The sequence below is a fragment of the Anthonomus grandis genome, chromosome 22, assembly GCF_022605725.1.
Source record: "Anthonomus grandis grandis chromosome 22, icAntGran1.3, whole genome shotgun sequence".
In the NCBI taxonomy this organism is placed as follows: Eukaryota; Metazoa; Arthropoda; class Insecta; order Coleoptera; family Curculionidae; genus Anthonomus; species Anthonomus grandis.
In genome coordinates this window covers 39466183-39714880 of record NC_065567.1, presented here as the reverse complement: position 1 = coordinate 39714880, position 248698 = coordinate 39466183, and the positions used below count along the sequence as shown (strand labels likewise).

Below are 248698 nucleotides of genomic sequence, written 5' to 3'. Positions count from 1 at the left end.
TTGCTTTCTACATGTCGAATTCTGTTTATGTTCTCTTTCCACATCAAAACGTAAGCAAAAAGCTATTTCATGCATACCTTGTTTCCGATTTGGGCAAAGAAAGTGTTTTACTAAAAATGTTTAGGAGACAGAAGGTTTAAGAAGAATTCTAGGAATTCTTGCATTATTCTCACATTTTTAAAGAGATTTTGTGGTTACCAATATAGGTTGATCTTTGATTGACTATGATTATTGTAATGGACATCATGGTAAAGTTTCTTCCCAACTAGCACACATATGTACCTGTAGTATAATATAATATGTTAATGTGAGAGTATTAAACGTCTTGCACGATGTACTTTTAATGTATCATAAACAGACCAGCCAGCGCTGATATGATATGCGCGCCAGCTATGATACTGTAATGTAATATTAGAGCAAAATGTTGAAGGTATATTGCAACCGTATGTTACGGACACGTGACAGGGTAACTGAATCTATAGACCATAGTCGTTTTAGAAGTAATCGTGTAAAAATCTTTATTTTAACTATTAGTAAATTAAAGAAAACAAAGTGAAATTCTTACTTGTTCAAAGAATATATCCTCAACACTTAAATACAAGTTAAAGATTTTACAAAAAAAAACCTTTTGTTATTGAGGAAGTTACATTATTTTTGGTGGTAGATGTTGTCCACTTGCATCGCCCGGTTCAATACCACCACATAGGACTTAGGCGGCGTGAAGTGGTTCCATGGAACTCACGTTTCGCCGCCATGTCGATGTGTCCGGTTTCCAAAGGGGAAATGGAAAATAAAAATAAATGCATGATGGCGCCCTCACGACCAAAACTTTCCGGAGGTAAACTCGCCTCCCATTCGGATCTCCGGGCGGAGGCTGATCGGGGGGGTCCATCAGGCGGATTTAAAATCCTAAAAATCAATTTCTGCAACATTAGAGGCCTAAACACCAATATTAATGCAGTACACCAACACCTGCAATCAAATAAGCCTCACATTCTAGCATTGGCAGAAACAAAGGTGAAACCTTCAACAACAAATGTTCACCTCATTTATCCTGGATACGATCTACACACCCGATTTCGACTAAACTTTGGATTGGCAGTATTTGTCAAGAGCGATTTGAGTTGCCAGCGGGAAGAAACGCTTGAACCTGCGGACTTCGACGTCATGTGGTTCAAAATAATAGCCAGTGGTTCCACGAAATCCTCCGATGCGGCGGAAGGTTATGGCACTATAAATCAGCAGAGTGGAACCATCTTCGGGAATTTTATCGCTCATACCCTTGGAAAGAAGTCTGCTTTAAAACCAATAACATCTCAGAATGTGCAAACCAAATTACAGAGACGATCTTGGCAGGAATGGAAGCTTATATCCCTTTTTCTACTAAATGCGGATCAAACAATAAGCAATGGTTCAACCTGAATTGCAAAAAGGCAGTAAACACTAAAAACGCAGCATATCGCAAATGGCGTCAACATCCTTCCACCTAAAATCGGAAGAACTTTTTAACTTCCAGAAATAGCTGCAAGCGAATTATTGATGAATGCAAAGAGAGTCACAACAACAGGATCAAAAACAAACTGCTAAACTGCCCAAATGGAACAAGATCTTTCTGGTCGGTATCGAAAGCCGTTAGTCAAGCATTTGCTAAGTCGGCCTTGCCACCCCTAACAGCAGATGATGGTTCTATCGCGGTAACAGCAAGGGAAAAAGCCAACTTACTGGATAAACTCTTCGCGTCCAATTCTACTCTGCACTCGCAAGGCAAAACACCGCCATATTTGCCAAGGGTGAATTCATCGATGGGAGAAATTTCGTTTCCTCAACGAATTATAAATAAAATTCTTAAAAGCGTAGACACCAACAAAGCTTCTGGACCCGATGGAATTTCAGCTCTAGTACTAAAACGTTGTGCAGACGAATTGACTCCTCCCTTATGTAGACTGTTCACGGCATCGTATAAGCAGGGCCAATTTCCAACAAGCTGGAAAACTGCTCGAGTGCAAGCTGTACCCAAAAAGGGTAAGAAGACGATGCCCTCCAATTACCGCCCGATTGCACTAGTTCCAGTAATATCGAAGATTATGGAGAAAGCAGTCAACCAACAACTGTTAAGATATCTGGAATCATCTGGACTAATCAGCGATCATCAATACGGCTTCCGAAAGCTTAGATCCACCGGCGATCTTCTGGCTTACGTCACACACTTGTGGACGGAGGCCATGGAGAAGCACGGCGAGTCCCGCTCAGTCGCTCTTGACATTTCCAAAGCATTTGACAGAGTGTGGCATGAGGGACCAAGCTCTAACCAACCAAGCTCTCCTCAATCGGCATAAAAACCTCATTATTGAATTGGATCAAAAGTTTTCTTGAACAACGAACAATCCAAGTAGCCGTCGATGGACACCTCTCCGACAAGTTTAACATTAACGCTGGAGTCCCTCAAGGATGCATTCTATCCCCCACCCTTTTCTTGATATATATTAACGATTTGCTAGGAACCACTGTCAATCCAATCTACAGCTTTGCGGACGATAGCACACTTATTTCCACATTTAAGTCCGCCAAACCAACGACAGACGCAAGTTCTCAGAATCTTAGGCAGCAACAAGTAACTTCAACCAACAACGATATTAGAGCAATCTTGGAGTGGGGCGGTAACAATCTGGTCAATTTTAATGCTAAAAAAACGCAAGCTGCAGTATTTACGATGAAGACTAACCTTGGTGGCCCGGAGCTGGTTATGGCAGGCAAAACGTTGCCAATGAAATCATCTTTACATCTTCTAGGAGTCGAAGTCACCAACAGTGTGTCCTGGCATGACCACGTTGCCGAGATCGCCAGGGCAGCTTCCAAAAAACTCGGAGTGCTTTTCAAAATGAAAAAAACTGTATACACCAGAACAGCTGCTGACTCTTTATAAGGCTCAAATATGCCCTTCCCTCGAGTATTGTTCGCATGTCTGGAGCTCTGCACCCAAGCATAGTTTAAAGCTGCTAGATTCTATACAGAAGAGAGCTATTCGTCTTATCGACAATCCAGAACTGACAAAGAGTCTGGATAGTCTGGAGCACAGGAGAAAGGTGGCTGATCTCTGTTTATTCTACCGTTATTATTACGATAAGTGCTCCTCTGAGCTGGCAGGCCTGATTCCACCCAGAACGGAACAGCCAAGAAGGACGCGTCTAGCAGTTGCGGCTCATCAACATCGAGTCCACCTGCCTACCCCAAGGACGTCGCTGTATCGGGACTCATTCATCTGGAGAACATCTTCTTTGTGGAACGGGCTTCCACCTCATATATTTCCCGACGCATACAACCTGCAGCGATTCAAGATAAATGCCCACAAATATCTTCGCGCAAGCACCACTCCAAGAGTGACATAGGACTTTCCTCTTGTGCTTGTGTATATCATAAAAAAAAAAAATAATTTCAAAGGTTGATATTATTTTAAAGGTTGATTATGTTTGGTACCTCCCTCAGGCGAGGTTGCGTGGCGTGTTTTAGCCACTGTGCCACTAATGTCTTAAAATCTTTAAGAGTACTTAGTTTTTTGATGCAATACAGCTAAAATAAATAAGTATCTTTTTGAAACTCGTTTAAGGCTTAAATTTAGAAGTCAAAGCTATATTAAAACAAAAGCTATTTGTTATGAAAAGATTCAATATCGTGCTTACCTGCCTTGTAATGCAAGGTAATTACAAGGCAGATGGCAAAATATTTGTTATGATATATTTAATTTCAATAAATAGTATTTTATAAATTTAAATAGGATTTTAGACTACGTATCTTTATACAGGGTGACAATTTAAAAACTTGAATAGTTATATATTAGGAACGAAAACTAAATAAAGAACTAATAAAACGCTGAAAACAGCTTGTATAAAACAAAGAGCGAATAAAACAAACATATTATCTCACCCTTATTTGCAACCCCTTGGACAGGGTGTGATACATCAGTCAAATCTTAAATACAAAGGGGAATCGAGTGATACATGATCCTAAAACTCCTGAAAAGTGCTTGCCAATGATACTATAGAGAGGTATATTTCGGTAAATTATTCTCTGCTTATCAAGAGAAACAATAATAAAATAGTATTTTTAAATTTTTATTATTATTTAATTAAATGTTGAAAATAATTTCCGTTATTTTGAAGGCAATAATAAAGCCTACTTTTAAGTTCTTCACGTACATATATTTACAATTTTGCTTATTAACATGCCCATTTAAATAAAAGGTACACTCATCACTAAAGCAAATATTTTTAACTAGTCGAGGTTCTGCCGTAAATCTATCTACCATTATTTTACAAAACTGGATTTCTGTCTTGGTCGTCGTCATCAAGTTCTTGCAGTATTTGCAGTTTATAGGAATCAAATTTATGAAATTTAGGTATGTTTCTTATGGATTCACAAGATAATCCAGTTGCTATAGCTGCTTGACAATTTGATAAAGTTGAATTCATTACAAACTGACCCAGAATTTCAATCTGCGCTGTTTTATCGATTAATCTCGGTTGATTTCTCTTGTTATTCGTGACAGAACCAGTTTCTTCAAATTTGTGTACTAGTTGGCAAACATATTCTGGTTTTACATTTTGACCTAGATGCCTTTAGTTAAAACGTTGAGCTATCCTTAAGAAACAGTTACCTTGTGTAAATGTTTCCTAAGGAAAAATAATAATCTAACTACACGTGCAGCTATGTGGCTACAAAATAATAAACATGGTATAATTAGCAAGCATTTCAAGATGATGTGTTACTTGACCCCTCTTTCTATTTAAAAATGTAGGGATGTATCTCACCCTATCCAAGAGGTTTCAGTTAAGGGTGAGATGATATGCTTGTTTTTGTTTCCCGTACGTTTTATAGAAACTGTTTTCAGCGTTTTATTTTTTATTCAGTTTGTCGTTCCTAATATATAGCCAATTCAATAAAGTATAAAACCTACCTTTCCAACCTAACATCATTTTTCATCAGCTATGTCAAACTGAGGTTGCAAGAGGGGAAGCAGTAATTTCCTTGTAATAAAAATCATTAATATCTGAGCAATAATTAAATTTTATATATTGTGACACATACAGAGTGTTTCATAATTGGTGAGACACTAAACCCCTATCCCAAAATGATTAGATTTTGACATACAGGGTCATACAATTTTAAGAAATAATCTTATTTTTAACATTAACAATAGCAAAAAGTTACTTTCTGATACTGAATTCTACAGTAAAAACAAGTTTTTTTTCCTTATAATAAATACCGTAAACATTATGAAACGGATCAAACTAAAAAATTAAATTTTAGCGAGAATTAAATTTCGAACAATGGACTTTATTATTTTATGCAAAAACGGTGCGTTGGAGAAAACAAAGCCAAGAGGAAAAACTTACTCTAAATTAAATGGGGATTTGAAAAATATTTTTTATTGGAAGAAAAAACTGTGGCGTAGGGGAAACTGGCCTAAAATGACATACTAGGATAAAATGGCATATCGGCCACTTCTCTAATTTGAGACGTGGCAACGCTGTCGTAAATGACAAAATGTAATTGGTTTGCAGCTGTGACCTCAGTCGAGTCTACTCTGCGGGGCAGAATACACGTGTTTTTAAGAAATACCGAAAAAAACTTTTTCCGAACCTGAAAACATTGTTCTGTGGTTTCCTAATTTCTCGATATCACTTAAAGAGGTACAATAAGCCTAAGTACGGTTAGTCCAGGTAAAAAAATAGACTTTTTTCTTTATTTTGATGTGATTTAAGCCCGTTTTTTTTTGTGTTTTTAATAAGTATTTGGGTCATTTCTAACACACTTATTCTTTGGGTAAACTGACATACACAGTGTTGGTGTAAAACGACATAGGCATTAGGCTGAAACCTATACCTATGTTTTTATGATTTCAGATAATATGGTTGGAAAGTATACGCGTAAATTGACGCTTCAAAATTGGGGTGAGGCAAGCATGAGCGAAGCTATTAAAGCAGTCCAAAACGGTGATCTGGGCTGGTTGGTGGCGCCTAAAAGATATGGTGTACCGCAAGCAACCCTTAGACGAAGGGCACAGGATAAAAATAAAAGAATAAAAAAAATAAATAAAATAAAAATTGAATAAAAATTGGCATTTGAATTAGCTGAATGGAAGAAGTTACCCCACAGATTTAACCGGATTAAGAAAAGGCTGGCTGGGATTGGCTTGTGGGCTTTAGGGGGCGCAATCCTAACATTTCACTCAGAACACCGGAAGCCACTTCAGCGGCTCGTGCGCAGGGTTTCAATAAGCCGCAAGTTGAAAAAATTTTCAATTTATTGGAACATACAGTAGAGGAACATAACATAACCTTTGACTGTATCTACAATGTTGACGAGTCTGCGCTTTCTACGGTTCAACGTCCGCAAAAAATTATGGCCACAAAGGGAAGAAAGCAGGTTGGTGCCGTTACAAGTGCAGAACGGGGGGCACACTTTTCTGTTGTTTGTGCTATGAATCCAATAGGTAATTTTGTGCCACCGGCTCTGATTTTTTCTCGGAAAAAATGGAAACCAGAGTTAATTGATGACGCACCAGCTGGGACATTGGGCTTGTGTCAAGAATCGGGCTGGATGACAGGTGACCTGTTTTGTAAGAAAAATGGCTGAAACATTTATTAAGCTTACACATTCATGTCAAAATAACAAAACCCTCTTACTGCTTGATGGTCACGTTAGCCACAAACAATTGGAAGTTATTACGTTGGCTAAAGAAAATGGTGTCCTAATGATTTGCTTTCCTCCGCACCGCACACACCGATTACAACCCCTGGATGTGTCATTTTTTGATCCCCTATCTGCCTATTATAATCAAGCGATTACAAAGTGGCTCAAGAATAATCCAGGTCGCACTGTATCTCCTTTTCAAGTAGGCCAGCTATTTTCTGAAGCCTATGAACGCAGTGCAACTATGGAAAATGTCGTTAATGGGTTCAAAAAAACAGGAATCTATCCGTTTAACGCCAATGTTTTTCCCGACTGGATGTTCGCTGCGTCATTAACAACCGCCATCCCTGAACAAAATGATCCCGAATTACAAACACGAGACCACCAAAGACCTGATCCAAACACATCCCCTCCACCATCACAAGCCGACAGGGGCAGACCTGGACCATCCCATATAACTCCAAATGAAGAAGAAGATAATATACTAGACAGTAGCCGGGTTTCCGTGGAAAGCATCATTCCAATACCCAAGGTATCAGCATCTTTTAAACGAACAAATCGGAAAAGACAGGGAACGGTTGTGCTAACATCTACACCTAACATGGAGGAACTCAAGGCGAAAGAAGAAGAGAAACGTTTAGTCTTGGAGCGACGTGCAAAACGTAACCAGGTTGAAGTCAAATTGTGTAAAAAGTGGAGTCACGCAGAATGCGCAGGGGTCTCCCGTCGCACTAAGTTTAGTACTTGCGAACTTTGTAACTGAATAGGCATTTGTTTTTTCGTGTGATTAAAGCATTATATTTTTGTATTTCATAATAAAGGTTTTTTCAATATTTCTACCTTTTTTATTTGCAACATTTTCTATAAAAAGGTGTATGCCATTTTGCCCAAGTATATGCCTAAAATGACATACTGCAATTTTTTTTTAAATTTGGCATCAATATTTTAAAGTGAAAAAAATTAAAGCTTTGTGCCTTCCATGGGAACTGGCATAAACTAACGAACTCACTGAACTTGAAATGAATGGTCATCAATAAATATTCCTAAGTTTTGTAGAAGCTTTTGTTTAGGGTATGTCATTTTAGGCCAGTTTCCCCTACTATTTTTTTTAAAGAGCTAGGTTCTAGTTCGCATGGATGCTACTAGTAAAATAAAAAAATTAAATTATGTGTTAACCAACCGTCCAAGATGCATAGAACCTATCTACTAATTTTCAAAATTAGATATATATTTATTGTGCAAACTTGCTTATTTTAAGGCTTTCTAGAACCCTTCCAAGTTTGTCCCACTATTTATAAAAAACCTGTTGTGTTTGTAAATAAGAGTTCCGTAAAAACGCGTATACATTGAAAGGCACGCGCACGCGACGATGCCAAATTTGTGTAATGAGTACCGGGCTTGAAAAGACGAGCGCGCGTCGCGCTGCTATCCATTTTCTGTCGGTTTTTGCGACAAGTACGGCCGTAGCCGATCGAGAGTTCTAGCCGTGACACTGGTTTCGTGGCGTCAAAATTGAAGCCGAGATTTGGTGGCGCACGCCGTACAGTGGAACGACTAAGTGGAGATACCGCGGGACCTAATATTTTACATTTTACAAGATAATATATTTTTTTATTATTACGTATTTTTAGGTATATGATAAATGTTTTAAATATTTTTTATTATTTATTTTATTGGAAAAATATACATAAACGGTGTTTCAAATTCGTCTACCCTCAAAATACGAAAATGGATAATTTACCCCGAAGTTGCACATTATTTACTTGTAAAAGAATATGCCATATAAAAAAATATATATATTATATTTTATGTGGTTTTGAAGATTATTGAAAAAAAACAAATTTTCAAAAACTTATTCTTGACACTTTTGTGGGTTATCTTGGTTGCTATGGGAAAGTTTTTGCATTTCTGTATTACTTTCTCGTAAAAATGTTAATGCCGAAAACAAAATTAGGTAGGTACCTACGCCAAATTTTTGTTGCTTATTTAAAAAATCGAAAATTTCAATGATTCGAAAGATAATCAAAAAAAACAAAGAAAAAAATGAAAAATCCATTTAAATTTTTTCTGAGCTTAAACAGTAGCACTTTATAATTGCTTTTGCACTCAGGAATGCAGCAAGAGGTAGGCATTATTCTAATTAAAATTAAGATTGTAAAATGTAAGTTAAAAATAAAATTGGTAATTTACCTACCTAATTTAAATACCGAATTTTTATTCTTTACAAAACTCAAAGCGAGTATCAAAATAGTTTGGTAGTTTAAAATTTTAAATGCCTAATCTTACTATAAACTACAATAATAACTGCAGTAAAATATTATTTCGAATCAACGCAAAATATGTGCCCCAGCGCGGAATTTTTGCCATCGCGATGCGGTCGTCGCCTCGCATGATTTCGGCTTCTGTTGTGAGGTATCGATGGAAGCGGGGATAAGTGTCCAGGCTAGAACTATCGATCGGCTATGGTACGGCCTATGGCAGGTTCGAGGGAGCAGGATTCAGAACGATATAAATAAACTTTTATTTATTGAATTATATAGGGGAAACCCAAATTTATGGGATCTTAAAAATAGGGATTTAGGATTAACGGATTCGAGCAGAACTAAGGGAATGAGAGCACTGAGAATTCGGAAAAAGTCATTTTTCGATATTGTTTTTGAGCCCAAAAATAGGCTCTACAAATGCGATATCTCGGCTAATATAGGAGCTACGATCTTGCCGATAGTCTTGGTGGATTCGGAAGGACGATTTTCTTTATTTTTACCGTTTCAAAACGGCGGCTTATTAAAAATGTAATACCTTATGCCGTTTTGAATCCCTCTCCCTCGAACCTGCCACCAGCCGTACTAATTGAAACCAGCGCAGCCCTTTGTGATCGTCGCAAAAACCGACAAAAAATGGATAGCAACGTGACGCGCGCGCGCCTCCTGAAGCTCGGTACTAATTGCGCAGGGCCTTGAAACTTTGGGCGATTTACGGAATACTAAAAAGCTTCTTCTTCACGAAATTTAAATGGCGCTATGAATGCAAAACTAATACCTAACTACCATTTTACCAAGGGTGCACTATCAAGCATCAAATTATGTCATTTAAAATGCGGCCATTTTTCATATCTTCAGCTTGCACATGCTTTCTTTTTACTTCTGCCGAAAAACTAACTTTCATTAACCAAATTTTGCGAAAAATCTTATCAAAATTGATCTGTTCACATATTTCGCACAATTTTTTTTCCAGTTGTTTAGTTCAGTGTATTGTTTCAGCTGTCATTAACTTGCATTTGGTTGTGCTAACACTTAGGATACAGGAAAATTTATAAAAAAGCAGTGAATTACATTGTAAAAAAAGTGACATAAAAACAGTAAAAACTTTGAATCAAATATAGACATTGGCGATATTGCATTTTCATAAAAAGTTATTGCAATAAACTTTTTTTGTGAAAATGACAAGTTCAAATGTAAACAACAAAAGTCAAAAATGGATTCTGAAGAAGCTGTTGTGTTAAATCTGTGGACAGCAAAAGGCACAGACTGCCTGGTTTTTTAACAGGCCCAATATGTTTAATGTTTGGGTTTAGCTTTTTAAGCCTTGAAACCATGAAAATCTCAGTAATAAACAATTCTATGCATGAGAAAATCATTTTACTGCACATCGGCTCAAGCCCAATACAAGGTAAGTTAGAATAGTCTTAATAAATTGCTTTGGTTAAACTAAGCTTTAACTTAAGCCATTTATCACCCCTTTATCTAAGCTAAATTATTAATAATTTATTAGTTATTTAACTATTAAATTAATTTCATATTTTTTTACTATGATAAATCATAGTAAAAAAATAATATTATTATGAAAATGTAAATACGTTAATTATTCTGCTAGTTTTTGTACAATTTTATTAGTATTGTGTAGTTAAAGTTGATTCGTAGGGTTTCTTTAGGGTTCTACTTACGTTTGGTTTATTATTTTCATCTATAGTGTTTAGTTTTTAGGTAGTTCATCTTGTTTGAGAGCCCCATTTTGGCCCCAATTTAGGTTATTTAGGTTATATTATTGTAAATCCCTGTAGTTCTAATTTTCTAGAATTTGTATACTTGCTTGCTTTGACTGTCAGTATTCTCCTAAAATTATTGGTCTCTTTGGGCAAAAACAATGAAGATAATTCTAAATATTTCGAAACTGTTCCATCGGGTTTTAAAAAGAACGCGCTTCGTGACAAATCATTCAGTTTTAATTGTTTAGTCAGTTTTTACCTTGGAAACAATTAAACGACAGTCAAAGCGAGTTAGGTTAGTGTTTTTGACGTTGACAATAAAAGTGTGTTCCCGAATTTCGTTACAATATACTTAACTTAGTAATGTGTCGCTTAGACTGATACCACTGTTGTTTGGCCTAATATTTGGTATGATATATTTGAAATCAATAAAATAATATCTTTTTATGTCTTTAAACCCAAGATGTATAAGACATTCCATTTAAAAATGTCTTTTTTCAGATCACAATTATAAAGAACTCACCACTTTTGATCACATAAAGCATCAGTTGACCACAGAATATGTATATTGACGGATTAAAAATGAAAAGCTGTCTTTTCGTAAAAAACGTCTTTAGTAATATCATAGGATCCTAGGCTGACAATATGGCAAAATGGAGTAAGATTTTATTTTTTTGAATGATTTTAAAAATTAATACTTTAAAATATAATTTCTACTTCTAGAGATTGGATTCCAGAATAAATAGCTCAGTGAGGCTCAATATGGAGCAGAATTCATCTTGTTTACTACTTACTTAAAATCTGATGCCAAACCTGAAAAAAAAGCAATTTTAGCAGTTTCAATGGATGAGTAATTTTGGATCATATGCAAATCTTGGAGTCTAACATTTTTAAAGCAAATAGAAAAATGGTAACTCCTGTAAATTTTACTTTTGCCATACCCTGTATGAACTCTATTTTGCAAACTTTGCTCTTCATACAATAAAGCTTCACATTAAACTAAGTTTATACATTATGGAATTTGGAAGAATTTTTATATTTCATTTAATATTTCAACAAGCATGTATAACTGTTAATTTTGATTGTATAAATTGTGAATTTCTTATCTTTTGTTTCTGCTGCTATAATGTTTACTTGTTCCTCTTTGCTTGCTAATTTGTTGGTAGTTATATAATTTATAATATTTACTAAGGAACATTACTAGTGAATTAAATATGCAGTATTTTTTTGGTGATTTAATTAAATTTTTATTGACCTTTATACATTTATATCTTCTGTAACACCCTAAATAAACCCTAATTCTCAAAGTTTTGTTCTTCATACAACAAAGTTCCTAATTAAAGTTATAAGTTTATATATTAAGAAATTTGGAAGAATTTTTATATTTTATTTAAAGTTTTAACAAGGGTGGACAACTGTTAATTTTTATTGTATAACTTGTGAATTTTTTGCTATAATCTCTTCTTATAATATAGTAATACATTTTGTAAATATTTCTTGTTTAATTTCTTAATATGGATCTAGTATGAAATGTAATGGTTTTTTCAGAAATTATAGTGCGCACACAGAAAAAGGAACAAATAGAGCGAAATTCACATTTGGTGCCATAATCAAATTTTAAATTACCCATTATTATGACGTCACAAACCCATTTCATTCAACGTTCAGTGTTCTATTGGCTCTTACGGGAGTTTCCTATCTAAGTACTATTATTCTATGCATGCATGTCCCGTTGAACAAGACGTGTATTACAAGACGCGTATTATACACGTCTTAATTAGTTTTAAGTCTTCATATTTACTTTGTACCTGTGTATTAAATTAGTTGACTATTTTTTTACATTAATTGTTTTAATTCACATCTAAACGAACAGTAAAAGATGCTACATTGGTGTGAATTGAACGTCAGTCAACTGGTGATTGGGATTGATTGTGAAAATGCAAAGCTGATCGACTTAAAAGCTACTGAGCGGAAAAGGAAGCTAGAAGAAAGGAACAGCGATATGACGGAAAAGAAAGCGGACTTGTAAGATCGGCTTAGTCAACCATTACCCGGAGACCTTTATTTTTGCTGATGCAAGCGATATCAGTCAAATGTTGCGAGGTTTTGAAGTAAAGGTGCAAGAAAAATCCGCCAACCTAGAAGCTAAACTGCTGGAAATTTCTGTAAAGATGGAAGAAACTGCTGCCAAACTGAAAGCGAAATTATTTGAAAATTATGCAAAGATAAAAAGATTTTGGAAAACAAGAAGGAATTAAAAAACGAATTTTTGGAAAAACCTACTTCACTGGAAAAGCGGATTCTTTCATTATTGAAGGATAGGATTCAGAAAGTTCAAAATAGAATCGCAACATTGGACGTCAAAACTTTTGATGAGCTGCTCTGTAGACCTGCCGCAGTTGTCAACAAGAACAAAGTTCAGCCGTATTGGCCTATACGGCTGATGCGCCTCAGTTTGATGCTACTACATCCTAGAATATTTATCAGCGTTAGTTTGAGGTGTCTCCAAAAGCAAGGGCTTGGTTACCCGAGTTTCTAAAAGATTTTGAAAAAAAAAGGTTTTACAAAATGAAATTAAGGAACAATCTTCTCTTCACTAGAAAAAAGATTCTTTCATTGACAGAGGACAGGATCTAGGAAGCTTAAAACAGAATCGCAATAATGGACGTGAATATTTTCGATGAGCTACGCTTCAGCAGTCAAAAGCAAGAACGAAATTTGTGCCTATACATAATATGTTGGGCTGATTCACCTAAAGCTTCCTTAATTTGATGGTACTAGATCATTAAATATCTATCAGCTGCGAACGTAGCAGCCAGGATGGGAAGTTGGAATGCTGCACATGTGGCAAAGGTCACATAGGAAGATTGAAGTTGATGCGCAGGGGCGATCGTTGACCTGTATTCAACAAGCCCCAGTAAATTCCGCGTAGGTCTCCTCGATCCAACATCACACCAACAGTATTTTCGTCGACGCTTATGTCGAATCCTTCGCACTGTGCTACTGGATACAGATGCGTCAAAAACAATCATAAGACCCGACATAGTAACATCTCCAGCTAAGAATCGGAAATCAAATGACAGGCAAAACATTAGTCCGAGGCATATCGAGATGTTTTTTTAATAAGACAAAAGGGAGGACCAACATAATCCAGTAGAAAATCAATACAAAAAATGCTTGGCCCATACGGCAGTCATCTAAAAGATCAGTGGTAGTGGCCAAGAGAGAGGAGGCTGATAATATTGTTAGTTAATATTGTAAGAGTATGGCCTAGAACAGCGTCATAGAATCATTTAGCTGCATGTCAAAACTGCTACGTCTTCAAAAAAAGCCTTCCGTAAACTCTCTTCTTTAAACACCCTGGCTGGATCGAATATCTTTTTCATGCTAGACCTGAAAAGTAGATATTGGCAAGTTGGGTCGGCTCCTGAATATCGAGAAAAGACGGCTTTCACGGCGGGTGCTGGATAATGGTATTTTAAGGTGAAGCATTTGAACTGTGCAATGCTCCTGCCACTTTTGAATGGATGATGAAAACGATGGACTGTCCTGCAAAGAACTCAGAGGTTAGGAGGTTGTGTTTGAATTGTTTTAGCCCTTTCCATGATACATAAGGCTGCAGCAAGGCTCGCTGTAGGTTTTGTGATTTAATGCACAACTCCTTGCTATGTCGAGATTCCAAGGATGTGTGGTGGTGACAAATAGAGACTCATATGTGGCTACATCAAAGTCTCTTCCCCGAAATGAAGCAGCTGAGACTGATTTAGCTAGTCTTGTTCAAAATGTGGATGTGCTGGATATGTTCAGATCACATACCAGACTATGGTTAGAATGCAATCTCACATTGGGCAGTATATTAGGGACTTAAAGTGTTTAGTCATTAAGCAAGTGACTCCTCCACTTCCTTTATTTTCCTTTAAGAGTAAACCTGTACAAAAACCTAAAAATATTAAATAGGCAGATCCATTACTTAATGTCTCACAAGATATTGAGATTTTATTGGGTGTGGATATTTTCTATGATATTTTAATTATGGAGCAGATAAAACTAGGTAAAGGGCAACCTGTGTTGCAACGGACAGAATTAGATTAGAGTTATAAATCCGTTTGTAATTTAGCTATTCATGATGCTCTCAATCGGACTCTTATAAAATTTTGGCAGCTTCAGGAACCTGTAGCTCCCGAGATTAAGGATGATTATTGTGAGAAATATTTTTTAGAAACTTTTCAGCGATATTCCTCGGGTAGATTTATTATTAAAATTCCATCCAAGGATAATTTGTCAGATTTAGGTAACTCTAAGATAGTGGCATTAGCAAGTCTAAAGTTTTAAGACAGAAAGTTTTTAAAAAATGTAGAGTTAAAGGAAGAATATTTTACGTTTATGGCAGAAGTTGAAAATCTTAGACACATGACCGAGGTAAATAGTGACTGGAGACAGAGTAAGGATAATGAGTGTTTTATTTTACCTGACCGCGCAGTAATCAAAAAGGACAGTTTGACTTGTAAACTGCGTGTTGTTTTCAATGCCTCTAGGTGACATCTAGCGGCTTAAGTTTAAATTGTGTTCAATATACGGGGTCTTCTATTGGTAGTGACTTAGTTTCGCTTTTGACTAGATTTCGCAAACATAAATATGTGTTAATTGCTGCCATTTCAAACATGTTTAGGCAGATTTTAATTAACCCAGAGCGTAGATCATATCAGCGTATACTATGGCGTAGGAATGATGGAAACATAGTGTGATATGTGTTAAACACAGTAGTATATGGTATGGCGAGTAGTCTATTTTTAGCCATACGTTGCCTTCATCAAGTAGCTAGTATCTATGAATCTGAGCTTCCAGTAGCAGCTGGTATAATTAAACAAGATGCTGGTATAATCAAACATGTTTATGGATGACGTATTGACAGGTACTGACAGCGAGAGTGAGTTGCTATCCTTGTAGAGAGAAATTTCTATGATTTTGGAGAGTGCAGGTTTTGAGTTGAGAACGTGGCTCAAATAAGAGAAATTTTTCGTAAAATTTTCCAAGTGAAGGACAGTTTAGAAGCTAGTATGCTAAAGCTGGGTGAAAATGAGCAGAACAATACGTTAGGCTTATATTGGAATGCATATACTGATAGTATTCAATATAAAATTAGCGATTTTTCAGGAAAAACAAATGTAAGATTAGTCAGATATCCAACCCATTGGGATTGGTTCAACCAGTTATTTTAGTGGCTAAGTTGATTGTTTAGAGTCGGTGGAAGAAGCATTCAGACTGGGATGCTGAAGTTTTAAGTACTTTGTTTGAAGTCTGGGATAACTTTTGCCAGGACTTGCAAAATTTACATCAGTTGAAGATCCCAACGTGCATGATTTCCAAAAACATGCTGTTTGTAGAGTTGCATACGTTTGCTGCATCAGAAAGGGCGTATGGTGTTGCAATATATGTTTGGTCGATTAATTTTGATGGTACTTATGCATCGTTTTTGTAATGCCCTAAGCAAAGGTTGCTCCAGTCAAGACCCCCAACTCTGCCTAGAATAGAGTCAGTGGCACTGATAGCTACTAGATTGACAAAGAAAATCGTTGACATGATTCAGATAGAGTTTGGTGAAGTAACTTATTATAGGAGTGATTTTACAATTACACTAGGATGGATTAATGGTAATTCGGACAGCATTCACACTTTTGTACGAAGAAGTTAGACTAATTAACATTTAGTCTCTCACAAATCCGGAAAACTGGCAGCATGTACGCTCAGAGGAAAATCCAACAGATCTAGTTTCTCGTAGGTGTACTGAACTCAATCTTATTGACAATAAATTTTGGTTTAATAGGCCTCATTGGTTGACGGAGGAGACTTTACCTTTAAATCGCGTGGAAAATATTCCAGATGAACATATACCTGAACAGAAGATTGTTGCTAATGTGGCAATATTTTTGAGCATGTGCTTGAGTTTGATTTGTTTAACAAGTTTTCTTCTCTTAAGAAGTGAACTCGCGTTTTAGGTTTTTGTTATAGACTTATTAACAATTGTAGAGCTAGAAAACTTGGCCATAATAGAATTTGAAAACCCGATTTGACAGCTAATGAGTGAAATTTAGCAAGGGAAAATTTAGATAGAGTTTCCCAAATTCAGTCATTTAAACAAGTTTATTACAACTTGTTAACTAATAAACCTATTTTAGAAAATAAGGAGAATCATATTTTACTTTTTTGTCTGTTTTTTGATAAGGCTGTTTATCTCGAACTGGTGACTGAGCTCACAAGTGCTACCTTTCTTGCTACTTTTAAGCGATTTATTGCAAGAAGGAGTAGGCCGATTGACTTTTACTGTGGGAATGATGACCGCCTTCGTGGAAGCTGACACTAAGCTGCGCAAGTTTTTACATTTTAGTGGTCGGAGATAAGTCGTCATATAACCGGCGAAGGAGTTAATTTTCATAATTTCATTTGAACGAAAATCTCATCTAACGATGACATTTTCTTCCCTGAGTCCTGGAAATTTCCAAACAGGCAGACCTATTCTATCCCTTCATGATTGACCGAAATACTAGAAAATCGACTCCGCCACTTTAAAAGGCTCCAGCAAATTTTACAGCACTTTTGGTCTAGATGAAGTAAGGAGTATATCTAAGAACTTCAATCCAGGCAGAAGTAGTTCCAGACTGGATCGAACAGCCTCTCCGCAGGTAACTTAGTTCTTGTCAAGGAGGACAACCTTTCTTCTCTTAAGTGCAGAACGTCTAGAGTGGTTGAGTGCGTTCCAGGAGTAGACGGAGTGATACATGTAGTGAATATAAGGTTCGTTTGGAAAATTTTTCGTGTTGAAATCTATCGTTTCATGGTGGCCGGTATGTACAGTTTCCCATTTATTTAAATTTTATAACTGTCGAGCGCCACTGACTTGTGACCGTGATACCAGCGTCCATGTGCGCGTTGAAAAAATAAATGTATCGGCAAGTCGCGCGAGGTAAAGGACGGAAGCTGCTTAGAAGCCGATAAAGACAGTTCTCGCGCCAATTTAATTTTTAAGTAATTTTTTCGGAATTTTGCGTTTACGTTTGAAAATAATTCAAATTTTGTAATTAAATGCAGCGTTTAATCTATAAAGTCCATTAGCCTAATCTTACTAAGCTGCATGAACCATTCACCGAAGAATTTACTCACCTCTTAATATTATGACCGACCAACATTGCTTTATTAAAGTTTTTCCACCACAACAAATTTACTTAAAATTACACAATATATTGCTGAAGTGACTTGAGATTTGCTTTAAGCTTGCAATTTGACACTTGATAAACTAGATCATAGATTAGCTTCAAAGTATTTTTGGGTTACTCCATATGTGAGAATAGTGCTAAAGAGGTGGACGAGCCTTGTAAAGCATTAAAAGTTATTGCGGTGAATGCAGTCTTTCATTTTAAAGTTAGCCCCCAGTTTTTGAAAAGCCGCTTTAGCTATTGCTGCTATATGGTCATTCCAAGACTTATCGCTGCCAATATTTTAACTTATTATTTCCAAAATTCCTAATATTTAAAGCCTAGTGTTTAGCAGTTTACCTTCCTTGAGGTCCTCATTAAAGTCTTCATTTAGATTATTTATGTAGGTATGTATTTTATATATTATTTAAGTTATTTTATTATAAATTCTGCTAGTTTACATTTTTTTAAACTTTCCCTAATAACACAGAAATATGCTAGGAATCTTAAACATTTGCTTGCGACAGTAGAAAAATGCTAGCAATGACCCTATTTCCCGACAGTATGTACCAGAAATGTTTCTGGCAGCAACCATGTCACTCTTTTTCAACGTCTGTATAACATGTTATGTGGGATGTTTTTGCAACATTTTAGAATATCGTATGCATGTCTTTTAGTACATGATATATTGCTTTGGAAAGTTACCACAAAGGTTTCATTTATAGCAATATTTGTGATTTCAATCTTATTAAAATAAAAATCAATATTTAGTTGATAGTATTAATAGTATTTTATACATAAATAGTAAATAACACGTAACAAATATTACACCTGTCTTACATAATATATTATATTTATTTTTTTTAATATTAGAACTAGGGGTATAAAAATGTGTTACCTACCTGCAGAAGCAATAGGTGAATTTTAAGCCCTTATAACTACTACAACTAATTTCATTCACAAAAGCTGAAATTAAACGACACTAAATTACACCAATGAAACCTAAAATATTTAACCTTAAGGTGCGTTCAGACCGGGCGTGCTGAACCGCGCAAAACGTTTTGCAACGTTGCGTTGCATTCAGTGCGCACAAACGCGCATCTTCTTTGCGCGTTTTCGTTGTTGTTCCGCCAGCCGGAGATCTTGGTAGCCATTCAACAGGATCCCGTCTTCTAATCCATTGGTTAGAATAATTATTTTCGATTATTATATATTTGAACGATCGCAATTCACTGTCTGTCATTCTACTTGCAGCAGTCGTACGAGACGGTCGTGTTTTCGTTCGTTGGCTCTGTTAGTATTGAATGTTTGTTTTGTTTTGATTTGACCGCGTGTTTTAAAAAACTTTTTTGTTTAAAAATTACAACGGCGTGTTTTCCGATATACATACGCTTCCTGATAAATTCTAGTTCCTATTCTACTGTTTACGTTCCGCTAGTATAAACTTTTCCGGTGTAACTTAACGTGACCTTGTATAGCTACCATTGACTTTTTCGATATTTATTGAACTTTTAATATTGAACATTAATTTCTGTGCGTGCTTTCTAGTTAAAAAACATTTCCCGCTAACTATTTAGTTCCTGTGTAACTCTGTCTGTTGAACTATTTTTGAGTTTTTCCTGTATAAACATCTACCGTCCACTTGAGAATTATGGCTGAATTCAAGTGCGATTCCTGCCAAAAAATCGTCTCGGATAAAGAGAAATACAAACTTCGTTGCAGTGGGGAATGCCGCCGTAATTTCTGTATGGGCTGCACAGGTCTGGACAAGGTAACTACAAAGGTCCTTCATCAGCAGAAATACAACAACATTAGATTTTTCTGCAGTGTTTGTGATTCACCAACATTAAAATATCTTCATGATAAAGTTTCGCAGCTGCAAAACTCTCAGATATCTCTAGAAAATGTCAATGCTCTGGGAACCTGTCTAAAGAAGAATAACGACCTTCTTCCAGTGTTTTCAGAGATGTACGAGATTTTAAGTTCTCACGACTCCAAATGGAAGAATCTCTATGACAAAATTGATGACATTCATCGCCTCCATACTGTCTCTGAAAATGGACAAGAATCTCTTTTCCATTCAATCAGAGATATGAAACAGGAAATTTTCAACCTGTCATCAATTCTTATGGACAACCATGGTGAGACGGTAAAGGTACAGGTCCATGATTCTTCCAATGAAGAGTTAAAAAGTGAAGTAGTGAATCTGAGGAAAGATGTTAAACAAATGGCTCGCACCATAGAACAATTAGCTAAAGAAAAATATAATGTTAAAAGTTACCAACCTGTAACTAAAAGGACGATAGCCTGCCAGACTGATCATACAGAAAAACCAGACCCGGAGGTTCCGACGTCACCGAAGGACAACACAATGAACAAAGATGAATGGCATTACGTGGTTGTATCAAATATCCCACTTCCGTATACCGGAAATCAGCTTGCACACTTTATCAAAGAAAAACTGGGAACGACGGACTTTATCCGATGTTTCCCAATGCTAAAAACCAAGGACACTGCACATTCCGACTTCAAAATTGGTGTGCAGAACTTAAATCAATTAAAGCGGCTGAAGGATATTAGTATGTGGCCACCGGGCACTCTCATAAATTCATGTTTGGAAACCTCTAAAGCGCCAGTCCAAATAAATAGTACCACCTCGCCCAAATCTAAGCCTTCCCAGTCTAAGTCTAAGCCTCACTCTCCAGACAGCCATAACCTGCCACATCGCTCAGTTCCATCAACATCTGCTACAATATCCAGAGAGATTCAATCTTTGAAAATTAGTTCTGATAGGGAGGCCATTGCTGCCTCTAAGTCCCTTGCAACAGAATTATTAGAGGTTGATTTTGTCATCGATAAAAATTCAGTGGCGAATAAAATAGCAAATAATTTGGACCCGTTGACTCCACCAATAGTGCGGTTATCAAGAGACTCAGATGCGACTGATGGTCGCTATTTATTGGCCAGACTGAGAGACCTTTCCATCTTAAAACCTCTTAGGATATTCCTTGCCTATCTGCATGATCAACCCTCCAGTGTGTGTTTTGAAGGACATACCAACACCAGCATCCGATTGGCACTTGCATCAGAGGGACTTCCTGGTGACGTGGACTCTTTGCGGAGGCTCTACTTTCGGTACCATGATGCCTATGGTATTGGTCCAACTGAAGTTGAAGCAGATCTGTCAGCCTTCAGGTCCTTCTTCTCATCAGAAAAGCTGCTACGCCTTAAAAAAATCAGAGAGAGTCATAGCAATTATTATTCTGGTGGATCTCCCGCCAGGAATAAAAATTTTTAAATGACTTGACGCGAACAGAGGATCAAGCACCCTCTAAAATACTGGACAATGGCAAGCTTAGTATTTTCTCTCTAAATATTCAGTCCTTAAGACATAAAACTAATGATTTATTTCTTTTACTGGAAGAGCTTCATTTTCCAGAAATCGTTGCCATAACTGAACATTGGTTGCATGTTGGTGAGCCTGTGGTGGTGGATAATTACACTACAGTTGCCAGATTTGATAGAACAAATCTAACTCATGGAGGTACTGTGATATTATCTACTAGCAACGACTTTTCAATGGTAACCGGGTTCGATAATTTAGTTTCCGAAAAAATATTTGAGTTTTCCATTGTCTACAATAATAATTTTGATCTTTACGTTGTTTGTATTTACAGAACACCTGATGCTGACGTAAATGTTTTTTTCCAAAAATTACTAAGCTTGCTTGAGTCTCTGCCATTAAAAAGCAAACTCATTTTATGTGGCGACCTAAACATTGATTTTTCCAGTGTGTGTGCTGCTCAAGAATCTCTCCAGTCCATTTTCGACTCTTTTGGCTTAATCATGCACATTAAATCACCTACCAGAATAACTAAAACCAGCTCTAGTACAATAGATTATGTCGTATCTTCCTTTGAGCCAGATTTCGTCGATTGTACTGTCTTAAGCCCAGGTTTCTCAGACCATGAAGCAATGTTAACAAAGTTTTCCATAACTAAATCTAAAAGTAAAAATGTTCCACGCAAATTAGGCCGTATTTTCTCGGATAAAATTTTTTTACATTTTAGGCACCTTTGTCAATCAACTGACTGGAATATTTTCTCTGACGACGTTGATTTAGAATTCTCTAGAGTTGTAAAAACGCTATCTAGTCTTTCTCACAAGTCCTTTCCTTTGAGACCTCTTAAAAAGAAGCAACATAACCCCTGGTCTACCCAAGGCTTGCGTACATCTGCTAAGAACATGCGCTTATTATCTCATCTTAAGAAATTTTCAGACAGCGCTTTTTTTCATGAGTACGTAAGACTTTACAAAAAGATTTATCAGAGAACTTTAAAAGCCGCGAAGGATATTTACTATAATAGGAGACTGGCTAAATCTAAAAATGTGGCTAAGGAAACATGGTCGATTGTTAATGCTTTGAGAAATAAGCCTTCTTTGTCGAATACTATCTCCACTTCATCTGAAAACCTTAATGATTATTTTGTAAATGTGGCAAATAATTTAATGAGTACCATAACTCCTTCCCATGATCCACTTTCATATCTTCCCATTGCAAATGAGAATTTCCACAGCTTCTTCTTTACGCCCGTAGTGTTACCAGAGCTTTGCAGTTCAATTAGGGAAATCAAAAACAAAGGCTCTTCTGGAATTGATGGAATTACTCTCAAAATGTTTTCAAATCTGCCCGAATGTACATTATGTCATCTTATTACTCTAATTAATCAGTCTTTTCAAAAAGGTGTTTTTCCTAACTGCCTTAAGTTGGCGATAATAATTCCACTACATAAAGGAGGAGACAAAGATCAGTCTTCCAACTATCGCCCTATTGCTCTTCTTCCCACACTTTCAAAAATTATTGAAAGATTGGTTAAAAAAAGACTTCAATCATTTTTGCTAAAATATAAAATACTTACTTCCCATCAATTTGGATTTTTAAATAACAAATGCACAAATGATGCTATGTTTTCTCTTTTTAATAATGTATACTCTAGCTTAAACAACCAACACCCTACAGCAACAATTTTCTGTGATTTTTCTAAAGCCTTTGATTGTGTTAATCATGACATCTTATTAAAAAAGTTGCAATATTACGGGTTCAGAGGAGCGCCTTTTGAATGGTTTAAGTCGTATCTCAGTAACAGAAATCAAGCTGTGAGAATTGATTCGACTATGTCTTCTTGCAAGCCAATACAAAGTGGAGTGCCTCAAAGTTCCGTACTTGGCCCTATTTTGTTTCTTATCTTCATCAATGACATTGCTAATCTAAATATTAACGGTAAAGTCTGTCTATTTGCTGATGATACTAGTTTTACCTGGAGTGATCCGGATATTTCTAAACTTCATAGAACCGTATCAAGTGACTTAACTACTATCAAATCATGGTGCGACTCTAATCTCCTTTGTCTCAACATTTCCAAAACTAAAATGTTGTCCTATAAAAATACCTTGCAATATTTTGTACTTGGTAATGCAACAATTGACGAAGTTGATTCTGTAAAGTTTTTAGGGCTAACTGTTGACAACTCGTTAAAATGGGACACACATATTGACTTTTTATCAAGAAAATTAGGTTCCGCTTGTTTTGCGTTAAGATCAATTTCTAAGGAGCTTAGCCTGTCTACTTCTAGAACAGTTTATTTTGCCCTTTTTGAATCGCACCTTCGATACGCCCTTCCATTCTGGGGTACATGTAGTGCAACTCAATTTGACCGTATTTTTAGACTACAAAAGAGAGCTTTACGTTATACACTGAGACTTAAATACAGAAGTCATTGCCAGCATTTCTTCAAAAAATTTCAAATATTAACTTTTCCATCTTTATTCATATTTGAGTCCCTTTGTCTAATACGCAAACACGGTTCAGCATCTGATAGGCCTTCCCATAGTTATCTACTTAGATACACGGAACATGATCTATACCTGCCTACCCCACATTCAGAGTTGGTCAAAAGTTCCATATTATATAATGCAAAAAAAATGCACAATCATCTGCCATTGGAAATTAAATCCATCACATCTTTTTTTGCTTTTCGTAAAGCATTAAAAGCATTCTTACTGGAGAGAGCTTTTTACACAGTTAACGATTTTTTTTTGTAATCATTGATTTGAAATTTCGCACTAGCAGATTATGTATTTTTACTATCTGTACATGTTTAGGTATACTGCTTTTTGTAGCTATTTTAGGATTTTTTATAATTTTTTACTTTTTTAAACATTTTTTACATTTTTTTTAACGTAGAGAGATTTTTTAATGATCTTTTTTTTTGACATTGTATACATTAAATTGTATATTTTATAATAATATTTTTGACTACTTACAATTTCTAAATTGTATTAATCTGTATATATTGTAGATAATCTATTCTATTTATTTATTTATATTTTTTTTTTAATTTTGTTTTGTTTTTCTTTTTTTTAATTGTGTTTTGTTTGCATTTTTGTGTCTTTTTTGTTTTACAGCTTTGTCTACAAATTGTAACAATTTCTTGACAATAAAGCATTGATTGAAAAAACCATTGTCTTACTAGAGCACATAATAATGAAGCCTCATTCTGATTAAAATGTAATAAATTTTCTTTTAAAGGTAAATTGTCATGTACGTCCGACTGATTCTGTAATTAATGAACGTAGTCAGAGGTTACATAGGTCTTTTTACCCTGTCAGTATACATTTTACCATTTGAATTTTCTTTTATAAATAATGGACCAATAATGGAAGTGTTGCATATGTCCTTCTTTATTTCTGGGTTTTCGTCATTCCAGATATGACAGTTTATTTATTGAAAAAGAAAATACATAGTAAAGCAAATATTTTTGATATTCCAAGGTTCCGCAGCAATTCTAGCTGTCGCAAGCTTACATCGTGATCAAGATATAATATATGTAATTAAAGTCCTTTCTTTATAAATTCGGGTAATCTGACTGCTGTATCTGCTGGCTAGTCGAGTAAAGTTGGATTTATTGCAAAGTGTCCAAGTACTTCAATTTGCGTTACTTCGTCCAGTAATTTCTAATTTTTACTTCTTGGTTCATCCTTTTTTTATTTTGATGACGTTTCTTAAAATGTTGCTGCTAATTGGTGAATGTATACGTGGTAAATATTTTTCTCCGGATGCTTTTGGTTAAATACTTAAGTTGTACATAACAAACACTGATCTCATGAATAAAACATAAATTTGGGTATCGTCAGCATAGAAGTGGTATTGGCAATGTTTTAGAGATTTAATCATATTAGAAGTTTATGAAACACTTATATATGTCGGCTATACGTATTTTTCTAAGAATATTAAGATAAGGATTTGTTTTGATTAGTAATAGGCTTAGTATTAAGTCACTGTCACCGATCGGCGGTACGGCCGTCCAATAATTATTTTTATGAGTCTGGGTTTATGTTGATTTTTAGTGAAGTTTCTTAGAAATAAAATAAAGGACATGACTCAATATCTTTTAAGAGATATCGAGAGAGTGGATCGAAGCCGGGAATGAATTCTTGGAGAAGCATAAAGAAAAAGAAACGGCAGTCTTTTGAGAGAACTGATGATAGATAGACCGGCTTCGGATCACTAGTTCTTTTATTTTATTCGCGACGTTTTACTTATAACGAACATGTCCGCCGAAAATAATAATACTCCGACATATAGTATATAAAAGTGGGCCAAATATACTATCTTGAGGAATTACTAATTTGATAATAAATATGTTTTTTATGCACACAGACCTCTCTGACAAAAATGAATAAATAAAATCGATATAATTAAAAAATAATGCTAAGATTGATCATGTCACATGCCTTGGTGTAATTAAAGCTCAGAAGTACCAAGAGAGATGCATTACCTAAATTCTAAAAAGTGATTATTCACTATGTTAGAGGGTACGGTTGAATAGCTATATCAAGCTCTAAAATTTTTGGGGTTAATAAGCCTGTGAACAAAATTTACTATTGCAAACTTTCTACTATTAGAAAACTTTCTCTAAGATTTTTGAGAAGGAAGAGAAAAATTATATAGATGTCAGTTGGCTGTACTCGGTAGAGTTATTAACATTAACTAACTTTTTCTATTAAAACATTTACAAGTTTCAATTTATATGAAGAGATTCTACAATACAATAATTAATTATGTAAGTTATAGTATGTACAAAAGGAAAGCAGAATGATATAAGAGTAATATTTAAGTAATAATTCTATAAATAACTTCTTTATTTATTTGAACATAATAAACTTCAAATTATGTAAATAGTTAGGTTAAAGTTAGGTTTGTTGTTGTTTCATAAAACTTAAGTGAGATTTAATGTATTGATAATAATATACGCTATTTAGTAGATATATGGATTGTTATTAGAATATTTTTTTATTTTATTCTTAAAAATTTTAATTTTTTTTTATTGTACCTATTTTCCTTTGGAGTACAATTTTGAAATTTCTGATTCAGATATGCTCTTTTTTCAGGCTTAGCGTTTCTTGTTTCTTGTACATTTTTTAAGGCTCCACGAAACTGCTACGGGGCAGCGGTGAGGGATAAGGAAGAAAGTATTTTCCTAATTTTCTACTGTAATCGGCATAGCACAGACAATCTAGAAACAGCAAATAATATATTCCAGGACTGGGCTTTAAATATATTTTTCGACGGCGGTAGTGACATGGGTAGTGATGCAAAAACGGATGTCAAAACCCATACGGGTAGATACTGTTCTTTAGTTGGTTTTGAGAGACGTTAAATATGGATGAATAGCATAAAAAAGGATTAAACACACGACTTGATTAGTTAAGCTTACTAGGGATTCTACTTACGTAACGTTTAATATTTTTGCCTACAGGATAAAGATATTAAATGTTAGGTAATTTTTAGTAGCCCAAGGAGTTTAAGGGTCCCATTTGTGCTCCAACTTAGGTCACTTTATTGTAAATCCTTGTAGTTTAATTTTTTTAGAATTTACGTACTTGCTTGCCTTGACTCAGTCACTGTTGTTGGAAAACGATTCTTCTCCAAAGGCAAAAACACTATAGAAACTTCTAAGTATTTCCAAAATATTTCATGGATCTTTAGAAGGGATCGTGTTTGATGAAATTTTATCAGTTTTGTTGTATATCTTGGCAACAATTAAACGTTAATGCGAGTAAGGTAAAACTACAAGTTTTACCTTAAAACTTGTATTTAAATCTGACGTTGTCAATATAAAAGAGTGTGTTCCTGGATAAAGTATTATATTCATAGTTCCTGCTGTTTTATGTGTTATTTTTACCCACAAAATCTCGTTAACATAATTATATTTTTCCAAAAAATTTGTTTTTTTTGGAAAAATATAGAGCATATATCGAGCTCTTTCTTACATCCCAAAGACGTCGAAATAAACAATACTAGGTAAATTGGTCTTTTAAAGTCATCCTCAAAACGTTATATACATCGACTTTATATAACGACTACCTGGCATTGTGCTTCTTTTTTGAATATTGTTATATCGATCAATGGATAACCGTGTATCGATCGATCGATTCTAATTATGTATTAATTTTTAAATAACTCACTAACACGAGCCTATATATAGGGTGATTGATGACCGATGTTGCGTTAGATGTAAATGGAAAACGCGTCATTGAATTTTTGTAAATTGGTTTTTATCCTGGACTAGACCTGGTGACAATTAAAAAAATTAAAATGGCCATACAGTAATAGCCAAAAACTGAATAAAAAAACTAGAAACAGTTTCTATTATACGAAGAGGAAACAAAACAAGCATTATATCTCACACACCCTTATCTGCAACTCCTTGGACAGGGTGAGATATACCCCTAAAATCTTAAATAGATCTTGCGTTTTAAGAGTAAATCTGTAAATCTAGGTGGCCATTAATAGGACCTTTTCTTCCAATCTACTGGTTAGGATAATAATCATCCAACCTTTGCCTAACGGGAACAACATAATAAGAAGGTGCTGCTTCTAAAGGTATATTTCCGTGTATCTTTAATTTTCCACTTCCCGCACTATTAGTGGTTTGATAGACTTCTGTAGCATTTCAGCTTACATATTGCAATTTAGGTATCCTAGTATAAATTGGGCCAATAATCCCAATATACATGTTCTCTAGATACGCATGGGTTTTCAATTTGTCATTCCAATAACGACAGTTTTGCTTATTAACATGCCCTATCAAATAAAAGGCAAATTCATTCCTGAAGCAAATATTTTTAACTAGTTGAGGTTCTGTCGTAATTTTATCTGTAATAATTTTATAAAACTGGAATCTTCCATCCGGTTCATCTTTACCTAGTTCTTGCAGTTAATAGGAATAAAACTTATAAAATTTAAGTACCTTTCGTCTTGATTCACGAGATCCAGTTGCTATCGCTATTTGACGACTTGATAAAGTTGAATTCGTTACTAACTGACACAGAATTTCAATTTGCGTCGACTAATCTCGGTTAATTTCCCTTTTTATTCATGACAGAACCCATTTATGGAAATTTGGATTAAACTTAATCGATAATCACCTGTTCTTTAAATAATAGTTATAGTTATAGTAAACTATGCTTTTTCTTCGGCAAAAAAACCATAGCAATAAGCCAATATAAAATACCTACGGCCTTCACGTATTTAGAATTCTTAATATATCAGTAGCCATTATTTTGAACATTCACATGGGGACAGACCCCAGGATTAAAACCGGTGAAATTAGCCTTTATGTGCTTCCTGTGCTTGTTCGTGGATCATTTGCAAACGCTTTTGCAGATGGACGACGTACTCTTCAAGGCCTCAGCACAGTAATAATGTTTAAAGGTAAACTTTAAAAGTTCATCATCGAAGACAACTTTTGCCGGCATTTTTTTAGTAGACTCGTAGATAGAAGAACGATATGCCAATAAAAATAGTTGTACACAGTTGGTTTGCGTTCAGGTTACTACAACTCTCAATTAGGTTTTAAATGTACGATAAAATCTTTCAATCATTCTATCAGACTGAGGGTATAGGAGATTTGGGTGGGTGTTATTGATTTCAAGCAATTGGCATATTTGTTGGAATATTCGTGACTCAAAGTTCCTTCATTGAATGTATCTCTCTGGGGACATCAAATCGGCATTTCCAGTTTTGGAATAGTACTTCAACTAATTAAAGATACAAAATTGCCTGCTCCTGTCTTTTGGTTTGAAATAGGATGAATCTCGGGCCACTTATTACTTCTATGGCAATTCGTTCAAAGGGTGCACCAACCAGATACTGCATCATTTTTCCTCTGATCCGGGTTCTTGAGCCCTTGCTTGACGAACATTGCTCACACTATCGGCACTAGCAGTTAACATCTCTATGACTGCTTAGCCAGTAAAATCGTGCTCTTACTTTTGCCAAGGTCTTACTAACTCAAAAATCCATATTGCATAATCAACGAATTTCCATTGAGACCAGTAAGCTTTTACTTCTGGAGGTTTGTCAGAAATATCTCCGGCTTTAAAATTGTTCAAAACGTCAGTTGATAAATAAGGACAAATACTGGATCATCCCACTGATCCTGGAATAAACTAGCTGCATCCCACTCCTTAGGATTGCTAAAGCCAATACGATGACAAGCAAGTATCTCTGGATGCTGTCTTAATTCCTTTTTAAGAAAAAGTTAACATGTTTCAATGCAAGGTCTTCTGAATAAAGGCGTTTTGGTGATATTCGCATTTACTATGGTCTATTGCAAAATGATACTCCTGTAGTCGTTGAAGCCACCTTGTTATTTGTGCTTCAGGGTTTTTGAATTGAAACAGCCACTTCAGAAAAGCATGGTCAGTCTTAAAGATTTTATGGAGATGTTCAATACCTTTTACTGCTGCCAATAGCTCTCGTCTGGTCACACAATAGTTTGTTTCTGACTTTGATAGCGTTTTACTGAAATAAGCTATTACTTACTTACGCTCTATTGCTTGCATTTGTATCCAAAATAAAAGTTTGTTCAGGAATAGAATTCGTTAAAATTGGAGATATACACAGTGCTCTTTTTAGCGCTTCTTCACAGTCTGCTGACCAACTAAATATCATTTTGTTCTCCGTAAGCTTATGTAGGGGTTTGCAAGGTTAGCGAAATTTTTTTCAAATCTTCTGTAATAGGTAGAAAGGCCCAGAAAATGTCTTAAGTGGTGTTTGTTTTTGGATCGCCGTCAATTTTTGATTGCTTCTACTTTAACTGGATCAGTCTTGATACCATTTTCTGATATTACATAATCAAGGTATCCAATTTTTTATTGAAACAAGCAACATTTCTTAGGACTTATGCCAACCTGACAAATACATCATGAAGTATCTTAACAAATACATCTTGAATATTCTTTAAATGATCTTCAAATGTTTTTCCCAGTATGATGATGTTATCCAGATAAACTAGGCATGATTCATAAATCATTCCACGTAACACAGTCACCATAAGCCTTTCAAAGATCACTGGAGAATTACAGAGTCCAAAGGGCATAACTGTAAACCGCTAAATTCCTGTTCCAATCCCAAACATGTCCTCAATTTTTGGGTGCATTTTTAACTGCTAGTATACACTCTTTAGATGGAGCGTTGAAAACCATTGTAAAGCTGATAGAAGCATGGAAGCGTGTTCAGGGTGTCGTTAATTTTTGGTAGAGGATAACTATCTTTCATGGCAATGTCATTCAGTCGATGATAATCTACATGAAATCTGGTAGACCTGTCCTTTTCCTGTACTAGTACAAACTACAACTGGAGATGTCCAAGAACTCTGGCATGGTTCTATCACTCCTTGTGTCTTCATTTTGTCAAGCATTGAGGAATTCTTCGACGAGCTTGCTTTATCGGAGCATTGTCTCCAGGGTTAATTCAGTGCTGTACCAAATCGGCACTTTCCAGGTCATTATCGTATAAAGAAAATACTTATGGCAGAAGATTCCTCAAAAAATTTTTGTAAATATTCAAATAACTGCTTGAATGAATTCCATCAGTATTTTTTCATGATATTTCAATGTTTTCTTTTTGTTTCAGATTTTGATCATGTCCTTTTAAGTTGACCATTCGGACCAAAATAGTAGATTTCTTCTGCGTAGATAATGTCTTTGCTGGAAAAATTCCTTGACTATATACTTTACAGCTTTCCATGGACTCAATCAAAACATTTTTTCCATTAACCACCACCTCTTAATTTTCTGGTATGATAATATCCTTAGATACCTTAACGCTTCTGGCTTTTCCTTCTTTTAAATGGTACATAAAAATCTCTTCAGTTGTCGTCGTCAATATCCGGTTATATTTATCATTTTAAACTTCTCAGCATTCATAACATCTAAGCCTATGAATATATCACATCATTTACAATTTCTGCTACTAGTACTGATCGTAAAATGTTGTTCAGCCAATGGTGATTATGTAGTACTTTATGTAGTCAAAGAATTGAGATCCTTTTTTATCCATTGACTCTAGGATTAAATTTGGTGATGGTGAAATTTTACAGTGAGCTACGATTTTCTGCGTTACGATGGTATATCTATGGTACTACCAAGTTCTCTTCAGGACATGGCAGCCGGTTTATTCTTATACGTGGGGCTTGGTAGTACCCAGCCAGCTTGCGCCCCTTAAAACGGACTAGTTGAAGTTTTCCTGGTTCCTTGGGTCTCTCAGAGGCTTAGGGCATTGATGTTTAAGGTGCCCCTCCTCATTACAATTCCAACAGCGGAATGGTTTCTTAAGTTTTCTAGCCTAAAATGCTTCTTCAGGCGGTCCTCGAGATCACTTTCCGAAGTTCTAATTAGTCTCATCCGTGTCTATCTTCTAGTTACTTGAAATGTTACTTCATGCTCCAGTGCATTCGCCAAATCTTCCGAAATACCTTTGAGGTGAGCCATCCTTAGAGCTTGATTAGTATCTGAACCTCGGATCCCGTCAATAAAAAAATTGATAGAAATTTGTGCCCGGAACTCTTTTAGGACTAAGGGGTAAGCCAGATATAATAATTAAACAACATCGGTCTTAAACTGTTGGAGACCTTTCTCGGATTGTTGTCTCCTAGATTTCAATTCGGCCTGGTACACTTGCTGTAAATGACGTGCACCGTATCTCATCTCTAAGGTATGCACCATTATGTTGAAGTTGAGCTGATCCTTAGATGGCACCATTCTTAGTATTTCTGTACCTTCTTTTTTATGGCATAGCTTAAGATTGATTGCCTGTTCTTCATTATCCCAGCAATTTCCTCTAGCAGCGACCTCGAACTGATTCAAGTAGGCTTCACTTTCAATATTATTTGCATTCCAGGATCGGGATAAAAAGGAGCACGCGAGGCAAACGAGGTTCTTCTGTTTGTGATTTCTTTCCTGTTTTATTCTACTTTCTGCTCGTTAAACTTTAATAGCAGCTCTATTAAATTCTCGGTCTACATCTTAGCTTAACGTCTTGTTAAAAGCATCCACTAAAATGGGCTTTCAAATATCTTTACTTCGGACATAAGGTAAAATAAGAGTATCTAACCACAAGTGGACAATCCTTGTATATAAAGAAATAGAACCCACTAGACAAAATATTCGACATAATAAAAAAATACTTTTGACTGTTTCCGATGTTATAATAGATCCTTCTTCCAGGACAACCGCTTTTAAAACTAGTCTAAAAACTCTTTAGTCTTCTTACAAAATTTGGTGAATCTGTTAGTCAAAAACTTTCTAAAATAATAACGGATACTGATGGACACATATCTATAGATATAGACACAGTTAAATAAATGGCATAGGTACTATATTTAAGTCAATAACCGGAAATCTTGCTTCATCAGATGGTGAATATTTTAGTGCAGCTAAAGATAAAATAACTCATGACAAACGAGAAATAGAAAACTTTTTAAAAAGTCAAATATCAGTAACTTCCTTAGTTGTAAGTTTTAATTCTACCCTTCAAAAGCTACGAATCTACATTTAACAAAAATATTGAAGATATAAAATACCCCTTGTTGATATTTCAACTACATTAGCTTTTTATGACAGTTAAGGTAATACTATAGACCTTTGCGAATTCTTGATAGGAAGCTAAGCGTATTTAGAAAATTATCTAAATGATCTTTTAACTGCCATAACGTTTGCACGCCTAAAAATTTTACACAGTTCTATTATTAAACTAAGTAGTTTAAGGCGTATTTGATAAACTCAAAAAGTTATTCAATATTTTTGCTGCCAATGTAGTGAGAATTTGTTTTAATTCTGCATGCAACATAATTAGTATGCACAGGCATTATCTTCATTGAGAAAAATAGTTACAAGCTGTTGATGTGATGCAGGGTGGTATGAACATCCGCGACATCCGCGACATCCGCAAAAGATGCAAATTGTACCAAAAACACTGTAAAAAGGTTGTGGCAGAAATTTGAAGAGAAATATATAGTGGTCCAGCAAAAGCAACAGAACCTATACATGATAGGTTCATTCGCCTTTAAGCATTACGAAACCCCAATATTACTGCCAACCAGATAAGAAGTGAGGTTTAAGATTTTCACGGCGCTAGTGTCACGACTCAAACATTAAAGAATAGGTTATGTGAAAACAGTTTTTATGCCATGAGCTATAGTGCTATCCCATTAAAATCGACACAACAACTACAACAACTTTATCGCTATAATGTCAAAGATCATTACAAAAATGTTAAAAAATTAATAAAAGTCTGTCGTAAAATCAAGATTATGTAACTTAACAATACCCTGAATTAACATTTTTTCTCAGGTTTATTCAGGATAAAATAAGCAATTATTACTTTAATCAATACTTTTCTAAGTAAATTGTTAACTTTTACAAGAAAATAAAATTGCAAATTGCTGCTAAATTTCTTAATGATACCTGTTGATGACATTTCATAGAAGACTCCATAATTTTAATAATTGTTAGTCAACTATCATAAAATCCTTTCAAACGTACAAATAGTTGGCATGTTTAATTGAATTTTTCTCCCAATTTTAACTTGTATTAATTACATTGCTAACATAACTCAGGGTGCAACCACCAAAATATTGCATTCTTTACTAACCACCAGAATCAGAATCTCCTCAATTAATAAATTTGCATACAAAATAACCTTCTGAACCCACCCATAAATCTGTCGATAATAAAGGTGAACAATGAAGCTACCTAAGAGTTTTCATGCTAACCATTGCCACCGAGTTATTACAGACTAAGTACCTAATTTATCATGTTTTTCATCAATTTAATGTTCAAAAGGACTCAATATTATTGTCGTTAAAAATTTTACTTTTGTTTTGATATTTACACTCTAGTTACGGTATAAAAGCATTTTCAAAATTGGATTAAAATTAAACTAATGCAATACGATCAAATGGCTGGTATCTCAAAAATTATTATGTTTAAATCATACCATAATTGCAATTTTTATATGATACTCATATTTATCAAAAAATTACTTTTGAACTTTTGCAATGTTAAAGAAATACCCTGTACATTAAAGTACTATATCCCTGTTACATATATTGAAGTAAATTTAATAAAAATAGTTATGCATGTTATAACAGTCATTCTTTTCGCTTTTGATCCAAATGAAAAACTAATCATTCTAATGACTATTTCATTTAAAATCTGATATATAAATTAACCTTTTTTATTTAAATATTAAATAATTTTTTGCTAAGAAAAGTTCTTTTGTCACTTGTCTGTTGAAAAAGCCCTAAGTATTTTGTCCGCAAAGTTTTAAACTTAACTAGAGGCATAGGTTTAAGTTGTTTTTTATAGTAGGGCCAGATAAAAGAAAATGCGATTTTGATGTCAACGATTTAGAGTGATACGAATTACTAATTCTGATTGGAGTAATACTTATCTAATAGAAAATAAAATTGTGGCTTTAAAAGGGTCATAAAATTTGTTAACATGCGGTTAAACTTATTTTTAAGGACTAAATTGTCTTAAATGATATACAGTACTAATAAAAATAAGCAATAAAAGACCTTAAGTAAGTAGAATCATCTGCAAGACATTAAAGCCCCGATTCTCCTTTTAAATGTTAAGCCTATGCGATAATATTTACAGCTATCTCTAGACTTTCTTTACTAGACACTTGATAAAGATACTTCTTTCTGATTCCTTTTATTTAATTAACTTGCATTTTCTAATTAAAGTATGTAAAAATAACTACAATGAACGTATGAAATTTAAAAAAATAAAGGTTAAATAAAAGACAGTTTTAATTACCTTCATCTACTCATAAAACCATAATTAATGCTGTATATTATTATTGTTGGCTGGCAAAAATCTTGTTTCAGTCTGCTAAGTTTTTTCCTTAAACTTGATATATAGAATGATACAGGTTAGGGAATTAAGATTTTGCATTATACTAAATAATAACCAATACCGCTTTCTCTCGTCGATGAGCGGACGCCGCTGCGCCGGTCGCCTGTTAGGTATTTCCTGCTTTTATTTTTTACAAAAACCTAATAATAATATCAGAATATCTTATTTTACTGTGTTACTCCATGCTGCATTGTTTAATTTTACAGCGCTCTTATTTTTTCTCAAATTTTTTATAGCTATTTTTAAACCTTTCGAAAGAGTTCAAATTATTGAATGTCTTCAATATTGTCGTAAATGCTACAGTAAAGTGCAAGAATCTTTCATTGAAACGATCCAGGAGGAAGAACGACTAAAACAAATGGATTGTAGTGCCTTAAAGCAAATTCAACATGATTAAGTATAAATGTTGGGGAGAAACTGGGGTTTTTAAAACAAAAACCAAAAACTGAAGTTTTATGGTCCATAGACCATAAAACTGTTACCAATATTTGGAAATAACATGAGTACAAATCTTTCAAGCTCAGGAGATATTTCCCGAAGACCAGTGGTGAAAATGGAATTTTGTGAAACCATGATGGAAAAAGCAAATGAATATTAAATTTTTTTACGAAATATTCTATTTTCAGATAAATCTTTTTTTCATTTCATGGGAAACACAATCTTTTTATTGTTCGATACTGGTCTCGAAAAGCAGTATACCTAGATATTTTCAATTTCATACTCAGTATCCTCAATACTCCGTTTGGACGAAAAAGTCATGTAAGTCCTCCCTGATTTAGACCTAGGATCTGTCTCTCTTCTACACGACGGATGTCCTGCTGATAATGCGGTTATGATTAATGAACTTCTCTATGCGTCATAATCAATTCCCCAACCTGTATATCAGTTCAGTGTTTAGCCTAAAGCTGTACGCAACCAATGACAATTTAAAAAGCGAACCAGAACTTTTTTTTATTACTAAGAATATTGTAGAAGTATTGTAAAAATTTTTATATTATACAAAGTAGAAAAAGTTTTGACATTAGCGTTCATAGAGATCATTTTAAAAATTTACCAGTAATTGACCACTCGATAAATTTAATATATCGAGTGGCTATCGGTCCCTTGGCTAGGTTGATAATCTATTGAAATTAATCAATTACTTGTTACTCTGCCTCCTGTCAGTTCTAAACATAATGGAATAATGAAACAGATCAAAAGTGATATTTAAGTTTCATATACAAATAATTGTACCAAATTACAATAATAATAACAATATACCGGCTGAATCTAGTACCTTTTGAAAACTAAAGCACGAAACGCAATAATAGTTTATAATAAAATATTACCGATACTAATGAAGTATTGTTGTCTAATCCCCAAAATATAGCTGATGCATTTTCGAAATTTTCTGAAAGTACATATACTGCCCTTATTATTTTATGCTCAAAACAATTAATCTCAATGTATTTACAGAATTTGAGGTGTCGCGTGCCCTCAAAATAATTAAGCCCAAGGACTTAGTAGGATCAAACAAAATTGCCACATTTTTAATACATGTTTACGGTATAACCTTTTCTCCTTAATTTATCTGTAAGAACACAGACGTTTCCAGATTTATGATCTAAAAATATTCCTGTGCACAATAAGGAGAATGTAAACCAAATTGTAAATTATCTACCTATAAACCATTGCAACTAGTTTTTCGAAATGTTATGAACTTACGCTTCACTCTATATTATATCCTTGCCTAGAAAATTCATCAACACGGATTTATGAAAGGAAGATCAATTATAAATATTAACTATCTATAAGTCCTTTAAAGTAAAAAATTATTGGGCTGACAATAAGAAAATGTAAAATGCAGGTAAGTGTAAGGTGATTTCATTTACTTTACAGAAAGATCCTTCAATCTTTAATTCTACAGTAAATTTTATAAATCTTTCTTGCAACTTCTGCAGCGCAGTGCGTGCAGATGTTATTAAATAAGAGATATGAAAGTTTATCTACCGTTGTGCACAATGATTTACTAAAAATTTTAAATTCTTGTATAGATAATAAGACCTGCCCTACAATTTAGAAAAAACCCTAATAAAACCTATTGCAAATAATATGAATCTCTAAGAATTAAAAAAGTAGCTATTCGCATTTTGCCTTGTTTACAAAATAAATACCTGTTTAAAAAATAATTAAAAAGCATAAATAGGGTGGCCCAGCGAAAGGGTCAAATGAAAAAAGCAGTTGTTTCCCAAAAAGTACAAATCAGTTAACAACATCAGTACTGGAGCATAATGGACTAAAGTTTCTGTGGTAAAAAAAAATTATGGTCTAAAAATTATTGCATTTACTTATATTTTTGGAGAATTTTAGTTTTAGTGACAAAATTTGCAAAGTTGCTACGCTACGTGAGCAATAATTGTACAATGATTAGTTAATAAATTTACGTTGATATACAATTAAAACATGTTATTTGATTGCAATTATATGCGAAATTATTAATTAACCAAAGATCTGTTTTATTTTTTATTTTGTGATAATTTTGCGTATTCCTATTTCATTTGGTAGTATCTTTACTATTTTAGATAGTATAAAAGAAATACGTCTTTGAGTAGATGCAAATAATACGGTCGGAATATTATACTTCGCATTTTTAAGCGCCCTTGTTCGGATAGTATTTTGATTTATAACTATAGCTACGTTTACAACGCGGGTACCAAATATTTAATACTTGGATCAAATGACTATTTTTTCGGTGTAAACGGCAGCGCACTTAAATTAAAATTGCATCAAATTTGCGAATTTGATGCTTTCCAAACAGGGTAGATTAAATTCAGTTTTTTTCGGTGTAAACACCTAGGACCTATTTTGAAGTACCAAAATGATAAGTTTGGCATTTTATTGGATGTTAGCTTACGAGGTTTTTATTTTCGTACACAAAAATTAAGAATAAAATGCAGAGGACATGCTTAAGCCTTGAAAAAGAAATTATTACTTTATTTTTATTATCTTTAAACAATAACACTTTTAAAGATTTAGAGGTATGTCCTAATTGTTCGTCTAAATTACTTTCATAATTTATTAATTATGACAACATCATGGTATCCTAGTTGTGGTAATACTAATTAGAGATTTTTAGGCGAGACACTAGATGGCGGTACGTAAGTTTAGGCTCGGTGCGTAAAAAACTTTAATTCGCTATAACTTTAAAACGAGCAAAGATATCATTGAGCGGTTTTCACAGTACTTTTGCAAATTTTATTTACTTTTTAAATAGGATGTCAAAAATATACCATTTAATTTAAATTTTTGGAGCCAAATGAAAAAAACTGGAATTATTACAAATTGCGCCCTCTGGCGGTTTTATTAGGAACTATAGGGTAGTGATGAGATCAGACTTTTAAAGCAGCTACATTTATCTTGCAAATAAATTTTGAATCGCTTAAATCGAATAAGTGGTTTAGAATTTACACCGATTTTAATGATTCCACTTTCAATAGCTTCCCCCACCCCTACTATCGTTCGTACGTCAATGATTCATAAAACTAAAATTATAGCAAATTATCTAGGCTTACTAAAAATAATATCAAAAGTATAAGTTAATACTTAAGTTTTCGGAGAAAAAGACGTTTCTTTTATTTAATTTTTAGTTGCGCCCTCTTGCGGTGAAATACGGAACTTAAAAATAATTTCCAGAATTTTCTCACAGCCACGTTTATAATAATAAAAAAAATTCCACTATTGCCAGATGTACAGGTCCTGAGATACAGCCGCTTACCTCGCTTATTTGGCCACCCTGTACAATTGTCTTATATTTAACAGGTTTGCCTCTCTAAATTTAAGATTAATTTTAAGAATATGTATTCGTGTTATAAATAAAGGTCCCAACATAACCTTGCATGAGACGGCCCAGGCTGTGATCCCATATGTCAAAAATGACTTAACCAGTAAAACATTTTCAGCAACGAATAGGAAACAACTTGTCTAAGCTCAAAAAAAAGTTTCCCTATTTATTATTTAAAGAGATTATATGGTTTTCACATGTCATGCTTTTATTTAATATTTGTTTCTCAAATGATTTACATGGTGCTCTATATAAATATCAATATTCGAGTGAATCGAATCTACATTTGTTCCAATAGGTATAAATAAATGTTTGGGTCGGAATTTTCGGAAATCATATTGATGTTCTTTATTCGCAGAAACTTGAGGGACCAGACGTACTTAGATATGTTAGAAAATATAGTAGAGCTATAAACTACAAAATTATTAATTTCCAACAAGATGATATACCACCGCACTATGTGGCTCCAGTACGAGAGTGTTTGGACACCGATTTCCCGAATCAGTGGATGTCGATTGAGTGGCTGCCGAAATCTCCGGACATCAGATTAATTTTTTTTTTGGGACATTTGTAAAGTAAATTTTTAAGTACGATATCAAATTTCATTCAAGGTCTCTTCGCGAGCAGATTATGGGTGAATAAGACAAATAACACAACTCAACTTAAAAATGTCAGGAGAAGTAAAGTCTTGCTAGTGTTGAAACTATATTGATTACTATTTTTATGATATAATTCCTTATTATTACATTTCTAGAATTTTATTAAAATCAAATCGCTCCACAATGATTGAAGATAGGTATAAACATTATTATACAAATGTTAATTATTACTAAAAACTTCATGGGGAATCTAAAAATTGAAAAAAAAATTGGATTTCTATTTAAAAATCTAAAGTGCAAAGCAATATCTCATTTTTGGATAATCTTTATTGTACTGTCCTAGATAAAAAGACGTCCACTCAATTTTTTATGGCTTTTCCACTTTCTTTTTTATGGTTCTTCTCGATTCCAGTAAAGCCTTTGAAACAGTCAATCATAGCATGTTACTAGTTTAATTAAAATATTTTGGTTTACCTAAAAAGCTATTCTTTTTTTAGACAAGAGTAATTATTAACAAAGACAATATCGAAGTTACCCAAGTAAATCTTATTTTCGATTAAAAAAAAATATTGAATTTTCTACAAATAATAATAACGTTTATTAATTTCCAATATAATTAACAATTCAATATTTACATTGGTGTAAAAGAAATAATAATAATAATATAATTAATATAATTGTGCGGGATTAAATGGCCTAATTTTCAGCATCCTAACAATTACGTTATACAATTACGAAGGCACGAAGTAAACTGTTTATTTATTTATTTGTTTTTATAATTATATATATAAGAATATATTTATAAAATAAAGAGGAAGTAAAAGATCGAAAGAAAAGAAGAAAAAAGAAGAGATGACACTATAAATGCAGCGTTACGTCACATATTGTATAATTAAATAGGTTACATATTAAACAAACATTTTTTTTCAAATTGAATTTCTAAATGAGCGGGCTGACAATGTTAAATCACTAACTTTATACTTATTTATCAGGCTGACAGAATTGTAGGAAAAGGATGATTTAAAAATTTCCTTATGATGTCTTGGAATGTCAACAAGATATCTTTGTCTTATGTTTACATGATGTGCTGAAGTTTTTAGTTTAATAGAGGTAGTGAGGAATGCGATTTTTTAAAATTTTATCATAAAAATGAACTGAATGTAGCTCTCTACGTGTTACCATATCTAATCATTTTCATGTTTAAGCTTACAAGTAATGCTGTTGCGTCTTCGTATACCAAAAATAAATCTTAGACAGGAGTTTTGAACAACTTGAATTCGACGTTTTGTTTCATTATCAAGGCATGGGCCATAAATTTAGATAGCACTAGTTTAAGAAAAAATATTGGTCGCAATTTAAAAATTGACATTTCTAATAACAAGGCAAAAACTTAAGCGTAAAAAATTGGCATTCTATGAAATAGTTCTCTTAATGTTGAAACATGGATCAAATTAAAACTAAAAGAAACTTCTAAGCAAAAGTATTTTTTTAATACTTTAATTATTTTGCTTTTTGATTAAAGCGACGTGGTATATAGGGCTTCAATACTATCGCGCATTCGAAAAATAATTTAAAAAATATAAAACAGCTGCATGCGGTTTTCATTTGATATACCTTGTAGAGACAATATTACGGCACATTGGAACAGAAGATATTTGAAACATGGAAAATTACCGTAAACATCATATATGTAGTAAAAAAAGCATGCTTATTTAAGAAACATTTTTGATAATGAAATAAATTTTTGAATCTCATAGATATTATACAAGAGACATAAATATTTTTTGATCAATATCCTAACCAGTGGATAAGAAGAAGAGGTCCTATTGATTGGGCACCTAGATCGCCGGAGCTAACACGTCTTGACTTCTTTTTGTACCTAAAATATGTGTTTTTTAAAACGCAACCTGAGTCACTAGAGGAACTCCGACACAGAATAGTTAATAAAAATTTTAAAATAGTGTCTATTGTTTTCCTTGATAAACTGCATATAATTTTCTGAAATATGTCTGCCTATATGTTTTTTTCTATTTTTAAATTTTAGGGGTGTCCAAGGAGTTGCAGATAAGTGCAAGATAATGAGCTTGTTTTTGTTTCTCATTTATTTTTATATAATCTATTCTCAGCGTTTTTTTATTTAGTTTGCTGTTCATAATATATATATATACCATTGCAAGTTTTTAAATTTTCACCCTGTATGTGGAACAAACACAATCTTAATATTTTGAAAAATTAATAAATGAAGAAAATAAACTAACGAACCTTTCTTCCCGAGCTTTCCCGCCAGCGTTTTTTATTCACTTGTTTCTCTTGCCTTTCAAATTCTAAGTGTTGTTCATATATTTTGTAATAGTTTTGTTTAATATTTATATTTTATAGGCAGTTATTTTAAAATAAGTATAGATTAAATATTTAGAAATGTCCACACTGGTTTTAAGTAGCCAGTGCAATTCGCTCTATAATCGCGGAATAATCCTTTATGCCATTATTAGAAAACATATTTTTAACAAAATATTCTTTAAGTTTAAGTAATAATTATATATCTGGGGGCAAATAAAGTTTATTTGAATTTGAGTATCCGCGAGAGACCAAGATATATTTTATTTATCAAGAGCTAAGACAAATAATTCTTTAAAAACAAAACAATGTTTTCTCCCTGCGCAGATCGTGTAATACGTACAACAGAATTCATAGTCTGTGCTTTATTTAGTAACTGTAATCTCGAATGTGATAAAAATGTACCCTTTGCCTAGACATATCTGATTTCTTTCCTATTGTTATTTAACTATTGTTAAATAACAATCGGAAAAGAAAAGATTAATCCATTTGGCTTAACAATGTATATTTAGTAAATGTATTTTTTTATCCCAATTGTTAATTAGATTTTATCTGCAAAATGGAGTATGTAAAATTAAATAAATAATAAACTGTTTATAATACATTTAAGATTGTGATAATATTTTTCCTTAAACAATAAAACTAGAACGATTTATTAGAGTAGTTTAGATAAAGATCAAATTATCAGAATCCAGTAGGTTTACCCTAAAATAGAATATGCCAAAGAATTGTAAAGCCATATTGTAATTGCTAAGGGCAATTTCTAATTTCTAACAAATGACACGACACTGAATAAAATTATTTTTAGTTCCTGAGCCGCGAAATTTACGACGGTGCCTGACATATGGGTCAACTATATGTGGTAACTATCTTACTGGATTTTACATTAAAAACTCTATTCTTTTAAATAATAGATATCTGCAAAGCATATGCAGAGTGGTTACCAAAAGGCATCACTGCCAGGGAATTTTTTTCAAAGATATCCAGAAACACGTTAAATTTGTTCGTTTGGAAATAACTTTTTAAATAGGCATACTATTATGAGGAACAGTCCTGCTACTTACAGGACTTACACATCAGCGATAATCTGGGGTGTCTACAATATATGGGATATGGAGATGACGTCCTAAGTGCCTATTAAGTTTAAAGATTGTTCAGTAGTATTTTTAGTATTTTTAATTTTTTTACATTGACAAAAAATACAAAAAATATAACTGTATTATTTCTAGTTTTTTTTAAATATTCTGTTAATTTCTATATTTTGACTTAAGCTTTTCGGCTAAACTAAAAGTTTAGTTTGAAATTAAAAAGTTTGATAAAATTTATTTAATTATATTTTAGGAACACATGTATATTGACAGTAATAAAAAGTGACCGCACAGAGTACTCAACACAATACTGAAGAAATTGTTACTTTATTTTTTTAATTTTTTAGTTTTTTAAAAGAGTGTATATAGAATCAAGCCCTGCACATATTTCAGATTTTATAAAATCGACTCAAATCAAGTCATTAATATTGTTAAAATTAAGGAATTTGACCTGCTCATTAAAAATAAATTAAAGTACTGCATTACTGCAAGTATTGCATTCAGGCCCTTTACAAACCTCTATGTTTTGTTTTGAATCTCTCTATATCAAATCTCTTATATTTATAGTGAAGAAATAGTCCATACTAGCAGTAGAGTCGTATATTAGGGTAAAATGAAAATCTTACAGTCTCCCAGTTCACTTATTTATTCATCAGTCTTTATAATTCTCTACATGTTTCGGATATAGCGGTTTCCATCATAAGGGGATACATTTAAAATTGCTATCAGTTATATTATGTTATGCATACCAAGTTTTAAGTCCATGTCAAAACACCCTTTATTTGTTATTATGATTTTTTTATTTTTAATTTATATTCTATTGTTGACAAAAATACGCCATCTTTATTCATCCTTGTCAACAATAGATTGTAAATAAAGAAAATTAAAAATAACAAAAAATAATAATAATAAATAAACGGTTTTGAATAATAACAAAAAAAAGTGTTCAGTTCTTTTAGCCTGTTAATATCTCGGTTAGAATTTTTTTTAGGTTTCTTTTTGAATAGTTGTCTTCAACTATTTGGCTAGCGTATTTGGAGTTGAATTTTTTTGTGAATTTTTGCATTTTCTTTAAAGCTATCTACCTTTATTTTCTATTTGTTAAGTGCATCCTTACTAAGTTGTTTCCTACAGCGCGTAACACCAATGAGTCATGAGGAGCATTGGTTCTAAATGATAAGAGTGCGACTAGACGCCCTCTTGGTTATTGTATCTGCGATTTTGTTTTCTGAATTCTCACTTTACCATTTTGTTGATTTGATTATCATTTTAATGTCCTAGAAAATCATGTTCAGCACCGTTTAACAGAGCACTTCTTGTTTTTACTTTGCTTAGTGCTTTCAGTATTGTTTTGGTATCTGTCATTTGGGTTGCCCTTAAAGATATAATTTAAATAATTTAGGTAGTGAGTAATTGTCATATATGTACCTATTTTTAGGTAAGTTTGGGTTCCATAGGCCTGGTGCATGTCTTAGTTCTAAACTATTACCAAAACAAAGGTAAAAACACAAAGTCACGGTCTCATCAAATCCATATAATTTTTTAAAGCTACACGTTTTTCGCTCCTATCGGAGCATCATCAGGCCTAAAAAATACATTAAGATATTTTTCACAAAACAAAAAGAACGCTTATAAAACTCATTACCTAGACCTACATAGATCACATTACAACTAACAACAAAAGAAAAGCTAGGTTAAGTTAACAATTCCCACCATAGATAAAAATATATGCTTAAAAAAAAAAATAAAATTAAAAATGTAAAATGTCACCAGTGGGGAACGATCCAGCAACCTTTAGATTCACAGGCGCGCGTCTAACCCATAGGCCACCAAGCAACATGATCAAAAATGGAAAACAATCCGAACTATACTAATAAGTGTGAATATAAGTAAACAATCTTCACAATAAAAATTAAAAATATCTAAAATTGAAAAAGAAGAAAAGACCTTTTAAGAGAGGTTGTTATAAATGAGGTGAGGTTCAAACGTGGAAATATCGTTCACACACAAAAGGACAGGGCTCTTCTTAGCTTTAGTTATTTCCATTTTTTCTAACAAGTCCAGTTTTTTGCCTTTTGAGCACTCATGCAAAATATCCGCTCCCTGAGTTAAAGAAAAACCATGTGAGGAGGCCAATAAATGATTTGCAAATGCCGATTTAGTTTCAGTCATGTCAATATCCCTATACCTGTCCACCAAACTTGTATGTTCCTTTATTCTGGTGGAAATTTTTCTCCCCGATTGCCCTATGTAAATGGCATTACAGTCATTACATCTTAATGAATATACTCCTGATTTTGAAAAGAAATCTGCCTTATTTATTGTACTAACTAGCTAACTTTTTAAACTGTTTGTAGTTTTAAAAGCAATTGTAAGATTTGTAGACTTGAAAAACTTTGCAAGCTGAAAAGAAATATTACCAAAAAATGACATTGATCTAAAAAGATTACTATTTTCATTATTAAGATGGATTAAATTGTAAGTAAGTTTGTATTTATTATAGAATTTAGAATAAAGGCGATTAATTATATCAAGTAGAAAACCATTATTAAAAGCAACATGTTTAATTATATTTAGTTTATCAAGGAAAGCTTTTCTAGAAAGGGAGATGTTGAAAAGGCGATAGAAAAGGGAATTAAAAGAGGCAAATTTGTAGGAATAAGAGGAGTATTGGATGACATTGTCCGTAGTGGTGGGTTTGCGGTAGATCTCAAATTCAAGTTTGTTGGTATTTTTTGAAATAAGAACATCAAGAAAAGGTAACTTTCCGTCTCTTTCTTCTTCAATGGTAAACGAGATATTTGCGTGAAGAGAGTTTATAGAAATGAGGAAATCCGCCAATTCCAGATCATTTCCATTCCATACCACAAAAATATCATCCACGTATCTCCTATATACAGTGAGAAAAGCACCAAACTTCCCATTGACAATCCTTTTCTCCAAATGGTGCATAAAAATCTCACTGAGAAGAGGAGAGAGGCAAGACCCCATTGCTAGTCCAGTCACTTGTCTAAAAAACCTGTTGTTGAAAACGAAAAAATTCTGATCAAGTACTAGCTTGAGGAGTGTTAAAAGATCATCGCCAATAAATCTGTCAAGCGGTGACTTAAGCAAAAGGGACCTGACTAGATCAAGGCAATCACCAGGTGGAATGCTTGGAAATAAGTTCTTAACGTCCAGAGAAATTAGTTTTGAACCCTTTGGTATGCAGATATTTTTTAAAAAATTTATCAACTCTACTTAATTTTTTGTGGAATAAGTACTTCTGAAACTAGTTACATCTCTGAGTGTAGTATTTAACCAGGCTGACAAGTTGTAACAAGGTGAGTTTACAAACGATACTACTGGCCTAATAGGGAGATTGGGTTTATGGATTTTAGGAAGGCCGTAGAGGAGAGGAGTTCCGGGATTCATAGGCTATAATTTTTCTTTCCTAGTATGAAAAAATTCTAAAGTCAGATTACACCTATTAAGGGTTTGTTTAACCTTGGAGAAAAAAGAGCTAGTAGGATCTTTGTTTACATTAACAAAGTCACCCGAACCCAAAAAATCCAAAACCTTCTCTATGTAATCATCCCTCTTAAGTATAATCAGGCAATTACCCTTGTCAGCTTTCGAAAGGATTTAATCGTGATTTTTTATATAAAGGAACATACAAGTTTGGTGGACAGGTATAGGGATACTGACATGACCGAAACTAAATCGGCGTTTGCAAATCATTTATTGGCCTCCTCACATGGTTTTTCTTTAACTTAGAGAGCGGATATTTTGCATGAATGCTCAAAAAGCAAAAAACTGGACTTGTTAGAAAAAATGGAAATAACTAAAGCTAAGAAGAGCCCTATCCTTGTGTGTGTGAACAATGTTTTCACGTTTGAACTTCACCTCATTTATAACAACCTCTCTTAAAAGGTCTTTTCTTCTTTTTTCTTTTTCGATTTTAGATATTTTTAATTTTTATTGTAAAGATTGTTTACTTATATTCACACTTATTAGTATAGTTCGGATTGTGTTCCATTTTTGATCATGTTGCTTGGTGGCCTATGGGTTAGACGCGCGCCTGTGAATCTAAAGGTTACTGGATCGTTCCCCACTGGTGACATTTTACTTTTTTATTTTTTTTTTAAGCATATATTTTTATCTATGGTGGGAATTGTTAACTTAACCTAGCTTTTTTTTGTTGTTAGTTGTAATGTGATCTGTGTAGGTCTAGGTAATGAGTTTTATAAGCGTTCTTTTTGTTTTGTGAAAAATATCTTAATGTATTTTTTAGGCCTGATGATGCTCCGATAGGAGCGCAACACGTGTAGCTTTAAAAAATTATATAGATTTGATGAGACCGTGACTTTGTGTTTTTACCTTTGTTTTGTTTTCGTTTGGTCTCTTAGTGAAAAATGGATGATACGTTTCTACTTAACTATTACCTCTTTACGTTCCTTTTCAGTTAAATCCGTATGGTGCAACCTGAGATTCAAACTGTAGAAAGGGATTAAGAGGCACCAGGTTTATTATAGTTTTCAGCATTATAGGTTGTTATAGTAGTTGTAGTTTATAGTAAGCGTAAAGTGATAGTTCCAATGCCATTAGGTATTGTTACAATTCCCTTTTGCCTTTTAGACCAAGATCCCGCACAGGTTCGTACTTTGACTAAAATGACAATTATCTGAAGTCATTAAAAAGACTTAGTCTTATGCTAAAAAGAGTAGGCAGATTTGGATTTGGTTTTCTAGTTTTGTATGAATAACATTAGGTAATTATTATTGCCTGATGACTGAAATAACTATATAAAAATGGCAATACACCATGTGAGTATAGATAGGATAATTCTATCAGAACTTGCCGAATTATAAGGTTTACATTATTTGATTATAAATTTTTTCCTTAGTCATGACGTTTTTGCCAAATCTCAGGTTTTTAAAAGGATGTTGTTTAATATTGTTGCATCATTTGTTGATTCTTTAATTTTTATCATTATAATTCGAATAATATTTAATTCTCTTATATCGGAACTGTCGAGACTTTTTTTTAAATAAAAGAACTACTAAATTAAATATGTTACTTAATTTATTCATTTTTTAAATTAAACTATTTTTACATAATACTGACTGATAATGGTAAGTATTGCCTACAAGTTGAATTAGGATTTTAACTTACCTAGTTTTTTGGTAAACCTAATTTATGCGCAAATAATTAAAATTTTCGGAAGTATCAAATGATACTAAACGTATAGCACTATTACAATAATTAGCATAATTATATTGTAAAGGAGTATTTCTGTCCGCTCAAAAAATAAAACTATTAGTTCACGATCTTTTTTTTATAACTAGATGAATATCTACATAAAATACAAAAAACAAGATCTGGTCCTAAGCGTATTATATATAATGTATATCCAATAAGTCACAGCATATTTATTTTATTTCAGTTCTTACAAAATAGAGTAAGAAGAAAAAGACAATCGAGTGTTACGGAAACATTTAATTTGAGATTCTTTAAGTGATAAATGTGATTTACACATCTAATCAATTATTTGGAAAATGACATAAAACTTAATAATAATAAGTGTATTTTGAATAAGTAATAGATGTATTAGAGATATTACCTATGAAACAATATATTACTAAGATTCATGTAAAACCTAGAGTATGATCTGAAAACTTGTAGTTTTAGAAGAAGCACTAGAATCTATTCTATATCAATTTTTGCCTTAATAAATTACCTTTCTGTTATAAGTTATAAATAACAATTGTATCTTCATTACTATTTGACAGAAAATTTTTTATTTTAACGTATTAATCTTACTTTTACGAAAAGGTACAATCAAAAATTAGCACCCTATACTTTGCTTCTTGATCTATTTATAATACAAAATATATACTCTTTATATATATAACTATTATAATTAGTGTAGTAGTGTTAGAAATGTCAACATTTTTTTCATTTAGCATTTTATTCTTTTAAGGTGCTAAACTTTAATTAAAATGCGTTATTTTAACTGCATTTTATACAAGCTTTAAAAACGTTATAAAAAGAGAAACATAATAATCTGTTTATTGATATTATCTTAAATTATCCTTACTGGATAAAGTGAGATTGTTATTTTTCCTATTAACTTTATGTGTGCAGGGTAAAATAGTTAATAAGTTAATATGTTCAAAATATTTGAAATATGTGTGTTTTTTTGTACAGGTTTTAGTACTACATCTATTACCAATTCAAAAGCGACAAGTAACAATAATTACTTTAGATTTGCCTTCTTAACTGTAATCTTAATTTGGTGTTTGACATTACATTAAAAGAAATACGCTAATATTTTTAAACATTACCTAATAAAATATTTTTACAAAAAAAAAACATCCTTACCAACTTTATCGCTAAAATACTGTATGCATTTAACAATAATCATATTCCAAATAGTCGATTTATATATTCTACATAATATGATGAAAGAGAAAATTTCTTATATAGTTGAGGTATATTTACTAGGAATTACTATATACAAATACAAACAATAAATAGCAGAAATAAATTATTCAATTTAAAATTGTGAACAGGACTATAGTCAGTCAGAGTTTGATTGCGTATGATCGCTTTCGGCAAAATTTTTGGAAATGTCGGGGAGCCCAGTGGAATCATCCCAATCAAGATGGGTTGAACTTTCCATGGTGTAGTCGTCATCGTTCATTTCTTCGGCAGGCGTTGTAGTAGTTGGGGCACCAGTAGTCGTATTCTCCTGAATTACATCCACCTAAGTTTTTTATAGATTATAATATATTTTATAGTTTAACAACATATTTGCAGTACAAGCTGTTAGTAACATAAAACTAATGAGCACCAACTAGCATGCAACATTTAAGAAAATGTGCCGAAAAAAGTTGGCAAATATTTGCATTTAGTTTGTATGCATGCTGTTTGGTTTAATTGCTCCAAAAATACAATCAATTATGTTTAATCTACTTCTACCAAACTGGCTCAGTTAAATTTTAAAATTATCAATTTAATGAATATATCTTAAAGTCAAAAAAACATTTATAGCACCTGTTAACAAATACAGCATATGCTAAAATAAATAATAAAAGTTACAATATTTTTGCAAAAACTCGAATCAATTAGTTATTTTACTTGTGGCAACTGACAAATAATTCCTTAATACGCGTAACTTTAAGGTTCATTTATTTTGCTTACTGAATTTGACTTTAAGCTACCTTGAAAGTTTTTGTCTTAAATTCGGGCTGTTAGGCTAACAATCAAGTACACAACTAAATTATTCATTCTACTAATATATCATGCAATTTAAATAGTTAACGTGTTAAATCAAAGAATACAAAACCACATCAGATATTATATACAAACTACTTATATGATAATCTTTGGTATGTACTACTAGTGTGTATATATTAAAGAACAACATTTTTCATTTATATTTTAAGCAACAGAACTTATATTTTAGGGTGATAACTCAAATCTAAAAAAAAATCAAATTGGAAAAAAATCCAACCATTTAGTGTCAATACAGAGCAATATTATTAAATAATGGTTTGGATTAAGCGTTTTCTGGTATTTTTTTGAATATTACTTCATAAGTTTAATTATCTTATGCTTTAGTATAAACATGATCAGATATTAGAAAATGAGTCCCTAACATTTATAGTATAGTATATAGAATACTATATAGTTTTAGCCGTTATGTAGAATAGCCCTTTTTTGCTATGAAGTCTTAATAGTGATAGTGTAATTAACAAAATTTCATTAAGGCCAGTTCTTGAATCACTAGAGATTTTATATCTCGAATGATGATAAAGGTTCTTAATAATTCTGTGAGGCTTCAATTTAAATACTTTTTAGTTAAGGCAATAATGTGTAAAAATGTTGATTTTATTAAATTTGTTAGTTTTATTATATTATTTAAAATTTTAGAACGCTTGCAATTAAATGATTATGCAGTGCTTGCATTTCAATAAAAACATTCGTTAATGATTGTCTTAAAACAAAACGTTAATTTTAATATACAAAGGAAAGTTTAATTTTGCAATAATTAACTTCTGCCCATCTCCAACTAATCTTACTTTGATTGAAAAAAATCACCTTTTTTTTCAAGAAAATACCGAAATATTGCTGCATAAATTGAAATGTAAAATCTACAGTGTCAAAGTATAATACGTGAAACATAATTTACAAGATTATAATATGTGGACGCGGAAATGGAAAATTTAACAAAAAGGTTACCAACTCAAAAACAAAAATAATGTCTAAATTGACATATAAATGTAATGTCTAACTTATTAACGTAGCGACACCTATTCATTGCTGATAGAAGTCGTCAATGCTCAGTTAGAAGGAACCTGCCTAACAAATGAAGGGCAAAACTAGTGTAAATTATTCAAAATTATATTCATATTAAGTCTCTCATTAATACAGAACAAATCAGGTCTTTAAAGCTTTGCCAATTTTTTCCGTTTATCCATACTTATCAATAATTTTTTACTTTGATTATAGTGATGTGAAATTCTTACTTAGCTTAAATTAGCTTTTAGAAGATAATTTGCAAAAACTGATTTAGTCACTGTAATAGCACGTCTTTAGACTTATTAAACTGATCGTTACATTCATTAATCATGATTAGAGACATTCTACCAGACTGACCAACGTACACCGCCGGTCATTGGGTACATTTAATATCATAAACCCCAGAAAAAACATAAAGGAAGTGTCTTAAAAAAATTAATTAAATTGACCAAATATCTATATTAGTTAATATATTTGAAGTGTATTTTATTGATGATAGTTTTAGTTTATATGTCAAATGGAAGCCTTCATTGTGCGACTCTTGAAAAACCTTTGCCAATGTTCGTGAGAAATTTCAAAATAGCTCAATTATTATCTCTTTATATTTAATAAAATAAATTCTTTGAACTGAATACACTGTTTATTTTTAGTACATCTTTCTACACCTTAAATGTATAAAAGTCTATTAAATTACCTTTTTGTTGATAATTGATAAGTAATAAATAAATACCTAATAGTTGGGCCGCAGTTTTATTTTTAAAATATGATATATTTTTTTCTTATATTATAAGGGATATAATAAAATGAATTATTACCATACATTTTTGCTTATATGTCAGCCGAATTTCTATTGGTATATGGTTGATATAGACAATTTTACGCTGCTTACAATATTGTGTCACATAATTCATATTTCAATTTGATATATCGAAGTGAGGTTAGCTGGAAGTGATGGACAGATACAAGATTTAACTGCATATCTAAATTAACATTTTTATTAAAAATATATAGAAAATATAAAGTTAGATTAATTGCCAATGTTTCGATAAATTATCACAATTGAAGCTATTACTGATTATTAAACTTAAAGTCTTTATTAACCTAAATATTCATACGAACTTTAAATCCGTAATGAATAAATTTTAAATAAAAAAAAATTCTTAGTAACTAACTTAGTATCTCATAATTTATTTCAAGTTAACCTTGCTGAGAAAGTTAAGGTCAATTTGTGTATGTTCTTGAAAACGGGCATGTAATCGAACTTCTCGACATAACCTACTCGTACAATATTCAATTATCAATGTGTGTAACATACCGAAGTCTATTAAAATATTAAGTAACAGCATATGGAGTTCTAAAAGAATAAGAGATAGTCGGAAAGCATATTTCCAAAAATTAGGTGAAGATTATCTTATTTACTGCTCAATCTGGAATTATTTTAATATCTTTGAAATACTTAATACAACCGGAGTGTTTCAGAGATTTTCTACAAAAATGATAATTTGACGTATTAAAATTTGTCTTCTGAGAAAATTGTTTACCAATTTTAAGCTCTACAATAGAGTTTGTAGACATGTCATATGGACATTCTCTTTTTCTAGTTTTTAAGTCAAAATCTCTATTTTTCTGGACTATATAGACCTAAAAAACAAGACAACTACGAGATATATTTTGTTGTTTTTAATTTTTCATATTGTAATTTTCAGTTAAGTTGACAATATAGAGTATGTCTACGAATTGACTCCCAAAGAGTCGATCCGATCAGATTTTCAGATTAGAGAGTTTAGAATTTAGAAAAATATAAAAGAATAACAACGAAGTCTCTTTATGTGATGATTTTATGAGAAGTAATTGATACAATTTTTAGATCGCAAAATTTTGCAATTGTTGCCCAATGCCGAAACGTAGGAGGAATTGTTTCTACTCTATCTACTCTTAAAAAAGCTGATTTTCAGTAACTAATACCTAAGAACAACAATCAGGTTAACAACATAAAGTTAATTAATATATAATGTAATTTAGTAGAAAATAAATCATACTTGTATGTGACAAGAATGTATAGTTAATAAAAAAATCAAACCATTAACCATAAAATAGTTAAATCGATTGTTTTTAAACTTAGAAAGATCGGAGAAACATTTTAAATATTAAAAAGAAAAAAAATGCTATGGCTGCTATTACACTGAATTGTATTTGATATTTCCTAAAAATATCGCTAAAGAGTAGAGCATCTCAAATTGGGAATGCTAGTAAATCACACTTTCAACAAATTTTTACAGATAATAAACTCATCAGGACACACAAACCTAAATTTACTTAAACTCTGTAAACAATTGATGATGCTAACAGACTAATGATAATTTTGGTTTTTGGGTTGGTCAGAAATACTTACAAATTAGTAACTTTTGCTATAATATAATTGTCTTTGATAGACTCAACACAGCTAATGGTGTAGTTAGTTCCCAAAATTTGCATTACCAAGAATATCCATTTTTAGATTCTTTGCAGTAAACAATTACTCCAAAAAAGTAAACATTTGGTATGCAAGTAGGTACAATGGATAATTAAACTCTATTTCTTTAATGAAAAAATCAATCAGCGTACTTTTGGAAATGCAAAATTTTTTTTTCTGATAATTTACGTAATACGCTATTTATTGATAGACAGACTTCATATTTTTAACAAGATGGTCATCCTGTGCATTCTATTATGCGCAGTGGCTTCTCAGGCACTTTTCCGAATCCTCAGTTCGACGACTAGGACCAATTCCTCGATCGCCAAGGAGCCTCGAATAATAATGGACTTTTACTTGTGAGGCTACCTTACCCAGAAAAAATATGCAACTCACCCAGGAGTTTTTGTGAAAAATCAATTTTTTTCGTAAACTCATAAATAAAAAAGTTTCTCTTTGGGAGTCAAACGTGGACACACTGTATATTGTAGCCAATGATTTGAAAAATGTGAATGCTATAACTGTTGAATGTTAATAAAATGATAAATTTTAAGCTTAATTTTCCTAGTCTTTGGACCATAAAATGAAAAACAATATATGACAAAAATTACTTAAAAATACCCAATCTTTTATATTCGCTTGTAAAATCTAAATAAGGTTGAGTTCATGTATGGTACTGATTTATATAGAAGATTTTATTTTTCTATAGGATAATAAATATTGGCTATAACTATTCTTAACTTGTTTTGCTAAGTCAAAAATATTTCTCTTAAAATAAATTTTTAATTTGAAATTGGCAATAAGTACTCAATTGATTTAATATTTGCTAAAATAAACATAGAGAATATTATTTTCTTTATTAACCTGTTCTCCAAAAAAATCTTTTTTGGTCATATATGTTTTGTTAAGATATTTATAAGTTTAACTGACCTCGTACCTCTTATGGTTTTCGAGATCCATAAGCTGTTAATTTTTTATCTTAGCCACACTGAAAATTTCATGCGCTATCGCCATTCTTATTCAAAAACAATTATTGTGTCTGGCACAGTACCCTAAGTACTGTTAACATGTTTTTATTGCATTTTGATAGATTTTATTCGCTGATAGACACAGTTCCAATTTCGTTGATTATACTCATGGCGGTTTTCAAGTATTTATTATTTTTTATCTTTAAATTATGCAAATTGTTAATTTAAAATAAAAAGAAAAGTTTCGTAACTTTTATATTTGTTCTTCTAAGCCTTTGTTTTTTGGATATCTCACTTTGTTATGAAGAAAGTTAAGTTGGTTCAGTTAAGCGTTTTTTATACAGATTATTCCAAATACAATATCTGACTTCAAATTCAATTATTACAAAGAACACCATATATTACGTAATATTTGGATTCTAGGGGCGATTTGGTGCATTGTAGCTTTTCAGACAAAATTTACATTGGCGGTAAAAATTCTCTCTGAACATTTATGACATAACTTACAAGAGTGACTGTGTACACATAGATAAATAGTAGCAATAATAAAATGCGAGAAGAGGTTTGTATAATATAAATATATACACGTTGTACAAATCTCTTCTCGCATTTTATTACTGTCTACTATTTATGTTTTGTACTAATACTACTACTACAATAGCAAAGAAACCCGCTATATTATTTTGCAAATCTCTAGCAAAAATGTTACTAAGCAGATAATATTATAAATTAGGTTTTTCTGGCCCTAAATATATTCAAAAAATATGAAAAAGTTAACTGACTGGGAAAATATTGAAATACTCAATCTAGAAAACTGGATATTCTGGATATCTGCTGAAAGTTAACATGTGAGAAGTAACATATAAAAAATAATTAAATCTTTCAATCGTCTTCCCATTTAACAGGTAGAGTGGAAGCAAAATTTAGCGAATCCGGACATGTTTAGAATCTATCTAATCGGACACAATACAAGTCAAAATGACCAACATAAAAAGCAACACATGTTTTCTTTTTGATATAATAAATTATAACAAACTAAAAATAATAAAATTCTGTTTGTAACATTGTCGAAGAGTAAATTTAATGTTATTCCTGTAAAGTTATTCCACTTAGAAACTTTCTGAAGATGTGTTAGAGATGTGTTAGTGTTAGAGATTTTGTGACTTCATGAAAAATTTTTATTAGGAAAATAAAAATTTATGTATTTACATATATAAATTAAAACATTTATTAATGGTGGTATGTATAGTCAAACGACAAAATTGCACTGCGTTGATTAGGACGGCGAGGTCTCATATGATAAACGTAGATGACCTGCTAGGTCATCAGACCTCAAGAAATCCGGGGTATTTCGGTAAGGGTATTCCAAAAAATATGAATGACATATGACAGAAATAACATGACACATGTCAGTAACACGTGTTCAGAGAGAATTTATTTAACACTGATAATACAATTATTATGTTTTAGTGGGCATTAAATACTTTCATTCTATTATAATTGAATTTATCCATAATATATACTTTATGGATGCAAATATATGTTAGCAATAAATGAATAATATCATTGAATTGGTACTACAGTAAAACTGAAAAAAATAACCAACAAAGCTAGATATAAATCTGTAGGAAATTATTATTTTTAGCTTTAATATTAATTAAGATATGTCATAAAATCTAGAAAATAACTTCTAGTCTTAGACTGAATATATAAATTTTAAGGCAATAAATTTATAACATCTTAAAAGCGCTGGATCTTGAGAATTATTATGGAAAACTCTGAACTTAAACGATAATAATAATCATTTATCGATTACACATGCTTACATTGTTTTAAAGGTGTCTTATCTGACAAGTTACACTTGTTTCAACGCCTCATAGTACTCCCTGTACTCGCCGTATGTTATGTAAATATTTTAGTAAAAAAGCGGAGAAAAGGCGGAAGTGTATTACATAAGCTTTAGCTTTTAAACGTGTGGTATAAGAATGCTACATAATAGTAGTAGTAGTGTAGTTATTGTAAACATCATATACAATAACACATATAAGTCTCGTTCGTTATTATCCAATGTAAATTTATCTTTGCCTTATTTATCACAATTTCGTTGTTTCTGATGCTAAATTTATTTTAGTTTTAGCACAGAATCTCGTACCTAAGAATGATGTAATGTAATGTAATATTAGATGTTATAAATAGATATGATATTTTGACAATTTAAAAGTAAACTAAGTGTCATGAAACCACCTGATATAACTTAAAATGACTAGTAGTTGTACCTAAAACTATGAAACACTCTCACAGTACCTTTAATCCATAACAAATAATTGAATTTTGGTTATTTTTATTGATCAATTATATATGTTTTTTACTTGTAACTTTAATGGCTACTCTTTATTTTCATATTCACAATATTTTAAATCCAATATTTTAAAATTTTGCCATTATAAACGATAGATATAATTAACTAATTCAATTTGTTCGATAAAATCGAAATTTTAATCATAAGGATCACCTTTAGTTGCCTATGTTCTTAAAATATAAACCTGATTAAACTTTGACAAAAATTTCGAATTATTTTTCCATACTGAATGCAGATTTATGTTTTATGTATTGGTATTTTTAAGTTTTGTAAGTAATAAATATCCATTATGTTTTACGAAAATTAAGAGTTTAGCATATTCGCCCAACTAACTGTAAAACCTGGCGCGTGATGACAATGCAGTGTATTCACAATTATGAATGTTTATACAGTATTTCTAGAAAGTTTGATAGCTTAAATTGGAAAAGAAGGTCATATGTATACACGAACGTAAATGTGTTAAATTCCAGGTTTAGGAGGTTTTTTAAAGAAAAATACTATGCAGCATAAAATGGAAATTTTATTAAAGTTGATTGAAAATGTTGTTTCATTTTAAATGAAAATTAATAATGAATTTAACTTAAGCAAATATTGAATTTAAAAGAAAATAATTTATACACAGCAGTGGTAGCGCAGAAACTACTTTTATTATAAGAGAAAGGCTAAAGTAAATAGCCTAAAAAATAAAATGTTTAGTCTAAGAACAGAAAATAAGACGAAAGTACTTCCCACTCGAGGAAAAAAGAAGCTTCGAAACATATGTCACCCAAAATACATTGAGATATGTATGGGAGGATGACTTTAAGGCAGAAGCAGCTTCAGCATATTCTCCTTTATCAAACAGAAATCCACGCACATCAAGTCTTTAAGGAAAATAGAAAGAAGTTAAAACAGTAGCGTTCAGAGGGGTGAATGAATCATAAGTGAACTGAAAAAATTAGCACAAAAGCTTAGTTTAGATTCATATTAGCACATAAAAATACGAGAAATAAGAATAAAGAACCCAGTATCAAATTTACATAAACAAAGTGAAAAACAAAAAAAATTTGCAACTGTAATTTATTTGGCAACTTCTTAAAAAGAAGAGGTAAGACGTTTATAATATGGATTTATGGGAAATGCAAATTTTTTCATTTATCTTTTATGAAAAGATAATATCTAGTTGTTATAAGCTAATATGTCCCGAGTAAATATTGTAGATTCATAAATTTTCATATGAAAGCAGCAATTAAAGTATAAAGGGACTGAGATAATTTAGAACACATCACATAGCTCTAAGAGAAAAGTGCTACTTGACATAATACGATAAAATGTATAAGCCTTCTTTTAAATTTAATTTACAATTTTAATACATATTTTTAACAAGTTTATACAATTAATGCCATCTACTTTGATGAAACTTGGAAGTGTGAACATTTTTAATGCAACAAGATTTAAAATTATACTTCCAAAGCCTTATTTATTTGCCTGTGATTGACTCTAAAATGTAAATTACTGTTTTATTCAAGTTTACCAAGTTTTTTAAGGCTTAATAATTAGTTGTAAAGAGTTTTTCTTTATAATATGTTTTTAAAAAAAATATCTGTGACATGACGTGACATACAGTACTGTATAAAAAGAAAGCCAAGACACATCAATTATACTGATGTATTTGTAAGTCTTGACAATATGGTGAAAACCCATAACTTTTACAATTAATAGCGTGTATTGATTTTACCTCGAAGCATGAGCCAGACAGCAAATACAATCATCGCCACTGACACTTACTTATTTTCAAAAGCAACATGCAATAGAAAATGTTAACAATAATTTTACAGTTTTTTGACGGAAATAAGAAATATTCCCAAACTCGTATGAGGGAATTATAATTTTAAAATAAATTATCAAAAAATGAAAAATATTTAAAAATATTATATCAAATTAAATAAAAAAGAAAATGATAATTTCATTAAGTACTTTTTTACGGTCCTTAATTAGAAGACAACAATCTAAAATTTCGCTTAGAAATTATTATACTGTTGTAAGGGTAAATTTGAGACACGCTGTATAATAAGAAAATCTTGCTTTAGTTATTTATTTAAAGATGATAAAATTTAAATTTGCGGGTATTATTAAAACTTCTTAATTAACGTCTCTATCCTTTTCTACTTCTTATTTGGTAAGAAGTGGAAAAGCTATTCTGTTCGATCAAATCTAAATATCTGTAACAACACTCCATTTTTAATGTTTGAACTTTATGCTTCTAAAATCATAAACATCCTAATGATATACATAAATATTTTAATGTTTTTGTAAAAAAAGTTTTATAAAACGTAGGCATTTTATTGGAAAACATATATCCAATATATTATTGTTAGCAAATCAGGTGTCATAAAGTAGCGGTTATATCAAATTTATTTATTGATTTAAGACTTTTTGTGAAGTTGGTCTAGTATGAATATCGTATTATGTTCTAAAAATTAACAATAAATATAAGTTCCTTATAACCCATTAACAGACATTGATATGCTTTATTATAATTTTAGATTATCCCTCTGTTACTAAGTAGATATATTTTTTAAATAAATTAGGTGCATTATAAAAAAAAGTTTTTAAATAAACTACTTTAAATTAAGGGCATATTCGATATGTATAATGTAGCCTTTCTAGTAAAATACTATCATATATAGTTTGAGTTTGGCACTTTGGGAGTGTTTTAAAATGTTAATACAGTTATTTATAAAAAAGTACAAAACATACATGTTATTGCATTCTAATCAAATTCATTCTCTAAAAATGTTAACTACTAACAACCTGATCCAGTCTTTTTCTCTGCTTATTATTATTGTTCTTCTTTTTCTTTTTATTATTGTTTTTATTTTTTTTATCAGCAGCAAACTGTTTTGCACTACCACTGTTTGATTTTTTAACGGTACTTAAGCTTCTTTGGCACTCTAGATAGTCACGCGAAACGGCTAGCGTACCGTTTGCGCTACTCGTATTATTACTCGTCTTGTATATATCACACTTAACTGACCCGGTTTGGCTATCCGGACTACTACTATGTCTTTTTGGTTCAAGTTCGTGTTCGTTTTTATCACTATTTTTTCGTCGTTTCTTCTTTTTTTTCTTTTTTTTTCGACACTTTAAATGCTCTGGAACTTTTGAGTGATGCGTTGTACTGGGTGGACATTGATGGTGGTGACGTAGCTGATGCTGCTCAGGAGTTACGCTACGTGTTAGTACACGAGTGTATGATGAGAGTTTTCCTAATTGTTGACGCGCTTTGATCATTACTTTTCGCGACTGACCGCGTCGATTAAGGGCTAAATAAAATGTTCGTCGCTCATTAGAGTATTTACTTGATGAGTACTTATTGTAATTTGTCGCTTCGATCGTTTCGTTAAAGATACATTCTTCTCCAAAGTTCATCTGAAAAGAAAAACAATTATATTTAGTCATATATTATATCTGTAAAAATATACACTACTGGCAAATTTTTATCTTGGGTGAAAAATACTGATGCATTACATGTAACAAAAAATCATGAACAACGCCCGAAGTTAAAGAGAAACTGCAGAAAATAAGCTACCCCTTTCTTTTTAACTTAGCACATTGGTTTCCGCACCCAAAACTGAGTTCGCCGAGCATATATATAAAACAATAGATTAAAAAGAAAAATGTTCTCAGGCTTTCAAATTTATGTTAGTCAAACTTCTTGTCTTAGTTACAATAATTAATTATAATTAATGAAAATGTATTTATTTTAATAATTTTTTATTTATATTGCCGGGTAATAAGATATATAGGCAACTTTTACGGTAATAAAATATGGCCATAGCTGCTACTTATGCCAGTGCATAATATAGTAAAAGAATCCGCTACATTTTTTAAATTTTATTTAGCTTTTGAGTTTCGGTCATATATCGGTAAATTATTATTAATATTCAAAGCAAACAAATTTTCGGAGAAGTAAAGAAATTTTAAATTAGGGAGTAAACTGTAAAGTTAAAGTGATGAGTTTTTGAATGCGAGTTTTTTTTCAGAAAAAAACTACAAAATTTTTACCCATGGATAAAAAAAATTGACGACTATGAAAATTTTATCTTACTTAGGATGAATCCAGAAGCATTTTTATTAAGAATTCATATATTCTAATAGCCAGCATATTTACTACTATAAATAGTTTATCAGATAATAAAGTAAGGAAACATTTTGTTAAGAAAAAACAGTGAAATACTCAAGTCAAAGATCAAGTATATTATAGAATTTATTTTACTGTGGGGTTCTAAGAAGAGATAGATAAGATTTCCAGGAAGAATTTCTAAATATTTGGAAAATTTATCACTTTGGAATATAAGTATATATAGTCTACTAGAGAAAATTTACCATTTAGCTTTAACAAACCATTAATTGCAGCAAAAAATGCGCTTATTATAAGCTTATACAACAATCAGACATGAAAAAGGTTATACAGTATTTAAATATCTTTTAAATTGGCAAATTTGTATTTAATAGATTACAAAAAATTGCATATGTACTTTATTAAAATAAATCTGATAGAATCAGCAGATTTTAGCTAAGCATTAATAGAATAGTAACTAAACAAAATAACAATTATTTTGGTTCATTTCAACTTTCACGCCAATATGTGAAGCGAATTTTTAAATATTCTACAAACATCCTGGCCTAAAATTATATTCAATAAAAATAAAAAAAAAATGTCGATAAAAACCTTTTTTTTTATATCTAATAAAAATTGTGTTTATTTCAAACACAACTTTTTATTTTATTGAGATGGCAAAACGGTTTTTGATGCACGAATAAGCTAATACAATCTTAAAACAGTGATTAAGTGGTGGTAACAGATAAAATTTTACCCAGACAGGACACCTATAAGTCACTGACATAAATCAACATTTACATTTAAAAAATTAAAATCAACCACAACATTCAACACGTGGGTTGAACAGAGATGCTTATCTCTAGTTGTTACTGTAAAACAGATCTCATAAAATCTTCCTATTTATTTGTCTCAGAATAAGTTCAGACCAGAAACTCGATCTCCTAGGAGTTTTTATATGCTTGCTACACGAATGTAAGACCGTACTTTTTTATCTTGCATAATGTATGCCTTTTTTTGCAGATGCTATCTTAACACGTTGTTGAAACTGAACACTTGATAGATTTTAAAAGTTTTAATGTTTTTTTTTTTAATATTTCGTATGCAAAAAGTTGAGGCTTATGTTTTTATATTATGCGGACATATAAGCCAAATGATGTCAATTATATAGTCACACGTTTATTTAATTATTACATTTATTTAATTATTTTTGAAATTTTATTATGAACAAAATCCTTCTGAAGAAAAACTTATTCTCATTACATATAATGGATCTTTAATAGTAAGGCCAAATAATTTATCAAGATTTCAATATAAACAACATTATTTCATACTTAATATAAATAAATACGTAAATCACCTACTTAGAGACATCAAAATGATCTAGGGGACAAAATGTTTTAAAAGACAATTAAACATTTGGAAAATATTAAAATTAAACACATCCGAATTCATGTTGGAAACTTTGCTAAATAATAAACTCTTATAAGTACAAAAACTCATAGTAGAATACCGGGGGATTAATAACGTATGACAATTTAAAGAAGAAAAGGATCGAAAATTCAAAATAACAAAATTTAGAGAAAAGTTATTGAAAAATAAAAAGTCAGCAATAACAGATTGACATCTGTTTGCTCCTAATTAAATTGTCAATGTCGTTTTGCTTAACCTGTAGCCATTGCTCTTGTATATACCTCAGCAACTTTCCCTTATCTGAAACACTATTTCTTGATTTAAAACACGCCTCTTCAACATACCCCAAACGTGCTCGATAAAATTAAATTTAGGCGATTGCGGAGGCTATGGTAATACCTAATAATGGCGCTGTTCTAAAAAGTTTCTAGCGGCTCTTGCATCATGCGGACGTGTATTGTCTTACATAAGTACATTTTCACAAAATTCTGTAGCGCGAGCAAGAACTATGGATCCAGTGTTTGATCCCGACATACTTTTGTTTTTCCTTAAATGGCAACCAGACTAGTCCAAAAACCTATCGAAGGTCCAGCCCAATTCATCAAGTAGTACCGCTTTAGTACCTGCCTACTTTTTGAATAGTTAGCAAGTAAGACGCGTTGCTATACTCTATTTCAGAAGTGTGTAGAGCAATAAAACCTCATTAGGTATGCAAAAGTGGTACCTGGTGATCCACCAATATTTTATGCCACTACCTTAGTTGGGTATTAGTTTCAATGTAAAATTCTTTTTTTCGTTGATTGCAGGTAGTGCCACCCGGTTTTGGGTCAATTTATGAGTTTTGCCCATTGTTACCCACTGATAAACATTGAAAACGGTTCGCCAAAGGCGTACAACTGGGACTTGTTTTTTACCTTATAATTAATGTACTTAAATGCTATTTTATTTTAGAAAGTTACTTTTGTTTAAATGGAATAATATATTTTTTTCACAAATTTATTGAACATAATATGTAGAGTAAAACAGTTGAAAATGTCACTTTTGGATCTGGCACTTTTTGAACAGTGTATAACAATTTTAAATTATAATAGATTGTAGTCTTCTTCGTCATCTGACGAACTGTCATCACCTCTTGACATTATAATTAAAGGATCGACTATCTGATCGATGAGGTTGTCAAGATCCCACATTTTGTCCTCTTGCTTAATTACATGCTGGACTGCTTTTCGCCAACTCTCTGGTGTCGCTTCCGTAATGGCTTGATCAAACAGTAGCTTAACATCTTTCATTTTAAAAGTCGTGTTTTGTCTTGCTACAAATCCTTTTACCTGCGCCCATATCAGTTCTATAGGATTTAGTTCGCAATGATATGGCGGTAAGCGCAGTACAGTTATATTATATTTTTCGGCTATATCTTCCACGGCGTATTTCATGAAACGAGTTTTGTGTAAGTTTGCTATTGCCAGCAGTTCTTTTTTTATCAAATTTGCTTCAAACGCAATACCTTTTGCAGTCAGCCAATCGATAATTTCTTGCTTTTTCCAACTTGAAGTTGGCGTCTTCTCTATTCGCCGTGAATGATAGCTTGCGTTATCCATAACCACCACCGAATTAGCCGGAAGAAATTTTATCATTTCACCAAAATAGTCCTCGAAAACGTCCTCGAGTTCATGTCTTCATGGTAATCTCCTGTGCGAGTCGACTCACAGGTTAGCAGACCTTCTTTAAAAAATCCCTCTTCGCTTCCAATATGTGTGATTATAAGTCTTTTTCCTTTTCCCGAAGGTACTTTAATACCCGTAGACAGGCCTTCTATGAAAGCTTGGCGAGCACTGGTTATATTTTTGTCTTGCCACATTTTTTGGACTATATAACCTTCGTTAATCCACGTCTCATCAAGATAAAAAACTTTCTTTTGCTCCCTGCGGTACTGCTTGATACTTCTCAAGTATTGTCGTCTCCAACAAACAATTTCGTCGCTCTCCAGTAAAAGTGCTTTGAGGTTATGCTTTTCCCAGGCAAAATCCATATTTTTTAAAGTTTTCCATAATAGTTTTCTACTTATCAACGGAATACTGTCATCTCGGCCAAGCTCCATTAAAATTTTGTCTAGGGTGGGTATTTCCTTTTTAAAATAAAAAGAGTGAACTTTTCTTCGAATTATACATTTAGCATTTTCATCAAGGACTTTTGTAGGTCGTCCTGGCTTTTGCTTGGGAGATTCCACTTAACCTGCTACTTTTCTTTCCCGCAACAATTTGAAAATAGTGGACTTTCCAATTCCACTCATTCGAGAACATTTTTCAACAATTTCTTGCACAGTAAAACTAGGGTAATCGTGTTTTATGCAATCATGTACATTTAAAATAATAACTTTTTCACTCAGCGATAGTGGAGAATTTTTAGTACATCTTTTCGTTGGACTGAATACCTCCATTTTTTAAATATTGGGATAATAATATTGTGATTACACTACAGCGTAGCAGTGACTATTAACGTTTAAAATATGATTTAAAAGTATTTATAGTCTGTATATATTACCTGACCCCATTTTTGCATGTTACAAAGCGTTAAAAGATAGGTACCTATACAAAAGGATTAAAAGTATTTATTTAGTATTTAATCTCTTTCAAAATAAAGGCATTTAATCCGTGAAAATTAAATTCATAAATATTATAAGTACCTGCGCCTATGAACTACCACGAAATGTAGCCAAACAGAACAGAATTCCCCAGTTTATTGCTCTATACACTTCTGAAATAGAGTATAGGTGTTTGCTACACTTTCCATCTTGATCAATATGATTTTTGACTTTGGGTCAAAGATCTAATTTTTAATCTCCTTGGGCAATTTCGACGGGAGCTCTAATGGGACACCTGGCGTTAAGATTGTGTTCATGTTACTTAATCTTCGAACTTTCAATGCCTTTATCTTAACATTGAACATTGAAGACGACCTTTCAGTTGGTGTGTATCTCCAGCCGTTCATGTGTAAACTAACAACAACTACTGCTCTACGGGCTTATATACTATTTATGAATAATGTGCCTAGTCATGTAGAACTTTCGGTCCAGAAATCCATTATATCGTGCAAAGTCCTGATAGTAGAGGTTTCCAGATGTTGAGAATTTCGATACTGGGCTGACTGAAGAATCCTTGATTTTGCACGATGTAGGTTGCTTCAAGGAATTTTCTTTTTTTCCAATTTTCGCTTTTACCCAATATACGTTGTGGCCGTTGGACCAAGCGTGTTCTGCAATTCCTCATCTGGAAACTTCTCCTGTTCGAGTTCACTTTTGGTGCTTCCTTTTCCTAGCTTCCAAGGGTCGTTCTGTCTCGGAAATGTATGAGTCTTCGCATTCACATATTATTTAATACATACAGTTCTTGGTGTCCACTAGGCTTTCTGGTTTGGTCTTCGACACCAAACTTCATGATTGTATTCGACGTAAACGCAGTTTCACGTTGAACTTCCTAGCGATTCTTCTAATTTTCTCTGAAGTTCCCTGATGTACGAAATCGTTAAACATCCTGAGAATTCCTCTGGCTCTTGTGCTTCTCTTCTACATAAGCCCGTAGAATATTAGTTGTTGTTAGTTTAGACTGTAAACGTAGTGTTAAATATAAAAATAAAGGCATTGCAAGTTCGAAGATTTAGTTATTACTACTATTCCTTATTGTTCGAGCAGTGACACTAAAGCCATGAACATTTTAAAGCTCACTTGTTTACTGGCTGGCAGTAAAATAGGGATCTCCTAATGCCTAAAGGCGAATAAACTTATCATGTACTGTTGCTGATGTTGGAACAGTATGTTTTTTTGTCATACTCCTCAGTCTTTTCAAATGCCTTCCTATATTACTCTTGGTATAATTAAGCTGATTAAATTCTACCAAGAGCACCTCGACGTCACGGATGTTCACAGCACATTATATTATACCATCAGCTCGTAACAATATTTGGTCATAATGTTGCCTTTGCTTATTGACTATTTTGCACTTACAATTAAAACAAATGCTCACTACACTGGCATCAAAAATTACATAGAATTAATTTTTGAGTTCACCAAATACGCCTGGAGAACTGGAAGCTATTTATTTAAAATTAAAAGGAATAACTTAATTTGGTGGTTCCCAAAGGAATTTAAATGAATGTCCAACAAAAAAAAAAACACAATTTATTTTAAAAACATTTTTCATCTAAATATAAAACGGCTTTTTTCTCTTGTTCGCTAGATCATTTTAGTGTGTGTGCTAACGTATTTATAAATACTAAATTATTTACTATATATTAGCGCAGTTCTTTTAAGTTGATCAAAATATCTCTCGAAAAATAGTAGGAGAAAGTAGTATGAAAGTTTTTTTTTCTATATAGCAAAACAAGTAAACGCTCTTTTTGAGACTCCGTATTCTTTTACTATGGGCTCTGAAAATGCATGTATTAGTCCTTAACATTTTAAATAGCACTGCTGCACCAGAGTGACCAGTTCGCTATACAAAATTATGGCAATGGGAAACTGGTCAATTTCTTTTTTGGGTGTTAAGACCCATGAATTAACAGGCAACATGATACGCATAGACAATGTGTCATATTAAAGAGCGAACCGAAATGTTTTACCGATTTCCTAAACCAACAGCAAAATTCGTTCGTCAATGGTTGAGGAAAAGGCTCTGCTAGTGTAAAGTTTTAAATTTTATACGATTTAGAATACTATTTCTCCCACTAAGTTTTGCACAATCAACTAAGTTTGTTTCATATTTTCTTAAATTAATATTAATTTAAACTTAAGGCTTAACATTGTTGCCCCAGATGCCTTAATTCATGTTTCACTGAGACTTTTAACCTGAAATTGTTATATAGCGCTAGGGTATAAGTGTAAAGTGGGAGGCACTTGATTGTTTTAATGGTTTACCTTTTCGGACCTAATAACTTTAGTTCTTGTTTTAAACCGTGATGAAATTTTAGATAGCACCACAGGTACTCATATCAAAACAAGAAAAGCAATGAATATTCTCGCATTGATTACGGAATGAAGATATTCCTTTATCAAAAACTATATCGGATTCTATATATTTCGTAATAGTAATATCTTTAAGTAAACGAATTAATGCCGCAACTCAAGTTTGATCAGACGCCTTGATCTCACGCCGTTCCTCTATCACCTCTCGGCCTTCCTTACTTTGAATTAGGGTCGAACTATAGCTAGGAGAGTAGGAATAGGAACACCGTTATCATTTTCTCTTACACTATATTATTTAGTTTGTATTAATCTAGGTTTGATGCAATGAAAGTAGGTAAATCAGACAACTCTCTTTACTACGACTTAGTAATAAATTTCATTGATTTTCCTTTTCATTCATGTACAGCACAGATTCCTTTCCCATTTTCTAGAGTAAGCCTAATCATCCGGAATCCGATTCGTATTTATTCGCCCACTTATAATACTTTTTTAGGGTTCACTATGAAGGGTTCGGTGTGCTCATTTATACATACATATGTGGATTTAGTTTTTATAATACTAAAAATTAATATAAAGTCATTTATTAATCATTCCGTGCATTTATTAAATTATATCGGCCACTCATAATTGTAATTGTTACTAGAATCTTTGCATAAAATATTGTAATCATCTAGTGACCTATTATCACGTATAGAAAGAACATAATGCTTTCTATTTAAAACAGTTAAACTTTTGATACTAAAAAAAAGAGGCAAAGTTAAATATTTTAATTATTGTAAATAAATTATGAATTGAATTAGTATGTCAAGTTTCTTCAGACCAATACGTTATATAATAATTTACGAAAGTTACAATATTAATAGTTTGAACCATATACGGTTGACAAACTCTCTTTTCAAGAAATTAAAAATAAATTAAAATCCGATAAAATTGATGAAAATGGGGTTATTATAATGTATTCAATGGACACCTCTAAATAAAATATTTGTAAAAATATATATTTAAAACGATTTACCAACCGAAAGTGAAGGAATTTAGTCTCATGGATTAAATTTTCACAATAGTCTGCTAACTACTAATGTAACTATTTTTAAAATTGTACCTAATTTAAAGAAAAAAAATATATGTTTTTATTGTTTTTCAAAAATTTTATATGCCTTGCGGAAAGGCTATAACTATTTACCTTAGCTACTAAAACAAGTAATTTCAGCTACTTCATTGCGAGTGGGAAGGAGATTGTAATAGAGTTGTTTAATTTTATTACCTATGGCACAGTTAAACCGCCTACAAAATTTAATCCTACCAATGTATTATGTGTAACAGCCAAATCAAATCAAATAAATAAAATCGCACAATCAAGCTCCGATTGTCGTTTAAAGAAAAAGCCAATATTTATTTTAAAGATTTATAATTATATTTATTACAATACTTTTAAATAATGCAAGTAAATTGTTTCACATAGAAGAAATATTTTAGTTTCTTTGGACCCTAATAGTCTTATGCCCTTTCACTAATCAATCTGTTGCTTTTATTGCTATCTAATGTGAAATAAGTATCCGTGATATACTATCTAATCGATTTATTTATTTACAATCATCCTCTGGTATTATAAAGGGTTTTTCCAATTCCAGTCAGAGTTTTTTTTAAAATTTATTTCATACTATTATTAGCTAAAACTATGTTATTATTAATCGGTTTTTATTTCATTGGAGAATTTAGAACAATTTTAATTAAGCAGCGCTATACAGTTTAACTAAATTCTTGTTTGAATGGGTATTGGCTCAGAATCACATACATATTAACGAGTTCGTGGTTAGTCTGGCATACCACTCGATCTGTAAAACAAATCATATACAGATCATATAAAACAAAAAAGCGAATAATTCTTAACATAACTCCAAAAAGGTGTTTAGAAGTATTGAGGAAACACTTTAATTAAACTTGATTGCTGACTGAGAATTTCTGTTGGTCATTAAGCAGATATTATAGCACACGTATAGTTTATACACTGTCCAACCAAACACCTATAAATAACTTTCAGGTATATTATAAAAATGCGTCATCAACTTTTACTTAAACACCCTTTCTTCTTTCTCAAAGTGATCTCAGAATCTGCAGAACCAGCCTTGTTTGCGTTTTGACTAATTCAAAATTATCTTACATTTTTTATCAATCTTTCCTATAGTTTGTCGGTTTCTGGCTAGTAGGTACCAGTTGAGTATGGCTACATGGTTCCGTCACATTTTTTTTTACATTTGGTCCAGTTTTTCTTCCTTTATTCATACAATATACTTTTTGTGAGCCATCTCTACTAAATTATCGCATTTAAATTTAGATATTAATTAATGAAAAATTTGACACTTTGTCCAACAATTTTGACATTTGCAAGGTAGGAAACTTTAGCAATTGTTATTTGTTTGGCCTTATGCTTAGCCATTTAGGAATATTATTATAAATTAACATACTTTTTAACCTAAAACTATATCGGACATTCAGAAACGCCCACGCCAAGAGACTTTAACCCAGGGCCACACCAGATTGTTAGGTAGGTATATAACCACCGTGTATTGAATCCGGCGAGCAAATGTCAAAGTTACCTAGTTAGAAAGGTTTTTTAATTTGTGTTTATTAGTCTCATTTTTGCATTCCAGAAAGTCATTATAGGATGCTTAACTATCTCTTTTCATCCTTGCATTGAGTCTCAATTAAAATGCGACGTCAATCGATATCACCGTCAAATTTAATTTTTCCTCATCTTACCACAAGTTCCTATCTTTCATTCCTTTATAGCTTGCCAACTGTGTTATGATGTAACTTAAAATCTATAGTGGTACCCAAAAATATATATATATATATTTATATATATATATATATATATATATATATATATATATAGATATATATATATACTCTATCGGACAAAAGTAGAGAAACTTTTTAAATTTGCGTTTTATTTGAATACTTCAAAACTAATGCAGTTCTACACATAATGAAAATCAACAATAATTGTTAAGACTTAATTTGTATAAAGTAAAATAAATTGTAGAAGAAAATCCTAAGATTTAATTTAATTAAACAAAATATTTATGAGACAAAAGTAGAGAAACTAAATTTTATTCCAAAAGTACAAGTTATTTCTTATTTCTATCTTAGAAAAATTAATAGTAAGTAGAGTATCCCTTATTGGCAATCACCTCGCGGCATCGATTTGGCATGGATTCCAACAGTTTCATAATGGTTTCCTCTCCAATAGAATTCCAGGAATCTTGTAAAACTTTTATAAGATCATTTTTATTACTGATCTGATGTTGCCTTACACGCCGGTCTAGTTCCTCCCAGAGGTTTTCAATCGGGTTAAGATCGGGACTTTGCGCAGGAAAGTCCATAACCCTAATATTTTCCGATAAAAACCAATCTTTGACAACCTTTGATTTATGTTTGGGGTCGTTATCTTGTAGGAATATCCAAGTCAAAGGTAAATTATCCTCAGCAAAGGGTAGCATTACATTTTGTAGGATGTCTAAATACACAAATCGATCCATGATACCCTCAATGATGTGTAATGGTCCTGTACCGAACCCAGAGAAGCAACCCCATACCATGCAGGAGCCACCACCATGCTTTACCGTAGGCTGTGTATATCTTGGATCGAATCTTTTGCCTTGTGGTCGATGTACCCATGAGATTCCATCGGACCCAAACAAATTGAACTTACTTTCATCAGTAAAAAGAACTTTTTTCCAGTCGTTGGTTGTCCAATGCAAATATTTTTGTGCAAAGTTGAGTCGGGCCTTCTGATTCTTCTTGCTAATAAACGGCTTTTTAGCGGCTCTTCTACTAAATAATCCTCCTTCCCTCAGTCGTCTTTGTATGGTCTTAGAACTAACATTAACACCAGGTAATTCACTTAAAATTTTATTTGCTGATTTGTGAGGATCAGACTGGGCAATTCTTTTTATCATCATTTCCATGTGTTTGGTTGTTTTTCTTGGGCGGCCACTTTTTTTAATGCTTTTTGTTGAATTTCGTGTTTTAAAATTAGAAATTGTCTTGCTAACAACGGACTTATGCAAATTAAGCGTTTTACTAATGTCCACTTGTCGTATACCACTCTTGTGTGCATCAACTATTTTTCTACGAAGGTCTTCAGACAAATATCTTCCGCGAGGCATGTTGATTAAAAAAACTATGCAAAACTATCAACAGAACTCACGTAAAGCGAACTAAATACTAAATTTGGACGATTGATATTTAGGTTTCTCTACTTATGTCCATCCGAAAATATTTGAATTCTTTTATTGTAAATAAACAACTGATAAGAGGCATGTAAAATGCGGTAAAAAAAACGCAGTTGTTGAGAACTACAATATTTGTAGTAAATATTTAATTTAAATACATGGTTTCCGTAAATCAAAGAATTTTTAGAAGTTTCTCTACTTTTGTCCGATAGTGTATATACAGATCGTGTTATCATGAGCTACGTATTACCCAAAATAATGGCAACACCGCTTGGTTGCGGCTTGCAGGCGGCGGAATTTTTCGTTTTTATTTTTTGAACCGGGAGTCAGCAGACCTCACTTTGCTGTGTTACTGCACGTTGCATTAATAATTTTTGAGCGTTATTCTCGTTCAAAGAGTTCAACTAATTAAATGATTTTATGGAGGCAATTCGGCAGTACAATGTAGAGATGTGAGATTGTTTTCAGTGACATTTGAGAATAGACCGATTCCTTGTGCAAAAATAGTTTTAAATGTGGTTACAAATTTTGAGACATCTTTTGTCTTCAAGATTGTAAAAAATGCCACACAAAAAGTCAAGAACCACCTGTTGAAGTGGTCCAGGATATAGAACGGCGGGAAGAAATGGTCTGCAGTACCCTAGAACTTGATTCAACACGGTCCACTAGAAGTGTTGGAGAGGAACTGGGAATGAGCAATAAAACTATTGCTCGTATCTGGAAAAAATATGGGTACAAATTTTTCAAGTATTCAAAAACTCAGGAAATATTTCCTGAAGACCAGCAGCGAAAAATGGAATTTTCTGAAACCATGATGGAAAAGGCAAATGAAAACGAATATTTTTTAAAAAATATTTTGTTTTCTGATGAATCTTCTCTTCCATTACATGGCAAACACAATCCTTCCATTGTTCGTTATTGGTCTCAGGAAAACGAGCACAGAAGTTTTCAGTTTCGTACCCAGTATCCTCAGAAATTGAATGTTTGGGCGACAATGTTATAGGGCCATTTTTTATTGAAGGTACTTTAAACGCCCAAAAGTACCTTGAGTTGCTGCAAAACCAAGTTCTTCCTGCCATTCAAATCCTACCTGATGTAGACCTGGGATCGGTTTATTTTCAGCAAGATGGCTGTCCTGCTCATAACGCGGCTAGAGTAAAAGAATGTTTAACAAATACTTTTCCTAACCGTCTTATTAGTGGGACTGGCGATATTAAATGGCCTCCTAGATCTCCAGATTTGTCTCCAAATGACTTTTATCTGTGCGGTTACCTTAAGCAGACCATTTACAAGCATGAATTTAGTAGGCCAACAAATTTAGAGGAGTTGCGAAATAAAATTGTCGAAGGTGCCAATTCCATTTTATCTGAAACTCTTTTGGAGGTGCGAAATAGCTTTTACGATAGGTTAAGTTTTTGTTTAGCGAAAGAAGGCGGCTTATTTGAGCCTTTTATTAAAGAAAATGATATGTTGTTAAGTTTGTGTATTAGAGTTTTATTTCTGATTTTTTAGTATATTTTTATCAGACTTGATATTTAATTTTTTATTAGAATAACGCTTTAATTTTCATTATGCAAAACACAACATATTAAACATTTTAAGATTACAATTCTATGCGGGTTTTACACATTGTCATGTCTGTAAAACCCGCATTAGAATAAATATTTAAAAAATGCCTGGATTTTCGCGTAATATTTTGGGACACGCCATTATTTTGGGTAATACGTAGCTCACGATAACACGATCTGTATATGTATGTTTAATATTACGCTTACTTGTTTAATATTAGAGGTAACAAGCATTATAGTAATGTTTCATAATAAGCAGGTAAGAAGATTGGTAGTAATACATATTGCTTCTATTTGATATTTTAAAACCAATTGTTAAATGAATTTTTAGTTTATTTATTTATCTGACTTAAATTTAGATTTTACTCAGATATTGTTATTTGTGCTAGTAAGAAATGTCGGTCTGTAATAAGAATCAAAAAACAGTAATAGTTTAAGCATTTTTAAATAATCGTCAAGAATTATTAAAACTAGTTCTAGTTGCAATACCTATATTTGTTTTAATAATGTGACTAAAATACAAAAACTGTAAGCGATTTAATTTTATTGGGTAATATATAAAGTCTACATTTAAACTGTTTCTGTTAAAAATTAAAAATGGTAAAAGCAATTAAACAGTGATATTTATAACATTGGGCAATTTTATACTTTAGTATGTTGTAACTTTATGCTTACGTGAAATGATCTACTTCTAGTGTGGAATTTGTTTAAGTTTTAGACTGATTATTTGAATTTCCGATAAACTCGATTATTTGGTTTAACTAATTCTTGGTTACAATACAACTTGTCAAAAGTTTTATGTCACCTAACAGCATTTAAATGATTTGTTAAATTCATTAGTAAATGTTATAGATATTTATAATCACACAAGTGAGCAAACTATAAACATTGTTTATTAAAAAGGGAATATGTACCTTTTTGAACACAATAGTTTGTTTTGATTACAAACAAGTAGTTGTCAATTTTTTACACTTATATATATATATATATATATATATATATATATATATATATATATATATGAAGTTATTTTCTAATAAATAGGCAAAATAATTCCACTCAATATCCAACATAAGATCCTAGGGCTACCCTATAGGCTACTAAATTTAATAGAAAGGTATAGAATTACTTATAAGGATTAACAAAAAAGTTATAAATCATTTAGATAAGGTTTTATAGGATCATTAATAACATAACGTACTAGTATTAAATATTTCACAAAAAAGAAATATGTTACTCACAAATTATCATCGTCAACTATTATTTTTGTATATGATTTCCTGATTTAAAATACAATCCATTCCATACTACGATTGAATCTCTGTTCAACCCAACAACAAGGAAACAATTTTTTCACGTTATTTTATTGAGCACAATTGTCATAGTTGCAATTCAGTATAACTAATTTCCATTGAAGCAGACCTTTAGAAAATAGTTAATATTAAGATAATGATTATTCTTGGAACTTTTAATCATGTCTCGAACTCAATTATTTTATTTTTTGGGGAGCTGCGTTCTTCCAGAAAGGATCCTTTACTTATTCTTCCTCTAGAAGAAAATTTTGATAATGAATTTTGACTTTCTTGACAGGTCTGCTATCTTCAACTGATCGCAGGGCATCTTCTACTTTCTTCGTTGGTTTAAAAATAATTTTTTTTATGCAGAACTTTTCCTATACGGTCAGTTACTTTAGAAATAAAGGGTAAAAATACTTGTAATATGATTAGCAACAAATTTTACCCTAAAAACCTCGAATTATATTATTTTCAAAAAGAAAACCTCTAAGGTAACGTCAATTAGAAGATCTCGTAATTCCGATATAATTATTGTCTAAAAGTCGGCATCGTAATTGTAAATGACGTCGCGAATGTCATTGTTATATACGATTTTTGCTATGAATTTCTGTATTTTTTAATGTTATTAATTAGACTTTTCAATTAACTGTATTCCTCATTACGTATTAGACAGATTAACAGAATATAATTCAGCCAGAATCTATGTCTCTAACTTCCTTCAGTCAAAAGCAATTGAAGTGACAATTGTAATCAGTAAAATCTACTTAGAGTACATCTAGAAACAGGTAGTCGGACTGACATTATCTTTGTTTTTGGTACAACACGACGTTTCGGTCGGTAAATAGCTCCGACCGTTATCAAGTGTAAACTGTTTTTAAACTGAGTTTACACTTAATAACGGTCGGAGATACTTACCGACCGAAACGTCGTGTTGTACCAAAAACAAAAATAATGTCAGTCCGACTACCTGTTTCTACATTACCATTGTCTATCACTTTCGAAAATAGATTACATCTGTCAGAAAAAGGAAAAACCAACATAACGTAGAATAGAAAGAATGGTATCAATTAACTTAAAAGTACTAAAGTTGATATTATTTTGGAGAAAAAAAAAAGAAGCTATATGAAATTACACTAGGTTGAAAGGTAATTAGTAAAAAGACTAGAAGCAGCTAGATTAAAGAAGCAAAATTTAAAAAAATATATTAAAACTATTCTATAAATTAGACTATAGATAATTATATTTAAAATTTTATAACTCAATGAATGCAACTCAGTCAGAATATGAAAGTCTGATCAGAACCAGAGTTTTTTCAGTCAGAGGCAAGTAAAGTCGCAATTGTTATCAATAAAATCTATTCAGATTACGTCTGTCATAAAAATAAACAAATGACATCACGTAGAACAGAAAACATAATATAAAGTAAATAGGGTGAATAATAAAAGTGATATAAGGTACAAAACGAAATTATAAAGAAGCTAGGTTAAAACGAGAATAAGTAAGAAGACTCGTAGCAACTATTAGATTTAGGAAAAAAATTACAGAAAAAATCATTAAAGTGCAATCAGTGACAGCAAAATTACATAAGTTGCAAAAGCTAAAGCCAGGGATAAAAAAGCAGAAAAAAATTGTGAGAACTTGTGCATAAAGCTTACTTTTTTATTACTTTCAAGATTTATCAACCATGTATGTTCCTATAAATAAGTATATTAAATTTCACAAATAGTAAAAAATATTATAGCACGATGTGACTGAGATCGAGTTTCACTATATCAATAGATGCATACATTGTCACACTAAAATAACTAAAATATATTTCTTATGCAAAGCAAAAAAATCATATAGGGTGAAATGTAGCGGTCGTAAATTGAAATAAAACCTCTTCTGCATTTGTATTTGCAAGCCATAAATAAATGTTCCGCCGTTGCCATACCATAACTGTTATGTGACAAGCTGGCTGATGCTGTGCTCACCTTGAAAATTTAAAAACAATCTGAAAAAAATATAATCTTTATCAGGGTAATAAAACTAACTCTCTCGTCTCGGAAAAAAAAACAATAATTGAATACTCTCTAATGTTAAAGAGATTCTAAGCCACAAAGTTTACTTAAACCCTACAATTTCTCACTTGAAGAAAAGCAGAAAAAAAATGAGAGTACTTTGGTACATGAAGTAATACAAAAAAATATTTTTTGGCTTATACATAATTTTCGTAGTAAAAGAAATAAAAACATATCGATCCAACCAAATATTATTTAGTATTAGCTCTCGCCTGTCTACTTTTTTGGCCCGCAATAAGATAAATGCGTAAAATAAATTTTTTAGGCACTACGTTGAAAACGTAAATTTTAAAATCCTAGAGAGTACGTAAACTGAACACAGTTGTAGGAAATAGATATTTAGTAAAAAGTGTGGAAAAGTGATTTTTTTTTAATGGGAAGTTTGTTAATTTTAAGGAAAAGTAGAAAAAGGGAAATATACACACGTGCACACCATTTTTTTTACCACCGAAGAAAAACAAACAAAATACAAAAATACTTTTGACCCTAGAGTGTAAATTATAAAAGTGCAAATACAGCAAAACGTTAAAACATTTTAAATGCTTCAATTAGATTCTTTAATACGCCAATTATTAGAAGCAATGTAGTTTTTCCTAATAAAATAATATTACTGTGATAATCAAAAACCACTTTCAAACCGTGAAACTCAATTGGTGTCGACGGAAGTCTACTAAAAATGTGTGTGAAGCTAGCGGCCGATTGATTGCCAGCAAGTAAAACTTCTAAAACTCCTACAGCCTTTAGTTAAAATTTTTATAGTTATAATTTATTGATTTATGTAGGATTTTAGCCTCTACAACGGACCTGGATAGATAAATAGTTTGCTGGCAACTAACATATACTGCGTCCTCAATTCATTGCTAGCAACCGATATATGCTGCGTTGTCGAGAAAAGCTCGGATTCCTTACCTTCTCCCCCTCGCTCCCCATAAATGCAAGCATACCAGAACTTTCCTTTTTAACTAAAATTTAAAAAAAAAAATAAAATAGTATATTGTGCGAAATTGAACTCGGGACAAATCGGCTTCATAACAACTACACTAGGGCAACGGCAAATCTCAGTTTTATTTTTTACATACTAGTACATACTAAATCATATTACCGTAAATCTACTATTATATTTTTTCTTGAGGTCATAAAATGCTATATATTTAAAATTCATTAAGTTTAAATTACTTTTCTTGCATCAAGTTTTAATGACAACATTTATATTGCATATTAGCTGTAAATGTTGATGAACTGAAAGAATCTAAACTTGTTTATAAAGTAATCAACGCATTAGAGAGCCTTTTAAAAAACCTTATAGAATAGTTAATAGTTATACTAGCATATTGTAGAAGTTTAGAAAGTAGGGAAAAATATTATAAATAAATAGCATGCCTCCAAGCTAGTGCCAATTTTTGAAATCAGTTTCTTAAACCAGATACAAGAAGAACTGAATTTTATTTGTTTTATAAACTGTTGTAAGGAATTTATTTAGTTAATAAAAATTACATCAGTTAAAAAAGAATTAAAAAAAGTGCCGCTTATAAAATAATGGACATTTATTATGTACCTATAAATGTCATGCATAGAACTAAGACAGTAATATTATCTTATCGAGTCGATCTCCGGGGTGTACATATTTATTACCTGAATAGTTCATTACGATAGGTTAGAATATGTAAATAAAAGGGATTACACACACTTATACAAACAATATTTTTCACTAATTTGGCTTAACATTGTGTAGCTGTTGTTAAAACCAATAAAGAAGGTATCCGAAAGCTGGGTAGACGACGTGTAATAAAATCTTATGAAGGGAACACCGACAAATAATTCTTGTAAATGTGGTACCCCTTATAAGGAATGCCTATTGTTAAAATAGTTCTAAATAGGACCGACAGAATTTTTTAGATCTTGAGGCACTTTTTGAATAAAGTATTTCGATAATTTAAAGAAACTTGTATTGAAGCTGTAGATTTAAGCTGTAGTTAGACATCTTAATAATACTCTTAATTAAAATAAATGCATCATAAATGCATGTATCAGAAAGGTTGGTTTAAAAAAACCTTTTCTTAATAGATTTGATTTGTTCAGTTTTTTTTACTAAAAATCAAAGCGTTACTAATGGTATTAACATTATTACGAGACGTTTAAGCTCTTTTAGGATATATGCAGGAAATTTGGTGTGATTACGAGATTACGCAATAAAATTTAACACTTTCAGTATTTTTGATGCATTAAAAAGTTTAGGACCTCAAATAACATTTTGTCTGCTTTTTAACTAGCTAAAACAATTAAGTTAGGAAAAGTATGGCTGTCGTAAGTAATGTTTAAAGTTTTAGGAAATCTAATTAAGTTGATCATTAGAAATTGTTCTGCTGATATTTCAAAACAAAAACCATTTTCCTAACCCTTAATTACCACACTGGGGTCTGTAAGACCGTGGCGTTATTTTAAATCTGCAGAACTGTGGAGCCTTTAGCGTCCAAAGTTAATTTTATGTCTATTTGACCCCAGTGTGTTACTTAAAGGAATCAAAGAAAGGCGGATATTTTAAGTATACTATTTTAATATTTTATTGTTTTTTTTCAAAAAATTAAATGTGTGATCGGGAGTTACACTGTCCACTGGCTCGGAGAGCTAGAGTGTGAAATAGAGAATATTTTATGTAAAAATGAAGAGAGAGAGCCTGTTGGAGACTCTAGATCAGACTCTGATTCTGATTACATTGTTATTTAGTCCATGCGAAAAGATGGAAAATGAAATTGAGGGCGAAAATAGTAATTATGTTGCAGATTTATCAACTAGTACTCAGAAAGAAACTCTTAGAGGTGATTTTATAGATTCGATAGTTTTTTTTATATATTTGGTTTCCATTTTCAGCAAAAATAATTATCGTTAGTGTACTGAAGTACCTGAAAAAAGGGGACGCTTGCAAAGAAAAAATGTAGTTTTACACTTGCCAGGGGTCAAAAGAGATGTTAAGAATGCCAGAACTTTTCCTGAAATGTGGGAGTCTCATGGATAATGAAATGTTGTCTAAGATTGTTGCTCAGTCCAATAAGGAAATCGATAGGAAGATTTCATTATTAGCCCCGACTCAGCAGCAGTCATATCATAGAAGTGTTGATCATATTGAACTAAAAGCTTTTAAAGGCTTACTATATAAAGCGGGGGTAATGCGAGATGCACATAAAAATCTGTGTGAACTTTCGACAATCCGTGATAATAATACTTTATTTAGAGGGACAATGTCACTTAATCGCTTTAACTTTTTACTTTCTTTTATCCGTTTTGATTACAAGTCAACCAGAATGCAGCGAAAAGAGTGATAAACTGGCAGCAATTAGTGACATTTAGAAAATTTTTGTTACCAATTGCAAAAGTTCTTATATACCGTACGAATATTGCACCATAGACGAACTAATGGGTTATAGGGGAAAATGCAGCTTTCGAGTGTATATGGCTTGAAAACCTGATGAGTACAGGCTAAAAGTTATTATGCCTAATGACGCATGTATAGGTTACATGGTGAATGCTATACCATACTGTGGCAAGAGTCAAACTGAGAACGAATCTGTACCACAATATTACCTTCGTAAGTTGTCTGAACCAATAATAGTTACAAATCGCAATATTACTGTTGATGCTTAGTTTAGCTCAGTATCATTATTTTCAAATATGTTAAAAAAAAATCAATTGACTATGATTGGAAGTCTTAGAAAGAATAAAAGGGAAATACCACCTTTTTTTTGTCAAAACTGGAACAACTCATTTTACTTTCGACAACGACAAAATCTTGCTCTCCTATACACCAAAACCTAAGAAAGTTGTAATCCAGGAAAAAGAAGAATATAGCTGCTAAGATGTTTTGTTTTTTTGGAATGTTGGATCAACGTGGCGTGAACTTTAAAATCTTATCTTCATTTATCCAAAGGGCTTTTATAGTAAGAGAGTATGATCTTGGCAGTTTGTTGACCCCTAACCCCACTATTTACGTGTTTGTGCCACTAAAAAAACAATCCGTAGTCAAAAACTAGATATAGAAAATTTATTAGGCATTGAGTCGCAAGGAACTTAACTAGAAAGACAACAAACGCTTTTGGAAAAAAGGGATAAATGCGCTTTATATCCAAGGGTGAATTTCTTTAATTTTATTTAATAGTTTATGTTACATTTCTAAGTTAAAAATGTGTATTTTGCTGCCTAATTTTTAACAAGTCATGAGTATTTTGTTTATTTTTACATTTTTTGTAATCTTATATTAATAAAATATATTTTAGTAAAGAATTAAAAAAATATAATTCTTTAATTATTTTAGTAACATTTAAAAATTATGAAAATTGATTTTGGGTCAGTCAGACCCCAGTGTTGACAATTACGGCATAAAAAATAACTGTGTATATTAAGGGTTAAAAATGGTAATAGTCGAATCAATCTCTACTATTCTGCACAAATTTGAGCAGATCCTATTTTTTTGTCTTCTAGGCGCTTCGTGTATCTGCCAAAGTAGCACTAAATTTCAAACTAAATACTTCAAAAAAATACCTAAATCCGATTATTCACATGCATATATATTATCTCAAAGTATACCCCAGGAATTTATATTAGGCCCTCCTGTTGTTTTTAGTATATATATTGCAGATATGCGTGTTCAGTTAAAATATTTTAAACTACACCAGAATGTATATGAAAATCAGTGTATGTGAATTTGAAATCTATCACAAATTAAATTTTAACCACATAATTTCATTCATTATCTGTTTCATATATGCTTTTAATGAAAACTCATTTTCTACATATTAAAAATAAAAACCTTACATACTATAAAAAAGAAAAAGTTCTTCATATTGAATAGTTTAGTGTTATGCTTTATGTACTATAAATACTAATTGATTTTTATGGCAGTTCTTAGTTACAAAATACTTAATTAGTTTTATTTGTATGTATAATTGCACAAAGACAATTTTATTTCGAGTTAACAGGCTTTCTATTTTATCAATAAATGATAATGTTCCTTGTTTCGTACTTTTCGCTTAAATTTTTAAAACTTTAAAAAGCATTTAGTTTTATAGCATGGATCAATATAACAGATAAATCTAGGTATCTACATAATTACAAATAAACAAAACAATTATTTATTACGAAATAGGTACATTTTGCTTCAATTCAGATTCCTTGACTTTTTTAATTTTATTTCCTTGGTATGTAACTTCTACTCTAACTTCTAATCTAATGCTCATAGAGACGTTTTGATAATGTTTGAAAAATACTATTTTACCTAAAAAATGTTATTTAATAAATAAAATCTCTATGAATATATTATCAGAGCCACAGTATGTCAATATTAGTGATACATTTTACCAAGGCAATCGACATGCTAGATCATGAAATATTGAAATTAACTCTGTACTTTATTGCTTTTAATAAAAAGTGCCTCTTTTTCTTAATTATTTACGAATCAAGTACAGCGTATTAAAAAAAAGTCTTTATTTTTGACTATTACGGTGTACCGTAGGATAGCATAATTCGGCCATTGTTATATTTCTTGTAAACATCTCAACTTGAAAAATCACTTAAACATTGTCAACATCATATACGTGCTGATGATACACAAATATATTTATTATTTAAACGATGCGAGATTAATGATGCAAATCGATTACAGGAGTGTAAATACCTCCACCTGAATTACAAACTAGGTTTACATATTTTATTCGTTTCCGCGAAAAAAATTACATTCAAGTAATAAATTTTATACTGCAGATGTAGAGGAGTCTAATAAAAAAAATTGACGTTATTAAAAAATATTGTTTAAAACGACGAATATTTTATAAGAGGCATTTTTCCATTTTTGGTCACTATACGCCGCTTAGAAGAATAGATATTTAGAGTACCTAGCATTATAGATACTAAGACATAGTACCTAATATAGTTCTTAAATATATATTGTTACACAGTTTGTGAATTTCATTTTAACTGAAGGGAGATTTGGATAAGATCAATATATGTTACACAGTTTTAGAATTTAGAGTTACAATGTTTAGAATTTTTAAGACTTTTTAATTTAATCCGTATTTCTTTTATTGCGTATTTTTATTTGCTGGGTTGACAAGACGAGTGAAATTTAAATCACAGTATATCATAAACAAGCACCACTCTGTTTTCTATTGGCCGATTGTTATATCTTTAAATACTTCTAAGTAATAGTGTTGTAAATTTTAAAACGACCATGATCACAAATCGTACATGTATATGGCGCATTAGCAGTAAAATGTATTGTTTTATAACATCGATCAATTACGTGAACATATTTTCGATGTTCATGTTCTTATTCCATAAGAATGAATGTTTGGATTAAAGGCAGCCCAAAGAAAGACACTAGTGGTTAAAGTTTCGCTACTATTTTATATATTACATGGTATTAAGTTATTTAACTAAAACCAACCATCTTTTTAGATTTAAATAAAAATTTAAATTTATCAATGTGATATATTGAAAGCAATCGAATATGAAATTATTTCGCTGTTAGAAGTGAAGGGTTTTATCATTATTTATTAATACATTTTTAAAACCATTTGCTAGAACAAAAGAATTTCCTTTACTCCGTTTAAGCGAAATTCATTGCTAAAGTGGTATCACAAGACAGAGGCACATACATCGTATGTTGTGCAGTACGAAAATGCAGAGATTCAGAAAGAAATTTCATTCAGTCGTTTTAAACAAAAAATTCCTATAAAGTTTTCTTCGTTTTTCGGACAAAGCGTTAAAATTTTGGACGTGCATGACCTCTTAACCAGCTCGTAGTCTCGATATGATTCCTGTGGATTTCTTTATTGGGTCATCTGAAAACTTTTGTTTTTAAAACTCCTGTGTTGGATGTGAACGGCTTGAGGACTCATATAATTGATAATCGTAATGCCTATAGATATTTCTTAGAATGCGTAGATTTTGCTCATTTACTTTAAGATCTAAATTGCTAATTTTGTTTTTTTTAAGTATAGGTACGATAAAAAAGTCATTGGCGAGATACCATTAAATCTAACAATTTTAATCTAGCTAAAGCTAAATAGGCGCCTAAATAACAGCAGCAAATTTAACCAAAGTGAAATAAAATTATGAGTACTATACCGGGTGGTGCGTCGCCGAGCGGAACATAGGAAATCCCATGTAAATTTTAAGAGGGTTTATTATTGGCTTCCCTGTACATTTTACAGAAAAAATGTAAGATAACTTTTTGAAAAGACCAATCTGGTAAACTCTCGTGCAAAGTTTCAAAAAATTTTATTAAGCGAATCTTATATTATTTCTCTAATTATTCAATTAAATGTAATTGCAACATTACCAAATTTTCGGTTCAGGTAAAACCAGACACCAGCCACCAGCAAACAATTTGTTATAAGGCTTTGCAGGCTTTGTCAAATTTGACGTACAGCCGAATACAAGAAATGTTCTGTTTTTTTTTTTCATTTTATCAATCTCACAACCATACATTCAAAGTAAGACACGTTAACATTACTTTTTTATTTAATATAACGGTGAATTTAAACCAATAACAATTATTATTATCAATTATTAAAAAAACAATTTTATCATACTTAGAATTTAATTAAACCAATAGCGGTATCTGAAATATTTTCAATTTATTTTCCCATCAAGCCTATCTGGTCCATTTTAACCATTAAACCTATTATTAGTAAATTCGAGTCCAAAGACATTGCAATAAATAATTGTAAATGTTTAACTCAGAAGATCGAAAATAGATCCAAAAAAAGAGAGAACTGAACTCTTAATATTTTACTAAGTGTGGAAAAATGAAATAAAATAAAATAAAATAAAATACAATAACTTTTTTAAAAATAATAGAGAATTACATAAAAACATCAATTAATTAAATGTTCAAACAACCCCTTATTAACAGCTAAACAATATCCTAACCTATCATAAAATTTATTTCTAACGTTACTAAGTTGATATTGGGAAATTTTATAATAATAATAATAATAATAATAAATCGTCTTTATTTAAAAAACCCTGCAAATTACAGTATTTGCCTAAACAGGTGAAGATTACCTAAATCTACTCTTTATCTCTTAACCTATCCAGTTAGAAAAAAACTAAAATTAATACTACCTTAAAATATTACATTCTAACGAAATAGCGTTTTGTAACTGGTTTAGATTTTCAAATTTTGCACTTTTATAAATGACACTTTTTAAATGACCCCACAAAAAGAAGTCATTCCGTTGTGCTTGCCGTTAAAAGCATTTTCCAAGCACTCTCTAACCATACGGGCATTATGGGCCGGGCAACCATCCATTTGGTACCAGATTATTTGATCTTCCTGAACAACTTCTTCCAAGGCGGGTCCAATTTGATTTTGAAAAAAGTCCAAATAGGTTTCAGCTGTTATAGTCCATAAGGGCCATATGGTGTCCGATAATTCCCACAAATACATTTGTTTTTTGGGAATATTGTGTCCGAGTATGAATAAAGTGATGTTCATTTTCGTGGCTCCAATACCGGCAATTCTTAACATTTGGTTCATTGTGGAGGGTAAACGTACATTCATCGGTAAAACAAATATTTCTTAAAAAAATCCTATTATTATTTGCTCTTTCCATCATTTCAAAACAAAATGGCATTCATCTCCTTCCTGCAGCTCTTGATGTTTTTCGAATTTATACAAATAATATTTGTGTTTTTTTAAAGTGCGCAATACCGTTGTATGATGTTTATGTACCTCTTGCCCAAGAACCCTCGTACTAACCATCTTGTTTTCCTCCACACTCAGTAGAATATTAAGATCTCTGTTTTCTCTTTCTTCGGCTCTATTTTCGATACCCTGAGTTGAACCTTTACAATTATTTATTACGGTACCTTTGGACTCAAACTTATTGACAATACGTTTAATAGTTGAAATGGACGGAATGGGCTTGGTGGAGAAATAAACTGAAAACATTTTTCAGATACTGCTCTAAAACTGTTTCCCGCATAATGCCACTTAATTATGGCTATTTTTTCGTCGATTAAATAATTCATACTTGTTTTCAAATATCGACTGTCACTGACTTATTGACACTTTTCCTCACGTCAGTGACAATACTCATTTTACTGGTGCCCGTTTGGTTTTTCCTGAACCGAAAATTTGCTAATTTTGCAATTACATTTAATTGAATAATTCAAGATTCGCTTATTATAATTTTTTGAAACTTTGCACAAGGGTTTGCCAGATTGGTCTCTTCAAAAAGTTATCTTACATTTTTTCTATAAAATGTACAGGAAAGTCAATAATTGACCCCCTTAAAATTTACATGGGTTTCCATCCTCCGGCGACTGCCCAACTCGCTATGTAACAATCCTTAAAATCACCTGTGAAACTACATGTCTCAGAGAGCATTGAAAGATATCACAAATAGAAATAAAATTGTTGAAGATTTTGTATATAATAAAAATATGACCTTGATATTTAATGTTAGTTGTGACACGATCAAGAGCAAAAGTAATATTTGTTCTAGAGAAAAAGAGCGCAGCACGTGCAAGCAAATGTGACCAAGAAGATTTAGGGTATCTATGTGATCATTGAGCAATTTTTACAAGATTGCCACAAAGTGAGTCTCTCTACTCAAAACAAGAGCCTCTAAGTTGAACCAGGATGATTGTGAATACAAACTCTAACTGGATAGGTATTATCTTTTCTAAATGTAAAATATTTCAAAAAGTGCCTTTGAATGTATTTAAGGGATTTATTATTCATACCATAACCTGGATACCTGATACATGGATATATAGGATGGATACCAAACCAGAGACATATTCGAGCTTGGATCGAACCAAACAGAAATAGAACTTTATCAGAGAAAGTGAATTGCTGAATTGCCTGCAATTCCGAATTATAAACCCCTATAGTTTTGAGGAAGCGGCCATTATACAGGGTCTTCATTTGAAAAAAAAAACGCCGAAATACGTCAAAAGGTTTGTCAACGGGGACAACTTTCTAGCATAAAATTACTTCACCCTCTTTCAACCTCTGCCCACCAGGGCCATACCCTTACAAATTTTAAATGGCAAGGGGTATCGAGTAATAGCTTGTTTAAAAGGTCTTTCGAAGTCTTTTATTTTGACGTTTGATTTTTTTAAACCGGTCGATTCGCTTTCGAGAAAATTAGAAAAATATTTGTTTATCTTAGTTTGTTCAGATAGAAAACAAAAACATGAAAATATCAGTTTTTATTTCAATAAGTGTTTAGTGTTCAAAATGTTACCCGTTAGGGTTTGCCTAATCTACAATTCGTTTATAATTTAAAACGCGTTTATAATTTAAACAGCAATTCCGAAGATTAAACGTGGAAAAAACTAAATAACAACCTGAATTTTTTTCCGCATTCTTTTCATCAACACAGATATCCTGGGCAAACTGTATTTATTCTTATACCTGCTTAGTTATATTTGATAGTTACTAAGGAAAATAAAGAATCTATTTTGCCGTCAGTTACATTTGTGACAGTCTTGGAGTAGTGAAAATTTATTTGTTGAATTGAATATTTTACTTCCAAAATGGTTTACACACTAGCCGAAAGAGTGGAAATTATTCTAATTTATGGTGCCCAAAATCAATGTGCTCGACTGACAATGTGCTTTACTGAAACTGGATCTGTTGAAAGCCGCTCAAGTTGAAGTTTTGGGTCATTTTGGAATAAATCCTAATACGTCATTACGCAAAATTGTTGCTGCCACTGGTATTCCATTAGGTTCACGCAGTTACCAAACTTCATAAATTTCATCCATTCAAAATGAAAATATTGCAAGAGTTAACCGAAGACGATTTCAATAGGCGAGTTGAGTTTTGTTAAAAAATGACTGAAGCGATTAATGATAATACTATTCATGTAAAGAATATCTGCTTCAGCGATAAATGCACATTTTATCTAAATGTGTTTGGTAATAAGCATAACTGTAGATATTGAAGTAATAAAAATCCTCATGCATTTGTAGAAAACCTCATGCATTTGTACCCTCAAAAAATTAATGTATGGGCAGGCATTTTAAGAAATAAAGTGATTGGGCCATTTTTTATTAACGGAAATTTAAATGGAGACATTTATTTGGATATGTTGGAAAATACCATCAATCCGCTTATTACTGAATCCATTGAAAACCAAATCGATGATGATGGAAACCCTATACTTGATGAGGCCGAAATATATTTCGAGCAAGACGGCGTTCCTCCTCACTATGTTCTTTCCGTTCGGCGATGGCTAGATGACGAGTTTCCAGATAAATGGATAGGGCGAAGAAGGCCTATAGAATGGCCTGCTAGATCTCGTGATATAACGCCGTTAGACTTTTTTCTATGTGGTCATTTGAAGTCTATTGTGTTTACTCCCCAACCTGAAAGTTTGGATGAACTTCGTCAACGCATTAGCGACAGCTGCCATGATATCCCACAACATGTTTTTTAAAATGTCCGTCAGGAATTTGAACATCGCCTATATCATTGTTTGGCCAAAAACGGGCAACATTTTGAACACTTATTGAAATAAAAACTGATATTTTCATGTTTTTTTGTTTTCTATCTGAACAAATTAGGATAAACAAAGATTTTTCTAATTTTCTCGAAAATGAATCGACCGATTTAAAAAAATCAAATGTCAAAATAAAAGACTTCGAAAGACTTTTTAAACAAGCTATTGCTCGTTACCCCTTGCCATTTAAAATTTTTAAGGGGATGACCCTGCGGGGCAATGGGTGAAAGGGGGTGAAGTAATTTTGGGTTAGAAAGTTGTCCCCTTTGACAAACCTTTTGACGTATTTCGGCGTTTTTTTTAAACAGTGGTTTTCGATAAATCCGTGGTGGGAAGTTTTCAAATGAACACCCTGTTAGTCAGTATAAGGGACAAATGTAAGCCTATCGTCAAAGATAATTCCTAGGTCCTTACGCAATTTCGTCTTAAATAAAGTGAAATTGGCAATGGTAACAAGAATTAATGGCAATAAGCAAAATTAACTTTATTTTAACAATTATTACCGATGTTGTATATGCAAATAAAATTTTCAAATTTTTCGCTTTCAAGTGAAAGAGACATTTTTAATTACTGAAAATAATATTTTTTTTTTAAGTCAATGGGGTAGTGTGTTTTATAAAATCATATTCATAATTAACGTATTAAAAACAAAAAATAAAATTTTAGTGAACTGTTTTTAAAAAAATTAAGCATTTGAAGGCCCATGTCAATATAAAATCTTCGGCTTAAAATCAATTGAGCAAGACTCCCTCAAAATTACGACATAAAGTAAGACTTTGTATTTCATTTTTATTTCTATGTGTATTCGTGTATACCTTACACAAAGCTTAAATAAGTATATACGGGGAAATATGAAAAATGTTTTTTTTCTAAATTGAACAATAACTAAACAATTACTATTATAGAATTTATTGAAAATTCAGAAATAGGAGAAGAATGAAATTTGTGACTGTACCCTTCTTTTATCTAATATTAAGGTTTTCATTACTTAATACTAATATTATTATCTTGTACTGAGTAATTGTTGATGAATGCGCAGATGTAGAATTATTATGTCAGCAATCTTTAAATAATATATTTTTCTTCTAATCTTGGAAATAAACCATTGATATTTGGTTAAAACGTACTAAATATTGTTGGTGTAAATGGTACCATGAATAATCCATCTTTAAAAACCCCAACTATCTATTATTAAGCGATGTGCTTTTAAAATTATCTACATCGCCTAACACAGATATATATTATATTTTAATAAAGAAAAATAAAAGAAACTCACTGATCCGTATAGCAGCCCACATTCATCCATACATAAATACTGACATGTAGCGACGCCTTGAATTTTCATTTGACCTATTCCTATTGTAGTTCTCTGCATTATTGCTGAAATAAAAAATAAATGTTTAATATAATACTAATAGCTATTTTAATCCCATAAAAGTTATTTTTAGTCGCAAAACTAAAAAAAGAGAATTGTCGGATCCAGTAAAATGGATCCTGCCGAAAATATTTTAATATCTAACATTGATCATTGAACTTGTAAAGCGCGACGCGGTTATTTCGTCATTCACAAATTACCTAAGAAAGTGACAGTTATTAGCCTTTTGTATTCAGAATTACTAAAACGATTTTTAAACACAGCACGTTTTGTTTTGGCAAAAGCTTACATTATTCCTGCCCAGATAATTGTTTTTAGTATTATTCAAAATTTAAATTAAATTATTCTAAATGATTCTTATAACATTTTTTAACACCCATCTTTTGTTCTGTTGATTTATGTTCTTTTTAATGACCTTATATTTTTAGAATTGCACATACCAAAATGGCAAAATGCAATACTAAACATTGGGAATTTTATGTCCATATAAATGTAGATATGACGTATACTCAATTTACTACCTTATTATTGTATTATATAGAAAGAACAAATAAAAAAAAACAAAAGTGTACTAAATTGAAAATTCTATTGTTATATTTTAGGTTTTCACATGTTAGAGAGTTACATTATAAATACTTATATTTATGGAGAAACCACAAGATAATGACATCTGCGATAATAATTACTTGCCTATAAATGAAAAAAAAATTATACAATTAAATTGAAAACTTTAGCCCTTTAATTGAGATGATATGATTTTAGCCTCTGGCTAAAGAAGAACCCCAAAAAAAACAGTTCTAAATATATCACATACTCTTTTAGTCCCACCATCTTGGAAAAATATATCTAAATGTACCATTGTAATGTGCAAATGATTATTTACAAAACACTTTAATGCCGCTAAGCGATCTCAAGTTTTCTGTGAAGGCTCCTAAATGACTTACGTCAATACATGAAGGTACAATATACGTCATTAATCGACAGTTAATAACGCACAGTGGAAATTCATACAAAATGCAAATTCAATTTTAACATCCTACGTGCTAGACTGGGTACTGACTTTATTACCTTGTGCAAATATTTTGTTTGTAATCTATACTTCTCAGCATAGAGTTATTGTTCATATTGACAAGTCTGCAAGACGCACTACGTCCGCTTTCAGTGAAAAAAATTATTTTGAATGCACAAGTTATCGTGAGATCACTATGTCGACGATAAAAATAATTCACATATTGAACATGAATATTTTAATTAAAGTTATAGAATTTATTTTTTTAAACTGAAACTAGACTTTTATTATTTAAAAAACCAAGAATTAAATTCCGCATTCTATTTTTTCGATGACAATCATTTGATATCCAAAACTTTAGGAACCTAATACTTTTCATGTCCTTACTCTGTTTACATTTTCGATGCAAAGTAATTTTTTTACTAAAATGCTGTATTGCATTTCAATAAAGGGATTATTCCCTCGCCCTGCATGCTGAAGAATACTCTAACTAGAATATGCTAAGATACTGTACCTCAGACATGTAAATTAGGCAAACATGAATTATGATATCTTGTAAAATGGAACATCAAAGGGTGGCATGTTTGCAAACAGTAAAAGAAATTTGCACATCAAGGTACAGAGTATTTAAAGGAATTACAAAAAAAAAGGTTTCTAGATACTTTTTAGCTTTACAAAAAATTATTTAGTTTAAATAAGCTACTTCTTGGCCAGGAACGCAAGTGTAATAATAAATTTACTGTAGTATCCTAAGTTGCATTATTTAAGAGTATGGTTTATTGATTAACATTTTCGGATACTCTAGATTCATTATCTTAATAACCCTTGGCAAAAACATATTCGTAAAGATTTGTTAGCCAAAGCTTATTTACATAGTAGTTACGTACATCTTGGTATATTTTAGCATGCGTTGGATTGATGAGCTAACAATGGTTAAGTGATAATTAATAAATTTCTAATAAGGGATAGTAGTAAACTAATACTGGAAATAATTAATAAGGGATAGCAAGCAATAGTATTTATATATTTTCAAATATAAAGTTCTTTTATATTCTTCTAGTGCCTACAGTTTTTACCAGTTTTTCCAAAGCCATTAGTATTTTCATATATGAATTATCCGTTTAATTTGTTGAGAACGAGGCTAAGCAAATGTACATTGCTGTATCTGGTCCATTTTAAAGAACAAATATTATATTGTCATATATTCAGACTCAAATTATAAAAAACTAGACAAAAATAAATCCTTGCTTTATATACTTATTCGATATAATATATTTAATTAACCCTATAGCCAACATATTATGGCCAAGTATAAAAAATGGTTAACCTCGTTTGTAATTTGCTCGAATATTAAAACAAGTATCCTGTATTATATAAAATATAAGGAATTTTTGTCTCAGCAGGTTTTACTTCTTCGATTTTTTGAATTTATGTGCTTCGAGCTTACCTTAATCTTTAAATAATGATATATAGTTTTGACATAACTAAACTGTTAAACATATCAGTCGAGACACTTAAAAAATTAATTAAGTCTAATTTGTCTTAACATATTGTTAATTTATGTCTATTGGGTTTTGAAGATATAAAACTAGCGCTTGTTGTTTTACGCTAATAAGATTTTGAATTCATTTTCTTGATATATTTGATTCCATTTATATACATGGTTACGGTTTTTGCATTCATCATTCTTAACCAAACACTCAGTATATCCATATACAGTATTTAGTTTTTTTTTGTAAAATATTCAAGGTTCATTACTCAAAACCTTTAATAAAGTGGATTGAAAGTGCTAAGTAGAGAATAGATTAAGAAATAAAAGACATTTAATAAACTTTTTTTAAGGTAGTTTCTTGATATCATGGTGCAAGTGCCTAATGATGAAATCGACAATCGAAACAGAAATTGTGTGATATTAATGTCAGAAAAACCCATACAATCTACGTATTAGTTCTTACTCTATTGCTGTCTCATGAAGCAAAAGAAGTTAAAATTGCTTGTAAACATTTCTACATAAGTTCTCATAAGTTCAATTTCTGTTGATTTAATGAGTTCTGGTGATTTGATGTCGTAAGCTAAGTATAATTTTAACAATTTTTCCACATGTTTAGATGTGCACTATATATCCCAGCAAAAGATTATATTTTTTGTTTAACCAAAATGAAGGTCAAATAACCATAAAATAGCACTTAATAATAATACTTTTGAAGTAAATTTAGGAATAACAACTTCTTAAAAACCAAGGTCTAAAATAAGTTCTCTAAAACAATAAAAAACGGTACTACTAGTAGGAAGTTGCCCTTTATGAAAACTAGAGGTAGAGTAGATTAAGATGTATTGAGTGAGTCACATTGATTTTCTTCTCTATTTGTGTTTTTTTTTACTTTTTTGTAAGTTTTAAAACTGTTACCCCTTCCCGCAATAAAGTGTTTATTTTGTTCTTAGTGTTGACCAGCAAAGAACTTATATTTTTTTGGGCTTGTTTAACGTAGTCATCGTGGTATGGATAATGTTAAAAAGTTGAAATATTGTATAGCGATGTTGTTATATGTAGCCGAATTTGCAAAAATAGAAGGTAAGCCTCATTTAATAATACGCTAGTTTTTATCTCTAATATGTAACAAATAATGGTTAAAATTTTGAACCGAACGTCGAAACTGACAATACAATTAAATAATAATTTTAAGCTACTCTTACATGATATTTTAATCATACATACAGGAACTAACAAATTAGGGTAAAAAGAGATTAATTAAAACGACTATCTGAAGCGCGTATTTCTTAATTATTCGTTATTTTCAATAATAAGTGTTAGATGCACAACTTGGTACGGAAATTAATGCAACCCGTACAAGTTGTGTACATACATAAAATACAGAAAAATTATATACATAGTCGGACATAGAAAAGTAACTATGCACTACTTTTTTCGTTTTACCAATATACGCTTTTCTCGTAAAAGAAAAACCTGTATTTAAAAAGCGAAGAAATTTTTAAATTGCTTTTCATGTCATTTAAATTTTTCATATTTGGCAGTACCGTGCGGGAAGAAACTCACGATGACGAGTTCAGAAAGCTCTTTGGGATTGACTAGAAATTTTGCTTTACTCTTTAGATTTAGACCAAGATCGTTCGACTTTACGACCCCTTCACAATATCAATTTCTCTAACTAAACTATTTTTGGGGAATTCTATGGTTGGAACCTTTGATGGGACACTCAAATCACCAAACAGTTTTACCATTAACTAAAACCCTTTTTTTATTCTCGATACGTGCTTTGCTAACGATGTTAGCATCTTCGGCAGAAGATGAAAAGTAAACTAAAACTACTTACAAGTGGCATTAGTATATAAGATATACAGGATGTTCATTTGAAAACTTCCCACCACGGATTTATCAAAAACCATTGTTTAAAAAAAAAACGCCGAAATACGTCAAAAGGTTTGTCAAGGAGGACAACTTTCTAACCTAAAATTACTTCACCCCTTTTCACCCTATGCCCCCCAGGGGTATAGGGTGAAAAATCCCCTAAAAAATTTAAATGGCAAGGGGTATCGAGTAATAGCTTCTTTAAAAGGTCTTTCGAAGTCTTTTATTTTGACGTTTGATTTTTTAAATTAGTCGATTCGTTTTCGAGAAAATTAGAAAAATCTTTGTTTATCTTAATTTGTTCAGATAGAAAACAAAAATATGAAAATATCAGTTTTTATTTCAATAAGTGTTCAAAACGTTGCCCGTTAGGGTTTGCCAAATCTACAATTCGTTTATAATTAAAAACGAAAACTACTAACATAAACAGCAATTCCGAAGATTAGACGTGGAAAAAACTAAATAACAACCTGAATTTTTTTCCGCATTATTTTCATCAACACAGATATCCTGGGCGAACTGTATTTATTGTTATACCTGCTTAGTTATTTATAGTTGCTAAGGAAAATAAAGAATTTATTTTGCCGTCAGTTACATTTGTGACAGTCTTGGAATAGTGAAAATTCATTTGTTGAATTGAAGATTTTACTTCCAAAATGGTTTACACACTAGCCGAAGGGTGGAAATTATTCTAAATTGTGGTGCCCAAAATCAATGTGCTCGGCAAACTGCCGTCACGTTTAACACCAGATATCCGGAGAAGATAACTTCGCATAGGTATGTTTTGGACCTTGTTACTAAGTTTACTGAAACTGGATCTGTTGCAAATAAAAAACGTGATCATCGGTGAATTTTGCATGAAGCCGCTCAAGTTGAAGTTTTCAGTCATTTTGGAATAAATCCTAATACTTCATTACGCAAAATTGTTGCTGCCACTGGTATTTCATTAGGCTCTGTTCACACAGTTACCAAACTTCATAAATTTCATCCATTCAAAATGAAAATATTGCAAGAGTTAACCGAAGACGATTTCGGTAGTCGAGTTGAGTTTTGTGAAAAAATGACTGAAGCGATTAATGATAATAATATTAATGTAAAGAATATCTGCTTCAGCGATGAATGCACATTTTATCTAAATGGATTTGTTAATAAGCATAACTGTAGGTATTGGAGCAATGAAAATCGTCATGCATTTGTAGAAGGGCATACCCAGTACCCTCAAAAAATTAATGTATTGGCAGGTATTTTAGGAAATAAAGTGATTGGGCCATTATTTATTAACGGAAATTTAAATGGAGACATTTATTTGGATATATTGGAAAATACCATCAATCCGCCTGAACTGAATCACCGAATTCATTGAAAACCAAATCGATGATGATGGAAACCCTATACTTGATGAGGCTGAAATATATTTCCCGCAAGACGGCGCTCCCCCTCACTATGTTCTTCCCGTTCGGCAATGGCTAGACGACGAGTTTCCAGATAAATGGATATGGCGAAGGGGGCCTATAGAATTGCCTGCTAGATCTCCTGATATAACGCCGTTAGACTTTTTTCTATGGGGTCAATTGAAATCTATTGTGTTTACTCCCCAACCTGAAAGTTTGGATGAACTTCGTCAACGCATCATCGACAGCTGCCATGATATTCTACAACATGTTTTTGAAAATGTCCGTCAGGAATTTGAACATCGCCTATATCATTGTTTGGCCAAAAAAGGGCAACATTTTGAACACTTATTGAAATAAAAACTGATATTTTCATGTTTTTGTTTTCTATCTGAACAAATTAAGATAAACAAAGATTTTTCTAATTTTCTCGAAAACGAATCGACCGATTTAAAAAAACTTCGAAAGACCTTTTAGACAAGCTATTACTCGATACCCCTTGCCATTTAAAATTTTTAAGGGGATGACCCTGGTGGGCAGTGGGTCAAAGGAGGTGAAGTAATTTTAGGTTAGAAAGTTGTTCCCCTTGACAAACCTTTTGACGTTTTCGGCGTTTTTTTTTTAAACAGTGGTTTTCGATAAATCCGTGGTGGGAAGTTTTCAAATGAACACCCTGTATAAATATATCAATGAAGCATGGCAAAAAAAAATCTTAAACACTTACTAGACTATACAACTGTCTATAAGAGATTGGATCTTAATCCCTATTAATAATTTAGCCTTTTTCAGTTTTAATCATCTCTCAAAGATCGTGAACGAAACACGTGTCGAGAATAAAATAGATAGTTTTGGTTAGTGGTAAAACTGTTTTTTGGTGATATTCTTGTGGGAGTTGTACATACACTATAATCATAAATCGTAGTCTAAATTAACGACTCAAAAGCAAAGAAACAATTTGTAAATTCTGTATTTGCTGTTGGATTTTTTTTTAATTTTTTTTATTTCTCTCAGAGGTGAAATATATTGGCCTTGCGCGGTATTAAGGCAAGGGTGTCTGACGTATTTCGTATCATTTCACCACATAGCGGGGCTACGATAACTTCTAGGATAGGCTATTTAATGATGTTAACATGAGGTTAGTTATCTTTAAGATACACATATTCGGTATATAAATACAAATAGGTATAGACTGCTCGATGAATTTTACAGAATGTAAAACTGCCATGTACCATGTAAAATTTATAGACCTTATGCTTATATTGTTGTCGTTTTCTGTGTGAGTGTGTGAAAGTGACAATATTAAAGCTTAAAATTTCCCAAAGCAAACTTTCAGTGCGGTATAATATAACAGAACCTAGCCCACATAAACTCAGGAACATACTCTTTTATTCTTAACTTTGGTTTGCAATACTTTCATATCTTCCCCTGACTATACCACTATCCTCTATAGGTCAAAATACTATACTAAAAGTAATTAGAACCCTAAATAAATTTAACTAGTGAATCTAAACTACAAAATAAAAGTAAAACTATGAAAATAAGTAACGCTTTTCTACATTTCTATAAAAATATATTAACGACGATATAGTGATGATGTTTACAAGCTGATTTAATCCTTAAACTTCTATTATTAGGCATAAAAAATTAAAATGTAGAACAGATTAATATTTTAATCCTGAGATTATACTTGCGTGTAAAATTTATTTAGTAAATGAGAATTAATTACTTTGGATTATAATTTTAAACTTTAAATGAATAATACAACTGAAAGTTATACTTAATGAAACCAAGCTACTAAAAAAGTATATATTAACTGCATTTAAAAACTACAAAAGATATAGTACCTATGCCGTAAAAAATTGCAATTACCGTACATAGCATATAATATATTATACGACTCCACTGCAAGTATGAACTATTTCTTCACTATATAATATATTTAGTTTTCAAATTGGTCATATCCTTTGCCAAAAATATGCATTAATATATTATAATACACGCCTTGACTAATATTTGGTTAAAAATAAGTTTATGAGAAATATAATTATCTTTGTATCTTTTCTTTCGAGTTGACGAAAAAGACGTAATTACCGCGATATATTTTCTAGAGGACTATTAATTATCTAAGACAACCCAGTAGTAAATAGCTTCTTTAGTAACAGTAAAAAACCAACGGCTTTAACTCTGCCGTTTCTTAAATGACCTTATTAAATAGTCAAAGATCTAAAGACAAATTTTAACTTAAGCATTTTTTTTGACACTTGAGTACATGTTTTAAATGTAAAATATACATTTATGTTTTTTTTCCATTTTCAAACTATTTTTTTTGCAGCGTTTTTTGGTAATCCTTTATTTATATTATAATATTTTGTGATACAACCTTAGTTTTGAATTAAAAATAGACTGGCATTGATTGAATTAGTAAATTTTGGGAGATTTTGGTTAAATTTTTAGCTTCTTTCATGTTTTAATATAGTTATTTTTTGTGCATCATTATATAATTGTAATTTTTAAGAAAAATTTTAATGTATACCAAAAATCGTTACCCTGCTAAAAGTAATTATATTTAGTAACTCTGAGCTAGAATTTAGCTCTATATGTGAACTTTATTCTAATATTCAAATTAGTCACTATTCTTTAATTAATATTAAATTATACCACTCAACTTGTGGCACAAATATAATTCCAAATAATTCCAGACAAAAATTAATTCTTCTGGGTAGGAACCTTTTTTGGCGAGGCATATTGTTGGATAGAAATAGAAGAACGCCAATAATTGAACGCCAATGGACAATAGTACCAGGCCACAGCATGTTAAAGGTATACGAGAAGCCCTAAGAAAACAGAGCATTACCGCATTAAAAAGATTAGCGATATCTTTTCTAGTAGCGCTGTACCATGAAGATAAATTAAAACTTGTATTTATGACATGGACTTTTTGTAAATAACGCTTTAATATATATTTGTTGTTTAATTAAACATATTATTTATTTTATTTTGTTTATACGTAAGTTGTGCACTTTTTAATGGCAATCTAAAATATATATTTTTTATAATAATAATAATATATTTAAATATAGGAAGGTTTTCTGACCTACTGTATATAATCGTACGTAAGCTTCCACCCATTAAAAACGAAACTGAAACCAGTAGAACTAATCTTTTTTGATAACCATTAAGACTTTTCTTAAAATAATTTTTAGACAATTATACGTTTTTAAAACATGATGTATTCAAATAAGTTGAATATAACTGAACTCTATACCTTCTTTATTTCAATAATCCTCATTATGTATTATAAATAATTTTAATACCGATTTAACGAATGTTTTTAAAAGAGATTAAAAGCTCTCGGACTACTGTGAGAGACCTATTTCTAAAGCTTTTAATGTGAAATATAATTTGAGTGCTCGTGTGTGGCGGCTTCTCGCGCCGCTAGCAGAGATTTAAATAGAAAAACGCTTTATTTAAATCACCTACAATTACCTGATTCAGCGTAATTCGTGTAGGTAATTGTAGTAATTTTATTACACCAAGGAAAGAATACGCTCTTAATATAGTCTTGGATCTGACAGGTTCACGGTTAACTGTTACCGGTCGCCAAGAGAAAGTGCGTAGACGTAATTGATTCTTTAGGTTATCGCTGGTTAATATGAGCTAAGAACGTTATATACATATACATATTTTAAAAATTTATATCTGAAAAACTAAAAAAATGCAGAAAATAATTTCTATAGATAAGAGTAAATCAAATAATGTCAATATTTTTCTTCCAGCTGATGTTTTGCCTTGGTGGTCTTTTTGCAGTACGGCGGGGGTACTTACTGGCATGCTACTCTGAGGTGTTTGGCACAGGGTTTTTTGGTTAGTTTATGTGAATATTTCTAGGATGTTGCAGAGAATAACTGTTTAAGGGAATAACGCAATGTTGCAAAGAATAACTGGGTGAGAAAATTGAAAAACTTTAGACTTTTTATGGTAAACTGAAAAGTTTGCAGGGTGGTTTATTTCATATACAATAAATAGGAACGGGACTCGGTAGATTTGGGACATTCGGAGTATAAACACCTGGTTTACATGATATCTGGAGTGACCACTTTGCTGGCAATTAGGCTATTTTGGTTTTTATTGACCGGATTTTATGCTAGATTGATTTTACCCTTTGATTTTTATACTTGAATATTATTAAGGACTTTGAGGTTTTTAGACATTTGATTGATGTTGAAAAATTAGCAGTCTTTTGGAAGTGAGTTGCATTCTTCCAGTAGTATCTGGTTCTATACCAGATACTACCGGATCTGGGCTCCTCGTTGTTATCTTCTAACGACTTATTCTTGTCAAGTCCTCGAATTATAATATTTACTTCCCTATCCTTAGAAAGGAAATAAGTAATAAGAAATTTCGTTAAGGCGCGGTGAATTTTGGCTTAGCGACATGGCTAGTCCCAGGGGATATTTTTTTACGTTATGGATTTTATTGTTTTCTTTTTTAAACTCTTCTTTTGAAAATAGTTTTGTGTTTCCTTATAGAGCAGATGGAAGGAATATATAATTTTTCTTGTTTAAGATTTAGAAACTGAAAGTTTTATTTTAGGTTTTCAACTTGATTTTAAAGGGTTGCCTTATTTAGGGTCGCGTAAGCTTTTTGTCATCGCTGCATATGCAAAAAAAGACTCCCGAGTCTCAACACCGCCGACGAGTCGCCGAGGAGGATTTTTAAAAGTATGTGGAGCGTTAAAAAGAGGTTTTCATTTTAATATCACATTTTAATTCGGATGCTTGTAATTCCTTATCACATAACATTAAAAAAAATATTTTTTTAGAATAGAGTGCTAGTGCTAGAGTCTTTTAAAGAATATAGAGAACAGCTGCTCTTTATCTATCAAGCATTAAGTTTCTTTCAATTCCAGCAACACCTACAAGTTATAAGTCACACTCTCTAATTTATTGGTGCCCTTAATAGTCTAAAAAATAATAAAGGCATTAGAAATAGAGATATAAACAATGTCTTCATTATAAATGGCAAGAAGAATTGGACCCGACACTGATCCCTGTGAAACTCATTTGATTCCTAATTTTCTAGAACAAGCACTGCCAAATTTTCCAAATTATTTAAAAGCCCTTCCTATCCTAAATCCTTTCCTAAAACTATTTCCTATTCCTTTCCTAAAACCTTTCTCTAATTAAAAGTTTTTTCCAACATTACTATCTCATCAAAGCAATCAAACGCTATAGAGAAGTCACCGAAAACAGCTAATGTTATATTATCTTCGTTGAATCGAACGACTAGATCAGAAATTGAATTGTGATTTTTAAGAAAAGCCTTAGGTTCGTTTCTAAGCACGATTTTAATTATATTAGATCACACGTAACAACAATAATATGGGTCTGAATTTAAATGGTGTATTACTATCACGTCCTTTGTGCAGACATGAAAGAAAGAAACCAAATTCAATTGACAGATACACAGATAACTTCACTAAGAAATTACAGAACAATACAACGCAATTGCAAAAAAAAAACTTCAGCGGAGATTCCCTTCCAAGCAGAAAAGCTCTTTTCCTTAATCTTACAAATTACGTTCTTTATTCCAGTAGCAGTTGTTGGCATCAGAAAAAAAGTGGTACAGATATGTCTTTATAATATAATATTGAGTCTTCAGTAGGGCCTACTAAAGACTTGAATTGACTGCGTGAATATTAAAAAAACACATCTTTACTTAAATTCTAAATATATATTTATTTATTCATTTTTAAATATACCAAAATAAAACAAACAGCCCTTACTTCATAAATTCGAACAATAAACTTTGGTAATTTGATCTGCTGCTAATAGAGAATTTAATATTGGTAGCTGACTATTTTCCACTGACTGACAATCCTGACTCCTTCTATTTTTTGTGTGTATAAATTATATACCTATTCTTATAATATTATTATTTAACTTGCTTAAAACTCTTAATAATTAAAAATACTAATAAAAAAAGCATTATCCAAAAAAAAACTTTGAAAAAAAAACTGTTTTTACAGACCTTATGGGAAAGAATACAATGAAACTTTTTAGTAATAAAGAATAGAATTTCGTTAGGGTGCAAGATTATTTAAGACGGTAATAAACGAAATAAATAAATTCTGCTCTAATCTAAGAGCACGCCGTCAGATAAAACTTAACGCATACATACATCTAAGGCTGCAGTGTGATCAATTGCACGATCTGATTTATTTGCAAGCATAAACAATATACAGGGTGTCCCGGTTCATGTGGGAAATCTCTCGAATTCAGGTAGTTCAAAGTCCAAATAGGTTTCAGCTATTAGGTTATAGTCCATAAAAAAGGGTCCAATGATATGGTGTCCGATAATTCCCACGAATACATTTGTTTTTTGGGGATATTGTGTTCGAGTATAAACATAGCGATGTTTATTTTCTTGGCTCCAATACCGGTAATTCTGAACATTTGGTTCATTGTTGAGGGTAAATGTACATTCATCGGTAAAACAAACATTTCTTAAAAAAATCCTATCATCATTTGCTCTTTCCATCATTTTAAAACAAATTGCCATTCTTCGCTCTTCATCTCCTTTCTGCAGCTCTTAATGTTTTTCGAATTTATACGAATAATATTTGTGTTTTTTTAAAGTGCGCAATACCGTTGTATGATGTTTATTTACCTTTTGCCCAAGAACCCTTGTACTAACCATCTTGTTTTCCTCCACACTTAGTAGAATATTAAGATCTCATCTCTCTCTTTCTTCGGCTCTATTTTCGATATCCTGAGTTGAATATTTACAATTATTTATTACGGTACCTTTGGACTCGAACTTATTGACAATACGTTTGTCTAATAGCTGAAATGGACGGAATGGGCTTGGTGGGGAAATAAACTGAAAACCGCATAATATCACTTAATTATGGCTATTTTTTTGTCGATTGAATAATTCATACTTGTTTTCAAATATCGACTGTCACTGATTTATTGACATTGACACTTTTGGCACAAGGGTTTGCCAGATTGGTCTTTTCAAAAAGTTATCTTACATTTTTTCTATAAAATGTACAGGGAAGCCAATAATTGACCCCCTTAAAATTTACATGGGTTTTCCTATGTTCCGCTCGGCGACGCACCACCCGGTATATGAAAAAAGTAAGTCAACTATCAAATATTTACTAGGAGAAGAATTATTGAGACAACCAATTTTAAAGCCTCATACTAAAACTTCCAGATAAATGAGTATCCATAGAACCTCCAGGAGGACCATACAAATCAAATAAATAGAACCACACACAGAATATGCAATACAAAATTTTAGTTCCTTTTTTCTGAGTAAGTCATCAAACCGATCTATTTTTCACATATTTTAATATATAATATAATTTATGTGCTCGTGTGTGGTAGCATCTCGCGCCGCTAGCAGGGATTTAAATAGAAAAACGTTTTATTTAAATCACCTGCTATTACTATAATCCGTACAGGTAATTGTAGTTCTTTTCTCACACCGGCTTAATAAAGTCTTAGATCTAGCAGGTTCATGGCTAAATGTAACCGGTCATTAAGAGAAAGTGAATACACATAAATGATTTTTTAGTTTACTTTTTATCAATACGAGCTGAGAACAATACCTAAATAAATCAAACATCTTTTCTGCCTATTGTAAGGAAAGACATTTCTAAATTTCGGCAAGGCCTGGATATGTAACAAAATGAATAATTGATGAGTAAATTTTGGTATAACTTTTTTAAAATACGATCAAGATATTTAGGCTTGTGCAAAATTTAAACCATAAATAACCATAACCAGATACAATGTTATGTTATGCGTCATGGTGGGTAAATTTTTTTTTATTAAATAAATACGCATCTGTAATGAATATCGAACTAGATGATGATAATCGAACTAGATGATCAAATTTTTCATTACATTCGTTAAGCGGAAGCGATTAACCAAAAGCATTCTCCATATGATCCTCAACGAAAAAAATAGAAGATGTACCTCCAAACAGTAATCCTTTGAACATGCATTTTCGTTCAAAGAAACAAAAGTCAACGTGAAAAGGTGATTTATTGCTAAAAGTTATCTTTATTGAAATGGGAACTTAAACTTAAATGAAACTGAACAGCAAGATGACCTAACTTATTAATTTTTCTCTAAATAAATAAGATAACATCATATTAAATTAGTTGAATATTTCCTCGAATAACAGAGAAAGTTACAAGCATCATTTTTTCAGTAGTTTATTATTATATTTTAATTCGGACTAATTTTTTTACTTTATAAATTGTATTTTTATGAACTAATATATCATAAAAAAATTTTACTTTAACACAATTATAAAATTGTTCTCTATTACTAAAAACGTAAAAATATTATTAGACGAATAAAAAATCCACTTTAAGAACTTATATATAAATAGACGTACTTGCTTCAAGAAATCACAGATAATTCTTTTACATTGCTCTATACATTCCTCTCTCACATAAAATATTATGCATGGTATGTAAAATTCTTAGGTGAAGGAAGCTGGACAATAGCAAACCCTATAATTTTTAAGCATTGGTACTCCACTGACAGCCAATTCCTGATAATAAAATATAAACTTGTAAAGGCAAATAAATTATTTCTACATAGGTCTGAATAACTAGCTAAAAGACCAATACTGCTGCATTTAAGTGATAGGTGTGGCGAAATAACCAATTATAGTAAGTCAAGATTCTGAAAATCATTGCCTGCTAAGCAGTTAGTGCTAGATTTAAGACGTTTCTAGCGAGAGTGAATTCTCAGGTCGTAAACTAGAGATCCTTTGCAAACGTATATAAAGAGCATGTCGGCGTGGATGTCATTTACCAAGGAGTCTAGTTAATGAAATTTTACGACGTTCTCATTGCGCTGGACTGAAAGTTTTATTAGTTTTACTACACTTGTAATATAATGATTTATTCATAAAATCAGTGGTTTATTCCATTTTTAATTTAATATATTTTTATTTTAATAATATATTTCAATTCCGCCAGAATAAATTTTTTTGTCATAATATAATAAAAAAATAAACAACTTCTTTGGAAAGAAATTATACGAGTGAAATAAAACAAAAAAATATGTTAACAAAAATAGACCTTTGAATTATCTTTCTTATTTTATGCATTAATGTAGAATAAAAGTAGCACATTCTATAATAAATTTGAAATAACCAAAATTCTGCATTAGTAGAGAGAACAAGGGTTAATTTATATTTGTTTTCATTCATATTTATATTAATACCTTCAATTACGTTTTTTGGCTTTAGATACACTTATTTATATTTTAAAGCATTAGATGATCCTACGATATAAAAGTGAAATCGTGACATATTTGTCTCATCTACTATTTCGCATACAGTGATCTTAATTCATGTTTTGAAGCATGACTTAGATAGCAGCACATGTACTCATTTCTAAACAAGTACGAGAATGGATATTTCTGGCCCTGATTACCGAACAAAGCTATTCTTTTATCAAAAGCTATATCGAAATGCATATATTTCGTAATAGTTATTTAAAAAAATGGTACCCTTTTTTGTTAACTTTTAACAAGATCTACTGGCTTTTAAATAATTTCTGATAGGAGCTGTGATGGGAAATGTAAATAAAAGAGGAGTTGTATGTATTTCTTTATGATTCTTAAAACACTGAATAAATATATTTTCATTATTCATTACTTTTTGTATATTTTTATTATTTTTATACTTTAAGTTTGCTGCTTATAGAAAATAGTTAAATGAGTATTAACTTTGGATAATATTACAAATATAAAAAATAGTTGTGTTTTGTTTTATGTTTTATCACGTTAGACATAGTATTACTGGATAAGTTGATTAGGAATATAAAGAGCCTAATTAATCAATAAGTAGCTTTGTACTATTTAATTTTTCAAATTGTACGCTACCTTATTCATCATTGGGAAAATAAGGTATATGGGATTTAGGATATTCAATTGTTGACGATTTCTGTTTTATGAAAGATAATATGTATAATTTTGATACTATTATGAATTGGATTACGAACTATTAAGCTTTTGGTATTACTTATTATTTGGTATATTTTTTAAGCATGATTCATTTACCGTTAGTGGATTTAGTCGAATATAACTTGATTTAACCAAAACCTAGCCAGTCCTTACTATAAAACTCTCTTTAAGCTTTGACCACTAAATAATATTATTTCCTTCGTATTGTATATGCATTTATACTGAAAAATTACCATGTTCTCAACCTTTTATTATCCCTTATATAATTAGTAAGAAGTTCATAAAAATAACTGTATTACTATAATACGTGTCATAGTATATCTGTTATTTCTTTAACAATCTTCTTAAATATAATGACTTAAATTTAACTTCATGATATTATAAAGATTTCAGGTATAAAAGGATATATATATATATTTACTTTAAATAAGTACTCATAAAAAAGTTATCAGACACCTACTTAAAAGTTGTTTTGATTTTTATGGCGAGTACAATACGCTATTAACCTAAATAAATGTAGAACCACTTTATTCATAGAATTTAGGTCCGAATCTTGAGTGCGACAATTTCGATATTCAAAAAATAGCCGACTTCCGCATATGTTTGGCTGCCAAATAAATACCTGCGGTTGCACCAGACACGTAAATGTCAGTTGTTACTTTAAAATATTCATAGTAATGTTTTTTTTAAAGTGGTAGACAATGGAAAGTTTATTGTGGAACCTGTCTAAATAATGGATTTAACACCACAGTTCGGTTGGTAAAATATCTATATTTTACAGATTTATACTCTTACCCTAGATGTGAATGTCAACCATGACTATCCTTAGTCATATCTTAAAGCAACTTGATAGTTAGGTTAGATATTGTCAAGTAAGTGTAGGTCTCCTGTAAACCGATATTCTCATGGTTCCATTGTGGGTCTTTAGAAGAACATCCAGAAAGGGCACGCATGCATATCCCTCCAGGTCTCCATCGTGAATTTAATTTAGGGTCTGATATAGTTAATGTGGAACAAAAAATCATTTAGAGTGCCAATATTTGCTACCATTCATAATATGGTCTGTTATTTTTACTTTAATTGCTTTGCGAATATTTGCCTTTTGCTAATATCTAAAAGCGAATACAGCTTAGCCAAAAAAAATACAGACTATTATTATATGTACCTTAGTTGTCCATCAATATTATAGGTTTTCTAAAAGTCATTTTTAAATTTATGTAGTTGTAGCACATTATTCAATTATTCAATAGTTTCTTTAGATGCCATCCCAAATACCCACCTTTAAACAATAAAAAAAATACAAATTTGTACTTTTATAAACTTCATTTTATAGTAATATTTTGATTGCCAGAATATTAAGTAGTGGTAAACTAATTATATTAAAAAGTACAAAAAAAATGTTATAAATAGTAAGTAAAGCGCGCCAAAGAGTTGTCGTTCTTGATAAAATAATCCGTATAACTAACGATCCAGTAACATATTATAATAACAATAGTTCAGTAAATAAAATTCTATGCAAATTAAGAAAGTATGGGTTAATATACGATTGGATTTAAAGTATTACATATAGATTGTCCTCAATGAAGGTGCGTCTTAAATAACTTTATGTATCTGAGGTCTGTGTAACCTTGTATCAAATTTACATACAAAAATTTTTTACATATTGTTACTTATATTTATCTATATACATATGAAAATTTAATTTGGTTTAACCCTTGAGCATAATTTAAATATGTCTTATTGAAATTTAAAGAGTTTATGCCTATAGTTCTCCTAAAAGTACGGCTCTTTATATTTCTCACGTTACTACTCATTAGTACGTAAAAAAAAGTTTCGCTGATGTTTTAAGAAAAATAAATAATGTTTTAAAATTTAGGTTCACAAAATTTTTAGATAAAAATACTAATTATAAATGTTGTGTTAAGTAATATTAAAAATAATTAGTAGTAAAAAATGCATCGACACCTTTACAACATCGAACTTAATAAAAATATTGTCAGAAGCTTCATAAACATCGTCAACCTTCAAATTTTAATCGAATTGATGTTGTCCCTTAACCCAAATTCAAATTTCTTTACGTGCTGTACCACTTAGAACCCTCACTACCTATTTTATCTACCTCGCATTGCTAACAACAACAAAATTTGCTTACGTTTCACTGATAATTATTTGCCTTATAGTACAAAACAAACTTTTCGCTTGACACTATCATTTGCATAGTCGTATCTTGTATTTTTATGCCTTTACTATAGTCAGTCCACAAGTCATTCAATTATTTCACCTCACTTTTCACCAAGGCAATTTAGCTTTATTTTCAAACAAAACTATAAAATGTGTAAGCTTTTCTCGCAAAAATAAGTGTTAATAATGTATTTAAAATTATCAATAATAATTAATTTCTTATCCGCCTTCTTCACGCAGTTTAACAGGGCGTTAAAGTCATGGTGAAAAGCATTTATAATTTAAATCATGCCGAAGATTGGGTAGTGTAAGGAGTAACCTAATATATTATTCTATTTTATAACATCTAATTGTTACCTCGAAAAGGCGTATTCATATATCTTTTGGGGATGATAAAATATAATAGCTGGACGTTTGTTGTCCTAAAAGCCGCCACATAAAATATAGTTATCTTATATCATGTCATATTTAGTGAGTAAATTACGACAAGAAGAAAATAAGAATATTCTTTTTATACTGAACATAAAATACTTCTCATTTAATTGAAGTAGGAATTTTAATTATGATTTATATTTTTTATTCATTTTGAGTTAAAATGTTAATCTAAGTAGTTCTATATATTTGTAATAAAATAGTAACCTATTAAACTTACCTGTCATATACAAAGACCAAGAAAGAGTCTTTAGTATAGATTTTTTTAAGTTAAAGTAAAATAAAAAAAAAAGTTATAGAGAAGCTAAAAAAACAGTACGTTGAAAAAAGTACTGGATATTCATATAATACGCAAACAAAGTTCTCTTTAAAATGCCTTAAAATAACACAAAGAAAATTACATATCCACATGAAGACTCAACAAATAAATAATTGTGCTAAAAATGAAAATACTCAGGATTCATATCTGTCAAAATTAAAATAAAATCGTTCTTTATGTACCACTGGGTACAGAAAATAAGAAAATATATTTTTAAGTTTAGACAAAAAGGGCCTGTCATATTTTATGTGTAGTAGTTAAAAGCAAAAAAAATATGGCAATTTTACGCTAGGAGAACACATAAATGTAGTCGTTTCTTAGGAACACAGTAAGAACATTATTTAGATTTTACGGTTGTAAAAGATTTATTTGACATATACATGTCTTTATGTATTTTTCTGCCTATATTCTAATATCATTCATAGGACAAATGTCTGGAGCAGTTTTAACTTTAAAATTTAAAAATAAATAATAATTAATGCTTCTTTTAAAAAATGGTACGTACATATGTAAGTATATTTAAAAAAGTTTCTATATATTTATAAGTATATAATAATGAATGAGAAATATACCAATGTTTGTTTTTGCGGAGTGTTTTATGGTAGAATAACTCATAAATGATTGTGTTAATTAAAAACAAATTTGTCAAAAGTACTTAAAATATTATTAAAATGCCGCTGATACATATATTATTGTTTTTAATAATTTATAAAGAATTGCTTTATATGTCTTTCTTGATAAAGAATGAGAGAGTGCGACAAGTGATTACTGATTTAAGGAAACTATAATATGTCAGTAAGAATACATGAGATATACTAGGATATACTATACACGAGATGTACGAGAAGGATGAACTAACTAATTTACAGCTTCAAGAGCTTTCTTCATTCCCACAAAACGAAATAGAGAAATCATTACTTGCAATATCTGTAACTCGTTTAACATTCTCTTTAGCGAGATTCTAATAATAGGCGGATTAAACACCAAACTGAATTATATTAACAAAAGTTCAATATGTTTGATTTTCCTTCTGCAATAGCTTTACTTTTAGTTTATATTTGATGTAAACTAAAAAGAAATTTTAACACAGTTTGTGCCTTCATAATCTGGTAAGAGGTTCTAAATTGGTGGATTTAATTAAACAAGAATCAGCTGGCAATGCTAAAACTTATAAAAAATAATACAACAACATTGTCATTTCTTTTGTATGATCAGCTTATGAAAAGCTGTAGCCTAAGATGCGTGTCACTTTTTGTATTATTTTTAAAAGACAAAAGTGATTTTATTTGAGTTTACATTTGACTGGCAAGAATCCAATTATTTAAATGCTAAATGCGTGTCTATTTTTTCAAATGATGTTATATAATCTGAGGTATTATCACTTTTAGTTTTCATTAAAACTTTATAATTACTATTTAATAACAGTTGTTTAAAAAATGAAATCAAAAGAAAATATTTTAAAAGTCCTGTAAAGTCCCTAAGTACTTTAGAATTAGGGATATTGTATCATTCCTCGCTGATGAATAAAAAAATACTAACATAATAGTGTACATATTATATATCCATGCAGAAAGACATAGCCTCTGTTATATAATTGCTTTGCATTCAAAGCATTTGATTGTAACATCCTTCCTGATTTAGTTAATTAACGTATGTATAACAATGAAACAAAAAGGAATACCAACCTTGCACCTAAATGTGTGTGTGTTCGTTGAAAGAATCTATAAGAGTCACGTCGAAATAAATGTGTGCTAGTGAAACTGTAGGAGAGCAATTACCTGAGATTTTTTATGTTGGACATAACGGCGTAGTACGAGGCGCCATTTTAACATATTTGTAACATAATCTGGGTTGCCGATCGACGCGTACGCTCGATATAAGCGTTAAGACAAGTGAAAGATAGGCATAAACAACAGCAAATTGTGTGGCTGCATGAAAAATGAAGACATCAAGTTACTCCGTATAAGGTCGAAAGAAATAAGAGTAATTTTCTGATTATTCTCAAAGACCTTGTGGTCGACAATTTTGAATTTGTTGTCTCACCTTCGGGTTTATTTTTTGCTTAATATGTCAACATAATCCTATCATGCGTCCGGGATTCTATATGATAATTTGTATGCTTTCAGGGCATACAGGGCATTCAATATGGTCAATGATCATCTCTTTTTCTGTAAAACATGTTTGGCTCATTTTTTATAAGCCATATAAGTTATTAGGTTTAGGACTCTTAATTGTAAATAGTTATAGGTACATACGCACTAGACGCAATAGCAGATGAATGAACTGGTAATAATTAATTTATTAAAGTACTTGCTGACAGTCCCAGAACTCCCCATAATTATTATGTATGAATCTATTTACCCAGATTTTAATACGTTTTGTTTTGTTGGAGTCAAAATAAGACTTTTTTTCCTTATAAACATATGTCCTAAAATGAACCGTGACTACAATTATTATTATGCGTCAAATTTCCAGACAATTTGCAAGTCTTTTTTTGGGTTGGGTTGGTTGCCCTTTTTATTTTCCGTTATAAAAGTGGTGTAAGTCCAATTTTAGGGGAGCATTCAGAGGGGCTTACCCTTCTGATGACCCCTATCTTATATTTTCAATAAGAAGGTAAAAAATCTAGCAACACCATCTAGCAAGCCATGAAAAAATCTAAAATTTTCGTCTCCTGCATTTTTTCGATAGAATTAATCGTTTTCGTGAAAATTGCTGGTAAATTAAAGGAGGGCATTATTAAACCTGATTAAACTATCAAAATAGAAAAAAAGAAATGGGCCGTGACTGCTCAGCTAAGCCCTCCTGAATTCTTCCCCAAAGTTGAGTTTACACGAATATGGGACGGAAAATGTCAAAAGCATCAAAAAAAATTGGGACTTGCAAATTTTTATGCTATTTGATGTATAACTGTAGTCACTGTTACAAATAATCGATATTCTTCACGCAATTTGCGCGGGCTGTAGCTCTAAGGGAATGCATTTTAGTAACATATTTATGAAGAAAAATATCTTATTTTGACCCCAACAATAGGCTCTTAAAATATTTGCACCGAATATTGTTTTACACCACCCTGCATTTCATAAGAATTCCGAAGGGTCATTTTATTCAGAACAACAATATTAAATAATCAAAAAACTATATTACGAAGATACGTATATTATTATATTGTAACTTTTAACACTTTTCTTAAGCCTATAAAATTATTATTTATTTAAATACGAATTATATAGTACTACTAGTTTAAAAAATATAATAAAATATAAAATTGAAAGAATTTAAAGGATGATATTCAATTTAATGAATTTTCCAAATTGATTCACTTATTCGACTAAGGCCCTAAATCCTTAAAAATTGCATTGCAAACCTACCAAAACTGTAATATGTGACAATATCCAATTGCTCTATGCCATAAATGACTCATTAAGTACTTGTAAAGTTGCTAGGCTCGTGCATTTTTGAAAGCGTTTAAGAACGAACAATTATTACATAGTCTAGTAAATTGATCAAAAGGAAACAATTAGAACGCATTTATGAGGCCGTCACCCCGTAAATATTACGCAAAAATGTAATTCTGCGGTTAGAGAAAAAATAAACTATGCGAACGTTGTTGATTCTGTGGGCTTGTGACTTGTAACATTGCCAATAGAGTTTCTTTTTTCAAACGAATTTCGACTATGTCTGCTTCGAGCAATGACACCTTTCTAATTTTGTAATGAATACTTAAGCTCTTTAAGCTTATTAAATTTTTAAGTGCAATGTTCCCAATATTTTTATGATATAAATAATTTAAATCGACACCAGGTTATAGTCAAACTATATTTTATATTTTATTAGGACTATTTCGTAGAGTTTAATATTTATTAATTATTTTCAAATTTAACAAACTTAATATTTTTAAGAAACTTGTTACTTATGATAAATATAATAAGAAATAGTTAATTTTATATAATAGATAAATACGCAAGTAACAAATATCGTTTTAAACAAATTATCCAAAAAATACTGCTAAAAATTAATATTACACTTATTATCGGTTTATATGGAATGTTAACTGACGATGTTTTTGAATGTTGTGGAGTGTATAAATTATTAACTAACGAGATAGCGCCCCTAGGTGGCGCCCTAGAGGAGTAAGGAAATAAACGACTAGTGCGTTGGGTAGCTAGAAATCTTTTCTATTCATATGTGATGAAAAACAACATATTAATCTCAAATTTCTTATTAAATTGAAAAAGACCCCGTAGTGTATTTTTGAATGGTGTAAGCGCTTAAGTGGGGACTGAGAGAGCACTGAAAATGACCAGCGCCCAAGTCGCCCTGTCACAGTTTTAACTCCGGAAATAGTGACTAAAATCAACCAAATTGTACGTGCAGATCGTCGAATATGCATCCGAATGATTGTTAAGGCTGTAAACGTCTATAAAGAAACAGAATAATTACACATGAAAAAAGTCTGTGCGAAGTTGGTGCCAAAAAACCTGACTCCTAACCAAAGCGTCAACAGGTCTGCTCAGATTTTTTTAGAAGGTTAGAACAAGATGGCAAACTGATGAAAAGCATTATTACTTAGTCGAAACGTGGATTTTTCAATACGGTATTAAAAGAAAGCGGCAATCGATGCATAAGAAGATGCCTGAATTGCCCAGAATCAAAAAATGAAGGATGTCTGTCACCGTACTTGCCAGATTTGGCACTGTGCGACTTTTTGCTACTTCCGAAGATAAAATCTGCTTTGAAAGGGACGCAATTTGAGTTAATTGAGGCAGTAAAGCAAAAAATGGCAGAGCTTCCAAAGGCCCTTACCAATCAACAGCACTGCTTCGACCAATAGAAAAAAAGTTTGGAATGGTGTATAGTGAGGAAAGTATAGTAAAGGGAAGCATTCGAATGTAGAATAATTTTAATAATAAAACCATTTTTTGTAACCAGTTTCGTTATTTAACAATCAAACATCGTATGAATTTAAAATGATGCTTAAAAAATACAGCTTATAGATTTTACAATATAGATCAATTCTAAAGACCTTAAAAGCCAGTAAACTAAATATACATTTCTGATATAAATCAATTTTTAAAGTGGCTTTTAATTATCGATAATGGTTATATAAAAGCCACATCATTAGGTATATAATGAAAGGAAATTTCATACATTAAATATTTCGGTTACATTTGATCTAGTAAAAACGTATAATATTTTTGTGCTTTCTTACGTTTGCAAATTTAAATTTAATTTAAAAACCATAGAGAAATTTAATTGAATTGTCTTTAGATAAAAAAATATCTGGGATATTAAATACAGAAAAATATCTTATAACAGATAACATCTTCTTTAGCATTAAATCTTACTTAATATTTTATTGTAAATATTATAAAAAATTTAATTTAGCATTGCTGCAAAACTAAATATTTAGCAATAAAATAAAAATAGTGTATCTTTCTGGTTATATTTGAGGTCTTACTATTATAACTCACCTGATTCCAGTGAAACCTTATTTCATAAGCAATAACTTCATACTGAAAGAGAAAAAAGAAGAAAAAAAACAATAATGAATATATCCAATATACTCGCAAAAAATTAAGTTTATTGTAAATCCCTCACAATATAATTTATTTAAAGTATTACGTGATCTTTTATTAATTATTACGCCCTCACAATTATTAAAACAGCTTTAATTTTCTCCTCAAGAGAATACAGCAAGTTAGAAACAAGTATGTCCGTCTAGTGGTGAAAAGTGTAAAAACCACTCATTAATAGTTATTATTATAAATTATTGTAGTTATTTTTTAGTGTTGTTTTAAAATAAAATCATAATTGTATAAATTTAATTATATTCATCACTATTGGAATATTTAATGTTACAGTTCTTATAATATTTTTTGTAAAAGAAAACAATAAAAGGTATTCTTATTTTAATTTTTTTATATTGATGAAAAATGTTATAATCAAACAAGTAGTAGTAAACTTTTCTAGTGTAAAGCGACGACGTAAACTTATTAGATTAATAAACTAGTAGAAGGACATGGATATTAATTTGACCTACAAATCCCTGCATTAAATTTAAATTACTATAAAATGTAACATGTTAATATACCCTTCCTTAAGCTTTATGGTGGCAAAATAGGGTCGAAAAAAAGCATAAAAGGCACTAATTTTTTTCATTGTTAAAAGTTAGTTTAAAAGTTGGTAACTAGGAACTAAGGAATAATATTTTTTTAAATCCTTCCTCAGCCAACGATTTAACATTATGACAGGAAGATCCCTAAAAGATAATAGCGGTATGATAGGCGTACGATATTATAATGGTGTTATTTATTTTTAGTTCATTTTTTATAATAATTTATTTCAGAATTTATAAAACTCATAAACAGCAAAGAGTCCAAGACGGTAGTCTGCGGGACACTAATTTCAACTGTTTGGATATTTTCCATTAATTTAGACTATTTGCACTGTGTTATTTACGAAGCTAGAAAATACATTTAAGGCGGTTCCTCGTACCGAATATTCATTTAAGACATTCAGGAATGTTAAGTGAGGTACCGTATCAAACTCCTTAGAGGTATACGAAAACAGTCAAGCAGTTGGTTTCGCTATGAATTAGCTTTTTTGTTAATTCCAATATGCACCAGTTATACTCTGACCCTCACGTAAACCAAATTCATTTGATTTTGACTGATAGAATATTCTTTGCCTTCAAAATCTACGTTAGAGACAGTTTTTTAAAAAATTATATATTATGTTTATAAGACGCTAATTACTTACTATTTGTATATCGCCTGATTTGAGAATTGGAATGATTATGGCCGTTCTAAAGTAAAAATTTATAATGAGTTGAAGGTGGAACAAACTATGAGTGAATTTTCTTTATTATTACTTACTAGAACTTACTTCATCTTTTACTTTCTTAAGATACGCTGTATAAGATCTTTCTCGTTTTCTGATATTGTTAAATGACGAAGCCTTGTATCGAAATTTAACTGTTTTTTTTTTGTTTTTGAGTTTTATTACGAATTTTGACACCTTCGTTATGAAAATACTTACTACAGTAGTTGAATATATCTTTAGTATTTGAAAATTGTTCAAGTTTATCCAAAATTCATTATTTGTTTTGGAAAAATGTTGAATGGTACAGAACCAAAATCAGCTTTTATTTTTTAGCTTCTGAAAAGTTATTCTAGTTCTTTAATTTTTAAAGTCTTCATGTTTAGTTTTTCTTGTCAAATTATTTAAAACAGTCCTGTTAGTTTTTTAAAATTTAGGTTATTTTTTAAAATAAGCTTCTTTTTTATAGAGTCTCCTGTGTCTATTGAGTTTATTATACCTTTTTTTCCATGATCCTAGTTTCCTATTTTCTTTGCAAAAAATAGTTTTCTTGTTGGTGCTTTTTTTATAATATTTGATAAAATTTCATAAAATTTAAAGGCAGCTCATTCTACATTTGTCATATCAGTCACAAACAAGGTCAGCAAGAGAGATACCTTTATATTTAAGGATATATCACCTTTAAGATAATGTGAAAATTTTCCGAAAGCATTAGTGGCCAAGTGGACTATTTTTTAGTGAAATATATTACTTATAAAAGTGGTTAAACAGAAATATATTTGTCGTAAAATTCAATACTTGTTCAACTTCTTAATTACTTTCATTTTATTTATTCTTCTGTATATATTTTTATTTCGGTTAATAATAGTTCAAACCTAAAATTTTGTAAAATAAATAATTCAAACTTAAATATTTAATGTTTTTGGTTCGTCTAAAATACAGTTTTTTAAATTAACTTAAAATAAAGATAAATTAAATTAGTTAGCCTTAAGTTAAAATGTTATATTTACGCGGGATTATATCTGCCGATAGCATAATAAATAAGACGACTAATTTTAATTTTTTTTCAATTTAAAACCAATTAATCTATAGCTGTAAACGTATTTTTTATCTACTTGGTAAAAGCCAGGATTCACTTTGTCTATCAAATTGAATTTAACTAATTTAAACAAAATAAATAAAAGAAGTATTTAGTCTATAGTGCCTTTATAGTTTTACCAAATATATATAAAATTAATTTTTATTTATGTTTGAATAGTTTACCTTTTCAGCTCTACCTTAATTCGTGTTTTGAAAAATTATTTTTAGGTGGCGCAAGAGGTACACGTTGGGACAAAAGTAGTGCGAAAGAATATCCTTGTACTAATTAAAGCTATTCCATTATAAAAAAATATATCTAAATGTATATATTTTGTCAATTAGTCAATGCATATATTTTGTCAATTAAGTCAAAAACATAATAATTTTTATTTAGAGAACTTACGGTAATAAAATCTAAAACTATCAATTGTATGTAATTCAATAACAAACAATTCATACTTTGATTATGGCTTGACTAACAGCTAAGGAAAAAAATTGTTAAGCTGCAAAAAAAAATATTATAAAAAAGGTAGACTCAAAAATCCTTAACAATATATTTTATTCTAATCTATACAATAATAAGTTTTAACTCAAATAGTATTTAACTCCAGATAGATTTGGCCGATTAACAATTAATTAAGATCTAGGTCTTTCAATTGTCATTTATTCGTGTTATTAGATATACATAACTATATTTTACATACAAGTAAATTTAGAGCAACAATTATACAAACCTTATAGGCTAAGTAAAGAATTAAGAACGTATAATGTCGTTGCTTAAATTGCGGCTTTCAATTATTGTAGAACTGGATAATCACAGTTATTATTGTAGGTACAATAATAGATATGCATATTACATAGGTATGCAGGCATCTTGTGAGAAATTGTTTCCTGTATGATTGTTGGTACGAGTATAATTTTAAAAGATTCATCCATAGTATTACTTAATAAAACATATATTTTTATATTCACTAGATATTTCTAAATCGTAATATAATAAACTATTCAAAATGAGAAAGGCTCAATTCTGAGTAAAATTGAAAACGAAGAGGTGATTTAATTATAAACCATTGATAATCATTATTCACAGTTTTTGATAACCATTTAATTAAGCTAAGCTTAACTTTCTATCAGAAAAATTAAAATAATGTATATTTTTTTGTAAAATTTAATTTTTGGACTTTTATGTCTTTAATTCAAATGTAACACGACGTTTTGGTTAAATAGTATTTTGGCTTGGTCTTCGAAACTAAGCCTCATATGATTGCCTTTAAAGTAAAGGCAGGTTTGATGTTGCATTTTCTGGCAATTCTTATAATTTTCTCCGAAGGTTCGTTAATTGTTGCATATTGCAGCTGCCCTTCTATACAGAGTTTTAATAATTAGCACCTTTATTGAACCAGGACGATTGCTGTTGTAGGTGTCCTTAGGTATCTATCGTTGTTTCATACAAGAACATTTAATCAGGGCAGTGCTGACTATGTTTCCAACTCCATCGTGAACTTGATGCTTGGTCTAATGCTATTAATGTTATCCAAAACTTTACCAATGTCTACCACTTCCAAAAATAAATATTTTTTTTTGTTTAGTACTCTAAAAAACTGAAGTTAATTAATAAGCATCAATTTTATTTATTTGAGTACGCAAAAAAATGATATATAATATTAGGAATATCCAACTTACAATAAAGATATTTTCTACCTTTTATCATTTAACTTCTCAATGACACTAGTCTTTAGAATAATACGTTATTTATTTTCGCATCAATAGTGTTTCTCTACTTAAAATTTTTTGCCATTATTATTACAATATGCCATTTTATCTCATTAGAAAAATTCTAATGCGCCTGAAACCATTGGTGGATAAACATTAAATAAAAATTTTTTTTTCGGTTTTATTCTTCTTGTAAAAAATTGAACCTGTAAGATTTAAAGTTATGAAACTAGTTTCATTTTTTTTCAGTTTTTTTTTCATTATTTATAACCCTTATAAATGTTGCTTGAATAATTACACTTTTAATTTTTATAAGCTTTTTTTAAACAAATGGTCGTATAGTCTGATCTAAGCATCCCAAAGAAATGCGGCATTATTAAATAAGATGAAAAGCATTTTATTTGTGAAGACCTCTTAAAAGATACTAAGATAAAGACCTCCCAAGAACAACTTAAAATTGGCCCTGGGAGCTAATATTTGTTATCTTTTAAGATAGAATAAAATAACGCATTCGCCATAATAGAGGTCGAAAATATATATCATTTTCTGAAAATATAATGTTCTAAAAAATAATTTCAACATTATTTTAAAATGAAAAAAGAAATTTAATAAAATGAGTAGTAAATTAGGTTTCATAGCATGTGAAAAATGAATTTCATTATATTTTGTTTATTTCATTAGAGTTTAGATGAGGTCAAGCAAAAATCAATGGGTTCAGGGAAGAATTGTTTGTGGGCAAAGAACTAGAGATGAGTATCTTCACATATAAATATTAAGAGAGTTAGAGGCAATTAATGTAAAAGATTCTCATTTAATTATGTTATGCGCCTCTATATTCAGGTATTTATATCATTTCCATATAATATTAGGCAGTTATTTTATAATTAGCTAATTACCATACGATCAGAATATTTCTAGCCCAATTTGTGTCATGATTTAGATTATTCGAAATATTTATAGTAAATTCTGGCGGAGAGTGAACCGACTTTCAAATAATTTATTGATTTATTGTATATAATTAAATTATATTAAGTAAGACAAGTTCCCACTAATAACTACTGCCGATATATATTTAGCAGATCTTTAAAAAAAATCGGCGGTGCAAATAACTAGACAGATCAAAAGGCACCGAATAGCATTTAATAATATCACTGAATACAGACATTTTTAAATGGCGTTATAAACGTAAGAATTTGTCTAGAAATAGTCGTTAATAACCCGATATATTGATCAGTTAACACATTTTATAGCCCCTTGATAGTTTTACGACCATGTCTTCTAGTTAAGTTTAATTTGTTTAAAATTTTGACTGCGTCACTTTTATAAAATACATTAATCATAACTTAAAGCCTTTAAACGAAAGTTATATATATTTTTTAATTACTCTTACTCAACCCTCCTAAGCTATTATTTATTTATTTATTTATTTATTTATTCATACATCAATACATAATAATATAAATTACATGAATGTAGGAATGTAGGAATATACTCATAGGCACCTAGGTAACTTAAAACCTGAATGAGCCTGTTAACAAGATTTTTTATATTACAAAATATCAATAAATCCATCTGATGCTAATTTATATTCACTTAAAACCTAAACTACATATTCGGTTACTTAAACCTAACCTATATAACTTCCAATTTATAATTTTAACTGCTGTTAAATAGTTCTTTAACTTTTTTATTATTTGTATAAATATAATGTCTGCAAGATTTCTTAAATTTTTTTTTATTCGCTATTTTTCTTATATCTTTTGGAACTAAATTAAATATTTTTGGTGCAAAATAATTTATAAAACGCTTATTTAAATTTGTATTACTTTTGGGAGTTTTTAAGTGTTCATTCATCTTATTGCGAGTATTAAAGGTATGTGTTACAGCAATATTCAGTTCAGGATTTTTATGAACAAAGCAACAAACTTCCAAAACATAAAGTGATCGGACATCAAAAATATCACATGAGTACAATAAATTGGTTGAATATAGTTTATTTTTCCCAAATATGATTTTTAAAATATAATTTTGTACCACATTTAAGGGTTTCAAAGAAGTTTGGTACAGTCCACCCCATGCAACAATACCGTATCTAATCAATGACTCAACCAATGCCCTATAAACTGCAACCAACAATTTCCGGCTTAAGATTTGTTTTAGAATGTAAAATTTGTGTAAGAGTTTTCGAATATTTTTGGTTAGATTTAAAATGTGGTGATTCCATTTTAGATGCTTATCAATAGTAACACCCAAATATTTAGTGAAGTAAACTTCTTTAATAATATTATCCTGTTGTGTATTGTTTTCTATATCAAGAGAATTAAATGATGGGCGGTTTGCTTCAGTTAATGAAAATGCAATATAGTGAGTTTTTGATATGTTAAGTGATAATTTAAAAGTGTCTAGCCAGTTTTTTATCTTACGTATTCCGATTATTGCACTGTCTTTCACATTTTCCCATGTTGTTCCAGAGAAAATTATTGCCGTATCATCTGCGTATGATATAACAGCACCATCTTTAATTTTTAATTCTGTTAGTGAGTTAATATATGTAATGAACAGTAAAGGTCCTAACACGGTTCCCTGAGGTATTCCTATTTTTATTTCTAATGGTTCACTTAATGTATCCTCAATTTTTAAATATTGCTGTCTTCCAGTTAAATAACTTTGAAAAACCTCCAATACTGGGCCCCTAACTCCATTTGAAGATAAAACATCCAAGAGAAGATCATAGGGCACAGTATCAAAGGCCTTTGCCAAATCCAGGAATACTGTAATACATTTCTTGTTCTTTTCCAGCTTATCTGTTATTTGTTTAGTAAGTTGATATAGGGCATCTGTTGTACTTGACCCACTAAGAAAACCGTATTGTCGTTTCGATATTAAGTTTTTACTTTGCAAAAATGTCATTAACCTATCTTTCAGGCACTTCTCAAAAACTTTAGCAAAATTATTTATTACACTGATTGGTCGATAATTATTTATATTACTTTTTTCTCCGGATTTAAAAATAGGTGACACAATTGATATTTTAAATTGTTCAGGGACTTTTCCCGTAGTGAATATTAAATTAATAATATGGGCGAGGGGGCGAACTAAAAATAAATGTGTCTTTTTTATTAAAGAAGAGGTAAAGTTATCTATCCCTGGAGAGCTATTGTTCTTAAGATTGTTAATCTGTTTAATTATATCATTATTATCAACTGGACTTAAATAAAATGAATTCAACAAGGCTGTATTTACATCTATTTCATTCTGGCTAGTTTTAATTTTGTTATACATTTCCAGTCCAATGTTAGTAAAGTAATTGTTACAATAATCGGCCAAACTCTTGATATTCGTAAAGGGGATGTTAGTTTTATTATTTACAATGGGAAGTATGTTTTTTTTAATTTTTGACTGACCATTAGTCGCTTCTGTTATTAATTTGTAAACTCTTTTAACATTACTGCCAGCATTTTCAATTTCCGTTTTATAATATGTGTGTTTAGTTTTATTTATTAGTTTATTTAGGTTATTTCTATAATTTTTGTAAATCAGATTATCATTTTCATTAAAAGTTTGCAAAAGTAGTTTTTTCATTTTGTCTCTTTTCTTTATACTGGTTATTATACCATTGGTTATCCAAGGTTTACGTTTTTCATATTCTTTTATGTGAATCGTCTTTGTGTAACTGGCCTGGTCGCGATAGGTTACTAAAATTTTATAAAAACTATCTGTTGCTCTGGCTGAATCCGTTTCAGATAGGACAGTGTTCCAGTTTTCTTCTTGTAAAAGATTATAGAAAATTTGTTCATTTAGTCTATTTATTTTTTTAATTATATGTTTATTTTTATTGCAATTAAAATTTTTTTTAGATATGTTTAACATAACGGGATAGTGATCTGTCACATCAGCATGTAGTAAATATGAGTTGACCTGCATCGTATTATTATTTTTTTTGTTAAAGAAAATGTGATCAAGACATGTACTTGTTTCTGGGGTAATTCTTGTCGGAGAGTTTACACATGATAAAAAGCCGAAATGATTTAAAAGGGAAAGATATGAGTTTACGCAGTCATCATCCTTGTTTAAAATATTTATGTTAATATCACCCAAAAAAATATTAAATTCACTTTTTTTACATTCTTGTAAATAAATTCCAAGGTCATTCAAAAAAAGGCGTTTATCTGTATTAGGGGTTCTGTAAGTGCAAATCACGCTGATAGTAGTGGCATCTTTTTTTAGATTGATCTGACTCAGTGTAACATTTGAATTTTTAAGTAAAACGTGATTAATATCAAAAGTTATATCCGATTTTACAAAAATGACAACACCATCATTTCTATTATATTTTGCTCCATTATAAAATATCTTATAGCCGTCAATATTATATTGATTGTCATAACTTTCAAAAGATTCTCCCAAAACAATTATATCGCTAAAATTTAACTCATAAGCTTGCAAGTATGCTACTAGTTCATTAAAATTCTTATGTATAGATCTAATATTAAAATGTAAAATATTAAAAAAAATATTATTGAGATTAATTTTACTTGTAATTGATTCACTGTCGACAGTCTCCTGATGCAATACATTATCCAGAACTTCTAGGTTTTGTAATAGTACTATTTCAGGTTGTTCACATACCATTAAGATTACCCATGATAATCTATTTTCGTTCGCAGAAGATTCAACTGGTACTGATAAGATGGACATTCTGGGTTGTTTGCTTCATGAACTGTGTTGTAATTACTTTTGTATTTCATGTTTGCTGAAATGCAGTTGACGCATTTTTTTTGTAATTTCGGACATTCAGATACATCATGTTTGTTGGAGCAAAATTCACATACAGCTTCATTAGGACAATTTTCAATTTTGTGGTAAAATTGTTGACACTTAAAACATCGCTGTATACTCAAATCCTCGTATACTGGATACCTTTGCCAACCAAAGAAAATTTTCTTTTCATATATCAGTTTACTAAATAAAATGGGGTCACATTCACCAAAAACTATGGATTTACCTTTGTCATTTCTAGCTTTTTTATTATATGTTATTTTAAGTTTATTTTGCTCGGTAATAAAATTGTTTTGCTTTCTTATAGAGTTCTCTATCTCCTTTTCGCTAAGATTGGTGGTACATCCTATTATTTTGAACCTCGGTAGCCTTAATTTTGTTACTTGTACTTCATAGTTCTTTAATTTGGATTCTGCTTCTTTTTTTAGAATGTCAACATGTTCCTTATTGCAGCATTGAATAAGAATACTACTATCTTTTATTTTTTTAGTATTTTTTACGGCAATTCGAAGATCTTTTGGAACTATAGCTTCCTTTATTTCCTTTTCAGTTTTTTCGGCAGTTTGTTTTTGCTTTGGTTTAATAATGATTCCGGGAAGATTTATGTTTATTTTTGGTGATTTTTTTATTTCAGTTTGTGCTATTTGACTATATGATGATGTTGTTATTGGTATACGTGATGATTCGGACTCCGTTAGTTTTTGTTTAAGTAACGTTATTATTTCATCTTTGGATTCAATAATTTTTATTTTGTCTTCTATTGAGTTTTGAAGTAGAGTGTGCGTCTCGAATTGTAGACATTTTTCACAATAAAATCTCAATATTCGATGTTCTTTTAATTCTAGAATCGAAGTTTCAGCCTGTGATAGATGACTGCATTGTTTACAGTATTTTTTCTTGCATATATCACATGAAAAAAGGGGGTTCCTTCTTCCGCCCACCTCCAGGCAAACAGTGCACTCCATCTTACTGCTATTTGTAATATCTCAAATAACCAAATTCGCTAATTGTACAAATCATAGTACAATTCTGTTTCCTGCACAGCCTCGACAACGTATGTATCTGGCCACGTTAGAATCGCAGTTTTTTTCCTGCGGAATTCAGTGACTTAGTCCAGCAACACCAGATAAATTATTGTTTATTATAAAGCTTTTTATGTTTTTAGCTACGGTATGCCTTCAATGAACAACTAATCCGTCACTTCTCTTAAAACACTTCATTCAATATCCAGTAACACCAATCAAAAATACTTAAGTTTAGTTTGACCACTAAAATTTTAGTGTTTTACGGAGCACAACATTTTACGTGTTTACTGTACCGAAGTCGCTTGTTGAACTATGAGAAGAAATTTGATTTTACGGCGGTGTGATATATGGGAAATTATATGAAAAATGTAGGAAAAAAGCCGTGCATTATAAGTTGCCTAGGCCTAATAAATAAAGGTAATAAAAACGCGAGGCTATATTATTGAAAAGACTATTGATGTCAAAAGTAAACTAGTTAGTTTTAGGAGTGACTCGCTTTCTCAAAATTATTTCTCTGAAGTTGGCCCCCCTGGGATCCTTTTAAACATTAATAGTTTATGAGTCCATATTTATTTTACAAAATCGATAAAGTATATGTAAAGTATATTTTAATTTTTTTCTTTTAAGTTAACAATACTAGACAATATATGATGGAATAAGCTAAATAACAAAGCGATAAACCCATAGATTTATTATGCGGAGATGATAGGTTAGGTAACAGGAACAGTTCTATAATGATACAGAAACGGCCAAATATTCTATAAATAGAACCCACTCATTTATTAAGCATTAGGATTTAAAATTAGCACTAACTGAAAGTCGCGAGGAAATTCGTCTGTATTGTGTCTAAAACAGCCGTTTAAATTCCAAGATTTACCTATTTATCATTGAAGAAAATTCTTAAATATACATTAGCTTTCAGGTATTCATTAATTTAATAAATTAGCACATGTAGATTAAAAAAAGTTTTTTGATTTTAAAATTTCAAGGTTTTAGCTTTTGTTAGTTTTGTAAAATAGATACTTACTATATTCGATGTAATTGGTATACACAACATAGGGCATACGAGTACAATTCTCAGGTATATAATAAACTTATTATATAATACATTTGTTTTATAATAATTCTAATAATTTTACATATCTTTTTGGTTTAAAATACCCTGTATATACCTGATATTTTATTTTTAGGGACTTTCGAGGGAACAATATAAACCTTTAATTTTAAATTTAGGCAAAAAAAATGCTATTTAGGTATGTGATCTAAACGTACATTCCACTTGGCTTATTCAATTAGTTTTATATCACTTCCAGTTTATCAAGGAATTGTCTTAATTTTCTTATTTCAACTATGAGACTCTGAATGTCCTTACGTATTACGCTAGACAATGATATTCTAAAAAAATGGTAATAAAACAATGAAATTTCTTGACATATAACGTCAAAAACTTATCTAAACAGTTCCAATCTTGTTTTTTATATGCTCTACACGAGTATTAAATATAAGATAACATGTATTTTCACGCTTAATAATTTTTTTCCAAATGGCACGATAATAGGAAAAATCGCTATTTAGACGTAAATAATTTTTTTCCATAGTTTTTATTTATGTTATATGGCAAAAAATTACAAAATGGGTTATAAGGTGTTTCCTTTATCTTGAGCCGCTTAGTCTATTTTTTTAAAATCAGGCTTAAATTAGACCCAACTTTTTTTTCTTCATGGGTTCTATGCAGATCAAAGGAGAAAGGTATTAAAGGTAGATAAAACCAAATAAACAAAACGTTGGAAATTTACCTGAATTTATTTGGGAAACACTGCTCAACATTATTTTTTATCAAAAATATACACACTTATCGTACTATACCGGGAAATTAATAATGTATGACAATTGAAAAAAGTTTAGCATGTTGGTGATTGAATTGTCAATGTCGTTTTGCTCAATTTAGAGCCATTGCTTTTACATATAGTTCAGCAAGAACTCTATCCCAAACGAGAAAGCGATGTTTGTGTTTGCAAACGAGACATGTTGCCAGGTCCTCGAAACACCTTCAGCCTTCAGGACGTAAGTCAAACATTGATTATTAATAAAAAGAATGCATGCCGATTCACGATCTTGCCCATTTTGATTGTCTTCAGCGCATCCTCATCTCCTTGAGCGATTTCCACGCGATAGTACCAAAGCTCTAACGAGACATCTGCCGTAACGATTGTTTTCATGTAACTTGTTCCTTATTTTGTCATTTGAGCAATGACACCAATGCCATAAATATTTCGTAGCTCACTTCTTAGCTGGTTGGCAGTCATATTGGCATTTCGTAATGCCTAAAAGGGATAAACCTATCATGTATATTTCTTATTAGACCAGTGTATCTTTCTGTCACCAGTATCTAGAAATCTCTGCCACAACCTTTCTATGGTGCTCCCAGTAGAATATACAGCTTTTGCGATATCGCGGATGTTCATATCATCCTTGTATGTAATACCAACACCCTGTAACTGTATTTCACCATCAAGATGTTGCCTTTGCATATAGATTTGCTATGTTGCACGCAAAATTAAAATAAATGTTCATGACACTGCTAGCAAGAATTGTACTGAATATATTTTTAAGATGGTTTGAGGAATTTAAACTATTTATTTGATATCTACAAGTATAACTTAATATGATGAGTGTAGTAAGGTACATTTAACGGAAAGTGTGCTAAATAATAAACACAATTTATCTTGGGAACACTAAGATAAATAAAACAGCTTTTTTTCTTTGTCCCGTAGACCATCTTGATGTATGTATACAGATTGGCGAATAAATCACTACACATATAAAGTTCCTAACAGGCGAGATGTTGCAACGCCGCCGCCGCGACAGTATTCGAGGTTCGAGCTCGGGTATTTTAAAATTTATTTTACTAACCGTGTAACGTCGGTGGGGGCTGTATCTCTTGCGGTAAATTTTTTAAAAATTTTATTTAGAAAAGTTGAATGGCAGGAAGAACTTGATTTTGTAGCAACTCACGGTATTTTCCGGCGTTCAAAGTACCATCGATAAAAAGTGACCAAACATTTAAATTTTGAGGGTTTAGGGTACTGAGTTCTGTGCCCGTTTTCCTAAGACCATTAACGAACAATGAAAGGATTATGTTTATCATGCAATGGAAAAGAGAATTTATCTACAAGCAAAACATTTACTAAGAAATTTTTATTTTCATTTGTCTTTTCCATCATGGTTTCACAAAATGTCATTCTTGGCCACTGGTCTTCAGGAAACACGAAAAAAAGAAATATTTAAAACATTTGTATTCATGTTTTTTTTAAAATACTCATTACAGTTTTATGGTGCATACCCAGTTCCTCACCAATACTTCTGCTTGATCGTGTTTAATCTAAAACTGAAACACTACAAACCATTTCTTTCCGCCGTTCTATCTTATGTCCCTTTCAATAGGGGGTTCTTGAGCTTTGATGTGACAATTTCTACATCCTTGGAGGCAAAAAGATGTCTCAATATTTGACACGACATTTAAAATAGTTTTAGTATACAGAATCGGTCCATTTTCAAAATTTACTGAGAATAAATCTTTGCTTTGTACTACCGAATTGCCTCCATAAAACCATTTAATCAATTGAACTTTTTTGAAAGGGGCATAAACAACCATAATGATAAATATTTAAAAAAAAATTAAATAGCGCTTTAAGACTCAACAGTGCAGTATATATTCACACAGCAAAATGAAGTCTGCTGATTGTGCCGTGCCGTGCCGAAAAAAGCAAATCAGACGATTGGAATCCGCCATACCGCTTATCAACCAGAAAGTAAGCGAGAAGCGGTGTTGCCATTTATAATGCATATGTGAAGTCTTCGATTCGCCAACCTGTAAACTTATCCTATTGATAAAAACTTACTACTTTTTATTAATTTATATATTTGCATAGTTTCACCTCATACTAGAGAAGATCTCTTGTATATATTCTTGTTCGATTCTGACAGTTTTGACAATAACTGACATTGTCTGTTTTTTTCAAAAAACGATGCCTTTATCCAAGCAAGTCAAACTTTTATAAGTGATCAGCTTGTGAGATACCAAATATGACAAGAAATTAATACTTTTAAGGTACCATAACAAATTCTAAAACTTAAAATTTGTAAAAAAGTGGCACTTGAGCATTTTCAAAATCAATTTTTCTGCTTTTTACAAAATATTTAGCCAAACCTTCTTCAAAACAAATTTTTGTTGTAAAGAAAATAAGTTTTAAAGGCGATGGAGCTCAAAATTAACAAGACCTGTCTTTTTTTAAATAACAGTTATCCAAACAGGTGAATAGGCCGCGGGGAGCCTCATTCTTTTTCTTTATGGTAAAAAGCCTGGTATATGAAAAAGCAATAAAAACATAGGAACGGCTTGTGAAACAAATTAACAAATCATTTGTAAAATTAAATTATAAACAAGACATAATTTTGAATGTTAATACTAGATATATTTTTAATATATAATTTTCTCCTGCTTTAAAAAAAATCGCGTAAGGTCATTGTGAAATAGTTTATTTTATTTAAATAGGCAAAACGCTTTTGGCCTCCAAACTATCGTTAGTGTCAATTGATAACTTACAGGGCAGTATTTCATTTTCAAAAGTATTCTTCGACTAACCCAGCTATCTTTCCCTTCTTATAAAGATCACCAAAACAGCCAATTGATGCCACTTTTACGTGAGAGAATGCAACCTGACAATTTGCCGAGCAGAAATTGCATCATTTCTCCTGTTGTGTGGCAGATGGCACCGTCCTGTTAAGAGATGTCCATATCTTCTATAACTGTTCCCAGAAAAAGTCTCAAAAAAATCTCCCATTATGTTCTGATGGTGAGCGCTACAAACCATTATAGCTACTACATGGTCGTTGAAAAAAATGGACCAATTACGCCTACAGACCAAAAGCCATATGAATAGTCACCTTTTGAGACCGCATTTTCGTTTTCACTATCGACAAATTCATCAAACCCCTGTGGCAATGGTGAATGTCTCATGCAAATGTGGTAAAATCACAAATCTACTCCTTTAAGTTTTAGATGGATTTAACGGTAAATCTTTTGTTTAAATCTACAGTGGAGATTAATACTAAGAGGTGACGTTTAATTGCTGTGATCAATGAAAGAGAATCGCAGCCATGGAAGCTGTTATACATAGGTTGCCTGATGCAGCTGTGCCCTACGGAAGGTTACCAGGCCTTGGAAAAGCCAAAGAGGTTGTCGGGTCTGAGAAGTTTGGTGTCACAGAAAAAACTGCAGATATTGTTCAGATCGATGACAAATTGACGTTTTTGCTTTTACGGTTACAAGTATCGTAATATGGAAACTAATTTGAATTACCCTTAATCTTTTACCCTCTTAATCTTTTAGAAAAACTAGTAGGTTTAAATATTACAAAAGTTATTCTAGTGATAGTGATTCATGGTGTATCAATAGAAACGTGATATATGTAAGCAATCTTTAATGTTGGCTCTTTACATCATTCGACGAGCAAATGTGAATAGAAACAATTATTATCCATGGTCAGACGACTTAGGGGTACTTAAACAGTTTGTTTTGTATTGTACGTACCTTGCACCATAACAACTGATAAACATTGCACGCACTTTAACACAGCATAGGTTTTACTACAGTATAGCTATTTTGCCTCCTGAGTCCTTGTTGCTAGATCATAATATTGTAAAGCCTTAAAAGTAAATTGCCAAATAGTAATTCAAAAATCATCTTATATAAAACAAAAATGCCAAGTCAAATTAAAATCATAATTTTTGTTTTTTGTCTTACATACTAATTGATTGCTAAAAAATTCTTGATAATTTCGTTAACAACACTGTAAACGAACCAAAGCTGGTAACGTTCTATTCTATGGTAAATCAAATAACCACATAAAAATACTACTAATTAGCAGTGCAATTTGTTTATATATTTTTACTTAAATTAATTTTCGATATTAATAAGAAGTTTGAAAACATCTTGTCGAACTTGCATTGTCTTATTTATTTAATGTAACACGACGTTTCACGCAGCTTACACTTGATAACGGTTGGAGATACTTACCAACCGAAACGTCGTGTTACATTAAATAAATAAGACAATGCAAGTTCGACAAGATGTTTTCACTGTACCATTGTCTACCACCTTCAAAAACAATAAGAAGTTTTATATTACATTTCCGAAGAAAAACGATTTTAAAAGAATAATAATTTTAACACATGAAATAATTTTCTAACACTAAAACTTTGACTTAATAAAAGCTTCTTTATTTAACGAAAAGAAAAATATACCTCCGAAGTTTTACAAGAACTTACCAAAATGAATAATCTCATTTTATGGCACGACATCCCATAAATAACGAAGATAAATTTCATAGCTCATTGATCTACTTTGTAAGATTCCGGCTTAAGATTTATTAATTTTTTCATCATTTCCCACAAACACTAAATACAACCTAATTGAGCTATTAATTATAACCAAATAGCAAAATGAAGATTAATCACGTCTATGTTACACAAGCACCCAAGATATACCTGCGTTAAAATTTATGAGGAGTAGTCGGAGTTACTAGTAGATTAGTAGAAGCCAAGAACTTTTAAGGTATTTATGATATAATATAATACCTTTTAATATCTATGCATTTAAATAATATAAGGATATCAACTAATTCATATTTTTTTTACATTTATATAATTGTAATGTTTACCACCGTAGTAAATATATACAGCTAATTTTATTTGTCATTAAGCAAAACTTTATATTATAAATCCCAATAAATACATTAATAATTAATTCAAGTATGTTTTAATTATTTTTTTTACACTTTTGCTGCAGTGTTCTATTGAAGACGTTTTGGAAAATTAATGCTTAAAGGATTTGGTTGAATTTTTTAATCGTTTACCATAATTTTATAAATACGATGAAAAAACTTGCTAGGGTGAAAAAATCCTCAATTAATATGTTGACATAACTTTTATGTCTGTCATTTATTCAGAAATAAAGGTTCTGCTCGACAGTAAAAGAGAATTTAGAAATATTTATTCATGTTTCTTTTTAAATTCATTATTTTTAAGTGAAGAACCTATATGCAAAAGTTAGTCGTATATTATTTTGGTGCGGATGAATATAATAGTTGGCTGCCAGAGCTCATTCTAACTCCAAAGGAATCTAAGTTGAGCATGAATTTCTAGAAAAGAGATAAAGACTTCCCCTATTTGTAATCTTTACATACACATTCTCCTATAAAATATGGACTTCTATTCAACTACGAAATTCTATATTTAAGTATGTCAGAAATAATTATAGTTTATTGAGTATACTCCTAAACCTTTTTCTTTATTATAGTTTGGCTCAAATATTGTTTTTTTATTTATAAAAATGTTTATTTTTTCCTATCTTACTTTTTTCGAAATATTACTAATACTTTGGTTTTTATTATTTATTTTTATTAAACCCAAGTAAATTTAGTATTAATTTTAAAACAACATAGATTATTATCTACATAGACTATTTAAGGTACAAAAATTGTATTTAACAAAATTGAATTGGAGCATCTTATTTCATCTAATTACTATAACCTCTATTTTTATTAATTTTTATATTTTTTTAACGTCAGTGTAATGTTTATTTTAATTTGATTAATTGGAAATCACATTTTTTAAATAATTGAATAACAATGAACTGAGTACAACCTATAGACGTAGACATGCAGAAACTTAATGTTTATTAAGTGTTTTTATGTACATTTATCAATAGTTAGATAAAAAGGTCATTAGGAGAGATCTTCAAATCATTGCAAGGATCCAAATTCAGCTGCGATAACATCTCACATAAAAGGTACCAGAAAAAGGATAGTGAGATAGAGACAACTCTAAAATATTTCAGGTTAAAAACTGTTCATATTCATTTGCCATGTCTTAGTTCCGTATTATCAAACAGTCAATCAAAAATCAGCAAAAAATTATTGACTTATGTATATAACCGTCATAGGTGTTAACTCAGGCGGAATGGCGACGGAATTGTGACGTGATATATGTGAATAGATCTTAGGACAAACAGATATTTTCGAAGTAAAAGAATATGCATTTGCGTAGTAGAGTAGCAACTAGCATCTGCCGATGAATACAATGGTTAGTTGACTTAAACAAAAACTCAAACGTAAAGATAATAAATGTTAATTCTTCACCCAATATGGCTCTCAAGCTATGTTTTCTTTATTTTTTTGGCCTTATGCTACTTATTCCAGTATAGAAACCAAAAAAGTTGTGAATAAAGCATTCAATCAAATATAATATTGTGCAATATATTAACATTGTAATCTGCACCCTATATAAGTTCCAAAAAAGAGAATAAAAGGGAAACATTGCAAGACTGATTATTGCGAGGGTTCTTACACAGAGCACACGCTTCTTATTCTAGAGCTAATGCAGGATATTTGTCTTTTAAGACAAAGCACAAAGGGGAAATAATAAAGAAAGAACAAGAGGACCACTAACAGTTTATCTGGAACAGCGTTAAATAATAAATTAAATGGCAAAATCAACCACTAAATGTTTATAGGTATGTCATTTAAAAGAATATACCTTAATTATCAAATATATGTCATTAACAGGTAAATGGATGTGTCTAGTTTTGTTTTCTTTGGTAATTAAAAAACACAACTGAAAAATAAATAAATAATTTAATTTTTGGTTGTTTTTTTTACGCGTACTAAATAAAAATATTATACCAATAAATTGTGTTCTCAATCTATCGCTAATTATTTGACCTACTTTTTTGACATTTTAAGTATGTTAATCAAGATAAACATTTATTATCATTTATTATTAATCAATAATAATATAGACGGAAATCGGTGATATACGCTAGTTAGCGAATAGACCAATCTGGTTATATACCGCTGATAACGAGATATAGTATACAAAAAATAAGAACTCCAGCTTTTATCCTTTATTATAAACTGGTTCGTTTTCTATTCTTTAAAGATCGTGTTAAAAGCGCTTTTAAAACGCTCGATCAATCATAATTTTTGATAAGGGCTTTCAATGACATGGCTGTTTTTATTATTAAATACCTTTTAAATTGAATTCAATTAATATCATGAAATCAGTGAGTAGAAAATTCGGCTTAATATAATCTTGGAATGGGGATTTTTATTTATTATATTATGTTTATTTTTTGCAATAGCTAACTTATTAAGCAGATAGTATTTAATTTTTATTATGATGTAGCTACTATTTGGAAATTTAGATTCAGTAAAACTATGCCTCAAAAAATATTATTATTCAAAAAATGTAATAAATTTGTGGTTCTACAGCTTAAACAATAACACACCCTATGCTGTAATCAAATATTAGTCTACTAATTATATGTTTTAAGTCGCTTATATCCTATGACATTTATTAAATATAAAGAGTTTGCGTAAAACTTATTATTCGGCAAGAATTATAAAATAATAAATTAAACTTGATGTTACAATTGATATTTGCGATATATTGCATAAGAGGTTTTTCTGGGTTATAAAATTATGACAGTACGCTTTTATCATACTAAATGATCGTTTCTTGATTAGAGATTGGTTGCGAGGAATAAATTAACTTAATCGGTGTCCGTTAAATAACTGGTCATCGAAGTAAAATTACCATTTAGGCAGCAATATCCATAACCACATTTTAAAATTAGTCTAGTTAGTACATGATTTCACATGGTAATTTCAACCCAGTAGTGTTATACTAAAAATAGCAACTTTTTTAGAGTCCATCAATCATGCAGCGGCATGGCTTACCATGAAGTTAAAGTATCTTTCCAATTTAAAATGCATGTTATTAATTATTTCAGGAACTTTTTAATATAAATGATGCTAATAAAAGTATGAGTTAGATGTTAAATATTTTAATTTTATATTTTTATGGCACTAATACGTTATTTGAATTGTATTATGGCTCACTACAGATGTTTGCAGTAGAAGGGTTTTCCAAAGAAGCTTATCTAGACTAATATTAGAAGAGCTATGTCACATGTAAAAAATAAAACGATACCGCTTTTCCTACTTTCTGCTCTCCTAACTTGAGTTCGACTTAAATTGAACGCAGTTTCTCTTCTCAGGGGCAAGCGCAAGTGGGAAATCCGGGAATCAATGAAACTTTTCGTTCGCTCTTTATCTTAAAACTTTCTTATCGCATTATGCATGGATATTTTAAGAAATTTGTCAGTTATATATAAAAGGGATAACGGAAAAAAAGATTAGGACTATTGCAAGAAAATATTACATCAAAACTGCTGTCAAATGGGTAAACACAATCAGGTATTCAGTATTAAAGATCAAACCTAATATATTAATAAATAGCAAAAGCATAATATCTAATAGATCCTCTGTGAGTGAGGAGACTCCTATATAGGCGAACTAAATCTTGAAAGTGAGAATTAAGGATCATCATGAATAAATCAAGCTTAGTCAATCAAGGGTCAAAATATCTATTGAACTTAAGCTAAAATTTTCTGCAAGGAGCAAGAATGGGTAAAGGGGAAGTTCTTAGAAGGGTTACTTCTCGTCTTCGATTTAGGGATTCCAGCTTAGTGTAGACATTTTATGATTGCTATATAATATGACACGGCACATTTACACTTGCCTTCGTTTAGACTTGATAATGAGATACCTACCAACCGAAACATCGTGTTAAATATGTGATATAACCAAAAGGAAAGAATAAATTCATTTTGACTCATTTGACCAAAAGTTATAAAGAGTATTACAAGACTGATGCTCTAGAAATGCCGCGAAAACAGAAATAATTTAAAGCGGGTCAAGGTCTCGCATTTTATTATGCTATAAAGCCAAAGCCTTTACTAAAGAGATCTACAACTCTCCAGTATTTTTAAAGACTGGGAATTCTGATAAAAATGGACAACGTTGATATAAAAACATCTTTCCTTAAAAACATATTATATGCAATGTGTATTAAAATATGCGATCAATACACAGGATAAATAAATTAAGAACTTAGATTCCTTTTAACTCTTATATTGACGACCTTTTTACACAAATGTACATAACGCGTGTTCAATCTATTTAGAAATATGGCTTTTTTTTCCTTACCCTTTTTTTACTAAATTTCCTATAATTTCGCAATTCTGCAAATCTTTAAAATTATCTTTCAGGTATATTCTAGGACTTACGTAGAAGCCGTAATAGTACTACTATTTAATTTTCATGAAAGAAAGTAGTAGTTTCTATGATTTATATGATGTAAGTCCTAATATCTATATTTTCACTAAAAAATACTACAAAATAGATTTAATTATTAATGACGTAAAGCAAGCATGAACAAAAATGATTTTGAATGATAACATCTTTGCAACAAATTATTCCAAGCTTTTAATGCATTATATTTTTAACATATAATACATACATTTACGATAATCCACGTGCTAAATAAAATATAATTTATTTAAATATTATCAATTTAATCACATCATAAATGATTAAACTAGGATTAACAGTTTAATTTTCCTTGCATACGTCACTGGTAAGCTAGCAAACAAGTACATGACGTACGCGAATAAACTCGTTTGGATACGCGACTATTCTCACGTACATATGTATTGCGAATTTTTATTTTAACAAATTTAATTGTATCAAATCATGAATAAACAACAGTCAGATCATTAATAAAATTACTTTTACTCGTAAACATAGTTTAGCCGTCGAGCCGGCATTGAAATTGGCTCAGACCTTGGTCATGATATATAGATTACGTGTAGAGAGTGTTTTGACTATCTAACTTTAAAATGTGGCATTAATGGCTAAAATCTTTGTAGTTATACCTACCTTATATTCTATATGCCAATATATCTTCTATTTTTGTCTGTATAACCCAAAACATCTATAAGCTATATTTCCTGACACATCAAAAAGTATGATTTACACGAAATATGATATTTATAATATACCAACAATTTTCAAAATTAAAAATATTTAAGACAACAGTTAAAGATAATTTTTAGTCAAATAGTAAAAAAGGTAGTCAAAATTAAAAGATAGATGTCATTAGGTGCTTAATATGCAATTCCTTATGTTTGCATATTATGTTTTATTTATACAAATAAATTAAAAAGCATCGTGATAATAAAATTCGGCAGCTCGACCAGTCGTAAAGCGCAAGTGCCAATAATTATTACCTACGATTGATTTCATAAATAAATACGCCTATTTTATTTTTTTTTTATATATTCAGGAAAAAATACATATATCTTAAGAAACACTAATGTAGAAATTATTATACTAAATATTACTATATAATATAATAAAATATTTTTGTATATATTACGAAGACTAGGAAATAATGAAGAGAAAGCATAGCCATGGCAGTCATTTATCAAAAAATGTATAAAAAATATTTTTAATGTAATTAATAGTTATCACAGAATGGAAAAACCCTTTCTTAATAACATGAGAGCCATTATGAGAAATTATTAACTGAAGTCAATTATTATTAAAATAGCCCCTAAAATCTATCTGAAATTCAAGCTTCAACATCCTCGGTCAAAAATCAGTCATGATTCAACACATTTTTATTAAATTTTACTATTTTTACACATTTTACATTTTTTCTATTTTTGCGTAAAAAATATTACATTAAAAGAAACGTCATAAACTAAAAATGTGTAAACAGAAAGAGAAAATCAAAGCCTTAGATATAAGTCAATAAGTACGACTTAGCCGGTGCTCTTTTTGCTTTTTCCAATAATTCAGATTAAAGTCAATTACACTTGAGAAGAATACTGAAGAGAAGAGATTCATTCAGTAATTGCTATAGGGGCGGTGTTAACTATGTCTATATTTTTTCGGCTCTTGCCTTACGTATATTTTCGTCTAACGTAACTGCTATATCTATAATGTTATCTTCTTTTTGCATTTTATAGAAAAGAACTTTATCAGCCGTGTTTATGTTCTACTGGCATATCAATTATAATGTTTGTATACCAGTAGACTTTACATATTTCATTTGATTGATTTCCTTCTGGTAAGTATCGATAGTATGGTTTGTAGTATCTTCTTAATTTTTTTCCTTTTATAGATTGCCTGATGGAGAATGCCTGCAATCTTGTTCTGCCTTTCAAGATCTTGTTTTGGAGCCAGGTAAGTATATGCAGAAGATATCTATTGAACAGTTTCCGTAGATGTTTGCCATAGTCGAAGTTAATAATTAATAATGGTTTGTTTCGTTACATGTTTTAAATATTTTTTTGCAGGCACAACCTGATCCTTTATTACCATAATAAAACCTTCCTTGCCTAAAGATGACCTTCTTATAGATAGTGGGTTGAAAGGTGAATATCCGTTTCAGAGGTAAGTAAGTTATTAAGATATCGGTCATGCATGCTTTTAAGTGCCACTATTGTAAAACTTAATTTTTTGTTTCTTATTTTTAGAAGATCGAGGTGAAAATACAGGTACAGGTCCTTATTTTGCGATGTAGATTTTCTAAGCGAATCGTGGTCTTTTTTAGAACACAAAGTAATGTTATTAATAACTTAATTCATAAGGTTCTGTTTTAAGGATCTCTTAAGCCGTATAATATTAATCGATCGGTTATGCGTTTTTTCATGTCAGTGGGATTTGTTGACAAAACTTGTTGTATAATAAGATATTTATAAAAGGTAAAATAATTCATCCATTTTACGAAAGTTTAAATATAATTTGAAACAAAACTTGAACCGAAAGTTTCGGTTTCAAAAATTAAGCCAAAGTTTAAAACTTCACAACAAACTCAAAACAAGTGAAAAACTAAGCAGAGTTTTGTGACCGAGACCTTGCGTTTCCTCGTTTGTTTCAAGTTCGTAGGTGGATTGATAGAGATTGAGAAGGTCGTTTCTTTTAGGAGTAAAATGTCTTTGCGTCCTTATTTTTTTTCTTCTTTACTTCCTGAATTTATTTATAGTAAGCGACACATTTTAACAAATGGTGATTTTTGCAGAAGATGCCGTTATTTGTTTTATTCCCACGTGAAGCTAATTGGAGTGATTATCTTTATTGAAGAGCAAGGGATTAAGATCATTTAAATTCTTTTTATATCTCTTCGTATTTTTAGTGTTTTTTTTATATATTTTCATTTAATAAACTTGCTAAAAAAGATATTTGCCAGGTTTTCATGAGATTTTAGGATTTTAGTGACAGTTAAGTCCACTGTACATTACAGTTAGATCCACGGTACGAATTAAAGGCGATTCAGGCGATTGATATATATATGGATAACCTATGGAAATTTAAAAAAATGTTCTAGATCTAAAAATTAAAAAGTAAAACCTAAGGAGGAAAGAAGGTAAAAAAGTATGCTTAAAAAATAAAGCAAATAAAAATTCTTTATGACATTAATATCGAATAATTAAAGTTGAATTAAGAAGTGTACAAATTATTACATTTATTTTATTTTAAAATAATGTGTGACATGAAGCAACCATTTGACCTACCAAAATTTATGTTCATAAAATGTCTTTTATTACACATTTTTGCTTACTCTTTGCTTATACGTCAACCAATTTTGTTTTTTTTTGTTTGGCAGTGTTTAATAGACATTTTAATGCTAAACAATGATCATATGATGAGGGTTCCCATTTGACGTATCAAAGAAGTTAGCTGGTGGGTATTGACAGAACTTTGTCAATAATACAATATAAAAACGTCCCCCTGTATATTATCTAGATTGGCGTATTTTTTTTTAAGAAGGGTTTAAGGGTGCTTTGTTTTGAAATGAGAGCACTGTAGAACTAGTTTATAGAAAAATAGATAATACAAATTAAAAAAAAAATAACGCAATCATTTGATCCGAAGTAATAAGAATGTAAACATAGTTTGCTAGTAAGTGTATTTATTTTTTTAATACTAAATTTTAGTTAGTTTAAATCGACATAAATAATAAAATATATATATATCATAATTAACTCATTTACATATATACTTACTACAAGGAAAGCTTGAATATAATCGGGGCTAATCAATAAAAGAAACACTTTTTAAAAGTAGTAGTTTAGCTTAGCCTTAAAAGCAAAACTAATTAAAGATTAATGTTTGTATCTCTACAATGTTTATTTTAGCGGCTCATGTTCTATTGCCCAATCAGTAAAAATTAATTTAATGATAGTGCCGATTGAATATAATTATCTATTATACAACAACGCATAAATATCCAACCAAATTTTATCGTTCGATAAATAAAGCATTTTAGTTTTACAACACAACCGTATTTGGAGTATAATCCAACATTTTACTGATTAATTTTAACGGTTATTCTCGGCTGTACCAATAGGAAAAGGCAGCATGAAATTAATTATTTGTCACTAAGTAGATTTATCGAGATATTATTAATCATACAATGTGTTTGCTTATTGTTAAATTCTTTTAAGAGATCTATGTCATCTGTAACTAGTTAAAAATAACAATAGAAACATACTGTGCCAAAAATTCGGCATATATTTTTTTGTTGAAAACTTGAAATAATAATCTCGGACACATCCTTACTGAATAACTAATTTGTGAATAACTTCAAATCAGATATAATTTTTTTTGGTTTATTCAAATATAGCTTTCAACACATCAAGAAAGTAAAGACTACAAGTTTATAGGGCTATTCCTTACACATAAACATAACAATGCAGATTCGTTTTATTTTCTTGTAAATGTAAGTTAAAGCGACCACATGTGGCGTCTACTACGTATAGCTCCAGTATATTATATTAATTTAAAAAAAAAAATTTACTTATTGGTCTCGTATCTGTAGCCCTACAGCAAAGAATCTTTTGTCGCAAAACTTTATGCAAACAAAGTTTTATGTTTTTTAGTCACTAGTCGTTATTTTACCATGTATTATAATTGATTTTAGAGTAAATATTTCTTTTTAGGATTTGTAAAAGTTGCGTTATATTATTGTATATTCTAATATTGCTTTAAAAAAGCCTTTCTTTTGACATTGATGTGGTCTTAAAAATTATAATATTATAGTCGTTACCACAATATTTGCATATACATAATTTCGCACGGAATAAAACACACGTTTCGTCTTTTATCTGTCCCCTTGTTCTCATTACATAGAAGTCTTACATTTATAGAATAATTTGTAAGACATTTATCTATTAAGCATCATTTATTGAATATATATTGTGGATTACAAATATACATCAAACTCATGATTTGAGAGCAGATTTGTTTGTCTTGAATATGCCACCTTGTCTCTTCTTATTAATCTGCCTGCCTTTATCGATTTATTACATTCTAAAACTATTGTTATCCCTTATTATTAGGAACTTTTATTTAACAATTAAGGATAGTTTGGTTGATGGGTTGCCTTAATATACTAATTACATAACTTAGGTTATTTATAATAGAAAATTGTTTATAGGTTTATAGTTATTAAAGTACAGGTATTACAAGTAATTTTTGTTTAAAAAAAATTAGCAAGGGGTACCTATAATATTAAATCTTAAGCTTTGCGGTAAATATAGTTCTTCTTGCTGTTGTAGATGCTAACTTAATAAAACTATTTTAAAGTAAAGTAATCTACTCCAATAATCCCATAAAAGAAAGAGAACAGATATTATACTCTACTAAATTACACTCTTATGCTACTACAATTTCCAAACATCTATTTGAATATTGTTTTTTAATTAAGTTTGGTATAGTCTTTGAAAGAAAGTGTTATTTATACGTAGGCATCACTTCTATTACAACTAAAAAAATTATACTTTGCTGCATTAAAACTAATTTTTTTAAAACGACAATTTGTGAAAAAAACAATTTATAATAATTTCTTAATCCATTTCGGGCTTAACTTTCTCTCATAGTAGTAGTAGTAGTAAGGGTGGGAAAGCTAGAGCTCGGCAAGTAGGCCTAAGAAGTCTCTTTTCGCCAACCCCAGAATTACCCACTCCTACGCCTTCACTCCCAATGCGCGGTCTTTACTGAGTCGGCCCGTCCTTTTAATAAAGGCTTGCACCTTATCCCAATACAAGTCTTTAAGATCTTTCCGTTGGAGTGTCGTTGCTCCGAGAGTTTTCCGTCTCAGGCGACTCCACCTATTACAGATTCCTAATATGTGGTATGAGGTTTCCTCCCCTGTACCGCAATTCGAACAGCACCGGCTTTTTCCTTCCTGTCGGATCTTTGCTAGCAGTCGTCTTGCTTTAGAGCCATCATGATCTGATATCATATCTTTGATCTGTCTACATCCTTCTGTCCATCTACAAATCTTCCCTGTTTCTTTTCAGGTCCAATTATTAAGTGCCTGAGAGATTTGTTTTTTACTGAGCTCGAAATCTGTTTCGGAGCCTACGAAGGGGCTAAAGAAACCTTGTCTTACCCGCTCATTGCCCTCGACACCCTGGTGTCCTGGGACTCACCTTAGTCTTAGTTCCCTGTGTGCTGCCAGGCTTTCCAATGCGTCTCTGCACTCCTGGACTACCGCTAAGCTGGCCCTGGGTTTTTGGGCCGTTGCCTTGAGGGCGGCTTGACTAATAGAGTAGATGCAAGTCCCCTCGAATCCTACTTCAAGTATAGCAAACTCTTTTGCTTGGAAAACTGTTATGTTTTTACCTCGCGGAAAGGATTCTCCTGTGTTCGTTTCCATCCTGTACATTCCGGCTCCGGCCGAATTGGTACTTTTCATCTATGACCCATCTTTGTACCAGGCCTGGAAACCATTTGGCTCTTTAATTTGGTTATTTTTTTTCATAAATCTGTTTGTTGAATTTCTTCCAAAATTCCTAAATCTTCCAAGCTTTGAAAACGCTATAATTTACTGTATCAAACGCCTTGGCTCAAGTCAGGAAGTCAAGAAAAATATATAGCAAGCTCTTACCTTCTTTATGTTGTTGTTTTTTAAGAAATATTATTTTATTTATTTATTGGATTATTTTTTTAGCAAAGTAAGTTTTTGATCAATTTTATTTTCTGTCAAAAATTTATCATTCTAATAATTAAGTAGTGAGCATAAACTTTTCTTGATGGTTTGGTATATTCCTAATAATAAATAAATATTTTTCCTAGCATAAGTATTATTTTAACATAATATGGCAATCGACCTTTACCATTTATTTTAAAAGGATATACTTTTCTGGATACTGGATACCGAAATTAGAGAAAATCACCAAACAGAAACACATATCGGCAGGTACCATCTTTATTTTTTCTGCTTCCCGTCTTACCTAGGCAACCTCATCCTATTAACCTTTTTACCGTTAAAGTCTCCGTGCTAATTTTCTTCCTTTAAAACAATTTATTTTTTTATAATGCATTAAGATTAAATTTAAATACATCTAAATCGCCTTAATTCACCAAGAAATCAAGAATAGAACGGATATTAAAGAATTACAGATTACTAAAGATGGGGCAGAAGGCTTTGAGATTAAATAATTCCTTCTACAATTTGAAGATGTTTAAAAATCTATATATTAATATTAACTCAGAGCTATCAGAGCTATGATTAGTAGAACATAAATCAAGGTATCTGGAGCCGAAGAGGTAAAATATTGAAACAAATATGAATTGATAAAAAAAAAAATCCAGGAATTGGGTTGTACAGTATCCCTATGGCTTATACCACACTGTGCGGAATTAAAAACTCTATACTTCGAAACTTATTTCCCCTGCTCAATGGTCCGAGCAACAAACATTCTTGCACCTATATACTGTAGAACTTTTTGTAATCCATACAAAGCTCTCTGTGGAAGCTCTCTATCACAACGAAATAACTTAGTAATTTAAAAAACATTTAAATAGCCAAATCGGATATTATATTATTAGCATTTCTCTCACAAGTACTTGTAAACAATTACATGCATTTATCAACAACAAATCGTATGGGATCAGATGTCAAATATATATTCATTCATTTACTTCCTGTTATAGTTTTAGGTAAAATGAAATAAAAGAAACTGGATTAATCTTAATCGGGCGATTATATGAAATAGTTTATTCATTTAATAAGTCGTAAAAAATATCTTGTCCTCTATTGATAAAATAAGTTTTAAGTAGTCTTCATGTACTTGTTTTGTTGTCCGGCATAAGTTTAACTTGAAAATAAGGATAGCGAAGACCACCCACAAATTAATATACATGAAAAGGATTTTAACCAATTTTTTTACTTAATTTCTTTTTATATTTCACTACTCAATTTCTATATTATAAAAGAAGAAGTATTTATATATTTGTTGCTTTTTTCATAAATTATTCCCTTTTGAGTTTCAACAAAAATAAGGTTCTAGTTCTTTGTTTAACTTATTCTATAGCCCTATATTTAACTTGTTTAGGAAAAATTAAAATTAATTTAAATATGTTTACAATATTAATCCTAAGCAAGTAAAAAGAAATTGAGATAAGTAAAATTCTTCAATTTATCAAATATTTCTTTTCATAGTTTTAAGTTCTAGTAATATTAATAATAACAAATTTTGGGAAAAAACTCTTTTTAAGATAGATTTTATATATAAATTATGAGTAATATATCGTTTAAATGCTAACATAGACAAAGTATTATTAGATACGTATAAATAAAAAAAAGATTAAATTTAACATTAATTAAATGTATATGTTTAATCTCACCGACATCAAACGAAGTGTGTTTATAATTTGAAGAGTTTACATTACTTCTATACAAAACATTTACCTAGATATATATATTTACAGCAGTCGCAAAAAATGAAAGTTAGCGAATAAAATTAAGATTGATTTAATGGAAAAAAACTTAAAGGAATCCAGAATTAAATAGAGATATAACATATTGCCGATAAACTTTAAGTACATTTAATCCAAAATGTATAATTAAAAATCTTGTCAGTGTTTTTAAAAGCAAGACACGTATTTTTTAGAGGCACCACATAACACTTTTTCTTCCTTGGACCTTGTAACATTAATAAAACTTAACTTTCCTTAAGCAACTTCAAAAAACCAAACATGCATCCTTTTAAGTAAGAAACTCGATCTGCGGGAGACATGAAGATTGGCAAGTCGTTTAAAAAACCAGATTTATCGTATGTTAACTATATTAGATAGTTAAGTTTCCCAAGATATGATAAGAGCTATTTGTAAGTCTGGTAATGCTCTAGTCAGGTGAAACGTGTAACTGTAATTTAAGCTTTTTGTGATACTGTGGAGTTTTAATATTGTTTCTCTTTTAATTGTAGTTTCACAAGATTTATAGATTATTATAGTTGTTTCAGTATTAACAATTGTAAACAGAACTATTATTTATACAGTAATAATGATATATTTATTAAATATTTAATATCATTACGCCAGTAAAACTTACATTCAAGTAAATAATAACGATATCATTCTTTCTATAAGGTACTAATAAGAACACCAAAGTTAATAAACAATTAGGGTAGCATCTTCGACTCATCCAAGTTATTTACTCTTTAGTATCGGTCAGATAAGTATGAAAATATTAACAGAATCTTACGTGAGTACTTACTAGACTCCAGTTTATAAATTTGAATATTACCTTTGCACAATTAGTACAGATTTTGAAATTTCAGCTGGTGACCTATCGGGAGGAGCAGCTTGCTGATGTCGCAAAATTGCAATTTGCAATATTTCATTTTGTTTTCATGAGCAAGTCTATATCACCTTCTTTAGATATTTGTCAACTCAAATTTTAACATCTTTTTCCTCTATTGGGAGTTACTCGTAGGATTTTTAGGGCTAGTGCTCAGTCTTGTTATCGGTATTTTTTTCTCCTAGTTTTAGTACCGCATTCTCGATAGAAAAGCCTTAAATAGAAGTACTTGCCATTTAATTTTTCGATTCGAAATTTCGGATCTTCATCTTAAGCAACTTAGTTTTTAAAAAACTAGAAATACTTACATTTAACTTATACCTCTATCACATGGTTTATTTGTTTACAGATTTCTTTTATTTTCTAAAGGAAAAACTTTCAATTTTTAACTAAAGATAGTTACTTGCAACAACTATTATCATATAAATGTAAAATGCTCTATAGGCAAGCATATAGTCATGGTTCTATTAAAAAAAATGATTTTATCGAAATTGTAAAAATCATTGAGTCATGGAACATTTTTGGTTGACTTGAATTTAGCATATTATTACAATATGTTGGTATATTTCTATTTTGTAAATCTCCACATAATGTTTTTTATTGCATGCTTTTCTATGTACAATTTTTGATAGTATTAAGTTATTTTTATTTATACATTTTGATCAAATGAGACATCTTAGGGTAATTATTAGTTATCGGCTAGACTGCTTTTAAAAAGAAATAAAAGTAAAACGAAGAAAATACCCTGTATAGTAGTTTTTCAAAATTGCTTTTCCTTATGAAATATGCGATGAAAAGGTATAATTGAATAAAATATTTGATCTCAAAAAGATCAAATATTTTTATAACTTATGTATATAACTTATATACTATTTATATAACTTTAAAGAAGAAACATTGATAAATAGTATAATGGCATATAGATTGATTTTAATGGTGCAATGCGATGACTTGTATCATATAAAAAAGGATTGTTAGTTTTGGTAGAATCATTTCCCAACACGATGCCGACTAAGAAAACAAACAGTCTTGCATGACCGATTTAATCTATAGAAAAATAGACACATATGATGTTATAGTACCGATAATGAGTTCAAATGCAGGATTACAGTTTTCGTTTTAACGCACAAAGCTACACCGCTAAAATAAAGAGAAGATTATCATTTTCTTGTTTATTTTCTCCTTAATATACACTGAAAAAAAATTATCTCGATGTATTTTAAAACTAAGTAAACTATTTTGTAACTAAGAAATAATATTAAATATAACCAATAAAATAATAATGAATATAACCAATTGGCTAATTATATTAAATTTAAATATGAATTTTTAACACCTTAAAAAAGTTACGCTTGCACTTAAAAATTAGAATAAGTATACATAACGCATATACGCTTTATTAATAATCAACATTGGTAAAGCTAATATTAATAATTGCATATATATTAACAATTAATATAACGATTTTGAATTGGCAACAAAAAGATACATTTGGGGTGTAATTCCAAATAATTGCAATTCTATCGAGATTACTCAGTTTTTGATTATATAATAAATTAGGAGAATAAAGTTCTTAGATGTAGTCAAGATATTAGGTCATTAATGCCTCTAAATCTTTCTATTATTAAGATTTATTGTAATAAGTAAATGCATTAGTTTCAACGCCCAAGACCTGAGTTAGCACGCCGTGTATAATACAATCATCAAAATTTGTTTGAAAATTAATTAAACACACCTAAATTCATATTGAAAATAATTCTAAACATTAATGCATCAAAAAACACAGAAATTCATCGTAGTTTACTAGAGGATTAATAATATACGACAATTTAAAGAAGTAAAACATAAAAAATTTGAAAGAACAAAAATTTAAGAAAAAGTTCTTGTTATTACAGTGTATGATCACTCTTCTTCAGCTCAACATATGATTCGCATACTCCTAATTAAATTGCCAATGTCGTTTTGCTCATTCTTGCAGTTCAGCAACTCTTCCCATGTCTGAAACACTATTTCTTGATTCAAAACACGCATTTTTAACTTTTGCCAAATATGCTTAATAGCATTTAAGCTAGGAGATTACGCAGGCCGATAGCGCATGGAAATAAGCAATGGCTCGAAAAAAGTGCTTAGCGGTTCTTGAAATATGCTGACGTGCATTGTGGTTCATAAATACAAAATTTTCACAAAATTATGTAGCGCGTGGATGAACACTGGGTTCCAGCATTTAATCCCGATATTCGTTTGCTGTTCTTGAAATGGTTTAAAAACGATATATCAAGCCAGGTCATCACCACACCTCAGTCTTCTTGAATAAAAAATAAAACTAAATCTTGATTTATCGGTAAAAAAAATACATGCCCATCCAAAACCTAACACCTTACGTGATTTCTACGGGATGGCACTGGAGCCTGATGTATGATGTAAAGATTATTTTCATTTAACTTTATTATTTGAGCAGTGGCAATAATACCAACAATATTTCGAAGCTCACTTCTTAACTGGTGGGCAGTAATATTGGAGTTGGTCTTGTTGAACTTGAACGTCTTTCTCTCACATCACAAGTCTCATCAAATTTTTGCCACAACCTTCCTTAGGCACTCTTGATAGAATTGACAGTTTGTGCAACGCCGTGGATGCCTATAAGTTAGTATGATAAATGTGATAAAATATGTTCAAATTAATGTTCAACAAATAACAATCACAATTTTTCTTGGAAACGTATGAATACTCTTTTTAAAATATCCATAAGATTAGATATTTATATATTATTATCTTCGTAACATCATATTTACACACTATCAGATTATCGTTCATTGAAACATCTCCTTTCCCAATACAATTTACTGCTCTTCCTCTTTATTTTATAGAGTTCTTTATTGTTTTTTATTTACTAATGATTATATTTGATAACCATTAAAAAAGCTGGCATGTGGTAGTAAAAATGTTTACTAAGTTAGTAATAAATTCTTTTAATTAGGTTCTTGTACCGTTATATTAAAAGAAATACAACCTTATATTAGTGTATCATTATAGCAAGTTACCTGAAAAACTTTGATTAATGAAAAAAACAAATTCTGTGGAATTTATAGTCTGATGGTACTGTCTAGATTCAAACTCTCTTAAAAACTTGTACGTGAATAATCTAGGCATCATTCTTGAGGAAATACCAATACCTATTGGACTTTGATACGGGTTTTGGAGAAAGTACTTCAATGAATCAAAAAAAAAATTAACATAGCACAATACAAGGTTGAAATAGTTATTCCAGCAAGAAGATTAGGATAACGCAATTGCTTTAAGCGTTTTTTAACTGCGTTGTTTCTTATATAGAAGTTATATTTTTAACAAAATAGTAGAACTCAAAAAAAGATTGTGTATAAAGCAATAATTGGATAAAATTAGGTTATCAAAATGAAATAATTAACTGTGATTGGAATTGATTGGAGATATTTAATAAATAACTTGTTCAAAGCTCAAGGTTTTAGTATTTTAGTTTTCTTTTATGGAAAACTTAATCTATGTTTTGATATAACCTAAGCAGAAGATAATTGGCGAAGAAAATTATAAATCTTTAATTTTAAACAAAACTCAATTATTTTTTAAGAAAATTGCACTACCTTCTTAAAAATTTAATCATTTATAAATATCAAATTGTGCAACTTAATGTATTTTATATTTATGTCTGCATTAATTTGTCCATATTGTACCCTTAATTTTAAATTATCAGATATAAAGAACTTATACATGATAATTCAGTAGATACACTTCAACACTCCCTTAGTGGTTTAGCATTTAATGTACTACAACAACTACCTCTCTTTTCTTAACTTCTTTATCTGGGCCTAAATTATGTTAAATAATTTCCATTGCCGCGCTTAGTGATAATACTTGCATTTTAAGTCGAGCTACTTAATGTTAAACCAGTATCCACGTGGGTAGAATTAACTTTTTTCCGTTCTTCATTGACCCGTTTAAGGTATTCTTACCATTATATTATTTAGAATATTTTTTTATTGATAACTAAAATTTCTCGGAATTATTTGTTAAATTATTCATTTTATTTTTTATTAAAAACTATATTTTTTTTTTAATTTACTCTTATAATTAATTATTTCTTATAGTATGTATAGTTTGCGTTAGCTATAAAAAAATTAATGTATTAATAAAGTTTTATATATGTACCAAAATGATTCAAATTATTTTAAATTTAAAACATATTAGTTTTTTTAAAAATGAGAAGTATTATATATTCCTCATGTCTAATTTTTTTCTAAATTGTGTTTTCTTTAATCTGGTTGTCTTTAAAATATACTTTTTTTTTTAATTTTTACCAAAATATAAAATTAAAATAATTTCATTATTAGAATTTGCAGGTTTTCTTACAAGACCTAGTCGAATTATTTTTTAATTCGCTCCAAATATTTGCAGTATTATAAAAAAAAGTACTTACAATAAAATTAAATTAGTACTAACTGCTATTGTATAGAATATTGACTACTAAGAAAATCGTTTCACACTTTTCACAATCGTTTTGCACTGGCGGCAAAAATTGTATTATTCACATTTTTCAGTTTACCAAATACCTTGAAGAATTGAAACCACTTATTTAAATCAACAAGAAAACTTAATATTATGAATGTGATACGGTGTGTTTAAAAAAATGTCCAACAAAAAATAAACACAATTAATTTTGAAAACAAATGTTTCCTTCTAAAAATAAAACGGCATTTTTTCCTGGTCCCCTAGACCACTTTGATAAGTATTTCTGTATGTCGTAAACTTGATTCTTTATAAAAAGGTTAAAAATATAGCAAAAATAATATTGTTAAAAAGAATTGGTAATTTTATTATTAATATATATCAATGTAATAAAAGCATTCTAAATACATGCCAATAGATACATAATTATGTTACCATGTAATAAATAAATTATTTGATACCATCCCTAAAAAGAAATATACATATATTTATTATATATATATATATAATGTTTTTTTGAAAACATAATATGTATCATTTTAAGAAAAAGTATTAGTGCGTCATTAAATCATATTTAGTACGTTTAGTAGTTACGTTACCGTATCCTAATTTTCGTCCACAATAAACATACTCATAGATTTTTTTTGTCGCCAGCCAAGTCAAATGTTAATAAATATCATATTTACTACTTACGCACTGCATTAAAAATGTGAACTTCATAAACCTTGGACAGTGTTATACCTGGTACTTCAGGCATAATACCAGAAAAATGTTCTTTATAAATATATTAATAGTTGACTCAAATGACATTGACATTTTCAATTTTTCAAAAGATACATAATTAACAGAATCCTTGATATATTTTCAATTATTCTAATTAAGTATATTCTAGATGCATGTTTACTGTTCTAAAATATGTTTAAAAATGGCAATATTATATATTTTTATAGTTCATTTTCAGATGAAGGAAAATAAAAAATAGATACAACTTAAGTGAATGACAAAGGTGTTGAGCTGGAATGAGCCAATGCAAAGTAATAAGTCTTGTATTAAGAAGTGTCAAGTTACCAACTGGTGATAATGGAGTACATGACCCAGCACGGGTGCCGCCTGAAGTGCTTTCAGGTATACGGTGATGCCATATGTCAAGTTTAGCAGGTTATTACGTATATTAGCAAGATTTAAATAAGTTTAATTTTATTTTTATTTTCCTTTCAGTAAACGATTTTTAATACTCGAAAAACACCGGATGGTTTGCTAATTCGCTTCAGGTTAACCAACAATATTTTTTTAACCAGATCATTCTCTGAGGCAAATCCTTACTATATGTTTTAAATATTTTAACTAAATTTAAAAATAAATAATTAATTTCTTTCTTACTGAGAAAATCTTACTAAAAAGATAAAGCAACAACGCCAAACAACGATCAAGTGCTTTGAATTTTTTAGTAAAATATTTTCCATAAAAGTTCAATAATTGTTATTACAATTTATACCGCAAGGAAAGGGAATACTATAAATTATATACATTTTAAGCCAAACAAATGAAATGCAGTATAATGCTAATTCTTTGACGTATACATTTTTATATTTCTGTAACTTTCGGTTTAACGGGATATTGAATTCTGTGTTTTAACATACTTCGAATGATATTTTAAAAACAACGACTGTTACATTTTGACACACTACGTAAAAAATGATTGAAACATAGTGCGATTAACAGCTTTAAAATCTTAAGTTTGCATCAAGTAACCACGGAATGTCCTAAAAATTGCCAAAATTTTATTTTTGGCGTCTAAACACTTTTTTAGAAATGGCAAATTCCCGATAAACCGAAAATAACAAAGAAAATTCATAAAAAATCATCTATATGTATTTGTCTTGCTTAAAAATCAAATGTATCAAGGTTTCAGTTTTCCTTATCCTATATTAGTCAGCATAGTATCTTAAAGTTAATTAAGAATCAACTAACCTTTAAATATATCTTATAAAAATAGTACTGTAGTCACATTAAATCAATCAAATCATCCATAGCTCATAAAGATTAATGATTTAAGTATAAACAAAAATTCAAAATCTACAATGTCACAGTACTGTGACAATAATTATAACCAGAATAATACAAAGCTGAAGTAAAATGCAACAGTAATTAGAATAAACACGAAGATGGATTTTTACAAAAGTAATTTGTACTAAAAATTAAATTCAATTTTAAAATTAAGTAAAGGAGTAAAAATATTTATTATAAGCAATAATACACCAATAACATCTTTATAAATATTATTAAGAAAGCGCGAATTATAAATAAAAACTAATGTTACATTACTGAATTTTCTAGATTAAAAAAAAAATCCGTCACAACTATCAATAGTTTCGATATCATTATAAGTGTTTTATTAAAAAAATATATTGATATAGAATATATACCTACAGATATTGCACCGTTAGAAATTAAATTTCTTTCTTAATTTCAATCTCAATTTAATTAACAAGAAAAATGTAATACTATAATGATATTTTCAAGTATATAAAGGGAGATTCAATAGGAGCGCAATATTTCAGTGTTTAATAAAGCATGGTTTTCTGTAGCAAAGTATTGAAATATTTATTAATTTAGAAAATATACATTTGGGAATTATGTATGAAATAAAATATCTTTTAAATAGCCACCGTGTGCTGGCATATACGGAACCTTTCGACGACATTTTCAATAACGTTATTGTATACAAATGGTGATATTTCACTGATACAGCGTCTAATTTCGACTTTTAATGCTTTGCTGGTTGCAGGTTTATTGGCATAAACCTGTGACTTCAGATAACCCCATAGCCGGAAACTGTGCACAAAAATCGTGCTATATATGACGATAACATTCACCACATTTACCATTACCTTCTTTATTCTTCTAAGAAAAACGGTCCAATTACTCTTCCAGACCATAAGCAATACCATACAGTGACACGTTGTAGATGTATTGATTTCTGATGAATCATTCGTGGATTCTCTAGGCCTCAAATGTGACAATTTTGTCTATTAACGAAACCATCGAGATAAAAACGGGTCTTATCACTGGAAAAGATTTTGTTCCCAAAATCAGCAGGTGCAAGCAGCAAAATGCTCAAGGATCCAATTGGTGAATACTCTTTGCTGTTCATGGTCTGCCACAATGTTTTGTTCTGAACGATCTCTACGAGCTCGTATCGCATGTTTCACATCACCGAACTAGTACTTTCGAATTTTTTGATTCACAGTAGATAAATTAGAAACATTATTTAGACCGAACATTGGACGCACTTTAGGAACAGTGGCAATTAAGCCTTCCCTATTTTGATAATATTTTTTTTAAATCAGAAAGCGTTAATAATAAGTGTCATTATGACTGTTAAACATACTGCGTAATTCAAATCTTGCGTTCTTATTGATTATTACATAACCTAATTTACATTTTCTTATTCTTTATCTTCTAGGTGTTAAATCTATAACTACTCTTCCACAATGTCAAGAAATTTTTACGGTTTAGTAAATAGAACTGTATCTCTTTAAAACAGAGTAAGAAACTAGGGGTATTAAAAAAGCACACGTATTAAAAGCAACTAATAAGCACGGGTTAGATAAAATTACTTATAATTTATACATAGATGACTATATTAATCATATATAACTTGAGACATCACAATATCTCGAAAACTCAACATGTATCCAGAAAATGTTTTATGTAAAGTTTGATTGGTTTCCAGGGGGCCATAAAATGGCGTTATTGGTTTGACCTTGAGGGGACGTCTTCAAGGTCAAATGAAGGCCATCATCACTTTTTTGCATAGAAACCTCTATTTTTTTTTAATAGTATCTGATTTAGCGTTAAAAAATAAGTAACTTTCATCTAAAACTTTTTTACATGCGACCTCTCCTTTTCAAGATATTAATTCTTGATTCTTTTACAAATTTTTTCCTTGACAATGACACTACCTGTTTCTAATGTCATTGTCAAGGAAAAAATTCGTAAAAGAATCTAAAAGTAAATAGCTCTGGTTCAGCAAATCTTCAATATTGTTGTGACAAGGCATTGTTGATCAATGTTCAATGCAAGTTGTTATGATGCGAAAATTTTCTATAGTAAACAGATCTCACGTGTTTATCTTAGGTATTTCGGGCGATTGTAAACAAATACTGATGAATAAAGTAAATGAGAGATTATTTTGGTTCACAGTATTCAATCAGTTGTCAAGTATCTGACTGTTGTATTTTGTTGAGTGACTATGGAATGCCTAACAATAAATGAAAATGTTGAAATGGCCCTTATCTATGGTGAATCTGAAGGGAATATTAATAAAGCCATTGAACTGTATACCATGCGACATCCTCTACGGCGACTTTCATCGCGAGCATCATTTTATCGTGTAGTGAACCACTTTATAGAAGATGGATGTGTGAGAACGATAAATCGATAATGAAAGAAAAGCATTACCAGTCAAAATAATGAAATTGCCGTCTTAGCTGCAGTTGCCCATAATCCTAGAGTCAGCTCACGATCGATTTCTTCTGCTTCTGGAACTTTCAAAACAAGTGTCCTGAGAATTTTGAAACGCCACAAGTTTCATCCGTATCACTTGTCGTTACATCAAGAGCTTCACGGAAATGATTTCCAAAATCGAGTATTGTTTTGTGAATGGGCCCAAAATCACTTGCATGAAAATAACAATTTCTTTCTGCGCGTCTTATTCACCGATGAAGCTTCATTTACAAACTATGGTGTAGTTAATCGTCATAACATGCATTATTGGGCAGTTGAAAATCCCAGGCGGTTTCGAGCGATAGAATCAGCGGCCATAGTCTGTGAATGTCTGGTGTGGCATCATCAATGATAAAGTCATAGGACCTTATTTTATTGATGGTGTCCTTACAGGCCAAAAATACCGTAATTTTTTGCTGGAGATTCTACCAGTATTTTTGGAAGATGTGTGTTTTGAAGTGAGACTAAATATGTGGTACCAGCATGATGATTGTCCTGCACATTATTCACGCATTGCGCGCCTAGTGTTGGATCCTGACTTCAATGGACATTGGATAGGTCACGGTGGAGCAGTCCACTGGCCGCCACGGTCACCTAATTTGACGCCCTTAGATTTTTTTCTATGGGGTTATTTGAAGGAGATCGTATATCGCGATCCACCAACGACTCCCGGAAATATGAAGCTGCGAATCACGGAGGTTTGCGGAAAGATAACTCCACAGATGCTGCACTTTGTTCATCGATCGTTTAGAAAGCGAATCGAAAAATGTATAGAAGTGGAAGGACAACACTTTGAACATTTATTGAAATACTTTTCTTTCGACTTTTTTTGTTTCAATTTCTTTTATTTGAACTTTGTACGTTTTATTTTCAAGTTTTCAATTCTGTTGATAATAAAATTCTATCATAAGATACTTTCACTCCTTTTGATAGATCATCAGATACTACCTACAAGGGCGAATGTCATTGTCAAGGAAAAAATTCGTAAAAGAATCAAGAATTAATATCTTGAAAAGGAGAGTTCGCATGTAAAAATGTGTCAGATAAAAGTTACTTATTTTTTAACGCTAAATCAGATACTATTAAAAAAAATAGAGGTTTCTATGCAAAAAAGTGAAGTTGACCTTCATTTGACCTTGAAGACGTCCACTCAAGGACAAACCAATGACGTCATTTTATGCCTCCTGGAACCATTCAAACTTCACATGAAACATTTTTCTAGATATATGTTTAGTTTTCGAGATATTGCGATGTCTCAAGTTAAAAGGACCACCCTGTATATATACATGCGAATAAAATATTTACAAAGCCCTATAGTATAAATTGTAAAGTATACGTGAAATTTGACGATAAGAAAACTCCACCAAAAACCTTGTCCCGCTTTTAAATTCGAATCTATTCAATTTTCATATTGGCTTAAATAAAAGTTTATAAAAGATAAGAAGCTAGAATGTTATCCGAAAAATATAATGGACGGAAAGAAACAGAACAGTTATTGCAATATGATGTAATTATATGTACGTATGTCTCTTTCATTCTTCGCAATCCGCGTGCGGAAATTTGGCAGCAGGGCCAATTGACGAGCAAAAGTTGAAAAACGGTGAAAGAAAACAGTCCGCGTGTTTAGCCTCTTAATTAGGCTTCTAAAAAGGTTGCCTAAATTTTACCACAAAAAAATGTAGCCCGCTTTGAGCACATACAATCCTCGTCGGTAAATGAACGAATCATTTAAAATATCTTTCATGGTTTGAAAAGATTTTTTAAAAAGAATGTGAGATCTTACTTCGTATAACCGACGTTCCATATTTATCCACGAACTTTAAAACATAAATATAATAAAAATATTAAATTATTTAAAATTCCTACTGGGTAAAATTATAATCAAAATAAGAGAATGTTTAATCTCACCAATCGTTTAAGCTTCTGACCAAAGAAAAAACAATGGTATCGGAGAAATGTAAAACAATGATTAATTTGTGTCGTAAGGTGTAAGTTATCTGCCTAACCATAAAAAGGCTACCCACGTTTTCAGTTCACCGTGATAAAGTACGTTATTTAGATTTATTAGAGCAACTAGAGAGACGGAGTACTGCTTAAGAAATAAACGAGGTAGAGCTAGAATTTATGAAGAAGGTACCAGTACCGATGATAGGCCATTTACATACCCACCAAGGTAATACCTTTTGATTTTAATGACACACAATTTGACTACTCGATTGGTGATGGACACCGAATACAACAGTAAACTAAGCATTTATTTAAATATTTTATTACTGAAGTGAAAAATCATGGTCGAAATCCATTGACTAATATACCCTCTAATAGAAGTAGACGAATTCATCCTGCTCCAAAGCTGTCTGAAGCTAATCTAAAGCTTCCGTATCTTTCTAAATGTTCTTAAGTAACAAATTTACTTTTATTATTTTTTATTGATGATATAAAAATAGGAATAATTTAAACTTGCGAGTGTATTCGTCCTACATAAAACCAAGCAATAGCTTGAGAGAATCAAATATGTATGTGTATTTTATTTTTATGGCCTGCTATAATATTGTTGTCGCTAAATGTTTCAAATTCAATTCAATAATTTTGATAATGGGAAAAATTGTGTAGTGTTGCGAGGTCTCTAGCCAAACTCAAGATATTTTAAATATAAGTTTTTAAATGGTGCAGGATTCTATTAGTCTTTTGTAGGTTTGACAGTTTTATATCACAATTTTACTAAAAAGACGTGTGGCCTGAGGCTTTGCATCACTAAGAATATTCACCCGAATATATATTAATTTAAATGCATAAACTTTAAAAATCTCGAATTTCATGATGATTCGAGATCATTGATCAAGTACAAGGCCTCTTTAATAGTCTTTTATCAAATCGTTTAAAGTATACGATTTCAATTCGTCAAAAAATTTTTAAAGTGTCTCAATTTAAATAAAAAAGCATGATGCGTCTGATTACGCTCAAAGCAGAAATTCTATTAATAATTTGTACTATTAGATACTTACTACTAAATAGCCTGGAATGACGAGCAAAATGGGACACAATGTACTTGGACCTTTTAGTGTTTCCCTGTTAATATAACTAGGGATAATGAGCTACTACAATCTTAAAAATAAAATTTTAGAACAGTCCAAAGCTGTTTCTATACTCCCATCCACATGGTCTAGGTAAAGGAGGTATTAATGGAAAATGAAACGAAAGTTTGTAAATTTATTCGGAAAATATTAAAATTTATCATCTAAATTCATTTTGAAAATACTGCTGAATAATAATTTATCAAAAACACAAAAATTCATCATAGTATAGCAAAATTTAAAGAAAAGTTAATTGAAAAAAAAACTTCTATTAATAGAGTGTATCTATTTGGCATTGCTTTTTCATACAGTATAGCATTCCTTCCAAATATTGTTGCGCTTGGATGAACAATGGGTTTCGGAATTTGATCCCCATATTCTATTCGTGTTAAAATTCCAGTTAAGGAATCCAATGGGTACCAGATTGGTCCGAAAACCTATCGAAACTTCAGCCCAAACCATAGCCTTGGTACTTATCAACTTCATGAATGATTTGAAATTGAGACGCGTTGTCAGATGTTCGCCACACCCTCAGCGTTCTTGAATCAGGACAGTAAACCAAACAGGTAACCAAACCTTGATTCATAGTTGAAAAAAGTATGCATGCTTACATAGGCTATTGCCAATTCTGATGTTCTTTGGCCCATCCTAATCTTTTTGCGCGATTTCCACTGTATAGTACTGGAACTCTAACAGGACGTTTGGTGTAAAGATTGTTTTCATGTCATGGATATATTGAAATTTATTTCTTGGCTGGTTTTATAATGCCTGAATGCGAATAAGTCCATCATTTATAGGCTCTGTTGGACCAGTAAGTCACTAGCTTCTTAAAATTTCTGCCACAACTTTTCTATATTATGCTTGATAGAACTTACAGCTTCTACGACATCGCTGATGCTTATACTACCCTGTGTAATACCAACAGCTAGTAACTGTGTTTTATGATCAAGATGTTGCTTTTGCATATTGACTATGCTTCATGCATAATTAAATCAAATTCTCACTTTACCGACAGAAAAAAATTGTACTGTATACATTTTTCCATTTACTGTAATTTAAACTATTTAATAACGTAATATCATAAATATGATAAGGTTTGTTCACAGGAATATCCAGCAAATATTAAACAAATTTAAATTGGAAACAAACTTTTTTTATCTGAAAATAAAACTTGCCCTCTAGACTGTTTTAATGTATGTATTTTCATTTAAAATTAATTACTCAAACGTACATTGTTTTTAAATGCAATATTTTTAGTAGATTGCACCAAAATCTATGTTACTGCATTCAATAATCTAAAGGTTGCACTGATCAAAATATCAAAACAAACGAAGATAATATTTGACGCTAGCATTTAATAATATTTCAAGACTAGTATACAACCGGAATTTCTTATATTATAATTAAATATATAGAATGTTATGCACACACTACTCGTGTTTCATATTCGAACCCTAATAATTGAGTATAAATTGTTTACGAACGGGTTTATTCACTTTTTCTACGTTTGCCCTGGTGTAGACGATCGCTACTGGCAGCCGCACACCGGAGGCTTATTTATAGGTGTTAATTACATAATTAGGTATTCATTACTGAGCAAATATAATCAATTATAAATGGAACACTATGAAATGGATTAACAATACTTTATATGTATGACCAGATCGGCTTTCTGTTTGCATTTTTTTGTAGCAGATAAAAACTTACGTAGATAGATAGATAAATAGAAGATTACAGTTTTATTTAAATAGTGATATTTTTGATAACTACTATTTATTTTCAAAAAATAGTTGTCTGATCTAGTTGCTATTTTGAATGGAGCCCGGAAGAAGAAGGTCTTAGTTGCGGAACCTACTTGATTTGGGAAAAGCGCTGTTACAAAAAAAGTAACAATTGCCAAATTTCGAAACGGATAGGTACCTGGAGAAGAAGTAGAAATATCTGGTTGTAAATACTAATTATTGGGATCTTAATATATTATACAGTATATAAGGGCTTTTAAATATATAATACAGTTTCTCATATATTATTAATTTTATTATTTTTATTTAAGGTGTGAGTTCCCAAATGCTAACATTTCAAATTTATTTGAAAAACCTTATGCTGTTCTACGACATCATTGCTTAAATAAAGAAAAAAATTATTTTACTTCTAATTTAAGGTTTTTCAAATATTATATATAATTTAATTATATTATATTTAAGAGAATAACAGTTCTTCTTACAAGGCCTGATGACAAATCAAATCAATTTTAAAACATTTGTGCAAATGTTTTTTTTTAATAAAACCGTTTTTTCTTTCTTGCAGAGTAAACAAATACCGGTGTTCATGTTTAAATCCTCTAAAAGTATATCTAAAGTAAAAATATGTAAAAAAAAGTTAAAATTCCAGTATTTTGTACCAACGTTCTGGCATATTTTTGTTGTATTGACATTGGCAACAAACAAAGTGGCTATTAAACATCTTGCCAAAAACACTAAAAGGTCAAACTTAGTAATATCATTCCTTAAATTTGAAATAGGTGTTTTTTTGATTATGCAAATGTTTGAACTATGCATTTGTGATAAAATGCACGTATACCAATATTATGCATACGAGTAAAATAATAATATCTAAACCTATTATCTAAAATAAATCATAAAATATGGTAGATTAGGCATGAACATACGAAAATGCAAGGTTTTATTAGACGACAATTATGACTGCTATAACATAAAAAACGTAGATTAAAAAAAATATTTATTAAAACATTATTATTTAAAGTGGCTGAATAAAGTAAAATACTAGGATAATAAATCATGACTAGGTCAACCTGTAGTCTAATTCAACCCACGTCTAATATAATTTTGCAATTATAACCTAAATAACCTAAAAAACCTAAAAAAAAATATCACCAGTGGAGCTTGAACTTTGATAGCAAGAATGCTAATTTTTTAAAACATTACTCTTCCGCGCTACACTGTCTCTTGATAACACACGTCGTGGGAAGCGTCTTAAGATAAGCTAATGTACATAATAAAAACCACGTTTTTTCATAATAAAAAAATAAATATCATCTAATACTATTCTTATAATTAGATTAGACAAAGTTTATTGGCTCTTTACCTGACTAAGGTAATCAATTCATCCTAAATGTATGACAGGACCATATACATAATAGTTTAGATCAAAGCAAACTACTATTCAGTCAGATAAAAGAAAAAATGAAAACAAACTAACTATGAGAAAATAAGCTTGTGATTTCTTCTCAACTATCGCTAGGTTTTCTCAACCAGAAAACACTGAAATTAATGACAACCAAATAATATGCACGTCAACTGTTAAATTTCGTGGGTAAGAATATTTAGTTCTTTATTTTTGTCGGTTCTCATAGATATTTTGCGTAGCAAATTAGCACCTGTTATGCAATGAGAGTTAAGGAATATTAGAAAAGAGATACTTCTTGCTATTTCCTATGTAAAATGTCCGGCCATGCCTATGCAAACATGGCCTTTGGTAGTGGATCTAATGGATTGAAATATAGAGACCTTAAAAGAGGTTTAAAGAAAATTTTCTTTGACAGAAGAAATTATAAGTCGTATAGAGGCATGATTAAATACAAAAATAAATTTTGAAGTTGACATAATACTAATAATATTTTGGAACGTGAGAATGTTCTGTTGTTAATCCACGGACCAAACAATCCGTAGAGAAGACAAAAAATATTTATGTACTTAGAAAAATAGCTTAGACAACTGAAAACTCATCGGCAAGCCTCTACTTTATAACACATTTCCATGTTTTTTTGACACTTTAAATAAATGATTGCACTATTTAAGTAGACTAATACGTTCTAGAGTGTGAGCAGGAATAAATTTAAATAAGTCTGAAATCTGGGACATAAGTAATTTGTAGTCAGAGGGTCATTAAACTCCTAGATTGTTTAATTTTCTTACTATGATGCCAAAGAAAAAATACTGAGAAAGTTATTTTAAAAGTAATTCCTGGTCTAAATTCCTAAAAGTAGAGCTTAGCAAATATTTTTTGACCTCTTAGTTACTTTCTGCAAATTAAGTATATCCTGCTGTACATAGAAACAGTTAGCTTTTGTATAAGTAAAAAATAATACAGAGTAAGTCTAAAATATTAATTTGGACTGTATAAAGATGAGGTAAAAAGTTTATTTAACATAGAATCTAATTTATCGCTGTTCTCAGGTTCTCTGATAAGCACAGAATTCAAATAAACAACACAAAATGTAGCACTCTTCCCGAACAGAGTAAAATTTTTTAATTGTTTTACATCAGATACAGTTTTTTCAATCACTTTAGGAATGCTACAATATATAAAGCCCTCAAGAAAAAGCGTATTAAAGAGACATAGTTGTTGTCTATTGCCAAATCTCCGATGCATAATCCGCCTTTATAACTCGCTACTTTTCGAATCTAAAAAAATCTTTAAAAAAACATCACATTTACTTTTTGTGCTTTACTATTATTGGCTATCCTCATTAGCCATTTAGACTGGCGTCCATCTTTGCCAGCACTTTAACCTAAATGCCAATTATTAACTACTTCACTGTTTATTAAAATTAAAGATAACCAGATCAAATTTGAGAAAACAAAAGAAGGGTGTACGAGTGAAATCAAATAAGAAATATTTTGCCCATTTTTTTCTTACACTTCTTAATGTTTCAAAAAATAACGAATCAGGAGAGCGGATAAGATATTAGACATCCAGCAACAAGGCATAATAACGCCCGTTTAAAATAAATAAAATCTCTTGCCCCTTAAAGAATAATATATGTTCACTAGTACACAATATTTATTTTTGTTTAAGACAATTTTAAAAATTATAGATATCCTGTTAATATCCCCTACACACAACATACTTTGGGGAGCCAGTGAAATAAATTAGGGAAGGTCTTGTATCTAAACACAAGCCGTTTTAAAAATGTATGCGGGTAGAATAGGGAGTAAATAAATAAACAGGAAAATATGCGTATATTCGTAGAGCTATTATCCTAATCCCCAAGGATAATCTTATTTAGGAAAGGTTTTCCCAAAAGAATTGAGAGTGCGTATTAGCATTTTTAAATATTTATATTTTGGCAAGAAGCTCTCGCAGCTAGAGTAAAACACTTGAAATGTGGATTTCTTATTATGACGTAAAGTACGATATGTTTTATTTATTTAACTAGCTCTATTTATATAAATTTCCGGATCTGAGTAAAATAAAATGAGTTAGAAAAAAAATATTTAATTAATTTTCTCATTATTCACAACTATTTACACAATGCGCTTGTATTAAAACTAGTAAAAAATATATTTTTTTATTTTTTCTTTTATGCTACAAAATAACTAAACATAAGGCAGGACTGTATAAGCATTAGAATTCAGATATGACAAAATAGACCTAGTGAGTAAAATGGTTATGAGTTGTATAACTTTTGGATAATACATTTCCAAAAACCAAAGATAAGATATTAGATATTTTCTATTTTCAAACTTTTTTGAAATAATGGGTAAAAATTTTAATTTATTATAAAAACTTTTTATGTATTTTTCATAATTTTACAAATAATAGTATATTTGTTAGACGTGTAACCATATTAAAAAGCACCTTTCAATTTCATTACTAATTAATGGTAAAACCTTTAGATTTGCTATATAAATTATTGAAACTCTAAGAGGCGGAAATAATTGTATTCTATTTATATTATTTAAGAAATTAGCCTAATTAAACTGAATGCGTTTGGTATGGCCTATTGTTAAATGCTTATGCATGATAGAGATAGAGCTTGACAAAAGCATAAATAATTCAAAATAGGCCATCTGACATAATTTCTCTTTTAATGAAGGGAAAAGCAACAATATAACCAACTGCTAGTACAGGATGTCCTATTTTGGGTACCTTTGCGGGGTCTTCCCGTTATTTTCAACGTTAGCTGGATGGGGTTTTTGCGACAGCATGCTTCTTTTTCGTAAAGCTAAAGATGCCGTTAATAGAATTTTCATGGCCCTTTCAGTTTTAAAGATACAGAGCATTTTGGAAAATGTTGAATTTGGGACCTCGTACCTTTATTATCCTTTAATTTATCGGAAAGACAAAATAACATTCTTATAGATTTTTTCCATAGAATGTAGATAATTTCGGTTACGTTTTAACCATTTTTGAGTTATAAGCCAACCAATTCTTTTATTTACCGTGTCAAAAGTACATAATAATATGTCCGTTTTCTTATAAATCCACATAAATAACAAACAATAGATATTACAATACATGTTACTAACGAAGAATTAGATACCTTGCAAATAGGTATCTTTTACAAAATCAAATTAAAAATATTTTAAGAGTTAATGCTCGCACTTAAAAAAGCATTCGTCTGACCAGATAACAAGTTTTTTCAAATAAATCGTTAGCATCTATGTGCTCTAAATACCCCTTGCCGTTTCATATAGTTGCACTACACAAAATTTGTATGGATGATAATTATATTCCAATATCCTCTGAGCGTCAGTTTTTAGCACACCAATTTTCTTCTTAATTTTTCTAGATGATGATAGATTATAGATTATAGTTTAAAAACAATAAATATGTAGGTTTATTGCTCTACTGCGACCCTAGGTCTATTGTGGATAAGTAAATATGTACCAAAAATTATCTCTACCATTGCATTCTAAAAAAATATTTATAAGAATGAAGAAGTAGTCCATACTTGCAGTGGAGTTAATAAGTCAAAGGGTAACTAAAATTGTTTCTGTCATCCTCCACTAAATTGCCCTGAATCTTAAAAACTAAAAGGGCTATGGAAATTTTGTTAACATTAGATTTACGTAAAAGAAGTAGACTGTTGCGAGAACCACGTTATTTGAACACCCTGTACAGCAACTACTTTACCGGAGATAACAAATAAAAACTTTTAAGCCTACGATAAAGGGTTTGCTACACTGCTTATTTTGCTCGACTATTCAAAAGCATTCGGCGCAATTAACCATTAGTTACTGGTTTTTAAACTTTAATTTTACTCCGACTTACTGTTCTGAAACTCATATCTTATCTATCTCAAATACGACAAAGCATATTATATAAAGGCAATTGTTCTAAAAGCCAAATATGTTATCTGGAGTTGTAGTTTTTATTATCTATACGTCGCATTTGGTAACCTCTTCAAAACATAGTAAGATGCACGTTGATATACTAATGATATGCAATTTGTATTTTTTATTTCACCTTAATAACTTTATTCATGTGACTAATAATGAACTTAAACATTTTAAAATCAACTAAACCTCACGTGAGCTAATTTGCTAAAGTAAGAATAAAGTTAAATTTTCCCTAAAAAAGGTTTAATATTAGATTCACAACTACAATTTGAACATTGTCACGTTGTTGAACTTAGAAAAAAAGCATTATATAGTTAAAAGTTGTTGTATTCTAATCGTCAATATCCTAATTTGTACTTGAAAAAGGTGTAGTCTGGATCTTTAGTTCTATCAACATTTTACTATTGTGACTTTATACATATATTTTCCTTGCCATAGTTTCCTTAAACGAAATAAAGTTCAAGTATTGCCAAATGCTTGTTGTAGACTTATTTTTGGTCTAAACAGAGGCGACCACAAATATCAAAAATGTAGTCTACTTCGATGGCTTAGAATGACAAATCATTAAAAACCTCATTTGGGTGCTTTTCTGCGTCAGTTTAATTACTGACATTACATGGGTCAGTTTAATTACATACAATTAACACCTCTGCCGTAAAGACTCATTTAGACATTAGTGTCAGCACTTCAAAATGTTAATATGCATAAATACTTGTATAATCTTCTTAAATTCAGAAGTTCCTTGATCAAAAATCATACATTTCTTTTCTTAAATCAGACAAACTAACGTAGATGCTTGCAATTATCTATTATATATTACATATCTTTATGTCTTCTTTAGTTTGAAACTGCGATTTTTTTGTTAAGTTTTTTTAAATTATTTGTAACTTAACATGTGCCATCTTTTTGTTGTCAGTTTGTTGCGGAATGACTTTAATGTAAATCTTCTTTGTTAATCTTCGGGTTAATTTTGGGTTTGGAATTTAAAAAGTAGTGTTGCCTCATGCATTATAATAATTGTTAATGGTTTCATGGAACTATGCGGTACAATATAATTGTGTTTTGTTGGCAAAGGCAAACAATTTTTAATGTAATGTGATTAAATAGCATAACAAAAGAATTAAAACATTTACAAGAATTCGCCATTTTAGTATATTTTTTTTTTACTCCTTAATAAAGCTCAGATTTATTTTGCCGTAGCTTCGACCAATATTATCTGTTTAAGAAATTGTGAACAATAATAATTATGGCTTTATTTTTATTAAAAAAAAAACAAGATCTGTGTTAATTTGTCAAATTTACTTAAAATAAGTTCCAGTGAATGACGTGAATGTGACCTGTTAATATGGGAGAAAATGATTTTAGATATCAATAGTCTAAGCCACAAATAAAAATGTTACTGAGGTAAAGATTAAGGTACATAGAAATCGCCAATTAATTTACGGCTTTTAATTAGTAAACGTGAAGATAAAAACGTTCTCTTATTTAATCGATAACTAAATTTATTATTATGGAAAAAATTATGTGAACTACAATATCTAAGAATTGGGGCAAATTTAATTTTTTGAAAAGCTATACGAGCAGTAATCAGAACAGGTTTATATCTAAGTGCCCATAAAATATTTGTATTGTACTGTGTGATTATGAAAATCATGGTTCAGAGTATATTTCCTAGATAGATTGACCCCAAAAATAATCTGATTGAAGTAAAAAAATATTATTACGAAAACGGCTATTACAATCTTAGTGTGTAATAACATAAAGTTTATACAGGGTTAGTAATGTTTGATACTAAACAGAACCTTTAGTTTAATATTATATAAAACATTTTAGCATAAGATCCTAATTTTATCCACTCACACGTTTTTCTAAGACATTATGTTACTAGTTCTTAGGTTTATACTACCACATATAATTTAAAATTAAATAGAATTAGAACAAATTTAATCATTCATATTTAATAAATGACAACATTTTTGTGCCTAATTACCGCTCCAGATCTTCTACATTTATAGTATTTATTATTCTTATTTATAGCAACCAGTAAGTAATAAGTGCCTAAACTGGTTATTATAAAATTGCTTTCGACGGCCGTATCTATTCATTAATTAAAAAAATCTTTCATTTAGAGGCAAAGTACAGCTTTAAATAGGATAGTCTCTTGGCCCCTCTAAAGTTAACTAAAATTTAAAAATTTGTAATTGACAACCAAACAACTTCCCTTGATAAAATAAAATAAAGTTTTTAGTTACTTATACAATATTCTGTGTTGTATATATTTTCTTATCCCTCTTTCTGAGTTATTAATGAGTTGAGAGTAAAAACTTACACTATACTTGCAAGTCATCGTAATTTTAAATTTCTGAATAATTAATATGTTTATTAAGTTGAATCGATTGATACGTTAAGAATAGTACATATATTCTATAACAAAAGCGGAATAGACAAAATTCTACATAAATAGAAATTTGTTGCTGGGAGATTGTGTTGTAACTATGAACTAGGAATGCGGAATTTCAATTGAACAAATGTTATAGACTATACTTCTTATCCAACTATCAATTTAGTTTTGTTTTAATTTATATTCGCTGAAATGGTTTACCTGTTAGATAGCCTGACGATATGCAATTAAAAAATGTTCAAAAAAATTAGAGTCTAGAAAATTAGTTGTTTTAAATGTGTACCTTCTCAGATTCAGTGACTTTAGTTATATTTTAAAGCATGTCTTTCAAATGGCGATATAAGTATTCTTTGCGAAACAACATTTTTAATTTTCACATTGATCTTATGGAATATACTATAGGGAATGCAAATATTTGAAAATAGTCGTATATATTTTTTTAAATATTTATCAGTTGAATGCCATATTAGAAGTAGGTTACCGAAGATTTAATAGGATTTGGGAACACCTGTCTCAAATGGAGTCACTTTGATAGCATCATTTTAAAAGGTAATTTAGATATCAAGATTTGCTAATTCCTAGTTTGGAATAGATAACCTTGTTTTACAACGTTTTCTCCTATATTTTAATATGAAAAATTTAAATCAATGCTCGATCGCTCGGTACCTGCTACCTATTAGATAATATTAAAATATATTTACATATATTTCCTATTTTGTTGTTATCCGTTGTAGAGTTTTATTTTTCTACTCCTTATGTTCACTAACGCTTTATTGATATTTCATTAATTTCAATAATTACATTAATAATTTCAGTCAACTTCTTTTATTCATATTTCTTTAAATTTACACTGTCAATGACACATTACTACTGTGACGCATCACTCTCCTGGTTTAATTATCCATGCTTTCTGTTGATGGCCCGTCACTTTTCTGATTGGTCTTAATTAATGTTTTCTCTGATTGGCTGATATTGACAGCTCAGGCGAGAGGTGGGGTCGTTACTGATTTAGTCGGTACCGCATCCATTTTTCGACGACTTGTTCTCGTGTTGCAGGTATGAGCGCACGTAAAAGGCCAGTTTTTTATTTCCGAAGTTTGTGAAGCAGGAAGTGGCCAATATGGTAAGTAATTTATAGTCCCTAATCTTGTTCCTTTAAGGAACCGTTTAATTCATAGTTCTGGTGCAGGATGCCCAAGATTTTGATGAATAGAGAATGAAACTTAGAAAGGTGAGTGTGTCACATTTTTAACGCCATTCATTTTTTATGGACAGTGAATACAATGGCAACCGTTGTTTTAGGGTTTTACTTTTCCATTTTCCTCTTTATTCTTCTTCAATTGTTGATTACAAGCATGCTTTTGATTTCCACGGAAAATTGCTGAAAGCGGTGGAGCTGGAGCCAGAGTTAGAGCTAGTATTAGAGATTCCCAGTCCGGATAGCTGAGCTACAAATGGCATACATTCACAGCCTCGGTTTTGAAGGCAAGATGTTCATTTCTTGGAGGAATATACAGGCCAGTTTATTCCATTTATTTAAACATTACTAACCATAGATTTGTCTCACTTATTTAAATTTTTATTAATATACCTTTAATTTCAATTAATTGTTAAAAATATTTAATCAATATTATAATTTAATACGTCAATTTCTTATCTATAATTTTAGTTATTTTTTGTTCAGTATTTTTTAGTACTTTTTTTGGTAGTTACGTAGATATAACTCGGTTAAGGCTGATATGCCTTAGGTAAAAAGGTTCATGAACTTTCCACGCGTACTACAAATATATACAAAAAACTTTAATAATTGCAATTTATTTTTCAAGTGCTGAAATCTACCTAGTAGCGAAATCATAATTTAAATGTTACTTTTGTCAAACTTATTTTATTCATATTAGCATTATTCATATTTTAATTCATAATAAATTATTAACATTTAACAGATTAGAACGTGAGGTGTGTACATCTTTGATGTAAATATAATTTGGTTGTATTGTTGAGATTTTTTTGTATCTTTAAATCTACCTTATCCAGGATCATTTAATTGTTAATTGAAACCTATATACCAAGTCTTTTTCTTAGTTTTCTTTGATTTATAAAAAAAATTAAGTGGCGCACTCTTATTTAATAGTTATAATCAAGTTTAGATTCTTTAATAGCCAGTCATAAGTGAACCTTCGAACAATCCCAAGCCTCCAATAATTCTGAGCTACCGTCTGCAAACTCTTGGCAAAATAAGAAACACTATAAAGTTAACTTTTTAAATTAATCAATTATTATTTATTTTCGCTTGTTAATAAGTTTTTGTTACAATTTTTGCAGTTGGACAAAAAATTTCCATTAATTCGATAATATTGCTTGCATTCCTTTTTTCATTAATTTAATTTTTTAATCACTTAAGCCTTTCTCACCAAAAACCTTACGTTTAGATCCCTATCTTTTAATAATTTTAACCATATGACTTGCACATGCAAATTTTATTATGCAAGTAATTACTGCACATAACAGATGAATTACGCCCAAAATATATTGGTTACCATCCGATACTTTAAGTCCCAGAACCTGTTTCAGTCCTTTTTTTTATTCTTTTGCCAATTTTGAGGTGCCTAAATTAAGAAGACATATATAAATACATACCTCTATAAATTTTTCCTCACCCACTTGCTTACAAACAATTAAAGAGCTTGATGAAAGCTTTAATTAACTCACGCCAAAGATACACCCCTTTTAAATACACAGTGGTATCCATTTGTAGTGCCGAATGTAAAGCAGCTATATATCTGCTACCTTTTTAAGTCTTGACTCACTTTAATGAATGGAATTACAGAATATTATTGCATCGTTAATTAATTTTATAGCCGGTATAATTAAATATAAAAATTTTAACATTGTTTTTAGTATGGGTTTTAAATTATTTCGTTACAGAAAAAATTCTTAGTTTAAGTTAATGAGATTTTTGTCAAAAATTGAAGAGTTAAAATTATAATAGATACAATAATTTTAATTTATAGTAGCCGAATATCTTAGAAGATTTACTGAATTTGAACAATTAAATGAATGATTTCAGTAGTTCCAAGAATAACAGCTTTTTGTATCCATATGAGGGGCTTTAATTGAAGTTCAAGTTTATCTAAATATTTTAGAGTATTTTTGTGAATTACATCATTTTCTATAACATTTCCAAAGTTGTCTATAACATTTTCAAGTTTTACTCCAGTTGTTTTCATTATACATTTCTTGTTCATTGATTTATTGAACGTATTAAGCGTATTATACTAGATAACAGATCCAGTCTGATTATTCCCATTATATTTTTATGTTAACTTTTTCCAGAATGCTGAGTGTCACTGCAGTATTTTGTGTTATAAAGTCGTGAATAACTTTATCCGTAACTGATTACAAATAAGGCATTTAGTGACTTTACCATGCAGTTTAAGCATACATTTTTGATAGTATAATTTAAGCCTAAATACAAACTACCCTATCTATTTTAGGAAATAGGAATCCCTGTAAGGAAAGAATAGGTAACTATAAAGTCAGCTTCTAGTTTAAGTTAATATAGAATTATCTGTGCGATTTTCATGTTGATTTAAAATTTTCATTATCACTCACGCATATGTTAAAGTCTATGCTTTAATAGATTGAAAAGTTCTTGTAATGGTAAATCATAACTTTATATGATAATCATTTAATACTAATACAAAGAAAATTTTAGCTTTTAAGAAATATTAATCCAGTTTTAACACAAATATTCCATGTTAGAATTTATGTATCTAGAACGTTTACAGAATAAAAAAAAAAACAAATATTTTGATTCAGATAGAGAGAGATTTCTTGCTATTTAACAACAGGATAACTGAACTTCCATGTTCATGGTGCAAAAATATTTTAAAATAATATAATTAAAGGTGATTGATAAACAAAAAATTAATATATTTTTTACTACTAAGCACACATTTGTAAGGTCAGAACATCATTTAATACTGGTAAATCTTAAAAAAAAACAAGACTAACACAGCATAAACTTACCCATAATTTTAGTAAGTAGTATAATAGTAAATAGGCATTTTCAAAAAAAAACTATATATTAAAAATGCACTTTAGTAGTTCCAAAAATAGCACATTTTAACAAATTAGTTACTAATAAGGAAAGTGCTAAAAAAGCCCGAAGACTTATTTCGCGTTATAAGTATTATAAAACTTGAAAATTTGTTAAAATAGGTAAATAAAGACAATATATGGCTATTAAATTATACATTGGGGATCGTGAAGAGAACTAAGAGTGCACCTGAGATTTCTAATTGCAATTAGGCTATTTTATAATAATATATTTTATATAGATATTTGATCTTCAAAAAGATGGGAAAACAAAAGCAACATATTATCTGTTGATATATTATATTATTATAATGGTATTTATTTAAATGGTACATATGCCTGATGATACAGCTGTAAGAACTACGAAACCGGTAACACTTTCTCTTAATAGAATTTCTCACAACTTTGCCATAATTTAAATTTTAACTAATCTACATAATTTACGTTTTACAAAATGTAAATGTAATATACCATATGGATTTTTAACAGCCGTATTTTTCATATCAAGATTTAATCTTAACTTTACATATATGTTTTCATGTATGTACCTATTAAAAAATAAATAAAACTGAATTTAAAGAAAATGTTCTTCGATTATATTTAATCTTTTCACAGCGCTCGAATATTAGAAACATTATTCAATGATGAATTGAAGACGTCATGTAAATTTTCTATTCTTCTTTAGTAAAAATTACGTCAATAATTTATGTGAACGTATATTTATGTCCAGTAACTGTAAGAGTTTTAAATATAAAAAATCTCTAGATGCGACTTTATAATTCAGTTCCCCAAATTATTTCGTGTATTCATTTTTGGGTATGTATAAGTTAGAATATAAGATTCTAAACAATACAGCTTTTAATATATTCAAATGTGTAGGATTTTTTGTACTATATAAAACACCTGTTAATTTCTACAAACCAAGGCGGAACACAACAGATACACAACGGATGGTAATCAAGTAAAAAAATATATAAACCCTACATCTATTTCTACTTAAAATAAAAACTTTATAAGTTCATTTTTTAAAAATTTACAATAAACGCTTTACCTTAGTAACCCCAATCGTAATACCTTAACAATAAAGAACTAGATACACTTACTTAAAAAGTACTAAAATTGGTACATAAATTCTAACATAAAGCATGCATTTCGAGACAAATTTCACTTAAGCAATTTGACAGTTAAACTAAGTTACTAAAAATAAGGGAAAGTATTGTAAAATACTCATGGACAGAATATGCCAAATATTAATATTAAAAGAATATTCAGTTATGAACTTGATAAAGAATAATTTAAAAAAAAATTATATATAGCTCTCTATTTGAGGTCATCTCAGCTTTCTTCAGTACTGAGAAGAGAACTTTTTTCTTGGAATGTATAGTCAATTATTTGAAATAAATTAAATAGAAAAAAGATGTTGTTATATAATAGGCATACATGATAGAGCTGTTATTTTACTTGATTCGTTTCATCTTAGTACCCTCAGTAACATCTAGGCTACTAAGGCTATTTAGACTAACGTTTTTGCCCCTGTCTCTATTAGATGTATAATGAGGCATATAGTTCTCATTCTTAATTTCAACCCTACTGTATGTATAGTGGAGTGAGTATGTGTGAGGTATCGAAAAGTTTGGTACCGGGTTTTGAACCTGTGATTTAAAACAATATAATATTTATCATCATAACCTCAGTGCGAACTATAAAGGCCTAATAATCTAACAAATCAATATATAGGGTCTCACATTATAGTATAGCTTAATTTAGAGGGATTTTCTATACGTATAAAGGCCCCAAATTGCTTGGTTTTTAGGATAGAGGGTGTTATTTTTCAATTTATAAAATGATTTTTTTTTATAAAAAAAAGGCTAATGCTTGTTCTAAATGTAACTTTTATGTTTTTAAGGTCAAACATTCCAAGGTCAATGTTTATAAGAACCTTTCGATATTGTTATTAAAATTGGTACAAGTATATTTTATGATTTTACAAATTAAATTTTATAATTAATTTTTATATATTCTAATTTAAAAGTTAATAATTACATTATTAAACGAAACAACGTTCTAATGATAAGTGGATATTTTCCATACTAGTTGGATTATGAATTTTGCAGAAAAGTGAATTGATTGAATTTAATAATACTAGTAAGGAGGTATTATAAATGTTTATTTAAAAAACCAATTTAAGTTGTTTATACTTTATACATTATTTTTAGAGGTACATAAATACGGTATTAAATAAATTTTATAAGTCGATCACATCGCCCATCATCGTGCCGAATTTTTCAGAGCGCGTTCTGAAATTCATTGTCAATATATAATATTATAAATTTAAGTCACTATTTATATTAAGTTAATTGACACAATATCAATTTATTCGTTTAAGTTATTATACTATATAAAGTAAAATATACTATATATAATAAAATATACTACAAAAAAACTGAAATACACGAACTATTCTAATGTATGTATATCTTATTATAATTTTTTTTATTTAAAATAAAATCTCTTAGTATTCTCTTACAAGCAATTAGATTTTGTCATTACCTATTATACTGGGAACTGTCGTGCCAAGCGATGAATGATACAACTGTCTACGGGAAACTGATTGGTTACCTATGAAAAACCTTTCTGGGTGATATTTCAAGATCTCTAAATTTATTGAACCAAGCAAAACTGTATCGAGGAGACTTATTTCCTTGCTTAGATTCATTAATTGAGCCATTACTTTAAGTAAGGTAAAAATAGGAATTAAGTAAACTCGGATGTATTCGCCCATTTCTATACATTTCCTCTTAATTCCATTACTTCGATATGACTATTTATTACCTTGGCTAATCCTCTAGGAAATATATATAATGAAGGCCCATTTAGGCCAGAGATTTGAAGAAATGGGTGAGAACTATCACCACACTAATAGTTTATGAAAGTCGGTATTATTGAAAGTGATTACAATTATTTTTTTAGTTTCATTTAATTTTTTAGTACCTTAGTTTTGCATAATAATATAAAGATAAATAAGATAAATAAATTTATATAAATATAAATAAGAGAACTTGCATGTTTTGGACTACTGGATATTAGTTACGCTTTCGAGACTCTCAATACTAAACTGATCATTAGCGTAACTACACTACATTGGTTTTTCTAATGACCGAGTAAAATTTTCCAAGTCATATCTTAATAGCAAAAAGTATTGTGTGGTAAAATAGATAAAAAGTTTGAATCCAAAAAATCAAACTGTAATCCTGTTTCTACCGGTGTTCCTCAATGTATCAATCGTTTAAACTTTATTATTACCCGCACTATCGTTAGGCATGCACTCCATAGAATATGTTTAGGACATGCTTTCCAGGGCAGTGGCAGCACGCAGAAAGCCACCCAGGACTATTCTCCAATCTCATAGACAGTACGGAAAGATGACTTCAAGCTTGCATAAACACTAGAGGTATTAATTACTACACGGTATTATTTCAGCATCTTTATTAAGAAAAATTATCAAATTGTATTAAAGACAACCCTACATTTAAAAAAAAATCTTAAGAGTAATAAAGTTTTTTTAAAAGCATAGTTTCATTTACTGGTTTTCTTAATTAAAACTAATTAATTAATAAGTTTCTAAACTATTTTTGCTGATAAAAAAAAATTCAGAAATTTAAAGTGATGTAAAACTTTTGAATCTATATTATTAGTTTTTAATACGAATTTATTTTTATTAATTTTAGATCTTCAAGGACTGTGTCACACAGAATGGTTTTTTATAATCGAGGCGTGATCTATTGCCTAACTAAATGTATTAATTATTATTGTTCAATCGTAACTTATATCATTAATAAATTTATTTTTAATTTGAATTTTGAATTAAGTAATAAAGTAGACCTTCTAGAATCAAATTGTAGAAAAATATTATTTAAGTTAATTTTATAATATTTTCGATAGCAATAGCTCCACTAAACATTTAGGCAAATATTAAGGTTAAAATAAATCTAGTTTTAATTTGCCTATTACTAAGTATCACTATACTATTTGTATATTAATGTATATAATGTATTATAAATGCAAAAACAGGGTGCTTTTTCATGGAAACATATTCTTAATACACACATGAAAATGGTCTAGGGGACAAATAAAAGCCGTTTTATTTTTAGACGAAAAAATTTGTTTCTAAGATAAATTGTGTTTATTATTTCTTACATATTCGTTTAAACATACCTAGCTAGATTTATCATAATATCTAAATATATGATATATACAGAATGTTTCATAATTAGTGACACAAACTTGGAGGGATTGTAGAGGGCCTTAAAATAAGTAAGTGCGCCATAAACCCCTATCCGAAATTAATTAGATTTTTAAGATACAGGGTGATAAAATTTTAAGAAAAAATCTTATTTCTCACGATTAAATTTGACTTCCCTATAGATATTTTTCTGAAAATTATTAGATAGTTATAATGTATCTACTACTATTTTCTAATACAGAATCAACTGATATTAAATTCTTTAAAAAAAAATTAGTGCGCTTGATTCGTTCATAATAATATGTATATTTATGAACAATTTTCATAAGTAATTTCTTTTTAGTTGATAGTTCTGGAGCACCACTTTCATATTCAGAGCATGTATCACTTCTTGCCATAATTTTTTATTATTTACCCGAAAATTAAAAAAATATGAACTTTAAAATGAATTTATGATTTTATTAAATTGAAGCGTAGAATAATAAATATATTGAATAGCGAAAACTAATTTATAAAATTGTTCAAGAACGAAATGGAATTACGAAATAATTAAGAAATCACCGTTCGCGTAACGCTAGCAAACTCGCAAACGAACTACTGACTATAATATATATATATAGAGGGTGGCCATTTGAAAACGAAACAGAGTCTATTTTGGGTCCCTCAGAACATTTGCGAAAAAATCCTCGGACCCGTCAATTTTTGATCCAAGGGGGAAACATTTTTTTGCTAGTTTCGCCCCCCTGAGGGCAAAGCCCTAGCGGGGGTGAAAAGGGCAAAACAAACAAACCCAAAATTTTAAATGAAACGAGTGATACCTTATTTTGAAGGTATTTTTATGTGTTATGATAGCAACATTTTGAAGTTTAATAGTGGTTGTTAATTAATGCGGTCAGATCATAGTGTGTCAAATAAATAGCTCTTTAAAGTTAGTTAGTTACAACATTGACTATGATAATGGTTTATTCACTTGCTGAAAGAGTTGAAATAATTTCTCTTTTCTTTGGGAACAATGAAAATGCTAATAGAACTGCCCAGCTCTTTAACGCACTACAACGCCCCTAATATTTTAGGCCATATTGTGCAAGATCCTACACTGAGCACAAGGAAGTTATCAACCGTGTCTGGTATTAAGAGAAGCAGCATTCAGAAGATATTTAAAAAAAAACATGTTTCATCCGTACAAAATGCATCTCGTACAAGAACTAAACGAAGACGATTTTGATAGGCGAGTACAATTTTGTGAAACTATATCTGAACAAGCCGCCAATGATCCACAATTTCTATTTAATGTATGCTTTGCTGACGAATGCTCCTTTTTCCTAAACGGTACTGTGAATCGTCACAACTGTCGCTATTGGGCTGATTCAAATCCCAGAATATTTCGTGAGGTGCATACACAACATCCTGAAAAATTAAATGTTTGGGCTGGCATTTTTGGTAAACATATCGTAGGTCCCTTTTTTTTACCTGGCAATTTAAAATGAGAGATGTACCTGAAGTTATTAGAAAATACAACTCATCCAGCATTAGTGGAGATACTAGAAAATAACAACGAGTACTTGAAAACTTTGTTTCCCCCTTGGATCAAAAATTGACGGGTCCGAGGATTTTTTCGCAAATGTTCTGAGGGACCCAAAATAGGCTCTGTTTCGTTTTCAAATGGCCACCCCCTCTATATATATATATATATATATATATAAATATATATATATATACATATATATAAATATATATATATATAAAATATAAATATATATACAATTTTATAAATTAGTTTTTGCTATTCAATGTATTCATTATTCTACGTTTCAATTTAATAAAATCATAAATTCATTTTAAAGTTTATATTTTGTTAATTTTCGGGTATATGTTCCATGCATTGGCTATAAGAGGAAGAGAAAAAGAAAATGTGCGCGCGCACGGCTCGCTCTTGCTCCTACAGTGATTTACGAATAATTCTCTCTTTTTCTATCTCCACTAACTCATATCTCCTTCTCAACTACCGTTGTCCTCATTATTTTTTTTGATAGCTTTTATATGATTACTATTTACTCTAACACCCCCCGTAAAATAAAAAGAAAAAAGTGAATGTTACAAATTTATTGATGTCATACATAGCTTATAAGAACTGCTCAAAGTGTCCGCCAAATCTTTCGTTACAAAGCTGAGCACAGCGATTATATTTGTCGAATTCTTTCAAATATCCCCACTGTATTTTGAATCTCTGCACATGTAGCAAAAACTATATAACATATATCACTCGTCCTAAAAGCTCTTCTTGAGTGGAAACACTGGTGTCATACACTAACGTTTTAACCGGACCACAGAAAAATATATAAATTATGTATTAAAAAAATTGTACTAGATGCATAGAACCTACCTACTAATTTTCTGAAAAATATTTACAGAAATGTCAAATTTATCATGAAAAGTAGTATTTTTTCTTAAAATTTTATCACCCTGTATCTCAAAATTTAATAATTCTCGGATAGGGGTTTATTGCGCAAACTTGCTTATTTTGAGAGCCTCTACAACCCCTCTAAGTTTGTCCCACTAATTATGAAACACCCTGTATATATGAATGTGTATTAATTTATAATAGAATGTGCATAAGTTATTCTTGTTGATATGAAATAAATAGTTTAAATTGTTCAAGGCGTATTTGGTAAGCTAAAAAATGTATTTAGTACAATTTTTGCTGCCAGTGAAGTGAGTATCTGTTTTAGTTGTACTTGCAATATAATCAATGTGCATATGCAATCTCTTGATCTCGAAACACAGTTACGAACTATCGGCATGATACTGGGTCGTAAGAATATCCGTCATGTCGCAGAAGCTGTAAATTCTACCAAAAGCACTATAGGAAGGTCGTAGCAGAGATTTGAGTTGATTGGTGATGTGAAAGGAAGACATCCTGGTCCATTAAGAGCAACAGAACCTATACCTGATAGGTTTACTCACCTTTGGGCATTACGAAGCCTTAATATTACTGCCAACTATCTGAGAGCTTTGAGCTAAGAGCAATTCTAAAAGCAAATGCGCTTTAAAATATTGATGGCGTTTTTTAAGTATTGATGGAGTCTCACTGCCTAAACAATAAGAAATCCTTTGTATGAAAATAATCTTTAGAGCTCCAGTACTATCCCGTGGAAATTGAAAAAGGAGATTACTTTTACCGATGAATGAAGAGTTGGTTTATGTCTTGATCTAAGAACACCTGTCAATGCGTCTCGCTTAAAAACCATTCAAGAAGTTTACAACTTGGTTCCCAGCAAAGGGTTTTTAGCAGCCGATGAATATCTGTATCAAATTCTGAAACCTATTTTTCATCCACGCGCTACAGAATTTGGTGAAAATATTGTACTTGTACAACAATGCATGCCCGCATGTTAAAAAAAAACTGGCTACAAAATTGAGCAAATTGACATTGACAATTTATAGGTTCATCCCAAGCAGATGTAAAACTTTTTATTAATAATAGGGATATTCAAACATCTATTCACAAACAATCTATTAACAATATTTAATTTTCTATTAATACATTTATCCCTTAGACCCTTTTTATGTATTCACAAATAACAGAACCTTAACAAGAAACAGAATTGTAACAGATGTGAACTAAAAAATTTCTTTTTACCTATTCAAAATTGCGTCGTTATTTATATACTATTAAAAGCATTTAAATAAATCATTGCCTTTCGCATCAGTAGATAACATTAAAAAACCTAACAAGATTTAAAACAAAGAAAAAAAAATAAAGATTGGCAGGGAATATGTAATTTAGCCGGCATGCGATTTAACAGCTAATTGATATAATTTGATGGAGTGCAGAAGAAACTACACATTAAAGAACTTCTTTTACGTCTGTGGTAGGTAAACAAGCAAAGAAGCATAATAAAGGAACCATTACAATATTTTTTATTGCGTATTAATTAATAAAATGCCTCTAAATTAAGACCGGCTTTTCTTCAGCGTAAGGCCAAAAAAAAACAAACTTCTGAAAATTAGATAAAAAAATATTTAGGCATAAATTAATTAGGACTGTGTAGGCTTAAATAAAATATTCATTTCAATTAATTGCTTTACAAACTTCAGAATAAAAAGTACATTCCAATCCCAACTTCTAAATTAAAGCCTTATCAATTCTGAAATTGCCTTTAATGTATACCATAGAAATTTATTCATTCTATTTAGAGAAAATATCCTGGACGATCGGCGTAACTGTCAATAATTATTAACAACTATATCTTAATTTACTTATTTAATTCAAAGTTTTCTTGTTTTCAGAGGCTGGTAATAAAATTCATAGACATGTTTCTTGACCATTTTAAGAAAAATAAAGAGAATCGTTAATATATGCATATAGGATACTGGAAATGTCTTTTAAATGATCGTCAATAAAATCGGTATTATACCGTCATTTTGAGTCTTGATGGTTAAAAAGTCATTACCACTGAAATGAATCATTTAAAAATAAGGAAGAATATAGAATTGTTTATTAATAATGATGGTTAATCAATAGTCATAACTTGTTTTGTATTAAGCCGGTATAAAAACTGAAAGTATCCCAATTTAAATCCCTAGTAAATTTTTTAGAATCTTTAGTCCCATACATATATGAATAGTAAACAAACGTAATAAATACATCAAGCAAGTATCTGCTTTCATTTGAAACTGGCCCAAAGAATGCGAGTACATGAGTACGTCAACCTATGTCAACCTGTATTATTAATTAATCTATGAAAAACTATCTACATATTAAAAAAATATGCAAATACCTTTAATCTGCAGATTTCCCTACAAATTAATATCACAATTGAAGTTAATTAAAAAGAAACATATAAAACTACCATTGGTTCGGGAAAATGAGAAATACTTATAAATGACGTGTTCATTCTGACACAAAAGTTTCTTATAAGATTATTAAAGTTCGCATTTTGTAATAACAAAAACTTTTATAATTTTTTGACACTATATATTATTATCAAAAAAGAATTTAATTAGCAGGAAAAATTTGTAAACCGCATTTCTAGATCTTGATTCGTCTTAGAGTTAATTACAAAAGAAAACAAGTATGAACAGTTTAATTTGCAAAGTGATTTTTCTTCAGTCCTGTGGTCAAGAATTTCTCGACAAAGATATATTTTTAGAGTTTACGGTTGTGTAGATTTATCACTTATAAATTTTGTGGCCGAAAAGGGAAAAAAATATATGTTCAATAGTTATTTCACACTCACCCATCTTATATAGATAATACATAATATTAGGATACAAAAAAAAAACAGAATGTCAGGATAAGAGAGGTGAGCGACTGAAGGTTAAAAAGGGTATGAAGAAATACAGCTTCAATACAAATCTTAAGTCAGATACATTTAATTTTCAGCTTATCTACCGTTATTGAGCTTTAATGTTAAAAATGATTTTTTTACCGTTAAATGAAAAAAGTAGATTAAGTCATACTGTTGTGTTGTTCACTAGTAGTGATTTATTGCTCTATATGATAATCTTATTCTTTATGGACATAAAAAGTCATTTTTTTACTCATTAAGTCTCTTTTCGATGATAAATTATTATTAACTGGTGCTTAAGTTAAACTGAAAATAATTATCTTTTATTATAGTATCATTTAAAAATAAGATAAAGACCTTTTTTAAGTTTGAAGGACTTTTTATTTAATACGATTATAATGCAAGTGTACCAGACCTAAGTATATTAAGAAAAATGTCCTATAAATTATAAAAAAATGCGTATAATTTAAAAGTTTTATATCATTTTTAATGAAAGATTCTTTTCTTGGCACACACATTAATTTTTAGTAAGAGAAGTTTGTTTTATTATTTTAAACAATTTGTGATTTGCATTATTGCAAACTTATTCAATTTCATATTTTTTCACACATTTTCAACATCTTTTGTAGTTATATTTACAAAAGATGTTGAAATTATATGATTATATTACACAAAAATAGTTACATTTTTGTGTAACCTAAAGTATAGTTATCTTACATGGAAATAAAAATGCGAAAAATAAGATTTTGAAAGGCTGCCATTTTGTTATAGGTAGAAGTAATGACTTAATATATTCTAGGTCTATAAAGCATTCAGTGGGAACTTTTAAACTCCCTTTTTATTTAATTTTAATTAAGTTTTGCAAAATAAGCTAAGGACCAAAAAATAGTATTTGGGTTGCTAATAATGTGTAAAAAATTTTGAATTTTAATATAAACGCATTTAAAAGATAAGAGGGGGCGGTACAATAAAGAGCCGCACTGTATACAGTGACCGCCTAAAGTTTGTCATAAATTCGATAAAAATTAGAGATATGATTTTTTTTGAGAGAACGCTCGGATTCGTCGATTTTTATTTTAAGTTGCGCATTATTTCACATAAATTTTTGTATACAGGGTGGAATAAAAAAAAAGATATGACGTTATCGGTCATTTTTTTAAATGGAATGCTATATTTTTAATTGCATTTATGAAATATAGGCGAAACTCCAAGGAAGTTTCGTATAACACACCTTATCTCCAAACTAAACTGTTTCAGAAATATTTACATTTAACCAACAAGAAAGCAAGTCGTTTTACAAATTAATAAAATGTTATAAAATGTAAAAACTCTTATTAGTGTATCAAATGTTCAAACTGATTCCCATTTACTTCTTGGCAGAAAGCAAGACGGTTTACAAACTCTATCTAAAAGTGTAAAACACTATCTACTAGTCGGGTGATATATGTCTAATTTCATATATAATTCTATTTTTCAAATCTTCTACGTTGTTTGGCTTCTCAATATAAACTTTACTTTTCAGGTACTCCCATAGAAAATAGTCTCAGGGATTTAGGTCTGGTGACCTGGCCGGCCACTCTATTGGCCCTCTTCGTCCTATCCATCTTCCTGGGAACACTGTATTCAAGTAATTACGGACATCTCGAAAGAAATGTGGCGGTGCGCCGTCTTGCTAAAACGACAAATTATCTGTCGGGATAGCAGGGTCTTGTTCGTCTGGGTATAGGGCAGCCAAAGCAGGGATAAGATCTTCTTGAAGAAAATTCAAATAGCGTTATCCTGTTAAGTTTTCTTCAAAAAAGTATGGCCCTATTACTCCTAAATGGAGATTCTTTATAAGTGCAACAATGGAAATAGAAACAATTGGCAGTGTTTACCCTACAACATTATTTTTATCCTCGATTTTACCTTAATTTGTAAATAGACGTACTTATTTGTTTTCTTGTTATTTAAATATAAATATTTTGGAAACAGTTGAGTTTTGAGATAAGGTGTGTTATACAAAACTTGCTTGGAATTTCGCCTATATAAATGCAATAAAAAAATAGGCATCCATTAAAGAAAATGACCGATGACGTCATATCTTTTTTTTTGTTCCACCCTGTATACAAAAATTTATAAAAAATAATGCGCAACTTAAAATAAAATTCGGTAGGTCCGAGCGTTTTCTCAAAAAATCATGTCTCTAATTTTTATCATCGAATTTATGCGGAACTTTAGGCGCTCACTGTATAAATATGTATACAGGGTGTTCATTTGAAAACTTCCCACCACGGATTTTTCGAAAACCAAGGTTTAAAAAAAAACGCCGAAATACGTCAAAGCCATTATCGTTTAGCCATAGACTTATTGTCTAGCCGCCGAAATACGTCTAACGTCTAGCCATTGCCGAACGGGAAGAACATAGGGAGGAGGAGCGCCGTCTTGCTGGAAATATATTTCAGACGACGAGTTTCCAGATAAATGGATAGGGCGAAGGAGGCCTATAGAATGGCCTGCTAGATCTCCTGATATAACGCCGTTAGTTTTACAGAGCCCTGTCCTTGTGTGTGTGAATGATATTTTTACGTTTGAACCTCACCTCATTTATAACAACCTCTCTCAAAGAATTTAAAAAATCTTCTCCTTTTCGATTTTATATATTTTTGGTTTTTATTGTTAAGATTGTTTACTTATATTCACACCTATTAATATAGTTTGGATTGTTCCCCATCTTTGATTAAGTTACTTGGTGGCCTATGGGTTAGACACGCGCCTATGAATCTAAAGGTTGCTGGATCGTTCCCCACTGGTGACATTTTACATTTTTACTTTTTTATTTTTTAAGCATACATTTTTATCTATGGTGGGAATTGTTAACTTAACCTAGGTTTCTTTTGTTGTTAGTTGTAATGTGATCTATGTAGGTCTAGGTAATGAGTTTTATCATAATTTATAGGCGTTCTTTTTGTGAAAAATATATTAATGTATTTTTTAGGCCTGATGATGTAGGTGTAGCTTTGAACAAATTATATGGATTTGATGAGACCGTGACTTTGTGTTCTTACCTTTGTTTTGTAGTAACTGTTATATGATGAAATTTGTATTAACAACAAAATGTACGCATTTCTTTTAAATGTACTACTTAGCGACAATTTGAAAATCAGAGTATTAACGATAATTGGAGAGGGGAATCAGATGCCACTGAAAATGAAGTTGCTACGTTATTTGAAGCAAGACATCCTGGATTCATTAACGCAATAAGTAAAATTGAACGGCGTTTCAGAACTCATCGATATATTAGAATTATTCTAGAACAAAGGCCTTAGCCGGGTAGCGAGGATACACAACTTGATATTTTATTTGCGTACCCCAGCAAACGCCAATAATACTGGCAAGACATATACTAGGTCTAAAATATAGCAAAAAGTAATGCATATATTAATTAGTTGATTTTAACTTGTAAAGCTTGTAGCTTTTCCGATAACCAAATATTTTTAAAATAAAATAATTAAATATAAAAAAAGTTTTTATTGAAAATAAATTCAAAAAAAAACGAAATATTTTATATAAATATACTAAGTAAATATCGGTCTGAATAATTAGTTTTAATTTAATCAACTTTTCATTGACAATTTACTTTTTTTTAATTTTTATTTTTTTTTTATTTTAATATTTTGCATTAGTCTAGTTCTTAATTCCTAACAGTAATAGTTCACCTTCGATGTTAAAAACATATTATAAAAGTAATCATTAGTTATTGCTGCCTGATAGTAAAGTTGTATAATTAAATATATTGATGAATGTTATTTGCAGCATCCATATACTATTTTTATATGTATAAAGTTAGCTTATTTGATGTTAAAGAATGGATATTATAGCTATTTAATTATAGCTGGATATTATAGCTGTTTATTAGTTAAGGGTGTAGAGAGTATCGCAAATAAACACACGAATAGATATAATTAAAATGGAAATTTAAACAAACACTATAGGCTACATTACAGATTTTTAAAAAAATGCAATAAGAAAAATCTCTTTGCAAGACTTTGCAATAAGTACTTGAAAATTTAGCGCAAGAACTGACAGAGATGGGCTTGTGCAAGTGTCAAATTCATATTGAAAAACAACAGAAAAAGTGGGGGCACATATTACAGAAACAACATTTTAAGGGGAAAGCCAAAGTAAAACTTTATATTATTATTAAAATTATAGACAGCATAACTCGCTTTATATCTCGTCCATTTTACTTTAAATATAACAAAAAAACTTTTCAGATATTCAGAGGCATCTCTGCTCTTACAAAAGGTTACATGTAGAAGTGGAAAGAAATATTGTACTCTACTATAGTAGTCTGACTATCCTTCCCTTTATTAATTATAATTATATTTTACTCTTAGTTTAAGTTACTTGTATATATACTTTAACGTTTTATGATTTTATATTGTTCTAATAACTTTTATACAAATAAAACAACATGTTTTAAGTCGTTGCTAACGTTATCCGTTTATTTGAATAAAAAAACTAGGCTTAATAAAAACTATATTAAAATAAAAATTCCATAATTTTATCACGCAATGCAGTTTTGCGTTGCGTAGCTAGCCAGGTTTCTATTGTTTTTAAACAATTTGACAGGTAATTGTCAAAGTTTTGTTGTGTTGAGCAAGTCGTTAAAAAGTTTTCCTACGTTTATTTAAGCTAAAAATTCCTGCTGTTAGTCCTGAAACAGCGGCTGCTATGATTTCAGACAGAAAAAGTTCCAACGTTATCATCTCGTATCAAATAGCACCCTGCACCATATTTATACACGTTTTTAGGAAACTAAAGCTTACATTAGATGACCCAAAACTCATCCCCAACGAAGGATTAACGAATGCTTATGATAATCGCTTTGTAATCTTACAAGAGATCGTCATGCGAAAGCTGTAGGAATCAGAAATCGACTTCATCACACTTGAAAAGTAGTCGTCATGGAAAGGTACGGCGAAGACAACAAGAACGTTTTGTAAAATGTACCTTTAGTCCTGGGGGAGGCTACCAAGAGGGTTAACTTCTGGTGTAGCTTGGTATTTCTCTAGCACAGAGTTGTACGTCATCCCAAGAGGCTTTGCCAGACACATGAAATCTGCAATATTTTGTTGTTCCTTATGTTGATTTTATTGGAGATAATGTTATTCTAATACATGGTAAATTCAGACTGCACACTGCAAAAATTACTCAAGAGTAATTTGGGAGACAGACATTCCTGTCTTCGAGTGGCCAACGTTAAGTCCAGATGCAAACCTAGTTCAATATGTTTGGGTTACGCTTAGATAAAAGCAATGAAGTTATGATTCTACCCTTTTAGCATTAAATGAAATACAATACGCTCTTTTAGAGAAATGGGACTTTTTTCCTTAAAAGGACATTCGTCGAAAGGATAATGTAAGCAAATATTCGGGTACCTGGAGGCAATACTCGATATTAAAAATGCTCCTCTGCAGTTTTTTTTTTTAAGTATCTGCCACAGTTTTCTAACAAGAGATTTTTTTTTCAAATAATTAGTTGACTGCTGTTAGAAATGAATTAAAATCAAATGATATGGATTTATGTGTTAATTAGAATAATGCATTATATTTTTTTTTAAAGAAATTATATATAAGTGCTCTGCTTTTTGTGCCAATGAAACATATTTAATTAAAGAAAATAATATATAATAAATAATATAAATGTTAATTATTATATCAATAAAATTACTTGCCACAACTCTACAGTATTAATTTTAATAAAAATGTAGAGATCGATAATGATGCAGACGGAGACATCGAGCCGTGAGGTATTGAGAATGCACGTATGTACGTGGAACACCCATGGGTAGAAACAATCAGTTAAGCAGTATCAAGTCATCCTTCAATGGTAAATGATAATTTGGTGTCAACCAGAGACCATGTTATTTTATCAATCAAAATATTCTGTAACTGTGTCTAGGGCTTGTCGTTTTTATAATATTCTAAAGAGAACCTGTTACACCATACCTTCCTTCTCTGTCATATTATTTTATTAATAATTAGCATATTATAATGTTAAATACACTGAACACAATTAGCGCCTATATTGAATTAGAATAATTTTAATAGTATAATAACTTTTTACTGCTAGTTTAATTAAATTATGCTTTAAAAAAACTGAGATAAATATAATAAATGTATGTATGTTTAGGGAATATCCTACATCAATTTAATATTATTTTTTAAGAAAAAATCGGAATGGTAATTAGCTTAGGCATAGTTTCTAGAAAACCTTAGATATTTGTATAAAATTTAAAAAAATCTAAGGAATGTGATATTTAAAGAGGAAAGATATTTATTTCATAATTTATATTTGCAAACATGTTGGCAATTTAATTAATTTTCTTTCTCATAAAAGTGTGCATAGAACATTTGTTACTGAATATGGACTGAAAGTATTTTATATATAGATTCATTCAATACTAATAATAATAATGTACCATATATATTTAATAGAGTATTCTAGGATATTTGTGCGTTTCAAAAATTATAATTAAAAAAGTTAAATGTTATTACCTAAATTAGCAACATTAACGGAATATAGGTATACCAAAAAATATTTATACAAATATAATTACTACTGAAAACTGTTACTTATTATAGATTATTACTAAACTAATATTTAAATTAACACAGCCACAATAATATTTAATAAATTACACAAAGCTTTAACTTCATTTTATAAATGTGAGTTAATCTATTTTGTATACGTAATTATTTTGGTAGTATATTAATTAATAACAGTCCTAAATAGTTAATATGTTTTTGGCCAGTTATGTAATTTTAAAAGGGTAGAAAAACATTATTAGTAGATATAGCTTTAGTTATTATCGAATGAGACATACTTTTTCTGAAAAATTTATTGTTAAATGGAAATAGTATCAATCTATAACAGAATAACTGTCTAATATTAAAATGCAAAGTAATCATAAATAGCTTGAAATTAATTTAGACTTAAAAAATATAACGGTTAAAGTCAGTCAAGCATATATTAATGGTTAAAGTCGTTACCAATATTTGAAGGGCAGTTTTGGAGGATGAACCCATCAAATATTTCCATAATCCACGAGAGACCTTATAATTAGAAAAAAATCTTACTGTGTTTCCATATTAGGTTTGGTAATTAAAATAGTAATATATATAAAACTAATAATAGAAATTCCACTATTAAACGGCGGAGTAAAGTATTTTTTGTAATTTTTTTAATGTCTATTAGCGTCTAATTTTTTTAATCAATTACATAAAATTAAAGTTATTAAAGTTACGTCTTTAGAAAAACAGATAAAAAATAAATAGGTTTATTAGAGCATTACTTACAGTTTTAAAATATTTGGTCTTAGACTTAAAGTTTTCTATAATAACATGATTAGAATTAAAGAAAAGCTTATAGAAAGAAACAAAACAGTTTCGATAATACTTTAAAGTCTTTAAATAAAATAAAAAATAAATATTATTCATTTGAAATAAATACTTACATCTTTAGAAATATCTTAATAAGTAAAAATAGCGACTGGTAAGCCACTAATATTGCTGTTAAGTTACTTTAAAGGTCACAAGATTTGGAAATAACATAGAGCTTTTTCGCTATAAGTTTTATTTGGCATAATTTAAATGGATATGGTTGTTGAATCGTAAAACAGTGTGTGGTATGAGTTTCATGTATAAGTACGCAACTAAATAAGACGATATAGAACCACCTGTAGACCGTTATATTTTTAAATGTGACGTTGATAAATAATTATTAAATTTACTTAATATTCTATATATAACATAAGATATGTATATTACAACTAAACAATTAATGTGGAGCCAATGATTGATATTTTAGTTTAAAGTTTTCTCATCTTACTTAATTATTTTTAAAATTTGAAAACCACATTTGAAAGTTCATTTTAAAGACTTGCTAAAAGGAAAAAAGTTTTTCAGTAAAAAAAACATTTTTTTTTCACAAATATTTTTTATTGGCAATTCATATGCAATTTAAACAATAAAAAAACATAACCATTTAATATTTAAAATCAGAAAACTCCAGATTTATATAAAAATTGCTAGGTACTATAGCAATTTAGCACTTGAAGCAATTAAGCTTAGATAAATAAAGAAAACATTATGGTTTTGATTGATTAGCATAAAAAACATATAAAAAGATAAATAAAAACCTATAAAATAGATAAAAGTATTGGCTATTATGAATGGTTATTTAAAAAGGTATTTCGTAAACCTCTTTCTAAAATATAGTAGCTCAAACTAGTGCTACAGAGATTACTAGTTCATATCTAGAATAAAAATCTAAACTTGTACAACTTTTAAAGATTAAAGATTTTAGCAAGGTTCAAAGTTTAACATCTTTAATTATGAAAAAAAATTAAATCGCCTTCCAAGGCTCAAGTCTGGTTTCGTCAATGACCTTAATATAAAAAGTGAAATGGCTTTCATAAAACCGCATTACAAACTAAACAAAAATATTCATATTAGACATGAAATCATTTTGTTGTAGCTATTCATTCATAAAATAGACGAAATCCTTGGCCTTAAAGTAAAATGTTGTACCGTTAGAAATTACTATCGAAACGCCGTAGTCAGTAATCTTATTGATGCAACTAAAGATAATGATAAATTAGGTAGAACTAATTATTATCTTGTAAAATGCTCATTTATATGGTTATATCTAGATATATTTCCTTTGGTAAGCCCGAAAATATCTAGACGATATCTTAGAAAATCTAAACTACAAATTTAATCTTTTTATACAGTAATTAGTTACAAACTTAGTAGATAATATTAAAATTTAGAAATTTAGCTATACATTCCAACGTTTTCTACTATGGTGGCCAATAATTCCTATAAAGAGAAGACTATCATATTAAATTATTATCAAAACTATAATTTGTAAAAAACGCATATACCTATACTAAGCTATTATTACCGGTAAGACACCAATTTTGTAAAAAAACTAGCCGGCGATTTCAACCTGTTATTATATTTTTTAATGTCGAATTATTATAGCTCGAATAAAAGTATAGGATTAGAGTTGACGGCTTAGACAGTTATTTGCATGCCTGTAGGTTTTTATTAATTGCATAATAATATCATTAGGAGCTATGACTAAATTATCAGATATCATTCTAGATGAAACATGAAATCCTACTTCAACATTTAATTATTATTATTAAATATACTCAACTACTATGATGTCCTAATATTTATGATATTTCTAGGAATGCATAGAATATTAAATTAAAAAATATAGTTTTATATGTTGTTAGATTTTCAGACAAACATACCCTGTTCGATGTAGCGAATTATAGTATATCAGGATATAAAAGAGGTTTCAAGTATATGCTGTGAAATGCTAAGGTTATACATCTTATACTTTTAAAAACTCCTAATTATTTATATACTATCAATATTATTCTTTATAATTATCAGCATTTACTTTTGACTCATAAGAATTCCATTCATAATATACTTTCCTCCTAATTTTGAAGCAAGACTATTTTTGTCATAATAAAAGTAATATTTGTACTAAGTACAAAGTATATCTTAGCTTAAGAATGTAAAGGCTCAACCATTAATAAAGAACGATATAAGTTCAACTTGCTAAAAAACAAAACTGAATAGATGTGTTTTTTTTATGTTGTAGCTGATAACATAAAATTATGTTTTAAATATGATACCATTTAAGTAGCCAACTCATCTGTGGCAACAGACTCTTAAATATTAAATCCAATTTTCAATTTCAGCCAAAGAAAGTCTGCTATCATATGACGGTAGCGCTTTGCGGTAACTGTAACAGTATGCCCCTCTGCGTCCTCAAAAAAGTAGGGACCAATAATTTCACCTCGCGACTAGTTATTGGGGATTATTGTTCTCGCACCAGAAGCATCAATCTTAGGCATTAACAAAGCCATTAAGCCAAAAATTTGCCTTATTGGAAAAGATGAGACATTTCATCTTAAGTCGTCAAACTAAAGAGCAACGTCTTGTCACCATACAAAAGTACTACAGAAATGCGCAATTGATTAGGCCTATTATCGTGCTCTTAGACGAGATTTTGGCCAACGTAAATGACCTTCTGAGCTGGCAATAAGGCGCATAGGTAACAAGTTTGAACATGACTACAATCTCCTGAATAGTAGGCCATCCAAACGACAAAGAAATGCCAGAGGCACTGAAAATATCGCTGCTGTTAAAAAAGTATTAACGCGAGTGCTAATGTGTTCGTCTTGCTCCATTCTAAGCAACTGACTTTCCTACCGATGTCAATGTGGCAAATTTTACAGCAAGATTTGCGCTTTCATCCATATAAGATGGTTTTAACCCAAAACCTAAGCCTGTCGATCATGACTTACGGGTTGACCACTATTGCAGTTAAAATAAAATGCCGATTTTTGTAAACAAATCATCTTTTTAGATGAGCACACAACACAACGTTGCTACTTCTTATGCAAGAACTATCCTTAGTAACTGGTCGAGAGGCCATTACACCCAATATAAGTTACTGTTTGATGTAGCTTGAATGCCACTGAAATTATCGGTTCTTTTTTTGGGGGAGCAGAAAAGCATACTTTTTGTACAACACAGTTAACGTAGAGTGCTACCGTGATATTATAACTGACTTTCTTTAGCCTGCGATAAGTGATGTTAGGCTCTAGGAAGAGAAGGCTTTTCAACAGGACGGCGCAACACCACACACTGTCCAAGAGATAATAACTTTATTGAGAAAGCGTTTTGAGGATTGACTAGCAAGACTGTGTGATCTTACTCAACTGAGCTTAAGAGGATATGTGAAGTCACTTACAGAATGCATACACTGAAAGTCCTCAAACCATCAATGAGCTGAAAGTTAACTTCGACGAGATGAATTACTCTGGTGATAGTTATTCATCAAATTCAGTCTGACTTGTTGCCAAAAGTTATTGAAAATTAGGTTCATAGTTTAAAAGTCTGCCGACGCAGACGGGGTAGCCATTATATCTTTTTTAAAACGTAAACGTATATGTGATGAGCTAGAAAATCAAAAATAATCCATAGAAATATATTTATTTATTTTTTAGCAGTTTTAACTTATATAATTTTTATTGGTAGATACTTTAATATATTGGCATTAAATACGGGGATACTATGTTATCAGGCGCAGTAAAAATGTATATTTAAAAAATGATTTTACAGATCTCGAAAATTATTGTTTAGAAATCCCATGGTAATGCCATATGAATCGTCTTAAAAAAAGAAATTTAATTTATGATAATAACACATTTCTTTAAATCAATTTTGGAGCACAATCTAATTATTTTGCAGATTTTCAACTATGGGCAAAAACCACTCACATAGTGGGCTATCCAGCTATGATAAGATATCCACTAATTAAAATGTATTTAGGATATTTCTTATATTTGCACTACTAATACTTATAGAGATCTATTCTTATCGTAATAGTATAAAAAAGTTCTAAAACAAAAGTTGTTTGGCTTCAATGTTCTTACATAATTCTTGTGCTTGTCAACATTTCATCAAGTATCATACGAAATAACGATCGCTTATTTATTCTTAATATATCTACCATAACTTCTAATACACCTTAAATAGTATTCCTATGAATAGTATTCGAAATAAAATCTGGATAATCTCTCTTGAGAACAAATTCTCTATGTTCAAATATGATTCTTAATACGGACTTAATTCTTAAGAGCTGAAGGTATATCAAATTAAATTTGATTCTTTTTTCGAATTTATATATTTTCGAAAATATATATACTTTAAAAATTACATTTATGAAATCCATGACCAACTCAATATAATAAATTCAAATACAAGAAACTTAAGGTGTAAAATTTTACTATTGTATTTGTTTTTTTTTTGCCTCGAAAAGATAATAGTACTTCTCTATTATAATCTACCAATTTTGTTTTGAGAGTTATTTTCGTAATACTTACGGCAACCTCTGTAAGTATGGTAAATATGAAAAATCAACCAATATGTGGGTAATTAAGTTGCTTAAATTAGATATCTAAATTCAGTAGTTTAGCACATAAGAACTAAAGGAGAAAAACGTATACCTACATATTTCACAAGAAGAAACACCAGAATAGTATTTTAGTTGCGGTAACAATAATAAACTAGGTCTACTATGAGACTTTACCCATGAACTTTTGCTGAAAAGTAAAAAATATCATAAAATCGTGTGACAAAAGTACTATATATTTCTTTACATTAGAAAAAAAACCATGAAATTTTTAAATTAATAGGTTTAATTAGGTTTAATATTAGTTAGAGTAAAATACCTATTGTTTTTTTAACAGAAATAACCTACAATGTAACTAATTGATAGAAAAACTAAAAAGTAAAATAGGAAATTTTTTTACTCTAAATTTATTTTGGCAAGAGTCCAAAAACTTCTGCTTATTCCGCCTATACTATAATTATATCCGAAGAAAATGATATTTTCTGTGGTAACATAATTATGTTATTACTTAGGAATAATTTATACCTACCTATCTAAGTTATTCTATACATATAAAATGTTATACAGTTTTTGATTACTATGAATTTTAGTAAATATTTATAAGGCTTTAGACCTAATAAGACAGATTAAAAACATTAATATATCATCTAAAGACTTGTTTTTTTATTTAATTATAGAATATTTTAGTAACAAGTAAAAACTTAAATTGGCCATGAATATGTGCCATATTAAATTCTAGATGCAAAGTTATTCAGATCGGAATTAAATTAATCATACTAGTTGAGTAGAAATATTATTCTAGTCACTTCATAAGGTTTTTTAACAATAATATATCTAATATCTGTATTTTTATGTCTTCCGAGGTCTGTACAGCAAAAAGGTTTTTGGCATATGGGGTGTTTAGCAAGAAATCAAAAAACATTTGAAGTGTTTTCTTAATATTATCATTTTTAAATAAATTGTTGCAATTGCTCTCCAAGTCCTCTACTTTCGTTTAATAGTTGTGCAAATAGTATATATACAGGGTGTCTCACGACGAATAGACGCGATCGATATTTCGGAAACTAATTTTTCAAAAATTTTGAAAATTTGGCAACATGGCACTGTCGAGGGGGGCTACACAACTAAAATATTTTGACAGTTGTGACGTTTCCGGTTATACCGGAAGTAGGTGTCAACTTCGTTATTTTAAATGGAACACCCTGTATATTTTTACTTTTTTGGCTTTTACGTGAAATTCTAAGTATATTTTGTGTATAATGTCCTATACCTAAGTGTAACCGTTTTTGACATATTTTTAATTTCATGTGAAAAACTATGTTTATAAGCCCTAACATAATTACCGATTACTCCCTTTTAGTAGCCTTTATTTATTGGTTAGTTTTGGTTTTATTTTAGAGGAAGGACCACTTTAAAAGACTATTTTAAAATTTGGCTAAAAAAAAGATACAGGGTGGTCAAAAACTAGCATTAAAAATTAAAATGAAAAAATCATTAAAAGTCAATTTTTTTAAATGGAAACCCCCTATTTTTATAATTTTTTCATAAAGATAATTAAAAATAAGGTTAACTTTGTATAAGGTTATCTAGTCCAAAAATTGATAGTTTCCGAAATATTGGCAGTTTAAATTTGGCCTAATATTAAAAGCCGTATAATAACACGGCTCAAGGATTGTTGATTAGTTGGGCATGACGGTTGTCATAGTAACCGCTAGAAGCGGCAGTAAGATAATGGATTATAACAGAAATGTACACTTTTTAATTAAATTACACTTTTACGAAGAAAACTTAAATAGCAAGTAACTTATAAATTTAATGCATATAATCCATTGTCTTACTGCCGCTTCTAGCGGTTACTATGACAACCGTCATGCCCAACTAATCAACAATCCTTGAGCCGTGTTATTATACGGCTTTTAATATTAGGCCAAATTTAAACTGCCAATATTTCGGAAACTATCAATTTTTGGACTAGATAACCTTATACAAAGTTAACCTTATTTTTAATTATCTTAATGAAAAAATTATAAAAATAGGGGGTTTCCATTTAAAAAAATTGACTTTTAATGATTTTTTCATTTTAATTTTTAATGCTAGTTTTTGACCACCCTGTATCTTTTTTTTAGCCAAATTTTAAAATAGTCTTTTAAAGTGGTCCTTCCTCTAAAATAAAACCAAAACTAACCAATAAATAAAAGCTACTAAAAGGGAGTAATCGGTAATTATGTTAGGGCTTATAAACATAGTTTTTCACATGAAATTAAAAATATGTCAAAAACGGTTACACTTAGGTATAGGATATTATACACAAAATATACTTAGAATTTCACGTAAAAGCCAAAAAAGTAAAAATATACAGGATGTTCCATTTAAAATAACGAAGTTGACACCTACTTCCGGTATAACCGGAAACGTCACAACTGTCAAAATATTTTAGTTATGTAGCCCCCATCGACTGTGCTATGTTGCCAAATTTTCAAAATTTTTGAAAAATTAGTTTCCGAAATATCGATCGCGTCTATTCGTCGTGAGACACCCTGTATATTTCAATTGAGTTATAAAGTTTTGCATATGAAAGATGAGTGATAAAGTTTCGCAGATTGATGAAAGTTGTGCAAAGAAGCATTTGACAATCTGAATAAATTTGTTAGAATAAGACTACGGAGAGATGGAGGATAAGAGGGTAATAATCGAAAATAGTAAATAAGGAAAATAAAAAATGTTCTATATTATTACAAAGATTCGCAAAAGAAACTTCGGCAACGGAAGTTGAGACTAAATAATTTTTAAAAAGTACCTAAAGTAGATATTGAGGACTATACTAATTATCACCAATGGAATTTATTAAATTGGTACATCATATGGCTTGTTAAATCGATGGTTTTCCAGGGACGAAAGTTCTCACTGTTAAACCAATAAAATAACTATCATTCTACAAAGAGAAACCACTTATAAGATTTTTTTAATATTTGAAGGAAAAATATTTGAAAAGTGTTCTTGTAAACCACTAAAGGTGTCACAGCAATAAATGTTTTAACCTTAATCTGTTATTTATATTTTAAATAGTTTGAACTATGTAAATTATTAAATACAATTAGTTTGACGTACCCTCAGTCATATTATAATACGATGGATTTATTATAGTCAGCTTCAAAAACAATCAAGTATAGATTCATTTTCACAATAAGCCTAACAAGATGCAGGTATATCAAAATATACCTGAAATAGCCTAGGAGACGGACGAGACAAAAAAGTAGTTTTTTAATTGTATTTATAATTTTTTTGATATTCCTTTGAACATACCTTATTACATTTATCACTTTAAGTTATTCTTGTTGATATTAAATTAATAGTTTAAATTCTTCAAGGTGTATTTGATAAAATAAAAATCGTATTCAATACAATTTTTGCTACCTGAGAATTTGTATTAATTGTACGTGCAACAAAGTCAATATGCAAAAACATGTTGACGTGAAACACAGTTATGACCTTGTAGATAGCGAGTATGATAGCTAGCTTACGAGTATGATACAAGGTTACGTCAACGTCGCAGAAGCTGTTAGGTCTATCAAGAGCAGAAACCTATACATGATAGGTCTATTCGCCATTCGGCCCTCCAGGCTTTACAAAACCTCAATATTACTTAGTTACTATCCAAGCAAGAGCGTAAATAGGCACACATTTTTTTTACCGATAAATCAAGCATTAAATTTGCATTAAATTTCCTAAAAATATAAAAGCGATTCAGGACTTCCAATATTTTTAAAACTACTCTAGTTTGTATTCTAATGGTATATTGTATTTATAAAGAATCCTAAAAATTATAAGAAAATAACTGCATAATGACAAATAATTAGGTTTCTAACAAAAACGGTTAGTATAAATCATTCTAATCATTTAAATATTTGTTTAAAAAGTGTTAAGGTATTTTTGTTGTATAGGTTGGAAATCCTACTTATTACTTTTCCATTCTTGGTAATTCTGCTCCCCTTTTCTTCTTTTCTCCAGCTCTTATAATTGCATCCCTAATAATTTCAAGATAATTTAAAATCATACCAATGCTGCCATGCAATGTGTCTGTTCAAACTGTTCATAGAAATAAAATTAAACACTTTAATTTTGATCATTCATTACAAATCTTATTCAAATAGTTTTCACAGTTGTAAAAACAGTGATATTCAAAGTTGTATCCTCCACTGTAAGGCTTCAATGCGCTGGGCAACAATATTATTTAAAAAAAATTTCATGGAAAAGTTTAAATTGGCTAGGTTTTAAATGTTAACGATAAGTACATATTTAGAATTTAATCATAAAACAACTTATTAAAAGATCGTGTTTTTAGTATTATAAGAATTTATTGATTATTAATAAAGTTTGGCTAGAAGAACAATTGTTTTAGATTTTCAATAAAAACAAAAAAAACTTTCTATTTTAAGTCAAACACCTTGTATATTTCCTGACTTATAGCTTCACTAATGGTATTTTGAGAAGTTTTCTCTAAAAAAAAGGCAGATGGCTTTTTCCTTTTTTTAATTTCACATAAATACTGACTTAAAGATTTAACTTTGCTTTTTATATTTGTCATAAAAACGAAAATACTGGAATCCATGGTACACACATAAAATAATACATTATTATAATTAGACGACACAAGGCTAGCTATTGTTACGAGCAACAAGGCAGATACACTTTTTAAAAACTTTGTCCACATTTAATTTTGTTCTTAAATGATTAATAATTAGATATTATCATTTCATTTAACCATGCGGACCAAAACAGGTAACTCTGTCAGAACTAAACAGCAATCTAAAAATAAATCAATATATGCGAATTCTAAAAGCAAAATCACTTAATCTGTCTGCGGGGAGCCGAATTCGCCTGCTTGCTAAGTAAGTTGTCAGAATATTTGGACCACCTTCTACTGATTATCTCCTAATGATGCATTTTAAGATTCTTAACACTTTTGTCGACGGCATTGTTTTTGACAGTTTAGAAAATAATAAAAAGAATATCTCCATTGAAATGCTAACCAAAGAAGACAAGATTAAAGTGGTTCAATACTAAGTTATTGATTGTGAAAAATAATAAAAAATCTTTCAGAGCACAAACTCTGACATCTAACTAATGTTATTGATACATTTTTCAACTTAATTAATGTCGACTAAAAAAATAAAAATGTGTTTGTTTTTAATATACCAGTTCGTTTGACATGTGTAATATTTCGATGACGCTCTTACTATTTTGATTTGGTTAAGCAGTCAACTTTGACATATCTCTTCCTCGGGTTATACAAAGACTTCGAAGCGATGGTACCTTTTTTATATATTTTTACAGATTATAAAATTGGTTTTAGTTGAAAGAAGTGCACCTTTTTACAGATATTAAATTTGTTTCTTCTACTGAAGCATATATATATACGTACATATGGACTTTTATAAATTTACTAAAAAAAAAATAGATAAATCGACCTACTGGACCGTGAAAAGTTTAATATGTCTTGAAATATGTTGTGGCTAAATATTTATTATTTCATGACTAAACCAAATAACTTTTATGAAGGAATAAAATCTTACTCATAAATGAAAAATAATATTTACGCGCCCACTTTGTTGACTCTGATACTATTTTAGATTACCTTAATTTTATTATAAAAATAAACAAATTAATAAGTTCATTAGATTTTATTAAGTTTTCACCCATAAAAATTTAATTTTATTGGTAAATACACATATTGTAAAAGTTTATCATATTAAGAAAAGAAAACTGTAATTCCTATGATTTTGTATACAGAGTGCCATTGATTTAGTGGCACTTTTGGTATCTTTGTTAATATTGGAGATACAAGGTCAGGTAAATTAGTAAACTAGTAAGATTTTTTCTACGAATTAAAACGGTGATAACAGAAAAAGAAATTAAACAACCCGTTTTCGAGAAAATGTAAAAAATTTAATTTTGTTAAATGGAAATATAATCAAGAAAAAATTTATTAATAAAAAGTTTATTTACAATAATATCCTAAACCTAAAAATAACGAAGTTATGGTGACAATAATAATTTTACCAAATTTAGGCAAGTTATTTATTTATTTTATTATTGAAATAATGATTTATTTGTCTTGCTTTTAAAATTAAATTTTTTAGAAGATAAAATAAATAAATGGTGACAGTTTTTGATTTTTGTAAAATCTAAAAGTAAAATATCTTTTAAGCATATTAAAAAATGTGATATGTTGTATGACGAAAAAATAGTGACAGAGCGCGAACATAATTTTTAATGGTCTCCAAAAATTTAGAGGTAACGAAAACGTGCTTAAAACATCTAGAAGATGGAACCAATTTATAGTAAGCGAGGATGTTGAAGTTTCTAGTTTGGCATATTTTGGAGCTCATATAGAAAACTCCAGTATCGTGATTATTAATTAGTGATCACAGAAACTTTCAAAATCAATTTGGTATAAACGTTTGGTGCAGCTCAATAGAAAGCCAAATATTAGGAATAAAAGCCTGTGTTTTAGGATGGCACTTTGACCAGAATGAGATAAATTAACCTCATAATATCTGGAGCGCTGGAAGAATATTTGGATAATGTTAACATGGAGAGATGACAACAAATCTATTTTCAAAAAGATGGAGCACGTCCCTATCAACTAAATGATGTAAGAATATTACTTAATAGACTGTTTAACGATAAATGGATTGCGACACGTAGCCCGATTCGTTGGCCAGCTAGGTCACTAGACCTAACCCCTCTCGACTTTTATTTTTAAGGTTACATAAAGAATGAACTGTATAAAAAAATAACAGAAACGTTGATGAATTTAAGACACATATTAGGTAAATAATTGGATCAATAGATGAAAAATCAATATTTAAAACTACAAGACGTGTGCTAAGTATGCTTAGAAAGGTATTGAATAAGATGGGAACATTTTTGCTTATTTACTATAAATTAGGTAGGTTTATCTCATGTTATTTTTATATTTCAAAGCCAACTTGCCTAAATTAGCCGACCCTGTATCTTAAGTATTAACAAAGATACCGATAGTGCTAACTTAATCGGAGGAACCTGTATATATGGTAAGGCTTTTATCTAGAATAAATTCAATAAAAAATAAATATGGGGACACGTTTAAAAAAAAGCATAGACACATCAATTGGTATTATTAGTTGCGTATCTCCTAAAATTAAAAACTTTTTATACGAGGTGTGTCATAAAGCTGTAGCTAATACCAACTTTGTTATTTTAAATAAAACATCTCGTAATTTTATTTTTAGATTATAAATAAAATTGCGCTAACAATATCTATTAAAATAAAAAAGTTAGTTTGTCGGTCTATAAATAATAAAGTAAGCCGGCAAAGGAGCTTTTAAAATGAAGCCAGTCGGGGAACTGCAAGAGAATCCTGATCGAGAAATAGAATTTTGCGAGACGATAATGAATTAATTCAGTGGATAACTAAACAAAGGTAAAAACACAAAGTCACGGTCTCATCAAATCCATATAATTTTTTTTTATGTTTTGTTTTATACTTTCTTTTCGTTTGGTCTCTTAGAGAAAAAATGGATGATACGTTTCTATCAGTGGATAACTGTCAAATACTTTTAGACTACATATTATTTTTAGACGATGCTACTTTTACTTAATGAACAGTTACTGTTTTATGCTCTAAAAACAAAATCATATTATACTAGGCTTAAAAATACTTTAAATACTTGTTAAATATTTTTTGTTTTTAAGTAAACCGAAAAAAATGTCGCTACTATACTGAAACAAATTTATATTGATTAGTTGAACAACATACATAACACCAAGCAAGAATTATTTTGTGGGCGGGAATCATCGGAGATCAAATTATTGGCCCATTTTTGGCCAACTAGTAATAGAGATCGATAATAAGATAAAAAAAAAATTGCGGAACACTTTGGTACCAGAATTAAGAGAAGCATTTCCAACTTTATAGGGAAATCTTGAGTAAAGGATCTACTTTAAGCAGGATATTGCACCTATGTGACTTATATACGACAAATTCTAAATATTAATTTTGAAAATAAACTGATTGGACGAAGAGACACAATTGAGTGAGACCTAAAATATTAGATTATGAAAGAAGCTTCATTCATTTCACTACAGGTTTTAGAAAGGTAACAAAAGGAATTCCACCATCGATAAGCACTTTGTTAAGTAGTAAATATTTTCAGCAGTTACTAAATTATTAATACACTATTTTATTTTAATTGTAGTTTTTTAAATAATTAAGCATTTCAAATACACAAGTTTTTTAACACACAGAGTATTTCAAATTTAAATCCCCTCCTTAACCCCAATCATTATTTAAATGTTTTGATTTTTAAATATTTTGTTAAAATTCGTTAAGAAAAACTCGATTATTTCGTATATATGCGTGAAAAATAAACAAATAAACAAATAGGCAGACAGAGTGATTTTAGTACGGATGTTGTATTAACAATTGTCAATACAAATTAACGTCAATTTTAAATAAGAAAGATGGTACTGACTAATGCTACATGACATCGCATAAAAAAGGCTTTTATTGTAAAAGATGCAAAGAACTGAAAGTACCAACTTACATGCCTGCGCATTTTTTTAAACGCGAATCACTCATATATATTTTTTCTCATATTCGTTCTAGATAAACTCCCCTGTATAACTCTTATCATTTACATTCTGATCAACCTTTGGCATATTGATAAATGAAAGAAAGTTGATTTATTTGAAAAACCTGTCTTCAAAAGTAACTGGATTGATGGATCTTCTTTCCATTAGGCTGTTTTTTTTTTATTTTACATAGCATATAAAAGCCCTACGCATTAACCAATTAAGGATTAATGGGAATTGTAAATCAGCAGTATTTAATAATTTATTCGCCAGGAAGAATAATAAAAAAAATTTTTAATGTATGCACATAAACTAAGATAAAATCTTTTTGAAGTAATCGACGGTTTAAAATTTTCGAGTCATTAATAAACTAGAAAAAGTATAAAGGTACTAAAAATTGTATTATATTGTGCAGAGTGTCGTAAATTAAATCTGGGAAACTGCAAAAGATACAAGATCGATTAAATGATGGTAAAGTTACCTAATTTAATGCTTGTTAAAACAAATCATGAAAATTAAAACAAAATCATAGCCAATATATAGTAAATAAAGTGACATTCTATCGCCATTTTGTCTCCTTACATAATATCACCTTCAATTCCCTAATAGGTGCCATATTATATTGTACCAGATTTAAATAGCCCTATTAATTATCTCTTTAATTATGTGTCCAACAATTATTTTGGGCACCTTCATTAGGATCTCACACCATTGACATGATTATGAGAAAGAAAGAAATAGGTTAATATTTTTTACATATAAATTAGTTTTTACCCTTAAAATGTGCCATATGTTATTAATTATAGTAATTAAAAGGATTACTTAAATCTGTTTTTAGTTTAGTGATTCAAACTGCATGTACAATTAATTCTCATTCATTTTCTTGTGTTTTACATTTTATTTGATAGGTTGATCTTTCCAATGATCATAAGAAAACTCCTTTATAATATCATATTTTGCAAAAGTCATTTTAAAATACTGCATTTTTATTAAAATTCAATTTTGTTTCTATTTAATTTTCATATGAATTTTCATGTGAACTATTAAATGTAAAGACCAAATATATTATATCATATTTATTATTCTAAGAATTTAGCAATAATTTTTTTAATTCAAGCTTTTATTTAAATGTTTTCATCACCGTGCCCATGATTCACAATTTAAATTGGCCAAAGTTATTCTCATGTATCAGGTAGACAGGACCTTACAAGCACGTGTAATATAAACAAAGTTTGCCACGAAAAATACAACTATATTGAATCTTTCTTTTAACATGTACAAGAGTGAGAAAAAAATAGAAATACTGGAAAATTTAAATTTTGATTTAAAGAAAACCTTTTTGCGCGATTTTTTGATCCTGAATAGGTGTGATGAGTTTGATAACGTCATTTTCAAATTATTAGTTTAAATAATAAATTATAATTTAGGAAAGGGTAGTAGATAAAAAATTTATATAACTTTTTCTTAAAAATTACAAAATAAAAATAGTTTAATAGTTATAAAAAATAACAAAATACATTGATACTATGTTTTATTATTTATTTTTAATCAACTCGCCTTTCATTCCATGCAAAAGAAAAATTGACGTCTCCATATAAAAGTAAAAACGGAACACATTATTTACTTGAAAAGTTTACCTTCTCAGATCCAGTTACCTTAATTAATGTTTTGAGAAATGACTTTTAGATGTCGCTACGGATGCTTATTCTAAAATGAGGATTAGAATGCTTTCTCACACTGATTTCTTATTAGACGCGCAAAAAATCTATTCAGGATCAGAAAATCTACAAAACGTCATCATTTAATAGCCTTAAATAAGGATGATTAAAAAAAAATATATTAATTTATTTGAAAGGTCTTTTCAACAAATTTATATCGACCTTAGACATTCGATGACACTGACTGATGCTAAATATCCTTGCTGGTCAATCATTATAATTTTTTTTCCATGCAGTCAATTATTATTAGCAGTAATTTATTAAAATCTTATTCTTTCAAATAGTTTCACAATGATTATAGATCGGCATAAACTTTATAATACAAAAGGTACTAAAAACTCCATAAAGAATTTTAAAATTAAATCTAAAGGGAGTATTATTTTATTTTTAGATCGCCCTATATTGTATAGCTATATGAAAAAACGTCCTCTTAGACATTAAAATTGAAGGGTCCAAGTTTTCTTCCCAAAATATACCAGAAGAGTTACAAATAGGGTGAGATCTTTTCCTTGGGCAACCCTGTATATTTATATTTAATAATTTATTTTTTACCTTTCTTACCCTATTATCTTTTTGTTCAGTAGTTATTGCAGCAAAATCGCATCAGAGAAAAAAGTCAAAAACGCCTTACTAAAACGTATAAAATTAAGTGTCTTTAGCTTAAAAATTCTTACAACATTTTTCGCCTTTGTAAGCATGTTGTGCAACAGCTTTTTGACTGAGTTAACTTTCAGATTCTTAACTCCTTATCTTCTTAATTTCTTGCGAGCCCGGATGGGATACGCATATATATATAAACGTATATAACGGGCTTATATAATTAAAAAATGAGTTTCGTTCGGATCTATAAAGTATAAAGAACTGTTAAGTGGAATTTCTTTCTTAAAAAGATAATTCTTTGTGCTCGAATTTACATCGCTTATAAATTAAATTTATTTTATCATATGTAGGTAAGATAAAAGAGGTGCCAGAAAAGATGGGTTTACTCTAAAGAGACTTTGTTCATTTTTACCTAATTAAAATGTTGCTTCTGGTTTATTGTCGCAACTCTCTTCTGTGTATGTTTCTGTCTATTCACATTATTTATTATGTATATACCTTTTTCTGTATAGGCTGGGTCTCTTAGTCAATACGACGCGAGGCCGCCGTACTTAAAAGAAAAATAAATAATTAAGCACGTAGGATAAAAATAGACCACACTTTCTCTTATCTATCGTAATAAAAAACAAAGATTTTTCAGGTTTATAGCTTTAAAGTCTAGAAAATTCAGTTTTTAATTATTTTTACTTTTTAGTTATTTGTTTTTAAATGTATTAGACGCACTTCTTGGATTTTAGTACGCGATTTTGCTGATCTTTCTCACTTAGCAATTTAAGTTATTGTTTACATGCATTTTCGCAAGAAAAATAACGAAATTAAGAAGAGTTTACAATTAATTTAGAAATATTAAAATATTATTAGAATATAAAAAACAATTATTAAAGAAAATGACTGTTGGACCACAAATTATAAATTTAACTTTATATGTCCATAATTTAACGCAGTTCAGCAAATTTTAAGCTTGTGCTCGACGATTTATTGCAGATTTTGCTATTGCATTTCTTTCTAATTTTTTCGGTATACTTGCGTACCTTTTAAAACTATATAGGCTACTAAACTTCTTGCTAAGAAATTAAATATAAATTAAAAACATATCTACTGCATAATTAAATTAATTGTACTATAAAACAAGAAACAAAATAATATTGATTCTGCTCTCATAAAATGCCTTTATTTTTGTGCAAAAACCATATTCTTATAAGGATGATTGGTGTTAAGCAGACTATAAAAATGTTTGGTTTCATTTAGAAAGAGAATGTTTAAGGTTTTGAATATTTCTTTTACCTTCTAAGTTATAAACAAACAACTATTTCAATTACTTATTATATCTATTACATTTCTAAAAACAGTGCTTTCATTTCAAAACGATCCACCCTTAATAACTTTCTTGAAAAAAAAAAAAAAAAAATTATGAACATTTAATAAAATAAATTAGTTAAACTAATTAAATTTGTTTTTCTACCCTACCGATTTACACTTTAATTGCTTCTTGGTCAATCAATTTTATTTTTTTTTTACAACCGTTGATAGCATAATGAATGCCCTTTAAAATAATGTATCACACCATGGGGTAGCCATTTGACATACCAAAGTTTGGCGTAAATAAAATATTCATTATTTCTAGACCTTTTCGCTAACTATTTGCTTACCCATTTACCGATTTAATTTTGGTACCGTTGAATAGAGAATTTTACGCTGCTTAAATAAAAAAGAAAGTTATTAAGGGTGGATCATTTTGAAATGAAAGCACTGTATAATATTATATATTTAATATTATTTTGATTTCAATCATTTAACAATTTTCTCCATTAAACATTTTTATATTATTTTATTGCAAAAACTTTAAAACAATAAAATCCTATTTTAAAAGGTATAATACAATTAAATCTCAAGTTAGAATATGAGCCTCATCAAGAAAATTTCTTATGGGCATTATCAACGCTATATACATATATAGCGTATATATAATTGCTTATATGGATTTTAGTACATTTATTTTTTCTCAGAAAGGAAAACATTCTTAGAAAATATAAGCCAAAAATTAATAATGCAGAATTTTCATAAAAAATCCCACTACTTAGCTCAGAGTGTTCATTGATTTCTAATAATTTGAGTCATTTGAAAACACAGAAAAAATCGCTTATGGGAATTACCCTATGGAACTATATAAATAATTCGATTAAATTATTCAAAACGATAAAAAATTACATAGAGTTGTTTACGCTTGATAATGAAAACGTCGTTATTCCTAAATAGCTTTGTTTTCAATTATTGTTCATCATAAGCGCTAAATAAATCAACATTAATATTTTTATATAATATATTAGGGAATATATTTGCGAATATATTGACGCCACTGGTAGAGCAAAGGAAAAACTTTTTACACAAAAACATTTTTTTTACACAGTTTTAACTTAATCTTTCATTTTTAAATTTGTAATGTTTAATGGCACGTAATTACTTTAAAAAGCATAGAAAACATAAAAAAATATTATTTAAAGTTTGGGAAGTAATAGCAGATTTCTGTGGTAGTTTTATTTCTATTATTAAATATTTCCAGACCAAGCTTCCTAAATGACATGTTGGTCTTGATTATTTATGAAAAAATTTAAATAAAATCAATTGAAATTATATTACCATTTAATGTGCATATATAACATATATTATAAATCATACATATACAAATACAACAAGGTAAAACATCATGTAATAAAATATTTGAAATTCGAATAAATTTAAATAAAATTATAAAAAATAAGTAATAAATATTCTTATGTACCTAATAACAGTAATAGAATATGTACCAATAAGAAGATTACCGGTATTATAGAAGGCTAATAGAAAAAAGGGCCTAATCATAAAGTCGTCGTTGCCAGAACACCAGTGAGTATTCTTGAATCTCTCTGACTGAGAAACTATCCAAAGTGGCTAATAGCGAATTATTTACTAAAAGCCATTATTAGTTCCGCGTATTGTATACCATTAAGTTATGCATTTTATTCCAAAAAAAGTATCTTTCAGAAGTATATATTTCAAGTATTATCATGACTTTACTTATGGAAAGTTTATCCTCCAGTCTTCTTTATGGTTTACAAAAATATATCTCGTAAAATAATTGCATGCAATTGACTCTCTACTCTTTTTTACGTAGCTTATTAAGAATAAATGACATTTGTAATAAACTTGTATTGCTCTAAATTAAATTTACTTCTCATAAAACCATTCACAATAAGAACTTCTAATGGCATTTCTATTCCACGGTCGACTATTAATATTTCTAAAGAGACTTCTCATATTAAGCTCTATAATTTTTTACGTAGCTACTCATAAGGGTTTATAATATTCACAGTTTTAAACACAAGCTTAATTCCTTTTTTTTAGCGGCTAGAAGAAATTACTTAAATACCGAATAAGCGAAGCTTATAGGAGCAATCACATTGGACTCCTGTAAAGTACTGGTAACATTATTTAGAATTTTTTTTTTGGATAATATGTTTTATTTGTGCCATAAGTTTTCTACTATTAACATTTATTTGAAGAATTTGTCTTTTTTAATCACTTATAGGTAAAAGTAACTCTTAGCTAAAGTGCTGTATATTAAAAGGTTAAATTATATCTTTAATTTCATATATATTATTAATTTTGGTTATTTATTTTTTTATAACATTTATTTTTGTTGTTTTTTTTTTGTCGCTCATGTGTAAACCAAATCCATTTCATGTCATATTATATTTTGTACTAAAATAAAAATATTAGCTACAATTTTAAAATTAATTAAAAAGGGCTTTTAAAATTATGCAGACAAAATAAAAGATGAAAAAAATTATTTTACTTCAAAACTCTGATTATTATTTTCATAATCCTTTATCAATTTTAATTACATAACCATAAGGTTAAAATAAATTTTAGTTAAAAAAAGAGAAATAAAAAAACGTGAAACTATATGCTGACATACATTTTACCCTTGGTTAAAGAACATACTACTAAATACCGGGCAAGTTGAAATATGGCAATGTAATTTTTTGGCTAATATAAATACCGACAGGAAGGATTTTTTTGTAAATGTTAAAGTGTCAAATTAATTACACAGTACCTACATTATTTTACGGCATATAACGAATTATAATTAAATTATCGAATATAAGTGAATGTTGTTTTTTAGGTCATTATTTTAATTATAACTGTGCGGTTAATCAATGAACGTGAACAAGTTTACGGATTATTATTACAATCATGTGGCTTTTTTTAAGCTCTAAATAAATGTTAAAATAAGATTTTTTACTAAATTAACATAATAAGCAGGGTAATACTTGTATATTGTCTGAATTATTAGCACATTTAAACTAATCAATCGATTAAGTAATCGATTGAGTACTCATAATTTACGGTGATAATTATGTTTCCATTCAAGTCGATATTTATATTTCAATTTTTTTTAATCTTCTAGTAACTAATTTTTAGTATTAAAAAGAATTATTAGCTTTTATTTTAAAAAATGAACAAACAGATTACTCATAGAACTTATTACCCTCGAAACCTATAGCTTTTATACCAGTTCATTTAAAAAAGTCTGAAAAAAATATTTATACATTTATACATTATTCGGTATAAGCAAACTATTTATTCAGTAGATAGTGTAATTTTCTGGCATATAAGGTTCAAATTCTCTGGATTTTTTAATTCATTATAAGCGGTTTATTCAAATAACCTCGTGAGAATCATATCTACAAATTCATAAGAAAATCAATCTCAAAGTACGACTCAACTTATTGTATTGCAAATGCTATAATCACTTGCATATAAGATTTATCGCTTTATTCTTTAATGCGGCGCAGAATAGTTCAATTATCATATTAAAATAGTTTCATTATTTTTAATTTTGGTCCTAACAATATACTTATATATTTTCTTTCTCTCTTTCTTTTTTATATCTTCCTTTATGTCTTAAATATTTTTAAAACATGTTTGGCTCATCCTAAAACTATTGTTTAATTCGAAAGAAATTATCAGTTTTATAATTTTAATTATTACTCTATTATTCAAAAAATGCAAACGTATTAATTAATTAGTAATTTTACAGTTAGTGGTAAACTATAAGAGGTTATGTAGTAGTATCCTGTGGTTATGTAGTAGATGAAGCGTTAATTGCTTAAAAAAAAGTCATTTGGAAAATTTTTTTAAGGCTTACGATGATTAATCCTGTCATTTCCTTTTTTATAGTGTTCGACTTTTGACTGCTATAATTATTTCGATACTGCAAAATTAATTTAACTAGTTTTATTTATAGCCGATCGTGTACCTCATAGATATTCATATCTAGAACCAAGTATGTATTAAAACTACTTACTATTCGATTAATTGAAACTGAAAAATCTCCTTATGTATTGAAAACGATTTAAATTTATTATTTTCTATTTTCTTATTATTTTCTTTTAGCTGTGTTTAATTGAGAAAATTGCCTATTGCTCATTGTATACCAATATTCAGCATCATCCTTATCCACATTTTCTTATTGGAAGTTTTGCACTGATAACAATATGAATGCCTATTAACTAATTAATTTTACTATCTGTATTATTATCTATATTATCTGTTTACGGAAATTTTTTAATTTCAAATAATGATGTAATTTTAGTTATTTACTTTGACTTGCTTAGAAGTTTTACGAGATAAAAATGATGTTAATTTGGATGTTTTTAGAAATAAATGCTTTGAATTTGAACATATAATACCTTTTAACATTATTTACTATGTTAGTCTGTAACTTAGAATAAATTCGATAATAAATAAATGGAAGCGTTTTTGGAAAAATGCTGGGACACGTTAATTGAGATTGTAAGTTGTACATTTTTTAATATTTTTTTATACAGCGTGTTCCGTGCAGGCGGGGCTAATAACAACTTTCTTTTTTTAAATAGGACACTCTATATGTTATTATATTTATGGATTCTGCACAAAATTTCAAACATTTTGATGTATCACATACCATTTTTATGCCATATTCACTTGTTTTTAGGTTCTGATTTATTATTTAAATTTTTTTTTAAATTCAAAAAATATGCGTTTCAGTAAACAGTTTTTTTTTCGTAATATATTTTATAAATTTCCGATAAAAATGTGGCATTTCTATAATTTTGACATTGCTACAAGACGTACCTTTACTCTCGGATAATCAGATTTAAGTTTCTTTTATTTTTTTACGAAATGGGCTATTTAAGTAAAAAACACAAGATTGAAATCTTAATGATTATTGGGTACGGAGATAGGACAAGACCCAAAATGAAGTTTTCCATTTATTCAGAGAGAAGTATCCTGATTTGCCACCCTTACCTCAAAGTACTATAAGAAAGATTGAAAAACAGTTTCGGGAAAATGGTCGCGTAGGAACAATAACTAGTTCTCGTGGATCTGCGCTTATTGAAGACACCAAAATAATTGTGTTATTAGCCATTGAAGAAAATCCTAATATTCCCACTAGGTAGGTAGCGCGCGAATTGGAAGTGAGCCAGTCTTCAGTAGTAAGGGTTCATGAAGCAGAAAAATTTCATCCCTATAAATTAACAATTCTCCAGGAACTTAATGAGGAGGATGCAGATAAAAGAAATGTGAACAATTTATTTCTATGGATAACCGATAACATTAAACTACTTACAAAACTAAGAGACAAAGCACATAGAAAATATCTGAAAACTAAAAGTGGTAACTGTCTCCAGTACTATCGTAATTTAAAAAATTTTACTAAACACGCTATCATGCGCGAGAAAAATGCTTATTTTCGCAACTTATCTAAAACTTCTGGGAAGCCCTTTTGGGATACAGTAAAGAAGTTTAATATTATACAAAGAAAAAATGATTACAATATACCTGCTGCATTATCTGAAGCAAATGTACTCAATGAATTCTTTGCTACTTCTAATAAATTGAATGGCACTACTTGCAAAGAAAAAATTTCCTTTTATCAAAATAACAAAGCTCTCAATTTCCCCAATTCACTAAATTTTAATCTTATGGATGAGACCACTTTAAAAGATATTATATCATCAATTGGTACTAATTCAGTAGGTCATGATGGAATAGCAATAAGAGATGTTGTTGCTTGTTTTCCATTTTGTAGCAAACCGCTATTCAATATTTTTAATTCCTGCATCTTAGAAAATCAATTTCCAGACTTGTGGAAAAAGGCTATCATTAAACCATTTGCAAAAGTCTCAAACCCTAAAGAAGCTAAAGATCTACGCCCTATTAGTATTTTACCAGTTTTGTCTAAGGTTCTAGAGAAACACATGTATAATCAAATTACTGCATTTTCAAATTCCTATAAAATTATACCTGAATGTCAATCCGGGTTTAGGAAACATTTTAGTACATCTACTTGTCTGGTAAATCCTATGAATGATATCAGGCACTATGAAGAACAAAAACAGGTAACAGCCGTATGTTTGCTGGACTTTAGTAAGGCATTTGACACTCTAAATCATGATATTTACATTTTCGTTTCGCATTTAACAAGATATACTTAGTTTTCTTGTTAATTGGTTTCCTTTTTGTTGCTTCTTCTTGAGGATGTATCACTTAAAAGTGCCTCTTGCAGAGCTACTTTTGAGAAACGGTTTTTATAATCGAGATGCATTCCTATTTGCTAACTTCACTTACATCATAAGTACAACTGTTTTGTAATTTTTGATATTGGCAAATAAACGTTTTGAATTTGAGTTTGAATTTATGGAATTAATGCAGGATAATAATCTAATTACAGAAAATATTCTCTTTTCCGATGAGTCGATATGTATGCTGAACGGAGAAGTAAATCGTCAAAATTGCCGTTATTGGGTACAAGAAAATCCATGTTGAGGCAAGGCCACACTCAACACCCAGAAAAAGTAAATGTTTGGGCAGGAATTCTAGGTCAGCAAGTTATAGTACTTACAGTTTTTACAAGAAAAACTAATTCCAAATCTAGCTGTTCTATTCCCCGATCCAATAGAAGCTGATATGCCGAATAGAAACTGGTTCCAATAAGATGGTGCACCTCCCCATTTTGCAAGACCTGTTCGAAACTATCTGGATACTATTTTTCCAGGCAAATGGATTGGCTTTGAATAGCCCCCAAGATTGCCCGATTTGACTCCGCTGGTTTTTTTCCTATAAGGATATTTGAAATCCAAAGTTTATGTGACCAAGCCGGCAAATATTGAGGAGTTGAAAACAAGAATGAGGCAAGAGTGTCGAAACATTTTTCCAGAATGCATTAAAAACGTTTAAAATGAATGTGTACTAGTACTTTTAGGGCATTGTCAAATAGTAAATGGTTTAACTTTTAAACACTTATTAAAGAAAAAGATTTAAAAGAACCCTCTTTAAGTTTATGAAATAAGTTTTTAATCTAGCTCTTTAACTTTTTAAATTACGTTTTCTTTAACGCCCTGTATCTTAAAAACAATCGCATAAAGGTATGGCATGTGATACATCAAAATGTTTGGAATTTTGTAGAGAATCCAAAAATATAATAACATATAGGGTGTCCTATTTAAAATAAGAAAGTTAATCTTAGTCCCGCCTACATGGCACACCCTGTATAAAAACTTTTTATTGTAAAAAATGCGCAACTTACAATCTCATTTGACATGTCCAAGCGTTTTTCCGAAAATGCCCCCATTTATTTATTATCGAATTTATTCCAAGTTACAGACTCGCACTGTATATACAGGGTTAATAAAATTAAGTATTGTCTACATGCCTCATAAGTAACCTTAGATTATTAAAAAGTTTGACGTCTGCTTAAATAATTATGTTTATTAGAAAGACGTCTAATTTAGCCTTGTACCAAAGTTATTTATTGATATAACTTAACCAATATTACTTGAAAACCTAAAAAATCACATTTGTATAATTAACGAATAAAGTTCCTCTCTACATATTTGTTAAATATACAAATTCGTAGAGAAGAACTCTATCACATCAAGTTTTGGAAGCGGAACCTCCTAGGAAAAGGGTTATTTTTCAGTTAACTAAGATAAAATAAAATAAGTACATAACTTATTTCTTGAAGATTGAAATGAAATTGGAACTAATTTAGCTTAAACCCAATTGGTGGATATATAATAATTTCAAATTAAAATAAAACTCGGTAAAAAATTACATTTTTCTAATAGTGTATTCTTAAACTTAAAGTATTGTAAGCGTTATAGAGTAATTTTTAAATAATTCTTCTCGTTTATGGTAAAATTTAATATTTTTTCTGAATATAAGTAGGTATTAAAATAAGCAAGATATTACTATTTAAAGTGATTGAGAATATACGTAAATATTTATTATTAAAAGGTATAAAAATAAAAGATATAGGTACATAAAAAGTCCTGGCCTGGATACCGTAAGCTAAGAGAATTTACTTATTTTCTTTTCAGCTTAGTTAACTAAAATACAAATTTTGCACTTTAAATTAGAAAAAAACTATCGAGAGAAACGCATAGACATTAAGTCACAAAATTATTTACTAAGCCAATTAATCTTGGAGATTTTATATGTCAAGTTCAGAATGCGGTCAAGCCTTTTACGAAATAATTTGGTAACGTTATTTTATATGTATAATATAACACTAAAAACTCATATTAATATTTATGGTATATACAATGTAAATAGTGTTAATTTATTCGTTACCACTTTTAGAAATATAGCCTTTTAATAAATTTTAAGCCTTAATACAAAATAGTCGGTCAAAAATATATATTAATATGCAAATTGGTAATAAAATTTAAATTTCTTTTACCAAATACACTTAAAAGAATAAGCTCTCGGCTTATTTTACTTCCACCAAAATAAATATTATCTGTCACAATATAACGTATATAATTGATTGAAGTTTTTAAAACAAACATATTAAATATTCTGAACAAGATCTCAAACGTTTTAAAATAAAGAAAACGGCGAGAGATAAATGAATTTAGAAGAGATAAATTACGGGGTGTGGCGCTTAAAGCTAATATATGTCAAGAGACATTTTTTATACTTACTACCGACACACTATTTTACCCAGATAAGAATCTAGGGGGATGCTGTGACCCTATAAAATCTGAGACGCCGGCGGTTAAATCTTCCTAATTCCATCACTCAAGTCAGGAACTAACAGGCAAATTACAGAGGTAAAGTGAAAGATAATTTACTGTCAAACAGTTCGGGCGCATGACGCATTCTAGCCTCAAGTTCACACTCTGTTATTATCTAGGGTTTAATCACATCTCCTCACACGCCATGCCTCTTATTATCTTAAATTAATTTTTCTTCCTTTTTTTGCATTTTCAAATTAAGCCACTTAAAGAATCTAGTTAGGTGTTTAATTAAAGGGAGTTAAATATTATTTAGTATCTTTAATTAGTTACCTAAGTTAACTCAGTTATTTAATATTAAATGTTAATTTGGTTTATTTTTAGACTTGTTTTAATCTTGAAGCTAAGTACTCCTTTTGATAAAGAAATAAATAATTTAACACAATAAAGAAAAATCTGATGGACCTTGCGATTTTTTATAGGGAATATACCACATGTATTTGAAAAAACTTAATATTAATCAAAAATTGGTCCTGAAAATATTTTAAAATATACACGAAATATACCCTAACTTGCTTTTTTTAAGAAATTTATGAAATATATAAATAGTGGTTTGTTAATATACTCTGGCAGCTACATATTTTATGGATTATAGGAAAACTATAGAAGTAGAATGTTAAAAATACGGCAACGTGGCAGGACCATGAAGGGGGGCGGAATTAAATATTTTAATATTTTTGGTATTTTCGGTTATAGCGGAAATAAATATCAACTTCACGAATTTAAATGAAATACCCTATATACGATTCTAATTTTAGATTATAATATATAAAAACACCTGAATACATGTTGCGTAGAATAATAATTCTATAATGGCCTTTATCTTATCGAATAGTTGTTTTAGATGTAATATTTTAATTTTATGCAAAAAAAATCATTAAGTTTCGGTTTAATTTGCTATAGAGCAGGATCGATTTTACGAGTATTTACACAATATTTAAATAATAGTAATAGAGAAATATTAAGAAAAAATTACAAAAATTTAATAAAATAAAGTTTTCTTTTAATGAACTTCGATTTTCATAATATTATTCTACTTAAATGAGCTTTATTTTCGCGTAGAATATAAAAATTAACGAAGTTAACATATATCAAACCTATCAAAATATTTAAGTTCTTTGTCCTTCAGTGATTCTTCTATATTGCGTGATTTTTATCATGTTCCTGTTCATAGTTTTCCTATAATCTAATAATATCCCTATCGGAAAATTACCCTGTATATTCAGATGGTTTCTATATTTATTTACAAAAAGTAAACTAAACAGAAAGCTTTGCTATAGTATTCTTAAGATAAAATTATAATTTTAATAAAAAGTATGCGGAAATTCAACTTTTTGTCATTAAGGCTACGAAAGTAATAAATTCTACTGAAGCTAAATAAAAATTTGATACAGATTAGTTGAAGATTTCGAAGTTGATCCATTGCTAAATATTTTACACTGCTCCATTATTTTCGTGAGTTAGATGCAATAACTATCCATTTTTTTAACTTATATTGAGTATATTGCAAACATGCAATAGGTTTTTATCTCAAATAATTTACCCTTGATAATTAACCTTAATGATTTAATATAGTCAGAATCCGGTCTCAATGTGTTAATAATAATAAAATCCCAAAGCTAATCATTTTCAATCTCGGATTTATATTCTTGTTTAGCTTAGTTGTCTAATTTTCTAATTTCTCGAAGGTAATAGATACGACTGTGTATCTTAGACTAATTACAATATAGTTAATTAATATTAATATAATGTAAATATTCTATTGGTGCATGCAAATTTTACAAGTAATTAAATTTCTTTTTATCCATTTTTTTGGTAATATTTGTATATTAAATATGCCATTTGCATATATAGGTTATTTGATCAATGAACCATTTGTAGTAGCCTAATTGAAGCTAAATATTAGAAGATTTAAGTTAAGATTGCAATAGACTCTCTTAATTTACACATAGTATCCTAGCTTTTTAATGATATGCCCCTGACTTACAAAAATAAAAAAATTATTTTTTAATTTATAATTAAAGTAAAATTAAGAAAAAAGGTGTCTTTTTAAATAAGTTTTTGACTTAAACCATTATGATCTTCATTCATCGATAACAAGAAAAAACTACAACTAGGATATGCTAAAATCTGTATTGTTGTGACGAATTCATAATGAGTTACTTATTATATTGGGTATTACGTCACTTATAGCAAAAATCAATTTAGAAATTTTTATTTCACACGCTCAACAATTGAAAAGAAGAAGAAAATAGACTTATTCACGTATTTAAAAGAAATATGAACTTAAATCTGTAACGATACCGTTTGATATACTTAATTTAATTTAAGTTCAATAAGTTTTAAATACAATAATTTACTTGAGGTATAATAGATTTTTTTATATACCTAAGCTGAGGTTCAATCTATTAATCTCTGAGCTCGTTTCTTCTTTTCAATATCCTACCTAACTTTGTTATGAATATTACAATTAAAAAACGATAAAAAACAACAAGAAGACCTACTTTTTTTTAAAAATACCTAAAAAAAAGTAAGTCTTAAATAAGGGTAAGAAATATATGTTTTTATTACAATACCAATCAATTAAGTTTAAATAAAAAAATATATATTCAAGGAAACTGCAACTGACCTCTTTGTAAACATGCATTTCCTTATTCTTTAGACAAAAAAATAGTTGGACCTTTTAAGACTGTTGAATATTTGTTTTTATTTCTCTGCAACGGAAACGAAATATTTCTACTAAACTTTTCTTGAGTCAACAGAATACTAAATACTTGAACACTAAATATTTTGGATATCCCCATAAAAAAAATTCAAGAAGGTTAGATCAGATGAGTGAAGAGACCAAGGCACAGGTTCCTCCCTTCCTACCCATCGATTTAAGACGCCTATTCAAATGATGCATGAACCACATATTAGCATTTAAATGTTTTTGGCAGATTGTTCTGGAGAAATTCCAAATAAAGTTTTCCAGTTAGTCTTCTCGGTAAGGCAAACGGTTCAATAAAATTCTTTCCGATCATATCGGCGCAAACTAATGTTTGTGATAAGGATACAAGAAACCTATGTGGATTTTCATCTGCTCATCAATGTAAATTATTAGAGAAAATGTCGTTTTATATTCATGTCTATCAGAAACTCAATTTGGATACTCCTTCGTTTGCAAAATATTTAAGTTGGATTTTAGTTGTTGAGTTTATTTATTACTGACTATTTATATTTAACCAGAATAAAACGCAATTTATCCAACTCCAACGTTTTCAAGTTTTGCAATAAGTAATATATGACTACTAACACGAAAGCTTTCTTGAGTTCTTTAAATAAGTGTAGGTCTCTCTGATCTGGGTTTAAGTCAAGAGATATCATACATTACACATTTTAGGCTTTATTTAAGCTCTTTTACTTTATGGTATAAACGAGAGTGACGACCGATAGCAGATATCTTTGCCTAAGCTCATCATTATCCGTACCTGACCTTTATTATATTTTAAGTTTAAAATGCGAATTTAACATACATTGCCATGTGCTTCTATCAAATAATGTTTCTATCGGTGAAAACAGATTTCGAAATACTTAACGGTTTTCCTCAATTATTCATTAATAAACATCGAACTAAAAAATGTTAATCGTTTGAATATTAGTTTCTTTTTAATTAACCATTAGTAAATAAAAATGTCCGGTGAGAGATATTTTTATCTAGGTGAGGCTTAAATAAAGATTCCTTCCTATTATAGGCTAATAAAAGGCAAGAAATCACGCTTTACACGTGCAGCCTTATTTTTATTTATATTTTGAATAAAAATTAACCAATTAATTTCTTAAGTAAAGGAAATCGTTTTATTATCAAATAGTAAAAATATATGGCTTAGAGTATTATAATTAATCGCATAGGATTTTCCAATGATTAAAAATTAAACCTCCTATAAAATATGTAGAATGATTGGCAGATGGCTAGTTAAATGGAGATAGATAGTTGGTGTGTATACTCTTAGCTAAAAATTTAAAATCCAAACGGTTTATCATTTACGAATGAAAATGGTTAGTATATTTTTAAATATCTTTATTAATATACAATTAAAGTGTTACCAGTTATAAACATTTGATGGTAAAAGAGTTGCTCTTTTAGTTCAATTATAAATGTTTGCATAATTGATCGGAGCTTTAACCTAGAGATTTATAAAAATATATAAATTAAACGTAGAAATGTTGACAATAGATTGATCTTATTTAAGAAAAAAACAGAAACTAAACCACTTAAACCTTTACAGAATTTAAATAATTTGTACTATGTGTATCCAACATTAATAATTTTAAAAATAAATATTTATTTTTAAATTAATCCAGCATAACTTTTGAATACAGACTTTTTTTAAAAGTATGTAAAATAAACTAAAAAAATCTTTAAGTTAGGGCAAATATCTGAAAAGAAATTAGACTTTAAAGGAATTAGTTCTAACTAACAGTTTGTTCAAAATCATTATTACAAAATTTCCTAAAGCGTCTGAGTTCAAGTAAGTTCCAATTGGTAAACAATCGTTTAAACATATCTTATACCATGCATTATATTAGGCAAAATTTTGATCGAGCAGCATAGTTATGAGCTGTTAGTATGATACAGAGTGATATGAACATATACAAGTTTATGGGCCTTCAGGCTTTATAGAACCCCAATAATACTGCCAGCCAGCTTAGAAGTGAGCTTCAAATATTCATGGCGTTAGTTTCACTACTCAGACAATGAATTCTGGTTTGGTTTACATCCTGAACTGAGGGTGCGGCTAATACGTGGCAACGCGTCTTGCTTGCAAACCATTTAAAAACCAAGTCGGAAGTTTGAGCTAGAGTTGCAATTGGTTTTGAAACTATCAACTTATTTATCTACGTGCTAGAGAATTTGGTAGATTTGTACTAGTGCACAACAATGCATGTTTCAAGAACCGCCAAAAACTTCTTAAAACAGCATAATATTTAGGTTGTCATGACCTGTGCAATCCTCTGACTTAAATCCTATCGAGCACATTTAGGATATATTGAAAAGGCGCGTTATAGTTTGAGAAATAGTGTTCCAGTTAAGGAAAGAGTTGCTGAACTGTATGCAAGAGAAGTTATGTTATGTTAACAAGGACTTTTCCTTCTCTATTAACTTTTCTTTAAATTATGTTATGTTGAAGTTTCAATATTTTACTTTATATATTATTTAATTATCATCCGTGTAAACCTCCCTGTTTACTTCGCACTTTTGAATCCCTTTGACCCTTAGACCATTTTGATGTGTATATTGATTGTATATTTAGAGGTGAGATAGTGATGAGAATTGGCTAAAGAGGCATAATATTGGGTCTGTGGATATTTTTTGCAACCTTGAGAATGTGGCATCTTTAAGCTTCTATTCTATACAAAAGGTAGGCAGTCATTTAGTAGGATTCATTACAAATAATCTGAATTTTTATCACATATCCTGTAGCTATTAGTTATTTTATCACGATTTCCTTTTTGCTTTTCCCTTTTCAGCTTTTAAAATATTAAGGAGTTGGTGGACATCTTATTTTAATTTTTTCTGTTTTAGTTATGGAAAATAATTATTTTCAAAAATTGAAGGTACCGTAGGGAATTTATTTGTTTTATATTTAAATGGAAGCAACACTCTATATAAATATTATTAATTCTGATGGTGATGTATAATTTAAATCTGCTTAAAAATCAATTTTTTATGAAGGATACTATGTCTGACAAGAATCATTAAATAATTTTAAAATGTTTGCGGCATTCAACCAATATCAATTAATTAAACATTTAAAATATTATTATGCGATTTAAATCTAGACGTAATTTGTTTGTTACATATTTGTTACAATTGTTAATGAACTTTTGATTTGTTTTCGTTCAGTGGTAAAATATCAAAAATTCCTTTCAAAAATGTTATATAAACTATTTTAAGGTCTTGATAATTAATTTAAAGAGATTTTTAATAATGCCATATTGTTAGTTATTGGGCTTCATTCCCATAATTTGCTAAAATTTTGCGATAAATAATTTTGGTGACCCTTAAGCGCCAAGTATTTATAGTCAAAATGCAAATCAGGCCTGCCATTTTGGGCATCAAAAATGAGACCGAGAGTGTAAGACATAAAGTCAATTCTAAGTCATATAGTCAACTATTCAATTAATTTCTTTTGTATTCCTTATTTTCTACTGTGACTATTATCGTATTTTTCTTCTTCATTATTCACACTTTTGTTACAAAGTGGGCAGAAAGTTAAATTTTCTATGTATTAAGTTAAAAAAATTGTTTAGTTAATGTAATTCTAATTTTAGTTAATGTTTTCTTGGTATAGATCGGTACGGATTTTCGGATTTAGTATTTTTGAGTTTAAATAAATCAATTTTCCTAACTCGCTACAAACAAATCCGTTTTAAAATCATTTTAAATATAGGTTAAGATAGATTATCTATATTAAGATATCTAACTAAACGAAATGATATAAAACCTGATAATATCTTATACAAACAAGCTAATTTTGTTACAATCAGTAACATCATTTTTTGCGACAACCTAAAAAGATGAATGTGTTAACTGCTTTTATTATGTAACTTGAAACACAATTTATAGAAAACAATAGTATTGTTTATATGTTATCTTTAAGTATTTACATGCGTTAAGAAGGGACACTTTAATCTATTTTCACGATACAACAGAAATTGTAAAATTCTATTAATTAATAATTGGGTTTCAATAATTATAAGATATTTTGTTTAAGCATATATAATTATTTCTTTAAAATACTTGATATTCTATATGTACAAAGTTTTAATATACAAAAAACTAAATATAGACTACTGTAAAAACCAACATTAATTGGGTTAAACCATCATCGGAAATGGTTCATCGAGAAAATTACACCATCGACGTCTAGGAATTAAAAATAATGCAGTGTTCATTGCATTTTATCACTGACCTAACACAAGGAACGTAGTACGCATATCTGTCGTGTAAATCACATGTTGCTGGAGTCAATATTTCCATTTTTTGTTGTTAGTTAAAACGAGACAGCGAGTGTTGCAACAGGTAGTGGTTTACCTTTTTCCGTTGTTAATTTTTCTGCTTTCTGTCATAAATTTTAATAAAAGCGACGTAATGTGGATTCTTCGTTACCGCAAATTAAAACTAGGTTAACAAAATTCGTTGTTAAACATGTAGAGCCTGAAGTAGACCTATTATTTTAGAAGAAAACATGTCACGTTAAAGATTATTGTACTTGCTTTGTGCTTATTTATGTGCATTATTAATGGATATAAATAAACACTGGATACAGGCAGAAAATTAGATTTTATAATGATCCAATTAAGCGTTAATATATTATTTATAGTCATTTAAATAAAACTTCTCAGGCCATCAGGAAAAGAGAGTATTTAAAGCTTCTTTTAACTTTAAAATATTGTGTTTCCTAATTTTCCATAAGTTTAGAAAGAAAAATCGCGGAAAAACATCTAAGTATCTTAAAGTGGTTTTACACAGTCATAATGTAAAATTAGAATAATAGAATATAAATCTAATTAATATTGACAATTAATATATATATGTGGAAGAAAGGAATTTTTTAAGCCATTGCCTCATATTTTTTGCAATTTTATTAAGAAAAAATATTATAGAAAAGGCAACTATAGCCCTAGACTGAATGGTGACAGTACGCTTGATAGTTACCCAGCTGACGCCCCTCTGTTAAATCAAATCGAAATAATTATTATGTTGCTGTAAAAATGAAAATGCTTAATGACAATCAGTCAAAAAATCTATAAATAATTTCTCTTTTTGGGCAACATTTTTGATAACATCATTTGTAAACGCACTACCCTGGGTAATCTATATACATGGTCAGAGCTGTGTATTTACTTAGAACTAAAAAAATCAAGCACATATATTACGCTAAATAAGATCAATAGTTACATAGACTTTCATAATATATTTAGTACATACATCTGTACATAGATTGCGGTTAAATTGGTTTAAAAATATTGTGAATATTCTCCGTTACATATAAAATGTCCTAGTTTCTAGTAATAGTTTGGAGGTTTGCATATACATAGGTGTGCACTTAGTTTTAACAGTGAAGCTATTATTAATGAAACAATGTAGACCGGAACATATAAACATACTATACAGGGTGGCTTATCAAATCCTGCGACCCGTATAGTTTTGTTTTCAGAGGGACATATATACGCATAAATTCCATTTCTATGACTTCAACTGCTTAGCGAAGGCAGCATTCACCTTTATTTTTACAATAGGATTGAACAGGCATGTTGTGATGGTTGTTTTATAAAGGTATTGCAATTTCTTTAAAATAAATTGCCTTTGTAATATAAAATAAGATGTCTGGCTCTTTGTTTTTTTAAATTTGAGGTACGCATCGCCGTGCAATAGCAAATCTCAATATTTAGTTTCTCATTTTAATATTTTACTGGAAACACCTTTAAATACTTTCATGGTAGACGGATTGAGACAAGGGGTGCTACTAAGGGGGCCATGAGATCACTCGATTGGTCTCCTATTGACTTTTTTTGCGACAATAGCTGAAACTGAATATTTATGCCACCCAGCCTGAGTTCTTAGAATATTTACGGAACTTCACATTACACCCAATATTCTTGACAATAATTCTGAATTATTCTGAACACTAAACATTAGCTGTAGGACTAATCAATAATATTAAAATCAATTCCGATAACTCAGTAAGTAAGTTAAATGCCAAGAAGAAAATTGTAAGTTTTATATCTAATTTTAATGACTGTTGAATGTTTGTACTTTCCAGAGGATAACTTTATAGCCGTCAAGATTTAAACAAAATTTGTATTTATTATGTGGACCCTTTCAACAATTCCTTAAATAAAATTTAAAGTACACGCCAATCGTCGTATCGACATCAGGTTTCGCTGAAAGAATATTCTACAGCGTACATCGGAAAAGTAGAATAAATAGAAGGATGAATAACAAAACATTTTTTAATTGTTTGTATTAGTTTATTACTGCCGAGTTTTATTTACTTTGCTATGCTAATCTCTTAGTGCTTACGTGAAATAACAAACAATTAAAAAAGTGAAACTCAAATATGTATTGAGTCCTACTCATTCTACTATGTAAATACTTGTACAGTATTTTATTTTAAAGAAGTTTTTTTTTACATCTAAAGGGAAATCAATTTTTTTCCCGTAGTATAAACATTTATTTGGTGGATGATTTAGTCGGCCATAATATTAACAAATTTGATAATTATTGTCACTACAAAAATCAAAGAAAAAAGAAATGTTCTGCTAGCATCTCTATAGCAAGTTCACAAAAGAAAAAAAAATGCTAAGAACATTTATTTTTTAAACGATTAGGTAAGATTCGAAGTAATTTTTTTTAGTATATCATTTTTTTAGTATATGATATAGTAATTTTAATTACTAGGACTATTATGAAGGTAATAATGTAACTAAATATTAATACCAAATGCATTAAGCTAACCAAGTAGCTACACACTCATATATTTAAATTTACCTAATGCGGTGTCGACAAAATTAACTTTTAATAATTTTACCTTATAATCGTAACTTGCTTTTACTTTCTTTATAATAGCGGATAAGTATTCTAAATGGCACCTTTTAATAGCTTTTGACACACATACTCAGAGGGATTATTAATAGAAAACGAATTGTCACTGTAAGGTACTTTTCATTTAGACCTGCTTACTTGTAATATCGCACAAGGTGTCCATTATGATATGCATGCAGTGGGTTTTATTTACATGTCATATTCATATATATCCCTTTCTTTATATATTTACACTAGAAAAAAACTCGACCGCTAGAAAAAGGTTAATTATAATATCACTCAAATCGTTTGGCTAGCGACGTTTCCTTATGTTTAAGATAAATAAATAATATATATAGGACACTGGCTATATAGATAAAGTTACATAGATATATTATTAACAGTTGCATACTATTTGTAAGATTGTAGAAAGATACCAAATGTCTGCTAGACGCTGTATATGCCAGCGCCTGAATTAAACTAACTAAATAACTTTACATGTTGCTTATTATAGCACCTGGGTGACGACATGAATCTTCGAATAATTGGGCTCTGTTCTAGTGAGATCATGACCTTTTACTTGACTGGGAGATTAGATATAATTTTTGTCAAATCCTATAGATTCTTGTATGATCTTGTTTCTGTTTTTTTTTTTAATTTACCTTATGAAAATTGTTATTATATATATAATACTGGTAAGAAAAAATATTTCAAAATCTGTAAGACACTAAAACACTATCTATGTGAATTTAATTTTAAATCACTATCATATGGTTATTTATATAGTGGTTAAGTATGTTTCACATATTTCGCGATTTAGTTAGCAAATTATATTAAATAATATTGTATTGTTTCAGCATTAGTCTGTACGTTAATATTTGGGTATAAATAGTAAAAGTATTTTTTTAGTGGACTAGGACATTATTGATTATTGCGAAAATAAAGGCCTACATTAATCTCGGAGATTATAAAGAATTAGGTTAAAGAACTTTTTAGCTATTTTTAATAGCTTTAATTATATTAATATAAGCACATACTATTATTAAGGTATTTAAAAACCAATTAAACTTTTACAATAGATGTTAAATCATCAATATTATCCATCTATATAGAAGTTTAGCGAGTTATTGGCACATTAGTATTTGTTTTAATAAGGTTAAATGCAAAGCACAAAACTAGGACCAGGAAGTTTTTTCTCTAGTCTGTTTAAATATATAATACAAAACACACTTACGGATACACATGCCTTATGTACTTACTCCTCCATGAATGTAGCCACAAATTCAGCTTTAAAAGCTTTTTTCAAAAACCATATTTATTTGCCAGTCTAATAACACTATTTACTGCTTAGACAAAGAATTATTAAAAAAATTATGCATTTTAAGTTATATATTAAATAATTTATCCCTAATATATTAAATTGCAAGCGAATCTATGATTCCATTCTCTAAAGTTTTTCAACACTGAGTATGATGGCAGAGTTTAACGTAAATTGATAGCTTATGATAATATTGAAGAAAGTACTTCCTCCTACTTAAAATCTACTATTTATAAAATATAACTACTTTAAAATTCAATATACTTTACCCCTAATCACGGGTTTTAAAATTTTGTAGGTCATATGCACTTAAGTTATACATAAATATATAATTTAAAAGGCTTTTCTGTTGGTCTTTTGTGTATTTCTCTGTACATTTCTGAGCAGATTCAATGCTGTCCATTATCTTTAATTTTTGTTTATATTCATTGTACCAACCTTAAATTAATAAAAATTTAAATATGTTCTCCGTAAATATTTTAGTATATTTAAAGTATAAACAAAACATATTTTTTATTAATGCATAAGAGAGGTAAATTTTATAATCTAAATCAAATCCAAATTTATTCATGTATTATTTATTCTATGTTTATATTTATTATTTATATGTTAATATATATGTTATAATATTTATTATATTTATTTGTTATTATTTATTCTAAAAACACTTTCTCCAATATTCTGGAAAAGTTACATGGATGCTACTGACAACAAAAGTACTTATTTTAAATCCGATCACTGAATCCATGTTCATTTAAAATTTTAGGTGATTTATACCCCCACTTTGAATGTAAAATTTAGTTTTAATTTAAATCGTCTTTTCCCTAATTTAAAAAATTTGAAGATGTTATGTAGCCCAAAATTTCATAACACAAATATTTACCATAGCAAATTATTTCACAAACCAGTATTAAAAACTATATCTAACAGGTTAGGCAGGTCTAGATTTTATTGTTGGTAATAACATCTGACCGAATAAGAACTACCATATATAAATCTTCATATTATAACGTAAAAATTTGATCACATTTTTAGGTAAATCAGAGGGGTACTTTTTTGAAAAGTTAATAAGAATACCGTAACTGACTTCAACAAGCTCGTTACATTAAGTCTTGCGAACCTGTAACACTGGTAGTTTACGGTAAAAAAATGGACTAATTATTAATTATTGGCTTTATTGAAAACTGGTTTTAATTAGAGAATTTAAAAAACTATTAGTCTTAATATCAAAAGTCCGCAGTTTTTTATCATCAGATAATTTAAAAAGATTTATAAAATGTTTGTATTGTATGGAGCACAATAGACAGTAATAAAAGGTAATAAGTAGCAAGTGGGTTTACTAAATAGGTCAAAATATATATATTATATATAATAATTATAAATACTTAAAAACAAATTGAATGTTATTCTAGTTTCTTATATTTCTCTCTCTCTTTTATATATACTGGATAATTATTTAAAAACTTTCAATTGACAGGTTCTAAAAACAAAAATAGCTTTAAATAAATTTTAACTTTGTAACTATTGCAAAAAAAAACAAAAGCTAATAACAAAATTATAATTTCTTACGTAATTATATAATAATAATCTATATATATATATATATATATATAATACTTGTTAAAAGTTTCTCGTGAATTGTTAAATATCGTTTTACGTTGTTAACGAGATAATATATAGCTGCTAAAGAGTCATTCAGTGAACAGCATGTAGAGACAGTAGACCGCAAAAATTTAAAAACAATTAAAATAACGGTGGTTCCAAGTGAAATGACGACGATATAGTGATGGTTTGCGCTTCTCATTGAAAAATTGAACTCGGTAATGATTCGTGCTGTTCAAGTTTGATAATCCGGCTTCGGCGAGTTTAATGAATCGACAAGTTTATTATTAATGCTTTAAACTTAAATTTTTTAAAAGCGTCGAAAATATTTGTCGGCTTATTTTACTTACTTTTATTATCCTATTTGTTAATATTTGGTATACTGTGCAAGATAAAATATGTTACACGAAGAGAAGATTTAAAAATACGTCAGAAGTCTTATTGCTATATTTTAAAATAGTTTATAACAGTGAAATTATTTAATCATGTAATGAACGTATCTACTTGATTGGATAAAACACTAGGCATAACTGATTTTAGTTTATTACTAGGTCGTTATTTACTTATGCATTGCAATTCAAAAATGTAATTGTGTAATAACTTTTTTACCTATTTGAACTCGTTTCTTGGGTCACAAATATTTATCTGTATAATATTGCTAATGAATTTATTAAATATACACTTAGCTTTCTAATGGTTCAAAAGGTTATCATAAAATCGTGTTAAATTAATTTTTTCGTTGCTGCCGTTAAGGAAGTAGTAGTTAATTAATTCTTGAAGGTTTTCACGTTTAAATATCCTAAATGTTAATACCCTTTTATTAATTACTGTTATCAAATTATTTAACATTTCGGTTTAAAAGTATATAGGGTGTTTTAATACTGACAAGCAAAAAATTAAGGTCTGGAAAGATGATAATAATAACTTTATGTATCTAAGTAACGCCTTAACTAATATATTTACATGTATCGGATCAAAATCATTTAAAAATCTTTCAAAGAAGTATCAACGATCCTGCTGTCATAGGCCAAACCCAATTTATGTCAAGATGTCAATACTTACCTGTATGACAGGACCACGTAAAACTTTTATTGGCAACAAAGGAAGTTTTGCATTTACGTATTAAGGATGTTATAAAATTAGGATGTTACGTATTAATAAGTTTATATATTGTATATGAATACATTAATTTTAAAAATAATATTTTGATGACCTATATGTTTTTTAAACTCTTTGATCTTATACAGGGCATTTACGATGAAAGGAATAAATTCATTTAAAGTTTTCAGTTATTTTTTTCACATTTTATTTTTTGGACACATCGATTAGCATTGTCACTTGCGCATCTTTTAAAATAAAAAAATTCTATACAATGTGTCTCAAATAGAGGCTATGGCGTCAACATTCCTTTTTTTAAATAGAACACCTGTATATTATAACGTTATGCTATGATATATTTTGAATACTTTTTGTACAGCAAACCATATGCCTAAAGTCAATGGTTTGTCAAATATGACGTAACAGACTATGAAATTAAAACATAAAAATTTATTTTAGATTTATTGCAATTAATGTTTTATTTGTTTATTAATGTTTTATAATTTGTTGTCCATTTGATTTAATACGTCTTTTGCAATGAAAATTTTGGTTACAGGGTGTCTTAAGTACGTCAACGTTATTTTTTTATGTGATTTCTTAGAAAGTAAGTAGACCTTATTATTTTCGAACAGTTTCCAATTTTAGAACCTACTTAATAACGATTTGTCATGAATCAAAATTCAGGTAACATAGCCACGTAAGAAATTTATCTGCAGGAAAACTTTCAAAAGTTTTATGAGAAACGGAAAATAATCCCCATGTTGAGATTAGTGCATCTTCCATGAATTAAAATTTATTAGTAAGATCAGTGGCAAAAATAGTTCGTGTTAATAAATATCATCCTTATAAAGTGCAACTGATACATGAACTGTTAGAAGACGATTTTGACCACCAAGTGCAGTTTTGTGAGGCAATGACAATTGAAATTTCATTAAGAATATTATTTGTCTTTATTTATATATTATATCCTATCACGTTTACGTAAAATGGTTAAAAGGCAAAATTTCAGATATTGGGCAAGCGAAAATTCTCATGAACCCAATAATACCGCTCACAGCACCCTTAAAAAATTAATGTGTGTGCAGGTATTGTTAAAAATCAAGCCCTTCGACCCTTTTTTTTAAACATTAAACGGAGAGCGCTACTTGGACTTTCTACAGTTAGAACTGATCTCTGCTTTAGTTGTTTAATTTTTTGATCTACAAGAGGTAGTATACCTAGTAACGAGGTATGGTTTCAACAAGACCTGCTCACTTTTCAATCGTCGTTCGACAATTTCGTGATTTAACATTTCCCAACAGATGGATTGGACGAAGAGGATTGATTGATTGGCCACCAAGTTCACTGGATCTTACCCCTTTAGATTTTTTCTTATGGGGCCATTTGAAGTCCCAAGATTAAGTAAATAGACCAAAAATGTTGATTTAAAGCAAAGATTGACAAGAAATTATCCTAATCGATGCGCAAGTGATTGAAAGTGTGCAATTGGAAGTTATTTACCGATTTCAAAAAAGCCTTGTAGTAGTAAGTAAATGGACAACAAATTAAACATCAATTGCAATAAATATTGTATACATTTTTATTTTTTAACCTTATGTTAAAAGTTAAATATTAGAGGTAAAAATTATTGAGAAAGTAAACGTTTTAAAAATAAATTTAAGAACAGAATATACTTTCCTTCCAAAATCACGAGCTGTTATAATTTTAAAAACTATTGTATCTAATTAAATAGCACTTTAAAAAATTGAAATGATATCGTACTTAACCTTTAGTCGTACAGGTTGCGTAATGTAAGATGTGTTTTTCTAATGAGAAACAAAATGAATGTACTTGGCACCGCAAAAATAAATGTTCAGATATTTTTGGGACTGCCAAGCCTAAAAAAATCAGGCTGGTTTCAGTGGTAAGAATTACAGCTATTTGATAATAATTACAATTTGTTTATTTTGGAGTAAAGAGTTTTATATTTTGAAAAACTAGGTAAGGGAATATTCTTCGACATTTAAAATAATCGGTTTCCCTTAGATATTCTACTTGCCTGTATATGTACGCATTATCCTAAAATATAAATATATATAAATACGAGATAGGTAATTATTTTTAATTAATAGTTAAATTAACTAAATAGCCAGGACCAAGTAGATCTTGCAGATAATTTTATTAAATTTCAGAGATTTATCTTAAAAAATTTAACATTTCCTCTATTGAACTATATTTCTTTAAAAAAATAGAACGAGCTATGGAATAAATTGATTATTTTGTATGAATAGTTTTGGTTTTCACTAATCCTTTAAAATAAAATACAACTATTTAGATTCACACTCTAATATAACGTTAATTAATTGCTTGTATCAATTTGTAAAAATTTGTCATAAATAAATAATGACAGCCATAGATAATTTGATAATTTATGGTTGTTCCTATATAGATTTAAGATTGTAGAATAGATTAAATAAAAATATACGTTTGTGCGTAAGTTTTGCTATAACATAAAATTCAATTTAAAGATAAAATCTATTTAATATGTAGACGTTTCAACAAGTTTAGGCTTTCTGATATAAACTTGTACGGATTTTAAAAAATAAAAAATAAGAAAAAGAGTGAAAAACTTACTGTAAGGGCTTGTGTCGTCAGTAGTACCATTAACGGTGCCTCCCGGTAAAAGCTGTAGGTGTCGGTTTTTAATAAACATTTGAATTTTCCTGGCTGTGCCGGTAACGTGGGATAAGTTGGCGGAGCGCTCGCTGCGGGCGGCAGGATCCTCCTCACCCTCCGAGGGTGGTTTGGTAGGGGGTGCGGCGCGTGCGAGGGCGGCGATTAGCAATAGGCCCAGCAATAGCGCCTTCACCATGACTGGGACATAGTGCTTCACTGTCACTGTCACTGTCGTGTCGGCGGCATAGCGGGCGGCCGACGAACGGCGCGCGGATTATCGAACATTAACAGCTGCAGCGTGAGCGTGCGGCTGTGGCGGCGGACGCACTGCCACTGCCGCACAAAACTCGCGCCACCGACCAAGAAGAAGCGTCTGCCAAAGACACACAACAACTACCCATATCGCGTCGCGACGCGACACTCCGACACTTAACTTTACTTAACTCTTCTTCCGCTACCACAATTGTCCGATCCCATCCCATCCACTTCACTACTCTCAACTACTAAAACAACGTCCACATTACCTCATCTCATCAGAACAACTGATCCTATGCTACCTTATTATTACACAACACACACGCGACACGCACTCAAATCCTGCCGCTATCAGTCCAATTTAGTTATTAATACTCTCATTTGGAATTTCTATAACAACAAAACTTATATCAGATTATATTATTTGTGGTGAAAGAAATAACTACCAAGAAATCCATAAACTTAAGTAAAATATTATCATTTTATTACTAACAATAGATTTTCTATACAACATAAGACAGTTAAAGAAATACCAATGAATTGTAAAAGATCATAGCCTGTAAAATTATATAGTGATTTAAAAAATTAAAAATATTAATAATTAATAGCAATTATAACACTATAAATATAAAAAAAAAACACTAATTGCAATTTATTAATAAAAATGCAAATAGATTAATAAGAGGAGTTTTTAATAAAAAAAAAAGTATTAGCAATAATCTATCTACATAGGTATAATATTTTCGCAAAAAATCACTTTATACATACACACGTGCTCAAAATCAAGGGATAGCATTGAATTCTTTTAATTAAAAAGTGTTTTTATATTTTCAAATGTAATTGTTTTTTTACTTATTATAAGTGAAGACCCCAAAAACAAATTAATTATGACGTGATATCAAAATACTGATTTTCGTGAGAAAAATTTCGTGTGAAAAAATTATTTACAATATACGCAAAACAATAAAGAATTTGTAATCCCACTTTCTACAAAAAAAATTGAAAAGGAAAAAAAATATTATTGGAAATTAATTCTAGCGTTCCTCAGGATTCAGTGTTAGACCCCATTTTGTTTCTTCTCTACGTAAGTGGCCTACTCAGTATACTAAAGTATGGCTCGTGTATGGTTTTTGCCAATGATATTACTATTTTGTGGCAAACAAAGACTCCACCTTGTTACATGGTATGATTAATGAAGACGTTAAACAAGTCACATATTGGTGTGACGCTAACCTCTTAACCTTCAATATATCCAAAACTAATCTTTTAAACTTTCAACGCAGTGTCAAAAATAAATCAATGGGGCATAATTACTGTGTAACAGATTTAAATGAATACAGGTTCTTGGGACTCTTTATTGACAGCAAATTGAAGTTTGAAACCCGTATTACTAATATGTATAGTAAAGTATCTTATGTTATCGGATGTTATGCCGTCCGCACTATGAGAAATGAGGTTGCTACGGCACTGACAGGAAATATATATTTCGCTCTTGTAGAATCACATCTCAGATATGGAATTTGCTTCTGCGGCTATTATAGTAGCTGTTGTAGTAACCTATTCTCATCTGTGTTTATCCTGCTAAAAAGAGCAGTGCGACATATCTACAGTCTTTCTCCTAGACAATCATGTCGCACATACTTTATTTAAGGTAAAATTCTTATATTGCCATTGTTTTTAATATAGAATCTGTTTGCCTAATGCATAAAAAGTCTAGCATAACGAGCCTATATTCAGACAGAACATATACTTGCCTTCGCACGTAATTAACCTGCTAATCCGCCATTCCACTTTGACAAAGAAGTTTGTGATTTTTGATAGTAAAAAACCGTTCAACCATCTACCATTTGCATAATTGGCATTATGCAAATTAAAGACTATCGAAAATTTAAAGCTAACATTAAAAAAAATACTAATTAACTATGGATTTTATCCTGTGGACGAATATTTCAAGCATCAATTGTAACGAAAACTATTATTATTTTAATAGTGAATATACTTTAATTTCACCTTATTATTATTTTATTAAGATTTTATTTTCTTGTTTCTGGTATTGTATACATATAATATAATTTTATTAATTTTACGTTAAGTTATGTGTAAGTTTTCCTGTGATATTTTTGTTAAATTTAAATTGTCTGTCTATAGCACTACTTGTAGGTTAACAGGTAAAATTGACACATTATTTCTTATATATTTGTAATTTTATTTTTTCTAGCTTTGCGAAAAACATTTAATGTTATGATAATAAAGCATATTTGATTTGATTTGATATGACCTTCTCGTGCAGTGATTGTGGCTCTACAACGCCTTTCCAGGAAGATTAAGTTATTCAGATCTATTGCTATCCAACATTTAAAGAACTTGAAACAGCTGAACTTGATTTCAACTGATTTTTTACTCAGTTTTAACTGATTCTGTCCCTGAAGAACTCTTAGCTAAAGTACGTCCCAGGCATGCTCTATAAGATTAAGATCATGTGAAAAATTCTTTTATACATTAACTAATAAATCCAATATTTTACACGAATTATCTTTATAGTCAAACCATATATTATTATGCATATGCAGTATATAACGTTTCTTTTTCTAACTATTACTCTTAAATGTGGAATGTACCGCCCGACGAATAAAGCAATAAAAAATCCAAGGTCAAAAAAATCCGCCCAAAAAGAATTACAGCATGAAGAGTGAAAAAACTTTTATGCATTTTCAGTGACAGAATTTCTTGTGTTGAAGATGCTGACTGGATAGATAAAAAAGTTTTCTTTAATAAATCATATATTAGGTAACATTGTATTTGACTTTTCAATTAATAAAAATGTTTCTGAAAGTTTTACCTTACTTTCTAGGGGGAGAAGAGAGTATCCTGTTTGTAATAAAGTGCAACCTTGGGGAGGGAGATCTAAAATGGTCAAAAACTGCGTTACGTAATATGTGCACGACCCCTTGGGAATTATGTTATTTTGATTTAATGTAATTTTTTTCCCTTTTGTCCGGTCTGAATATACGTTGTTTGATCAGGCTATTTTTTGGCACCAAAAAATCACTATGGACCGCTAATAGAATGTAGTTCCAGCATTTGTTCCAGAGCTTGCTTGCAACGAGATAAGCGAATCCTTTTTTGACCGTAAAAGGTAAATGTATAATTCGAAAAATCTAGGTTTTTCTATAGTTTATATCACCACCGTTTCGTAAAGGTTGTGCTTATCTAAAACGATCCAAATAATGGAAGTCGTTGGAAACGGCACAAAAATGGTTGTGCCGTTCTTTATATGTCTGGTCCGGTCTTTCATGCACAGATATTTAAAAAACTGGAAATTTAAATTTAAAAAAATGTAAATGAATAAAATTACCAGTGCTGAAAACAATATCGTGGAATTTCATTGTTCTTAATCAATATATGGTATTTGGATGCCATAGCCAAAAAGAAATTAAGGTACTCATATTTAAAAAGGCTAGACAAAAGATTCTCTTTTTTTTAAGTAAAATATTAGTTCTTTTATAATTGGTTTTTTTACTATGTGCATTCAATTTACCTATTACTTGGCTTAAGAATAAAAGATTAGTTTTCGATGTTATTTTTTTTTTCTTTTTAGCAAAAATCATAATAACATAAATAGGTTTCTCGCAAATTTTTTTGCAATATAATGGGATTTTTTAAAGTCTGTTAACTTAAACTTCACTTGTTCCAAGTTTCAATCTTATCGATTAAATATATCAGACCTATTTATTCAAAAATGTTTATTCTTATATTCTTATTTTGTTTATAGGAATTGACCTTCTGTCAGTCAGAGTCTGTATATCTCATACAATAAAAAGCGATTTTAAGTTTATATTAAGCAGAGTTTCTTATATTTTATAAGATAATAATATTCACGTTATTCTTTTACATATCCCTTTTAACCAGTCAGCTAAGACTAATGCATCTTGGGAGAAGTATGTAGTTTGACCCTGTTTCGAAACTAAGAGACTAACGCTTCAACACTGCATACATATATTAGAGACGATGCCATAGCAGCTTAAACTATAATTCTCTTCCTGAGAAAACTGAGGGGCATGAAGAGAGAGTGAGAGAGAGAGAGAGAGAGAAAGGGAGAGAGAGACCAATAATGTAAGAAATGACCTTTCAATATAAAGACATTATCCCATTTTAAGATCCCAAATTTTGTACGTGCGAAAGCCCTGCGTTACGGGTACTTATTTTTATTATATTACTTATTTTGATTTTAGGTCTTGCCTTCTTACCAACACCTTTAATTTGCCGCCCAAGGCAGCATATTTCGAAAAGATGATCGGTCTTAATTTGTGTCGTTTTTTTTTACTAGGCATACCATTTAGCCGAGCATTATTTATATTTTAAAGCAGGTTATTTTCAAAAATACAGAAAATATTTTATTACATTCTTATAAGAAACTATTAATTTAAAAAAAATTATCTTCCTTGAGCATTTTAAAGCTATTGTTTAATGTTATGTAATTGCCAAAATATAAACTATATAACAAATTCTTAATTGTTAATTTTTAACAATTGACATTTTAAGGTTCAAATTTTATTTTAACCGGAAAAATAATAATATGCTAATAACCTTGCCCCAAAAAACGTATTAAGCAGAAAAATATGTGCAAGTAATGTTTTTACTTTTTTAATTTTCCTTACTGGAGCAAAATTCTAAAAATCCTCTCATTTTGTTAAAAAAGAAACTTTGTAAAGATTCCCAGGTCCAAAACTTTGTTTTCTTAATAAAAATATGTTTAATTACTACTTGAATAAGTTTAATAACTTCTTTAATATTTTTAAACGCATATGCTTTTCATAAGTTTTTCGCATATTTTATTTTAAAAAATGTGACTAGAAAAGAGCTCAAGACATAGATTTAGAAAGAGCACAAAGAATTTACTATCTTAACAGAGCAATTTCATTTGCTAGAATATTTAGAACGGTACCAGCAAGATTATATTAAATTGACAATTTTAATAAAAATACAGGTGCTGGGAGGTGGTGAAAACTGTAACAACGGAGCTGGAATAACGGAAAACTGAACTAGAAAAACCTATACTTCATGCTATACAAAGGGTCCTTCAAAGTACTAGGGAGCATGCACTGTAATTTAAGGTCCAGCACAACTGTTTGGAAAGTTCTAAAAACAAGCGTTCTGTAACAACATCAGATACATTCTTTAAAATTCTTCATAGATAGTAGATCATATAATGGCATACAGTAATAGTTTTTCTAAATATTTAATTTATGACCAAAGCAAATTTTTCACGATATGGCACTATGAACTTATGTAATAATATAACTCTAATTTTTCGGCTAACAAAATTTCCTACGTTATTAGAAAGTTAGTCATTTCCAGCAAAAATGTTCGCTCATTAAATGGGCCCGTTTGTTTGCCAGCAAGATTAACAGTATCGATAAAGGAACTTTTTCAAGAGCATTTAGCTATTTTGTTAGAACTGCCCAAGAATTAACATGTTGTAGCTTGCTTATAAGCATCTCGATATCACGTTTCGTAATTGCTGTATTAAACGTAAAAGACCTCAAAACTGGCCAGCTCACGGTGCCGTAATAAATCCTCCAGATTCCTAAGGGCTCTCGTTTATATAACTTTTAACTTTTAAACTATTAACCTTAAAACTGTAATGCATTTTTGTCTAAATATTCCGGTTGTTTATTATACGATTACGCTTTCCATTTACGATTATACAACTCATTTTCATCTACATGTATTGTAAAAGGTGTTTTAGTTAATTGTATTCTATTCAGTTAATTGTAAAAGATTTTCAAGTTTGCCTTTATATTGAGTTATTGATATATCATGAACACTAGTGATACCTACTGAGTCATTCGTTTTTTATAACAAAATTCATAAATAAATTTTAACGGTATACAGGGTATACAGATGCGATAAATAGAAAAGCCACTTTGCTTTGATTTGTCTCTGTGTTAACAACATTGTTCTTTTTTGCAGTAAAAATGTAAAATTTTAATTATCAGGATAAGACCTTTTTCGGGGAGGCCTTGTGACATTCTTTCTTATGGTAGCTCCAACCCAAAAGGTGAATTCGATATGAAAGACAAGGATCCTCTAAGCGAGAATAAAAAATTTGAAGATTTTCTGGCAATAATTGGATGAAGATACAACTGATATAGTGAAGCAGCTGGTGAAATGACTACTGAAGAACAATACGACTAATAGGTGATCAAGTGAAATAGAGCATGGAAAGAAAAATGTCATAAAAACATATATTTTAACATGATAATGCCCGACCTCATTTTGCAAGATATATTAGAAAATATTTAAAAAACATTAAATGGGACATTTTTCCCCACACGCCGCATTGTCCAGATTTCTGAGATCAGTTGTCTGGTCACCACTTATTTCAATCAATATATTCGGACTTTTAGAAAAATATTTCGAATTTTTCAAAACGGTGAAAATCTAGATAAATGGATAATTGTCCTTTAAAAACAAATGCTTTTTTTAGCAAGGAATTCATTCCTTGGCACAAAGATGGGAAAAGTGATGGCCAATATAAGCACCTTCGGATAGAAAAAAATATATAATTACTTTTATTTGAAAAAGAGTTACCTAAATTTAATGGGCTAATAAGGTTTTTATAAGCTCTTATCTTTTAAACTTTGTGCAAGTCTTCTGCCCAAATAACCCAGATTTTTCCTAATTTTCATTAAAATGTTTCCCAATATTGAATTCTCCCTCGGTAGCCAAATATGCAGCACATTTCACAGTCGTGTAAGAGTGAAATATTTCCGAGACCGTTCTGACTATCCTTTACAAAATTGACTAACATGTATTATACAATTTGTTATAGAGAACTCGATAATATTTATAAAATTATTATGCGAATTCTCATTATACAATAATAATAAAAATAATATCTAAATATAAACATTTCTTTTCCTTTTTATTATTAAGACATTTTTTATTTTACACTAATATAAATTCCATAGCCTATTCAGGCACTAGCTTGAATTCTACGATATTTAATGAATGATGAGAATATTAATAGATTTAATTCAATGTTTACAGCGTTTTTTGTCTACATTACAAGTATTTTTTAGATCTATGTACAGGGTGTCCGGAAAAAGGAGGCCAATCCGCCGATCACATATAGGTCGGACCAAAATAATGCGACTTTCGTTATGCCATTTTTTAATTGGGCGCTCGGTATTCAATATACAGGACGTCAAAATGAGAAATATAAAATTGTTTTTTTTTTAATAAGTCGAGTGTTTCATAAGATATTAAATTGAAATTTGGTGTGAGGGGTTTTTTTGAAACGAGAAATTGAAATCCGTTCACGGATTTGCTATACCTCGCAGAGGGCGCCACCTGTGGTATATTGCATGTGTTAAAAATGCCAAAACTTTTTTTTACCCCTGTATAATAAAGTTCTAGTAAAAAATTCTAATTATCCAATCTTTTCTTGTAAAAAAAGTATTCTTAGTAAATGCCGGCTTTAGAATCCGTTTATTAGATATCTTAATTTTAAAAACTAGATACATTTTAACAAGTTAACAAAATAAACGTAAATTATTTTTTCTAAATTGATGTTAAATTACTTATTATAATAAAAATCATAGAATAATCACCCTAGATTATTTGTCTACGTAACCTTCATTTGTTTGTATACACATAGGAGCCCTCTTTATTAATGAAAATCTAAGGCTTTGAAAAATATTTGGTTTCAACCTGAAATACTCTCCAGCTGCAATGATTCTTTCCCTTAAATTATCATGAAGTCTTTCATACATCCCCAGACTAAAAAATCCAAAGATATAAGGTCGGGCGAACGGGGTGGCCATGCAACAGGACCATCTCGACCCCTACCAATCCAGCGATTAGAAAATACTTGATGTAAATAGTTCCTTTGACATTTATAGCAAAATGAGTCGGAGCACCATCGGGTTGAAACCAAAGATTTTTTCTTAAATTTTGAGGCAAATCATCAAGCAAATCGGGCAGTATTTCTTGTAGAAACAACAAAAATTAATCACCAGTCAAATTACTTAGTAAAATGACAAGTTCTAAAAGAAAGTAATAAAGAACACCTGCACTTGATGATGTGTCTCAACTATGGTCCTAGAATTCTCTTTAGTCAATATGTGTGCGTTATGGATATTTGTCATGCTGTTTCTCGTGAACGTGGCCTCGTCAGTAAACAGAATCGCCCTTATAAAATCCACATTTTTATTATTCATTTCACATAACCATGTACAAAAAGCAAGTCTTGCCTCGGGATCATCGGGTATTCGGGTTAAGATGAAATGGGTAAAGTTTTTGATCTCCGTAAAATATTATGTGTCTCGGTTTTCTCAATTCTCACTCGTTCAGCCAAAGCCCTAGTACTATTGTTTGGTGATTCTTCGACAATTCTTAAAATTTCTTCCTCTTGCCCTAATTGCACTGCACGAGATCCGCCGCAATTACCCTTCTGTCTTTCGATGAAACTTCCAGTCTCCCTTAGATAGTTAATCAAATATAAAAAATATTTTCTTTTGGGATGAAATCGATTTGGGAATGTCTGGGTATAGAGTCTAGCGGCTAAACTAGCATTGTCACATTTTTCTAGTTAAGAATTGACAGGTATTTACCGTTTACAATAATATTTAAACTTGCCAAACATCAAAAACATATCCGCCATTTTGGAAAAGGGTGCATTTCTTTGTCTATAAGTCATTATGGTTTTATAAGTTGTAAGAAAACATATCAAATACAAATATGTAATTAAAAAACGTAGATTTATTTTAGGAGTAATTGAGAAGCTTATAAAGAGCGTCAGAAGCATTTAAATTTGTTACTTTGACAGTACGTAAAAAGCTACTGGATCCCGAGGTCAGCCAACTTGTTTAGAAAGAAGTACCTAGATTTTAAAATTAAGATATCTAATAAACGGATTCTCAGGCCGACATTTACTAAGAATACTTTTTTTACAAGAAAAGATTGGATAATTATAATTTTTTACTAGAACTTTATTATACAGAGAAATAAAAAAGTTTTGGTATTTTTAACACATGCAATATACCGCAGATGGCGCCCTCTGTAAGGTATAGCTAATCCGTGAACGAATTTTAATTTCTCGTTTCAAAAAACCCCCTCATACCAAATTTTAATTTAGTATCTTATGAAACACTGGACTTATTAAAAAACCGATTCTATATTTCTTATTTTGACGCCCTGTATATTGAATACCGAGCGCCCAATTAAAAAATGGCATAACGAAAGTCGCATTATTTTGGTCCACCCCATATGTGGCCGGCGGATTGGCCTCCCTTGGGATGACACCCTGTATACATATTGGCTCTAATAGTAGTTCTTGAAAGAGTCTAGGATAATATATGTAAAATGTGGCTTTAATCGATAATATACGATAGTACTTGTAAGGTCCTATTCCTCGCAACCCCCAATACTTAAGTTAACTGCGCTATCCTTTTATCTTAGTCCGCATTTAGACGATGTTGCCAACGTGAGCCAATATTTGTTTTTAAGCTTTCGTAGTTTGCTATGCCATGTCGATGGAGTACAAATTTTCAATAGCCATTCTTAGCTTTGAATCACTTTGAAGGCGGTTGTTTCGAAACAGATCAAGGAGATAAATCAACAATATGCTTGAAATTTGACAATTGATAAGTTTACGCAAGTGTGGATATTTATTTTGTCATATCTACCGAATTTAGCTATATTTTGCGATCAGATACTGTATAGGACCTTAATATAATAGCTTTGGTTGAGATATGAATATAGATTTATTTATTTTGTTAAATTACTTATATAAATAACCCTTATTGTCTGGTATCGATATTTTCAATATTATTCAACATTGGCTACACGTAATTTTGGACAACTGAAACCAACCGCCTGGATACACATGAATGCCATCGTCGATGCATGCCCAGCATTGGCTAGACTCTAGAATCTAATGATGACGCCAACGTTAGACATATCATCTAGATACGGTTTGACATATGCCTAACCAATAGCTGTACTTTTTTAGTGTGAATATTTTATTTACTGCTATTATTTTAAGATAAAATTTACGCCATCGAATAATTTGAGCCAGGTGGCAGGCAGAAAATAAACTAAAAGACAAAAACATTAATACCCACTCAAATAGTTAGGCTTTAACGGTGAGTTAGACTATAGCGATGTGGAACTGCAAAAAAAGCCTAATATATTCAATATGGATACCGGAACATACTAGAATTCAAGAGAATGCAAAGGTATTCAAATTAGCAAAATCTGGAGCCAAAGAAGAACTTAAAAGTATAGAACTTGCTTTAGGCATTGCATATAACAAAACTAAATTTACAATCTGCACCAGAACGGAAGAGAAATATAAAATAGAAGCTAACAATAAGTTTCATAGGAAACATCAATGGATTAAATAAAAAGCACCAAAAAGTGTTAATAGCAGTGAACATTATACATAACGAATGCAGAAATGATGACATGTATTGTATGTAACTCTCCACCTCAAGCGGAACCTATTTAAAACGCTTTTTCCAATTATATATATATATATATCAATAGAGTAGTGAATCAGAGTGAAAGGCTATAAATCGACCACATGATAATAAAACTAACCTAAGCTATCCTCAAATTAGTCAAGCATAACAATTATTACAACAACTTAATCAAGGCGAGAAATAAAATATTGTAGATATTTTGTAAGTAATGTTCTAGGTAATAAGTTAAGAAGTTTGGGGTGAATTTGCAAAACAATTTCATGTAATATACTATTTTTTATAAAGTCATTACGACTTTAATGAAATTAAAATAAACTCAGGCAGATCTTTATTTTTAACACAAAGCCTACAAATCAGTAATTTAATAGTATTTGCTCTGGTCGTTACCATACGTTTATATTTAATAGTATTCTTTAAGGTATATATTTTAAAGCAAACTGGGTGGATGGAACTCTAGCCCAACACAGACTTTAATGAGATGCTTTGATAAGATGGTAACATATCTTTATACGTTGAAATATTTAACATAGGGGAGTTGATCTTTCTTACAAGTAATATAATATCTTAAGGTAGAAATAAATGATATTTTTATTACTTATGTAATATTTTTATTTGTTACTCTCAAACAATTACAAGTACTAAATATAATCTCCTAATATATTAATTATTTTTATAATGTTAATGTAACTTAATTTAACTAATTATTAATCATCATCTAAATCTATTAAATTTAATTGTCTTTAAAAAGATTGATCTTTCAGGAAATCTAAAGGTATTAAAAACTTATCCTCGTTTTATCTAATATTAGTTTTACCGAGAATCTTGTAACTATCTCAGCTTCTACCAAAAGTTAATACAAAATAATTTTATCAAAACTCAAATTTATGATTGTTTAACCAAGTACATTATCTTACCTGCAACAGAATCAAGCTTTCGTAAAGGATTTGCCTGCACAACTGCGATAGCAGATGTTACTACTAATGGCATACTATGATCCTCGTATGCTAATAAGCTTAGTATACTTAACTTCCTAGAGTACTGAAAAGCGTTTGGCCTACTCAACGATAAATTTTAGTGCCTGTTTTACATTTTTTTACAATATAATTTTTTAAGTCTTTCTCAAGTAATCGTAGACCACATATTTTATTATGCATGTATGCATGCTATAGATCTTAATAATGCAATTTGAAGTATATAATTAGTAAAAAACGGTGTTTTATAAATATTTTAAATTCTTCTAATAATTTCATTTATATGGCAGAAAATAAACTAAAGTGGATATTATAGAACTTTATTGCTTATTTCTAGTAGAGGGCATACATTTGACATTAACATTAAAAAACCGGTCAAAAAATTAAAAAAAAACAAGAATTAACTGAAAAAACTATGTCAGTTACTATCTTTAAAAATAAATCTCATATTTTAAGATTGCAATAATTTAGAAACTAATAATAATAGGTTAAGCTTCGAAACCGCTTAACTTAATTTTTAATTTTTACCTTTTTTTTATAAAATAATTATAAACGAAATTGACACAATTCTATAACAAAAAATATTACTAAGAGAGAAAACAACCTTCTTCATTTTATCCAAAGTCAATCATTATAAAGCTGTAATAATTTAATACCTAGTTTCTAGCCAATTCAAAAAAAAATAGTTTTAAACCAAAACGATCTACAGATGGGCTCAAGAGTTTTGCAAAAATTGATACTTTGATCTATACTAAAAAGGGTTATTAAATTCTCAATAATAAATACTTTAAGGAAACTCGGCCCAAATAAATTCTGCTTTGACGAACACGCAATTTTTATTATGAATCTCTGAACCTTTAAATCCTCTCAAAATAGACAATAAAATCTTAAAAAGTCGGGAAATTTAGTCCTTTTACCAACGGAAATATTTAAATTACTTCAAAAATTTCTATGGCTATACAGATCGTGTTCTCGTTCGTTACTTATAGGAAACCGCATAGAGGCGAAATTTTGCAACATCGCGCAGAGCACCGCCCCGGCCGGCCCGACGGGATTAGTAAACATCTGACTTTCGTCGGAGTTGCGTCGTTTGGCGACAAAATGTCCCAAAATATTACGCGAAAATCCAGGAATTTTTAAAATATTTATTCTAATGCGGGTTTTACAGACATGACAATGTGTAAAACTCACATAGAATTATAATCTTAAAATGTTTAATATGCTGTGTTTTCCATAATGAAAATTAAGGCGTTATTCTATTAAAAAAATAAAATATCAACTCTGATAAAAATATAATAAAAAATCAGAAATAAAACTCTAATAAACAAACTTAACAACATATCATTTTTTAAATAAAAGGATCAAATAAACCGCCTTCTTTCGCTAAACAAAAACCTAACCTATCGTAAAAGCTATTTCGCACCTCCAAAATAGTTTCAGGTAAAATGGAATTGGCACCTTCGACAATTTTATTTCAAAACTTCTCTAAATTTGTTGACCTACTAAATTCATGCTTGTAAATGGTCTGCTTAAGGTAACCCGTCAGATAAAAGTTATTTGGAGACAAATCTGGAGATCTAGGAGGCGATTTAATATCGCCAGTCCCACTAATAACGCGGTTAGGAAAAGTATTTGTTAAAAATTCTTTTACCCTAGCCGCGTTATGAGCAGGACAGCCATCTTGCTGAAAATAAACCGATCCCAGGTCTACATCAGGTAGGATTTGAATGGCAGGAAGAACTTGGTTTTGCAGTAACTCAAGGTACTTTTGGGCGTTTAAAGTGCCATCAATAAAAAAATGGCCCTATAACATTGTCGCCCAAAATACCTGCCCAAACATTCAATTTCTGAGGATACTGGGTACGAAACTGAAAACTTCTGTGCTCGTTTTCCTGATACCAATAACCAACAATGGAAGGATTGTGTTTGCCATGTAATGGAAAGGAAGATTCATCAGAAATCAAAATATTTTTTAAAAAATATTCGTTTTCATTTGCCTTTTCCATCATGGTTTATTTCACAAAATTCGATTCTTCGCCACTGGTCTTCAGGAAATATTTCCTGAGTTTTTGAATACTTGAAACATTTGTACCCATATTTTTTCCAGATACGAGCAACAGTTTTATTGCTCATTCCCAGTTCCTCTCCAACACTTCTAGTGGACCTTGTCGATTCAAGTTCTAGGGTACTGCAAACCATTTCTTCCCGCCGTTCTATATCCTGGACCACTTCAACAGGTGGTTCTTGACGTTTTGCGTGGCATTTTTTACAATCTTGAAGACAAAAAGATGTCTCAAAATTTGTAACCACATTTAAAACCGTTTTTGCACAAGGAATCGGTGTATTCTCAAATGTCACTGAAAACAAATCTCTACATTGTACTGCCGAATGGCCTCCATAAAACCATTTAATTAGTTGAACTCTTTCGGAAGGGGTATAAACAGCCATAGTGAAAAAATCACAAAAATAACGCTAAAAAATTATTAATGCAACGTGCAGTAACACAGCAAAGTGAGGTCTGCTGACTCCTGGTTCAAAAATAAAAACTAAAAATTCCGCCGCCTGCAAGCCGCAATATAAGGTGCTCTTTTGCGCTGCAAAAAAATGAAATAAAAAAAACAAAAAAATTAAACAAAAAAAACGTCTAAAAATTGGAGAATCGTCTAGTTTATATGAGAAGAGACTTAAGAAGGAAAAGGACCGCTGAGAAGACTAAGGATGCGGTGAACAGATAATCTTGCAATGGACTTATGAACTCTAAATAATGTGCAAGCAGAGGACCTAATGTAGGACCGCAAAAAGTGGAGGCAGACTGTTAAATCAGCAATAACCCACCCTGGGTTGTAATATTAGAGAGAAAGAAAGATATGGGGACTAATAATTTCAAGAAATTAGTGACACTCAATGCAAGATAATAACCAAATTCCGCAATACGTAAACTACGAATATTTATAATAAACTAGGCTAAAAAAATTTAAAATGGGGCTCAAATAAAGAAAAAAATTAACTACTAAAAACTAGATAAGATCTAGATAAGATCATAGTTAAAATTATTAGGTAAAATATAGGTGGAGCGCTAAATTAACCTACTAAATATGAATTGTAAAATAAGAATAGTATAAAAATTATCAAAATATCAAATATTATTAAGTCAATCAATTTTATCAAATATTTGGTTAAACTTTTTAATTTTTTTTTCACATATACGCTAATCGCGAATATTCTCACTAAATATTAAATAAAGTAATCACCTTAATTCTGGAAAAAAAATCAAAAATTTCCTCAATTTTTTTTTTTTTATTTTTGCTAAAAGCCAATTTGGGAAGGTATTACATAAAGGTCCAATTCATTTCAAAACAGTCAAAATTAACTAATAGCATGCAAATCCGGGCACTGAACTTAATTATTGTTAGTTCTAGGTAGCCATAAAAGTGACATAATCATGTTATTGATGTGGATAATGCAATAAATTATATGTCAGATTTTTGTCGGTTCATATTTAAATTTCATTGTTGTTATGATCAGCTATATGCATTGCAGTATTAATGATTAAAACGTGAATATAATTCAGATAACTTAAGATATATTACTGCTATATAAAAAATAATACCAAAGTATTTTTTGTTAAAAATTATATTGCTAAAAACTACTGTCCTTGTCTTGTCATAAAATTTATTTATTGAGTTAAACTATAATTTTAAAAGACTTTGAGATTTTGGGTAGAGTTTAATAAAACAGTTTTACCACTTTACCAAATTATTTTATTCTCTACTTGACAGATGTTTCAGTAAATCACACAGTACATCATCCAGAATTTTTTTGTATGTTCACACTTATCTGTTCATTAATAATTCTCGATATTTAAATTGAAATATATTTATATTAAGAAATATAAAATTGTCGGGTATGAAATTGTATATGGTGATGGCGTTGAAAATAAAAGATCACCAAAACATGGCTGTTTTATGTTGTGGTACATTAAAAGCATGGCGTGATCGAACGTTAATATTGTAAAGTGCTGGACGTGGTAAAGATTTGGATTTAGGAAGTTGAGAGGCTTCTAATTAAGCAAGCAATTTATGAACGAAATTTACAACATGGCAATTTCTTTGTTTTCTAAATTTAGCTAGTTACATTTAGGGATAAAATGAGAGACTGTCAGAATTACGTATTCCATACAAAACCCAATAGCACGCGCTTTGTACATTTTGAATTTTATATTTATTTTCCTCAGCTACACAGCTCGTACAAAAAGTCACAATAATTAAAAAGCGATAAAACACGATTATCACACAACATCTTTTTTAGTGAAAAGTTTAACAGTTGTGGATTGTTATAAATTAATTTAAAAGCAAAAAATCCTTTTTTAATAACCTTCCGTAGGTGTTCTTGAAACAAATGATCAATACGTCATGATAAACTTATAGTGTTAGTGTGTAGATTTAAAGACTTTTTTCCATGTCTTTTTTGGTTTTATTACCAAAACATTTGTCATGTTAGAATTAAGATTATGTTCGTAAACTAATTGATTAGTTATAATAAGATTCCAGTTTATTTTTCCGTTAGCTTCCCAAGTACCTTAAGAACTGGAAGAAAAGTAGGTCTGAGTATCTTCAGCATTGGCATGTGTGCTACAAAACAAATGAGCAGTAATAAATAAAAGCGCCCTAAGGTACACCAGATTTAACCTATCTAACCCCTATTTTAAGGAGCCTATGGTCTGAAGTATCAAAGTCTTTAGAGAAGTCGAATAAAAATAAAATACTAACAAGAGCTTCATCGAAACTCTCAATGACATGATCAAGCACCGATGCTAAATTCGAAGCCGTACTAATCCCCTTTTTAAATCCGCACTGAAAATCAAGAGTAATTTTATTATTGGGAATATGCAAAAAAATTGGTTATACAAAACTTTTTCCAATACTTTAGACAATGTGGGTAATATACAAATAATTCTTAAGTTGGAGAGGTTTTGAGGATCATTAATTTTAGGTTCGTGAAAAGTTTTTAGTGAAAGTAACATTCTATTTTATACCTTCTTTGTTCAGTTGCCGTTTGTAAAAAAATATTTATTTATATTTTCAGCGTTTGATAGATTTGGAGGAAGAATATTGTTATTTTGTGAAGTAATATTTATATCCTGTAAAGTTTTCTAAAGTTTAGAAGCATTGTTAAGTTGAGAAATATTAAATATATGATTTATTTTTTCTTTTCTAATAGAAGAAAGTATAATTCCTTCAAATCTTATAATTATTGTAGTCAGTTTCCATTTTAGTCTCTTTATATTTTTGTCATGCTTAAACTGTTTAATCAATGCAATTGATGAATATCTCTACTAAGCCAGGGAACCCTACGTTTTGTTGCTCCTACCTTTCGAATCTGAACATGTTTATTAAAAAGTAAAATATCACGATAATTAAAGATATTAACTTTTACTTCGATGCTTCTTTTCAAAAAAAATCATATTTTGTATTTTTATAGTATATTTTGTAAATAATTTTGCATTGAGATGCATTTAGATTAAAGTCGTCATAATATATCTGCAAATTCTTCTGAATAAGATGCTGTGCTATTTAGAGATAATTATAATGTAGACTTTCATACAGAATTAAATAGTTGTCAACTTTTAAATCTAGCAAAAAAAATATAATTTAATAAATAGGGTTAATTTCTCTATAATAATAAATAGAAACTAAACCAACCGACTGTATATCATAGTTACTTTAAATGGTTTTTCGACAGAGGTTTGCAATGGGATCCCAATAGATCACAAATCGGATCATTCACTTGTCCAATGTTCATTCAATATGTTTTAAAAATTATGTAAAATTTAATTGTAATTTAGTTTTAGGAAATTTAAACGCTATTGCTTGGCATAATTTATTTCCCTTGTCAATATAAATCTTTGGTCAATATTCTACTGTTCGAGTAACATAATCTCCAGCGCCTTTGTTGACTTTGAATTCAAAACTGATTAGGGACAATCTAAGGACATGACTCTATTGAGGTATAGAAAAAGCAATTCAAATTTAAACTGGCTTGAGTAAAATAAACTAAGAAACTTATAACGATAATACAGCTGTACGTCAGAAAAAAAAAATCACTCCTTAATTCGAATTTTAAACCAAATTCAAATCAAATCCAAACATTAAATTATTTAAATATTACTTAAGCTCGATAGCCGTCAGAGTATATTTTTTCTAAAAGCCCTAAAAAATTTAGTAATAACTTGCTTAGCTCCATTCCGGTCAGCAAGAATCAAAATAAATCAAATAAAAAATCATCAGCTAAGTAAGATTATTAATACTATGTATCCTAATAAACTTAATTCTAATATATCTAAGTTCACCTTCTCAACAGTTAATTCTGCTCATGTTTTGAAAATTTGCAACAGTATTAAATCCGGCTTTACTGATTCAGATAATATAAGTCTAAAATTCCTGTCTTTTATAAGAAATTATTTGATGCTCCTAGAGAAAGTCGGCTGACTGTGGTATTTATCCTCCTCTTTGACTAACCCACCTGTGCAGAAGTTTATCAATAAGTCACTGTCTTACATAAAGAAAGTAGTGTTTTAGAGTTTCATCTTGTTAAAAGTGATTAAGATGTTATTATTAAATTACATTACCGCTTCATCAATATGATTTTTCAAACAATTCGTCTATAATTAATTTAAGTCGATTTTTTATAAATAAAGGTCCACAAGGTGTGTGGTTTGTCTTTAGTTCTCTACTAACGCTATATATATTAAAAAATTAAAAAACAAACCATTAATTAAATTTCCTAGTTAGAGTTCACATTTAGTGAATTTGCTGAAAACTTGGAGCTTATAATTGACTCTAACCTAAGATTTGATTCCTATGTAAATAAATTGGTGTGAGCTTCATACTGCAAACTGTAAAATATATATTTAGGCAAAGATCTTCTTAATACTATGATAGTATTATTTTGCCCACTATTTTATATTGTTTTGTGTACTGGCCAACAATTGTAAATAAAGATAAAGAAACTTTACAAAAAATATATAATGCCTCTGTGTTCGTTGTGCTTTCGGTGTTAGAAAGTTAACCGATGTGGTTAGTAGAAATGTTAGCAGACAGATCTGAAGTGAGCATGAGGACTAAAAATTTTAAAATTGTAACTGAATAGGATGCACTTTATTTCAAATCTAAGATAATTAAGAGATCACATATTCATATCAGCCACATTCGCTCTATCGAATATCCAAACTTAGAACGGGCCTATTACTTACTATTCTTCTTTCTTTAAAGAACGGATTAAATGCTAAGTTCTCAATGATACTTATTTTTTTGTTAGGAGCGGAACCAGGTTCACTTAACATAGTAACTAATTCTAGGACATATTTATGATTTACATTACTATTACGATATTTTTCATTACCCTAACAATTTTTGCCATTTTTTATATGCATTTTCGATATTTCACAAACATAAATATTTTTAATTGTTTAATCTTAAACACTATTTTTAAGTTATGATAAATGGACATCCTTAAACTTGAAAAGCTTTATAAAATGTCAGTAACAATGTTCAATTAAGCAAAAAATAATTTGAAAAAAACTGAAGATTGTTCTAGCTTGACACTTTTGTTTATTCCACAAATACTAGTAATTACAAATAAGTAAATTACATACTTTTTATCCCTATCATTTTATCCCTATCATAAGTTTTAAATAAAAAAAACATAAAAGAGCAGGAAAACTATTATAAATTTTATATTAATTGTATATATATGTTTTTCCTAGGCAGAAGTACATACTTAAAACTTATTAAAAAATGACTCTATAGCAAAAACAATTGCTTAAATTTTATTCATAAGGCACACTTCCTAAATTGTTTACAGTTTTCACCAGATATCTCACGAACTATTAAAAAGGAAGATTAAGTATGTATGTTATATTTTTGAAAAAGTGGTTAAACGAACATTCGACTGAGGTATCCACCTCAACCCCAGGTACTCAACCCCTCTTTCTGTTTAACATTTTAGGGATTGTGTTTGCCCCGACTAATTGAAAATGAAAATCAGCGTACGAAATGCTGGTAATTCAAATGAAAATCAGAATATAAAATGTTCCCCTTACGAATAAGTTTCACGTGTTTGTGCATATTTTAAAATTTGCTATTGAAGCCAAAACATAGGATGATACGTCATTAAATTAGCACGCTGTAAAATTACCTCACATCTATCCGATTTACATTTTAAAGTGAAACTATCAACTAATTTTTAATTTCACCTTAGATTCCAAAAAATTTGATGAATTAGTAGGTA

General features: G+C 30.0%; 1 protein-coding gene across 2 annotated transcripts; it reads right to left on the bottom strand.

Annotated features, from left to right (window-relative positions):
• Positions 1-49073: 49073 nt before the first annotated feature.
• Positions 49074-229236, bottom strand: LOC126748842 (fibroblast growth factor 3). 2 transcript variants are annotated; one of them, XM_050458341.1, is made up of 4 exons: positions 228652-229236; positions 89465-89568; positions 59836-60456; positions 49074-49728 (listed from the first exon to the last, which is right to left on the bottom strand). In XM_050458341.1, exons 1-4 carry the CDS (start codon positions 228887-228889, stop codon positions 49543-49545), a joined length of 1149 nt encoding a protein of 382 aa, XP_050314298.1. In that variant the 5' UTR covers positions 228890-229236; the 3' UTR covers positions 49074-49542. The 2 variants fall into 2 exon arrangements, with proteins under 2 accessions (XP_050314298.1, XP_050314300.1); XM_050458343.1 differs by having other exon boundaries at positions 49075-49728; positions 59839-60456.
• Between the last annotated feature and the right edge of the window lie 19462 nt (positions 229237-248698).

What these genes read in the sequence shown, in the direction of transcription:
- LOC126748842 (XM_050458341.1), bottom strand. Translation starts at nt 228,889, where the DNA reads ATGGTGAAGGCGCTATTGCTGGGCCTATTGCTAATCGCCGCCCTCGCA. An exon ending in GTGGGCTGCTATACGGATCA is followed by an intron (nt 60,457 to 89,464) that starts GTGAGTTTCTTT and finishes TTTTCTTTTCAG; the next exon opens with ATGAACTTTGGAGAAGAATG. An exon ending in GAAAAAGACTGGATCAGGTT is followed by an intron (nt 49,729 to 59,835) that starts GTTAGTAGTTAA and finishes TAAAAAACTTAG; the next exon opens with GTGGATGTAATTCAGGAGAA.